General features: G+C 43.6%; 5 protein-coding genes, 2 non-coding genes and 5 pseudogenes across 12 annotated transcripts; 3 read left to right on the top strand and 9 right to left on the bottom strand.

The window, feature by feature from the left end:
* Positions 1 to 60,809: 60,809 nt before the first annotated feature.
* On the bottom strand, positions 60,810 to 61,557 carry LOC128594685 (40S ribosomal protein S6-like; annotated as a pseudogene).
* Positions 61,558 to 79,149: 17,592 nt separating this feature from the next.
* On the bottom strand, positions 79,150 to 79,882 carry LOC128594684 (40S ribosomal protein S6-like; annotated as a pseudogene).
* Positions 79,883 to 92,730: 12,848 nt separating this feature from the next.
* On the bottom strand, positions 92,731 to 94,215 carry LOC128594082 (vasculin-like protein 1; annotated as a pseudogene).
* Positions 94,216 to 98,380: 4,165 nt separating this feature from the next.
* LOC128594084 (popy Class I histocompatibility antigen, A-1 alpha chain-like) lies at positions 98,381 to 202,901 on the bottom strand. 5 transcript variants are annotated; one of them, XM_053602615.1, is made up of 10 exons: positions 202,684 to 202,901; positions 202,287 to 202,556; positions 201,769 to 202,044; positions 200,905 to 201,180; positions 200,668 to 200,784; positions 200,199 to 200,231; positions 200,018 to 200,065; positions 99,172 to 99,219; positions 98,909 to 98,956; positions 98,381 to 98,750 (listed from the first exon to the last, which is right to left on the bottom strand). In XM_053602615.1, the coding sequence occupies exons 1-10, from the start codon at positions 202,754 to 202,756 to the stop codon at positions 98,746 to 98,748; spliced, it is 1,194 nt and encodes a 397-aa protein (XP_053458590.1). In that variant the 5' UTR covers positions 202,757 to 202,901; the 3' UTR covers positions 98,381 to 98,745. The 5 variants fall into 5 exon arrangements, with proteins under 5 accessions (XP_053458590.1, XP_053458589.1, XP_053458591.1 ...); XM_053602614.1 differs by having other exon boundaries at positions 200,668 to 201,180; XM_053602616.1 differs by lacking the exons at positions 200,018 to 200,065; positions 200,199 to 200,231; positions 200,668 to 200,784; ... (2 more) ...; positions 202,287 to 202,556; positions 202,684 to 202,901 and adding exons at positions 99,351 to 99,383; positions 99,810 to 99,926; positions 100,050 to 100,328; ... (1 more) ...; positions 101,434 to 101,703; positions 101,837 to 101,990.
* An 11,037-nt stretch (positions 202,902 to 213,938) lies between these two features.
* LOC128594233 (SUMO-activating enzyme subunit 2-like) lies at positions 213,939 to 215,359 on the bottom strand (annotated as a pseudogene).
* Positions 215,360 to 234,081: 18,722 nt separating this feature from the next.
* On the top strand, positions 234,082 to 234,178 carry LOC128595127 (uncharacterized; annotated as a pseudogene).
* Positions 234,179 to 242,118: 7,940 nt separating this feature from the next.
* Positions 242,119 to 243,371, top strand: MCCD1 (mitochondrial coiled-coil domain 1). The gene is made up of 2 exons (XM_053600899.1): positions 242,119 to 242,371; positions 242,873 to 243,371. The coding sequence occupies exons 1-2, from the start codon at positions 242,201 to 242,203 to the stop codon at positions 243,059 to 243,061; spliced, it is 360 nt and encodes a 119-aa protein (XP_053456874.1). The 5' UTR covers positions 242,119 to 242,200; the 3' UTR covers positions 243,062 to 243,371.
* Positions 243,372 to 243,389: 18 nt separating this feature from the next.
* DDX39B (DExD-box helicase 39B) lies at positions 243,390 to 259,821 on the bottom strand. Of its 2 annotated transcripts, XM_053600897.1 has the most exons (11): positions 259,674 to 259,820; positions 257,764 to 258,105; positions 256,866 to 256,993; positions 256,485 to 256,577; positions 251,367 to 251,550; positions 249,614 to 249,732; positions 247,328 to 247,459; positions 244,447 to 244,556; positions 244,206 to 244,350; positions 243,923 to 244,070; positions 243,390 to 243,594 (listed from the first exon to the last, which is right to left on the bottom strand). In XM_053600897.1, the coding sequence occupies exons 2-11, from the start codon at positions 257,972 to 257,974 to the stop codon at positions 243,578 to 243,580; spliced, it is 1,287 nt and encodes a 428-aa protein (XP_053456872.1). In that variant the 5' UTR covers positions 257,975 to 258,105; positions 259,674 to 259,820; the 3' UTR covers positions 243,390 to 243,577. The 2 variants fall into 2 exon arrangements, with proteins under 2 accessions (XP_053456872.1, XP_053456873.1); XM_053600898.1 differs by lacking the exons at positions 243,390 to 243,594; positions 243,923 to 244,070 and having other exon boundaries at positions 244,206 to 244,331; positions 259,674 to 259,821.
* Positions 251,237 to 251,314, bottom strand: LOC128595145 (small nucleolar RNA SNORD83). The gene has a single exon (XR_008382813.1). It is a non-coding gene; the product is annotated as a small nucleolar RNA SNORD83 (small nucleolar RNA).
* On the bottom strand, positions 258,858 to 258,933 carry LOC128595144 (small nucleolar RNA SNORD83). The gene has a single exon (XR_008382812.1). It is a non-coding gene; the product is annotated as a small nucleolar RNA SNORD83 (small nucleolar RNA).
* A 2,417-nt stretch (positions 259,822 to 262,238) lies between the features above and the next one.
* On the bottom strand, positions 262,239 to 264,596 carry ATP6V1G2 (ATPase H+ transporting V1 subunit G2). The gene is made up of 3 exons (XM_053600900.1): positions 264,237 to 264,596; positions 263,873 to 263,973; positions 262,239 to 263,390 (listed from the first exon to the last, which is right to left on the bottom strand). Exons 1-3 carry the CDS (start codon positions 264,316 to 264,318, stop codon positions 263,217 to 263,219), a joined length of 357 nt encoding a protein of 118 aa, XP_053456875.1. The 5' UTR covers positions 264,319 to 264,596; the 3' UTR covers positions 262,239 to 263,216.
* A 974-nt stretch (positions 264,597 to 265,570) lies between these two features.
* Positions 265,571 to 279,495, top strand: NFKBIL1 (NFKB inhibitor like 1). Its single transcript, XM_053603195.1, has 4 exons — positions 265,571 to 265,738; positions 266,151 to 266,427; positions 278,293 to 278,514; positions 278,691 to 279,495. The coding sequence occupies exons 1-4, from the start codon at positions 265,682 to 265,684 to the stop codon at positions 279,278 to 279,280; spliced, it is 1,146 nt and encodes a 381-aa protein (XP_053459170.1). The 5' UTR covers positions 265,571 to 265,681; the 3' UTR covers positions 279,281 to 279,495.
* Positions 279,496 to 288,358: the final 8,863 nt, after the last annotated feature.

Genomic DNA, 288,358 nt, shown 5'->3' with positions numbered 1-288,358 from the left:
GGTTGTAAGATGTTAGTTTCATTTCTTGGTTTTCCATTCGATTCCAAGTGTCTATGTCTCTGTTTTTGTGCCAGTACCATGCTGTCTTGAGCACTATGGCTTTGTAGTACAGACTAAAATCTGGTATGCTGATGCCCCCAGCTTTATTTTTATTACAGAGAACTGCCTTAGCTATACGGGGTTTTTTCCAGTTCCATACAAAACGCAGAATCATTTTTTCCAAATCTTGAAAGTATGATGTTGGTATTTTGATAGGAATGGCATTGAATAGGTAGATTGCTTTGGGAAGTATGAACATTTTAACAATGTTGATTCTTCCCATCCATGAGCATGGTATGTTCTTCCATTTGTTAATATCCTCTGCTATTTCCTTTCTGAGGATTTCATAGTTTTCTTTATACAGGTCCTTCACCTCCTTCGTTAGGTATATTCCTAGGTATTTGATTTTCTTTGAGACTATGGTGAAGGGAGTTGTGTCCTTAATTAGCTTCTCATCTTGACTGTTATTGGTGTACACAAAGGCTACTGACTTGTGGACATTGATTTTATATCCTGAAACATTACTGTATTTTTTGATGACTTCTAGGAGTCTTATGGTTGAGTCTTTGGGGTTCTCTAAGTATAAGATCATGTCGTCAGCAAAGAGGGAGAGTTTGACCTCCTCTGCTCCCATTTGGATTCCCTTTATTTCCTTGTCTTGCCTAATTGTATTGGCTAGAACTTCCAGCACTATGTTGAATAGTAAAGGTGACAGAGGACAACCTTGTCTGGTTCCAGTTCTAAGAGGAAAAGCTTTCAGTTTTACTCCATTCAGTAAAATATTGGCTGTGGGTTTGTCATAGATAGCTTCAATCAGTTTTAGAAATGTGCCACCTATGCCTATACTCTTCAGAGTTCTAATTAGAAAAGGATGCTGGATTTTATCAAATGCTTTTTCTGCATCTATTGAGAGGATCATGTGATCTTTATTTTTGCCTCTGTTAATATGGTGGATAACGTTTATAGACTTGCGTATGTTAAACCAGCCTTGCATCCCTGGGATGAAGCCTACTTTATCATGATGAATGACTTTTTTGATGATAAGCTGTAATCTATTGGCTAGGATTTTGTTGAGAATTTTTGCGTCTATGTTCATGAGTGAGATTGGTCTGAAATTCTCCTTTTTGTTTGGGTCTTTTCCTGGTTTTGGTATCAGGGTGATGTTTGCTTCATAGAATGTATTGGGGAAGATCCCTTCTTCCTCAATTTTTTGGAATAATTTCTGCAGTACAGGAATAAGCTCTTCCTTGAAGGTTTGATAGAATTCTGGAATGAAGCCATCTGGACCAGGGCATTTTTTGGTTGGAAGGTTTTTTATTGTTTCTTTGATCTCAGTGCTTGAAATTGGTCTGTTCAGGAGCTCTATTTCTTCCTGGCTGAGTCTAGGGAGAGGGTGTGATTCCAAATATTGATCCATTTCTTTCACATTGTCAAATTTCTGGGCATAGAGTTTCTGGTAGTATTCAGAGATGATCTCTTGTATCTCTGTGGGATCAGTTGTTATTTCCCCTTTATCATTTCTGATTGAGGTTACTAGAGATTTTACTTTTCTATTCCTCGTTAGTCTGGCCAATGGTTTATCTATTTTATTTATTTTTTCAAAAAACCAACTCCTTGTTTCATTAATTTTCTGAATGATTCTTTTGTTTTCAATTTCATTGATCTCTGATTTGATTTTGGATATTTCTTTTCTTCTACTGAGTTTAGGCTTAGATTGTTCTTCTTTTTCCAATTGCATAAGATCTCTTGTGAGATTGTTGATGTGCTCTCTTTCTGTTTTTCGAATGTAGGCATCTAAAGCGATGAATTTTCCTCTCAAAACTGCTTTTGCAGTATCCCACAGGTTTTGGTAGCTTGTGTCTTCATTGTTGTTATGCTCAAGGAAGTTAATGATTTCCTGTTTTATTTCTTCCTGCACCCATCTGTTGTTCAACAGAAGATTGTTTAGTTTCCATGCCTTTGGGTGGGGTCGAGCATTTTTGTTAGAGTTGAGTTCCACCTTTAGTGTCTTATGGTCTGAGAAGATACAAGGTAAAATTTCAATTCTTTTGATTCTGTTGATATTTGTTTTGTGTCCCAGGATATGATCAATTTTGGAGAATGTTCCATGGGGTGATGAGAAGAATGTATATTCTTTATCTTTGGGGTGGAGTGTTCTATATGCGTCTATCAAGCACAGTTGTTCTAGAGTCTCATTTAAGTCTCTTATATCCTTGTTTAATTTCTGTTTAGAGGATCTGTCCAGCTCTGTAAGAGGAGTGTTAAAGTCCCCTGTTATGATGGTATTATCAGATATCATATTGCTCAGACTGAGTAAGGTCTGCTTCAAGAATCTGGGAGCATTTAAATTGGGTGCATAGATATTTAGAATTGAAATGTCTTCTTGTTGTATTTTTCCCTTGACCAATATAAAGTGACCATCTTTGTCTTTTTTGACTTTAGTTGCTTTAAATCCACATGTGTCTGACAATAAGATTGCAACTCCTCTTTTCTTCTGAATTCCATTTGCCTGAAAAATTGTCTTCCAACCCTTGACTCGGAGCTTTAATCTGTCTTTTGAAGCCAGGTGTGTTTCTTGCAGACAGCAAATGGATGGCTTGTGTTTTTTAATCCAGTCAACCAATCTATGTCTCTTCAGTGGGGAATTCAAGCCATTAACATTTATGGAGATAATTGACAAGTGTGGTAGTATTCTATTCGTCTTATTTTGTGAGAGTCCATTGCTTAGTTTTATCTTTTGCATCAGTGTGGAGGTTAGGTTCTGTCCTTTAATTTCTGAGTTCTTACTTTGCTGCTGATCCATTGTGGTGGTCAGTGTGCAGAACAGGTTGAAGTATTTCCTGTAGAGCTGGTCTTGTTGTGGCGAATTTCCTCAATGTTTGTATATCCGTAAATGATTTGATTTCTCCGTCAATTTTTAAGCTTAGCTTAGCAGGGTACAGAATTCTGGGCTGAAAATTGTTCTGTTTAAGTAGATTAAAGGTAGATGACCATTGTCTTCTTGCTTGGAAAGTTTCATTAGAGAAGTCTGCGGTCACTCTGATGGATTTGCCCCTGTAGGTCAACTGGCGCTTACTCCTGGCAGCTTGCAGAATCTTTTCTTTGGTCTTGACTTTGGACAGGTTCATCACAATGTGTCTTGGAGAAGCTCGGTTAGAGTTGAGGCGACCTGGGGTCCGGTATCCCTCTGAAAGCAGTGTGTCAGAATCTTTGCTGATATTTGGGAAATTTTCTTTTATAATATTCTCTAGTATGGCTTCCATTCCTCTGGGGCATTCTTCTTCCCCTTCTGGAATTCCTATAACTCGTATGTTGGAACGCTTCATAAAGTCCCGTAATTCTGACAGTGAACGTTCTGCTTTCTCTCTCTTCTTTTCTGCCTCTTTTACTATCTGAGTTATCTCAAAAACTTTGCCTTCTACCTCTGAAATTCTTTCTTCTGCATGGTCTAACCTGTTGCTGATACTTTCCATTGCATCTTTAAGTTCCCTGATTGACTGTTTCATTTCCTTCAGCTCTGCTATATCCTTTTTATATTCTTCATATCGTTCATCTCTTATTTGATTCTGTTTTTGAATTTCCTTTTGGTTATTTTCCACTTTATTAACAGTTTCCTTCATTGTTTCCATCATTTCTTTCATTGTTTTCAACATGTGTATTCTAAATTCCCTTTCTGTCATTCCTAACATTTCTGTATAGGTGGAATCCTCTGCAGTAGCTACCTCATGGTCCCTTGGCGGGGTAGTTCTGGACTGGTTCTTCATGTTGCCTGGAGTTTTCTGCTGATTCTTCCTCATGGGTGATTTCTTTTATCTGTTTACTTGCCCTAATTTTCCTTTCAATTCCTCTTGCTCTTTAAGTTCTTGTGCCTGTGGACTAAGGGTTACAGGACCAGAAGGGTGAGAAGGTTTAAGAGCAAAAAAGCGATGAAAGAAATGAGGACCGAGTGATAAGAAAAAAAAAAAAAAAAAATGAAAAAAAAAGAAAAATAGAGAAAGGAGAGTGGTTGGGTGAAAGGAATATTGACAAAAAGAAGAGAGGCACAGAAAGAGGGAGACAGAGCAATATAGGTGTACAGTAGGGTACTTTGATACAACCTTAAAAAAAAAAAAAAAACACCTTCTGGGGCTGCCAACTGGGGTGGTTCCCTTGAGGTCAGCAGTTCTTTGCTAACCTGATCAGACACAGTACCCCACCTCCACCAAGTAGAGAGGAAAGACAAAAATGCTATAAATCAAACCAAAACAAGCAAACAGAAAACTTTACAGGATAAAATTGGCTGGAAAAACCAAATAATAGTGGTAGAAACACTAACAAAAATGAAGTTCTGATTATTGAAATAGGCAGCAATGGGAAATTATAATTAAACTAGAAAAATTGAGAAAGAAAAAGGATCTGTATGGAAAAGGTTGAACTTAAAAAACAAAACAACAATCTAGAACCTCAAAATAAACAAAAAAAAAACCAAACCAAAAAAAAAACCAAACAAACAAACAAAAAAAAACACACACGCAACCAAAAACAAAGCAGTATGTATATGGAATTGAATATTGTCTGGGCAACACGTGGTCTTCTGGGGTATGAGATGTTAATCACAGTTCTGATACGACTGGAGGCTGCTAGTTTCTCGAACCCCAGCAGGTAGACAACCTAAATCTCTCTTCAGCCCACTTAAAAGGCACTTTGAACTTGTTCACTTACTGAGCAGAAGCTTTCCCAGGGAAGTGCTTATTGCTGGAATCACTGCTGAAGTGGCTATCCACTTACCCTGTGTGTCAAAACTGGTCTCCCTCTGCCCCCGAGGGTTAGGGCTGCAAGGCGGCTCAAACCCCGCCCTTAGGCTACTTGGTCGCTGGGTTACCAGCTCCCACCCAATTCCAGCTCTGCGACCCTGAGGGCGGAGCTTGCCAGGGCAGATCGCTCACAATGTCTGCCTGTGACCCAGAGCCAAACTCTATTAGCTCCGTCTGGCTCAGTGGCTCAGACTGGGGCCCTAGACAAAGGCCAGAGTTCTCCGCACTCCCGCTCAGGCTCTCCCCAAGGCAGTTCAGCTGAGTGCCAAGTCCAAAGACACCAAAACAGTTCACAGGTAAGGCCTTTCTGGTTTGCAGTCTCGCTGCTACTGAACTTACAGTTGCGGGTTTAGGCGGATTGAACACACGCGACCACTTGCCGGTTTTCCACTGTTTTAGTCCTCCTCTTGGGGTCCAGAAGTCTCTCGCTGACTCCCTGTATCCTCTCAGGGGTGATGATAGGCAGATCCCACCAGCCAGAGATGCCTGGAGTCCTATATCCTCAGACTCACGGTGCCCAGATGCAAGGAAGCTGTTACTCGGCTGCCATCTTGCTCCACCCTCCCATCTTTGTTTTTTCTAAGATTCAGAGCCAGGCACAGTAGCTCACACTTACACTCCCAGTGACTCAGGAGGATAAGGTTGGTGGATCACTTGAGGCCTGGAGTTCCACACCAGACAGAGCAACTTAGCAAGTACCAATGTCTAAAAAAAAATAATAAGAATGAGAAGCTCAGGCCTCATCTTCAAAAATATTTACCTTATTGAATTGCTTGTCAGTTAGAAAAATGTGAGTCTCAAACACCAGTCTGCACACCTAGCTTAGTATCATGACAACCATTTGATTAGATGCAGGAGGCAGAGATGGTCAACACCAATCTAGGAACTAGGTTTTTCCAAAAACTCGCTGGTTACTGGGCATCCTATAATAAATTTAGTATCTTTCACAGTGTTTTCTAACTAGATGTGGTCAGAGTGATTCATATACTACATGTTTCTCAAAAGCTGACTACTTTTTTTTAATAGAGACAGAGTCTCACTTTGTCACCCTCTATAGAGTACGTGACGTCATAGCTCACAACAACCTCAAACTCTAGGGCTCAAGGAATTCTCTTCCCTCAACCTCCCTAGTAGTTAGGACTACAGGCACCCACCACAAAGCCTGGATAATTTTTGTTGTCGTTGTTGTTGTTGTTGTTGTTGTTGTTGTTGTTGTTCAGCAGGCCCAGGCCAGGTTAGAACCCACCAGCCCTGGTGCACATGGCTGGCCCCCTACCACTGAGCCACAGGCGCCCAGCCACTTCTAAAGTTTTCTAAAGCGCTCTGTGTGTTTTTCATTCATATTTTCTATTCTGTCTTTGGTTATTCTATATTTTTATCACTCCTAGAAAGATACTGGTTATACTTTTATAATATTTCTCTGTTTAATTTATTTTGGTCAACACTCTGCTTTTCAATTCTGTACAAGTTTAATTCGGTTGTATGTGGTAAATAAAAGTAACACACTAATTCCTTTCCAAGATGGATTGGATTGCTCGTCAGGTTCACCTTTCTATACCAGAGAATCCACAGAGTTGCCAGTGAGCCAAGGGCCAAATGACCTTGTTCTAGCCAGGGCTAATTTTATTTTCAAGGTGCTTGCACCAATTTTTTCATGGCATCCTGGTCTTTTCTATCTTGTGGTGCATTATTATTGTCTGTGGCTTTGTTCCAAGGTACATAGTTCTCAGTAGGGATTTTGGCAATGAACTTTGGTATTTTCTTTTCATTTAAAAAAAACTAATCAAAACTGCATCCCAAGGTGCAGTTTGAAAAACTCCAGTCCAAGGAGTTATGATCACGTAAGTACCTGGGCACCTGCCACTGGCATAAGAAGCAGAACCTGTGAAGCCACCGTGGGTTGATGCCCAGTCCCAACCCCAGAGTCTTCATTTCTCTAAAGATTTTTATATTAAGTGTCTATATCCCCAAAGTAAATGTTAGTTTTGCCTGTTTTTAAACTTCCAATATGCTGAACACATCCTCCTTGTTTTCTTCTGTGGGCCACACTATGTGTGGGAGAGTTATCCCTGATTTGGGAGACCGTCATTCATTTTTACTGTTGAAATTCTACATTTTACAATTATACCACAGTTTTGCTACTTTTTTACTACCTTTGCATTTTTCTTTAATCATAGATATGGTTGATTCCGATTTTCCCCACAAACATTACTGTGCCTGTACATGTCAGGACACACAGGCCGGAAGGTCCCAGAGTGTGTGCTCAGGAGTAGGATGGTGGGATTATATGGTGGAAGTACTCGAGCTGTACTAGTTAAGGCTAATTTTATTTCCAAGGTGCTTGCACCAATTTAACCTTTATCAGGAATGTGTGAGAGTGTAGGTTGCTCATGTGTTCTCACAACACTCAGAGAAGTGAGGAATTAAGGGTCAAAGGGCACTGTCTTGGCTATAGAATTAACAGGCATTTTTTCCTCAGACTCTCAATAACTTCCTTTTCTTAATTTTATCCCACATATTCTAACTTTATACTTTTATTATTTAGATCCAGATAATGCTTCCTTTCAGCATAAACATGTAGGGTAATTTTATAGGTTAGGAATCTTCCAAAATGAAAAGGAAAAAGTAGAGGGAGGGAGGGAAGAAAGAAGAAAGGGACTTCTAGGTATATGCCTAGCAGAGGAATTACAGGATTGAATGGCAGATCTATTTTTAGATCTCTAAGTTTCTCCAAACATCTTTCCAAAAGGAATGTATTAATTTGCATTCCCACCAGCAGTGCAGAAGTGTTCCCTTTTCTCCGCATCCACGCCAACATCTCTGGTCTTGAGATTTTGTGATATAGGCTAGTCTCACTGGAGTTAGATGGTATCTCAAAGTAGTTTTGATTTGCATTTCTCTGATGATTATAGATGATGAGCATTTTTTCATATGTCTGAAGGCCGTGCACACCCAGAAGACCAAAAATCACAACATAACAAAGATATTTGTACCAGAATGTTTATTGCAGCCCAATTCGTAATTGCTAAGTCATGGAAAAAGCCCAAGTGCCCATCGATCCACAAATGGATTAATAAATTGTGGTATATGTACACCATGGAATATTATGCAGCCTTAAAGAAAGATGGAGACTTGACCTCTTTCATGTTTACATGGATGGAGCTGGAACATATTCTTCTTAGTAAAGTATCTCAAGAATGGAAGAAAAAGTACCCAATGTACTCAGCCCTACTATGAAACTAATTTGGGGCTCTCACATGAAAGCTATAACCCAGTTACAACCTAACAATAGGGCGAAGTGGGAAAAGGAGGGGGGGTAGAGGGAGGGGGATCAGTGGGATCACACCTGTGGTGCATCTTACAGGGTATTTGCGCAACTTGGTAAATGTAGAATGTAACTATTTTGGCACAGTAACTGAGATAACGCCAGAAAGGCTATGTTAACCATTGTGATAAAAATGTGTCAAATGGTCTATGAAGCAAGTGTATGATGCCCCATGATCATATCAATGTATACAGTTATGATTTAATAAAAAAAAAAAGAAAGAAGAAAAGGAAAAAGGAAGAAGAAAGATAAATTAAAATGAAAGAAGAACAGGGGGAGAGGAATTGGAAACAGCATATGTAACCAACATTATCAAAATGCAAAGAAATAACAGAGCTGCAGCTATACCTATGAAACAGTAGAAAGGTAAGAGAGCTTTATTATGTGTCTGTGCCTGTGTAATAAACTCCCCCAAAATTTAGTGCTTTAACATAGCAAACATTAACAAAGAGATAATACAAACATCAGTGTAATAGATCCAATGTGTGTGGGAGGAGTTAGATGAAGGGAAGAATTTTACAAGTTTCACTAAGTAAGAAGTCATTTGTGTGCAGATGGAAATGATTTTGTTAGTCCAGATCATCCAGGAGGCAATGACTAGATTAAACTCACCAGCATGTAATGAGGGACACACCTGTCAGACAATATGGGGAGGGAGCCAGAAAACTCTGGGAAAGCCACAGCCAAGATACAAGTCTGAGCCCCTGTGAAGGAGGGAAGGTCTGGGACAGGCAGCCCAGAGCACAGGCGGCCTAGGGAGAGCTGAGCAAGGCCATGGAGGAGTCCTGGAGCCACAGTTGTCCACCAGAGGAGTCCCCTGTCTCCCAGGAATGGGGCCTGCGTCAGTGCCCTGCTGTGACCCATGACGGTCTGGGCACACCCTGTGTGAATCGGGGGCTCTGCACCAATGCTGCTGGGGATGCCAAAGCATAGAAGGGGCCCTTGAAAATCAAACCATCTCAGGCTGAGTTGCTAGATGATTCTGTTCATATTGACGGTTGGACAAGGGGAAACCCCAAGCCCCTAAGTGGGTCCCTGGGTTCCACACACTGTTCCTCCCCTCTGTGTGAAGCAGCCCTGCCTCCTCCTGGGGGTCAGGGTCCATCACTCCTGCTGGAGAGGAGGGGACTCCTCTTCTCACCTGCTGGCTCTGGGCAGGTGCTGTCCACACTTCCCTGGTGGCAATTGTAATGGGTAGCTCAGTGGTTCTTGTTTTTCCCTTTGTCAGAGGGCAAGCAGAACCTGCTACTCTGCAGAGCCCAGAGTTGCAGAGATGAGAAGTGCAGAGTCCCCAGTGGGTGAATCTAAGTGATGGTCCATGGAGCCACACCCACTTCCACCCCTTGGTTTCTGGACCCACGTGTTCCTCCTACTGAGAACACAGCACTGTAGGGAGGTCTCTGGTTCAACAAATGCACCGTGTCCTGAAAGAGCACACCTCCCCCTCAGAGAAGTTCATCATAGCTGGTACTGAGCTGTGCCTTTAGGCCTGTCCAGAGTTCAGTGTGGCCCCCAGCCCTGGGTGGTGCAGATTGTGATATGACCAGTGAGTCATGGTCATGGACCAGGCTGCACCTCCTTCCCTGTGAAGTGGGTCCCTGACATGGCATGAATGTTTTTGTCCTCTGGACCTCATATCAATCCCCAGTGTTGGAAGTGAGACCTGGTGGGAGGTGTTTGGATCATGGGGGCATTTGCCTTATGAATGGCTGGGTGCCCTCCCAAGGTAATGAGGGAGTTCTCAGTCTATTAGTTCACAGGAGAGGGGGTTGTCTGAAACATTGTCCTCTCTCTCATCCCTCACTCACCACGTGACACAGCTATTCCCCTTTGCCTTCCACCCTAATCCCTCACCAGAAGCGGATTCTGACACTAGACTTTTTGCACAGCCTGCAGAACTGTGAACTAAATAAACTCTCTTTCTTTATAAATTACCCAGCTTCAAATCTTTTTTTTTTCCAAATCTTTTTTATAGCATCATAAAATAGACTAATACAGAAAAATGGTAGCAAGGAGTAGGGCATTGCTATAAAGACACCTGAAAATATGGAAGCAGCTTTGGAACGGGTAATGGTTAGAGTTCAGAAGAATTGGGGAAGCTCAGAAGAAAACAGGAAGTGGGGGGCAACTTTGGAACTTCTTAGAGACTTGTTGAGCGATTATGATCATAATACTAATAGGAACATGGATGGTGATGGCCAGGCTGAGGAGGGGTTAGATAGAAAATAGGAACTTACTGGGAACTGGAGCAAAGGTCACCCTTGTTACACTTTTTAACGGAAGAAATCCAGACTCTATAAAATAATTTCAAAGAAATTAATTCTGAGTAGAACATGTGTGTCCATGGCTCAGGGAGCCACACTCAAGAAGTCATGAGCAAGAGGTCTGAGGTGGTTGGGCTACAGGTGGTTTTTTACATTCTGGAGAGACAGGATATGCAGGTAAATTACAAATCAGTACATGGAAGGTGTGCACAGGTTTGGCCTAAAAAGGCAGCACATCCTGACTGTGGGCCTCACAGATCATAGGTGGCTTCAAAGACTGTTTGAAGTAATTAATTAAATAAATGAAGTTTTGTCTAAAGGATTGCAATGTTTTAAGATATTTTAAGTCTGTTGATCAGAGACTAGACACAGTATGCCAACTAAAGTGATCTGTTACACAAATGGTTGGCCTACAAGTGATTTAATCCTTTCTCTGCATGGCCTTATGTCCTCTTATTATAAGAATGTCTTATGGTCTGAAGTGGATCTGACTTCTCTTTCCCTCCTGGCTAGGAACTCAGTTGAAGGTTTGTCTGGGTTCTCCATGTCCAAGATGGGTCCATTCGGTCAAGAGAGAGTATTAGGATTTTATTTTGGTTCGCAGTCCCCTCCTCCACTTGGCTAAGATTTGCCAGAGGCAGCACAGATGGCCAAACATTTTTTTTCTTGGCAAAATTTTCATTCTTTATATTTTTTTATGCAAAAGATCAAAGTTTATTAGAGAACAGTACACTCCAAAGAACGAACACACCTTTAAAGTGGAGAAGGCTCTGGGTTTAGTAAGATGCTTTCCTTTTATACAGATTTTCCAATTCTATGTTAAGTGGTGTGGGGGGTAAATATTCATGACTTTTCCTGGAATGGGGGAAAACTTTCAGAAAGGAGAGTCTTCCCATTTTCTATCCCAGTAAGGCAATTTCCAGAAGTTATCATTGTATTTGTGTAGTGTGATAGAACAGGTGTAAATTGTACTACGTTGATGAAAATAGGTCACTTGAGCTGACAGTCACGTTACTTGAACCCACGCTCCAAATATTCCTTTTTGTGGCCTTGGCTGTATCTCCACATTGTGGCCTCTCTACCTCCAAGACTCATGTTTGTAGAGCAAACATCAGTTCACTTTTTGGAAGCCTTCTTGAAATGCCAGCTTGTCTTTCGTGGAAGCCCCTCTGGTCATTTTGTTCCTCTTATGATGGACAGAGGATCTCCTAGTATCATCCGCCCCGTCTCTCCTCAGCCCTACCTCACAGGACAAACATAACTTTAAGGCTTTGAGACATGATTGACATTTGTAGAATATTTCATTCATATGAATTGTGATTAGAAAAGCATGAGAAATATTCAAAGACCTTGTCACATTCTTCACATATATACAAGTTCTCTATGAATTCTGTTAGGGACTGAAATGTACTGAATCCTGGTAATGGGATTCAAAACTTTCTTCACATTTGTCAGGGATTTCTCTGTTATAAATTTCTCATTTACACAATGGTTTGAGCACAAGTTAAACATTTGTCAAGTTGTTCACATTTGTAGAGTTTCTCTTCGACATGAATTCTGTTGCGTACAGGAAACTGTGACCACCGGCATTAGGCTGTGCCACGTCTTCACATTGTTACATTATTTCTCTGCGATGATTTCTCTTATGTTTACTAAGGGCTGAAGACAACTAAAAACCTTTGCCACAGTATTCACATCTGTAGGATTTCCCTCCAATGTGAATTTTGTTACGCATAGTAAGGTTTGAATTCCGGTTACAGGAATTGCCACACTGTTCACAGTTGTGGGATTTCTCACTAGTGTGAATTCTTTTATGCTTAGCAAGTTATCAACACTGGGTAAAGTTAGTAAAACATTCTTCATATTTTGAGGATTTCTCTCGTGTATGATTTATTTTATGTAGGGAGGTTTGAACGTGAGATAAAGGGTTTGCCACACTGTTCATATTTAGGTTTCTCTCCAGAATGAATTCTTTCATGTACAAATAGTTTCATATAGTGATTAAAGGCTTTGCCACATTGTTAACATTTGTAGGGTTTCTGTCCAGAATGAATTCTTTTTTGTATAGAAAGACATGAGGATTGGTTAAACGCTTTGCCACATACTTGGCATTTGTAGGGTTTGTCTCAAGAATGAATTACTTGATGTACAGAAAGGTTTGAGTACTAGTGAAAGGTGTTGCCACATTCTTAACATTTCTAGGGTTTCTCTCCAGAATGAATTATTTGATGTCTAGAAAGGTGTGAGTACTGGTTAAAGGCTTTGCCACACTGTTGACATTTGTAGGGTTTCTTTCCAGAATGAATTCTTTTCTATACAGAAAGGTAGGAGGAGCAATGGAAGGCTTTGCCACGTTGTTGACATTTGCAGGGTTTCTCTCCAGATTGAATTCTTTTATGTCCAGAAAGGTGTTAGTACTGCTTGGTAAGTTTGTTACATTCTTCATAGTTTGTAGGGTTTTCCACCACTATCAATACTATTGTGGTTACAGTATTTTAATCTGTGGCTAAGACATTTGCCATCATTTTCACACTTGTAGAGTTTCTCTTCATTATGACATCTCTTTTTTTTTTTTTTTTGAGAAGAAGAAAACCATTTATTCTTAACAGAATGTTATTGTCAAAACAGTTTTCATTATTGTATGTAAGCAGTTACAAACTGTATCAAAATCAGTTTTGGCTGGTAACCAAACCCCGTATTTTATTCTAGTATGGATGAATCATTGGGAATTTTATTAAAATTCAAAATGGGACTATTTTGCTTGAAAGTTGAACAATTACAGCTAGCCTAGTGATTTACATAATGAATAACATATGAAAATTGCTTTAAAGGACCCTTAATTGATTTATTGCTAAGTTTCTATAACCAATGTATAGATAAAGATGAAATGGCTATTATTTTGCCTTTATTTGTAGTATTTGTGACTTAGCATTTATTGCTTACTTTATTTTCCACTATTCTGTTGTTTTAAACTACTTTTTGAAAAACATTTTTTTTTTTTAATTGTTGGGGATTCATTGAGGGTACAATAAGCCAGGTTACACTGATTGCAATTGTTAGGTAAAGTCCCTCTTGCAATCATGTCTTGCCCCCATAAAGTGTGACACACACCAAGGACCCACCCCCCTCCCTCCATCCCTCTTTCTGTTCCCCCCCAATAACCTTAATTGTCATTAATTGTCCTCATATCAAAATTGAGTACATAGGATTCATGCTTCTCCATTCTTGTGATGCTTTACTAAGAATAATGTCTTCCACGTCCATCCAGGTTAATACGAAGGATGTAAAGTCTCCATTTTTTTTAATGGCTGAATAGTACTCCATGGTATACATATACCACAGCTTGTTAATCCATTCCTGGGTTGGTGGGCATTTAGGTTGTTTCCACATTTTGGCGATTGTAAATTGAGCTGCAATAAACAGTCTAGTACAAGTGTCCTTATGATAAAAGGATTTCTTTCCTTCTGGGTAGATGCCCAGTAATGGGATTGCAGGATCAAATGGGAGGTCTAGGTTGAGTGCTTTGAGGTTTCTCCATACTTCCTTCCAGAAAGGTTGTACTAGTTTGCAGTCCCACCAGCAGTGTAAAAGTGTTCCCTTCTCTCCACATCCACGCCAGCATCTGCAGTTTTGAGATTTTGTGATGTGGGCCATTCTCACTGGGGTTAGATGATATCTCGGGGTTGTTTTGATTTGCATTTCTCTAATATATAGAGATGATGAACATTTTTTCATGTGTTTGTTAGCCATTCGTCTGTCGTCTTTAGAGAAAGTTCTGTTCATGTCCCTTGCCCATTGATATAAGGGATTGTTGGCTTTTTTCATGTGGATTAATTTGAGTTCTCTATAGATCCTAGTTATCAAGCTTTTGTCTGATTCAAAATATGCAAATATCCTTTCCCATTGTGTAGGTTGTCTCTTTGCTTTGGTTATTGTCTCCTTAGCTGTACAGAAGCTTTTCAGTTTAATGAAGTCCCATTTGTTTATTTTTGTTGTTGTTGCAATTGCCATGGTAGTCTTCTTCATGAAGTCTTTCCCCAGGCCAATATCTTCCAGTGTTTTTCCTATGCTTTCTTGGAGGCTTTTTATTGTTTCATGCCTTAAATTTAAGTCCTTTATCCATCTTGAATCAATTTTTGTGAGTAAGGTGTGGGTCCAGTTTCAGTCTTTTACATGTAGACATCCAGTTCTCCCAACACCATTTATTGAATAGGGAGTCTTTCCCCCAAGGTATGTTCTTGTTTGGTTTATCGCATTATGACATCTCTTATGCTTAGACAGGCTTGAGTAAGATTTTTGCTACATATGTACTGTTTTTCTCCAATATGAACTATCTTATGTTTAGTAACATGTGAGATGGGTTAGAGGCTTTCCCATACTCTATACACTAAAAAGTTTTCCCTATGGGCGGCGCCTGTGGCTCAGTCGGTAGGGCGCCGGCCCCATATGCCGAGGGTGGCGGGTTCAAACCCAGCCCCGGCCAAACTGCAACCAAAAAATGGCCGGGCGTTGTGGCGGGCGCCTGTAGTCCCAGCTACTTGGGAGGCTGAGGCAGGAGAATCGCGTAAGCCCAGGAGTTGGAGGTTGCTGTGAGCCGTGTGACGCCACGGCACTCTGCCGAGGGCAGTGAAGTGAGACTCTGTCTCTACAAAAAAAAAAAAAAAAAGTTTTCCCTATGGTATATATCATATATATGTATATATATCTTATGTCTACTTAGATTTGACAATTGTGTGAAGACTTTCAAACATTTATTACATTGGAAGATTTTGGTATGGGTAGTCGTTAAACAGTGGTCAAGCCCACTGTCACATACTTTCTGCTGCTTACACTCAGACACACTTGCCCAGTCTTTTGTTAAGTTTAAATTGTAAGAGGCACAACTTCAATATCTTCTCAGGATTATCTCTGGGAATAATATTTGTGTTCAAATCCTGCAAATGCTCTTGGTCAGGATGGTTAGATACAGCTGGGTGCTTGACTACTGTCTGGTGTGTCTTCACCTTCCAGGGTTCTTTTTTATTTTATTTTTTTCTTTTTTGCAGTTTTTGGCTGGGGCTGGGTTTGAACCCGCCATCTCCGTCATAGGGGGCCAGCGCGCTACTCCTTTGAGCCACAGGCACCACCCTATCCTTCCAGGGTTCTTTGCTTTGCTCCAGACAGGTGATGACATTGGGCTTAGAGAGAGTAAGACCTAGGAAGACCAAGTGTCTGTAGTTCTCTAACATGACATCCCGATACAAAGTCTGCTGAGTAGGGTCCAGGCGGACCACTCATCCACAGAGAATTCTATAAACACGTCCTTGAATGTCAACAGTTCCATTCCCCAGCTTCAGGGATGCCCTGAAGGCATCCTGCCTGCAGGTCTCCCAGTACCTGCAGGTCACAGGGTGACAGAGGGTGTTGCAGAGACACCTGGATGGTTCTGGAGTAGCAACCGTTGAAGAGGGAACCCCAGATCAGCACCCAGCTTCTCATTTTGTCCTGTGCTCTCAAGTGGTGCGGCTACCTGCCCCAGGTCTATTCAGTCAAAAGGCTTACAGACAATTAAAGGTTGTAGAACAGACAAGAATGAAGATGGGCTGGCAATCATCAACCTGTTAAGCCTTTTAAGTAACATAAGAGCAAAACCCAAATGCCAAAAGCAAGGTTACAAAACTAACTTCTCTGTAAGTTTTGAGCTACTGTAATCTTGGATTTAGTTGCAGACTAATAGCAATTACTACATAAAACATACGCATTTTGTTAAAACTATTCAATTCAGGAATTTAGAGACCTTTGTACCAGAATATCTTTCTCAATTTCTTTAGTAATTTATCCTACATTGGCTGACAAATCCCTTTTATATCTCTATTAGCATAATCCTCATAACTGAAACAACTATATTCAGGTTTTGTCATCACGTATCTTAATAACTTGTCAGGAATTCTCTCTTAAGTCTGTGGAAAGCAAGGGATTCTATATGGTTGGGATGGATTGAAAGGGGCCACATAATGGCCCAAGAAGCAAAGTTCCCTTATTTGCCAACTTTTACGGGTGTCACTGTCCTTGATTTGGCAGGTTTGAACTAACTTCATGCCTTGAAATCAGCCCTTACAGTCTCACAAGCCCACCTCTTCCCTGATCCTACCTGGGCCAAAAGAAGGATGTTTGTACAGTTTTAGCAGCAGGAGCACAGATTGGGCCCAGTGTGATTGAATAGTTTGCAAATTCTGTAGCTATCAGGTAAAAATTATTTGCTTAATTTTTGTCTTGATTCTAGAAAGCAAAACAAAGAATCGGTAATATTTTTAAGCAAAAAGTCATCAAAGTAATTTAAATCCTCTATCAGGTAGGCCCCATGTAATTAACTCTTGTTCTGTTTGAAGTTGGGTTAGCAGTCCTCATGAGTGTACCAGCTTTTTCATTAGACTCCTGGAATTTTTTACCTAGTGCAAATGTACAACATTCAAAGTTATCAAAAACCTGTCTTTGAAAAGACTTAACATTGGCCTTTCCATGACTTTTCCTAAAGAATAAGCAAATTTTGGACGTTAGCTGATTATAAACCTCTTTTTCAGAAGAATCAAAGTAAAACAATAATTGTCTGAGGTTGACAAAAGTCTTAGAATAGCCATGGTTAAAGACACAAAAGAATTTGGCTATTTCTCTGGTATACAATGATCTAAATAATAATTGTAATTACTGGCTCAGCACCCATAGCACAATGGTTATGGCGCCAGCCACATACACATAGGCTGACAGGTTCAAACCCAACCTGGCCTAGGCCTGCTGAACAACGACAACTACAATAGAAACAAACAAAAACAGTAGCCGGGTGTTGTAACGGGAGCCTGTAGTCCCCTTGGGAGGCTGAGGCAAGAGAATCGCTAAGGCCAGGAGTTTGAGGTTGCTGGGAGCTGTGATGCCATAGCACTCAACTGAGGGTGACATAGTGAGACTCTGTCTCAAAAAAATAATAATAATAATAATTGTTGTTACTACTAATAACATATACCAAGACATATCAGAATTTTAGGAATTCATACAATTTTGGAACACATGTATTATTAGTAGCATGTTTACATAAATGTAATTCAGAAAAAATTAAATAACATTTCATATTCAACAATGTTTCTGGTGTTATTCAAACATACATAAGATCTAAATAATAGATCTATAGATCATTGTAAACCAATTATTATTTAATCTTTTATTATTAAATCATAGCCGTGTACATTAATGCAATCATGGGGCACCATACACTGGTTTTATAGACCTTTTGACATATTTTCATACACTGGTTAACATAGCTTTCCTGGCATTTTCTTAGTTATTGTGTTAAGATATTTATATTCTACATTTAATAAGTTTCACATGTACCCTCGTAAGATGCACCATAGGTGTGATCCCACCAATCACCCTCCCTCTGCCCATGTTCCCCCTCCCTCCCCTCCCTATCCCCCTTCCCCATATTCTCAGGTTATAACTGGGTTATGGCTTTCTTTTTTTATTTATTTATTTTTTTTATTGTTGGGGATTCATTGAGGGTACAATAAGCCAGGTTACACTGATTCAATTGTTAGGTAAAGTCCCTCTTGCAATCATGTCTTGCCCCCATAAAGTGTGACACACACTAAGGCCCCACCCCCCTCCCTCCGTCCTTCTTTCTGCTTCCCCCCCCATAACCTTAATTGTCATTAATTGTCCTCATATCAAAACTGAGTACATAGGATTCATGCTTCTCCATTCTTGTGATGCTTTACTAAAAATAATGTCTTCCACGTCCATCCAGGTTAATACGAAGGATATAAAGTCTCCATTTTTTTTAATAGCTGAATAGTATTCCATGGTATACATATACCACAGCTTGTTAATCCATTCCTGGGTTGGTGGGCATTTAGGTTGTTTCCACATTTTGGCGATTGTAAATTGAGCTGCAATAAACAGTCTAGTACAAGTGTCCTTAGGATAAAAGGATTTTTTTCCTTCTGGGTAGATGCCCAGTAATGGTATTGCAGGATCAAATGGGAGGTCTAGCTTGAGTGCTTGGAGGTTTCTACATACTTCCTTCCAGAAAGGTTATACTAGTTTGCAGTCCCACCAGCAGTGTAAAAGTGTTCCCTTCTCTCGTCATCCACACCAGCATCTGCAGTTTGGGATTTTGTGATGGGGGCCATTCTCACTGGGGTTAGATGATATCTGAGGGTTGTTTTGATTTGCATTTCTCTAATATATAGAGATGATGAACATTTTTTCATATGTTTCTTAGCCATTCATCTGTCTTCTTTAGAGAAGGTTCTATTCATGTCTCTTGCCCATTGATATAAGGGATTGTTGGCTTTTTTCATGTGGATTAATTTGAGTTCTCTATAGATCCTAGTTATCAAGCTTTTGTCTGATTCAAAATATGCAAATATCCTTTCCCATTGTGTAGGTTGTCTCTTTGCTTTGGTTGTTGTCTCCTTAGCTGTACAGAAGCTTTTCAGTTTAATGAAGTCCCAATTTGTTTATTTTTGTTGTTGTTGCAATTGCCATGGCAGTCTCTTCATGAAGTCTTTCCCCAAGCCAATATCTTCCAGTGTTCTTCCTATGGTTTCCTTGAGGATTTTTATTGTTTCATGCCTTAAATTTAAGTCCTTTATCCATCTTGAATCAATTTTTGTGAGTGGGGAAAGGTGTGGGTCCAGTTTCAGTCTTTTACATGTGGATATCCAGTTCTCCCAACACCATTTGTTGAATAGGGAATCTTTCCCCCAAGGTATGTTCTTGTTTGGTTTATCGAAGATTAGGTGGTTGTAAGATGTTAGTTTCATTTCTTGGTTTTCTATTTGATTCCAAGTGTCTATGTCTTTATTTTTGGCAATTGTAAATTGACCATGCTGTCTTGACCACTATGGCTTTGTAGTACAGACTAAAATCTGATATGCTGATGCCCCAGCTTTATTTTTATTACTAAGAACTTCCTTAGCTATAAGGGGTTTTTTCTGGTTCCATACAAAATGCAGAATCATTTTCTCCAAATCTTGAAAGTACGATGTTTGTATTTTGATAGGAATGGCATTGAATAGGTAGATTGCTTTGGGAAGTATAGACATTTTAACCATGTTGATTCTTCCCGTCCATGAGCATGGTATGTTCTTCCATTTGTTAATATCCTCTGCTATTTCCTTTCTGAGGATTTCATAATTTTCTTTATAGAGGTCCTTCACCTACTTCGTTATGTATATTCCTAGGTATTTCATTTTCTTTGAAACTATGGTGAAGGGAGTTGTGTCCTGAATTAGCTTCTCATCTTCACTGTTATTGGCGTATACAAAGGCTACTGACTTGTGGACATTGATTTTATATCCTGAAACATTACTGTATTTTTTGATGACTTCTAGGAGTCTTGTGGTTGAGTCTTTGGGGTTCTCTAAGTATAAGATCATGTCGTCAGCAAAGAGGGAGAGTTTGACCTCCTCTGCTCCCATTTGGATTCCCTTTATTTCCTTGTGTTGCCTAATTGTATTGGCTAGAACTTCCAGCACTATGTTGAATAGTAAAGGTGACAGAGGACAACCTTGTCTGGTTCCAGTTCTAAGAGGAAAAGCTTTCAGTTTTACTCCATTCAGTAAAATATTGGCTGTGGGTTTGTCATAGATAGCTTCAATCAGTTTTAGAACTGTGCCACCTATGCCTATACTCTTCAATGTTCTAATTAGAAAAAGGATGCTGGATTTTATCAAATGCTTTTTCTGCATCTATTGAGAGGATCATGTGATCTTTAGTTTTGCCTCCTTAATATGGTGGATAACGTTTATGGACTTGCGTATGTTAAACCAGCCTTGCATCCCTGGGATGAAACCTACTTGATCATGATGAATGACTTTTTTGATGATAAGCTGTAATCTACTGGCTTGGATTTTGTTGAGAATTTTTGTATCTATATTCATGAGTGAGATTGGTCTGAAATTCTCCTTTTTGTTTGGGTCTTTTCCTGGTTTTGGTATAAGAGTGATGTTTGCTTCATAGAATGTGTTGGGGAAGATTCCTTCTTCCTCAATTTTTTGGAATCATTTCTGCAGTACAGGAATAACCTCTTCCTTGAAGGTTTGATAGAATTCTGGTGTGAAGCCATCTGGACCAGGGCATTTTTTGGTTGAAAGATTTTTTTTTTGTTTCTTTAATCTCAGTGCTTGAAATTGGTCTGTTCAGGAGCTCTATTTCTTCCTGGCTAAGTCTAGGGAGAGGGTGTGATTCCAAATATTGATCCATTTCCTTCACATTGTCAAATTTCTGGGCATAGAGTTTCTGGTAGTATTCAGAGATGATCTCTTGTATCTCTGTGGCATCAGTTGTTATTTCCCCTTTATCATTTCTGATTGAGGTTACTAGAGATTTTACTTTTCTATGCCTCGTTAGTCTGGCCAATGGTTTATCTATTTTATTTATTTTTTCAAAAAACCAACTCCTTGTTTCATTAATTTTCTGAACAATTCTTTTGTTTTCAATTTCATTGATCTCTGATTTGATTTTGGAGATTTCTTTTCTTCTATTGAGTTTAGGCTTAGATTGTTCTTCTTTTTCCAATTCCATAAGATGGCTTGTGAGATTGTTCATGCGCTCTCTTTCTGTTTTTCTAACGTAGACATCTAAAGCGATGAATTTTCCTCTCAAAACTGCTTTTGCAGTATCCCACAGGTTTTGGTAGCTTGTGTCTTCATTGTTGTTATGCTCAAGGAAGTTAATGATTTCCTGTTTTATTTCTTCCTGCACCCATCTGTTATTCAACAGAAGATTGTTTAATTTCCATGCCTTTGTGTGGGGTCAAGCGTTTTTGTTAGAGTTGAGTTCCACCTTTAGGGCCTTATGGTCTGAGAAGATACAAGGTAAAATTTCAATTCTTTTGATTCTGTTGATATTTGTTCTGTGTCCCAGGATATGATCAATTTTGGAGAATGTTCCATGGGGTGATGAGAAGAATGTATAGTCTTTATCTTTGAGATAGAATGTTCTATATGCATCTATCAAGCACAGTTGTTCTAGGGTCTCATTTAAATCTGTTATACCTTTGTTTAATTTCTGTTTAGAGGATCTCTCCAGCTCTGTAAGAGGAGTGTTAAAGTCCCCTGTTATTATGGTATTATCTGATATCATATTGCCCAGACTGAGTAAGGTCTGTTTCAAGAATCTGGGAGCATTTAAATTGGGTGAATAAATATTTAGAATTGAAACGTCTTCATGTTGTATTTTTCCCTTGACCAATATAAAGTGACCACCTTTGTCTTTTTTGACTTTAGTTGCTTTAAATCCACATGTATCTGAAAATAAGATTGCAATTCCTCCTTTCTTCTGAATTCCATTTGCCTGAAAAATTGTCTTCCAACCCTTGACTCAGAGTTTTAATTTGTCTTTTGAAGCCAGGTGTGTTTCTTGCAGACAGCAAATGGATGGCTTGTGTTTTTTAATCCAGTCAGCCAATTTATGTCTCTTCAGTGGGGAATTCAAGCCATTAACATTTATTGAGATAATTGATAAGTGTGGTAGTATTCTATTTGTCTCATTAGTTTCATAGTAGGGCTGAGTACATTGGATACTTTTTCTTCCATTCTTTTTTTTTATTATTATCAAATCATAGCTGTGTACACTAATGCGATCATGGGGCACCATACACTGGTTTTATACACCATTTGACACATTTTCATCACACTGGTTAACATAGCCTTACTGGCATTTTCTTAGTTATTGTGCTAAGACAATTATATTCTACATTTGCTCAGTTTCACGTGTAACCTTGTAAGATGCACCGCAGGTATAATCCCACCAATCACCGTCCCTCAACCCATCTTCCCCCTCCCTCACACTCCTTTCCTCCTTCCCCCTATTCTTAGGTTATAACTGGGTTATAGCTTTCATATGAAAGCCATAAATTAGTTTCATAGTAGGGCTGAGTACATCGGGTACTTTTTCTTCCATTCTTGAGATACTTTACTAAGAAGAATATGTTCCAGCTCGATCCATGTAAACATGAAAGAGGTAAAGTCTCCATCTTTCTTTAAGGCTGCATAATATTTCATTGTGTATATATACCACAATATATTAATCCATTCGTGGATGAATGGGCACTTGGGCTTTTTCCATGACTTAGTAATTATGAATTGGGCTGCAATAAACATTCTGGTACAAATATCTTTGTTATGATGTGATTTTTGGTCTTTTGGGTATATGCCTAGTAGAGGAATTATAGGACTGAATGGCAGATCTATTTTTAGATCTCTAAGTGTTCTCCAAACATCTTTCCAAGGAATGTATTAATATGCATTCCCACCAGCAGTGTAGAAGTGTTCCCTTTTCTCCACATCCATGCCAACATCTCTGGTTTTGGGATTTTGTTATGTGGGCTACTCGTACTGGGGTTAGGTGATATCTCAAAGTAGTTTTGATTTGCATTTCTCTGATGATTAAGGATGATAAGCTTTTTTTGAAGTGTTTGTAGATCGTGCATCTGTCTTCTTTAGAGAAGTTTCTCTTCAAGTCCTTTGCCCACCCTAAGATGGGATCACTTGTTCTTTTCTTGCTGATATGTTTGATTTCTCTGTGGATTCTGGTTATTAGACCTTTATCAGAGGTATAACCTGCAAATATCTTCTCCCATTCTTAGGGCTGTCTGCTTGCTTTACTTACTGTGTTCTTGGCGGTGCAGAAGCTTTTTAGTTTGATCAGGTCCCAGTACTGTATTTTTGAAGCTGCTTCAATTGCCCGGGGAGTCCTCCTCATAAAATATTCACCCAGGCGGATTTCTTCAAGAGTTTTCCCTGCTCTTTCCTCTAGTATTTTTATAGTTTCATGCCTTAAGTTTAAATCTTTAATCCAGTGAGAGTCTGTCTTAGTTAATGGTGAAAGGTGTGCGTCCAGTTTTAGTCTTCTACAGGTCTCCAGCCAGTTCACCCAGCATCATTTGTTAAATAGGGAATCTTTACCCCCCCTGAATATTTTTAATTGACTTGTCAAAGATCAAATAATGGTAAGTAGCTGGATTCATCTCTTGGTTCACTATTCTGTTCCATACATCTACCCCTCTGTTTTTGTCCCAGTACCATGCTGTTTTGATCACTATCGATTTATGGTATATTCTGAGGTCTGCTAGCATGATTCCTCCTGCTTTGTTTTTATTTCTGAGTAATGTCTTGGCTATTCGAGGTTTTTTCTGATTCCATGTAAAACGAAGTATTATTTTTTCAAGATCTTTAAAGTATAACAGTGGAGCTTTAACAGGGATTGCAATAAAACTGTATATTGCTTTGGGTAGTATGGACATTTTAACAGTGTTGATTCTTCCAGCCATGAGCATGGTATGTTTTTCCATTTGTTAACATTTTCAGCTATTTCTTTTCTTAGAGTATCATAGTTCTCTTTATAGAGATCTTTCACGTCCTTTGTTAGATAAACTCCCAAATATTTCATCTTCTTTGGCAGTACTATGAACGGAATAGAGTCCTTGACTGTTTTTTCAGCTTGACTAAAATTTCTTTGCTCAGCTTTCTGTTGGAGGATCTATCCAACACTGCCAGAGGAGTGTTAAAATACCCGACTATTATGGAGGTGCAGGAAATCAAGTTGCTCATGTCTGTTAGAGTTTCTCTTATAAATTGAGCTGCATTTTGGTTGGGTGCATAAATATTAATAATTGAAATCTCATCATATTGAGTATTACCGTTAATAAATATGAAGTGACCGTTCTTATCCTTCCTTACTTTTGTTGGTTTAAAGCCTGTTCTATCTACAAATAGAATTGAACACCTGCTTTTTTCTGATTTCCATTTGCCTGAAATATGGATGACCATCCATTCACCTTGAGTCTATATTTATCGTTTAAGGTAAGATGAGGTTCTTTTGTGCAGCAGATATCTGGCCCGAGTTTTTGTATCCAGTCAGCCAACCTGTGCCTCTTTAGAGGGCAGTTTAAGCCATTCACATTAATGGAGAATATTGCTAAGCCTGGTAAAATTTTGGGTATGGAGAGGCGGTGCCTGTGGCTCAGTCAGTAGGGCACCGGCCCCATATACAGAGGGTGGCAGGTTCTAACCCGGCCCCTGCTGAACTGCAACCAAAAAATAGTTCGGCGTTATGGCGGGCGCCTGTAGTCCCAGCTACTCAGGAGGCTGAGGCAAGAGAATCACTTAAGCCCAGGAGTTGGAGGTTGCTGTGAGCTGTGTGATGCCATGGCACTTTACCGAGGGCTATAAACTGACACTCTGTCTCTACAAAAAAAAAAGAATGTGGCAAAGCATTTCACCAGTACTCATGCCTTTCTGAACATCAAATAATTCATTCTGGAGAGAAACCCTAGAAATGTTAAGAATGTGGCAACACCTTTCACTAGTACTCAAACCTTTCTGTACATCAAGTAATTCATTCTTGAGACAAACCCTACAAATGCCAAGTATGTGGCAAAGCATTTAACCAATCCTCATGCCTTTCTTTTCTTTTCATTTTTTTTTTTTTGTAGAAACAGAGTCTCACTTTACCACTCCCAGTAGAGTGCCATGACGTCACAGGACTCACAGCAACCTCCAGCTCTTGGGCTTCCGCGATTCTCCTGCCTCAGCCTCCTGAGCAGCTGGGACTCAGGCACCCGCCACACGCCCAGCTATTTTTTGGTTGCAGTTCAGCCAGGGCTGGGTTTGAACCTGCCACCCTCGGCATATGGGGCCGATGCCCTACTCACTGAGCCACAGGCGCTGCTTCATGCCTTTCTATACATAAAATAATTCATTCTGGAGGGAAACATTACAAATGTTAACAATGTGGCAAAGCCTTTAATAACTATATGAAACTTTTTGTACATGAAAGAATTCATTCTGGAGAGAAACCTAAATATGAACAGTGTGGCAAACCTTTTATCTCACGTTCAAACCTCCCTGTACATAAAATAAATCCTCAAAATATGAAGAATGTTTTACTAACTTTACCTGGTGTTGATAACTCTACAAAAAAAAAAAAAAATTTGGGTATGGAGTTTTTTGAAAGTCCAGTGGATTTTTTAATCCTTTCTCCACTGTGGAAGTTGGAGTTTTATCAAAAGTTTCTGAGTGAGTTTACTTTTGTGGTAGAGTATTGTGCTGGTCATTATGGAGGATAGGTCTGAGAATATCCTGAAGAGCTGGTTTAGTTATGGCAAATTTCATCAACATGTGAATGTCAATAAGGTATTTAATTTCTCCATCATAAATGAAACTCAGTTTAGCTGGATACAGGATCCTGGGTTGAAAGTTATTTTGTTTTAGAAGATTAAAAGTCGATGAACACCCTCTTCTGGCTTGAAAGGTTTCAACAGAGAGATCTGCAGTCATTCTAATATTCTTCCCTTTGTAGATTATGGTTTTCTTACATCTGGCTGCTTTCAGAATTTTCTCCTTCATATTAACTTTAGTGAAGTTAATTATGATGTGCCTGGGGGGGTGTCTTATTCGGGTTTAGTCATGCTGGGGTTCTGAAACTGTCTGCTATCTGAATTTCAGAATCTCTTGGCATGTCTGGAAAACTCTCTTCCATAATTTCATGGAGAAGAGCCTCTGTGCCTTGCGAAGGCACTTCATCTCTTTCAGGGATTTAAATGAGGCAGATATTAGCCTTCTTTGAATCATCCCAGAGCTCTCTGAGAGAATGATCCGTTTTTCTCTCCATTTCTCTTCCTCTTTGAGAGTTTGGGAGCATTCAAAAGCTTTGTCTTCAATGTCAGAAATTCTTTCTTCTGCTTGCTCCACTCTGTTACTGAGGGATTCTACTGTATTTTTCAGATCTTTGAAGACTACAAATTCTTACTTCAATGTGTCAAAATCTTTGGTGATTTTGTCTTTAAATTCGTTGAATTCTTGAGACAACTTTTGACTTGCTCCTCAGATTTCCCATTTCAATTTTTCCTCCATTCTATTAATCTTGTTTGTGATCCAAATTCTGAATTTGATTTCTGACATCTCAACCGTCTGTTTATGAATGGGATCTTCAGTTACGTCTTCCATATCTTTCCTTGGGGTGGGGGTTGATCTACTCTGGTTATTCATGTTACCAGAGTTTTTCCGCTGATTCCATCCCATGATTATTTTACACTATTTGACTAGATGAGTGGATAAAGAAAAGTTGGGTCAGTGCTCTAGCAGTAGTGATTAACCAGCCCACCCATTGCCCAAAACCTGGGACTGGTGTCTGTACATTCTCCCCTGGAGCTTTGCCAAGGACCCAGTGTTAAGAGTCCTTACATTGCTACGGCCTGAGAAACTGAGGACCTGCTTGGTGTGATAGGGCTAAGTGGCTCTGTCTTGTTTTCAGCTGGTCTCTGTCTGACCCTAGTGAATCAGTTACTCTGGGTTGAAGTCTCAGCTGTGGAGAAATACCAGCAATTAAGTCTTCCCACAGCCCATAGGCAAGCATTGGAATAGGAAAATCAAACCTTCCTACAGCCACATACCCAGGGTACCACTTGGATAGTCCTCGGGCAATTGGCCCAGTTCAAGAGGTCCAAATCAATTGTCTCAGTCAGCATCTGTCTCAGGTGGGAGAGTTTAAAAGGTCTCTGGCAACCAGATTGCAGGGGTCTGCTGACAACTCAAATATGACTTGGTCTGGTGCTCCATGAGGTCAGGAGGACCCACCCAGCAAATAGATTAGTCTAGGAAGGTTGATGCCTCCTTTCCCACCTTGCACCTCTGTCACACCCAGTCACTGATAATCCCTCAGGGCTGTGACCCAGTTGCCTCCAATGAGCAGATACTCCAGGGGTTTGCACCCGCCTGAATCACAGGGAGATCTATGTCTCCTCAGCCAGGCCACTGCTCTCTGCCACTATCCAGCAGGGGGAGGTGAGGCCTGACAACCTCGGGGGCTTAATGGAGGCTGGGGCTGTTCACTCAGTTCCAGCCCCGCCCCTGATTGATGTTACTGACAGAACTGAACAACTTCGGAGAATTTGTTTCTGTCCTGGCTATCTTCCCCTGCAGAAGAGAGGCTGTTAGAGTTCACAGAACCTGCACCTCAGGTCCTGTCTGTGCCGCTGCCCGGTCTCACTGCCGTTTGTATTCCAGCTGCACAGGGTCAGCTGTCAGTTCCAACTTCTGCCTGCCCTCCTTTGTCTGGGCTAATGATCCCCTGAGGGCTGGGTGCATCCCAGACTCAGTAAAGAGGTCCTCTGGGTCAGCCCCAACCTGGGAATCTGACAGCTCTGTGCATACGTTTTCTAGTCCCCGCACTCCACCCAGGCCGGTACCACCTCAGCCAAACCCTTTACTCAAGGGGCCTGCGTTTCCATCCCAGATCTGTTCCGCCAGTGGCCGCCGCCAGAGAAGATGCCTGGCCTCCTCTGGTTGCCCAGGAAGACAGGGGGTGTGACTCCAGAATATCCAGGGGGGCGCCCTATTGTTGCCAAAAATGGCTGCAGCTCTGTGCTTTGGGGCACCGCTGCTCCTGTGTGGTTCCCTCTCAGCTGATAGTCCTCTCTTCACTTCCGTGCCACAGAATCAGCACTGACCAGCAGCAGTCCATGCCCTGTCCACAACTCTTGAGAAAATACCCAAGAATCTGGACTCCTGGGGGACAGTCTTCCAGACCTCAGAGTGAGAGTGGAGAGGAGTGCTGTGAGCTCAGAATTGAATGGAGAAAATATATACAGTTTTATACAGTTTTATGCCTGGCCTACTAGGGGAGGTAGGTCCAGTTTTTAGAGGGTCTCTCCTATGGGATATAATGGGAGGACTTTTGAACTCTGCTCGTGTGTTTATGTAGTACTTGGAGCCATTCTCATGGGTGAGGGCACTCCCGTCTGCTTGGCGATGGATTTTGTACCTTTGTTTTTATCCTTGGGGTTGCAGCTCACCTCAGCAGGGTTGATGTGCGATCCTCAACCTCTCTTGGCACAGCTCTATTCTGCCAGGTTACTTGCTAAATTTCTGTCCTTTAACTCTCCTTCTGGATGGAAGCCTCTGTGGAAAGCTGGCTTCAGTCAGCTGTCTTGCCTCTGCCCCCCCTCCATTATTAGTTAGACTATTTGTATGTTTGAATAACACCAGAAACATTGTTGAATGATCCAAATATAGATCATTGTATACCCTTAGATTGTCAGGGGCCCTCATAAAAAAGTCAGTCTGACATAATTTGAAATTTTGATTTTGGAAAGCTTTCAAATATCAAAGTCTTGCTCAAAATAGGATCATAGGTCACTGTAACATGATGATCATTTATTTCACCAAGAGCAAGAGTCATCAAAAGATTTCAAAGGATATACAGGGAGTTAAATGAAGGTAAAAACCTTAACCCTTTTAAAGTTTAGGGGTTTTTTACTTAATCAAAACCTTAATAAAGATAACTCAGAAATTATATTGAGAAAGCATATAAAATATTTGTTTCTTTTAGGCCAGTTTCCCAAAGGGCAAAGAAAACTATAGTGCAATTGTTTCTTTCTTCATGGGAAGCTGATTTAAACAACTTGGGAGTTAAAGCTGATAAAAAGGGAACTTAGATTAATCAGACACAGCAAGGTTGTGTCCAGGGTCCTGATGGTTCAGTGGATTGTAGAGGAATGTGAATAAGATAAACTAGTACCTGGAGTAGAGGGACTGTCCTCCAATTGACTCTCAGCAATAGCATGAGAAGCTTTTTTGACCATAGTAAATACTTCAGACATATCAAGAAAAGCCAAGTATAAATTAAGTTATACTGTAAAAAACTCTTTTTCTAATCCTTTAATATAAAACATTTAGTGGCAGGCCATAACAACAGAGTTAACTACAGTGGAGCAGGGGCAGGACCACCAAAGTGTTAAAGCAGACATGTTAACAACATTCCACTCTGTTATTTTCACTGTGGGACTGGTTGGGAACATAATCGCCCTGTGTGTGTTTCTGGGTATCTGCCACAAAAGAAATGCCATTAAATTTACCTACTTAATGTAGCCATTGCAGACATCCTACTCATATTCTGCCTCTCTTTCTGGAAAAGGTATCACAATAATCGAAAGAAATGGACCCAGGTGTGATTCTGTGCAAGGTTGTGGAAAACTATTTTATATGAACATGAACATTAGCATTATTTTGCTTGGATTCATCACTTTGGATCACTACATAAAAATGAATAAGTCCATACAACAACAGAAGGCAATAACAACACACAAAGTATTTATCTTTGCTGTACAGTATGGAGAGTTCCGCTTCCTAGATTTTTAACCATGATTTTTTTTTCCTTTTGAGACATAATCTCAAGTTGCTGCCCTGGTTAGAGTGCCATGGCTTCACCATAGCTCACAGATGTCCTGGGCTCAAGCGATCCTCTTGTCTAAGTCTCCCAAGTAGCTGGGACTACAGGCACCTACCATAATGCCCAGCTTGTTTTTCTATTTTTAGTAGAGATGGGGTCTCATTCTTGCTCAGGCTGGACTCCAACTCATAAGCTCAAGCAATCCACCTGCCTCGGCCTCCCAGAGTGCTGAGATTACAGGGGTGAGCCACGGCACCCAGCCAACCATGATTATTTTAACACTTACGAAAGGAGGGCAGAATCCTCCTTACGAAAGGAGGGCAGTTCCTTTCGTAGGTGCCTATAACACAGTGGTTAAGGCAGCAGCCACATGCACTGAGAGTGGAGCATTCAAACTCAGCCCTGACCTGCTAAAAACGAGAAAACAGCTGGGCGTTGTGGCAGGCGCCTGTAGTCCCAGCTACTTGGGAGGCTCAGGCAAGAGAATTGCTTAAGCCCTGGAGTTGAGGCTCTGTCTCAAAAAAAAAATAAAATATCAGAAAACTAATGTTCATTTGTCATTTTAAAAGCTTGTATAATTTGCCACTGTGTTCGTTTATGCATAAACCTCCATAAAAGATGAAATAATAAACTTCCAACTAAATGAAAAACATGTTAAAGTAGAAGAAAATCCTAAAGCAGCAAGATACAGCAAAAATTGAATCCTTGAGTAAAATCTGAGAATCTTTACAAGGAAATAGGTTTAGAATTAAAAACAAAATGTCTTGGGATATCATTAAGAGCATATTAGTACTTTCGGAAAACGTTTCAGTTAAGAATTTTTTCTTTTAAATGTGGCCAACGTCACAAAAATAGAGACATAGACATCTGGAATTGAATAGAACATCATGAGATAAAACTAAAATCTTACAGCCACCTGATTTTTGACAAACCAAACAAGAACATTCACTGGGCGAAAAAAATCCCTATTCAATAAATGATGCTGTGAGAACTGGATATCCATATGTAAAAGATTGAAACTGGCCCCACACCTTTCACCACTTACTAAAATAGATTCAAGATGGATAAAAAAAATCGAAATCTAAGGCATAAATAAATAAAAATTCTTAAATAAACTGTGCGAAAGACACTTGAAGATATTAGCCTGAGGAAAGACTTTATGAAGACTTCCATGGCAATTCCAACAACAACAAAAATAAACAAATGAGACTTAATTAAACTGAAAAGCTTCTGTACACCTAAGAGACAACCACCAAAGCAAATAAACAATTATCAGAATGGGAAAAGACATTTGCATATTTTGAATCAGACAAAAGCTTGATAACTAGAATCCACAGAGAACTCAAATTAAGCAACAACTAAAAAAGCCAACAATCCCCTATATTAATGGGCAAGTGAGATGAATAGAACCTTCTCTAAAGAAGACAGAGGAATGGCTAACAAGCGTATGAAAAAATGCTCATCTCCCCCTAATTATCAGAGAAATGTAAATCAAAGCCACCCTGAGATATCACCTAACCCCAGTGAGAATGACCCACATCACAAAGTCCCAAAGCTGCAGATGCTGGTGCAGAGGTGGAGAGAAGGGGACACTTTTACACTGCTGCTGGAACTGCAAACTAATACAATCTTTTTTGGAAGGCAGTATGGAGAATCCGCAAAGAACTCAAATTAGACCTCCCAATTTGATCCTGCAATTCCATTTTACTGCACATCTATCCAGAAGAAAAAAAATCATTTTATCATCAGGACATTTGTACTAGATTAGTTATTGCTGCTTAATTTATAATTGCCAAGATGTGGAAACAACCTAAATGCCCTTTAACACAGGAATGGATTAACAATCCATGGTATATGTGTACTGTGGAATACTATATAGCCACTTAAAAGGATGGTGCCTTTACATCTTTTGTATTAATTTGGATGGAGTTGAAATACATTTTTCTTAGTAAAGCATCACAAGAATGGAGAAGCAGGCTTGGCACCTGTAGCTCAGTGGTTACAGAGCCAGCCACATACACCAGGGCTAGAGGGTTTGAACCCAGCCCAGGCCTGCTGAACAACAACAACAACAACAAAAATAGCCCGATGTTGTGGAGAGTGCCTATAGTCCCAGCTACTTGGGAGGCTGAGGCAAGAGAATCACTTAAGCCCAAGAGTTTGAAGTTGCTGTGAGCCATGACAGCACAGCACTCTACCGAGGGGACATAATGAGACTGTGTCTCAAAAAAGAGAAAAGAATGGACAAGCCAGAATCCAATGTACTTAAGTCTGATATGAGGACAATTGAGGCTAGGCCATGGTGGGAGAAGGGGAATAGGGGAGGGAAAGAGGGAAGGAGGGAGGGAGGTGTGGGTCCATGGTGTGCGACACTCCTCTTGGGGGTGGGAAACTATTAATAGAGGGACTTCACCCAGCAAATGCAAGCAATATAATCTGGTTCATTACACTCTCAATGATTCCCCAACAATAAAAAAAAAAGAAAGAAAGAAAAATAAATTAATAAATAAATGTAGCCAACTTAATCATACACAAAATTTCTATATAAATTCCCTTTCATGAACCTCATTAGAACATACACAGACCACCTACTACATTCTTGGACTTTCTGTTTTCTCCTAAATCTCTCTTTTTCAAAATAACCAGTCATTTGATTTGAGGAAAAACATTTACCATGCAGGATACTTCTTCATACAATATTATTTTCTTTTCTATTAACCTTTTTTATAAACACATTAATAAAACCTTAAGTTTTTCTATCTTAAGTTTTTCCATTCATAAGTTTTTTTTTTTTTTTTTTTTTTTTTTTATGTTTTTTTTTTTTTTTTTTTTGTAGAGACAGAGTCTCACTTTATGGCCCTCGGTAGAGTGCCGTGGCCTCACACAGCTCACAGCAACCTCCAACTCCTGGGCTTAAGCGATTCTCTTGCCTCAGCCTCCCGAGTAGCCGGGACCACAGGCACCCGCCACAATGCCCGGCTATTTTTTGGTTGCAGCTTGGCCGGGGCCAGGTTTGAACCCGCCACCCTCGGTACATGGGGCTGGCGCCCTACCGACTGAGCCACAGGCGCCGCCCCATTCATAAGTTTTTATATCTTACTCTTCTACTTATTCATTCCATTCAGCCTTCTTTCAGTTTCTAAATTCATATATTGAATTAATCTTTAAATAACTTCTGAAATAGGCAACATTATTTTTTTCTTACTAAAGAGCACATTTTATGTCCTTCTTAACATTTGTTGCAAATGAACACTTCCTATGTATTTTGAGGGGTTCACTTTACATATAGTATCAAACACATTAACCAGAATTTTTAACTCTCAGTGATATAAACCTTAGTGAAATGCTAGGAGGCAAGAAATCTTTGCTGTTGTACTATATATATATCCAGGCCTTGTAAATGGAAAGCATTTTATAATTTTTAAGCATGTGCTATCGCTAAGCCTCTATATGATGCCTCAAGGGGCGGAGATAGTGAACATTTAGAGTGGGCTGGGAATTGTCAAAGGGCCTTTTTAGAATCATGGAAAAGTCGGTGACTCCCCCAGCATTGTGGCTCCCAGATGTAAGAAAGCTCTTTTATCCTTTCATGCATGTGAGGCAAGGAATGAGTTTGAGAGTGTTAACTCGGGATCTGGAAAATATTAAGATACTTGTTGCTTATTTCTAAGAGGAACTGGACATTGTCACAAGGGATGGGCTTCTTGCTTTCGGGCTGCTGCAGCCACTAGTGACCTGCTTCAGGAAGCGGAGACATTTACACTAGACGAGCCCAACACAGTGCACACCGTCTACTGGGTGCTCCCCTGGCTGGAACAGAAATGGGGGTATTGGCTGCCCTCTGGGAGGCTCAGCAGACATCAGGCCATCCCTTTAGTCAACCCAAATGAGTTGGTCTGAGAATGGTCTCTACTTTTTTTTTTTTTTGTAGAGACAGAGTCTCACTTTACCGCCCTCGGTAGAGTGCCATGACGTCACAGGACTCACAGCAACCTCCAGCTCTTGGGCTTACGCGATTCTCTTGCCTCAGCCTCCCGAGCAGCTGGGACTACAGGCGCCGCCACAACGCCCGGCTATTTTGTTGTTGTTGTTGCAGTTTGGCCAGGGCTGGGTTTGAACCCGCCACCCTCAGTATATGGGGCCGGTGCCCTACTCACTGAACCACAGGCGCCGCCCAAGTGGTCTCTACTTTTAATCCTGCCATTGTACTTCCTCAAATGCCATCTGAACCTGGTATGACAGTTCACTAGCAATTGGACAAGTTTATTATATCCAGCCAGGTCTGACAGACAAATCCCTACAAAGCCCAAACCTAGAGATGTTTTATTAGGTAGGGAGGACAGAGGCCTGGGCATGCAGTGGCACTCCATCCACAGACATTACAGGCCTAAACACTCCTCCCAGAACTCAGCACAGAAGGCAGAACTCACACCCTTGTCAGGACTCCCAGGTAGGTAAAAGAGTGAGGGTGACCATGGACACAGACTCCAGGGGGCTTCTTCTGTTTTTCATCCTCCTGGGGCCATCTGGAAAGAATGGGGACTTCCAACCTACTGTTCCAAGGAAATAGAACATGCTAAAGAAATCCTACCCTTGCTAGATGCATTTTAGCTCCCAAGGAAGTAGCCATGGTGCATTGCCTTGGACATCAGCAGACACTTTGGTGGACAGGTCCAATCATTGGGCAGATCAGACCACAAAGCAAGCAGCAGGAAAGAGTCTCCCAAGACTTTACTGATGCCCTTGCTGCCTGAAGTAGATCCTGGCCCTGAACCTCCCTCATACTCAGAGTATTTGTAAAGGAAGCTCATCTGGGGGTTTGACCCTAACCACAGGACTCAGGGTAGGTGGATACACAATGAGACAACAGTTCTGGTACCCAAATGCCTTATGGTTGACCCTATCAAGCATATTCATGATTATCCCCTTTATGGCAGGAATGCCACCCTACAAGGGATGCAGAAATATATTTATTGATCCACATATGAAAAGACCATTCAGGAGTTAGAGAAAAGTATTTCCCTGTGCTCAGAATAACCCTAAACCTAGCCCTCTTCCCCCAGCACAAGGAGTTCAGGCCAGGGGTGAAGGGTCCACAAAGGACTGAGACTGATTTCACTGTGATGCCAAGGGCAGCAGGAAATTTCACGTATCCATGTGTGTTTATGAATACCTTCTTGGACTGGGTTGAGGCCTCTCCCTAGTGGACAGAAAGAGCTTCTGCAGTCATGAAGGCCTTAATAAACGAGGCTGTTCCTCAGTTTGCAGAACTGGTTTGCATTCAGGGTGACAGTGCTGCTGCCTTTGTGGCCCAGGTCATGTAGGATGTTTTCTAGTTCCTCAGTGTGACTTGGAATCTCCATACCCCCTGGAGACCACAGTCCACGGGAAACACTGAAATGGTGAATTATACCATAAAAAATGTCTTTTTCTAAGACTTGCCAAGAAACAAACCCCTGGGATAAGGCGCTGCCTATTGCCCCACTTACAGTAAGGGAGGACCCCAGAAGCAGCCTCAAGTTGTGCCCTTTTGAAATTCTGTGTGGGAGACCCTTCCTGTGCTCTAGCTCTAGACTACAGGATCCCAACAGCTCACTCATCAGAGAGTCGGATGCCATAGACGTATACAGTCCACTGGCCTGATGCTAACTGCTATTCATGAGTTTGCTTCCAGCAGGTTGTGGTTCCCAGTGGATGTTCCCTTACATTCATCTGTCCTGGAGGCTGGGTGCTGCTTAGGACTTGGAGAAATCAACATCCTGAGGACAATCTGAAGCCCCAGTGGAAGGGAACCTATGAAGTCTTGATGGTGACCCAGTCCTCTGTCAGGCTCTCAGGAGTCAAGCACTAGATTCATCATAGTCAGGGGAAGCCAGCCCCACTGACTCCAGGCCCAGAAAGAAAAATTGGGAGAGATAGTGGGTTCTCATGAGTGGATAAGTGACCCCTGACAGATTTTAAATATATCTTCAAGAATAACTCTAGATAAGCAGTTTATCTTCCTGATAGAATTTAAGTGAAAATACTTATTCTGTCAATGGTAATCGTTATCTTAAATATCATGGGAATCTTTGCTATTGTCATTGCTTTATGCAAAATGTTGGGATACCCCCTCCCACCTTTTCGTATGGTTATGCAGCCTCACCCTAATAATCATTATTGTCGGGATTATCTGTATCTGCCGCATCCTAGGCTACACAGAATGATCCCCTGCTTCCCTTTGTTCAGATACCCTTAGTGTTTAGGCTATTGACGATGCTGATTTAGTGCCGTGACCTCACCACCCTCTTCCCCTCATTTTATCACACGGCCTAGAATGGCATGACCATGCAGGAGTTAAACTACCCCAAACTATGGCAATAGGGGGAAATATGCTTGTTGGATTTCCCAACATCTTTCAAAACATGGCTGCCATCTGTGACCCCTGTTACTGACTTTTGAGATGCCCCTGTTATGACCACTCACTTAAGCTCTTCCTGTGGCCCTGACCACTTTTCAGGCTCAGTTGATCACACATCAGGGTACCTCTACCTCATGTTTTGATTTGTTCCAACTTCTGGAGATCGACCAAGAGCAGTGGCCCAAGGGACCACCTCAATCCCTAGTTTATTGAACTAACAAATGCACCCTGGATCAGACACGGAATTGAATTAAGGAGGTGTCAGCATTAGCCAACAGGTAATGTACCTGAAATACCATATACAAGGATTTTGGAAGGCTTGCTAGTATCATGAACCTTGGTTTGACTCCATGATGTCTAAACTCACTATGAATGAATCCATACATGTATACACCCTTGGAGGCCTTCCATACACAGCTCCAAAATACACATTTGTCTGTGACATGCAGGCCTGACCCTCTGTCACAGGGATGGACCCACTATTGTATAGACAGTCTGCACATAGAAGGCCATTGTCTGCTACATCACTTCATAACCCCTTTTACTCTAATCCCAGAAAATAAGAGTCTCCCCCACCTCCCCTAAAGACTTAAGAACTGGTTGCCAGGAGAATATCGTGATACCTCATGGCAAAGCGTGCTGGGAGTACTCAGCCCCCTTGTTATGGAGTACATGCCAGCAGAGACACGACTAGAAATCTGTCTGTGCCTCCAGGTCTGATGGCAGAAAAAACTTCCAAGAACCTTAAAGCTCAACAAAGTTCCCTCAGCTCACCTGGGGAGCTACCTACTAGTTCAGGTAGTCCCAGGTAATCAAGCAGTGCTAGATTTCCTATTGGCTAAACAAGGGGGGTGTGGGAGGGATCACATCCTACCTGCTGCATCTATGTAAATAACTCAGGAGAAGTTGAAAGCTGAATAGAAAAAATTTCCCAACAAGCTGTGTGGCTACAACAGGTTACTGGTAGTGACCCCAACCCTTATTCATTTTCAAGGTTATTCACTTGGATTCCCCAGAACTTCAGTTCTGCAGGGACCCCTGAAGCTCAGACTCTCACTACTTTCCTAGGGCTTGTTGTCTCTCTCATAGTCTGCTGTTCACTTAAATACTGTGCCAAGGCTGTAATGAGAGTACTCATGCTTTTGTCATGAAAACCTTAGGTCTGCAATTAGCCACCTGTGAATACTTGAAAACAAATGCAAACACATTTCATTCCTCATATCCTGGGCTCAACTGCCAATATACCCCTTGTCAGCAGGAAGAACCCAGATGTGTCATCTGTCATTTTCCATCTCATTAGCCCACACCTCAGAGATGACATGGGATCAAGCCTGGGGGAAGTACAACTGTCCATCATAACGTTAATACAAGGCAACAAGGCAGGAAGGACGACATGAGTCTGCACTCTGCAAAGGTATAGGCATAGGGGAAAAAAAATAATAATACTGGCCATGTTCCAAAGCTTGCTTTCTTATAATTCCTCACTACTCAGGAGTCACAAACCTGATGGTCATGAAGATCCTTAGCTTTCTTCACTGCTCCCATAGATAACAGCACCTTGTGTAACCTAAGACTGCCTTTGAGACATCTTCCAGGCCCTGCATTCTGGTGGACCAACTGACCCAACCAGACCAGTGGCCCATAACAAGGAACTGACTTCACTGATCTTGTGACCCCCACCTAGGAACTGACTCCGTATAAGAAGACGATTTCTATACCCCTATGCTTTCCCTGAACCCAAGCAATGAGCGATACTGATCCCCTCGCCCCGTGTTTACTAAACTGTCTTTAATAGCCCTGGCCCAGAAAATCTTATGGAGACAGATTTCAGACATCTCTGTGTCCTCTCTTTGTGCTCTGTGACAATAAACTCTTTTTCTGCCACAGCTCCTGCTGGTTTATTTACTGGCTCTTCTATGTGCAGCAGGTGACACAACCCTGCTGGGTGGTAACAACTGGACCTCCCTCTCCCCTCTCCATGGGAGGGTATAGTAAGAAGGCAGCTGCCTGGCAGGCAGGAGGAAAGGCCTCCCTAGGAACTGAATCTGCTGGCACCCTGACCTCAGACTTCCAGCCTTCAGCATATGAGAATTAACATTTCTATTATTTAAGCCACCCAGTCTGTGGTCTTTGTTTTGGCAGCCAGAGCTGACAATGCAACCCCAAAACAAACACCAGTAACTCCCCTTTCCAGTCTCAGAGCCCAGCTTTAGGGAATTCTGGTCACAGCAGTTATTCATTCATGTAACAAGTATTCAGTCAGTGTCTCTGTGGCAGGTATTGTTCTAGGCCTAGCGATCATTTGATCAAAGGCCTGCTTCCTGGTACTAACAATTTGATGAGAAGACAGACCATAAATAAAAACATAGTAACAGGAGTAGATTACATGATGTGTTCTGGCAATGCATTGCTGGGTAGCAAATAACCTTAAAGACTTTGTATTATCTCTCATCTGGTGGCTTGAACGGGCTCACCCAGGCAGCTCTTCTGCTTCACGAGATATGGGCTGGGACTGCTGTCATCTGGAGGCTGACTGGCCCAGGACACTCAAGAGGGCTCCCTCCCAGGACTGCAGCTGGTGCTGGGACTGTGAACCAAGTGTCCTGGGTTCTCCTCCAGATGTTCCACGTGGCCTGGTAGGTCCTTGCTCCGTGCCAGGAGTCTTGAAGGGAGGGTTTCAAGCAGCCAAGTCAGAACCTCAGAGGTCAGGCAGTTTCATTTTCCCCAAGTTCCAGTCACCAAAGCTAGTCACAGATCCAGGGGAGCGGGAATAGGCCCATGTCTTGAAGGTGGATGGCAAGGTCACATTGCTAAGGAGCCTGTGGGATGGGAGACGTGGCTGAGGCCATCTTTGGACAGAGACTTTTCATACTTAGAACGTGATAGGAAATGAACAGAAAGAAAATCCAAAGCAGACAATCAATGCAAAGTAACACAGGGGGCTTTTAAACAAGGTGGTCAGGGAGGGCCTCATGGAGGAGCCATCTGAGCAGACCTGAGGAGGAGAGGCACTGAGCCACACAGGTATCTGAAGGAAGAACATTCCAGACTCAATCTGCACATACCCAGGACTCTGCATGGGGGCTGACCCAAACCTGCAGCGGGAATGGAGGTGTCACACTCAGGGAAAGACTCCTGCAGGGAGTGGTGGGGGCGCTGGTCTCCCCTTCCTGCCAGGCTGCCAGAAGTCCTCGGATGGGGGAGGGGAAGGCCCTGGGGTGCAGAAGGCCTGGGGGAGGGGGAGAAGCTGAGGTGTGTCCCACCCTCACTCCACCTCTACTGCTCTCCTGCATCCAGTGCCCCCAGGTTGGTGGTGACTCATAAGGAGGCCCTGAGGGCGATCATACCCTGCCAGGTAGCTCCTCACCTGCCAACAGAGCTGTGACCTGGGGCAGGATGGGGATGAGCTGATGCTGACTCAGGACTCAGAGAAACTTGACCTGGGGAAGACCAGACACGCCAGGCTGGGCAGCTGAGGGTCACCTGCCTGGTGGAGCTCCTGGGCCCAGAGGGCCCAGAGGGGGAGAGCTCCCCCCAGAGGGGGCTCCCTCAGTGTGACTGGGGTAGAGTGTTGTCAGAGGACCAGGGAGGAGGGTGGGGGCATCTCCTGCAGCCCCAGCCCCCACTCTCTGCCCATGTACCCTAGGCCCTTCCCTCCCTCCTAAGTGGACCTGCCAGGTATGTCCTTGGTCACCCTCTTATCACTCCCATGTTCCCCTCACTGGAAAGTCCTCCTGGGTCTAACCTCCTACATTCCTGCTGCACCTTCTGCCCAGCCTCAGGCCCTGCCCTCTCTCTCCTCTTCTAACCCAGGGGTAACAGCTCACTTCCCACTGATGAGGCGGCCCTATGGGAGATTCTGAGCTCTCACTGGGGCTAGAAGAAAGGAAAGGTTCCTGGGCCAGGGACTGAGGAGGGAGAACAGGCACAGCCAGAGCAGAAGTTGAAGGTTTGAGGGAGATATCGGGGCAGATGTTTCCACATCACTATTTTCTCTCATAGCATAGGGGAGCCATCCTCCAGCCCCAGGCTCAGAGACATGGACAGAACAGCAGGAAAAGAAAAATATTCCACAGGAAGAAAATATATAAGAGATTCCTCCCTCTGCTGTCTATTTCTTCTTGCCTGTTCTGAGCAATTTTCTAAGTAAAACTTGTTAGTGAAATGTGAAATTTCTTTTCGAGAAAATCTCCAAATATTAGAAAATAACATTAATGGTTAATCCCAGCAGGCTGGCAAAACAGGAGCTTTAGGAAATAAAGCCATGAGTGGAGAGTTGTGAGGTGGGTGTCACAGGCTGCTCTGGACAAGCTCTGTTATGGAGAAGGAGTGAGACTCACGGACCTCCCTGTGTGAGCTCCAGCTGGTCTGGGACCTCTGTGTCCTCTTTGGTAAAGTGGAAACAGAACCCAAGCGCAGATCTTGCTTTCTACATATCATTCTACAATAAAGGAAGCAGAGCTCCTTAGAGAAATAGCTGTTTAAGGAAATGACAAGATGAACAGGGAAAATCTTGTAGTGCTAGAAGGGCCGTGTTCCTTTCCCCAAAATACTGGGGTGGGAGTCAAGGGGACAGAGGAGCCAGCATGAAAGAGCTCCCTATGGACAGAGCCAGAATAATTTACAAAAGAATAATAGTATTGGGCGGCACCTGTGGCTCAGTGAGTAGGGCGCCAGCCCCATATGCCAAGGGTGTCAGGTTCCAACCCAGCCCCCAACAAAAAATAGTCGGGCGTTGTGGTGGGCACCTGAAGTCCCAGCTACTCGGGAGGCTGAGGCAAGAGAATCACCTAAGCCCAAGAGCTGGAGGTTGCTGTGAACTGTGACACCACAGCACACTACTGAGGGCAACAAAATTAGACTCTGTCTCTTAAAAAAAAAAAAAGAAGAAGAAGAATAGTATTGACATACAACCTTAAATGTAAAATAAGTATATATGTCCTACTGAAATACACAAATGACAAATGATTGAATTAATAAATAAGAGGGGAAGGGGAAAATCTTCCCTAGAGAAGAATTCTAAATAATGTATGATGAGAGTCCCTCTATCAGGAAGTAGAGCTTAATTTCCTCCACCTTGAATGTGGGCTATGCTTGCTGATTTGCTTAAAAGAATAGAGTATAAAAAGGAATAAAGAGTAACTTTACAGAAGAGAAACTGGGCAGACACTTTCTTAACCCTATCTGATCCTATGTTGGACCTCACCAACATGATTTTTTTGTTTGTTTATAAACAAATTTTTTTAAAAACACTTTAAATATTTTGCACAACCTAAAATAGACAATAAGTCTTGACGCCTGTAGCCCAAGCAGCTAAGGCACCAGCTACATACACTAGAGCTGGCAGGTTCGAATCCAGCCCGGGCCTGCCAAACAACAATGACAACTACAACCAAAAAGTGGTCAGGTGTTGTGGCAGGTGCCTATAGTCCCAGCTACTACTTGAGAGGCTGAGGCAAGAGAATCACTTAAACCCAGCAGTTGGAGGTTGCTGTGAGCTGTGATGACACGGCACTCTGCCCAGAGTGACTGCTTGAGGCTCTGTCTCAAAAAATAAATAGGGCTGCGGAGACAAGAAGGCTGACTGAAACCAGCTTTCCGCAGAGGCTCCCGTCCAGAAGGAGAGTTGAAGGACAAAAATTTAGCAAGTAACCTGGTGGATTTGAGCTGCACCAAGAGAGAAGGTTGAAGAACACACATCAACCTTGCTGAGGTGAGCTGCGACCACAAGGATACAAACGAAAGATACAAAATCCATCACCAAGTGGACGGGAGTCCCCTCCCCCATTAGAACGGCTGGGAGTGCCCCACAAACAAACGGGCAGAGTTCAAAGGTCCTCCAACTACACTCCACAGGAGAGCCTCTCTAAAAACTGAACCCACCTCCCCTACTAGGGTGCCATGGCGTTCTCCTGCCAGGCATAAAACTGTATAAAACTGTATATATTCTCTGAAACTCTGTATAAAACTGTATATACACCCTGCAACTCTGAGCTCCCAGCACTCCCCTCCACTCTCACTCTGAGGTCTGGAGACCTGTCCCCCAGGAGTTCAGATTCTTGGGTGATTTCTTGAGGGGTGTGGACAGTGCCTAAACTTCAGCTGGTCAGCGCTGACTCTGGGGCACGGGAGTGAGAAGAGTACGGTCGGCTGAGAGGGAACCACACAAGAGCAGCAGCAGTTCCCTGAGGCACATCTTTTAGCAGCAGTACGGCCAGGCATAAAACTGTATAAAACTGGATATATTCTCCACCTGCAACCCTGAGCTCCCAGCACTCCCCTCCACTCTCACTCTGAGGTCTGGAGGCCTGTCCCCCAGGAGTCCAGACTCTTGGGTGATTTCTCAAGGGGTGTGGACAGCATCTAAGCTGCAGCTGGTCAGGGCTGACTCTGGGGCATGGGAGAGAGGAGAGGATGGTTGGCTGAGAGGGAACCACACCAGAGCAGCAGTTCCTGGTGGCACAGTCCAGCAGCTGTCTTTTAGCAGCAATACGGCTCACTCTCAGACATTCTGAAGCCACACCCCCTGTCTCCCTGGGCAACCATCTGTGAGTAAAGGATTTGCCTGAGGCAGTACCGACTCACAGACCTGGGAAGCTCCCAGGGTGGGGCTGACCCAGGGGACAGCTTTACTGAGCATAAGACGCACCTGGCCTTCAGGGGATCGTCAGCCTATAGACAAAGGAAGGCAGCAGGATAGAACTGACAGGTAACCGAATACAAACCTACAGGAGCAAAGACAGGGCTTTGGAATTCAAAGCAGCTTCTCTTCTGCAGGGGAATTTAGCAGTTCTATTCTGTTCTGTCAGTAACATCAAACAGGGGCACGTCTGGACCTGAGTGAACACCCCCCAACCTTCATCAAGCACCTGAGGTTGTCAGGCCTCACCTTCTCCTGCTAGATAAAGGCAGAGTGCAGCAGCCTGGCAGATTTCCTTGTGATTCAGGCAGGTGCAAACCCCTGGAGTATCTGTTCACTACAGGCAACTGGGTCAGCCAACTGCAGGGCTATCAGTGACTGGGTGTGATAGTGGTGCAACGTGGGGAAGGAGGCAGCAGCCTTCCCAGAATGATCCATTGGCTGGGTAGCTCCTCCTGACTCCACGCAGCACTGGAGCAAGCCATATCAAAGTAGTCACCAGACCCCTGTGATCCAGTTCCCGGAGACCTCTTAAACTCTCCCATCTGAGACAGGGGCTGACAGACAATTGATTTGGACCTTTTGAACTGAGCCAATCGCCTGAGGACTATTCAGGGGGTGCCCTGGGTGTGTGGTTGTAGGAAGGTTTGATTTTCCTTTTCCAATTATTGCCTGTGGTGGGTGGTGTAGGATAATATTTAGAAATAAACTTATCCTACATCAAGCACACAAAGTAAATTCAGTGTGAGTTTAAAATGACATGCTTTTCTTCCAGAGGCTTAAGAGGCTTGGACCCCCCTGGGTTACTCACAGAATTAGGCTTTTTTGGAATTGCAAGATTCCTTAGGCCTTTTCTCTGAAGCAGTACACCCCGTGAAGCCTGAGATCCAAGGGCATGCCACCCTTCCTCAGAGATATGGGCCAGAGGGTTGACATATGTTAACAACATATTGTCAGAGGTCTGTAGGTACTCTGCCCTGAGGGAAGGTCACAGTCATTACTTCATACTGAGTAAACTGAGTGAATGCTTGAAGATACTCTTCTATTAAATCTGTTCCCCTATAGCTGCTTTCGTCTTTGTGCCCTGCTCGGAAAACTAGTCACTGTTTAGAGGAAGGGATTTACTACACAAGTGGTTACATTGATATAATAAATATTTCCATTCAAGTTAAAATTCAGCTAATAGATAATGGATTAGGTGTGTTCGTGACTGGAAGAGTATAAAACTTAAACTTGGAATAAAGAACTTTGCTATATACCATCCCACGGTGTATAGTCTATTTCTTGACTTAATAATTACAGGAGCGAGTTTACACCTACAGCAAAGCTGCTGCTCGATCATGTCTCAGGTCACACAACAGGGTGGGGTGACTTAATTGCTGATATTTCTCCACAGCTGAGACTTCAACCCAGAGTAATTGTTTCACTAGGGTCGAACAAAAAACAGCTGAAAACAAGACAGAACCACTTAGCCCCACCACACCAAACAGGGCCCCAGTTTCTCAGGCCACAGCACTGCATGGGTCCTCAACAAAGCTCCAGAAGAAAAGTCAAAGGGAGCAAAACAATCATGGGGCAGAAACAGTGGAAAAACTCTGGTAACATGAATAACCAGAATAGATCAACCCCTCCAAGGAAAGATATGGCAGATATAATTGAAGATCCCATTCATAAACAACTGGGTGAGATGTCAGAAATTGAATTCAGAATTTGGATTGCAAACAAGATTAATAAAGTGGAGGAAAATTCGGAATTAAAACTTCACCAGCAATTCAAAAGTCAGAATTAGGAAATCGAGGAGAAATTCAAAAGTTGTCTCAAGAATTTAACGAATTTAGAGACAAAACCACCAAAGACTTAGACACACTGAAGCAAGAATGTGCAGCCCTCAAAGATCTGAAAAATACAGTAGAATCCCTCAGTAACAGAGTGGAGCAAGCAGAAGAAAGGATTTGTCACACTGAAGACAAAGCCTTTGAACGCCCCCAAACTCTCAAATAGGGAGAGAAATGGAGAGCAAAAATGGATCATTCTCTCAGAGAACTCTGGGATAATTCGAAGAAGGCTAATATCCGACTCATTGGAATCCCTGAAACCGATGAAGTGGCCTCGCTAGGCACAGAGGCCCTTCTCCATGAAATTATGAAAGAAAATTTTCCAGACATGCCTAGAGATTCTGAAATTCGGATAGCGGACAGCTTCAGAACCCCAGCACGACTCAACCCCAATAAGACATCCCCCAGCCATATCATAATTAACCTCACTAAAGTTAATATGAAGGAGAAAATTCTCAAAGCAGGCAGACGATAAAAGCCATTACCTACAAAGGGAAGAATATTAGAATGACTGCAGATTTCTCTGCTGAAACTTTCAAGCCAGAAGAGGGTAGTCATCGACTTTTAATCTCCTAAAGAAAAATAATTTTCAACCCCAGATCCTGTATCCAGCTAAACTGAGTTTCATTTATGATGGAGAAATTAAATAATTTAATGACATTCATATGTTGAAGAAATTTGCCATAACCAAACCAGCTCTTCAGGATATTCTCAGACCTATCCTCAATAATGACCAACCCAATACTCTACCACAAAAGTAAATTCACTCAGAAACTTTTGATCAAAGTCCAACTTCCACACTGGCAAAAGGATTAAAAATGCCCACTGGACTTTTGAAAAACTCAATACCCAAAACTTCACCAGACTTATCAATATTCTCCATTAATGTGAACGGCTTAAACTGTCCTCTAAAGAGGCATAGATTAGCTGACTGGATACAAAAACTAAGGCCAGATATTTGTTGCATACAAGAATCACATCTTAACTTAAAAGACAAATTTAGACTCAGGGTGAAAGTATGGTCATCCATATTTCAAGCAAATGGTAATCAGAAAAAAGAAGGTGTTGCAATTTTATTTGCAGATACAATAGGCTTTAAACCAATAAAAATAAGGAAGGATAAGAATGGTCACTTCATATTTGTTAAGAGTAAGACTCAATATGATGAGATTGCAATTATTAATATCTATGCACCAAACCAGAATGCACCTCAATTTATAAGAGAAACTCTAACAGACATGAGCAACTTGATTTCCTCCAGCTCCATAATAGTCAGAGATTTTAACACTCCTTTGGCAGTGTTGGATCAATCCTCCCATAAGAAGCTGAGCAAAGAAATTTTAGATTTAAACCTAACCATCCAACATTTGGATTTAGCAGACATCTACAGAACATTTCATCCCAACAAAACTGAATACACATACTTCTCATCAGCCCATGGAACTTACTCCAAAATCATCACATCCTAGGTCACAAGTCTAATCTCAGTAAATTTAAAGGAACAGAAATTATTGCATGCATCTTCTCAGACCACCATGAAATAAAAGTGGAGCTTGGTAACAACAGGAATCTGCATACTCATACAAAAACATGGAAGTCAAATAACCTTATGCTGAATGATAGCTGGGTTAGAGATGAGATCAAGAAGGAAATTGCCAAATTTTTGGAACAAAATGACAATGAAGACATGAACTATCAGAACCTCTGGGACACCACAAAGGAAGTTTTAAGAGGTAAATTTATAGCACTGCAAGCCTTCCTCAAGAGAACGGAAAGAGAAGAAGTTAACAACTTAATGGGACATCTCAAGCAACTGGAAAAGGAAGAACATTCCAACCCCAAACCCAGTAGAAGAAAAGAAATAACCAAAATTAGAGCAGAATTAAATGAAATTGAAAACAAAAGAATAATACAACAGATCAATAAATCCAAAAGTTGTTTTTTTGAAAAGGTCAATAAAATAGATAAACCTTTGGCCAACCTAATCAGGAAAAAAAGAGTAAAATCTCTAATATCATCAATCTGAAATGACAAAGAAGAAATAAAAACAGACTCCTCAGAAATTCAAAAAATCTTTAATGAATATTATAAGAAACTTTATTCTCAGAAATATGAAAATCTGAAGGAAATTGACCAATACTTGGAAGCACGTCACCTTCCAAGACTTAGCCAGTATCAAGTGGAAATGCTGAACAGGCCTATATCAAGTTCTGAAACAGCATCAACCATACAAAACCTCCCTAAAAAGAAAAGCCTGGGACCAGATGGTTTCACATCAGAATTCTACCAAACCTTTAAAGAGGAATTAGTACCTATATTACTCAACCTGTTCCAAAATGTAGAAAAAGAAGGAAGACTACCCATCGTGTTCTATGAACAAAACATCACCCTGATCCCCAAACCAGGAAAAGACCCAACAAGAAAAGAAAATTATAGGCCAATATCACTAACGAATATAGATGCAAAAATATTCAACAAGATCCTAACAAACAGAACCCAGCAACACATCAAACAAATTATACATCACGACCAAGTCGGTTTTATCCCAGGGTCTCAAGGCTGGTTCAATATCTGTAAATCTATAAGTATAATTCAGCATATAAACGAATTAAAAAACATGACCATATGACTCTCTCAATTGATGCAGAAAACCTTTTGATAATATCGAACATCGAACATCCCTTCATGATCAGAACACTTAAGAAAATTGGTATAGAAGGGACATTTCTTAAACTGATAGAGGCCATCTACAGCAAACCCACAGCCAATATCATATTGAATGGAGTTAAATTGAAATCATTTCCACTCAGATCAGGAACCAGACAAGGCTGCCCATTTTCTCCATTGCTCTTTAACATTGTAATGGAAGTTTTAGCCACCGCAATTAGGGAAGAAAAGGCGATCAAGGGTATCCATATAGGGTCAGAAGAGATCAAACTTTCGCTCTTCGCAGATATGATTGTATATCTGGAAAACACTAGAGATTCTACTACAAAACTCTTAGAAGTGATCAAGGAATACAGCAGTATCTCAGGTTACAAAATCAACATTCATAAATTGGTAGCCTTTATATATACCAACAATAGCCAAGTTGAAAAAACAGTTAAGGACTCTATCCCATTCACAGTAGTGCCAAAGAAGATGAAATATTTGGGAGTTTATCTAACAAAGGACGTGAAAGATCTCTATAAAGAGAACTATGAAACTCTAAGAAAAGAAATAGCTGAAAATGTTAACAAATGGAAAAACATACCATGCTCATGGCTGGGAAGAATCAACATTGTTAAAATGTCCATACTACCCAAAGCAATATATAATGTTAATGCAATCCCTATTAAAGCTCCACTGTCATACTTTAAAGATCTTGAAAAAACAATACTTCGTTTTATATGGAATCAGAAAAAACCTCGAATAGACAAGACATTACTCAGAAATAAAAACAAAGCAGGAGGAATCACACTACCAGACCTCAGACTAAACTACCAATCGATAGTGATCAAAACAGTATGGTACTGGCACAAAAACAGAGAAGTAGATGTCTGGAACAGAATAGAGAACCAAGAGATGAATCCAGCTACTTACCGTTATTTAATCTTTGACAAGCCAATTAAAAACATTCAGTGGGGAAAAGATTCCTATTTAACAAATGATGCTGGGGGAACTGGCTGGCAACCTACAGAAGACTGAAACTAAACCCACACCTTTCACCATTAACTAAGATAGACTCTCACTGGATAAAAGATTTAAACTTAAGACATGAAACTATAAAAATATTAGAAGAGAGTGCAGGGAAAACTCTTGAAGAAATCAGTCTGGGCAAGTTTTTTATGAGGAGGACCCCCCAGGCAATTGAAGCAGCTTCAAAAATAGACTACTGGGACCTGATCAAACTAAAAAGCTTCTGCACAGCCAAGAACACAGTAAGTAAAGCAAGCAAACAGCCCTCAGAATGGGAGAAGATATTTGCAGGTTATGTCTCTGACAAAGGTTTAATAACCAGAATCCACAGAGAACATCTCGTATACACAAGAAAAGAACAAGTGATCCCATTGCAGGCTGGGCAAGAGATTTGAAGAGAAACTTCTCTGAAGAAGACAGGCGCGCGGCCTACAGACATGAAAAAATGCTCATCATCTTTAATCATCAGAGAAATGCAAATCAAAACTACTTTGAGATATCATCTAAGTCCAGTAAAATTAGCCTATATCACAAAATCCCAAGACCAGAGATGTTGGCGTGGATGTGGAGAAAAGAGAACACTTCTACACTGCTGGTGGGAATGCAAATTAATACATTCCTTTTGGAAAGATGTATGAGAACACTTAGAGATCTAAAAATAGGTCTGCCATTCAATCCTATCATTCTTCTACTAGGCATGTACCCAGAAGACCAAAAATCACATCATAACAAAGCTATTTGTACCAGAATGTTTATTGCAGCCATATTCATAATTGCTAAATCATGGAAAAAGCCCAAGTGCCCATAGATCCACGATTGGATTAATAAATTGTGGTATATGTACACCATGGAATATTATGCAGCCTTAAAGAAAGATGGAGACTTTACCTCTTTCATGTTTACGTGGATGGAGCTGGAACATATTCGTCCTAGTAAAGTATCTCAAGAATGGAAGAAAAAGTATCCAATGTACTGAGCCCTAGTATGAAACTAATGTATGGCTTTCATATGAAAGCTACAACCCAGTTACAACCTAAAAATAGGGGGAAGGGGGGAAAGGAGGGAAGGGAGTGGGGCAGTGGTCTGAGGGAGGGGGGTTGGTGGGATTACACCTGCGGTGCATCTTACAAGGGTACATGTGAAACTTAGTAAATGTGGAATGTAAATGTCTTAGCACAATAACTAAGAAAATGCCAGGAAGGCTATGTTAACCAGAGTGATGAAAATGTGTCAAACGGTCTATGAAACTAGTGTATGGTGCCCCATGATTGCATTAATGTATACAGCTATGATTTAATAAAAAATAAAAATAAAAAATAAATAAGATCATCAAATGATTTCATATTTATATTTTTGTCTTACAATTGTAGGATAATTACAAGTATTCCACCAACCTCTTTTCCAACCAACAATCAATTAAGAGCTGGGGAGTAATCCAGGGGTGGAAAAATTGGATTGGGGAGGGTTAACCAAATGATCAAATCTTGAACCCCTGAAATGGTGTGATGAAAAGGGCACATCCCTTCCACAATGTGCTTCCCAAATCTATAACCCTCAAATGTCAGAAAATATCAGATACACCAGAACAGAGTGACAAGCTACAAATTATCTGGCCAGTATTATTTAAAACTTTCAAGGTCATCAATATAGGTAATGACTGAGACATTCACTGATCAGAGGGGACTACAGAGACATGACAATGAAATCCATTAAGCTGCCCTGGATTTTATTCTGCTATGAAGAAGAAAAATAGTAAAAAAAAAAAACTGAAAAGACTATAAAATCCAGACTTTAGCTCATAGTATCGTGCCAATGTTACTTTCTTAGATGTTTAGCCTCCACGTGATTTTTTATAAATGCTAACATTAAGGCAAGCTGGGTGAAGGGTGTATGGAAACTGTGTGTCTTCACAAAGAGACTTTGTAACTCTTCAGTAAATTTAATGTTATTTCCCCCAATTTTTTAATTAAAAAGGGTGAAATGAATTAGGTAACCTAATAAAGAAATTGAATCAATAGCTAATGATATTTCAAAACAGAAAGCACCATGTAGGGAAAGGCTAGAAAAATTATAAAAGAAAAAAAGCAGTAAAGCGTTTGTGAGGAGTTTAAAATAGCAACAGCCTGGCTTCCAATATTTAAAGCTGAAAACAGCAACAAGAATAAAATGATTCAGGAAGAGCAGAGAGAGGGAAGGAGGGATGGGGGCGGGATCTCAGTGCGTGACACATCTTTTGGGGGCAAGACACAATCGTAAGAGGGACTTTACCTAACAAATGCAATCAGTGTAACCTGGTTTCTTGTACCCTCAATGAATCCCCAACAATTAAAAAAAAGATTAACTTAATCATGAGTTAAGATTAGATTAACACAGCAGGTGTTTGGGTTAAACAGAATAGATTACCAGTACAACTTAAAGGGTGATATCTCCCCTCTTTTACAATATTAAAAGTTAATTCTAACCCAGACCCTTTGTCCACTTCTCTACACATTATTTCCCTTAGGTCTTATACAAGACCATCCGTAGGTCACATGTAGGGACATAATTTCCTTAACTCCTAAATAATCATGATAAATCAGCTAATGCTATATTTTAGGGGATTGTCAAAACACAATAAAGGCCTGCAGAGATTGCAGAGGGGTGGCATTCTCCCTCTTTACGCTGCTGAGGGTGTTTGCCTCTCTGAGCCTCGTCAGCTGTGGCCCTGGCAGTAGACGAGTGTGAGAATCTCTATTTGTCACACTGACCTCCTTTGCTTTGGCCACGTTTTAAGAAAGTCAGCAGAGGCAAGCAGCAACAGTACCAGGTCCCAATGAGTTCACTGGTGAATTGTACCAAACATTTCAGGAAGAAATTATACCAGGGCTCTATAGTTTCTTCCATAAGACAGACACAGAGACAACGCACCTTATTGCACTTCATGAGGCCAGCATTAATCTAATGTGAAAATCAGAAAAGACTTCACAAGAAAATAAAACTACAAACCAATATTGTTCATGAACAGTGATTAAAAAAAACTTCAACCAAATATTAACAAATGGAGTCCACAGTTTATAAAAAACCTATACTCCATGATCCTACCTAGGATTTATCTTCGGTATGCAAAGCTGGTTCAACATTTCAAAAACAGTTAATGTAGTTCATCATCTAATAGGCCAAAGATGAAAACTGCATTATTATATCAATAGATGGAGAAGAAATAGTTTCTGCAGTTCTAGAAAATCTACTACCCACTCATGAAAAGAAAACTCTTAGCGAACTAGGAATCGAGAGGCACTTCCTCAGCTTCATAAAGAATACCTACCAAAACACCTACAGATAACTTCATATAGTTTTTATTTCATTTCCTTTTTTATTTTTTTATTAAATCATAAACAGAAAGGTCATGTATACATTAATGCATTTATGGGATACAGTGTGCTGATTTCATATAGAATTATGAATGCTTACATCACACTGGTTAATATATACCTCATCTAGTTTAGTTAGTTATTGTGTTAAGACATTTATACTCTATACTAATAGATCTGACATGTACCCTTGCATTATGCATCATTGATATGATCCCACCATTCACACTCCCTTGATCTGACTTCCTCCTCTCTTCCCTTCCCCTCCTCCCTCCTTCATCTTGGGCCATAGTTGTGATCTATTCTTCATATGAAAGTGTGAGTGATTGTAAATTGATAACTTCATACTTAACAGTGAGAAACTAGAACCTTCCCCACTCCAGTCAGGAACAAGGCAGGGATGTCCCCTCTCACCAACGCCTTTCAACATCCTACTGGAGGGCTGAGCTTATGTAATGACGAGAACAGGAAATGTAAGGTGTGCAGATTGGAAAGGAAAACTGTCTCTGTTCACGGGTAACATGACAACTATGTTGAAATAGGACAGAATCAACAAAAATGTCACCAATCTTAACAAGGTTGCAGGACACAAATTTAATATACAAAGGCAGTGGCTTCCCTTGTGTTAGCAATGATCAATTGGAATTTGAAATTAAAAACCCTATGTCATTTACATTGGCATTCCTCAAAATAGAATATTTAATATAAATCTAATGAAATATGTGTAGGATCTCTGTGAGAAAAATGGTAAAACACAGATGAAAGAAAGCAAAGAACTAAATCAATGGAGAAGCATTCCATGTTCACGTCTACAAGATTCAATAGTTGGAAGATGTTGGTTCTTACCACCTTCAACTATAAATTCAACAGGCCCTATAAAAATCCCACCAAGAAATTATCTGGATTTTACAAGCTGATTCCAAAGTTTACACAATGAGGTAATAGAAACGGGTTATCCATGTATAACAAGGTACAAGGGGAATAGAGCCAGAGGACTGGCAATAAAGGACTTGGAGAGTTACTATAAAGTTATACACAGTAATCAAGACAGTGTGACATTGGTCAAAGAATAGACAAATAGATCAAAGGAACAGAATAGAGAGCCCAGAAATGCACCCACGTAAACAGAGTCAGCTGACTGTGACAGAGGGGCAAAGACAATACAATAGAGAAAAGACAAGTCTTTAGAATAATTAGTGCTGGAACAACTGGACATCTATATGCAAAAAATCTGAAATGAAAAGAGCTCTCTTGAAGGGGTGCTGTGCAGGTCACCTGTGATACGAACAATAAATGCCCAGCAGGGTCTCTGACACTTGATAAGCTCTCACTTTAAGGGAAAGGGTGGAATTCAATATCCCTCAGCCTCCATCCCCTTAAGAGCTTCCCAAGAAGGAGACAATGATTTGCATCAGTCACCTGGCCCTGCTAACCCCTGAGTAGGATGAACATCAGTCACCTGGCCCAGCCAACCCCTGGGTAGGATGCAATACTGAAGGGGTCATCAGGACACTGGCCACAGGGGGCACTGCTGCCCCTTGACCATGTGCATGGTGCTGACCATAATCCCCTGCCTGTCCCTGGCTGAAGACAGGCCCCTCCTGCAGAGGCCAGGCCAGAAGTCTCATCTCATTAAAACTCTCTGATGACTCAGGAATAACAGAAGGGAAATGAATATACACAGTCACTTAGCACCAGGTGATCCAGTTTACATATCTTCATTCCTTTATTTTTATGCTTGTGAGAGCCACAGCTCATCCAGTATTTGAATTGACCCCAAATCCATCAATTTCCTTAGTTCTCACAGATGATCAAAGCCAACATCTATATTAGGTTATGGCTTAAGATGACCTACTATAAATTATTTTGGGTCAGCCCATTACAGAGTTCATAACCTAAGAAGAAACTTAGATGGTTGGAATGTCCAGTTTTCAAGAAGGACACTTGTTACTGCATCATTTAGATTTTCCTCCAGGAGTCCCATTTGTTGGCATTTTGTCTCAGTAGGTGCTAATTTCCAAATGCAGTTAGTTTAGCTTCAGTGTTAGTTGGTGGTGTGTTCCTTAACCTTACACGGGAGAGTTTCACATGTCTGTAACTGTAGTACTTTGGATCTCTTTTATAATACACTGCAATTCAAGAATGAGTACACTAACAGACAAAAGGGATAGACCGTATCAAAAGTGATAACCGTATCACTAACAGACAAAAGGGAAAGCCCCTTTCCCCTCAATATTTCACAAATGTTTTTGGTTCTTTTTCCACCAAGTGGGAACAAGTCAGATAATGGGAAATGTGAGGTCTCTGTCCTCATCTGCATTTCTTCAGCCCCCAACTGTGAGAACCACTGACCTCTAGGAAGCTCTCCCTGCCTTGTTCCTGGACCCTCCATCATGGCAGAGGCCACATTCCCTCCCACTCCAGAGTGACATCCTGACAGCTAGTGGGTGAGCAGCTGTCCACTCTCCAGCAATCCTGCCTTCTCAGGCACGTTCTCCTATCAGCACTTTCCTTCTCCCAGATGATCTAAACTAGGGCCATCCACTCCCTTCCAGGTTCTTCCACCAACCAGCTGTGCAGCCTTGAACACACCTGACCCTGAGCTTGCCAGAAGACACCTGCCAATGAGTGAGCCCTGAATGAAACCATCTGAGGCAGGTTCCTCAATCACAGATGACTGGGGTAATTCCTGCCTTGCAGAGTGGACAGGAGTAAGTGAGAAAAAACAGGGTGCTGAGAGACACAGGCACACGCCTGTGGTCGGCTGGCACCAGTGTTTTCTAGCAAGTTCTGCCTCAACTGGCAGGAACATTTTTCATATCAGGAGCAGGAGCTGTTCTGGACTCTGTCTGGGGCCAGGCTAGGAGGGAGGTGGGGGCAGAAAGTGTGCAGAGAAGGGGCCAGGGCAGGGCCTGGAGGGCCTGGAGTTGCCCAGACAGCTCTCTGCCTCGCCTGCCCTGGTCCTCCCTCTGCCCTGGCTCTCATGGAGGTACAACCTTCACCTCCTGCTCTCCTGGTCCTTAGAGTCCCAGGGCTCTGAGGGGTGCTGCTCCCAAAGCCCCAAGACAAGGCCAGAAGAGAAGACCAGCTCCAGGAGCACTGGGAAGATGAAGTCCCTCCCGGGGTAAGTGGTACCAAAGGCAGGGGTGGAGGACATGAGAAGAATTTGTACTGGAGGGATCCCCTCAATCCCGCCCTGTACCACCCCCACCCCTGCAGCTCTAGGCCTAGTCCCAACTCTCAGCTCCCCCCCACCCCAGTCCAGACTTCAGGGCTCCCCTTCCTCCACCCTCCCCACAGTAGCACAGTCCACAGAATCCTTGAACAGGAATCCCTGCGTCTGACAGATAAGACCACACTCCCTCAGCCCTTGTCCCGAGGGTGGTTCTGGGTGCTGCCTTGTCAGGCGCTCCTGTCTCCAGCCTCACAAATCCCCAAGGAGGGCACGTGGGTGTCAAGGTGTGGGGACACTGTCAGTCTCCAGTGTTAGCATGTGTTAGATTGTGCATGAGTATGTGTGTGTGTGTGTGTGTGTGTGTGGTGTGTTAGCATAAGTTTGTGCACACGTGTGTGAGTGCCTGCCTCTCTCTGCCCCGTGTGAACTGGGGTTGTGTGGTGGGAGTGTCACCCCTGCTTCTCTTGCTTTCCAAAGTTGCACCTCACAGCACACTGGGTGATGGATCATCGAGGCTCATGGGTATGAAAAAGAAGAGAAAAATAACTGAGATCATGCAGTGTGGGGAGAGGACTGTCACCACCCCGCTCTCTGCACCTCTCCCTGTGGGTTTGCACTGGAATGTGAGGTGCAGAAGAGCCCCCAGTGCTGCTGGGGGGAGGGCACTGCAGCATGTGGCCCCCAGGCCCTGACCCAGAGAGGGTCTTCTCACAGCTGGCTTGTTGGAATGTGCAGCCCAAACCCAGTGTAAACACTGCCAAAAACTACCAGCCCCGGACCAAATACTCAGCGTGTGCTGAAAGAGGAGCTGAGATCTCAGAGGGGGGCCTGGGGGGCAGAGCTGGGTGGGTCCAGGGAGCAGCCAGGAGGATTCCAAACCACAAGCTTCCACATGACTTCCTCCCTCATGGGTCTGGTGCCCACCAGCAGAGACAAAGCCCCAAGGTCAAATCCTGGGGTGATGTCTCCTTTCTGCGCCCTCCTTAGGGGTGGGTGCTCTCAAGGGGTACAGTCCCTGGGTGTCAAAAACTGACCCCTGGCCTGAGGGTGATCATCACTCCAATACCCCCTTCCACCCACTCCCTGGGGGGCTGAGGGCTGGGCTGCCCTCTCCATGGCTCCACTGCTGCATGCTGGGAGGAGGGACTGTCCTCAGGGCACCCCAAGTGGGGTCAGAGGTTGTGGGTAGACAGTGGCATCTGCAACCAAGTCCAGGGACCCACACAAGCCAAGAGACTGGGTAACCCAGAGATATCTGGAAGGAGTGACCAGGATTCTTTAAGAAAGGCAGACACTTCAACCAAGAAAGAGTGAAAGGACAAATGGACAATCAAGACTTCTAAGGCCCCTAATTTGCTACTCAGAGCACAGGGAAGGGCATGTGTTTGGCAGAAACAAGGGGGAAAGAAGACCTCAGTGAAGATGACACATGTCTGGCACAGGGAAGAGAAAGATTCACAGAATCACAGTTGCAGGCGTCTGGGCAGGGGATGAGATTCCACCACCCTCCCAGATTTCCCACTGACCATGCAGGCTCAGCCCTCCAGGGTTCTTGATTCCAGAACCACTTGCCAGGTGCGAGTGCCCTGAGGATGCGTCAGAATGGGTATTTGGTCAGGGAGACACTCCTGCGAAATGGCGCTGTGAGTGTCCTAAGGTGCACCGAGAGAGGCAGAGACCTCCCCTGGAGCAGAGGGGGAGGGTTTATTCTGATATTTTAAGAAGTACAGTCCATGAAAGCAGGGGTCAGGATGTCCTCATCATCACTCCCTAACTGCCCTCATCCATTTGCCTCTGCTTCATACAAAGGAAGCCCCCCAAAACATGAGAGCCCCTGGGCCATGATGCTGAAGCCCACAGTGATGCCCTTCACCCCCTTTCCTCTCCCCTTCCTGGGGTCACGGCACCACTGAGACAACAGGGCTCTGTGTAAAGCACAGCATGAGAGGGGAGCTGCCAACCACACCCCACCCTTCATAATGGGACTGGGAAGAGAGGGCCTGAGACCCAGCACAGCTCCAGCAGAGATGAGAGGGTGAAGCCCAGGAAGGGGAACAGCCGTGGGGGGGTCTGCCCAAGGCACCAGACATCATCACAGGATGGGCGCCCTGTCTGGCTGTCTGTGGGGGGCTTTCTAGCTCTCCATAAACTCTTCTGCTGAGAACTGTCAGCAGATCAGCAGCAGTAAATTCAGGGTTTTTATTCTGTAACCATAGCATTCTTCTCCCTAACCCATGAAACAGACTGGGCTGCCCCTCACTCAGATACAGAGGTCTGCGAGTTCTACACGCTGCTCCTTTCTCCATCACGTCCAGCTCAGAGATCAAAACAGCTTCCTGTTATGGTTCCTGAAGCTCTTTCCTGCCAGGCCTTGACTGATCACAGCATGTTCATCAAGATCTGCTAATAGAGGCTGGAAGAGGTGGCTCACATGTGTACTCTTAGCACTCTGGGAGGCCTACAAGGGTAGATTGTCTGAAGTCAGGAGTTCAAGACCAGTCTGAGCAAGAGCGAGACCCCATCTCTAAAAATAGCTGGACATTGTGGCGGGCACCTGTAGTCCCAGCAAGTTTGAGGTTGCTGTGAGCTATGAAAAAAAAAAACAAACTGTTAAGACAGGAGAGTGATCCACAGCTATCCCTTCTGAGGGGCAATGCCTCACTGTTGGGCATTGAAAATTAATACTTAATTTTGCATCCTTTGATTAGCAAAGGGTTGGTAAACTTAGAGCAGGGAGGATTTGAATCTTTGGCACATGATTGGAAAAACACGGGGTATATATGATACCCATAAATTGAATTTAAAGTGATATTAAAAAACAAAACCACCTGTTAAACAATTTATATCTGTTTGTATATCTTATTATAGATTATGTGTACAAGTAGCATCTAAATAAAATTACACTTTAAACCCTAAAAAAAAAAAAAAAGAAAACTGCCCTTTAAACACAAAAGTCTGGCTTGGAACCTATAGCTCAAGTGGCTAAGGCGCCAGCCACATACACCAGAGCTGGTGGGTTCGAATCCAGCCTGGGCCTGCCAAACAACAATGACAACTACAACCAAAAAATAGCAGGGCATTGTGGCGGGTTCCGGTAGTCCCAGTTACTTGGGAGGCTGAGGCAAGAGAATCGCTTAAACCCAGGAGTTGGAGGTTGCTGTGAGCTGTGATACCATGGCACTCTACCCAGGGCAACAGCTTGAGGCTCTGTCTCAAAAAATAAATAAATAAAAATAAAAAATAAACACAAAAGTCTGCTAAGACAATGTATTCATATGGGAATTGGTTACAAATTCAGATTTTTATGTCACCCATCACAGATGACAGACTAGACCTTATGCCCAATTCCAGAGAGGGCTGGATGTTGGTGTTTATGTTAAGAAAATATAATCAGTGCCTGTGAAGTCATGACACTGAGATTGCTTAGCTTTTCCCCTAGTTATTAAAGAGTGATGCTTTCGTTTTGATTTTATCTAATGTGTGTACCTGTAATTTGCCTCACAAAATCTGTAATATTTTTATGAATTGAAAAAGATTACAGTATTTAAAAATAAAAAAGAACTGCTAAGACTCTACAAATTATGTCATGGAACTGACATATCTCTTCCCTATGCTAATTCCAAAACTTGGCTTACTACAAAAAATGTGGGGACAAAGAGGAATATTCTACAAACAAAGCAGGAGAGAGGGCAAAGGGGGGAACAGACAACTTGGGGTATCTGAGGCTCTGCCATGTGCAGAGGTGCCCTGGGCCTTTAGGGAGACACAGCCCGGCCAGACCCCAGGGATCTCAGCCCTCCTACAAAGTAGTACTCATGTAAAGCCCTGATGAGAGAGATCGAATCTAAATGTAAAAATACACAGAAAGGACAGGAACTGAGGCCAGGACTGAGCTTCCATTCTCAGCCCTTGACCCCCATGGGTTTGGAGAACAGCTCAGTCTGGAGGTGTGTGAGGTTCTGACCTGGAGCAGCACCTGCCTCGTAAAGAACAGGGACAAGTCACAGCACCAGGGGAGAACCAGACAAATAGGCAAGAAGTGACAGAAGCAGGAACTTTACTGAGCACAGTGAGACTGTCCCCCACTCAGCACCTGTCTCCTCCCCCTGCCCTCCCCCCTCTGCCCTCCCCCTCAGCACAGCACATACTCAGAATCCAAGGAAAGAGTCTAACTAGAGTCTAACCTCCATGAGTTCTGATAGTATTTTACCACATCTTCAAGGAAAGGAAATGAGAGCAATAACTAATAGAGCAGGAGGGCTCTAGGGTGAGTAAGTAACAAGGGAAACACTGTAACCATTTCATTCCGAGAAAAGGCAGGGTGATCCAGGGAAGGGGACCCACAACCCGGACATTGGGTGTATGTGGAGAAGGTTCTGGGGGATCAGGGAGTGCACCCCTCTCCCAACACCCTCCCGTGGGTTCTGCAGGAAGGAGACAGACTCACCAGCTGACCAGATGGGGCCACAGAGAAACGAGAACAATTCCTGTCTCGCTGGTCCACACAGGAAGCTCTCAAGCTGTGAGAAAATGAAAATGACCAGATTCAGCCCAGCCACTCTCTGTCTCGGTACCCTGAGCACCACAGACAGCCCATCCCCCACCCTCAAATCTCAAGGACTCCCTGCACCCCAAGCAGCCCCCCACTGCCTCACCCCTGCTGGCATCAGGCCCCAGCATCATATTTTAAGAAGATGTAAGCAGCACATCAGTCTCGGGGACCCTGTCACCTCCTGGAGAATAACAGTAAAGAGGCCCAGACAGAGCCCCCAGGAGGAGACGGTATTGAGAGCAGGATCAGGGACAGGAGAGGCACAGGATGGGCTTCCCCGGCCACCCTCTCTGTGCAGGGATTTATAGAGTAGACACTCCCCAAGGTCTAGTGAGAAGAGAAGACCCTGTGAGGGACCATGGAGGAGAGGGGCCCCGGGGGTCTCTATTCAGCTGAGATTAGGGAGTTAAGCCCCGGACCCAGGAGAGAAGGAAGAGACAGTATGGGACCATGTGGTCACTCTCCTGGGTGTCTGTTTGCAGCGAGGGTCTCCCTTCAGGGTCCAGGGCACCCAGGAGCAATGTCCCGAATGTTGCCACCCTGCTGTTCTCACCTGTGAATGAGGCTGAGCCCCTTCCTCCTCCAGTACAAACAACTGGGAGGATCAGTCCACACACACCTGGTCCCTACACGGTGATTTATTCTGTCTGATTGTTTGATTTAATATTTTATAGGTCTTGCAAGAAATGAATAAAGTGGAAGGATAACTTCTTCAAACCTGATTTCATTACTTTATTTTGTAGCAAAAATGTGCAGTGATTTTAGGGTTGAAAACTGCACAAACTCAAAGGATGGGAGGATTCTGAAATAATAAGTAAACTAAGGTTAGGAAACTTTTTTTTAATCAAAACCTGAAGGGCTGATATTTTTAATAAAGGTAATCCAATGTGAGACTCAGATTCTGAGTGCCCTGGGTACCTAATCTCCAGTGTTTAGAATCCTCGTGGAAGATCAGGGCCCATGGAGTCCAGAGATGGTCACGACACCTGAAACTCCCTGGTGACGAGGACCTTCCTTACTTGACCACGTAGTGGGCCCTGCACAAGTTGGCCTGTCTGCCTGTCCCCTCAGCTCCACCAGGAACAGGGAGAAGTGACACTACAGCAGTATCCCCAAAGGTCAGATGGAGCAAAGCCATATTTCCAGCCCCTTCCACACCTCAGGATTTCTTCTGGCTCATCACAGCCCCAAGGAGCAGAGCAGCAAGCAGCACTCAGCCAGCGGAGTAACTCCATTTTCATAAGGACACACATGTGACTCTTCGTTCTGACTTGCTCATGTAGATGTTACCCACTCCACTTCCTCTCAGAGAGCCTCCTAACAAATTTCAGATCTCTGGTTCTCATTTCACACTCTGAGGCTCATGGAGTGAAGGTGATGAGAAGCATCTCCAGACCGTCCTCCCACGTTACATCTATGTGTATAAGCTTTAGACCTGGATATTTTTCTTAGAAGTTATCATTTATTGACAAAATTTAATCATGGGATAGACAGATATTATTTTCCATTTTGTTTTTCTTTTGGGGGAGATATGATCTCATTTGTTTGCTACTCAAAAAATCTTATTTTCACTGGATTCAGACTTAGACATGGAAGCTCTCAGAGAGGACATCCTGCATCTCCTGGCAATCTGTTCCTGGCGCTTTCCTTTGGCCTCCTTCATTCTCTTGGCCAAAAGTTCAGCATATTCAGCAGCCTCTTCCTCATTTTTCTTACTACGCTGTTTCTTCACAGCAATACACCACCAGCGATTATGTTGCAGGACACGGGGAGTTACAAGACGCTGATGGTCCTCAGTTTCTCTTCTTGTTTCTTTAAGGGCTTTCTCACAATGTATCAGCAAACATCATCATCTTTGGACAGGGACTGAAAAGTTTGCAGAATCTGCCAGCTCTTTTGGGCCCCACACACCAAGATACTGTAGCGTCAGTCAGTCCAGGGCTATCCTTCTCTCCTTTTTTTACAATAACCAAGTTGAGACCACTCAGATTGGCATCCACAGTGCCACCCACACAGACTTGCATTCTGTTTCTCCAGTTCTCCGGGGTCTATAACAGGAACGCCCCTTACTCAGCAGCAGGTGGACCCGGCCATATGTCAAGACACCCTGCTTCGTGGGGAAACCTCGCTTGTTTTTCCACCACTGATTTGGACCACATAACCCTTCCATTCTTCACCCAGTGCATCAGCAGCAACTTCTGTGGCCATACGCATCTCATAGAAAGTATGAAGTTGCGTTCATCAACCACTTCAATGAGTTGCTGGCAGCCAGTGGCTGAGAAGGAGATACTCAGCTTCATCCTGAAGCATCTGATCACCTCCGAGGCACAGAAAAGAGCCTCCATTTTGTTTTCATTCCCTCTAAGTTAACATACTTAATTAGCCAATACTCTGGAGTTTCTCTCTTAGTATGTAACTTTCGCAGAGCCAGACCAGACACCCTCCACCCTGTGCCTTTCTGTACTGCTACTGGATTCACTGTTTCAAGCTGCACTGCTGCGGTCCATGCAATGCCCAGTCCTAGGAAAAAACCTCAGATATTCCAGTCTCTGCAGAGATTGGGCTTCTTGACCACCAGGCGAGGAGGGAACGGTGGATTGGGAGTTCAAAACAGCAGGGAAAATATTTGTTCAACTTTCATGCCAGGCCAGAGAGTGCCCAGGCCCACAACAGGGTCTCTCTGGAGAAGGAGTCCCAGCCTCCAGTGACTCTCTCCCATGGGGTGAGACAAGAGGTCTTCAGTTCACCGCTCTCTTGGAGAGATCACACAGCAAGCCACTCTCTTGGGAGAGGGGACAAACACTCATCCTCTTTGCGATGGGTTCTGTACCTGAAATTTGCTTCCTTGGAGTTGCAGCTTGCCTCAGCAGGGATGATGTGCAGTTATCAATCTTCTCTCTCAGCTCAGCTCCTGACCTTTCAGCTTTATTGGCATCTTTCTGGCCATTATCTCTCCCTCTGGACAGGAGCTTCTGTTGAAAACTGGCTCCACTCTTTAAGATCTTTGAACTGAACAAGCCCTTTAGGAGACAATCGAATGGAACGGTTCCAGGGAAATCTTGGTCAAACTGTTAGGTAGCTACGTAGATATGAGTGGGGCAGACAAAGGATGTGGTTAGGCTGTTTGGGACTCATTTTCTTTTCATTCCCTCCAAGTTAACATACGTAAGTAACCAATTCTCTGGAGCTTCTCGTTGGTATGTAGCATTGTCCTACAGAATTGTAGACTGTACTTGGTTTCCAGCAATTGCCAACTTGGTCATTTGGAGCTCTCCTTCCATTTAGTACAACTGGAAAAGTTGGGGGAAATACTTATTTGAAAATCTGGTTGAAAGTATGGATGAGATAACCAAGAAGAGATTTACCAGGCCAGGAGGCAGGATAAGGCAGGAGACCAGAAGAGCAAGTTGTGGATCAGATACAGTGACACGAGCCTCCCTGGCCAGAGGCTGACTTCCAGGATTCAGAACTCAGCACTAAATTGTCCCAATACTTAGAAGGTCTCATGGTCTCTCCAGAATTCAGTGCTCATTTGGGCAGGGCAAAGACCCTAACACTAGAGGATCCCAGCTTAGAGTTTGCTGCGTCTTTCATGCTAGAGCAGCGGTTCTCAACCTGTGGGTCGTGACCCATCTGTAACAATGAAAATACATCCTGCATATCAGATATTTAGATTACTATTCATAACACTAGCAAAATTACAGTTATGAAGTAGCAATGAAAATATTTTTATGGTTGGGGGTCACCACAACATGAGGAACTGTATTAAAGGGTCGTGGCATTAGGAGGCATTAGGAAGGTTGAGAACCACACATAGACTGGAGCACACACCCACGCAACTTTGTCCAAGGCACCTCCCAGTGTTCTTTTCATTAACTTTAATTACTTCTAATTGCCTTTACTAACTTTGGCCATGTCCTCAGGAATTGAGTGAAATCTCTGTGTCATCACTGAGTGGAAGTGTGGTGAGATCACCAGGTAGTCAGAGTATTTGTGTCCCTGGTTTCTTTTCCTCCATCTTGACCAGAAACCACTTCTGGAAGCCCAAGAACAAGAAACTGTAAATGTCAGAGGTGAATCCTAGACCACTGATCCATACTGCCCAGAATACTTGAGCCATCTGGGGAAGTGGTAATGAGAAGTATGAGGCATTGGTCACACCAAAACTCTCCCCGAAAAGGATCCACTGTCATTTCCATCAAGGACCCCAGAAACTGGATATGACGTCCTTTGTTATTTCTGATAAGGAACTGGAGCAGACCCAGAGAAAAATAGACCTTGATTCAGCTGAGATGAGAGAGGACTTAGGAAAGGGTCTGCATTGAGTCAGAGGCAGTTATTAAAGCCTCTCGCAGAGCCTCCATCAGAGCATGAGACCCAGCACTAATTCCTCTCTGCTGTTGCTATATTTGCACTGTGATAACTGGGGCTTGAAAGAAGGGGAAATAGTTACATGTGCACAAAAGCGTATGAAATTATAAGACTTAAACATGGTTCTGAGAGTGGGAGGGACTCTTATCTTTCCCATGGTAGATGTGGGGCTCTGACATCTTTATTCTGATGCTTCAAGTACAACAGAGAAACTTCCCTGCTCTTAGCTGAGTGACCAACAGTGAAGATTAGAATTGAGAGAATCAGTGGCAGCCCCTCTCTCTCCATCCCCCAGCCTAGTGAGTTTAAGACAAAGGCTTAGGGCTCTGGCATTTCATTCTCAACATGTGTTGTCCTTCTCTGGTTAAGAAAAGAATGACATAAAAGGGGAACCACGAGCTGTGATTTTTGTTGCACCCAAAGAACTGTTCTAGTGACCAGTGGTACCATAGGCTTGTCACTGCTCCACCACTCAAATGCTGGGACCTCAGAAGAATCTCTTTACTCCTGGGCCCTTTTTATTCACCTGTGAATCAAGGATAAACACAGCCCTTCTGACAACCTTATTGAAATGCAATAGGGACCAAGGGGTCAATGGAGAGAGAAAAATCAAAGTGATGACATTTCCTCCCAGACAGGGATTTTTTAGGAATATGCCCTTTAATATGTAGAAGGAAAAACACAAAATACTTGCAAGTGCTGGCTAAAAATCCATTTAGTTTAGTAATTATGATTTTTCATCATCTTTCTATAAATTGAGGGGAAAACTTGCTTCCTCAGTATCTCAAATATAGGAAGTATTGTTTGTGATTATATAACAATTTGGGCTAACAAGTTTTCTTATAAGTGAAACTGAAAAGGAATGGGAACATCTCCACTTTGCTGTTGTCCATGGTGCCCACAATGACTTGGAAATGACCCTATACCATTTGCCCTTGTCTATTTTTAATGGATCCATTCTATACTTCAGAGTCCCATTTAATTTATATTCTTAAGGTCTCATGTTCATGTACATGGCAGGATAGAAAAGGTAACATCTCTCTTTTAATATGCTGGGGCTATCCTCACAAAGTCTACAGAATACAAGGTCTGACTATTAAATTCTTGAAAACTTGCCACTCTGTACAAACAACCTGGTGAGGTTCTCGGCAAGGTTTCAGAGCATCGGTATATCAGTGTCTCACAGCTGTGCTCATGTAGGCCTGTGGTGGTGTCTTGCTGACTGGTGTTCATTGTTGTTACTGTGTATATTTGTGTGCCACACAAGAATGTCAGAGCTTGAATTAGAGCAAAAAACAAACACTAAATGGCTTGTTAAACTCAGCAAGAGTGGAAGTGAAATCAGGGACATGTTAGTCCAAGTTTGTGGGGATAATGCCACGAAGGAAATGGCAGTGTGTAAATGGATCAATCACTTTTCTGAGGGGAGAGAAAGTGTCACTGATGGGGAGAGGTCAGAGCGGCTAGCAACATGCAGAACTAATGACAACGTTGCAAAAATTCATTGAGTTGTGTATCAAAATCGTCTGCTGACTATGAGAAGCATAGCAAACCAAGTAAACACCAATACAGAAACAGGAAAATCTTAGCATGAGAAATCTGTGGCTCTTGCATGAGGACAATGCACCTGCTCACAGGACACTGCCTCTGAGGGAGTCTTAGCCAGTAAACAAATAACTGTACTGCAACCCCCTCTCTACTCACCTCATCTGGCCCACAATGACTCTTTTCTTTACCTGAAGATAATGGAAATATTGAAAGGAAGACACTTTAATGACATTCAAGACATCAAGATTAATGTGACAACAGTTCAATGGCATTCCAGAAAGAGAGTTCCAAAATTGCTTTGAAGGGTGGACTAGGTCATGGCATCAGCGCATAGTTTTCCAAGCAGAGTATTTCGAAGTCAACCATAGTATATTCAGCAACGAGGTATGTAGCGCTTTTTCTAGGATGAGTTCATGACCTTAGTTATCAGACCTCATAGGGACTTAAACAAGAGAAACTGATTGTCTCACAGTGCTGGAGGCTTCACGGTCCACGATTAAGGTGTCGGCAGGATTGATTTCTTCTGAGGCCTCTCTCGTTAACTTCTAGAGAGCTGTCTTCTCCCTCTGTCTCCTCAATATATGACTTCAACATAGGAATTTTGGTGGGACGGGAATACAATTTAGTCCATAACAGACTGGATCATCCTTGGCCGAGCATATTCTAAGAAATAAAGAATCTCCCTTTAACTGGACTCTGTCTCTTGGTATTCTGAAATGTTGGTCTTAAAATAAGAACAAATCAGTGTAACCCGGCTTATTGTACCCTCAATGAATCCCCAACAATAAAAAAAAAAAGAACAAAAAAAGGAGAGCCATGGTTTAGTTCTACCTAGGAGATGAACTCTCCCTAAGTCTGACTGTCTCAGGACACCAACGCCCAGGGCTGTGCTCTGCTCCCAAGCCCTGCTTTCTCTAGTGTCTCTGATTCTGTCTTTTTAACTGAGGATTCTCTCCCAGTAGAGCAACCACTTCTGCTGCTGTGTAGCCTTTATTTTCCTTACATTTATGGGAAAAGAAAGGTGATTTAATTAAAGGGAATCTATGTGTGCATTTTTATCATGCTAATAATTTTTGTACCTTTTTAAATAGCCCACATCACGCTTAGTTTGTTGGGTTTTTTCATTGACATGTAATGTTTCTATCTATATGGGTACATGTGACGTTTTGATACATGCACAGACTATATAATGATTGAGTCAGTGTAGGATTTAGAAAATCCATCACCTTAGGCGTTTATCATTGCTTTGTGTTGGGAACATTTCACGTCTATTTACTCTTCTAGGCATTTTGAAATGTACAACATTGTTGATAACTGTAGTCACTATGCTGTCAAACATTTGGGGCCCATTAACCTCCCTCTCCTCATCATATCCCTCTTCATCCCCCCACCCATCCTTCCCAGTCTCTAGTAACTCTCCCTCTACTCTCTACCTCCAGGAGATCAACTTTTTCAGTCTGATGTATGACAATCTGTGACATTTGTCTTTCACTTAACATGATGGCCTCCAGTTCCATGAAAGGGTTTTATTCCTTTTATTCCTTTTTATTAAATAGTATTCTCCTCTGTGTATAGACCGTATTTTCTTTATCCACTTATCCACTGATATACACTTGGGTTGATTCCCTATCTTCGTTGTTGTGAGCAGTGCTGCAGCAAACACGGCGGTGCAGGGGTCCCTCGAGGTTCTGACTTTCTTTCCTTTGGATAAACAGTAGTGGGGTGGTTGGGTTGTGTGGTAGTTCTGGTTTTAGTTTTGGGGGAAATCTCCATGTTTTACATAATAGTTGCACTAATATATGTTTCCACCAACAGTGGACAAGAGTTCCCTTTTCTCCACACCCTTGCCAGCATTAGTCATTTTTTGTCTTTTTGATAACATCCATTCTAACTGGGGTTCCTTGTGATTTTGACTTGCATTTCCCTGATATTTAGTGATGTTCAGCTTTTTCCATACACCTATTGACCATTTGTTTGCATTCTTTTAAGTAATGTCTCCACAGATTCTTTGCTCACTTAAAGGATTATTATTATTATTATTAATTTACTTTTGAGTACTTTGCATATTCTGGGTATTTATCCCTTGTCAGAGAAATAGTTTCCAAATATGCTGTCCCATTCAACAGGTGACCTGTTCACTGTGTTCATTTTGTCCTTTGCTGTGCAGAGGCTTTTCAGTTTAATTTAGTCCCATTTTTCTACTTTTGCTGTTATTGTCTGTGCTTCGGAGAACTTACACAAAAAGCCCTTGCCCAGACTAAAGTCCTAGAGTGTTTCTCCTATGTTTTATAGTTTTAGGTCTTATGTTGAAGTCTTTCATCCATCTCGAGTTCATTTTTATTTGGAGTGAGAATAGGTAAATAGGTAGATTTATTTCTGGGTTCTTTATTCTGTGCCATTGGTCTGTTTTTATACCAATATCATGCTGTTTTGGTTACTATAAACTCTGTAATATATTTTGAAGTAGAGTAATTTGACACCTTTAACTTTGCTCTTTTTGTTCAGGATTGCTTTAGGTATTTGGGTGCTATTTTTGTTCCCCTGGGAACTTTTGGATTATTTTTTCTAATTTTGTGAAAAATGATGTTGGCATTTTAGTAGGGATCTCATTGAATGTGGAGCTTGCTGTGGTCATTTTAACAATATTAGTTCTTCTGATCTAGGAGCATGGTCTACTTTCCATCTTTTGGTATCCTCTTCGATTTCTCTCCTCAGTGTTTCTCAGTTTCCCTTGTACAGATCTTCCATTTCTTTGATTAAATTGATTCCCAGGCATTTTACATTCTTGTATCTGCTGTAAATAATATTGCTTTCTTGATTTCTTTTTCAGAGTGTATGCTGTTGACATATACAAATGCTGGTGATTTTCATATGTTGATTTTGTACCCTACAACTTTGCTTTATTTTATCAGTTCTAAGAGCTTTATGGTAGAGTCTTTAGATTTTCTAAGTATAAGATCAAGTCATCTGCAAACAAGGCTACTTTGATTTCTTCCTTTCCAATTGGGATGCTCTTTATTTCTTTTTCTTGCCTAACTGCTCTGGCCAGGATATCCAGTACTATGTTGAATAAATGTGATGAAGATGGGCATCCCTGTTTTGTTCCAGTTCTTACGGGAAAGACTTTGAGCTTTTCCCCCACTCAGCATGATGTTAGTATGTTGTCACACATGACCTTCATCATGTTGAGGTACATTCCTTCTATGCCTGGTTTGTTTAGTGCTTTTATTAGTGGATTTTATAAAATGCTTTTTCTACATCTATTGAGATGATCATGTGATTTTTATTTCATTATATTCCTGAATCACACTTACTGATTTGCATATGTTGAACATACTTGCATCCCAGACTTATATCCCACTTGATCTTGGTGTATAATCTTTTATAACATCTGTGTTGTTGGATTCAGTTTGCTAATACTTTTTGTTACTCATCATTTTTTCTTAACAATAAAACTTTTTATCGTAAGCATTTCAAACTGTCCAATTTACATGTAAAAAATCTATCAGTGAATTTTGACAAATACAGCCATGCCATATCATCCATGACACCATCAAGATACAGAAAGTTCCCTTTCCCTTCTTCCATTCAGCCACCCCCCTCCCAGCAGCCACTGCTCTGATGACTATCACTACTGTTTTTTGATTTTTTTTTTTTTGCAGCTTTTTTTTGACCCAGGCTGGGTTTGAACCCACCACCTCTAGCATATGGGGCCGGTGCCCCACCCGTTGAGCCACAGGCGCTGCCCCGGTTTTCCCTGTTTTAAAACATCCTAGGAATGCACTCACAGAATATGGCCTCCTTTGGAGCTGGCTTTTTTGCATCTGCCACAATATCTATTTGATTTATAGATATTGTTGCATGTATAAGCTGTTCATTTTTATTACTGATATCTATTCCATTGTATGATTGAGTTGCAAATTTTTTACTTTGGGGCATAGTCCTGGTTTTTGGCTATTACAGATAAAGCAACTATCAGCATTCTGGTCCACTTTTTTGTGTACGTTGATCTTCATTTCTTGTGAGTAAATACCTGAGAATGGAAATGCTAGCCACAGAGTACTAGTTTGTTTAACTTCAGCAGAAGATAGAAAACAGATTTTTAAGGGATTGTTTAATATTCTTATAGGCAGTAGTTGAGAACGTAGGTTGTTCCACATCCTCGGCAGCATTTACAGTTTTTAATTTTTACTGTCTTACATTTTACTGTTAGGCATTCTATTGAGGGCTTAGTGGCTTCTCACTGTGATTTTACTTTGCATTTTCCTGATAACTATGGACATTGGGAGCATCTTCATATACACATTGGCCATGCCCATATCTTCCTTTGTAAGTCGCCTGCTCAAGTCTTTTTTACTTTTGTAGTTGAGATTTTATTGGTTGTGTTGAGCATCAGTAAAGACATTCCAATTTGTACACAATTCTTAACATACGTACCCAAAATCTAAAAAGCCATTTATTGTCATTCATTTTAAACAGTTATTCCAGTGACTTTCCAGATTAGAACGTGGAGGCAAATTTTCCTTAAGAGGATATCAAGTACCAGGATCTTCACATGTTGATAACTGTTACGTAAGTCCCACCAATTCACAATTTATTACCAAGTATGCTACATACTCACATTTTCAGTCCTTCACAGCACAGTAACAAAGTTATTAGGAAAACAGAACTACCACTACCAAAGGTGTTACGGAGTGAACACAATTCTGACAAGGAGAGCCAGGATCACAGAAGTGGTTTTGTTTAGGAAACAATTCTGCTAAAAAACAACATGGGAATAGAAGTAATTTAAAATGTTCAAGACATTAAATGCAGGACTGGGACTCCATATGGCCATTTAGTATGCTTTGTATTACAGGATATAAAAAGTAACCCTCATCTATGGACTGTTCAGCTCACACCCAAGACAGTCATAGCCCCCCATAAGTCGACATCCCACATTATTTTCTGTTTGTAACAAAAATAAACAACTAGTGACTGATTTCACTTCTTAAAAAAAGATTTACACTTAAAAAAATGGGATAAGGCGGGATTCCCTCCTTCTAAAAAATGTTTCTAGAGCTACTAAAAAACTTGTCTTTACCAAATAGTTGAAAACAATACTCCTCTGGATTGTACAAGCAGGGAGACGGGACCACTGATAGACGTGGTGTGTGGCGCTACTCAGACTCAGCTTCTTTCTCTCCTGCTTCATCAGCGGCTGGACGCTCCTCGGTTGTAGTTTTCTCTGTTTTCTGCAGGTAAATCTGCTTGGTTAGCCGCTCCGGCCAGCTTTCCCTTTGCTCCCCTTTTCCCTTTAGGTTGCACTTTTTTCTCTGAAGATTTACCCCTTGCTGCTGCCTTTTTTGCCTTCGTTTCCACGTTTTGCAGGAGCAGGTTTAGCTGACAGCCACTCCTGACCTCCTCTTGGGCTCTCCCTTCCCTGCCCTGGGCAGAGCTGACCTGTGGGGATGGGCTCAGAACTAAAGTCCTTAGGTCTTTGTTGTTGTTGTTTGTTTGCCATTTTATTCTAGAGTTGTGGGACTTATTTATATATTCTGGGAGAAATCTTTTGTCAGAATAATGTAACGCAAACATTCTAGTAAAGAACTTCTCCTTTGACTCGCTGCCCGAAGCACAGTGGTTACGGCACCAGCCGCATGCACAGAGGGTGGCGGTTCGAACCTGGCCTGTGCCAGCTAAACAACAATGACAGCTGCCACAAAAAAATAGCTGGGCATTGTGGCAGGTACCTATAGTCCCAGCTACTTGGAAGGCTGAGGCAAGAGAATCACTTATGCCCAAGAGTTTGAGGTTGCTGTGAGCTGTGACACCGTGGCACTCTACCCAGGGCAACACAGTGAGACTCTGTCTAAAAATATATATAAAAATAAAATAACTTCCCTTTTTAAAAACAGAAACTCTCCTGGAAGGCAAAACCTACTGATTCTTTCACACATTATCCAAAGTAATAGCCCCAATTATGAGGGATTTCCTATAGCAATTCACATTATTGTCTTTACATCAGAAGCCAGGCCAAAGCATTTAATTTCTCTGAGGGACCCAAGAACTGGTGGTGGAATTCATTCTCCACTTAGTAAAACCTATTTAGAAGATTTCTCTGAGGACTTTGGAAAGAGCTAAATGAACATGAATTCTCTGAGGCTCGACCTACAGCAGATGCTCAGATCCAACCACCTCCCAGCCCAGCCCCGCCCCCCAGACCCATCACCTGAGGCCTATTTGCCCCTGAAGCCCACAGCCCTTCGTCCCTCTTTGACCTTCTGTCCACATCTTCTGCCTTCAGCTCGCACTCCCCCAGGAAATCTGTGCTGTTACCATCACTAGCGCACTAAATACTGCCCATTCTTCACCCTTCTTTACTTCTCAGCAGCTCCCTCCCTCTCCTCAACTCTCTCCTTTTATTCATTTCTCTCAATTCCTGTGGATTTACTTCACGAGTTTATTATGAAGTTGTTCTAGCTGGAAGAAAGAATGGAGAATTATAAGATCTTAGTGAAACTATTGAAGGAGCACAGTCCACTGCACCCTTGTAGGTGAATCAGTCTCATTTGTGCTCCTTGAAGTTACGAGACCCTGAGAAGGGACATTTCCAGTACTTGGGCTAGATGTGAGTTTGGGGGGATATTCTCCCCCAGCTCACATAAGCGACTTTGCTGAAAAATGCAGGCAGTCAGGCCTTTAAGGAAAAAATATCCTGGAGGGCTCTTGCCAGGTTTAGCTGGAGACGGAGCATCTGCCTTGGGCAATGGACCATTGCACTTAATCCCCTACCTCTATTTACACAAAACTTTCAGTTAATCATATACAGAAGTAGGCGTACAGAACAGACAACCCTGCCCTTTGGGGATCATCTCCATTGTTGTTTATCTCCAAACAAGATGTTCTTGGTTTAGAAAGGTGTGTACGTACTTCACTGGATTAACTCTGATAAGGCATCTTTACCTTTTGTCTCCCTTGTTCTTGGATTATTTCTATCTGATGATTTTGGGTATATGAGAATGTGAATAAGAACGGCCATTTGCTGCTGTGCCTGAGCGAGCACCAGCCATCCCTTAATAAATCATTCATTTCGTCTACAGTGTCTGCCTCCATGTCTCTGACAAGGCTAGTGGACAGCAACAAACTACCACCCAGAGTTGTCAATTCTTATCAATTTAACATTATTCACCTTATGCAGAACACATGGAAAATCATGGAAATACATGCAGAGTCCTCATTTCACACAGTTCTGATGCACATGTGTATCCGTCAACCCTGTACCGAGCAAAGCAAGGACTGTGGGAGTAGGGGGAGTGTCTTGCATTTGGTGTTGGCCTTTATATTTCTAGTAAGTTTTTTAAAATGTCTTTGTTTAATTTGTTCCTTCTTCGTAGACTTCATGTAAACCATTTCTTGGTGAATGCATCATTCTGTGATTTTCTTTTTCAGTTAATATGCTCTGTGGGATGAATCCACGTTCATACACATACTCCGTTGGTTTTCACTGCTGGACAGTATTCAATGGAGGAATGTGCTACAGTTTCTCTCTTCCCTCCTCAGTGACCTTTAGGCTATTTCTGCTAAAGACATTGCTGCAATGACCACCCTGGGGCCTCCCTCCCTGGTCCCTGTCTGACTTCCCCCAGGATGTGCATGAGGAAGGGGAATCACTGTGCCATGACCTCATGAGGCCACATGATGCCAAATTGTTCTCTGAAGAAGTTGTACCAGTCTCTCCTCCTGTCCCCTCTTAGAGGCTCCAGCGACACCGTCCAGTTCCATTCTCTTCCTCCCACACTGGCTGCTCCTCAGTTCCCTTCACTGGCTCCTGTTGTTGTAGCTCGAGAAGTTCCCGCCTTCCTCAGTGCTCTCATATTTCCCACTCCCAGAGTTATAGGAATCACCTATTCATGATAGATCTGTACTTTATGAAACAATTGCACCAGAATAGGCGCTCTTATATATTGCAAATAGAATTGCTAACATGCAATGTTTTTTGTTGTTGTTATTGTTTGTTTGTTTTGTTTTGTTTTCTCTCTTTGAGACAGAGCCTCACTATGTTGCACTCAGATGTTGCCCTCGGTAGAGTGCTATAGTGTCACAGCTCACAGCAACCTCCAACTCTTGGGCTTAAGTGGTTCTCTTACCTCAGGCTCCCAAGTAGCTGGGACTACAGGTGCCCGACACAACATTCGGCTATTTTTTGGTGTAGTTGCCATTGTTGCTTAGCTGTCCCGGGCCAGGTTTGAACCCACCAGCCTCAGTGTATGTGGCTGGTGACATAATCACTGTGCTATCGGCACCAAGCCCAAACTGGCAACGTTTTTGAGAGTGGCAATTTCTGACCAAATTAAAAATGCATCCACCTATCAGTCCCACTTCTAGGAACGTGTCCAGAAATACACTTGCATCCCTGCAAAATGACTGCATTTTAAACTATAAGTTGCAGTTCTATTTGTAACAAATGAAAAAACAAATAGAGAAAGAATCCAAATATCTATCAGTAGCAGACTGGTCACAAAGCATTTCATTCGAAAGGAGCAATCTCTCAGGAAAAAAAAAAAAAAGCATTGCATGCCTACGCAATGAAGTACCATGAAAATTTTAATAAAAAGGAAAGGAGAAAACAGAAGACATAGTAAGCTTTCCATCTTCTCTTATGGGATGGTCTCCATGATACATTGTTATAAGAAAAAATAAGGTACAGGAAAGCATATGCAGTTTGCTAAAATCAGTGTGAAAGGGGGAAGACTATATAATATACACTTACATTTATTTTGCTTACACAAGCATAAAGTATCTCTGGAAGAATAAGCAAGAAATGTAGGTCAATGGCTGCCTGTCAGAGATGGGACAAGGGAAGAGAGAATTTTTACCTTTCAAAATGTTTGAATTTTGAACCAAGTCAAAACACAAAATAAATAATAATTCTAAAGGAGACAAAGCAAATAAAACTAAACTCTTCAAAATGAAACCGTTAAGAAAACTGATAGAAATAATTCTTTTACTTTTTTAATACAAAAAATTCTAAAACATATTGCTTAAATTTAATTCAGTATGTTGCTTTCTTTTTAATTGCATTATCTTTCTTTACATATATGAGTTTCTTTCATTAAAAGGTAAAATAAAGGCATGAGGAATTAACAAAAACAATTTGGTGAAGAAAATTTTGACCAGGAGGTGGAGCATGATGGCCGTCAGGACGGATGTTTAGCCCATCTCTCCTAAATCATCAGGTGAAAATGAGGGCCAGATCTTTTCCCCACGTGGAGTGTTCATGTGGATAGGCAGCTAGGGGTGTGCAGCGAATTGATGGATTGCTGTATTTGAGGTGTAATCCAGAGCAGCGGACTCTGCTGGAGAAAGTTCCATGCCACTGGGGTGCCAGTGGCTGGCGGAGGCAGCAACAACCAGTCCCTCCCCCACGGAGGACTACAGTTCCCAGTTGGTGGGTAAGCTAGGTGTTTGGTGGAAATTTCGGTGAAGTGCGGACTCCTGAGCAGAATTTGGCGACCAGAAAGGGGTGCAGTTTGGCGGGGAGTTGGGCTAATGGAAATTAAAGGGAAAAGATCCCGCCTGGGAAACAGACACATTTTGAAATGTCAGAAATGGCAGGCACCTTTCCCCAGAACAGCAGGCCTGAATGAATGGACTGGACCATTCCTGGTGGGGAATATTGGTGTGGACTGGCAGTTCGAGGTGTGCAGGGAACTGGCGGATTGCTGGACTCAAAAATGTGATCCTGAGCCTGGGAACTGACGGAAAGGTTTCAGTACGGCTGCTGAGGAGGTGGGCTCCAGCGGCAACCAGCTCCTCCCTCACAGAGGATTGCAGTTTCCAGTTCCAGGAGAAACTGGGAGCTGAGTGGAAAGATTAGTGAAGCGTGGACTCATGCACAGAGATTGGAGGTCAGATAGGAACAGAACAGCCCAGGTTAGGTGACAGTTAGGAAACAGACATATTGAAACTTCAGAAATGGCTAGGCCAATGGCACGGGCCCCTAGGGGCCAGGTACAGTGGTTACGGTGGTAACAATGTAAACTGTGAATCAGGTATAAGCCTGGGAACCCTCACCCAGTGACCTTTTGTCCAGAAAGTATATTGCAATATAAATATATTCCTACTAAAGTTGACCCCTACATCATACGCATAGTTGTATATTTTTATACATATATAAGAATAATATTTTTGAGGTTGGTGCCTTTTTTCTTCTCTTCTTTCATCCTTTTATTGTAGGAGTTTTTGCTAATTTTTTTTCTCTTTTTTAACTTTTTTATAATACTATCTTTTTTCTTCTTTCTCTCTTCCTCTTCTTCCCTTCTTATGGTTGCTGAGAGTGCTTACATCAGATTTTTAGAGTTTTGGGGTTTTTTCTTTTTTCAATTATTTTATGATTATCATCATTTTGTTGTAGTTGTTTTTTGTCTGTATATGTGTTTCTGATTGTCCGTGCATCTGTGTGCTTGTGTGTCTGGTAGCCTTTTTGTCTGTTTGTTTGCTCGTTTGGTTTCAACGTGTTTTGTGTTTTGCTAAATCCTTGGTTCAGCTACTTTCCCTAACTCCAATTTTCACATTCAACAAGAACAAGGGGGGATGGGGGATGACAGCTGACTGGAGCCAGCTCTCAACAGAAGCTCCAGAGGGACAGAGAGGGAAAGACAATGGCCAGAAAGAAACCAACAAAGCTGAAGGAGGGGAGCCGAGCTGAGAGATGAGATAGAGAATTGCTCATCTTCCCTGCTGAGGCAAGCTTCAACTCTAAAGAAACTAATTTCAGGTATAGATCTCATCCCAAAGAGGTCATGTAGCCATCCCCTCCCCTAAGATAGTTGCTTGCTTGCTGTGGGATCTCTACTAATGAGCAATGAATTGGGGCTCTCTTTCCTCACCCCACTGGAGAGTATTGCTGGAAGTTGGGTCTCCTTCTCCACAGAGCTCCTGCTGTGAGACCAGGAATTCACTTGTCTGGCAGGAAGTTTGAACAAATATTTTCCTTTCCACCTTGAACCTCCAGTCTACCCTTTCCCCCTGGCCTGGCAGTCTAGAAGTCCAACCCCTGCAGATATCAGAATGTCTGCACTTCTTGGCTAGGACTGGGCATTGCATAGATGGAGGCAGTACAGCTGTATTGTATCTGTGAATCCAGTAACTGTACAGAAAGACATAGAGGGAAAGGTAACTGACCTGTCCCAGAAAAAGTGTATCTCAGCAGCGGACAGAGGCTTGGGTCTCTGCACTACAGGTGGAGGCTCGGTAACTGCTGAGGTGCACAAACCCAAGAGGAGATACTGCCCACCCAATATCAGCATTAATAGAATGATCCTGCTGGGGTCTAATTTTGGAAAGTCATCTCCTCAACTCTGTGGTCTGCCAGAGGGAACCAGACCTCGCCCTATAGGGATACCAGAGCTGCAGAACAGTGCCAACAAAGGTGCGGTGGCTGAGGGAGAAATTCTTTTGCTGTCTGGATAGCCTTAAGTTTAGATTGAGCTCAGGTGGAACTTTCTTCAGCTGCCATTGAGTGCCTGAGGCAGGCAGAATTCAGCTTCCCCTGCCAGATGGTGGCAGTCAGTGGTAACCATGAGAAGGAGGCAGTGACCTTACTTTGACTCTGGCAGGCATATAGCCCTGGCACATTTGCTTATTGGTCAGAACTAGGCCACAGAGACTGGGTTAACAGAGACTGCCAGAGGGGCTACCAGAGACTGGGGTGACCAGAGTCTAGTGGTGAAGAGTGAGGAAAGAGGCATCAACACTCTTGCTCCAAACCTCCTACTGGACAGGCCTTTCTGACTCCTCAGAGCACCAGAGGTGCTCAAGCCACACTTGAGCTACCAGTAGACTCCTAATATATGGTTGCTGGAGACCTTTTGAACTCTCCAGCTAGAAAGAAAAGAACAAGTGATCCCATCTCACGGTGGGCAAGGCACTTGAAAAGAAACTTCTCTGAAGAAGACAGGTGCACAGCCCTCAGACATACGAAAAAATGCTCATCATCCTTAATCATCAGAGAAATGCAAATCAAAACTACTTTGAGATATCATCTAACTCCAGTGAGATTAGCCCATATCACAAAATCCCAAGACCAGAGATGTTGGCGTGGATGTGGAGAAAAAGGAACACTTCTACACTGCTGGTGGGAATGCAAACTAATACGTTCCTTTTGAAAAGATGTTTGGAGAAAACTTAGGGAGCTAAAAATAGACTTGCCACTTGATCCTACAATTCCTCTACTAGGTATATATCCAGAAGACCAAAAACCACATTATAAAAGAGATATTTGTACCAGAATGTTTATTGCAGCCCAATTCATAATTGCTGAGTCTTAGAAGAAACCCAAGTGCCCATCAACCCACAAATGGACTAGCAAGTTGTGGTACATGTATACCATGGAATATTATGCAGCCTTAAAGAAAGATTTAAAGACTTAAAGATTTGCAGCCTTAAAGACTTTACCTCTTTCATGTTTACATGGATGGAGCTGGAACATATTCTTCTTAGCAAAGTATCTCAGGAATGGAAGAAAAAGTATCCAATGTACTCAGCCCTACTATGAAGCTAATTTATACTTTTCACATGAAAGCTATAACCCAACTATAGCACAAGAATATTGGGAAAGGGCCAAGGAAGAAGAAGGGAGGGCTCAGGTTAGGGTGGAGGGAGGGTAATGGGTGGGGCCACACCTACGGTACATCTTAGAATGGGTACAGGCAAAACTTACTAAATGCAGAATACAAATGTCTACATACAATAACTAAGAAAATGCCATGAATGCTACATTGAACAGCTTGATGAGAATATTTCACATTGTATATGAAACCAGCACATTGTACCCTTGCACTAATGTACACAGCTATGATTTAACAATAAAAAAATAAATAAAAATATAAAAACTAAATAAATAAATAAAAGAAAATTGTACGAACTCAAAGGATGAGAAGATTCTGAAATAATAAGTAAACTAAGGTTAGGAAACTTTTTTAAAAATCAAAACCTAAAGGGCTGATATTTTTAATAAACGTAATCCAATATGAGACTCAATAGGAAACCCTGTGTACCTGATCTCCATTGTTTAGAATCCTCATGGAGTTTAGGGGCATATGGAGTCCAGAGATAGTCACAACAGCTGAAATCCCTTGGTGACAAGGACCTTCCCTGGACCCTGGAGCTCAGAGGGAATAGCAGAGCTGAGTTGCTGGGTCTCCAGCCTCCAACCTCTATGGTCACCTGCACTTGCTTGACCTTCCTGCTACTTCCCAGCAGCCTCCTCTCTTCCCTTAACCTCTTCTGAACCAGGAAAAATGGCCACTTGACCAAGCAGTGGGCTCTGTGCCAATCTGGCCTGTCTACCTGACCCCTCTCGAGGGTTTGTGGCTTGTCCTCAGCTCTGCCAGGAACAAGGAAGTAACACTGAAAATCACCCATTTGCAGTGGGATCCCTAAAGGTCAGATGGAGCAAAGCCATATTTCCAGCCCCTTCCACACCTCAGGATTTCTTCTGGCTCATCACAGCCCCAAGGAGCAGAGCACCAAGTAGCACTCAGCCAGCAGAGGAGTGACTCCACTTTCAGAAGGACACACATGAGACTCTTCGTTCTGACTCGCTCATGTAGAGTGTTACTTACTCTACTTCCTCTCAGAGAGCCTCCTAACAAATTTCAGGTCTCTGGTTCTCATTTCACACTCTGTGGCTCCTGGATGATGGTGATGAGAAGCATCTCCAGACCATCCTCGCACATTATAGCTATGTGTATAAGTTATAGACATGGATATTTTTCTTAGAAGTTATCATTTATTGTTTACGGCCATACAATCCTGAACGTGCCTGATCTCATCTGATCTCAGAAGCTAAGTGAGGTCAGGCCTGGTTAGTGCTTGAATGGGAGAAGTTATTTTATTGGCATAAAATTGAATCATGGGGTAGATATTATCCCCCATTTTGTTTTTCTTTTTAATAATCTCATTTGTTTGTTACTCAAAAAATCTTATTTTTAACTGAATTTGGGCTCAGACGTGGAAGCTCTCAGAGAGAACAGCCTGCGTCTCTGGGAAATCTGTTCCTGGAGATTTTCTTTGGCCTCCTTCATTCTCTTGGCCAAAAGTTTAGCATATTCGGCAGCTTCTTCCTTATTTTTCTTAGTACTGTTTCTTCAGAGCAATACACCACCAGCATCTATGTTTCAGGACACGGGGAGTTTCAAGACGCTGAATCTTAGGCCTCAGTTTCTCATCTTGTTTCTTCAAGGGCTTTCTCACAACATATCAGCAAACATCATCATCTTTGAACAGACTGAAAAGTTTACAGATTCTGCCAGCAATTTGGGGCCCTCGACACCAAGATACTGTAGTGTCGGTCAGTCCAGGGCTATCCTGCTCTCCTTTTTTTACATTAATCACGTTGAAAACGCTCAGATTAGCATCCACAACACAACCTGCACAGACTTGAGTTTCCTTTCTCCAGTTCCCTGTGGTCTATATAGGAATGCCCCTTACTCAGCAGCAGGCGGACCCGGCCACGGGTCAAGACACCCTGCTTTGTGGGGAAACCTCGCTTGTTTTTCCACCACTGATTCAGATCACATAACCCTTCCATTCTTCACCCAGCGCATCAGGAGCAACTTCTGTGGCCATACGCTTCTCATAGACAGTACAAAGGTTGCGTTCTTCATCCACTTCAATGAGCTGCTGGCAGCCAGTGGCCGGGAAAGAGATATTCAGCTTCATCCTGAAGTATTCTGTGAGGCACTGAAAAGAGCCTCCATTTTGTTTTCATTCCCTCCAAGCTAACATCCTTAAGTAGCCAATATTCCAGAGCTTCTCTCTTAGTATGTAATGCTGTCATATAGAATTGTAGGCTGTACTTGGTTTCCAGCAATTGCCAACTTGGTAATTTGGAACTCACCTCCCATTTAGTACAACTAGAAAATCAGGGGAAAAATACTTATTTGAAAATCTGGTTGGAGGTATGGATGGGCTAACCACGCAGTGGAATTTACCAGGCCAGGAGGCAGGAGAAGGCAGAAGCCTGGAAGAGCAAGCTGTGGACCAGAAAGAGTGACACAAGCCTCCCTGGCCAGAGACTGACTTCCTGGATTCAGAACTCAGCACTAAATTGTCCCAATACTTAGAAGGTCTCATAGTCTCTCCAGAATCCAGCGCTCATTTGGGCAGGGCTAAGACCCTAACACTGGAGGATCCCAGCTTAGGGTCTTGCTGCCTTGGGACATAAAGAAACCCCAAAACACATACATAAGGAGTGTAGAGGGACAGCTACCCTTCCATGGAACTTTGTTCAAGGCACCTCCCAATATTTTTGAATTACCTTTAATTAATTTGAATTGCCTTTACTTACCTTGGCCACATCATCAAGAATTGAGTGAAACATCTGTGTCATCACTGAGTGGAAGTGAGGTGACATCATCAGGCAGTCAGAGCTTTTGTGTCCCTGTGTCCTTTTCCTCCATCTTGACCAGAGACCACTTCTGGAAGCCCAAGAACAAGAAACTGTAAATGTCAGAGGTGAATCCTAGACCACTGATACATTCTGCCCAGGAGACTCGGGCCATCTGGAGAAGTGCTAAGGAGATCTATGAGGCTCTGGTCACTCCAAACCTCTACGCTAAAACGATCTACTGTCACTTCCATCAGGGACCCCAGGAGCTTGACATGACTTTTTTTTTGGGGGGGGGGGACCAAGTCTCACTCTGTGGCCCTCAGTAGAGTGCTATGGCATCACAGCTCACGGCAACCTCAAACTCTTGGGCTTAAGTGAGTCTCTTGCCACAGCCTTCCAAGTAGCTGGGACTACAGGCGCCTGCCACAATGCCCAGCCATTTTTTTGTTGTAGTTGCCATTGTTGTTTGGCAGGCTCAGGCTGGTTCGAACCCACCAGCCCCAGTGTATATGGCTGGCTACCTAGCCACTGAGCTATAAGCACCAATTCTGGATTTGACATTCTTTATGATTTCTGATAAGGAACTGGAGTGGTCCCAGGGTAAAATAAACCTTGATTCAGTTGAGATGAGAGGGGCCTTAGGAAAGAGTCTGCATTGAGTCAGTGGCAGTTAATAAAGTCTCGCTCAGAACCTCTGCCAGAGAGTCAGACTCAGCACTAATTCCTCTCTGCTGTTGCTGCACTTACCTTGTGATAACTGGAGCTTAGAGGGAGGGGAAATAGTTATATGTGCAGAACACCATATGAAATTAGAAGACTTGGACATGGTTCTGGGAGTGGGAGGGACTCTTGTCTTTCCCATGGTAGATGTGGGGCTCTCTGTCATCTTTGCTGATGCTTCAAGTGCAAAAGAGAAAACTACCTGCTCTTAGCTGAGTGACTGACAGTGGAAGTTGGAATTAAGAGAATCAGTGGCAGCCTTTCTCTCTCCATCCCCCGGCTCAGCAAATTTAAGGCAAGGGCTTAGGGCTCTGGCATTTCATTCTCAACGTGTGTTCTTAACCTTCTCTGGTTAAGTAAAGAACCACATAAAGGGGGAATCACAGGCTGTGATTTTTGTGGCACCCAAAGAACTGTCCTAGCGACCAAAGGTACCATATGCTTGTCACTAATTCCACCACTCAATTGCTGTGACTTCAGGAGAATCTCTCTACTCCTGGAGACTTTTTTGTTCATCTGTGAATCATGGATAAACACAGCCATTCTGAAAACACTACCGAAATGCAATGGGGACCGATGGATCAATGGGGAGAGAAAAATCAAAGTGATGACAATTCCTCCCAGACGGGGATTTTTAGAAACATTCCTCCCGGGCAGCGCCTGTGGCTCAGTGAGTAGGGCGCCAGCCCCATATGCCGAGGGTGGCGGGTTCAAACCCAGCCCCGGCCAAACTGCAACCAAAAAATAGCCGGGCGTTGTGGCGGGCGCCTGTAGTCCCAGCTGCTCGGGAGGCTGAGGCAAGAGAATCGCGTAAGCCCAAGAGTTAAGAGGTTGCTGTGAGCCGTGTGACGCCACGGCACTCTACCCGAGGGCCAGTACAGTGAGACTCTGTCTCTACAAAAAAAAAAAAAAAAAGAAACATTCCTCCCACCTTTCTTTCTTTTGAGACAGAGTCTCACTTTGTCACCCTCAGTAGAGTGCCATGGCATCATAGCTCATAGCAACTTCAAACGCCTGAGCTCAAGCTATCCTCCTGCCTCAGCATCCCGAGTAGCTGGGACTACAGGCACCTGCCACAATGCTCAGTTATTTTTTAGAGATGGACTCTCCCTCTTACTCAGGCTGGTCTCAAACTCCTGAGCTCAGGCAATCCATCCATCTCAGCCTCCCAGAGTTCTAGAATTAAAGGCATGAGCCACCACGTCCAGCACAGAACTTTCCCTTTAATAAGTAGAAGAAAAACCCATAATACCTGCAAGCGCTGCCTAAAACCCCCTTTAGTTTAGTAATTATTATTTTTCATCATCTTTCTATAAAATTAGGACAAAACTTGCTTCCTCAGTATTTCAAATATGGTAAATATGGTTTGTGACTGTATATCAATTTGAACCAAGAAGTTCTCTTCTGAGTGAAATTGAAAAGTAGTGGGAACATCTCGACTTTGCTATTCTCCATGGTACACACAAAGGGCTTGGAAATGACCCTATATCATCTACCCTTGTCCATTTTCAATTGATCCTCTTTATATTTCAGAATCCCATTTAATCTATACTCTTAAAAAGTCTCATATTCTTGGTTCAGTGCCCATATCTCAGTTTAGGGCACCAGCCACATACACCAGGGCTGGCAGGTTTGAACCTAGCCCAGGCCTGTTAAACAACAATGACAACTACAACAAAAAAATAGCTGGGCATTCTGGTAGACACCTGTAGACCCAGCTTCTTGGGAGGCTGAGGCAAGAGAATCACTTAAGCCCAAGAGTTTGAGGTTGCTGTGAGCTATGACACCACGGCATTCTACCAAGGGTGACATAGGGAGACTGTCTCAAAAATAAATAAATAAATAAAAACAATTTTATGTACCTGTAGTCTAGTGGTTAAAAAAAGGAAAAAAAAAAGATTTATGGTGACTCATGCCTATAATCCTAACACTCTGGGAGCCCAAGACAGAACTGCTTGAGCTCAGGAGTTCAAGACCAGCCTGAGCAAACCCAGGAATTTGAGGTTGCTGTGAGCTCTGATGACACCAAGGCACTCTAGCCCAGCGACAGAGTGAGACTCTGTCATCAAAAAAGAGAAAAAAATTATGTTTTTTAGAGATTACAATATAAATACTTTTCTTTTTCCCACATGAAAAAGGAGAATAATAATTTTTACTTTTGTAAGCAATGACATTTGATGCACAAACCTACTTAACTTTTTCCTTGAATACATCATAAGGATTTATTTTTTTCTTCAGGTAGATTAGCACATTTCCCCATTTGTCTTACTGCTTTAGGTGCCAGAAAGCTGAAAAGCACAGCTAGTGCTGATTGTAACTCTGGACTGTCTCCCACATAAACAGGGCATCGAGCTCTTCACTTTATAAGGTTGATTTTTGTTGTGCTTATTTTCAATTGTCCCACTATAATTGTGCATTATAAGGTAAGCCACCTCCGTTCTTTTGCCAAGTAAGAAAATTACCACTCACACATTTTTGTCATCGTTACATTTATATATATATATACAGGGCTTCCATTTTGTGCTTCATGAAGAACCTCAATGTTTTAAAGTCCACTGGGCATTGACTGGGTCAAGACACTATGTTCCTTTTCACCTTATTTTCTATTGCGTACATCAGACCTAGAGGGGCAAGACGCATAGAGGGCGACATTAGGGTTGGGGTGGGAGCAGGGCATGAGACCCAGGTGAACATGGGCTCAGATGAAATCAGATCAAAAACATCAGGGCAAAATTTATTTTAAGTTTTGTGAAGGAATTTACAAATGAAGTCTCCATAGCCCAGCTGTTACCATGAAGGACTGCAGTGAGTCCCAGGTCCTGAGACATTGGTTCCAATCTGTGACCCTCGACATTTCAAGAAATCCCTCAGCAATTCAAAAACCTTATGTGGAGGTGGGAATAACATTGTATTCATAAACAACAGCATAAGAGTTTATGCATAATGAATCTCTGGAGAGACACAAGAGCAGCTGGTGGTAATAGGTGCTCAGAAGAGGGTATCGAGTGACTGGGGCAGTGGAAAGAGGGTGGCTGACTTGGCATTTGTGAAATGTACTGACATGGACATCTCTACAGAGTAAATGGGGGGTCCAAAGTGTGTGGGGCCAATGATTATACAGTTTGGGGGGTTAGTAAAAGGAGTATAAAAACATAAATAGAAAATGAGATATGTAGTGAGTGACCATTCATTAGGAGGGGCCTGTACAGATAAGGGACCCTGATGCCGCAATCTCATCCCCAAGGATAACTCCACTTCAGGCCATGTATCCCCGGGGAGCTTCCAGGCAGGAACAGAGCAAGCAGCGATGCTGGAGGGGACCCTCCTCGAAACTATGCTCCCTCCTGTTCACTGCAGCATTATTCACAGTCGTCACCATATAGAAAACCGCTACGTGTCAAGTGATGGCAAAGTCAATAAGAGAATAAAATCATTTTCATTCCTTTTTTAAGGGCAGTATGTTTTACACCTGAAATGTAGTGCTGGCCATTTGATTCCCACCCTCACTAACAGACCCCAAAGCTCAGGTAGGAAACATTCTCACTCCGGCTCATTTAAGGCCCATCCACTCCATTGGTCCTGACTTCTAAGTTGGAGGTTGGGAGGTAAAGTGGGGATAAGAAATCAGCGCGACTAGTTCCCCATCTGCCAGGATTTGCCTGAACAACAGGAAAGGCTGACCAAAGATAGGAGCCAGGAATCGTGTTTCCTTGTCCTGTGTCCTTCAGGAAATTTCCCCAGGAGCTGACAGAGTAATAGCAACGATCAGAGGAATGGGAGCAGGACACCAGGAGAGCCTGGCCACACGTGTGCATTCCTCCTTCCTGCCTGTCACTGTCCTGTTAGACCTTTCTTCCCGGGCCAGCAGACTGCCCATAACGCCCGGCTTCTAGTCTTCCTCAACTGGGCACACGGCATGGCAGGGGAACAAGGCCTAGTTCCCACTGGTGCCACCTCCCGTAGACATCTCAGGAGAGATTCCAAGAACTTCTTTAAAATGTGGAGTGCAGGCACCAATTATCCCATTTTTGCCACCCTTCACTGAAAAATCAACCACAAGAGATGATGTATTGTAACAAACTTGTTACAGCAGAGAAAGGGCAAAGTGTCCCTATCACTGGTGCATTAGTTAAAAAGGGCAATCACTGAATGAGCAGTGAGTGGTGGTATCAACCACATCCTCTCACTGTGGCCCAACCCTTTGCAGAAGAGTTCCAATTTCTACATGGCAATGACTTGTCCACATTCAGAAAATATGGTCTAGTAGCTTCCCCAAAGGGGGCTGGATTACTGGCAAGTCATTTTCTTAATTGGAGACATGAATATCTTTGTTCTAGATGATTTCTAAGACTTCAGGATTTCTTCAGGGATAAGCTGCTTAAGGAAGGTCCTGGGACAACATTCTTCCTGAGGGTTTTCTTGATGCTCCCAAATGCTGTGTGGCTCACTGCCTCCTCTATGGTCCCCAAGATGGCTCATTCTGCTATGCACCAGAGATGAAGACGGATGCTATGAGCTTCATAGCACAATTGCACATGAAACTTGACATCAGAGAATTCCCTTGATTTGTCTTGAAGGACCTCACAGTTGGCTTTTTGATTCATAAAGTTCAGATTTGAACAGGTTTCCTCTGCAGTTTACTCTCTGGAGGGAAAGCACTGAAAACTCAGTTCATTTTCAGATACTGAATCAAATAGAAAAGTCAAAGTGTCTGTTTACGCGCAGTGAACTCAGAAGAACTGGGGGCCAAAGCCACTGAGACATTTCCTGGAGCACCGTCCTCTTCCAGGAGGACATGAGGAAAGACAGTGAGGAATCCACACGCCATCCGTGGGCAGCTCAGGCACTGGGGAGGAGACACACACTTCCTCCTGCTGTGTGGAATCCTGAGAGCAGGGCCCAACACCAGCATTTTCTAAAGTCCTTGTTTACTGAGCAGTGTTTCTGCTCCTTGCAATAAAATCAGGGGAAATGGAAGCCACCAACCAATCAAACCAACAAAACACAGATGATACGTGAACATGACGTATTCTAGGAGAACTCAGAAAAGAAGGCCCAAGTGTATGGTGCCCCATGATCATACTAATGTACACAGCTATGATTTAATAAAAAGAAAGAAAGAAAGAAAGAAAGAAAGAAAGAAAGAAAGAAAGAAAGAAAGAAAGAAAGAAAGAAAGAAAGAAAGAAAGAAAGAAAGAAAGAAAGAAAGAAAGAAAGAAAGAAAGAAAGAAAGAAAGGTCACCAGAGACCACCAAGCTCAGCCACGCTTCCATGCTGACCCACAGAAACAGTGTGACATAATATATGTTTATTGTTCTTTTCAAATTGCTAATGGGAGGTCATTTGTTTTGCAAAATAGAACACTTTTTTAGAAAGTTTCAGTCTAGAATGTTGAAAAGTGCAGGTGATACCTGTGATCATTTTCAAATATCCAAATGAACCTTGAGAGCTGCTTAAGGAGCAGCTATGAGGGGAAAGGTATAATAAGATAAGATAAAGAACAATGCTATGAACCTGACTTGCACATTAGAATTCCAATCTCTTGAAGCCTCTGAGAGGTGTCAATGAAATGGATGCTATGGGGTGGATGCAGGAAAGTGTTATAGACTGAAATGTGCCCTTCCCCAAAATTAATATGTTGGAGCTCTAATGCCCAAAGTAATTGTATTTGGAGATAGGGCCTTTAAGAAGGTAATTAAGGCTAAATGAGGCCATAAGGGAGGGCTCTATTCCAGTAGTGCAGATGCCCCTTTAAGAAGAGCAGCAGACATTGGGGATGTGCACACACAAAGGAAAGGCCGTGAGAGGTCACAGCAAGAAGGCGGCCAACTGCAAACCAAGAAGAGAGGCCTCAGAAGAAATTAAATGTGCCAATACCTTGATCTTGGACTTCCAGCCTCTAGCCAAAACTGTAAGAAAATAAATTACTGTTGTTTTGTTCCCCAGTCTGTGGTATTTTGTAATGGCAGCCCTAGAAGTTTAAGACAGTGGTCCAATAAATAACTCTGAAGTACTCAAAAAAAAAAAAAAAAAGAAAGTTTCAGTCTAAAAAGTTAGAAAGCAAAAAAAAAAAAAAAGAAGAAGAAACTATGATTGCTATTGGAAAAAGAAGAAGAAATGTTAAGAACAGGCCTGGAAAGATTCATTCTGATGACTTCATAATTTTGCCATAGAATCTGCCTTTGTTGTCTTCAACTATGGACTAATGAATAGAATTTGTCAGAAGATTTTTCACTGTTGTCTTTGGGAGGACCTGGACACATGAACTTTGATGGAACATTATGTCAGAGCTGTACCAGTATTGGGCTGCATGATTTATACCCAAATCTTTAAATGACTATCATTATTATAAAGATCTGTTACTCTCAGAGGAAAAAAAGAAAGAAAGAAAGAAAAGAAGGCCCTTTACTGTGAACTTTCCTTATTTTTAGGATTCTCTTCATTCCTGAAGTTACAACCATATCCTTTTGAAACAACTTCTAAATGAGAAATTTATGGAAAGGATATTTAGTGTGTGATGGACATGGGGTAAAAGAGGAAAAATCTGCCCTCGATTTAAAGACAGTGATGTTCCAGGATGACAGATTCTCCCAGGTGTCACTAGGGAGGTGGGCCGGGGACCTTCCCCACAGACCAGAAAGAAGACCCTTAGGAAGCTGAGGCTGTCTCACAGCCAGGTACAGGACCATGTGAGTGGGTCCCAGGGGTCGGTTCCTGTCAGATTCTGATGCTCAGCACCCAGGGCAGAGTGCAGCTGGACCTCAGCAAACACATCAACCTGCTGGACAAACAAGCCCAGGGAAGAGTCGACAAGGAAAAGCTTGTGATTTCCATCAGGGCTTAAGTGTGACAGTGCCCACCTTGCAAGGAGACAGGTTGATGATGGGTGGGTGGGTGGGTGGGTGGAGGGATGGATGGATATCACTTTCTCTCTGCAGGTGTTTCTTCCTCTATTCTGTCTCTCTGTCCTTTGTCTCTCTGTCCTTCGTTTCTGTTTCTGTCTGTATCTGCCATCGTTCCTTCACAATCCTTCAGTTTCATCAGTAGTGTCTTTCACCTGGTTTTAGAGGATCTTGTCTGTCTGCACTAGTAGTCAAAAGACAGAAAACAAAGGAAAGAAATCTGTGAAAAACAAGATAACGGACAGAGTTACTCCTGACATGAGGCGTTGGGAAGTCGTGTGGAACTGCAGCTTCCAGGATCGCTGCAGAGTGGATCCTGCTGAAAGGGAAGGAGGGGAAGGTGCCCAGACACCTGTGTGCTTGCTGATCCAAGGGAGGGTGACATCTCCAGATCCTTCTCCCTGTGTCCTGCTCTCTAGGCCCAAAAAGATATGAAAAAGGCATGGTTCTCTAGGTATAAAAAAGGATTTGAGAATTTCCAGAGGAGCTTTACAATTTTCATTGTGTTTTCTGCCCTTAAGAAAACACAGCCAGAGACATAAGAAATAGTACTGTATGTAAATATTTTGGATTTGGCTACAATCACTGAAATTTCTGCAGGTGTCCGAGTTACATTTTTGGCAACCCCACAAAAGTCAGAGGTGTCAAGGCAGAGTCAACTCAGGCCCTGGACTCTCATCCTGGCTGGATTCTGTGGGAGTCACATTTACAGTAAGAATTCTGGACGCAGATCTTCTTACCCATCATTGCGCTCACCCTGCAGGATAAGCAAATCCAGCCTGACTCCTGTGGGCTGCTAAGGAGGGGGTTTCATCCTCACGTGGATGACCTCGGGGTCAGGGATCTCTGCTTACTCAACCCACAGCCCCGTCTGTCCAGATGCTCAATCAGAATCTCAGAGCTAGTACAGTGGTGCCGTCATGTGGCCGCAGGGCTGAGGACAGAGGACCCGGCTCCCCACGTCCACAGCCAGGACCACTTCACTCTCCCTCTGTCCCAGCCACTGGACAGAGCTCTGCTTACATAGGCCTCTCAATTTCAAGTCAGGCCCTGACTGCACTCAGCTTCCCAAAATCCATGTGACACTGACATTCCCTCCTATGTCTGGGCGTCTCTGGACTTTGGTCCCAGGGCAGAGGGAGACCTTCTGGCAAAAATAACAGCATCAGGTCTGAGGCTGACCTACCCCCAAACCCTTAGTGCCCTAAGACCCAGTCCCTCAGCCTCCGGGATGGGGCCTTGGACTTCTGGTCCCCTCCCTTGTTCCTGCTGCTGCTGCTTCTGCAGGAGGAAGCTGCTCATGCCAGGAACTGCCCCTGAGTCTCACAGATCTCAAGACAGCAGCCTTAGGTCCAGGAAGGAGGGAGGTTCCAGAGAAGAGAAAAGGGAAGCAATGGATCATACGAGAAGAGGGAACAGGAGGAGAGAGGGAAAAGCCAGGGAGGAGAGAGAAATGAGAAGGTTGCTATGAGAGGGTGTGTGTCTGTGTGTGCAGAGCACACAGGAGTTTCTAGGGTCCTGAGAGAGAAGAGCTAACGGCAGTTTCTAAAGGGCCCAGCCTGGGGAGTTAGTTCCAGGATCCCACGCCCTGTGCTAGGATCTTATGGCCATATCCCAGTCTGGCCTCTGGTCACAGCACTTAGCTCACCGAGTGTCTGCCTCTTCATTGCCTACAAAAGTATTACTGTCCAACCAGGTTCATTGCTGCCACTCAAGAAGAAGCCAATACACTGAGACAGGAGAGGATACAGAACAGAAAGAGTTTAATATCACAAGGCACCATACGAAGAGATGTGAGGAATTTCTCAAATTCATCTCTCCAAGTATTTGGGGGGCCAGCGTTTTTTAAGATAGTTTGGCCAGCAAAGGGCTAGGGAATTGGGTCTGCTGATTGGCTGCAGATAAACTCAGAGGGTTGGGAAGCGAAAATTGTCTTCTTACACTGAGTCAGTACCCAGATTGCAAGACTATTTGAGTCAGTTCCTTGATATGGGTCACTGGACTGGTTGGATCAGATGGTCCACTAGAATGCAGAGTCTGGAAGATACCTCAAGGACCAGCCTTAGGTTTCACAAAGGTGGTGTGATCTATGGGAGCAAAGAAGAAAGCTAAAAATCTTTATGACCAACAGCTATGTGACTCCTGAGTAGTGACCAATCATAGGAAAGAGAGTAAGAGGAAAATGGCTGGTTATACAGGGTGTCCATAAAGTTCATATGCAATTTTAAAAGGGTGCAATTTTAAATTGCACACGAACTTTATGGGCACCCCTATGTATGAGTATATATTTATTAACTATGCCTATACCTTTGCAGAGTTTAGGTCCCTACCACAATTCCTATTTATGGTCTTTTATTAACTTTATCAAGGGCAGTTTCAATAGGAGGAGCCACTGTACAAGGGCCAGGGGCCATGAGGTCAGGGGCAGAGAGCTGGCCCCTCTTCTGTCAGCCAAGTAGATGGCATTCTTGGAGAATTTGTGGAAGACTTAGCTTCTGAAGATAGTTATGGTTACAAGGAACTCAGCAATGAGCCTGGCCCAGGTATCCGACCCCTTCCTCTGGATCCCAAAGGCCAGCCTATTCCTATTCCCCCCTTCCCTACTCAGAGGTCACCTTCCAGTCTCTGGCCACAGGCAGCAGCTCAAACCAGCCAAGTTCCCCAGCAGTGGCATTGCAGCCTGGGAGCTACCCTGTCCTGATTCCACCCTGGTCCTAGAGCCCGGCTTTCCTGTGGGAGAAGGCTGCTCCACGAGTGCACTGTGTCTGGGATCCACACGGCACTCTCCTCTCGGTTCTGCCCCTGTGGACTCCTCCACCTCCTAAGACGAGTTCACAGAAATCTCCCCTCTGTGCCCCCAAGCAACACAGTCAAGTCCTGGGAATGAGAGATCCACCCTTTGGGCCTGTCTCCAGGTCCCCCAGGTTCAAACCTTGACCACACCAGGGAGAAGAGTACTGGTCCCCAGTTGCCTATGGAGTGTTCAAGCAGGCTTGATGTCCCTCTGCTGTGAGGTGTGCCTTGCTCTGCTGGATGAGCAGGTGAGCAGCAGCAGAGAGGGCAGGAAGGCAGGGAGCTCACAGACCAAGCACCCCTTAAGACCTGCAGGTCTTTAACAGGAATGGTGTGAACCCCACTCCCTGTGGAAGCCCAGGTGTGATGGATGCACCAACAGAGTGGAAACAGTTGCTTCTGAGAATCTCAACCCAATCACCTCTCTTGGCAGCAGTGGGAGCTGGGGTGGGGTGGGGCAGGTGGAAAGGAGCAGAGTCTGAATGATGGAGAGATGGCACTCTGGTCATCTCTGTCCCTTTCTCTGGAATCTCTAGTAGTTCCAGAATGTCCAAACTCAGATCCCCAGGACTCACCGGACCCTATTGCTCCCACAGTTTGGGCCAGGGTGAGGAAATGTTTGTGTGGGAACAAAGGAGGTGAAAACTAAGAGGCTAAAGCTCCTTGGGAGAGGACAAAGGCACACAGTGGGTGGAGAAGCAGCAGAGCCTGCCTGTCTCAGCTCAGATCTGTGGGGACAGGAAGTGATACCGAGGGGACTGGCAATCTGGTGCTTTGTCCTCAAGAACCTCCCCATTCACTAGCAGCAGCAGCTTTTGGACCTATGGGGATAGAAAGGTTCTTGAGTAGTTCAGAAGCCTGCTGACTTCCAGAGGGGCGAGAGAGGGAGACACAGCTCCCCCACCTACGCTCACTTTGGGTTCCGAGCCTCTCAGGGGTTCACCTCCGCCGATACACACGCACCACGCTCCTTCCTGTTCTGCGCAACTTCTTCCAAGAGAACCTCTGCTAGGTTCCGGCAATTCTCCCTCAGAATTACACCTGATCTATGTCTTTTTTTTTTTTTCAGACTGATGCAACATATTTATTCCAAGTTACTTATTTTATGCAATAGTTTTCCCCCTTAACAGACTTGTGATAACCACATCTTTTATAAATCTGTAAATAATGTTATCAAAATAATCTTAATCTTTGAAATCTCACAAAAATTTATATTTTACAAACCCACCCTAAATATCAAGGCTGCAAGGATTACCTAAATCCTTTTTTTTTTACAGCTGTACCCAAGAGGAAAAAGGAAAAGAAAAAACCCACATAGCTTAGTGAAGGGCTAAAGTTACCTGAGCAGCCAAAATTAATCAAAATACCCAAATGAGTAGCATTAATTTAATACAATTATAACTTCAACAGTCACTTTGTCATTGACAATGACTGCCTGAGCACAGGGTGAGTGCCCCGAGGGCTGGTAGTAGAAGCTGCTGCCCAGACCAGCGGTCTCTTCTCCGCACTGCCAGCTTCCACCCGTGCACTGCCCCATATATACTCTGTGTGTGTGTGTATTTTAAAAATCGTTCCCACCACACAAACTTCTCTATTAAGCAGATAGCAGAAAAGAACACAAAAGCTAAACAAGCCATCTCTCTCTTTGGGATATGATCATTTCCCTTGGGCATGAAGAATTAAACAATAGAAAGGAAAAAAACAATTACTTGTGTATACTCCCTAAACAGACTGGGTCAGGTTTTACTGTGAGCATTTATATGCTACTTGCAGGCATCGTCATCTGATGCTTCACTGCTACTGGTTCCTGTGTCTGAATCCTCGAACTCTGCTTTAGAACTGGCTGGAACTGGGGCTCTGCGAGAAGCCATTCTTTCCAAAGCCGTTTCTTCTCGGCTGCTCTGTCTTCATGTGGAATTCTGTGAGCTCGTCCTCTGTGAGGGGAAGGCGATTCTCATCATTTTCAGGATATTCCTGCCATCCCATTGCTTTCAATAACCTGGGCTCTGCTTCCAGAGAGGGTGGGAGAACCTCCCTTTCTTCCAGTATGGGGAGAGCAAGGCCATTCTGGAGACAGCTTTCCTCTCCATTTGGCGTTGGTTCAGGTGTGCTGTCATCCTCCAAATCCTCCGGCTTATCACAGTCTCTGTTCTCCGAGAAATCTCTGTTCCGGCCATCCTTCAGAGTCTTCAGGAATTCACTCTTCCTGTCAGCTTGGTCAGACGAGAGGAGCTGATCTCAATTGGAGGGTGGTGCTGGAAGGACTCTCTTTAGGGGAACTCAGAACTGCGCCAGCAGCCAGCAGCACTGGTTTAGTGACAGTGATTGGACTAGTAAAAGCACATTCCTGGCTAGAGGAAAGCGACCCTGATTTGTGTCACATTCTGTTAGCTTTCCATGCACTGGCTTAGGAAGAGGCGGTACAGGCTTAGGAACCAGGTTCTTATACACTCTTGGACTGTGGATGACACTTTGTTCCCATTTGATGGTGAGATCAATGCAGCCGAGAAGGCAGCAGCAGGATCCTCTCTGGAAACTTATTTGACAACCGCATTTTAGAGGGTTGATTGGCACTAGGTGGGTTTTCCCACACTCCGGAAGGGGTCCCAAAAGGTCTGCATGGCTGATTCTGTTTGCCAGCTTCTGGATTCAAAAAGGAAATTCATCTTCTTCAAACCACAACTGTTCCACCTTGTCTTCTTTCTTTTCTTCCCTCATCTCTGTAGGTGGCCTTTCCTGAAAGGAGCAGCCTTTCCGAGACTGGAAGCTGCCATTCCAATGGTGATGGCTCCCCGCACCACCTCCACTACACTGGCTCATGCCATCACGGCCTCGGGAAGAGCCATGCCAACCAGACAGGTTCCCTGGGATTCCAGCATATGCTCCCTCTGAGACACCAGAGTCCACAGAATCATGGCAGAACAGAGAGGGCTGGTGCCAGGAATCTCCTGTAGTTCGTAGGGATCCATTGTTTTAAAAGCCATCAGAGGAATTATGTCAATGATGGCTCACTCCAAATCTACCTTCTCCTCGGGATAAGTGCTCTCCGTGTTTTTCAAAGGTGGCAGTAGGGGACTTAGCTGACTGTGGTGTGGAGAAATTTGGCCAAGCAGGAACAAAACCATGCTGCACCATTTAGGTCCAGTGTCTCTTTTTCAGTAAGGTGAGACATCCAACCTCATGTCCAGGATCCTCTGTGGTCCTGTTTCCTGAACTCCTTGAGTCTGCCAGTTGGATTTTCTACGAGGTTGTCTTGTTAAAAGTGTGCTTAAAGTAACCTAGCCAGCGGCACAACTGAAGATAAAACACAAAGAAGCCAGCCTCTGTGTGGTTCGCTGTCTCAGTCCCCTCAGTCGCTCATCTTAAACTACTAACACATTTCCAGGGGAAAGGGGACAGGGGACATAAACAGTATTTGTTACATTCAAAAAGGAGGTGAAGGGGAAAGAGCCATGTCTACATTCACTTCATTCAACCTCCTTGAGTTATGGCACTATGACCATGCTGAATTAGGTGATACGTGGACATTTGCACGGTGAGTCCAAACACTGCTTATAACAAGGTCACAGGTGGGCTCAAGTGTGGGCAAGTAATATCATTAAGGTGATAGATCAACAATATTAAAGTCCTACCATAAAAGATACTCTGAGGAATCAACTTCAGGGGTAAAACATCCACATGACAAAGCCCTCAAAATACAAATCTCATTATTCTTATGCACGCAACTGCTAAAAATAATGCGCAGATATGTGTTTATATTTATCTTATCCTTCAAAATCTAAGGACATTAAAAATCTTGTCTGAAAAAGAAAAAAATCAGTTAAGAACTTCTTATACTTTTCCCACCATGGAATAGCAGCTTTCAAGGCAAATTTCTTGGTATAAAGCTCCTAAATATGCATTCTAATTTTTTGGTCTTTATTGATAAATTCAGAGCAAAGTTAAAACAAGGAGAAAGACAGGGGGTAAGCAGTAGTCAAGGAGAAAGACGGGTCCAAAATGGGGTTTTCTTCTCTTCAATTGTCCGCATTTCACTTGTTCTGCTCCTTCCCAAAACTAAATTGAGCTACTGGAAGGTGATGTAAGGAATCTTCTATTCCTTTGATAGATAAGCCACGTGTTAATTTGAATCCATTTTCATCTGCACACAATCATTTAAAAGGCCACATAGATCTATGAGCCTGGTAGCAGCCGGGCTATAGCCAAGGATGAGACACAGCGTCTGAGGACGCATTCCCAGTTTCTCGACCAGACAGAGGTGGTCAGCCCACAAGCATAACAAAGCTCTTCCCTGTCTTTTTGGCTTTTTTTCTAAAACATTTCTTCTTTCTGACACACTTTGGCAGCCAATGTGTCTGGTCAGCCATCTTTCTCCTTCTCCTGAATGTCTTTCCATTTCCTTGTGTCCTGTTCAATTTTTTCAACAGTGTTTTTTTTGGGGAATTGGATCCTGGTTCCCTGAACCCATGTGACCTGATTTGATTGTTTGGTGGAACTAGTAAGTTCAACCAATGTATGGCTTAAATAGAAAGAGAAAATGAGTAGAAACTGAAATCAAAAGAGGAGCAGCACCAGCAGCACGAATAGAAAGCAAAAGTAACTTTGCACAGACTTCAGTATAACAAAGTTTATTTAAGAACAAAAGAGAAAGGTTGGCGGGCTCCAGAGTTGGAAGTGGGTCTTCCTCACACTGAGAAGAGACGGACATGAAGGTGGTGTAAAGGTATAAATATCTTCTCGTTCTTTGACATTGTTTGTGTAACCTTTTCATTGGTCTTTCTGTGTTTCCAGCCACTTTTATCCTTTTCTTGTCTTAGCTGTTAGTTATTTAGGTTACCTGATACTCATTCTCTTTCTTTCTTGGCAAGAATTATTAATGCTGCTCTAACTGCTGATTTTAACAATACTCGGGGTACCTGTGGTGCATAGTGTTTATCCTGTGTCTAAATATAGAAACCACTTTGTGTAGGATATGCTTGATTAATTGAATCATAGTATTTTCAAAATGTTTGCATGGCCCCTCCAGACTTTTTTTTTCAAAAGCCTCTTCACCATCCTCCTTGAAGCTCATTTCTTTCTCCCTTTTCACTTTTGTAGTTTTGTTTCCGTAGAGATCTTTCAGTTTCTTGTTAAATTTATTCCTAGTATTTTTTTTTTTTTTTTGCAGCTATTATAAATGGGATTGCATTTTCAGCTCACACAGCCCACAGCTGTGGGTATCCTCCTGGACTCCTCTTCCTCATACTCCACTTCTGGAAGGTTCTATGGTCCCCTGCAGGCCTGGTCTCCACAAACTCTTGTGTCCTGGGTGTCCTAGATGCACTAGGAGATACTGTAAAGTCCAACTCCAAAATGTATCCAGAACCCATCACTTTCCTTGATTTCTACTCCTCAGCCACCATCTGCACGCTGCAACCCTGGGGCCTTTTCTTGCTATTTTCTCGCTATTTTCTCTACTCCTTGCTCATCCCCCACGTTTCAGTTCAGTTCTCAGCTCAGTAGCCAGAGAGACCCTTTTAAAAAAGATTTCACACCATGTCCCTCTTCTGCTCAAAACTGTCCTCTAACTCCCCATCTCATTCAGAGCAAAGGCCTTACCCTTCCCAGACCCTCCAGGCTTACTTGCTCCAGCCCCCACTCTGACCTCATCTCAGTGACTCTCCATCCAGTCCTCCTGGCTTCCTGCTCTTCCCAGAAAGCAGACACCTTTCTGCTCCAGTGCATTTGGGCTGAAGGTCCCCTCTGCCTGGAAAGAACTTCTCCAGGGATCCTTAGTTGGTAATTCATCATGTCCTTCAAATCTTTCCTCAATTATCACCTTTGCAACAAAACCCACAGAATAGTATGTCTCTTCCCACTAGAACACATGCTCCACAAAGCTTGCAATTTTTCTGCTTTTTACTTCAATGATGTTTCCCAGAAGCCAAGTCACTGTCCTACATCTGACAAACTTCTCACATGGTCATTGGTGTCACCTGTGCTTTTCTCCCCTCTGCTGTGTGTAGTCTCGCTCACCCTCCCTTCCACACTGACCCTCCTGCACACTGCAGCACACAGTGATATTTCTCTCCTCAGAACAATCCTGAGGAGAGAAATTGAACAATGGGTTCAATTTTGCAAACAAGTATAAATCTAACTTAGAGCTTGCTTTAGAAATCCATGAGTTTGGAATGGAGTCAGTACTAAGATTACTAAAACTATGGGCAAGGAGAGGAGAGAGGAGCAGAGCAGAAAAAGAAATTTACCTAAGATGGAAAGTGATGGGATCCCTCCTCTCTGCTAATTCCAGATACTGGTTCCTTTAAAAAGGTTGGGTGCAGCAACGTGGATAGAACCAGAGGACACTGTATTAAGTGCAATAAGCCAGGGACAGAAAGACAAATGTTTGTGTTCTCTCTGGCAAGTGAAAGCTAAAAAAATTGATCTCATGGAGGTAGTAAATAGGATGGTAGTCACCAGAGGCTGGGAAGGGTAACGTAGAGGGATAAATGAAGTAAGTTGGTTAATGGGTACAAAAACAGTTAGATACAAGAAATGAGATGTAGTGTTCAGTAGCACAACACAGCAATGATAGTTAACAATAGGCTGGATGCGGTGGCTCATACCTGTGGCAGGATCACTTGAGGCCATGAGTTCAAAACCAGCCTGGGCAATAGTGAGGCCCCTCTCTAAAGAAAAAATTTTTTTAATTAGCTGAGCATGGGGTAAGCATCTACAGTCTCAGCTACTCAGGGGGCTGAGACAGAAGGAATGTTTGAGCCCAGAAGTTTGAGGTTGCAGTGAGCTATGATGATGCCACTGCACTCCAGCCTATACAAGAAAGAGAGACCCTGTCACAAAAGAAAAAGTTTAAACACACTGATTTGTGTATTTCAAAATAATGAGAAGAAAACACTTAGTCTAATCTAATTCAGAATGTTTTGTACATGTGATAAATGTTTGAAGTGATGGGTATCCTGATTACCCAGACTGGATCATTACACATTGTATGAGTGCATCAAAACATCACATGTACTCCATAAATGTAGACAACTATTCTGTACTCATAAAAACTAAAAATAAAATTAAAAGGTTGGGGAAAGATGGAAAATGCCATGTAGGAAAAAGCCCTAGAAGGAGAGCAAGAGCTGGACAGGTGTGAAAATTCTCTCTCTTCATATCACAGACTCCTGTGTGCAGGGGCTACTCTGGGCTATGCGTCAGCCTCTGTGATCACAGGTCCTGCTGGGAAAAGATTCTACCGAGGGAACAATAACAATGGAGTAGTGAGGATGACCCTGCCAAGTAGTGACCACATGAAGCCCATGATGAACTGAGTACTGACTGGGCACAGGCCCCATCCACACTCTGCTTCTCATGGCCTTTAACTGTCTCCACCTGCAGCAGACTCAGCACAGCAAAAACCAATTCTGCAAGGTTCTCAGGTTGTCCTTTTATTTCACTTCTTACCTCTCTCATGGAAAAATTTTGAGAAAACAATTTATATACAAATTCTTATTTTCAGAAGGAAAGCAACTCTGCACCATGAAGTTGAGACAGGGATGGAGACCTCCACCCCCACCTCTCTGCAACAGGTAAGACAATCAGGAAGAAATTATGCTGTCAGTATGGGACAAGTGGTCACCATGGACATGGCGGTAAGCTGCCCTCACCACCTCCTCACATTGGGCAAACAGGGATGCAAAGCCATTCAGAAGCATTTGCAGAAAGAGAAGTCAGAGACTCTTGAAGTCACAAAGAGGAGGTGTGAACACTTAGTTCCACACAAGGCAGCTGTCTCAGGCTATAGAAAAAAATAAGGAACAAATTCAGATTAGTCACAGCAAGTGGTGACACTGACCAGCCCACCACATACTCAAAATGTCCCATCAAAGAATCCCCACAGACCAGCTGTGTCCCCTCTGTCCCACTCCATCCTCATATCAGGCCCTTGGGTCTCACCTTTACCATCTATGAGAGACACATCGGATCCCTGGGGACTGTCACCACCTGGGGTAGAACAAAACGGTCAGAGCCCACAGAAGATGTGGCTACAGGAGGAATTATGTGGCTGGGAGCTCCACCAAGAGCTCCTGTCTACTCACAGCAAGTGGTGACACTGACCAGCCCACCACATACTCAAAATGTCCCATCAAAGAATCCCCACAGACCAGCTGTGTCCCCTCTGTCCCACTCCATCCTCATATCAGGCCCTTGGGTCTCACCTTTACCATCTATGAGAGACACATCGGATCCCTGGGGACTGTCACCACCTGGGGTAGAACAAAACGGTCAGAGCCCACAGAAGATGTGGCTACAGGAGGAATTATGTGGCTGGGAGCTCCACCAACAGCTCCTGTCTACACTATCCTAGAGGCCTCGATGAACACCCCCCATACTTAACTTGCAGCCTGAGTGTAGATCCCTCCTTTTCCACCTGTGGGAAGAAAATGTCCTTTGAGTTTCCAGGGAGCAGGCAGGGCCATGAGGTCCTAGAGGAAACCCCCTCGTCCTGGATCCCAGAGAGGTTTCCAGAACTCTGACTGAAGACCCAGTGCAGGGTCAGGAATCACAGGAGAAGGAAAAATGGATCAACTGCCATCCTGGAGGTCTGTCCTGAGCAAGATCCTTCTCTGACCTATGACTACTGGGATCAGGTCCCCATCACCACAATCATCACATTAAAACTATCCTTCATTTGTCACATGTGCTACACAAAAAAGTGTTGGCACACAGAGCCCCAGGCTGGGGAAGCAAATGTGTGTAGATGACACTTCCCAATAATGGGGCGGGGCACCCTGCTACCTGGGGTTGAAACCCCAGTGGGACAAAATTCAGACCCTGCCCCTCAGCCCTTCCCTACCTGAGCTCTTCTTCCTCCACATCACAGTGACAACCACAGCTCCAGTCAGCACAGTTCCAAGGAGAACCAGGCCAGCAATGATGCCCACCATGGGGATGCTGGGTTGGGAACATGGCTCTGGGAAAGGACAGGAAGATGAGGGCCCTGACCCCAGGCTGCAGCCCTGACCCTGCTAAAGGGCTCCAGAAGGGCCCCTGCTTTCTCTGAGAAAAAAACATGATGTTCCCAACCCCCTCTTACTCCATCTTAGGGTGAGGGGTTCCGGCAGCCCCTCATGCTGCACATGGCACGTGTATCTCTGCTCCTCTCCAGAAGGCACCACCACAGCTGCCCACTTCTGGAAGGTTCTGTTGTCCCCTGAAGGCCTGGTCTCTATAAGCTCCATGTCCTGGGTCTCATCCTCCCCATCCCGCTGCCAGGTCAGTGTGATCTCCGCAGGGTAGAAGCCCAGGGCCCAGCACCTCAGGGTGGCCTCACAGTCAGAGATGGGGTAGTGGGTCACATGTGCCTTTGGGGGATCTGAGGAGAAGAGTCAGAAAATTCAGGCACTTTGCATCCCTTGTAGGACACTCCAGCAGTGCTCATGTGACATCCTGAGAATGGACAGGACAAATGGGGTGGAAAAAGGAGTGCAAAATCCAGACGCCAGCCTGGACCCAAGGGTCTGGGATGATCTCCTGTTCCTCCAAACTTCCCCTCTCTAAGAGAACAGGGACTTCTGGTCCTGACCCGAGTGGAGGCTGAGTGACCCAGAAGGGCTGGAATCAGACCTCCAAACACACTGAGTGGGGCAGAGAACAAGGCCCGAGAGAAAAGGTCATGGTACCCAAGGCTGCTGTAGGGTCAGAGGGAACCGCTGACCAGTATTTCAGGGACTGTCTGTTCCTCTGTTCCCTGGGAGATTTCATCCCTTAACTGACCCGGAAGGAAGGCGGGCCCTCAGAGTCACTCTCTGGTACAGGATCTGGACACTCAGGGGGCATCTTCCTGCTCTGGATCAGAGCGAGGGCGATGTTCTAGCGTCGGGCCCATTTTCCTCCCCTCCTGTGGACAGGGAGTGGGTAGACCCACAGGAGATGTGGGAGGCGCCCCGCGCCCCTGGTACCCGCGCGCTGCAGCGTGTCCTTCCCGTTGTCCAGGTATCTGCGGAGCCACTCCACGCACTCCCCCTCCAGGTAGGCCCTACGTCTCTCCGCCGCACCGGCCGCCTCCCACTTGCGCTGGGTGATCTGAGCCGCCGTGTCCGCCGCGGTCCAGGAGCTCAGGTCCTCGTTCAGGACGATGTAGTCGGCGCCGTCATAGGCGAACTGATTGTATCCGCGGAGGAGGTTCCCGTCCAGCCCTACGTCGCAGCCGGACATCCACTGGAAGGTGTGAGACCCTGGACCCGTCCCCGCGGTCAGCCGAGCCCACCGGCCCCGCCCCGCCCCGACCAACCCGCGGGGATTTTGTCCCAAACTGAAAACGAAACCGGGTGAAAGTCCCCGCGAGATCTTCCCGGATGGAAGGTCTCAGGGTTCCCGCAGCCTCGGGGTGACTCTCGGACCCTGTAAACCCGGCGACCCGGGGTTGTCTGTGGGGCGGGGAGGGGTCGTGACCTGTGACCGGGCCCGGGGTCACTCACCGCCCTTGCTCTGGTTGTAGTAGCGGAGCAGGGTCTGCAGGTCGGCTCGGAAACTCTGTGCGTTGCCCTTGGAGATCCGCGTCTCCTCCTCCCAATACTCCGGCCCCTGCCGCTCCACCCACGGCGCCCGCGGCTCCATCCTCGGATTCTCCGCGTCGCTGTCGAACCGCACGAACTGTGTGTCGTCCACGTAGCCGACAGTGATGAACCGGGGCTTCCCGCGGCCGGGCCGGGACACGGAGGTGGAGAAATACCGCAGGGAGTGGGAGCCTGGGGGACGGAAGGGGCTGAGACCCGGCGCGACCCTCTCCCGGCGCGGCTCCCCGGACCTGCGTCCCCTCCGGGCGGTCCCCTCGTCCTCCCCGCAGAGGCCGTTTCCCTCTGGAGGAAGGCGGGCACTCACCCGCCCGAGTCCCCGTCAGGGCCAGGGCCGCCGACAGCAGCAGGAGGAGGGTTCGGGGCGCAGTGACCCCCATCCTCAGAGTCTGAGGCGGGGCTGAGTCTGGGTAGCTCTGCGGTCACTTAACAACCGGGAACCGCGGCCACGCTGATTAGCTTCTCTGGAAACCCATACCCAATGGGAGTGAGAACTGGTGTGACGTCATCAGTATCCAGGAAGAAGGACCTGACCAGGGTTAGGAGAGGAAGAAACGAAACTTTGAGGCAGAGTCAAGGTCAGGGAAACCGGACGCTTCTCTTAGGACTGAAAGCCACGCCCAGAACCTGAGCCTTTGCCCTTACCCTGCTTCTCCAGCACCAAGCACTGTTTGTCACGCTGCCTCCTGAGCCTGGCCCAGGACTGACCCCCAGTCTGGGTCCAGCGCCTTCCCTGATTCAGCCCCTTCCCCGATTCCTCTCCCTGAACTTGACTCTGCCTCATACTCCTTTTCTCCCCGTCTGGACTCTTCTAACAAAACTCATCCCCTGGGAACTTGATGCCAGGTAAGCTCACCCTTGAACTGGAGGTGCAGAGATGGTGGTTTCTCTATAAACCTGGAGTTGTGTCTAAACACACCTGGCAGAAACTCCTGGAGACCAGTTTCCTTCTTGCTTATTAACTAGTGTGTAGCAGAATCTTGGTAACCCCTGAATGATCAGGAATCTAATCTGTAACAGAACTGATTTTGGCCTCTTGATAAAGCACTGTGTCTAAACTCATTACAGTTAGACTCACAAAGCTCCCGATTTTTACTTTCCTGGACTATGTAACTTGGATTCTGAGTTGTTGTATTTAAATTTATCTTCATTCCACATCCCTTAGTCTCTACTTGTGAGTGCAGGACATTTGCTCATACAAAGAAGCACAATTTGTTATTGTGTATTTCAACCAGGAGTTGCAGAACTTTAATCACCTCAAAGCTGCACCTGTTCAGTCAAAATGCCCTTCTCCAGTGCTCATGCATTGCCTGTTTTTATGAATTATTAACATCTAACCTGTGTGTATATCAAGGGGACCTTGGTATTTTTAATGTAATTAATATTAGTAGGAAATTAGCTTCTTAGGTAGCCCTGCAAATGTGTTAATTACCAAATGCAAAGAGCACCCTGCCAGGCTCTGTATTAATAATCTATAAAACACTGTATTTAATTCTGAGAATTCAGCTGCTTTACAATTCTCTCCCTCTGATCCTGTTCATTGCCTACTGCTTCTCCAGCCCTTCCCTCTGTCCCTTTCATCCCTCAGACCCCTTCTCCCCTTAGTCCCACCACCTCTCACCCCTGAACTGTGGCACTAGCCTTGTCCCCTCAACTGCTGCCCACAACTGTTCTCCCCCACAGTGGTCACCAGTCCTACTACTGACGTCAGATTCTATCATTTCTTCGCTTAAAATGCTCCATGCAAGTAAATGAATATGAGTTCATAAATTCATTTCAGTGAAAAACACATTATGTGCCTATCTCTTGGGCTTGTGTATTAATTTCCTATTTCTGTATACCAAATTACCACAAATTTATTGCCTTTAAACCATGACCATTTATTTGCTTATTGCTCCTTAGAAATCCAGGCATGGTGTGGATGGGTTCTCTGTTCAGGGTTTCACAAAGCTGTGCCCTCATCTTGAGGTTGGGGTCCTCCCCTAAGTGTATACAGAGCTCACAGGTAGAATTCACTTTCTGGCAATTGTAGGACTAAAGTCCTTGTTTGATTGCCAGCTATCAGGGTGGAGAGGCAGGAGGGCTGCCACCGGCATTCTTTACTTTGGAACTCTCCACTTTCAAACCCCAAAGACTCACACTGAGTCCTTCTCTGCCTGTGAATCTCATATGCCAGAAAAACCCAGTCTTTGAAGAACTCACCTGGTTAGGACAATTCAATCCAGGATAATCACCATCTTAAAGTCAACCGATTTGGGACTGTAATTGTATCTGTAAATTCCTTCACAGCAGCATCTACATTACTGTTCATTGAATACCCAGGGGAAGGTGTGTAAGGAAGGCATGGTTATTGGGGGACATCACAGAGTCAGCCTTGCGTGGCCGGGATCTTCCCTTTGTGTTTAATGGATCAGAGTTAAAAACAGAACTCAAATGAATGGGTGGTTGAGAGTGGTAATACAATGCATCCTTTTTAGCCATGGAAATTCTTCTTACATCCTAAAAGCAAATGACATGTTTAATATCTTATAATTAATGTATGAAAATTAAAGAGGACCGATTAACAGAGGCCATTAGGCCATTCCTCTGTTAATATCTCACCAAAGGAATGGCCAATAAACACATGAAAAAATGCTCAGATTAAAACCACCCTGATATATGACCTAACCCCAGAGAGAATAGCCCACATCACAAAGTCCCAAAGCTGCAGATGCTAGCATGGTTGTGGAGAGAAGGGAACACTGTTGGCAGGACTGCAAACACCTTGCATTTCCAAATACACTGCTTTGGAAGGAAGCATGGAGAATCCTCCTCAAAGAACTCAAAATAGACCTTCCATTTGATCACTCAATTCTATTACTAGGTATCACCCAGAAGAAAAAAATCATTTTATCATAAAGACACTTGCACTAAATTGTTTGTCACAACTCAATTCACAGTCACCAATATGTGGAATCAAACTAAGTGCCCATAAACACGTGAATAGATTAATAAACTGTGTATTTGTATATTATTCATCCATAAAAAGATGGAGACTTTACATCTTTTGCATTAACCTGGATACAGTGAAAGTATCATAAGAATGGAAAAGCCAGATGGAGACTTTACCTCTTTCATGTTTACATGGATGGAGCTGGAACATATTCTTCTTAGTAAAGTATCCCAAGAATGGAAGAAAAAGTACCCAATGTACACAGCCCTACTATGAAACTAATTTGGGACTCTCACATGAAAGCTATAACCCAACTACAACTTAACAATAGGGGGAAGTGGGAAAGGGGGGGTGGGTAGAGGGAGGGGGATCGGTGGGATCACACCTGGGGTGCATATTACAGGGGTATTTGCGAAACTTGGTAAATGTAGAATGTAAATGTTTTGGCACAGTAACTGAGATAATGCCGGAAAGGCTATGTTCACCACTGTGATAAAAATGTGTCAAATGGTTTATGAAGCGAGTGTATGATACCCCATGAATATATCAATGTATACAGTTATGATTTAATAAAAAAAATAAAAAATAAAAAAAGAATGGAAAAGCCAGTATCTAGTGTATTCAATGCTAATATGAAGCCAGTAGAGAACTAATATCCACACAGGAGAAAAATTCCATTTAATTCAAGTTGGAGGGAGGGGGGAGGAGCAAGGGGTACAAGGAAGGAGGGAAGAGTATTAGTGGGCTCTCATCTAATGGGCATAATTTAGGGTACATGTCACATCTCCTGGGTGAGGGGCACAACTACAACAGGGAACTTACCTGACAAATGCATACATTGTACCATAATCGTTGTACCCTCATATTAATCTGAAATTAAAAAATTCATCCTCTCCTTGGAAGTTGTATTAGTTATCTACTGCTGTGTAACAAATGAGCTAAAACTTAGCACCTCTAAAAACAACTATTTAGTTTTTCCCATAGTTTCTGATACTCAGGAATCCAAGAGATTTTTTCTTAAGTTCTCCTAACTCCAGGCCTCTCTCAAAGTTACAATCCAGTTGTCACCCAAGGCTGTATGATCTGAGGGCTTGACTGTGGTTGGAGATTCTATGAAACATGGTTCACTCATATGGCTGTTGAAGAGACCTCAACTCTTTGTTGGCTGGTCCCAGGTAGGCCCAGTTCCTGGCACATGGACTTTTCCACAGTGTTGCTTATGACACAGCAGCTAGCTGTGATCCAAGAAAGAGGGAGAACCAAGGTGGAAGTCTCAGTAAGTTTTATGTCCTACACCCAGAGTCACCAACTATTCCATCCTCATTGCTCTATCAGTTAGAAGTGAACCATTAAGTCCAGGCCCCACTCACAGTGAGGGATTTAACCTGCTCCTCTGGAAGGGAGGCATATCAATATTTGGCATACATGTCAAAAACAAAATTATAATATTCTTTCAGAATTTTGTAAATCAAATGCTTCTTTCATCAGATTATTTGTAATGCTTTCAACTTCTCTTTTCAAAGTAATGATTTGAAGTTTCAGACATCACAGAGCATTAGGAGCTACATAAGAAGTTTGAGACACAGAAAGGAGATACAGTAATATCTCTATGTGTTCCATGCAAATGTCTTTAATAAGAATGTTTTCTTCAATAAGTTGTTACAATGTTGAGAATGTGTAGTATCTGGATCAAATAGTTCCAAGACTTCAATGATTTTTATGCCTATAAAATAACAACTATCTTTGTTCTTTCTAAGATTCAGAGCCGGGCACAGTAGCTCACACTTACACTCCCAGTGACTCAGAAGGATAAGGCTGGAGGATCACTTGAGGCCTGGAGTTCCACACCAGACAGAGCAACTTAGCAAGTACCAGTGTCTAAAAAATAACAAGGAGAAGCGCAAGCCTCATCTTCAAAAATATTTACCTAACTGAATTGCTTGTCAGTTAGAAAAATGTGAGTCTCAAACACCAGTCTGCACACCTAGCTTAGTATCATGACAACCATTTGATTAGATGCAGGAGGCAGAGATGGTCAACACCAATCTAGGAACTAGGTTTTTCCAAAAACTCGCTAGTTACTGGGCATCCTATAATAAATTTAGTATCTTTCACAGTGTTTTCTAACTAGATGTGGTCAGTGTGATTCAGATACCATATGGTTCTCAAAAGCACACTGACTTTTTTTTTTGAGACAGGGTCTCGTTTTGTCACCCTCTATAGAGTTCAGTGACATCATAGCTCACAACAACCTCAAACTCTTGGGCTAAAGCAATTCTCTTCCCTCAGCCTCCCTAGTAACTGAAACTACAGGCACCCACCACAAAGCCCAGCTAATTTTTGTTGTTGTTGTTGTTGTTGTTTAGCAGGCCCAGGCCAGGTTCGAACCCACCAGCCCCAGTGCATGTGGCTGGCCCCCTAACCACTGGGCTATGGGAGCCCAGCCACTTCTAAAGTTTTTTAAAGCAGCTCTGTGTGTTTTGCGTTCATATTTACTATTTCATCTTTGGTTATTCTATATTTTTATCAGTCCTAGAAAGACACTGGTTATTCTTTTATAATATTTTTCTGTTTAATTTATTTTGGTCAACACTCTGCTTTTCAATTCTATAAAAGTTTAATTTGGTTGTGGGTGATAAATAAAAGTAACACACTAATTCCTTTGCAAGATGGAATTGGATTGCTCGTCAGGTTCGCCTTTCTAGACCAGAGAATCCACAGAGTTGCCAGTGAGCCAAGGGCCAAATGACCTTGTTCTAGCCAGGGCGACTTTCAGGGCATCCTGGTCTTTTCTGTCACATGGTGCATTATTATTGGCTGTGGCTTTGTTCCACGGTACGTAGTTCTCAGTAGGAATCTTGGCAATGAACTTTGGTATTTTATTTTCATTTAAAAAAAAACTAATCAAAATTACATCCCAAGGTGCAGTTTGAAAAACTCCAGTCCAAGGAGTTATGATCACGTAAGTACCTGGGCACCTGCCACTGGCATAAGAAGCAGAACCTGTGAAGCCACCGTGGGCTGCTGCCCAGTCCCAACCCCAGAGTCTTCATTTCTCTAAGGATTTTTATATTAAGTGTCCATATCCCAAAACTAAATGTTAGTTAGCTTTGCCTGTTTTTAAACGTCCAATATACTGAACATGTCCTCCTTGTTTTCTCTGTGGGTGACACTATGTATAGGAGAGTTATCCCTGATTTGGGAGACTGTCATTCATTTTTACTACATTTTAAAATGAAATTATACATTTTATAATTATACCACAGTTTTGCTATTTTTTTGCTACCTTTGCTACTTTTCTTTAGTTGTAGATATGGTTGATTCCAGTTTTCCCCACAAACATTTCTATGCCTGTACACGTCAGGGCACACAGGCCAGAAGTTCCCCAGAGTGTGTGCTCAGGAGAAGGATGGTGGAATGATATAGTGGAAGTACTTGAACTGTACTAGTTAAGGCTAATTTTATTTCCAAGGTGCTTGCACCAATTTAACCTTTATCAGGAATGTGTGAGAGTGTAGGTTGCTCATGTGTTCTCACAACACTCAGAGAAAGTGAGGAATTAAGGGTCAAAGGGCACTGTCTTGGCTATAGAATTATCAGGCATTTTTTCCTCAGACTCTCGATAACTTTCTTTTCTTAATTTTATCCCACATATTGTAGCATTATGCTTTTATTATTTAGATCCAGATAATGCTTCCTTTCAGCATAAACATGTAGGGTAATTTTATAGGTTAGGAATCTTCCAGAATGAAAAGGAAAAAGTAGAGGGAGGGAGGGAAGAAAGAAGAAAGGGAAAGAAGGAGAAATACAAATTAAAATGAAAGAAGAACAAGGAGAGAGGAATTAGGAAAAGCGTATGTAGCCAACATTATCAAAATGTAAAGAAATAACAGAGATGCAGATAATACCTATGAAACAGTAGAAAGGTAAGAGAGCTTTATTACGGGGCGGCGCCTGTGTAACAAACTACCCCAGAATTTAGTGCTTTAACATAGCAAACGTTTATTAACTCAAAGAGATAATACAAACATCAGCAAAGTGGATCCAATGTGTGGGAGGAGTTAGATGAAGGGAAGCATTTTACAAGTTTCACTAAGAAGTCATTTGTGTGCAGATGGAAATGATTTTGTTAGTGCAGATCATCCAAGAAGCAATGACTAAATTAAACTCACCAGCATGTAATGAGGGACACACCTGTGGGACAATATGGACAGGGAGCCAGAAAACTGGGAAAGCGCAGCCAAGATGCAAGTCTGAGCCCCTGTGAAGGAGGGAAGGTCTGAGACAGGCAGCCCAGAGCACAGGCGGCCTAAGGAGAGTTGGGCAAGGCCATGGAGGAGTCCTGGAGCCACAGTTGGCCACCAGAGGAGTCCCCTGACTCCCAGGAATGGGGCCTGCCTCAGTGTCCCTGCTGTGACCCTTGACAGTCTGGGCAAACCCTGTGTGAATCAGGGCTCTGCACCAATGCTGCTGGGGATGTCAGAGCACACGAGGGGCCCTTGGTAGATTCCCTGGGATGTAACTCAAACCTTCCTTCCTGAGGGGTCTGGGCCCCTGGAAATCAAACCCTCTCAGGCTGAGTTGCTGGATGATTCTGTTCACATTGACAGTTGGATAAGGAGAAACCCCAAGCCCCTAAGTGGGTCCCTGGGTTTCACACACTGTTCCTGCCCCTCTGTGTGAAGCAGCCCTGCCTCCTCCTGGGGGTCAGGGTCCATCACTCCTGCTGGAGAGGAGGGGACTCCTCTTCTCACCTGCTGGTCTCTGGGCAGGTGCTGTCCAAACTTCCCGGGTGGCAACTCTAATGGGTAGTTCAATGGCTCTTGTTTGTCCCCGGCTCAGAGGGCAAGCAGAACCTGCTACTCTGCAGAGCCCAGCGTTGCAGAGATGGGAAGTGTAAAGCCATGGGGGGAGGGGTGAATCTAAGTGACAGTCCATGGAGCCACACCCACTTCCACCCCTTGGTTTCTGGACCCACGTGTTCCTCCTACTGAGAACACAGCACTGTAGGGAGGTCTCTGGTTCAACAAGTGCACCATGTCCTGAAAGAGCACACCTCCTCCTCAGAGAAGTTCATCACAGCTGGCACTGAGCTGTGCCTTTAGGCCTGTCCAGAGTTCAGGGTGGCCCCCAGCCCTGGGTGGTGCAGATTGTGATATGACCAGTGAGTCATGGCCATGGACCGGGCTGCACCTCCTTCTCTGTAAAGTGGGTCCCTGACATGGCTTGAATGTTTCTCTCCTCCAGACCTCATATCAATCCCCCATGTTGGAAGTGAGGCCTGGTGGGAGGTGTTTGGGTCATGGAGGCGTTTGCCTTTTGAACTTCTGGCTGCTCTCTCAAGGTAATGAGTGAGTTCTCACTCTATTAGTTCACAGGAGCGGGGGTTGTTTGAAGGACGCTGAAACATTGTCCTCTCTCTCATCCCTCGCTCACCATGTGACACAGCTGTTCCCCCTTCACCTTCCACCTTAATTGGAAGCTTCCAAAGCCCTTACCAGAAGCAGATTCTGGCCCAGGCTTTTTGCACAGCCTGCAGAACTGTGAACTAAATAAACTTTCTTTCTTTATAAATTACCCAGCTTCAAATCTTTTTTATAGCATCATAAAACCAACTAATACAGAAAATTGGTAGCAAGGAGTAGGGCATTGCTATAAAGATACTGGAAAATATGGAAGCAGCTTTGGAACTGGCTAATGGGCAAAGCTCAGAAGAATTGGGGGGCTCAGAAGAAGACAGGAAGTCGAGGGGAACTTTGGAATTTCTTAGACTTAGTAAGTGATTATGATCAAAATACTAATAGGAACATGGACACTGATGGACAGGCTGAGGAGGGATTAGATAGAAAATAGGAACTTACTGGGAACTGGAGCAAAGGTCACCCTTGTTATACTTGTTAACAGAAAAAATCCAGACTATAAAATAATTTCAAAGAAGTTAATTCTGAGTAGAACATGTGTGTCCATGGCTCAGGGAGCCACACTCAAGAAGTCATGAGCAAGAGATCCTGAGGTGGGTGGGCTACAGGTGGTTTTATACATTTTGGAGAGACAGGATATGCAGGTAAAATCACAAATCAGTACATGAAAGATGCACACAGGTCTGACATCCTGACAGTGGGACTTACAGGTCATAGGTGGCTTCAAAGACTCTTTGATGAGTAATTAGTTAAAGAAATGAAGTTTTGTCTAAAGCATTGCAATCTTTCAATATATGGAAGTCTGTCGATCAGAGACAAGACACAGTATACCAACTAAAGCGATCTGTTACACAAATGGTTGGCTTACACGTGATTTAATCCTTTCTCTGCATGGCCTTATGTCCTCTTATTACATGAATAGATTATTGTCTGAAGTGTGTCTGACTTCTCTTTCCTTCCTGGCTAGGAGCTAAGTTTAAGGTTCGTCTGGGTTCTCCATGTCCAAGAGTGGGTCCATCAGTCGAGGGAGAGTATTAGGATTTAATTTTAGTTCACAACCCTCTCCCCCACTTGGCCAAGATTTGCCAGAGGCAGCGAAGATGGATAAACTTTTTTTTTATTATTTTTTTATGGAAAAGATCAAAGTTTATTAGAGAACAGTACACTCCAGAGAACGAACACACCTTTAGAGTACAGAAGGCTCTGGATTTAACTAAGATGCTTTCCTTTTATACAGATTTTCCAATTCTATGTTAAGTGGTGTGGGGAGTAAATATTCATGATTTTTCCGGGAATGGGGGAAAACTTCCAGGAAGGAGAGTCTTCCCTTTTTATATCCCTAAAAGGCAATTTCCAGAAGTTATCATTGTATTTGTGTAGTGTGATAGAACTGGTGTAAATTGTACTATGTTAATGAAAATAGGACACTTGAGCTTACAGTCACATTACTTGAACCCACGCTCCAAATATTCCTTTTTGTGGCCTTGGCTGTATCTCCACATTGTGGCCTCTCTACCTCCGAGACTCATGTTTGTAGAGCAAACATCAGTTCACTTTTTGGAAGCCTTCTTGAAATGCCAGTTTGTCTTTCGTGGAAGCCCCTCTGGTCATTTTGTTCCTCTTATGATGGACAGAGGATCTCCTAGTATCATCCGCCCCGTCTCTCCTCAGCCCTACCTCACAGGACAAGCATAACTTTAAGGCTTTGAGACATGATTGACATTTGTAGAGTATTTCATTCATATGAATGTGATTAGAAAAGCATGAGAAATATTCAAAGACATTGTCACATTCTTCACATATATACAAGTTCTCTATGAATTCTGTTAGGGACTGAAATGTAGTGAATCCTGGTAATAGGATTCAAAACTTTCTTCACATTTGTCAGGGATTTCTCTGTTATAAATTTCTCATTTACACAATGGTTTGAGCACAAGTTAAACATTTGTCAAGTTGTTCACGTTTGTAGAGTTTTTCTTCAACATGAATTCTATTGTGTACAGAAACCTGTGACCACTGGCATTAGGCTGCACCACGTCTTCACATTGTTACATTATTTCTCTGCGATGATTTCTCTTATGTTTACTAAGGGCTGAAGACCAGTAAAAACCTTTGCTCCATTATTCACATCTGTAGGATTTCTCTCCAAGGTGAATTGTGTTATGTGTAGTAAGGTTTGAGTTCCCGTTACAGGAATTGCCACACTGTTCACAGTTGTGGGATTTCTCACTAGTGTGAATTCTTTTATGCTTAGCAAGTTATCAACACCGGGTAAAGTTAGTAAAACATTCTTCATATTTTGAGGATTTATTTTATGTACAGGGAGGTCTGAACATGAGATAAAGGGTTTGCCACACTGCTCATATTTAGGTTTCTCTCCAGAATGAATTCTTTCATGTACAAAAAAGTTTCCTATAGTGATTAAAGGCTTTGCCACATTGTTAACATTTGTAGTGTTTCCCTCCAAAATTAATTCTTTTATGTATAGAAAGGCATGAGGCAGCCCCTCTGGCTCAGTGAGTAGGGCACCGGCCCCATATACCAAGGGTGGCAGGTTCAAACCCAGCCCGGCCAAACTGCAACAAAAAAATAGCCTGGCGTTCTGGCGTGCATCTGTAGTCCCAGCTGCTCAGGAGGCTGGGGCAAGAGAATCACGTAAGCCCAAAAGCTGGGGGTTGCTGTGAGTCCTGTGACGTCATGGCACTCTACCGAGGGTGGTAAAGTGAGACTCTGTCGCTACAAAAAAAAAGAAAGAGGCTCTGGAGCAAGATGGTGGCCGAGTAACAGCTTCCTGGCATATGGGCACCATGAGTCTGGGGAGATAGGACTTCAGGCATCTCTGGCTGGTGGGATCTGCCTATCATCACCCCTGTGAGAATACAGGGAGTCAGCAAGAGACTTCTGGACCCCAAGAGGAGGACTAAAACAGTGGAAAAACGGCAAGTGGTCGTGTGTGTTCAATCCGTCTAAACCCACCCACAACTGTAAGTTCAGTAGCAGCGAGACTACAAACAGAAAGGTCTTACCTGTGAACTGTTTTGGTGTCTTTGGACTTGGCACTCAGTTGAACTGCCTTGGGGAGAGCCTGAGCAGGAGGGCGGAGAACTTTGGCCGTTGTCTAGGGCCCCAGTCTGAGCCGCTGAGCCAGACAGAGCTAATAGTGTTTGGCTGTGGGTCACAGGGAGCCATTGTGACTGATCTGCCCCGGCAAGCTCCGCCCTCAGGGTCACACAGCTAGAATCGGGTGGGAGCTGGTAACCCAGCGACCAAGTAGCCTAAGGGTGGGGTCTGAGTCGCCTTGCAGCCCTAACCCTCAGGGGCAGAGTGAGACCGGTTTTGGCACACTGGGTAAGTGGATAGCCACTTCAGCAGTGATTCCAGCGACAAGCACATTCCTGGGAAAGCTTCTGCTCAGCAAGTTTACAAGTTCAAAGTACCTTTTTAAGTGGGCTGAAGAGAGATTTAGGCTGTCTACCTGCTGGGGTTTGAGAAATCAGCAGCCTCTAGTCGTATCATAACTGTGATTAACACCTCATACCCCAGAAGACCACGTGTTGCCCAGACAATATTCAATAACATATACATACTGCTTGGTTTTTGGTTGTGATTTTTTTCTTTTGTTTTTTTTTTCTTTTTGGTTTCGTTGTTTTTTTTGTTTATTTTGATATTGTTGATGTTGTTTTGTTTTCTAATTTCAACCTTTTCCATACAGATCATTTTTCTTTCTCAATTTTTCTAGTTGAATTATAATTTCCCATTGCTGCCTTTTTCAATAACAAGAACTTCATTTTTGCTAGTGTTTCTACCGCTATTATTTGGTTTTTCACCCAATTTTATCCCGTAAAGGTTTCTGTTTGCTTGTTTTGGTTTGATTTATAGCATTTTTGTCTTTCCTCTCTACTTGGTGGAGGTGGGGTACTGTGTCTGATCAGGTTAGCAAAGAGCTGCTGACCTCAAGGGAACCACCCAACTGGGCACCCCCAGAAGGTGCGGTATTTTTAAGGTTGTGTCAAAGTACCCTACTGTACACCTATATTGCTCTGTCTCCCTCTTTCTGTGCCTATCTTCTTTTTGTCAATATTCCTTTTACCCACCACCTCTCCTATCTCTATTTTTCTTTTTTTTTTTCTTATCACTCAGTCCTCCTTTCTTTCATCCCTTTTTTGCTCTTCATCCTTGTCACCCTTCTGGCCCTGTAACCCTTAGTCTACAGGCACAAGAACTTAAAGAGCAAGAGGAAGTGAAAGGAAAATTAGGGCAAGGAAACATATAAAAGAAATCACCCATGAGGAAGAATCAGCAGAAAACTCCAGGCAACATGAAGAACCAGTCAAGAACAACCCCACCAAGGGACCATGAGGTAGCTACTGCAGATGATTCCACCTATAAAGAAATGTTAGGAATAACAGAAAGGGAATTTAGAATACCTATGCTGAAAACAATGAAAGAAATGATGGAAACAATGAAGGAAACTGCTAATAAAGTGGAAAATAACCAAAAGGAAATCCAAAAACAGAATCAAATCAGAGATGAACGATATGAAGAATATAAAAAGGATATAGCAGAGCTGAAGGAAATGAAACAGTCAATCAGGGAACTTAAAGATGCAATGGAAAGTATCAGCAACAGGTTAGACCATGCAGAAGAAAGAATTTCAGAGGTAGAAGACAAAGTTTTTGAGATAACTCAGATAGTAAAAGAGGCGGAAAAGAAGAGAGAGAAAGCAGAACGTTCACTGTCAGAATTATGGGACTTTATGAAGCGTTCCAACATACGAGTTATAGGAATTCCAGAAGGGGAAGAAGAATGCCCCAGAGGAATGGAAGCCATACTAGAGAATATTATAAAAGAAAATTTCCCAAATATCACCAAAGATTCTGACACACTGCTTTCAGAGGGCTATCGGACCCCAGGTCGCCTCAACTCTAACCGAGCTTCTCCAAGACACATTGTGATGAACGTGTCCAAAGTCAAGACAAAAGAAAAGATTCTGCAAGCTGCCAGGAGTAAGTGCCAGTTGACCTACAGGGGCAAATCCATCAGATTGACCGCAGACTTCTCTAATGAAACTTTCCAAGCAAGAAGACAATGGTCATCTACCTTTAATCTACTTAAACAGAACAATTTCCAGCCCAGAATTCTGTACCCTGCTAAGCTAAGCTTAAAAATTGATGGAGAAATCAAATCATTTATGGATATACAAACATTGAGGAAATTCGCCACAACAAGACCAGCTCTACAGGAAATACTTCAACCTGTTCTGCACACTGACCACCACAATGGATCAGCAGCAAAGTAAGAACTCAGAAATCAAAGGACAGAACCTAACCTCCACACTGATGCAAAAGATAAAACTAAGCAATGGACTCTCACAAAATAAGATGAATAGAATACTACCACACTTATCAATTATCTCAATAAATGTTAATGGCTTGAATTCCCCACTGAAGAGACATAGATTTGCTGACTGGATTAAAAAACACAAGCCATCCATTTGCTGTCTGCAAGAAACACACCTGGCTTCAAAAGACAAATTAAAGCTCCGAGTCAAGGGTTGGAAGACCATTTTTCAGGCAAATGGAATTCAGAAGAAAAGAGGAGTTGCAATCTTATTTTCAGATACATGTGGATTTAAAGCAACTAAAGTCAAAAAAGACAAAGATGGTCACTTTATATTGGTCAAGGGAAAAATACAACAAGAAGACATTTCAATTCTAAATATTTATGCACCCAATTTAAATGCTCCCAGATTCTTGAAACAGACCTTACTCAGTCTGAGCAATATGATATCTGATAATACCATGATAACAGGGGACTTTAACACTCCTCTTACAGAGCTGGACAGATCCTCTAAACAGAAATTAAACAAAGATATAAGAGATTTAAATGAGACCCTAGAACAACTGTGCTTGATAGACGCATATAGAACACTCCACCACAAAGATAAAGAATATACATTCTTCTCATCACCCCATGGAACATTCTCCAAAATTGATCATATCCTGGGACACAAAACAAATATCAACAGAATCAAAAGAATTGAAATTTTACCTTGTATCTTCTCAGACCATCAGGCACTAAAGGTGGAACTCGACGCTAACAAAAATGCTCGACCGACCCAAAAGCATGGAAATTAAACAATCTTCTGTTGAATAACAGATGGGTGCAGGAAGAAATAAAACAGGAAATCATTAACTTCCTTGAGCATAACAACAATGAAGACACAAGCTACCAAAACCTGTGGGATACTGCAAAAGCACTTTTGAGAGGAAAATTCATCACTTTAGATGCCTACATTCGAAAAACAGAAAGAGAGCACATCAACAATCTCACAAGAGATCTTATGGAATTGGAAAAAGAAGAACAATGTAAGCCTAAACTCAGCGGAAGAAAAGAAATATCCAAAATCAAATCAGAGATCAATGAAATTGAAAACAAAAGAATCATTCAGAAAATTAATGAAAGAAGGAGTTGGTTTTTTGAAAAAATAAATAAAATAGATAAACCATTGGCCAGACTAACGAGGCATAGAAAAGTAAAATCTCTAGTAACCTCAATCAGAAATGATAAAGGGGAAATAACAACTGATCCCACAGAGATACAAGAGATCATCTCTGAATACTACCAGAAACTCTATGGCCAGAAATTTGACAATGTGAAGGACATGGATCAATATTTGGAATCACACCCTCTCCCTAGACTCACCCAGGAAGAAACAGAGCTCCTGAACAGACCAATTTCAAGCACTGAGATCAAAGAAGCAATAAAAAATCTTTCAACCAAAAAATGGCCTGGTTCAGATGGCTTCACTCCAGAATTCTATCAAACCTTCAAGGAAGAGCTTATTCCTGTACTGCAGAAATTATTCCAAAAAATTGAGGAAGAAGGAATCTTCCCCAACACATTCTATGAAGCAAACATCACCCTGATACCAAAACCAGGAAAAGACCCAAACAAAAAGGAGAATTTCAGACCAATCTCACTCATGAATATAGATGCAAAAATTCTCAACAAAATCCTAGCCAATAGATTACAGCTTATCGTCAAAAAAGTCATTCATCATGATCAAGTAGGCTTCTTCCCAGGGATGCAAGGCTGGTTTAACATACGCAAGTCTATAAACGTTATCCACCATATTAACAGAGGCAAAAATAAAGATCACATGATCCTCTCAGTAGATGCAGAAAAAGCATTTGATAAAATCCAGCACCCTTTTCTAATTAGAACACTGAAGAGTATAGGTATAGGTGGCACATTTCTAAAAATGATTGAAGCTATCTATGACAAACCCACAGCCAATATTTTACTGAATGGAGTAAAACTGAAAGCTTTTCCTCTTAGAACTGGAACCAGACAAGGTTGTCCTCTGCCACCTTTACTATTCAACATAGTGCTGGAAGTTCTAGCCAATACAATTAGGCAAGACAAGGAAATAAAGGGAATCCAAATGGGAGCAGAGGAGGTCAAACTCTCCCTCTTTGCTGACGACATGATCTTATACTTAGAGAACCCCAAAGACTCAACCACAAGACTCCTAGAAGTCATCAAAAAATACAGTAATGTTTCAGGATATAAAATCAATGTCCACAAGTCAGTAGCCTTTGTACACACCAATAACAGTCAAGATGAGAAGCTAATTAAGGACACAACTCCCTTCACCATTGTCTCAAAGAAAATGAAATACCTAGGAATATACCTAACGAAGGAGGTGAAGGACCTCTATAAAGAAAACTATGCAATCCTCAGTAAGGAAATAGCAGAGGATATTAACAAATGGAAGAACATACCATGCTCATGGACGGGAAGAATCAACATTGTTAAAATGTCTATACTTCCCAAAACAATCTACCTAGTCAATGCCATTCCTATCAAAATACCAACATTGTACTTTCAAGATTTGGAATAAATGATTCTGCGTTTTGTATGGAACCGGAAAATACCCCGTATAGCTAAGGCAGTTCTTAGTAACAAAAATAAAGCTGGGGGCATCAGCATACTAGATTTTAGTCTGTACTACAAAGCCATAGTGCTCAAGACAGCATGGTACTGGCACAAAAACAGAGACATAGACACTTGGAATCGAATTGAAAACCAAGAAATGAAACTAACATCTGACAACCACCTAATCTTTGATAAACCAAACAAGAACATACCTTGGGGGAAAGACTCCCTATTCAATAAATGGTGTTGGGAGAACTGGATGTCTACATGTAAAAGACTGAAACTGGACCCACACTTTTCCCCACTCACAAAAATTGATTCAAGATGGATAAAGGACTTAAATTTAAGGCATGAAACAATAAAAATCCTCCAAGAAAGCATAGGAAATACACTGGAAGATATTGGCCTGGGGAAAGACTTCATGAAGAAGACTGTCATGGCAATTGCAACAACAACAAAAATAAACAAATGGGACTTCATTAAACTGAAAAGCTTCTGTACAGCTAAGGAGACAATAACCAAGGCAAAGAGACAACCTACACAATGGGAAAGGATATTTGCATATTTTCAATCAGACAAAAGCTTGATAACTAGAATCTATAGAGAACTCAAATTAATCCACATGAAAAAATCCAAAAATCCCATATATCAATGGGCAAGAGACATGAATAGAACTTTCTCTAAAGATGACAGACGAATGGCTAACAAACACATGAAAAAATGTTCATCATCTCTATATATTAGAGAAATGCAAATCAAAACAACCCTGAGCTATCATCTAACCCCAGTGAGAATGGCCCACATCACAAAATCTCAAAACTGCAGATGCTGGCATGGATGTGGAGAGAAGGGAACGCTTTTACACTGCTGGTGGGACTGCAAACTAGTACAACCTTTCTGGAAGGAAGTATGGAGAAACCTCAAAGCACTCAAGCTAGACCTCCCATTGGATCCTGAAATCCCATTACTGGGCATCTACCTGGAAGGAAAAAACATCCTTTTATCATAAGGACACTTGTACTAGACTGTTTATTGCAGCTCAATTTACAATCGCCAAAATGTGGAAACAGCCTAAATGCCCACCAACCCAGGAATGGATTAACAAGCTGTGGTATATGTATACCATGGAATACTATTCAGCCATTACAAAAATGGAGACTTTACATCCTTCGTATTAACCTGGATGGAAGTGGAAGACATTATTCTTAGTAAAGCATCACAAGAATGGAGAAGCATGAATCCTATGTACTCAATTTTGATATGAGGACAATTAATGACAATTAAGGTTATGGGGGGGAGCAGAAAGAGGGACGGAGGGAGGGGGGTGGGGCCTTGGTGTGTGTCACACTTTATGGGGGCAAGATATGATTGCAAGAGGGACTTTACCTAACAAATGCAATCAGTGTAACCTGGCTTATTGTACCCTCAATGAATCCCCAAAAATTAAAAAAAAAAAAAGAAAGAAAGAAAAGAAAGGCATGAGGATTGGTTAAACGCTTTGCCACATACTTGGCCTTGGCATTTGTAGGGTTTGTCTCAAGAATGAATTACTTGATGTACAGAAAGGTTTGAGTACTAGTAAAAGGTGTTGCCACATTCTTAACATTTCTAGGGTTTCTCTCCAGAATGAATTATTTGATGTCTAGAAAAATGTGAGTTCTGGTTAAAGGCTTTGCCACTTGTTGACATTTGTAGGGTTTCTCTCCAGAATGAATTCTTTGATGTTCAGAAAGGCATGAGTACTAGCGAGAGGCTTTGCCACATTCTTGACATTTGTCAGGTTTCTTTCCAGAATGAATTCTTTTATATACAGAAAGGTAGGAGGAGCAGTGGAAGGCTTTGCCACATTGTTGACATTTGCAGGGTTTCTCTCCCGATTGGATTCTTTTATGTTCAGAAAGATGTGAGTACTGCTTGGTAAGTTTGTTACATTCTTCATAGTTTGTAGGGTTTTCCTCCACTATCAATACTATCGTGGTTACAATATTTTAATCTGTGGCTAAGACATTTAAAGCAAGTTATCAACACCGGGTAAAGTTACTAAAACATCATTTTCACACTTGTGTAGTTTCTCTCCATTATGACATCTCTTATGCTTACACAGGCTTGAGTAAGATTTTTGCTACATCTGTACTGTTTTTCTCCAATATGAACTATCTTTTGTTTAGTAACATGTGAAATGGGTTAGAGGCTTTCCCATACTCTATACATTGAAAAGTTTTCCCTACGGTATAATTCATATATATGTATGTATATCTTATGTCTACTTAGATTTGACAATTGTGTGAAGACTTTCAAACATTTATTACATTGGAAGATTTTGGTATGGGTAGTCGTTAAACAGTGGTCAAGTCCACCGTCACATACTTTTTGCTGCTTACACTCAGACACCCTTGCCCAGTCTTTTGTTAAGTTTAAATTGTCAGAAGTACAACTTCAATGTCTTCTCAGGATTATCTCTGGGAATAATATTTGTGTTCAAATCCTGGAAATGCTCTTTGTCAGGATTGTTGGATACAGCTGGGTGCTTGTCTACTGTCTGGTGTGTCTTCACCTTCCAGGGTTCTTTCTTTCTTTCTTTCTTTTTTCTTTTTTGCAGTTTTTGGCTGAGGCTGGGTTTGAACCTGCCATCTCTGTCATATGGGGCCAGCACCCTACTCCTTTGAGCCACAGGCACCACCCTATCCTTCCAGGCTTTGCTCCAGACAGGTGATGACATCGGGCTTAGGGAGAGTAAGACCTAGCAAGACCAAGTGTCTGTAGTTCTCTAACATGACATTGTGATACAAAGTCTGCTGAGCAGGGTCCAGGCAGGACCACTCAAGAGAATTCTATAGATACGTCCTTGAATGTCAACAGTTCCATTTCCCAGCTTCAGGGATGTCCCGGCATCCTCCCTACAGATCTTCCAGTACCTGCAGGTCACGGGGTGACAGAGGGTGTTGCAGAGACACCTGGATGGTCCTGGAGTAGCAACAGTTGAAGACGGAACCCCAGATCAGCGCCCACCTCCTCATTTTGTCCTATGCTCTCCAGTGGTGTGGCAACCTGCCCCAGGTCTATTCAGCCAAAAGGCTTACAGACAATTAAAGGTTGTAGACCAGACAAGAATGAAGGTAGGCAGGCAATCATCAACCCTGTTAAGCCTTTTAAGTAACGTAAGAGCAAAACCCAAATGCCAAGAGCAAGGTTACAAAATTAACTTCTCTGTAAGTTTTGAGCTACTGTAATCTTGGATTTAGCTGCAGACTTACAGCAATTGCTACACAAAACATAAGCGTTTGTTAAAACTATTCAATTCAGGAATTTAGAGACCTTTGTACCACAATATTTTTCTCAATTTCTTTAGTAAGTTACCGTACATTGGCTGACAAATCCCTTTTATATCTCTATTGGCATAATCCTCATGACTGAAAAAACTATATTCAGAAGGTTTTGTCATCACGTACCTTAATATCCCGTCAGGAATTCTCCCTTAAGTCTGTGGAAAGCAGGGGATTCTGTATGGTGGGATGGATTGAAAGGGGCCACATAATGGCCCAAGAAACAAAGTTCCCTGATTTGCCAACTTTTACGCATGTGTCTGTCCTTGATTTGGTGGGTCTGAACTAACTTCATTCCTTGAAATCAGCCCTTACAGTCTCACAAGCCCACCTCTTCCCTGATCCTGCCTGGGCCAAAAGAAGGATGTTTGTATAGTTTTAGCAGCAGGACATCGGCCTTGGAGAACAGATTGAGCCCAGTGGGATTGAATAGTTTGCAAATTCTGTAGCTATCAGGTAAAAATTCTTTGCTTAATTTTTGTCTTGATTCTGGAAAGCAAAACAAAGAAGCAGTAATATTTTTAAGCAAAAAGTCATCAAAATTACTTAAATCCTCTATCAGTTTGGCCCCATGTAATTAACTCTTGTTCTGTTTGAAGTTGAGTTAGCAGTCCTCATGACTGTACCAGCTTTTTAATTAGACTCCTGGAAATTTTTACCTAGTGCAAATGTACAACATTCAAAGTTATCAAAAACCTGTCTTTGAGAAGACTTAACGTTGGCCTTTCCATGACTTTTCCTAAAGAATAAGCAAATTTTGGACATTAGCTGATTATAAACCGCTTTTTCAGAAGAATCAAAGTAAAACAATAATTGTCTGAGGTTGACAAAAGTCTTAGAATAGCTATGGTTAAAGACACAAAAGAATTTGGCAATTTCTCTGGTATACAATGATCTGAATAATAATTGTAATTACTGGCTCAGTGCCCATAGCACAGTGGTTATGTCGCCAGCCACATATACCTAGGCTGGCAGATTCAAGCCCAACCTGGCCTGGGCCTGCTGAACAACAACAACTACAACAGAAACAAACAAAAAAAGTAGCCCAGTATTGTGACAGGAGCCTGTAGTCCCAGCTACTTGGGAGGCTGAGGCAAGAGAATCGCTTAAGGCCAAGAGTTTGAGGTTGCTGGGAGCTGTGACGCCACAGCACTCTACTGAGGGTGACATAGTGAGACTCTGTCTCAAAAAAAATAGTAATGATAATAATTGTTATTACTACTAATAACATATAACAAGTCATATCAGAATTATAGGAATGTCATACAATTTTAGAACACATATATTATTAGTAGCACGTTTACATAAATGTCATTCAGAGAAAATTAAATAACATTTCATATTCAACAATGTTTCTCGTGTTATTCAAACATACATAAGATCTAAATAATAGATCTATAGATCATTGTATACCAATTATGATTTATTTTATTTTTTATTATTAAATCACAGCTGGGTACATTAATGCAATCATGGGGCACCATACACTGGTTTTATGGACCATTTGACATATTTTCATCACACTGTTAACATAGCCTTCCTGGCATTTTCTTAGTTATTGTGTTAAGATATTTATATTCTACATTTAATAAGTTTCACATGTACCCTTGTAAGATGCACCATAGGTGTGATCCCACCCATCACCCTCCCTCTGCCCATCCTTCCCCCTCCCCTCCCCTCCCTCTCCCTCTTCCCCCTATTCTTAGGATATAACTGGGTTATAGCTTTCATATGAAAGTCACAAATTTGTTTCATAGTAGGGCTGAGTACATTGGATACTTTTTCTTCCATTCTTTTTTTTTACTTTATTTATTATTAAATCATAGGTGTGTACATTAATGCAATCATGGGGCACCGTACACTGGTTTTATAGACCATTTGACACATTTTCATCACACTGGTTAACATAGCCTTCCTGGCATTTTCTTAGTTATTGTGTTAAGACATTTATATTCTACATTTACTAAGTTTCACATATACCCTTATAAGATTACACCACAGGTGTAATCCCACCTATCACCCTCCCTCCGCCCACCTCCCCCCTCCCTCCCCTCCCTTTCACCTTACCCCTCCCTCTCCTCCATTTCCCCCTTCCCCCTGTTCTTAGGTTATAACTGGGTTATAGCTTTCATGTGAAAGCCATAAATTAGTATCATAGTAGGGCTGAGTACATTGGATACTTTTTCTTCCATTCTTGAGATACTTTACCCAGAAGAATACATTCCAGCTCCATCCATGTAAACATGAAATAGGTAAAGTCTCCATTTTTCTTTAAGGCTGCATAATATTCCATGGTGTACATATACCACAATTTATTAATCCATTCGTGGATCGATGGGCACTTGGGCTTTTTCCATGACTTAGCAATTATGAATTGGGCTGCAATAAACATTCTGGAACAAATATCTTTGTTATGATGTGATATTTGGTCTTCTGGGTATATGCCAAGTAGAGGAATTATAGGATTGAATGGCAGATCTATTTTTAAATCTCTAAGTGTTCTCCAAACATCTTTCAAAAAGGAATGTATTAATTTGCATTCCCACCAGCAGTGTAGAAGTGTTCCCTTTTCTCCACATCCACATCAACATCTCTGGTCTTGGGGTTTTGTGATATGGGCTAATCTTACTGGAGTTAGATGATATCTCAAAATAGTTTTGATTTGCATTTCTCTGATGATTAAAGATGATGAGCATTTTTTCATATGTCTGTAGGCTGTGCGCCTGTCTTCTTCAGAGAAGTTTCTCTTCAAGTCCCTTGCCCAGCCTGTGATGGGATCACTTTTTCTTTTCTTGCTTATATGTTTGAGTTCCCTGTGGATTCTGGACATTACACCTTTGTCAGAGACATAACCTGCAAATACCTTCTCCCATTCTGAGGGCTGTCTGCTTGCTTTACTTACTGTGTTCTTGGCTGTGCAGAAGGTTTTTAGTTTGATCAGGTCCCAGTAGTGTATTTTTGAAGCTGCTTCAGTTGCCCGGAGGGTCCTCCTCATAAACTATTCACCCAGACTGATTTCTTCAAGAGTTTTCCCTGCACTTTCTTCTAGTGTTTTTATAGTTTCATCTTAAGTTTAAATCTTTAATCCAGTGAGAGTCTATCTTAGTTAATGGTGAAAGGTGTGAGTCCAGTTTCAGTCTTCTACAGGTTGCCAGCCAGTTCACCCAGCACCATTTGTTAAATAGGGAATCTTTACCCCCACTGAATGTTTTTAATTGACTTGTCAAAGATCAAATAATGGTAAGTAGCTGGGTTCATCTCTTGGTTCTCTATTCTATTCCATACATCTACCTCTCTGTTTTTGTGCCAGTACCATGCTGTTTTGATCACTATTGGTTTATGGTATAGTCTGAGGTCTGATAGCATGATTCCTCCTGCTTTGTTTTTATTTCTGAGTAATGTCTTGGCTATTCAAGGTTTTTTCTGATTTCATATAAAATGAAGTGTTATTTTTTCAAGATCTTTAAAGTATGACAGTGGAGCTTGAATAGGGATTACAATAAAACTGTATATTGCTTTGGGTGGTATGATTTGTTGATTCTTCCAAGCCATGAACATGGTATGTTTTTCCATTTCTTAACATTTTCAGCTATTTCTTTTCTTATAGTATCATAGTTCTCTTTATAGAGATCTTTCACGTCCTTTGTTAAATAAACTCCCAAATATTTCATCTTCTTTGGCACTTCTGTGAACAGAATAGAGTCCTTGACTGTTTTTCAGCTTGACTATTGTTGGTATATATAAAGGCTACCGATTTATGAATGTTGATTTTGTAACCTGAGATGCTGCCGTATTCCTTGATCACTTCTAAGAGTTTTGTAGTAGAATCCCTGGTGTTTTCCAGATATACAATCATATCATCTGTGAAGAGCAAAAGTTTGATCTCTTCGGACCCTATATGGGTACACTTGATCCCCTTTTCTTCCCTAATTGTGATGGCTTAAACTTCCATTACAATGTTAAAGAGCAATGGAGACAATGGGCAACCTTGCCTGGTTCCTGATCTGAGTGGAAATGATTTCAATTTAACTCCATTCAATACCACATTGGCTGTGGGTTTGCTATAGATGGCCTCTATCAGTTTAAGAAATGTCCCTTCTATACCAATTTTCTTAAGTGTTCTGATCATGTTTTGAAGCTGGATATTATCAAAAGCTTTTTCTGTATTGATTGAGAGAATCATATGGTCTTTGTTTTTTAATTTATGTTTGAATTATATTTATAGATTTACGTATATTGAACCAGCCTTGATACCTGGGATAAAATCAACTTGGTCACGATGTATAATTTGTTTGATGTGTTGCTGGATTCTGTTTGTTAGGATATTGTTGAATATTTTTGCATCTATATTCATTAGTGATATTGGTCTATAATTTTCTTTTCTTCTTGGGTCATTTCCTGGTTTGGGGATCAGGGTGAGATAGAATAGAATGTGTTGGGTAGTATACCTTCTTTTTCTATATTTTGGAACAGGTTGAGTAATATAGGTACTAGTTCCTCTTTAAAGGCTTAGTAGAATTCTGGCATGAAGCCATCTGGTCCCATGATTTTCTTTTTAGGGAGGTTTTGTATGGTTGATGCTATTTCAGAACTTGATATTGGCCTTTCAACATTTCCACTTGATTCTGGCTAAGTCTTGGAAGGTGACATGCTTCCAAGTATTGGTGAATTTCCTTCAGATTTTCATATTTCCGAGAATAAAGATTCTTGTAATATTCATTAAGGATTTTTTGAAATTCTGAGGAGTCCATTGTTATTTCGTCCTTGCCATTTCTGATTGATGAGATTGGAGATTTTAGTCTTTTTTTTTTCCTGGTTAGGTTTGCCAGAGGTTCATCTAGTTTATTGACCTTTTCAAAAAACCAACTTTTGGATTTATTGATCTGTTGTATAATTCTTTTGTTTTCAATATCATTTAATTCTGCTCTAATTTTGGTTATTTCTTTTCTTCTACTGGGTTTGGGGTTGGAATGTTCTTCCTTTTCCAGTTGCTTGAGATGTCCCATTAAGTTGTTAACTTCCTCTCTTTCCATTCTCTTGAGGAAGGCTTGTAGTGCTATAAATTTCCCTCTTAGGACTGCCTTTGCAGTGTCGCAGAGGTTTTTGATAACTCGTGTCTTCATTGTCATTTTGTTCCAAAAATTTGGCAATTTCCTTCTTAATCTCATCTCTGACCCAACTATCATTCAGCATAAGGTTGTTTAACTTCCATGTTTTTGTATGAGAATACAGATTCCTGTTGTTACTGAGTCCAACTTTTATTTCATTTCATCTTCAACTTATGGGAGAAAATGCAAGGAATAATTTCTATTCCTTTAAATTTACTGAGGTTAGACTTGTGACTTAAAATGTGATCAATTTTGGAGTGTGTTCCGTGGGCTGATGAGAAGTATGTGTAATTCAGTTTTATTGAGATGAAATGTTCTGTAGATGTCTGTTTAAATCCAAATGTTGGATGGTTAGGTTTAAATCTAAAATTTCTTTGCTCGGCTTTTTGTTGGAGGATCTATCCAACACTGCAAAAGGAGTGTTAAAATCTCCGACTATTATGGAGCTGCAGGAAATCAAGTTGCTCATGTCTGTAGAGTTTCTCTTATAAATTGAGGCGCATTTCGGTTGAGTGCATAAATATTAATAATTGAAATCCATCATACTGAGTATTACCCTTAACAAATATTAAGTGAACATTCTTATCCTTCATTACTTTTGTTGGTTTAAAGCCTATTGTATCTGCAAATAGAATTGAACACCTGCTTTTTTCTGATTTCCATTTGCCTGAAATATGGACAACCATCCATGCAGCTTGAGTCTATATTTATCATTTAAGGTAAGATGAGATCCTTGTGTGTAGCAGATATCTGGCCTGAGTTTTTGTATCCAGGCAGCCAACCTGTGCCTCTTTAGAGAACAGTTTAAGCCATTCACATTAATGGAGAATATTGATAAGCCTGGTAAATTTTTGGGTATTGAGTTTTTTGAAAGTCCAGTGGATTTTTTAATCCTTTCTCCACTGTGGAAGTTGGAGTTTGATCAAAAGTTTCTGAGTGTGTTTACTTTTGTGGTAGAGTATTGTGCTGGTCATTATGGAGGAGAGGTCTGAGAATATCCTGAAGAGCTGGTTTAGTTATGGCAAATTTCATCAACATGTGAATGTCAATAAAGTATTCAATTTCTCCATCTTAAATGAAACTCAGTTTAGCTGGATACAGGATCCTGGGTTGAACGTTATTTTGGTTTAGAAGATTAAAAGTCAATGACCACCCTCTTCTGGCTTGAAAGGTTTCAGCAGAGAGATCTGCTTTCCCTTTGTAGATTATGGTTTTCTTACGTCTGACTGCTTTCAGAATTTTCTCCTTCATATTAACTTTAGTGAAGTTAATTATGATGTGCCTGGGGGATGTCTTATTCTGGTTGAGTCATGCTGGGGTCCTGAAACTGTCTGCTATCTGAATTTCAGAATCTCTTGGCATGCTGGAAAATTCTCTTTCATAATTTCATGGAGAAGAGCCTCTGTGCCTTGTGAGGCCACTTCATCGCTTTCAGGGATTCCAATGAGGCGGGTATTAGCCTTCTTTGAATTATCCCAGAGCTCTCTGAGAGAATGATCCATTTTTTGCTCTCCTCTTTGAGAGTTTGGGAGCATTCAAAAGCTTTGTCTTCAATGTCAGAAATTCTTTCTTCTGTTTGCTCCACTCTGTTACTGAGGGATTCTACTGTATTTTTCAGATCTTTGAGGACTGCAAATTCTTGCTTCAATGTGTCAAAATCTTTGGAGATTTTGTCTTTAAATTTGTTGAATTCTTGAGACAACTTTTGAATTGCTCCTCGGATTTCTAATTCCAACTTTAGCTCCATTCTATTAATCTTGTTTGCAATCCAAATTCTGAATTCGATTTCTGACATCTTGGCCATCTGTTTATGAATGGGATCTTCAGTTACATCTTCCATATCTTTCCTTGGGGGGGTTGATCTACTCTGGTTATTCATGTTACCAGAGTTTTTCCACTGATTGCACCCCAGGATTATTTTATACCATTTGACTAGATGAGTGGATAAAGAAAAGTTGTGTTTGGAGCTCCAGGAGTAGTGATTAACCAGCCCTTTGCCCAAAACCTGGGACTGGTGTCTGTACCATTTCCCCTGGAGCTTTGCCAAGGACCCAGTGCTACGGGTCCTTACAGTGCTACGGCCTGAGAAACTGGGGACCTGCTTGGTGTGGTGGGGCTATGTGGCTCTGTCTTGTTTTCAGCTCGTCTCTGGATGACCATAGTAAATCAGTTACTCTGGGTTGAAGTCTCAGCTGTGGAGAAATACCAGCAATTAAGTCTCCCCGCACCCCACAGGCAACCATTAAGAAAGGAATATCAAACCTTCCTACAACCACATACCCAGGGCACCACATGGATAGTCTTCAGGCGATTGGCCCAGTTCAAGAGGTCCAAATCAATTGTCTCAGTCAGCGCCTGTCTCAGGTGGGAGAGTTTAAAAGGTCTCTGGCAACTAGATTGCAGGGGTCTGCTGACAACTCGAATATGACTTGCTCCAGTGCTCCATGAGGTCAGGAGGACCCACCGAGCAAATAGATTAGTCTGGGAAGGTTGATGCCTCCTTCCCCACCTTGCACCTCTGTCACACCCAGGCACTGATAATCCCGCAGGGCTGTGACCCAGTTGCCTCCAGCGAGCAGATACTCCAGGGGTTTGGACCTACCTGAATCACAGGGAGATCTATGTCTCCTCAGCCAGGCCGCTGCTCTCTGCCACTATCTGGCAGGGGGAAGTGAGGCCTGACAACCTTGGGTGCTTAATGGAGCCTGGGGCTGTTCACTCAGTTCCAGCACCGCCCCTGATTGATGTTACTGACAGAACAGAACAACTTCGGAGAATTTGTTTCTGTCCTGGCTATCTTCCCCTGCAGAAGAGAGGCTGTTAGAGTTCACAGAACCTGCACCTCAGGCCCTGTCTGTGCCATTGCCCAGTCTCACTGCCGCTTGTATTCCAGCGGCACACAGTCAGCTGTCAGTTCCAAATTCTGCCTGCCCTCCTTTGTCTAGGCTAATGATCCCCTGAGGGCTGGGTGCATCCCAGGCTCAGTAAAGCATTCCTCTGGGTCAGCCCCGCCATGGGAATCTGCCAACTCTGTGCATTTATTTTCTAGTCCCCACACTCCACCCAGGCCGGTACCACCTCAGCCAAACCCTTTACTCAAGGGGCCTGCGGTTCCATCCCAGATCTGTTCCACTGGTGGCTGCCACCAGAGAAGATGCCCAGCCTCCTCTGATTGCCCAGGAATACAGGGGGTGTGACTCCGGAGTATCCAGGGGGCACCCTATTGTTGCCAACTTTTAAATGTGGCCAACTTCACAAAAAAAGAGACATACACATCTGGAATTGAATAGAACACAATGAGATCTTACAGCCACCTGATTTTTGACAAACCAAACAAGAACATTCACTGGGCAAAAAAAATCCCTATTCAGTAAATGATGCTGGGAGAACTGGATATCCACATGTAAAAGACTGAAACTGGCCCTGCACCTTTCACGACTCACTAAAATTGATTCAGGATCGATAAAAAATCTAAATCTAAGGCATAAATCAATAAAAATCCTTAAAGAAACTGTGCAAAAGACACTTGAAGATATTAGCCTGGGGAAAGACTTTATGAAGACTTCCATGGCAATTGCAACAACAAAAATAAGCAAATGAGACTTAATTAAACTGAAAAGCTACTGTACACCTAAGGAGACAACCACCAAAGCAAATAAACAATTATCAGAATGGGAAAAGACATTTGCATATTTTGAATCAGACAAAAGCTTGATAACTAGAATCCACAGAGAACTCGAATAAAGCAACAACAAAAAAAGCCAACAATCCCCTATATTAATGGGCAAGTGAGATGAATAGAACCTTCTCTAAAGAAGACAGAGGAATGGCTAACAGGTGTATGAAAAAATGCTCATCTTTCCTAATTATCCGAGAAATGTAAATCAAAGCCACCCTGAGATATCACCTAACCCCAGTGAGAATGACCCACGTCACAAAGTTTGAAGATCTGCATCATCAAAGCTGCAGATGCTGGTGCAGAGGGGGAAAGAAGGGAACACTTTTACACTGTTGGTGAACTGCAAACTAACACAACCTTTTTTCGAAGGAAGTATGGAGAATCCTCAAAGAACTCAAATTAGACCTCCCAATATGATCCTGCAATTCCATTTTACTGCACATCTACCCAGAAGAAAAAAAAATCATTTTATCATTAGGACATTTGTACTAGATTAGTTATCACAGCTCAATTTATAATTGCCAAGATGTGGAAACAACCTAAATGCCCTTTAACACAGGAATGGCTTAACAAGCTGTAGTATATGTATACCATGGAATACTATATAGCCACTAAAAAGGATGGTGCCTTTACATCTTTTGTATTAATTTGGATGGAGTTGAAATACATTTTTCTTAGTAAAGCGTCACAAGAATGGAGAAGCAGGCTTGGCACCCGTAGCTCAGTGGTTACAGAGCCAGCCACATACACCAGGGCTAGAGAGTTTGAACACAGCCCAGGCCTGCTGAACAACAACAAAAAAAAAAAAAAATAGCTGGGCGTTGTGGCGGGCGCCTATAGTCCCAGCTACTTGGGAGGCTGAGGCAAGAGAATCACTTAAGCCCAAGAGTTTGAGGTTGCTGTGAGCTGTGACTCCACAGCTCTCTACTGAGGGGACATAAGAAGACTGTGTCCCCAAAAAAAGAAAAGAATGGAGAAGCCAGAATCCAATGTACTCAATTCTGATATGAGGACAACTGATGCTAGGCCATGGTAGGGGGAAGGGGAACAGGGGAGGGAAAGAGGGAAGGAGGGAGGGAGGTGTGGGTCCATGGTGTGCGACACTCCTCTTGGGGGTGGGAAACTATTAATAGAGGGACTTCACCCAGCAAATGCAAGCGATATAATCTGGCTCATTACACTCTCAATGATTCCCCAACAATAAAAAAAAAAAGAAAGAAAAATAAATTAATAAATAAATGTAGCCAACTTAATCATACACAAAATTTCTATATAAATTCCCTTTCATGAACCTCATTAGAACTTATACAGACCACCTACGACATTCTTGGACTTTCTGTTTTCTCCTAAATTTCTCTTTTTCAAAATAACCAGTCATTTGATTTGAGGGAAAACATTTACCATGCAGGATACTTCTTCATACAATATTATTTTCTTTTCTATTAACCTTTTTTATAAACACATTAATAAAACCTTAAGTTTTTCTATCTGAAGTTTTTATATCTTACTCTTCTACTTATTCATTCCATTCAGCCTTCTTTCAGTTTCTAAATTTATATATTGAATTAATCTTTAAATAACTTTTGAAATAGGCAACATTATTTTTTTCTTACTACAGAGCACATTTTATGTCCTTCTTAACATTTTTTGCAAATGTACACTTCCTATGTATTTTGAGGGGTTCACTTTATATATAGTATCAAACACATTAACCAGAAATTTTAACTCTCAGTGATATAACTCTTAGTGAAATGCTAGGAAGCAAGAAATCTTTGCTGCTGTACTATATATATATATCCATGCCTTGTAAATGGAAAGCATTTTATAATTTTTAAGCATGTGCTATCTCTAAGCCTCTATATGATGCCTCAAGGGGCAGAGACAGTGAACACTTAGAGCGGGCTGGGAATTGTCAAAGGGCCTTTTTGGAATCATGGAGTGCCATCCACAGACATTACAGGCCTAAACACTCCTCCCAGAACCTCAGCACAGAAGGCAGAACTCACAGCCTTGTCAGGGCTCCCCAGGTAGGTAAAGGAGTGAGGGTGACCATGGACACAGACTCCAGGGGACTTCTTCTGTTTTTCATGCTCATGGGGCTATCTCGAAAGAATAGGGACTTCCAACCTCCTGTTTTAAGAAAATAGAACATGCTAAAGAAATCCTACCCTTGCTAGACGCATTTTAGCTCCCAAGGAAGTAGCCATGGTGCATTGCCTTGGACATCAGACACTTTGGTGGACAGGTCCAGTCATTGGGCAGATCAGACCACAAAGCAAGCAGCAGGAAAAAGTCTCCCAAGACTTTACTGATGCCCTTGCTGCCTGAAGTAGATCCTGGCCCTGAACCTCCCTCATACTCAGAGGATTTGTAAAGGAAGCTCAACTGGGGGTTTGACCCCAACTATAGGACTCAGGGTAGGAGGATACACAATGAGACAACAACAGTTCTGATACCCAAATGCCTTATGGTTGACCCTGTCAAGCATATTCATGATTGTCCCCTTTATGGTGGGAATGCCACCCTACAAGGGATGCAGAAATATATTTATTGATCCACATATGAAAAGACCATTCAGGAGTTAGAGAAAAGTATTTCCCTGTGCTCAGAATAACCCTAAACCTAGCCCTCTTCCCCCAGCACAAGGAGTTCAGGCCAGGGGTGAAGGGTCCACAAAGGACTGATACTGATTTCACTGTGATGCCAAGGGCAGCAGGAAATTTCAAGTATCCCTGTGTGTTTATGAATATCTTCTTTGACTGGGTTGAGGCCTCTCCCTGGTGGACAGAAAGAGCTTCTGCAGTCATGAAGGCCTTAATAAAAGAGGCTGTTCCTCAGTTTGCAGTACTGGTTTGCATTCAGGGTGACAGTGCTGCTGCCTTTGTCGCCCAGGTCACGTAGGATGTTTCCCAGTTCCTCAGTGTGACTTGGAATCTCCATGTACCCTGGAGACCACAGTCCACGGGAAACACTGAAATGGTAAATTATACCATAAAAAGTGTCTTTTTTTAAGACTTGCCAAGAAACAAACCCCTGGAATAAGGCACTGCCTATTGCCCCACTTACAGTAAGGGCAGACCCCAGAAGCAGCCTCAAGTGGTGCCCTTTTGAAGTTTCTGTATGGGAGACCCTTCCTGTGCTCTAGCTCTAGACTACAGGATCCCAACACATCACTCATCAGAGAGTCAGAGGCCATAGACATATACAGTCCACCGGCCTGACTCTAACTGCTGTTCATGAGTTTGCTTCCAGCAGGTTGCAGTTCCCAGTGGATGTTCCCTTACATTCATCTGTCCTGGAGGCTGGGTGCTGCTTAGGACTTGGAGAAATCAATATCCTGAGGACAACCTGAAGCCCCAGTGGAAGGGGCCCTATGAAGTCTTGCTGGTGACCCAGTCCTCTGTCAGGCTCTCAGGAGTCAAGCACTTGATTCATCATAGTCAGGTGAAGCCAGCCCCACTGACTCCAGGCCCAGAAAGAAAAATTGGGAGAGATAGTGGGTTCTCATGAGTGGATAAGTGACCCCTGACAGATTTTAAATATATCTTCAAGAATAACTCTAGATAAGCAGTTTATCTTCGTGATAGAATTTAAGTGAAAATACTTATTCTGTCAATGGTAATCGTTATCTTGAATATCATGGGAATCTTTGCTATTGTCATTGCTTTATGCAAAATGTTGGGATACCCCCTTTCACCTTTTCCTACGGTTATGCATCCTCACCCTAATAATCATTATTGTCGGGATTCTCTGTATCTGCCACATCCTAGGCTACCCCAGAATGATCCCCTGCTTCCCTTTGTTCAGATACCCTTAGTTTTTAGGCTCTTGATGATGCTGATTTAGTGCTGTGACCTCACCACCCTCTGCCCCTCCTTTTATCACACAGCCTAGAATGACATGACCACGCAAGAGTTAAACTACCCCAAACTATTTGCCAACATCTTTCAAAACATGGCTGCCATCTGTGACTGTTACTGACTTTTTAGATGCCCCTGTCATGACCACTCACTTAAGCTCTTCCTGTGTCCCTGACCACTTTTCAGGCTCAGTTGATCACCCATCAGGGTACCTCTACCTCATGTTTTGATTTGTTCCAACTTCTGGAGATCGACCAAGAGCAGTGGCCAACGGGACCACCTCAATCCCTAGTTTATTGAACTAACAAATGCACCCTGGATCAGACAGGGAATTGAATTAAGGAGGTGTCAGCTTTAGCCAACAGACAATGTACCTGAAATACCATATACAAGGATTTTGGAAGGCTTGCTAGTATCATGAACCTTGGTTTGACTCCATGATGTCTAAACTCACTATGAATGAATCCATACATGTATACACCCTTGGAGGCCTTCCATACACAGCTCCAAAATACACACTTGTCTGTGACATGCAGGTCTGACCCTCTGTCACAGGGATGGACCCACTATTGTATAGACAGTCTGCACATAGAAGGCTGTGGTCTGCTACATCACTTCATAACCCCTTTGACTCTCCTCCCAGAAAATAAGAGTCTCCCCCACCTCCCCTAAAGACTTAAGAACTGGTTGCCAGGAGAATATCGTGATACCTCATGGCAAAGCGTGCTGGGAGTACTCAGCCCCCTTGTTATGGAGTACATGCCAGCAGAGACACGACTAGAAATCTGTCTGTGCCTCCAGGTCTGATGGCAGAAAAACTTCAAAGAACCTTAAAGCTCAACAAAGTTCCCTCAACCTGCTAGCTCAGGTAGTCCCAGGTGATCAAGCCATGCTAGATTTCCTATTGGCTAAACAAGGGGGGTGTGGGAGGGATCACATCCTACCTGCTGCATCTATGTAAATAACTCAGGAGAAGTTGAAAGCTGAATAGAAAAATTTCCCAACAAGCTGTGTGGCTACAGCAGGTCACTGGTAGTGACCCCAAGTCTTATTCATTTTCAAAGTTATTCACTTGGATTCCCCAGAACTTCAGTTCTGCAGGGACCCCTGAAGCTCAGACTCTCACTACTTTCCTAGGGCTTGTTGTCTATCTCATAGTCTGCTGTTCACTTAAATACTGTGCCAAGGCTGAAATCAGGGTGCTCATGCTCTTGTCATGAAAACCTTAGGTCTGCAATTAGCCACCTGTGAAAACTTGAAAACAAATGCAAACAAATTCAATTCCTCTTATCCTGGGCTCAACCCCAAAATACCCCTTGTCAGCAGGAAGAACCCAGATGTGTCATCTGTCATTTTCCACCTCATTAGTCCACAGCTCAGAGATGACATGGGATCAAGCCTGGGGGAAGTACAACTGTCCATCATAACGTTAATACAAGGCAACAAGGCAGGAAGGACGACATGAGTCTGCACTCTGCAAAGGTACAGGCATAGGGGGAAAAAAATAATAACACTGGCCATTGTTCCATAGCTTGCTTTCTTATAATTCCTCACTACTCAGGACTCACCTACCTGATGCTCATGAAGATCCTGAGCTTTCTTCACTGCTCCCATAGATAACAGCACCTTGTGGAACCTAAGACTGGCCTTGGAGACATCTTCCAGGCCCTGCATTCTGGTGGACCAACTGACCCAACCAGACCAGTGGCCTATAACAAGGAACTGACTCCACTGATCTTGTGACCCCCACCCAGACACTGACTCCGTATAAGAAGATAATTTCTATACGCCTATGCTTTCCCTGAACCCAAGCAATGAGCGATACTGATCCCCTCGCCCCATGTTTACCAAACTGTCTTTAATAGCCCTGGCCCAGAAATTCTTGGGGAGACAGATTTCAGGTATCTCTCTGTGTCCTCTCTTTGTGCTCTGTGACAATAAACTCTTTTTCTGCCACAGCTCCTGCTGGTTTATTTACTGGCTCTTCTATGTGCAGCAGGTGACACAACCCTGCTGGGTGGTAACAACTGGACTTCCCTCTCCCCTCTCCATGTGAGGGTATAGTAAGAAGGCAGCTGCCCGGCAGGCAAGAGGAAAGGCCTCCCTAGGAACTGAATCTGCGGCACCCTGACCTCAGACTTCCAGCCTTCAGCATGGGAGAATTACGTGTCTATTATTTAAGCCACCCAGTCTGTGGTCTTTGTTTTGGCAGCCTGACCTGACAATGCAACCCCAAAACAAACACCAGTAACTCCCCTTTCCAGTCTCAGAGCCCAGCTTTAGGGAATTCTGGTCACAGCAGTTATTTATTCATGTAACAAGTATTCAGTCAGTGTCTCTGTGCCAGGCATTGTTCTAGGCCTAGTGATCATTTGATCAAACGCCTGCTCTCTGGTGCTAACAATTTGATGAGAAGACAGACCATAAATAAAAACATCATAATAGGAGTAGATTACATGATGTGTTCTGGCAGTGCATTGCTGGGTAGCAAATAATCTTAAAGCATTTGTATTATCTCTCATCCGGTGGCTTGAACGGGCTCACCCAGGCAGCTCTTCTGCTTCATGTGATATGGGCTGGGACTGCTGTCATCTGGAGGCTGACTGGCCCAGGACACTCAAGACGGCTCCCTCCCAGAACTGCAGCTGGTGCTGGCTGTGGGCTAGGAGCTCCCTGGGTCCTGGGTTCTCCTCCAGAACCAAGTGTCCTGGGTTCTCCTCCAGATGTTCCACGTGGCCTGGTAGGTCCTTGCTCCGTGCCAGGGGTCTTGAAGGGAGGGTTTCAAGCAGACAAGTCAGAACCTCAGAGGTCAGGCAGTTTCATTTTTCCCAAGTTCCAGTCACCAAAGCTAGTCACAGATCCAGGGGAGCGGGAATAGGCCCATCTCTTGAAGGTGGATGGCAAGGTCACATTGCTAAGGAGCATGTGCGATGGGAGACATGGCTGAGGCCATCTTTGGACAGAGACTTTTCATACTTAGAACGTGATAGGAAATGAACAGAAAGAAAATCCAAAGCAGACAATCAATGCAAAGTAACACAGGGGGCTTTTAAACAAGGTGGTCAGGGAGGGCCTCATGGAGGAGCCATCTGAGCAGACCTGAGGAGGAGAGGCACTGAGCCACACAGGTATCTGAAGGAAGAACATTCCAGACTCAATCTGCACATACCCAGGACTCTGCATGGGGGCTGACCCAAACCTGCAGCGGGAATGGAGGTGTCACACTCAGGGAAAGACTCCTGCAGGGAGTGATGGGGCCCTGGTCTCCCCTTCCTGCCAGGCTGCCAGAAGTCATGGGATGGGGGCAGGGAAGGCCCTGGGGTGCAGGAGGCCTAGGGGAGGGGGAGAAGCTGAGGTGTGTCCCACCCTCATTCCACCTCCTCTCTTCTCCTGCATCCAGTGGCCCCAGGTTGTGGTGACTGATAGGGAGGCCCTGAGGGCGATGATACCCTGCCAGGTAGCTCCTCACCTGCCAACAGAGCTCTGACCTGGGGCAGGAAGGGAAGGAGTTGATGCTGACTCAGGATTCAGAGAAACTCTAAGACCAGACACACCAGGCTGGGCAGCTGAGGTTCACCAGCCCCAGAGGGGCCCCTCCGTGTGAGGGGCCCCTCAGTGTGACTGGGGTAGAGTGTTGTCAGAGGACCAGGAATGAGTGTGGGGGCATCTCCTGCAGCCCCGGCCCCACTCTCTGCCCCTGTACCCCAGGCCCTTCCCTCCCTCCTAAGTGGACCTGCCAGGTATGTCCTTGGTCACCCTCTGATCACTGCCACGTTCCCCTCACTGGGAAGTCCTCCTGGCTCTAACCTCCTGCATTCCTGCTGCACCTTCTGCCCAGACTCAGGCCCTGCCCTCTCTCTCCTCTTCTACCCCAGGAGTAAAGGCTCACTTCCCACTGAGGAGGCGGCCCTATAGGAGAGTCTGAGCTCTCACTGGGGCTGGAAGAAGGGAAAGGCTCCTGGGCCAGGGACTGAGGAGGGAGAACGGGCACAGCCAGAGCAGAAATTGGAGGGTTGAGGGAGATGAAGGGCAGATGTTTCCACATCACTATTTTCTCTCATAGCACAGGGGAGCCACCTGGCCCCAGGCTCAGAGACATGGACAGAACAGCAGGAAAAGAAAAATATTCCACAGGAAAGAAAAGTATGAGATTCCTCCCTCTGCTGTCTGTTTCTTCTGGTCTATTCTGGGCAATTTTCTAAGTAAAACTTGTTAGTGAAATGTGAAATTTCTTTTCAAGAAAATCTCCAAATATTAGAAAATAACATTATTAACGGTTAATCCCAGCATGCTGACAAAACAGGAGCTTTAGGAAATAAAGCCAGGCGTGGAGAGTTGTGAGGTGGATGTCACAGGCTGCTCTGGACAAGCTCTGATGTGAAGGAGTGAGACCCACGCACCTCCCTGTGTGAGGTCCAGCAGGTCTTAGACCTCTGTGTCCTCTTTGGTAAAGTGGAAACAGAACCCAAGTGCAGATCTTGCTTTCTACGTATCATTCTACAATAAAGGAAACAGAGCTCCTTAGAAAAATAGCTGTTTAAGGAAACACAAGATGAGCAGGGAAAATCTTGTAGTGCTACAAGGGGCGTGTTCCTTTCCCCAAAACACTGGGGTGGGAGTCAAGGGGACAGAGGAGCCAGCATGAAAGAGCTTCCTATGGACGGAGCCAGAATAATTTACAAAAGAATAATAGTATTGGGCGGCGCCTGTGGCTCAGTGAGTAGGGCGCCGGCCCCATATACCGAGGGTGGCAGGTTCCAACCCGGCCCCGGCCAAACTGCTACAAAAAATAGCCGGGCCTTGTGGCGGCGCCTGTAGTCCCAGCTACTCGGGAGGCTGAGGCAAGAGAATCACCTAAGCCTAAGAGTTGGAGGTTGCTGTGAGCTGTGACACCACAGTACACTACTGAGGGCAACAAAATTAGGCTCTGTCTCTTAAAAAAAAAAAAAAAAAAGAAGAAGAATAGTATTGACATACAACCTTAAATGTAAAATAAATGTATATGTCCTACTGAAATACACAAATGACAAATGATTGAATTAATAAATAAGGGGGGAAGGGGAAAATCTTACCTAGAGAAGAATTCTACATAACATATGACCAGAGTCTCTCTATCAGGAAGTAGAGCTTCATTTCCTCCACCTTGAATGTGGGCTGGGCTTGCTGATTTGCTTAAAAGAATAGAGTATAAAAAGGAATAAAGAGTAACTTTACAGAAGAGAAACTGGGCAGACACTTCCTATCTGAGCCTATGTTGGACCTCACCAACATGATTTTTTTGTTTGTTTATAAACAAACTTTTTTAAAAACACTTTAAATATTTTGTGCAACCTAAAATGGACAATAAGTTTCGACATCTATAGCTCAAGCAGCTAAGGTGCCAGCTACATACACTACAGCTGGCAGGTTCGAATCCAGCCCAGGCCTGCCAAACAACAATGACAACTGCAACCAAAAAATGGCCAGGTGTTGTGGCAGGTGCCTGTAGTCCCAGCTACTACTTGAGAGGCTGAGGCAAGAGAATCACTTAAACCCAGGAGTTGGAGGTTGCTGTGAGCTGTGATGACACGGCACTCTGCCCAGAGTAACAGCTTGAGGCTCTGTCTCAAAAAATAAATAAATAAATAAATAAATAAATAAATAAAATAGACAATAAGATCATCAGATGATTTCATATTTATATTTTTCTCTTACAATTGTAGGATAATTACAAGTACTCCACCAACCTCTTTTCCAACCAACAATCAACTAAGAGCTGGGGAGTAATCCAGGAGCAGAAAAATTGGATTGCAAAGGGTTAACCAAAGATCAAAGTAATTTTGAAATCTTGGACCCCTGAAATGGTGTGATGAAAAGGGCACATCCCTTCCACAATGTGCTTCCCAAATCCATAACGCTCAACTATTAGAAAACATCAGATAGCAAGAGGGACTTTACCTAACAATTGCAATCAGTGTAACTGGCTTTTGTACCCTCAATGAATCCCCAACAATAAAAAAAAAAAGAAAACATCAGATACACCAAAACAGAGTGACAAGCTACAAATTATCTGGCCAATGTTTAAAACTTTCAAGGTCATGAATACAGGTAATGACTGAGACACTCAGCGATCAGAGGGGACTACAGAGACATGACAATGAAATCCATTAAGATGCCCTGGATTTTATCCTGCTACGAAGAAGAAAAATAGTAAAAAAAAAAAAAAAAAAAAAAACTGAAGAGACTATAAAATCCAGACTTTAGCTCATAGTATCCTGTCAATGTTACTTTCTTAGATGTTTAGCCTCCACGTGATTGTTTATAAATGTTAACATTAAGGCAAGATGGGTGAGGGGTCTTTGGGAACTGTGTGTCTTCACTTTGTAACTCTTCAGTAAATTTAATGTCATTTCCCCCAATTTTTTTTTTTTTTTTTTTTTTGTAGAGACAGAGTCTCACTGTACTGCCCTCGGTAGAGTGCTGTGGCGTCACACGGCTCACAGCAACCTCTAACTCTTGGGCTTACACGATTCTCTTGCCTCAGCCTCCCGAGCAGCTGGGACTACAGGCGCCCGCCACAACACCCGGCTATTTTTTGGTTGCAGTTTGGCCGGGGCTAGGTTTGAACCCGCCACCCTCGATATATGGGGCCGGCGCCTTACCGACTGAGCCACAGGCACCGCCCGCCCCCAATTTTTTAATTAAAAAGGGTGAAATGAATTAGGTAACCTAATAAAGAAATTGAATCAATAGTAAATGATATTTCAAAACAGAAAGCACCATGTAGGGAAAGGCTAGAAAAATTATAAAAGAAAAAAAGCAGTAAAGCGTTTGTGAAGGAGTTTAAAATAGCAACAGCTTGGCTCCCAGTACTGAAAGCTGAAAATAGCAGCAAGAATAAAATGATTCAGGAAGAGCAGAGAGAGGGAAGGAGGGTGTCTCGCTGTGTGACACACCTTTGGGGGGCAGGACACAATTGTAAGAGGGACTTTACCTAACAAATGCAATCAGTGTAGCCTGGTTCTTGTACCCTCAATGAATCCCCAACAACTAAAAAAAAAAAAAAAATGATTACTAGTTTTGAACAAGTTAAGATTAGATTAAGAAAGCAGGTGTTTTGGTTAAATAGAATAGATTACCAGTACAACTTAAGGGGTAATATCTCCCCTCTTTTACAATATATATTCCCTTTTAAAAGTTAATTCTCACCCAGACCCTTTGTCCACTTCCCTACGCATTATTCCCCTTAGATCTTATACAAGACCGTCCGTAGGTCATATGTAGGGACATAGTTTTCTTGACTCCTAAATAACATTAGGAGTCAAGAAAACTATAGCTAATGCTAGATTGTAGGGGATTGTCGAAACACAAGAAAAGGCCTGCAGAGATTGCAGAGGGGCGGCATTCTCCCTCTTTACGCTGCTGAGGGTGTTTGCCTCTCTGAGCCTCATCAGCTGTAGCCCTGGCAGTAGACGAGTGTGAGAATCTCTATTTGTCACGCTGACCTCCTTTGCTTTGGCCACGTTTTAAGGAAGTCAGCAGAGGCAAACAGCAACAGTACCAGGTCCCAATGAGTTCACTGGTGAATTGTACCAAACATGTCAGGAAGAAATTATACCAGTTCTCTATAGTTTCTTCCATAAGACAGACACAGAGACAACACTACCTACTGCATTTCATGAGGCCAGCATTAATCTAATCTGAAAATCAGAAAAGACTTCACAAGAAAATAAAACTACAAACCAATATTGTTCATGAACAGTGATTAAAAAAAACTTCAACCAAATATTAACAAATGGAGTCCACAGTTTATAAAAAACCTATACTCCATGATCCTACCTAGGATTTATCTTAGGTATACGAAGCTGGTTCAACATTTCAAAATCAGTTAATGTAATTCATCATATAATAGGCCAAAGATGAAAACTGCATTATTATATCAATAGATGGAGAAATAACAGTTTCTTTAGTTCTAGAAAATCTACTAACCACTCATGAAAAGAAAACTCTCAGCAAACTAGGAATAAAGAGGCACTTCCTCAGCTTAATAAAGAATACCTACCAGGGCGGCGCCTGTGGCTCAAGGAGTAGGGCGCCGGTCCCATATGCCGGAGGTGGTGGGTTCACACCCAGCCCCGGCCAAAAAAAAACCACAAAAAAAAGAAAATATTTCAAAGGATACCTATCAAAAAACCTACAGATAACTTCATATATTTTTTATTTCATTTCCTTTTTTTATTAAATTATAAACACAAAGGTTGCGTGTATGTTAATGCATTTATGGGGTACAATGTGCTGAATTCATACAGAATTATGAATACTTACATCACACTGGTTAATATATACCTCATCTTGTTTACTTAGTTATTGTGTTTAGACATTTATACTCTATACTAATAGATCCGACATGTACCCTTGCATTATGCATCATTGGTGTGATCCCACCATTCACACTCCCTTGATCTGACCTCCCCCCTCTCTTCCCTTCCTCTCCTCCCTCCTTCATCTTGGGCCATAGTTGTGATCTATTCTTCATATGAAAATGTGAGTGATTGTAAATTGATAACTTCATACTTAACAGTGAGAAACTAGAAGCTTCCCTACTCTAGTCAGGAACAAGGCAGGGATGTCCCCTCTCACCAACGCCTTTCAACATCCTACTGGAGGGCTGAGCTTATGTAATGACGAGAACAGGAAATGTAAGGTGTACACATTGGAAAAGAAAAAGGAAAACTATCTTTGTTCACAGGTAGCATGACAACTATGTTGAAATAGGACAGAATCAACAAAAATGTCACCAATCCTAACAAGGTTGCAGGACACAAATTTAATATACAAATTCAATGGCTTTCCTTGTGTTAGCACTGATCAATTTGAATTTGAAATTAAAAACCCTATGTCATTTACATTGGCATCCCCCATAATTGAATATTTAATATAAATCTAATGAAATATGTGTAGGATCTCTGTGAGAAAAACGGTAAAACACAGATGAAAGAAAGCGAAGAACTAAATCAATGGAGAAGCATTCCATGCTCACGTCTACAAGATTCAATAGTTGGAAGATGTTGGTTCTTACCACCTTCAACTATAGATTCAACAGGATCGCTATAAAAATCAGACCAAGTAATTATCTGGATATTTACAAGCTGATTCCAAAGTTTACACAATGAGGTAATAGAAACAGGTTATCCATGTATAACAATATACAAGGAGAATAGAGCCAGAGGACTGGCAATAAAGGACTTGGAGAGTTACTATAGAGTTATACACACTAATCAAGACAGTGTGACATTGATCAAAGAATAGACAAATAGATCAAAGGAACAGAATAGAGAGCCCAGAAATGCACCCACGTAAACAGAGTCAGCTGACTGTGACAGAGGGACAAAGACAATTCAACAGAGAAAAGACAGTCTTTAGAATAATTGGTGCTGGAACAACTGGACATCTACATGCAAAAAATCTGAAATGAGAAGAGCTCTCTTGAAGGGGTGCTGTGCAGGTCACCTGTGATACGAACAATAAATGCCCAGCAGGGTCTCTGACACTTAATAAGCTCTCACTTTAAGGTAAAGGGTGGAATTCAATATCCCTCAGCCTCCATCCCCTTAAGAGTTTCCCAAGAAGGAGACAATGATTTGCATCAGTCGTCTGGCCCTGCCAACCCCTGAGTAGGATGAACATCAGTCACCTGGCCCAGCCAACCTCTGGGTAGGATGCAATACTGAAGGAGCCATCAGGACACTGGCCACAGGGGGCACTGCTGCCTCTTGACCATGTGCATAGTGCTGACCATAATCCCCTGCCTGTGCCTGGCTAAAGACAGGCCCCTCCTGCAGAGGCCAGGCCAGAAGTCTCATCTCATTAAAACTCTCTGATGACTCAGGAGTAACAGAAGGGAAATGAATATACACAGTCACTTAGCACTAGGTGATCCAGTTTACATATCTTCATTCCTTCATTTTTATGCTTGTGAGAGCCACAGTTCATCCAGTATTTGAATTGACCCCAAATCCATCAATTTCCTTAGTTCTCACAGATGATCAAAGCCAACATCTATATTAGGTTTATGGCTTAGGAAGACCTACTATAAATTATTTTGGGTCAGCCCATTACAGAGTTCATAACCTAAGAAGAAACTTAGATGGTTGGAATGTCCAGTTTTCAAGAAGGACACTTGTTACTACATCATTTACATTTTCTTCCAGGAGTCCCATTTGTTGGCATTTTGTCTCAGTAGGTGCTAATTTCCAAGTGCAGTTAGTTTAGCTTCAGTGTTAGTTGGTGGTGTGTTTCTTAACCTTACACTGGAGAGTTTCACGTGTCTGTAACTGTAGTACTTTGGATCTCTTTTACAATACACTGCAATTCGAGAATGAGTCACACATAACCATATCACTAACAGACAAAAGGGATAGACTCTTTCCCCTAAATATTTCACAAATGTTTTTGGTTCTTTTTCCACCAAGTGGGAACAAGTCAGATAACAGGAAATGTGAGGTCTCTGTCCTCATCTGCATTTCTTCAGCCCCCGACTGTGAGAACCACTGACCTCTAGGAAGCTCTCCCTGCCTTGTTCCTGGACCCTCCACCATGGCAGAGGCCACATTCCCTCCCACTCCAGAGTGATGTCCCGACAGCTAGCGGGCCAGCAGCTGTCCACTCTCCAGCAATCCTGCCTTCTCAGGCCTATTCTCATATCTCAGCACTTTCCTTCTCCCAGATGATCTAAACTGGGCCATCCACTCCCTTCCAGGTTCTTCCACCAACCAGCTGTGCAGCCTTGAACACACCTGACCCTGAGCTTGCCCAAAAGACACCTGCCCAGTGAGTGAGCCCTGAATGAAACCATCTGAGGCAGGTTCCTCAACCGCAGATGAGTGGGGTAATTCCTGCCTTGCAGAGTGGACAGGAGTAAGTGAGAAAAGACACGGTGCTGAGAGACACAGACACACCCCTGTGGTCGGCTGGCACTGGTGTGCTCCAGCAAGTTCTGTAAATGGGCAGGAACATTTTTTATATCAGGAGCAGGAGCTGTTCTGGACTCTGTCTGGGGCCAGGCTGGGAGGGAGGTGGGGGCAGCAGAGCGGGCAGAGAAGGGGCCTGGAGGGGGCCAGTTCCTGGTGGCTATTGGCTGCCCAGACAGCTCTCTGCCTCGTCTGTGCTGGTCCTCCCTCTGCCCTGGCTCTCATGGAGGTACAACCTTCACCTCCTGCCCTCCTGGTCCTTAGAGTCCCAGGGCTCTGAGGGGTGCTGCTCCCAAAGCCCCCAGGCAAGCCCAAAAGAGAAGACCAGCTCCAGGGGCACTGGGAAGATGAAGTCCCTCCCAGGGTAAGTGGTACCAAAGGCAGGGGTGGAGGACACGAGAAGAATTTGTACTGGAGGGATCCCCTCAATCCCACCCTGTACCAGCCCCACCCCTGCAGCTCTAGGCCTAGTCCCAACTCTCAGCTCCCAGTGCCCATCTCCCCCACCCCAGTCCAGACTTCAGGGCTCCCCTTCCTCCACCCTCCCCACAGCAGCACAGTCCACAGAATCCTTGAACAGGAATCCCTGTGTCTGACAGATAAGACCACACTCCCTCAGCCCTTGTCCCGAGGGTGGTTCTGGGTGCTGCCTTGTCAGGCGCTCCTGTCTCCAGCCTCACAAATCCCCAAGGAGGGCACCTGGGTGTCAAGGTGTGGGGACGCTGTCAGTCTGCAGGGTGAGTGTGTGTTAGACCGTGCATGAGTGTGTGTGTGGTGTGTTAGCATAAGTGTGTGTGCACACGTGTGTGAGTGCCTGCCTCTCTCTGCCCAGTGTGAACTGGGGTTGTGTGGTGAGAGTGTCACCCCTGCTTCTCTTGCTTTCTAAAGTTGCACCTCACAGCACACTGGGTGATGGATCATCGAGGCTCATGGGTATTAAAAAGAAGAGAAAAATAACTGAGATCGTGCAGTGTGGGGAGAGGACTGTCACCACCCCGCTCTCTGCACCTCTCCCTGTGGGTTTGCACTGGAATGTGAGGTGCAGAAGAGCCCCCAGTGCTGCTGGGGGGAGGGCACAGTGCAGCACGTGGCCCCAGGCCCTGACCCAGAGAGGGTCTTCTCACAGCTGGCTTGTTGGAATGTGCAGCCCAAACCCAGTGTAAACGCTGCCAAAGACTAACTACCAGCCCCGGACCAAATACTCAGCGTGTGCTGAAAGAGGAGCTGAGATCTCAGGGGATCCAGGAGGGCAGAGCTGGGTGGGTCCAGGGAGCAGCCAGGAGGATTCCAAACCACAAACTCCCACACGACTTCCTCCCTCATGGGTCTGGTGCCCACCAGCAGGGACCCGGCCCCAAGGCCGAATCCTGGGGTGATGTCTCCTTTCTGTACCCTTCTTAGGGGTGGGTGCTCTCAAGGGGTACAGTCCCTGGGTGTCAAAATTGGCTGATGACCCCTGGCCTGAGGGTGATCATCACTCCAATACCCCCTTCCACCCACTCCCTGGATGGCTGGGGGCTGGGCTGCCCTCTGCATGGCTCCACTGCTGCATGCTGGGAGGAGGGACTGTCCTCAGGGCACCCCGAGTGGGGTCAGTAGTTGTGGGTAGAGAATGGCATCTGCTACCAAGTCCAGGGACCCTCATGAGCCAAGAGACTGGGTGACCCACAGATACCTGGAAGGAGTGACCAGGATTCTTTAAGGAAGGCAGACACTTCAACATAGAAAGAGTGAAAGGACAAATGGACAATCGAGACTTCTAAGGCCCCTAATTTACTACTGAGAGCACAGGGAAGGGCATGTGCTTGGCAGAAACAAGGGGGAAAGACCTCAGTGAAGGTGACACATGTCAGGCACAGGGAAGAGAAAGATTCACAGAATTGGGGTTGCAGGCATCTGGGCAGGGGATGAGATACCGCTGCCCTTCCAGATTTCCCACTGACCATGTGGGCTCAGCCCTGCAGGGTTCTTGATTCTGGAGCCACTTGCCAGGTGTGAGTGCCCTGAGGATGCTGTCAAAATGGGTATTTGGTCAGGGAGACGCTCCTGTGAAATGGCGATGTGAGTGTCCTAAGGTGCACGGAGAGAGGCAGAAACCTCCTGTGGAGCAGAGGGGGGAGGGTTTATATTGATATTTTAATAAGTACAGACCATGAAAGCAGGGTTCAGGATGTCCTCATCACGGCTCCCCTAACTGCTCTCATCCATTTGCCTCTGCTTTATACAAAGGAAGCCTCCCCAAAACATGAGAGCCCCTGGGCCATGATGCTGAAGCCCACAGTGATGCCCTTCACCCCCTTTCCTCTCCCCTTCCTGGGGTCACGGCACCATTGAGACAACAGGGCTCTGTTGTAAAGCACAGCATGAGAGGGGAGCTGCCAACCGCACCCCACCCTTCATAATGGGACTGGGAAGAGAGGGCCTGAGACCCAGCACAGCTCCAGCAGAGACAGGAGGGTGAAGCCCAGGAGGGGGAACAGCCATGGGGGGGTCTGCCAAGGCAGCAGACATCATCACAGGATGGGCGCCCTGTCGGGCTGTCTGTGGGGGGCATTCTAGCTCTCCATAAACTCTTCTGCTGAGAACTGTCAGCAGATCAGCAGCAGTAAATTCAGGGTTTTTATTCTGTAACCATAGCATTCTTCTCCCTAACTCATGAAACAGACCGGGCTGCCCCTCACTCAGATACAGAGGGCTGCAATTTCTACACACTGCTCCTTTCTCCATCACGTCCAGCTCAGAGATCAAAACAGCTTCCTGTTATGGTTCCTGAAGCTCTTTCCTGCCAGGCCTTGACTGATCACAGCATGTTCATCAAGATCTGCTAATAGAGGCCGGAGGAAGTGGCTCACATGTGTAATCTCAGCACTCTGGGAGGCCTACACGGGTAGATTGTCTGAAGTCAGGAGTTCAAGACCAGCCTGAGCAAGAGCGAGACCCCATCTCTAAAAATAGCTGGACATTGTGGTGGGCACCTGTTTTCCCAGCAAGTTTGAAGTTGCTGTGAGCTATGAAAAAAAAAAAAACTGTTAAGACAGGAGAGTGATCCACAGCCATCCCTTCTGAGGTCTCAATTCACTAATTCTTCCAGCCAGTAACTCCTGGGAATCACTGTTGAGCCAGGGCTTCACTAAAAGAGAAAGTAAATTGTGTTCTTTGGATGGTAGAACTGAAATCTACCCTTGTTTTCTAAAGATTTAGAACCCGTTACAAGAATGCAGCCCCACACAGGAATTCCATACCTAAGTGGATGAAAAAATTTAAAGAAACAGGTTCTGTCAATAATAAGCTATGGTCAGGTAGGCCGCATGTTACTGAAGAAACTGTAGCATCCGTAGAAGAAAGCTTGCAAGTCCAAGAAAGTCATTAAGACGGGCATCCCTAGAGCTGAGGCTTTCAAAGTCTACCGTGCATAAGATTCTCAGACAAGACTTCACATGAAAGCATACTACAAAATATGAGCGCAACAAATGTTGTTAGAAGAGGATTATCATGCATGACTAACTTTGTCACCTGTTCAATGAAAATCTTAGCAATGATAATGCATTTCTGAGTAATTTAATGTTCTCTGATGAAGCAATGTTCCACTTTAGTGGCAAGGTCAACAGGCATAATTGCTGTATTTGGGGAACTGAAAATCCACATGAGTCTGTTGAACATGAAAGACATTCTCCCAAAGTTAACGTATGGTGTGCTTTGGGGAAAAAGTCAAGTCATAGGACTGTTTTTTTTGAAGGGTGTGTTGTTAATGGTGATAGCTATTTAGAAATGCTGCAAAATTAGTTTATTCCTCAGCTTGAACAATTAGGACTGGTAGAGAATACTGTGTTTCAACAAGACGGTATTCCTGGTCACTTTGCATGTCAGAAAGTTTCTATATGAGAAATTCCCCAACAGATGGATTGGCAGAGGTGAACCACTTTCTCAGTCTCCATGTTCTCCGGATTTGACTCCACTTGCTTTCTTTTCATGGAGACATGTGAAAACTAATGTTTATTCAACCAAACCTCGATCAGCTAAGACTTGACAGCTAAGATAACTAATGTGATTGCTGGTATTACTAAAAATCAGTTTGAAAATGTTTTCTGAGAACTACAGAATTGTATTAACATTTCTATTAGTAATAATGGTGGACACGTTGAAAATTAATAAGAACAACAAAAAAAGAAAGAAGAGGAGCTGTATTTCACTATTGGACATTGAAAATTAATACTTAATTTTGTATCCTTTGATTAGAAAAGGGTTGGTAAACTTAGAGAAGGGAGGGTTTGAATCTTTGACACATGACTGGAAAAACATGGGGTATATGTGATACCCATAAATTGAATTTAAAGTGATATTAAAAAACAAAACCACCTGTTAAACAATTTATATCTGTTTGTATATCTTATTATAGATTATGTACAAGTATCATCTAAATAAAATTACACTTTTAACCCTAAAAAAGAAAAAAGAAAACTGCCCTTTAAACACAAAAGTCTAGCTTGGTGCCTATAGCTCAAGTGGCTAAGGTGCCAGCCACATACACCAGAGCTGGTGGGTTCGAATCCAGCCTGGGCCTGCCAAACAGCAATGACAACTACAACCAAAAAATAGCAGGGCATTGTGGCGGGTTCCGGTAGTCCCAGTTACTTGGGAGGCTGAGGCAAGAGAATCGCTTAAACCCAGGAGTTGGAGGTTGCTGTGAGCTGTGATGCCATAGCACTCTACCCAGGGCAACAGCTTGAGGCTCTGTCTCAAAAAATAAATAAATAAATAAAAATTAAAAATAAACACAAAAGTCTGCTAAAACAATGGATTCATATGGGAATTGGTTACAAATTCAGATTTTTATGTTACCCATCACAGATGACAGACTAGACCTTATGCCCAATTCCAGAGAGGGCTGGATGTTGGTGTTTATGTTAAGAAAATATAATCAGTCCCTGTGAAGTCATGACACTGAGATTGCTTAGCTTTTCCCCTAGTTATTAAAGAGTGATGCTTTTGTTTTGATTTTGTCTAATGTATGTATCTGTAATTTGCCTCACAAAACCTGTAATATTTTTATGAATTGAAAATAAAGATTACAGTATTTAAAAATAAAGAAGAACTGCTAAGACTCTACAAATTATGTCATGGAACTGACATAATCTCCTCCCTATGCTAATTCCAAAACTTGGCTTACTACAAAAAATGTGGGGACAAAGAGGAATATTCTACAAACAAAGCAGGAGAGAGGGCAAAGGGGGGAGCAGCCAGCTTGGGGCATCTGAGGCTCTGCCATGTGCAGAGGTGCCCTGGGCCTTTAGGGAGACACAGCACGGCCAGACCCCAGGGATCTCAGCCCTCCTACAAAGTAGTACTCATGTAAAGCCCTGATGAGAGAGATCGAATCTAGATATAAAAATACACAGAAAGGAGAGGAAATGAGGCCAGGACTGAGCTGCCATTCTCAGCCCTTAACCTCCATGGGTTTGGAGAACGGCTCAGCCTGGAGGTGTGTGAGGCTCTGACCTGGAGCAGCACCTGCCTCCTAAAGAACAGGGACAAGTCACAGCACCAGGGGGGACCCAGACAAATAGGCAAGAAGTGACAGAAGCAGGACCTTTACTGAGCACAGTGAGGCTGCTCCCTACTCAGCACCTGTCTCCTCCCCCTGCCCTTCCCTACTCTGCCCTCCCCCTCATCACAGCGCATACTCAGAATCCAAGGAGAGAGTCTAACCTCCATGTGTTCTTAATACTCGATAGTATTTTACCACATCTTCAAGGAAAAGAAATGAGAACAGTAACTAATAGAGCAGGAGGGCTCTAGGGTGAGTAAGTTACAAGGGAACCACTGTAACCATTTCATTCCAAGAAAAGGCAGGTTGATCCAGGGAAAGGGACCTGCAGCCTGGACATTGGGTGTATGTGGAGAAGGTTCTGGGGGATCAGGGAGTGCACCCCTCTCCCCACACCCTCCCATGAGTTCTGCAGGAAGGAGACAGACTCACCAGCTGACCAGATGGGGCCACAGAGAAACGAGAACAATTCCTGTCTCGCTAGTCCACACAGGCAGCTCTCAAGCTGTGAGAAAATGACAGTGACCAGATTCAGCCCAGCCACTCTCTGTCTTGGTACCCTGAGCACCACAGACAGCCCATCCCCCACCCTCAAATTTCAAGGACTCCCTGCACCCCAAGCTGCCCCCTACTGCCTCCCCCCTGCTGGCATCAGGCCCCAGCATCATATTTTAAGAAGATGTAAGCAGGAGGGTAGAGCAAGATGGCAGCCGAGTAACAGCTTCCTTGCATCTGGGCACCGTGAGTCTGGGGAGACAGGACTCCAGGCATCTCTGGCTGGTGGGATCTGCCTATCATCACCCCTGAGAGGATACAGGGACTCAGCGAGAGACTTCTGGACCCCAAGAGGAGGACTAAAACAGTGGAAAACCAGCAAGTGGTCGCGTGTGTTCAATCCGCCTAAACCCGCCCGCAACTTCCACAGGCACAAGAACTTAAAGAGCAAGAGGAAGTGAAAGGAAAATTAGGGCAAGTAAACAGATAAAAGAAATCACCGATGAGGAAGAATCAGCAGAAAACTCCAGGCAACATGAAGAACCAGTCCAGAACAACCCCACCAAGGGACCATGAGGTAGCTACTACAGAGGATTCCACCTATACAGAAATGTTAGGAATGACAGAAAGGGAATTTAGAATACACATGTTGAAAACAATGAAAGAAATGATGGAAACAATGAAGGAAACTGCCAATAAAGTGGAAAATAACCAAAAGGAAATTAAAAAACAGAATCAAATAAGAGATGAACAATACGAAGAATATAAAAAGAATATAGCAGAGCTGAAGGAAATGAAACAGTCAATCAGGGAACTTAAAGATGCAATGGAAAGTATCAGCAACAGGTTAGACCATGCAGAAGAAAGAATTTCAGAGGTAGAAGACAAAGTTTTTGAGATAAATCAAATAGTAAAAGAGGCAGAAAAGAAGAGAGAGAAAGCAGAACGTTCACTGTCAGAATTATGGGACTTTATGAAGCGTTCCAACATACGAGTTATAGGAATTCCAGAAGGGGAAGAAGAATGCCCCAGAGGAATGGAAGCCATACCAGAGAATATTATAAAAGAAAATTTCCCAAATATCACCAAAGATTCTGACACACTGCTTTCAGAGGGATATCGGACCCCAGGTCGCCTCAACTCTAACCGAGCTTCTCCAAGACACATTGTGATGAACCTGTCCAAAGTCAAGACAAAAGAAAAGATTCTGCAAGCTGCCAGGAGTAAGCGCCAGTTGACCTACAGGGGCAAATCCATCAGATTGACCGCAGACTTCTCTAATGAAACTTTCCAAGCAAGAAGACAATGGTCATCTACCTTTAATCTACTTAAACAGAACAATTTCCAGCCCAGAATTCTGTACCCTGCTAAGCTAAACTTCAAAATTGATGGAGAAATCAAATCATTTACGGATATACAAACATTGAGGAAATTCGCCACAACAAGACCAGCTCTACAGGAAATACTTCAACCTGTTCTGCACACTGACCACCACAATGGATCAGCAGCAAAGTAAGAACTCAGAAATTAAAGGACAGAACCAAACCTCCACACTGATGCAAAGGATAAAACTAAGCAATGGACTCTCACCAAATAAGACGAATAGAATACTACCACACTTATCAATTATCTCCATAAATGTTAATGGCTTGAATTCCCCACTGAAGAGACATAGATTGGTTGACTGGATTAAAAAACACAAGAAACACACCTGGCTTCAAAAGACAAATTAAAGCTCCGAGTCAAGGGTTGGAAGACAATTTTTCAGGCAAATGGAATTCAGAAGAAAAGAGGAGTTGCAATCTTATTTTCAGACACATGTGGATTTAAAGCAACTAAAGTCAAAAAAGACAAAGATGGTCACTTTATATTGGTCAAGGGAAAAATACAAGAAGACATTTCAATTCTAAATATCTATGCACCCAATTTAAATGCTCCCAGATTCTTGAAACAGACCTTACTCAGTCTGAGCAATATGATATCTGATAATACCATAATAACAGGGACCTTAACACTCCTCTTACAGAGCTGGACAGATCCTCTAAACAGAAATTAAACAAGGATATAAGAGACTTAAATGAGACCCTAGAACAACTGTGCTTGATAGACGCATATAGAACACTCCACCCAAAGATAAAGAATATACATTCTTCTCATCACCCCATGGAACATTCTCCAAAATTGATCATATCCTGGGACATAAAACAAATATCAACAGAATCAAAATAATTGAAATTTTACCTTGTATCTTCTCAGACCATAAGGCACTAAAGGTGGAACTCAACTCTAACAAAAATGCTCGACCCCACCCAAAGACATGGAAATTAAACAATCTTCTGTTGAATAACAGATGGGTGAAGGAAGAAATAAAACAGGAAATCATTAACTTCCTTGAGCATAACAACAATGAAGACACAAGCTACCAAAACCTGTGGGATACTGCAAAAGCACTTTTGAGAGGAAAATTCATCGCTTTAGATGCCTACATTCGAAAAACAGAAAGAGAGCACATCAACAATCTCACAAGAGATCTTATGGAATTGGAAAAAGAAGAACAATCTAAGGCTAAACTCAGTAGAAGAAAAGAAATATCCAAAATCAAATCAGAGATCCATGAAATTGAAAACAAAAGGATCATTCAGAAAATTAATGAAACAAGGAGTTGGTTTTTTGAAAAAAATAAATAAAATAGATAAACCATTGGCCAGACTAACGAGGAATAGAAAAGTAAAATCTCTAGTAACCTCAGTCAGAAATGATAAAGGGGAAATAACAACTGATCCCACAGAGATACAAGAGATCATCTCTGAATACTACTAGAAACTCTATGGCCAGAAATTTGGCAATGTGAAAGAAATGGATCAATATTTGGAATCACACCCTCTCCCCAGACTCAGCCAGGAAGAAATAGAGCTCCTGAACAGACCAATTTCAAGCACTGAGATCAAAGAAACAATAAAAAAGCTTCCAACTAAAAAATGCCCTGGTCCAGATGGCTTCACTCCAGAATTCTATCAAATCTTCAAGGAAGAGATTATTCCTGTACTGCAGAAATTATTCCAAAAAATTGAGGAAGAAGGAATCTTCCCCAACACATTCTATGAAGCAAACATCACCCTGATACCAAAACCAGGAAAAGACCCAAACAAAAAGGAGAATTTCAGACCAATTTCACTCATGAACATAGATGGAAAAATTCTCAACAAAATCCTAGCCAATAGATTACAGCTTATCATCAAAAAAGTCATTCATCATGATCAAGTAGGCTTCTTCCCAGGGATGCAAGGCTGGTTTAACATACGCAAGTCTATAAACGTTATCCACCATATTAACAGAGGCAAAAATAAAGATCACATGATCCTCTCAATAGATGCAGAAAAAGCATTTGATAAAATCCAGCATCCTTTTCTAATTAGAACACTGAAGAGTATAGGCATAGGTGGCACATTTCTAAAACTGATTGAAGCTATCTATGACAAACCCACAGCCAATATTTTACTGAATGGAGTAAAACTGAAAGGTTTTCCTCTTAGAACTTGAACCAGACAAGGTTGTCCTCTGTCACCTTTACTATTCAACGTAGTGCTGGAAGTTCTAGCCAATACAATTAGGCAAGACAAGGAAATAAAGGGAATCCAAATGGGAGCAGAGGAGGTCAAACTCTCCCTCTTTGCTGACGACATGATCTTATACTTAGAGAACCCCAAAGACTCAACCACAAGACTCCTAGAAGTCATCAAAAAATACAGTAATGTTTCAGGATATAAAATCAATGTCCACAAGTCAGTAGCCTTTGTGTACACCAATAACAGTCAAGATGAGAAGCTAATTCAGGACACAACTCCCTTCACCATAGTTTCAAAGAAAATGAAATACCTAGGAATATACCTAACGAAGGAAGTGAAGGACCTCTATAAAGAAAACTATGAAATCCTCAGAAAGGAAATAGCAGAAGATATTAACAAATGGAAGAACATACCATGCTCATGGACGGGAAGAATCAACATTGTTAAAATGTCTATACTTCCCAAAACAATCTACCTAGTCAATGCCATTCCTATCAAAATACCTACATCGTACTTTCAAGATTTGGAAAAAATGATTCTGCGTTTTGTATGGAACCGGAAAAAACCCCGTATAGCTAAGGCAGTTCTCTGTAACAAAAATAAAGCTGGGGGCATCAGCATACTAGATTTTAGTCTGTACTACAAAGCCATAGTGCTCAAGACAGCATGGTACTGGCACAAAAACAGAGACATAGACACTTGGAATCGAATTGAAAACCAAGAAATGAAACTAACATTTTACAACCACCTAATCTTTGATAAACCAAACAAGAACATACCTTGGGGGAAAGACTCCCTATTCAATAAATGGTGTTGGGAGAACTGGATGTCTACATGTAAAAGACTGAAACTGGACCCACACCTTTCCCCACTCACAAAAATTGATTCAAGATGGATAAAGGACTTAAACTTAAGGCATGAAACAATAAAAATCCTCCAAGAAAGCATAGGAAAAACACTGGAAGATATTGGCCTGGGGAAAGACTTCATGAAGAAGACTGCCATGGCCATTGCAACAACAACAAAAATAAACAAATGGGACTTCATTAAACTGAAAAGCTTCTGTACAGCTAAGGAGACAATAACCAAAGCAAAGAGACAACCTACACAATGGGAAAGGATATTTGCATATTTTCAATCAGACAAAAGCTTGATAACTAGGATCTATAGAGAACTCAAATTAATCCACATGAAAAAAGCCAACAATCCCTTATATCAATGGGCAAGAGACATGAATAGAACTTTCTCTAAAGACCACAGACGAATGGCTAACAAACACATGAAAAAATGCTCATCATCTCTATATATTAGAGAAATGCAAATCAAAACAACCCTGAGATATCATCTAACCCCAGTGAGAATGGCCCACATCACAAAATCTCAAAACTGCAGATGCTGGCGTGGATGTGGAGAGAAGGGAACACTTTTACACTGCTGGTGGGACTGCAAACTAGTACAACCTTTCTGGAAGGAAGTATGGAGAATCCTCAAAGCACTCAAGCTAGACCTCCCATTTGATCCCGCAATCCCATTACTGGGCATCTACCCAGAAGGAAAGAAATCCTTTTATCATAAGGACACTTGTACTAGACTGTTTATTGCAGCTCAATTTACAATCGCCAAAATGTGGAAACAGCCTAAATGCCCACCAACCCAGGAATGGATTAACAAGCTGTGGTATATGTATACCATGGAATACTATTCAGCCATTAAAAAAAATGGAGACTTTACATCCTTCGTATTAACCTGGATGGACGTGGAAGATATTATTCTTAGTAAAGCATCACAAGAATGGAGAACCATGAATCCTATGTACTCAATTTTGATATGAGGACAATTAATGACAATTATGGTTATGGGGGGGGAAACAGAAAGAGGGAAGGAGGGAGGTGGGTGGGGCCTTGGTGTGTGTCACACTTTATGGGGGCAAGACATGATTGCAAGAGGGACTTTACCTAACAATTGAAATCAGTGTAACCTGGCTTATTGTACCCTCAATGAATCCCCAACAATAAAAAAATAAAATAAAATAAAAAAGAAGATGTAAGCAGCACATCAGTCTCAGGGACCCTGTCACCTCCTGGAGAATAACAGTAAAGAGGCCCACACAGAGCCCATGGGAGGAGACAGTATTGAGAGCAGGATCATGGACAGGAGAGGCACAGGATGGGCTTCCCCGGCCACCCTTTCTTATTGGTATTTACAGAGTAGACCCTCCCCAAGTTCTAGTGAGGAGAGAAGACCCTGTGAGGGGCCATGGGGGAGAGGGGCCCCAGGGGTCTTGAATACCTTCTCAATATGCTCCTCAGCTGAGATTAGGGAGTTAAGCCCCGGACCCAGGAGAGAAGGAAGAGACAGTATGGGACCATGTGGTCACTCTCCAGGGTGTCTGTTTGCAGCGAGGGTCTCTCTTCAGGGTCCAGGGCACCCAGGAGCAATGTCCCGAATGTTGCCACCCTGCTGTTCTCACCTGTGAATGAGGCTGAGCCCCTTTCTCCTCCAGTACAAACGACTGGATCAGTCCACACACACCTGGTCCCTACACATTGATTTATTCTGTCTGATTGTTTGATTTAATGTTTTATAGGTCTTACAAGAAATGAATAAAGTGGAAAGATATCTTCTTCAAACCTGATTTCATTACTTTATTTTGTAGCAAAAATGTGCAGTGATTTCAGGGTTGAAAACTGCTCAAACTCAAAGGATGAGAGGATTCTGAAATAATAAGCAAACTAAGGTTAGGAAACGTTTTTAATCAAAACCTGAAGGGCTGATATTTTTAATAAAGGTAATCCAATGTGAGACTCAGATTCTGGGTGCCCTGGGTACCTAATCTCCAATGTTTAGAATCCTCATGGAAGATCAAGGCACATGGAGTCCAGAGATGGTCACAACAGCTGAAACTCCCTGGTGACGAGGACCTTCCCTGGACCCTGGGTCTCAGGAGGAATAGCAGAGCTGAGTTGCTGGGTCTCCAGCCTCCAACCTCTCTGGTCACCTGCACTGTCCTGGCCTCCCTGTTGGTTCCCAGCAGCCTCCTCTCTTCCCTTAAACTTCTTCTGACCCAGGGCAAATGGCCACTTGACCACGTAGTGGACCCCGTACCAGTCAGCCCGTCTGCCTGTCCCCTCAGCTCCACCAGGAACAGGAAGAAGTGACACTGCAGCAGAATCCCTAAAGGTCAGATGGAGCAAAGCCATATTTCCAGCCCCTTCCACACCTGAGGATTTCTTCTGGCTCATCACAGCCCCAAGGAGCAGAGCAGCAAGCCGCGCTCAGCCAGCAGAGTAACTCCATTTTCATAAGGACACACATGAGACTCTTTATTCTGACTTGCTCATGTAGATGTTACTCACTCCACCTCCTCTCCGAGACCCTCCTAACAAATTCCAGATCTCTGTGTCTCATTTCACACTCTGAGGCTCATGGAGTGAAGGTGATGAGAAGCATCTCCAGACCGTCCTCCCACGTTACATCTATGTATATAAGCTTTAGACATGGATATTTTTCTTAGAAGTTATCATTTATTGACAAAATTTAATCATGGGATAGACAGATATTATTTTCCATTTTGTTTTTCTTTTGGGGGAGATATGATCTCATTTGTTTGCTACTCAAAAAATCTTATTTTCACTGGATTCAGACTTAGACATGGAAGCTCTCAGAGAGGACAGCCTGCGTCTCTGGGCAATCTGTTCCTGGCGCTTTCCTTTGGCCTCCTTCATTCTCTTGGCCAAAAGTTCAGCATATTCGGCAGCCTCTTCCTCATTTTTCTTACTACGCTGTTTCTTCACAGCAATACACCACCAGCGATTATGTTGCAGGACATGGGGAGTTACAAGATGCTGATGGTCCTCAGTTTCTCTTCTTGTTTCTTTAAGGGCTTTCTCACAACGTATCAGCGAACATCATCATCTTTGGACAGACTGAAAAGTTTGCAGAATCTGCCAGCTCTTTTGGGCCCCACACACCAAGATACCACAGCGTCAGTCAGTCCAGGGATATCCTTTTCTCCTTTATTTACAATAACCAAGTTGAGACCACTCAGATTGGCATCCACGGTGCCACCCCACACAGACTTCTGCTCCGTTTCTCCAGTTCTCCGGGGTCTATAACAGGAACACCCCTTACTCAGCAGCAGGTGGACCCGGCCATATGTCAAGACACCCTGCTTCATGGGGAAACCTCGCTTGTTCTTCCACCATTGATTTGGACCACATAACCCTTCCATTCTTCACCCAGCGCATCAGCAGCAACTTCTGTGGCCATACGCATCTCATAGAAAGTATGAAGGTTGCGTTCATCAACCACTTCAATGAGTTGCTGGCAGCCAGTGGCTGAGAAGGAGATACTCAGCTTCATCCTGAAGCATCTGATCACCTCCAAGGCATGGAAAAGAGCCTCCATTTTGTTTTCATTCCCTCTAAGTTAACATACTTAATTAGCCAATACTCTGGAGTTTCTCTCTTGGTATGTAACAATCCCAGAGCCAGACCAGACACCCTCCACCCTGTGCCTTTCTGCACTGCTACTGGAGTCACTGTTTCAAGCTGCGCTGCTGTGGCCCATGCAATCAATGCCCAGTCCTAGGGAAACACCACTGATATTCCAGTCTTTGCAGAGATTGGACTTCTAGACCGCCAGGCGAGGAGGGAACGGTGGATTGGGAGTTCAAACTGGCAGGGAAAATATTTGTTCAACTTTCATGCCAGGCAAGAGAATGCCCAGGCCCACAGCAGGGTCTCTCTGGATAAGGAGTCCCAGCCTCCAGTGACTCTCTCCCATGGGGTGAGACAAGAGGTCTTCAGTTCACCGCTCCCTTGGAGAGATCTCACAGCAAGCCACTCTCTTGGGAGAGGGGACAAACACTCATCCTCTTTGCGATGGGTTTTGTTTTTCCTGAAATTTGCTTTCTTGGAGTCACAGCTTGCCTCAGCAGGGATGACGTGCAGTTATCAATCTTCTCTCTCAACTCGGCTCCTGACCTTCAGCTTTATTTGGATCTTTCTGGCCATTATCTCTCCCTCTGGACAGAAGCTTCTGTTGAAAACTGGCTCCACTCTTTAAGATCTTTGAACTGAACAAGCCTTTTAGGAGACAATCAAATGGAACGTTTCCAGGGAAATCTTGTTCAAACTGTTAGGTAGCTATGTAGATATGAGTGGGGCAAACAAAGGATGTGGTTAGGCTGTTTAGGACTCATTTTCTTTCATTCCCTCCAAGTTAACATACTTAAGTAACCAATCCTCTGGAACTTCTCGTTGGTATGTAACATTGTCCTACAGAATTGTAGACTGTACTTGGTTTCCAGCAATTGCCAACTTGGTCATTTGGAGCTCTCCTTCCATTTAGTACAACTAGAAAAGTAGGGGGAAAAATACTTATTTGAAAATCTGGTTGAAGGTATGGATGGGATAACCAAGAAGAGATTTACCAGGCCAGGAGGCAGGAGAAGGCAGAAGTCCAGAAAAGCAAGTTGTGGATCAGATACAGTGACACGAGCCTCCCTGGCCAGAGGCTGATTTCCAGGATTCAGAACTTATCATTAAATTGTCCCAATACTTAGAAGGTCTCATGGTCTCTCCAGAATTCAGTGCTCATTTGGGCAGGGCAAAGACTCTAACACTAGAGGATCCCAACTTAGAGTTTGCTGCATCTTTCATGCTAGAGCAGCGGTTCTCAACCTGTGGGTCGTGACCCATCTGTAACAATGAAAATACATCCTGCATATCAGATATTTAGATTACTATTCATAACACTAGCAAAATTACAGTTATGAAGTACCAATGAAAATACTTTTATGGTTGGGAGTCACCACAGCATGAGGAACTGTATTAAAGGGTCGTGGCATTAGGAGGCATTAGGAAGGTTGAGAACCACACATAGACTGGAGCACGCACCACACAACTTTGTCCAAGGCACCTCCCAGTGTTCTTTTAATTACCTTTAATTACTTCTAATTGCCTTTACTTACCTTGGCCATGTCCTCAGGAATTGAGTGAAATCTCTGTGTCATCACTGAGTGGAGGTGAGGTGAGATCACCAGGCAGTCAGAGTATTTGTGTCCCTGTGTCCTTTTCCTCCATCTTGACCAGAGACCACTTCTGGAAGCCCAAGAACAAGAAACTGTAAATGTCAGAGGTGAATCCTAGACCACTGATCCATTATGCCCAGAATACTTGGGCCATCTGGGGAAGTGGTAATGAGAAGTATGAGGCATTGGTCACACCAAAACTCTCCCCTAAAAGGATCCACTGTCATTTCCATCAAGGACCCCAGAAACTGGATATGACGTCCTTTGTTATTTCTGATAAGGAACTGGAGCAGACCCAGAGAAAAATAGACCTTGATTCAGCTGAGATGAGAGAGGATTTAGGAAAGGGTCTGCGTTGAGTCAGAGGCAGTTAATAGGGACTCTCTCAGAGCCTCCATCAGAGCATGAGACCCAGCACTAATTCCTCTCTGCTGTTGCTATATTTGCACTGTGATAACTGGGGCTTGAAGGAAGGAGAAATAGTTACATGTGCACAAAAGCGTATGAAATTATAAGACTTAAACATGGTTCTGAGAGTGGGAAGGACTATTGTCTTTCCCATGGTAGATGTGGGGCTCTGTCATCTTTATTCTGATGCTTCAAGTGCAACAGAGAAACTTCCCTGCTCTTAGCTGAGTGACCGACAGTGAAGATTGGAATTAAGAGAATCAGTGGCAGCCCCTCTCTCTCCATCCCCCAGCCTAGTGAGTTTAAGACAAAGGCTTAGGGCTCTGGCATTTCATTCTCAACATGTGTTGTCCTTCTCTAGTTAAGAAAAGAATGACATAAGTGGAACACATTATTCTTAGTAAAGCATCACAAGAATGGAGAAGCATGAATCCTATGTACTCAATTTTGATATGAGGACAATTAATGACAATTAAGGTTATGGGGGGGAAGCAGAAAGAGGGATGGAGGGAGGGGGTGGGGCCTTGGTGTGTGTCACACTTTATGGGGGCAAGACATGATTGCAAGAGGGACTTTACCTAACAATTGCAATCAGTGTAACCTGGCTTATTGTACCCTCAATGAATCCCCAACAATAAAAAAAAAAAAAAGGAAAAGAATGACATAAAAGGGGAACCACGAGCTGTGATTTTTGTTGCACCCAAAGAACTGTTCTAGTGACCAGTGGTACCATAGGCTTGTCACTGCTCCACCACTCAAATGCTGTGACCTCAGGAGAATCTCTCTACTCCTGGGCCCTTTTTATTCACCTGTGAATCACAGATAAACACAGCCCTTCTGACAACCTTACTGAAATGCAATAGGGACCAAGGGGTCAATGGAGAGAGAAAAATCAAAGTGATGACATTTCCTCCCAGACAGGGATTTTTTAGGAATATGCCCTTTAATATGTAGAAGGAAAAACACAAAATACTTGCAAGCCCTGGCTAAAAATCCGTTTAGTTTAGTAATTATGATTTTTCATCATCTTTCTATAAATTGAGGAGAAAACTTGCTCCCTCAGTATCTCAAATATAGTAAGTATTGTTTGTGATTATATAACAATTTGGGCTGACAAGTTTTCTTATAAGTGAAACTGAAAAGGAATGGGAACATCTCCACTTTGCTGTTGTCCATGGTGCCCACAATGACATGGAAATGAACCTATACCATTTGCCCTTGTCTATTTTTAATGGATCCATTCTATACTTCAGAGTCCCATTTAATTTATACTCTTAAGGTCTCATGTTCATGTACATGGCAGGATAGAAAAGGTAACATCTCTCTTTTAATACGCTAGGGCTGTCCTCACAAAGTCTACCGAACACAAGGTCTGACTATTAAAGTCTTGAAAACTTGCCACTCTGTATAAACAACCTTGTGAGGTTCTCGGCAAGGTTTCATAGCGTCGGTATATCAGCGTCTCACAGCTGTGCTCATGCAGGCCTGTGGTGATGTCTTGCTGACTGGTGTTCATTGTTGTTACTGTGTATATTTGTGTGTCACACAAGAATGTCAGAGCTTGAATTAGAGCAAAACAAACACTAAATTGCTTGTTAAACTTGGCAAGAGTGGAAGTGAAATCAGGGACATGCTAGTCCAAGTTTGTGGGGATAATGCCACGAAGGAAATGGCAGTGTGCAAATGGATGAAACACTTTTCTGAGGGGAGAGAAAGTGTCACTGATGGAGAGAGTTCAGAGCGGCTAGCAACATGCAGAACTAATGACAGCGTTGCAAAAATTCGTTGAGTTGTGCACCAAAATTGTCTGCTGACTGTGAGAAGCATAGCAGACCAAGTAAACACCAGTACAGAAACAGGAAAATCTTAGCATGAGAAATGCGTGGCTCCTGCCTCAGGACAATGCACCTGCTCACGGGGCACTGCCTCTGAGGGAGTCTTAGCCAGTAAACAAATAACTGTACTGCAACCCCCTCTCTACTCGCCTCATCTGGCCCACAACGACTCTTTTCTTTACCTGAAGATAATGGAAATATTGAAAGGAAGACACTTTAATGACATTCAAGACATCAAGAGTAATGTGACAACAGTTCAATGGCTGTTCCAGAAAGAGACTTCCAAAATTGCTTTGAAGGGTGGGCTAGGTGGTGGTGTCAGTGCATAGTTTCCCAAACAGAGTATTTCGAAGTCAAACTAGTATATTCAGCAACAAGGTATGTAGCACTTTTTCTAGGATGAGTTCATGACCTTAGTTATCAGACCTCATAGGTGACTTAAACAAGAGAAACTGATGGCCTCACAGTGCTGGAGGCTTCATGGTCCACGATTAAGGTGTCGGCAGGATTGATTTCTTCTGAGGCCTCTCTCCTCAACTTCTAGAAAGCTGTCTTCTCCCTCTGTCTTCTCAATATATGACTTCAACAGAGGAATTTTGGTGGGAGGGGAACACAATTTAGTCCATAACAGAGTGGATCATCCTTGGCCGAGCATATTCTAAGAAATAAAGAACCCCCTTTAACTGGACTCGTCTCTTGGTATTCTGAAATGTTGGTCTTAAAATAAGAACAAAAAAAGGAGACCATGGTTTAGTTCTACCTATGAGATGAACTCTCCCTAATCAGGACACCAACACCCAGTGCTGTGCACTGCTCCCAAGCCCTCCTTTCTCTAGTGTCTCTGATTCTGTCTTTTTAACTGAGGATTCTCTCCCAGTAGAGCAGCCACTTCTGCTGTGTAGCCTTTCTTTTCCTTACATTTATGGGAAAAGAAAGGTGATTTAATTAAAGGGAATCTATGTGCGCATTTTTATCATGCTAATAATTTTTGTACCTTTTTAAATAGCCCACATTGTGCTTAGTTTGTCGGTTTTTTAAATTTTTTCATTGACATGTAATATTTCTGTCTATATGGGTACATGTGATATTTTGATACATGCACAGAATGTATAATGATTGAGTCAGTGTAGGATTTAGAATATCCATCACCTTAGGCGTTTATCATTGCTTTGTGTTGGGAACATTTCACATCTACTTACTCTTCTAGCCATTTTGAAATGTACAACATTGTTGATAACTATAGTCACTATGCTGTCAAACATGTGCCCATTAACCTCCCTCTCCTCATCATATCCCTCTTCATCCCCCCACCCACCCTTCCCAGTCTCTAGTAACTCTCCCTCTACTCTCTACCTCCAGGAGATCAACTTTTTCAGTCTGATGTATGAGAATCTGTGACATTTGTCTTTCACTTAACATGATGGCCTCCAGTTCCATGAAAGGGTTTTATTCCTTCTTATGGAGAGATAGTATTCTCTCGTGTGTATAGACCGTACTTTCATTACCCACTTATCCACTGATAGACACTTAGGTTGATTGCCTATCTTCGTTGTTGTGAGCAGTGCTGCAGTAAACACTGCGGTGCAGGTGTCCCTTGAGGTTCTGACTTTCTTTCCTTTGGATAAACAGTAGTGGGATGGTTGGGTTGTGTGGTAGTTCTGGTTTTAGTTTTGGGGGAAATCTCCATGTTTTACATAATAGTTGCACTAATATATGTTTCCACCAACAGTGGACAAGAGTTCCCTTTTCTCCACACCCTTGCCAGCATTAGTCATTTTTTGTCTTTTTGATAATATCCATTCTAACTGGGGTTCCTTGTGATTTTGACCTGCATTTCCCTGATATTTAGTGATGTTCAGCTTTTTCCATACACCTATTGACCATTTGTGTGCATTCTTTTAAGTAATGTCTACACAGATTATTTGCTCACTTAATGGATTATTATTATTATTAATTATTAATTTACTTTTGAGTACTTTGCATATTCTGGGTATTTATCCCTTGTCAGAGAAATAGTTTCCAAATATGCTGTCCCATTCAACAGGTGACCTGTTCACTATGTTCATTTTGTCCTTTGCTGTGCAGAGGCTTTTTAGTTTAATTTAGTCCCATTTTTCTACTTTTGCTGTTGTTGCCTATGCTTTGGAGAACTTACACAAAAAGCCCTTTCCCAGACTAAAGTCCTAGAGTGTTTCTCCTATGTTTTATAGTTTTAGGTCTTATGTTGAAGTCTTTAATCCATCTCGAGTCCATTTTTATTTGGAGTGAGAATAGGTAAATACGTAGATTTATTTCTGGGTTCTTTATTCTGTCCCATTGGTCTATTTTTATACCAATATCATGCTGTTTTGGTTACTATAAACCTGTAATATATTTTGAAGTAGGGTAATGTGACACTTTTAACTTTGCTCTTTTTGTTCTGGATTGCTTTAGGTATTTGGGTGCTATTTTTGTTCCCCTGGGAATTTTTGGATATTTTTCCTAATTTTGTGAAAAATGATGTTGGCGTTTTAGTAGGGATCTCATTGAATGTGGACCTTGCTGTGGTCATTTTAACAATATTAGTTCTTCTAAACTAGGAGCATGGTCTACTTTCCATTTTTTGGTATCCTCTTCGATTTCTCTCCTCAGTGTTTCTCAGTTTCCCTTGTAAAGAAATCTTTCATTTCTTTGGTTAAATTGATTCCCAGGCATTTTACATTCTTGTATCTGCTGTAAATAATATTGCTTTCTTGATTTCTTTTTCAGATTGTATGCTGTTGACATATACAAATGCTGGTGATTTTCATATGTTGATTTTGTACCCTACAACTTTGCTTTATTTTATCAGTTCTAAGAGCTTTATGGTAGAGTCTTTAGATTTTCTAAGTATAAGATCAAGTTATCTGCAAACAAGGTTACTTTGATTTCTTCCTTTCCAATTGGGATGCTCTTTATTTCTTTTTCTTGCCTAACTGCTCTGGCCAGGATATCCAGTACTATGTTGAATAAACGTGAGGAAGGTGGGCATCCCTGTTTTGTTCCAGTTCTTACAGGAAAGACTTTGAGCTTTTCCCCCACTCAGCATGATGTTAGTATGTTGTCACATATGACCTTCATCATGTTGAGGTACATTCCTTCTATGCCTGGTTTGTTTAGAGCTTTTCTTATGAAGGGATATTGAATTTTATAAAATGCTTTTTCTACATCTATTGAGATGATCATGTGATTTTTTTCATTATATTCCTGAATCACATTTACTGATTTGCATATGTTGAACATGCTTGCATCCCAGACTTATATCCCACTTGATCTTGGTGTATAATCTTTTATACCATCTGTGTTGTTGGATTCAGTTTGCTAATACTTTTTGTTACTCATCATTTTTTTCTTAACAATAAAACTTTTTATTGTAAGCATTTCAAACTGTCCAATTTACATGTAAAAAATCTATCAGTGAATTTTGACAAATACAGCCATGCCATATCATCCATGACCCCATCAAGATATAGAAAGTTCCCTTTCCCTTCTTGCATTCAGCCACCCCCCTCCCAGCAGCCACTGCTCTGATGACTATCACTACAGGGTGGTTTTCCCTGTTTTGTTTTGTTTTGTGTTTTTTTTTGAAGCTTTTTTTTGGCCCAGGCTGGGTTTGAACCCACCACCTCTGGCATATGGTGCCAGCGCCCCACCCGTTGAGCCACAGGCGCTGCCCCGGTTTTCCCTGTTTTAAAACATCCTAGGAATGCACTCACGGAATACGGCCTCCTTTGGAGCTGGCTTTTTTGCATCTGCCACGATATCTATTTGATTTATAGATATTGTTGCATGTATAAGCTGTTCATTTTTATCACTGATATCTATTCTATTATATGATTGAGTTGCAAATTTTTCATAGTCCTGGTTTTTGGCTATTACAGATAAAGCAACTATCAACATTCTGGTCCACTTTTTTGTGTACGTTGATCTTCATTTCTTGTGAGTAAATACCTGAGAATGGAAATGCTAGCCACAGAGTACTAGTTTGTTTAACTTCAGCAGAAGATAGAAAACAGATTTTTAAGGGATTGTTTAATATTCTTATAGGCAGTAGTTGAGAACGTAGGTTGTTCCACATCCTCGGCAGCATTTACAGTTTTTAATTTTTACTGTCTTACATTTTACTGTTAGGCATTCTAATGGTGGCTTAGTGCTTTCTCACTGTGATTTTACTTTGCATTTTCCTGATAACTATTGACATTGGGAGCATCTTCATATACATATTGGCCATGCCCATATCTTCCTTTGTAAGTCACCTGCTCAAGTCTTTTTTATTCTTTTGTAGTTGAGAATTTATTGGTTGTGTTGAGCATCAGTAAAGACATTCCAATTTGTACACAATTCTTAACATACGTACCCAAAATCTAAAAAGCCGTTTATTGTCTTTCATTTTAAACAGTTATTCCAGTGACTTTGCGGAATAGAACTTGGAGGCAAATTTTCCTTAAGAGGATATCAAGTACCAGTATCTTCACATGTTGATAACTGTTACGTAAGTCCCACCAATTCACAATTTATTACCAAGTATGCTACATACTCAAAGTTTCAGTCCTTCACAACACAGTAACAAAGTTATTAGGAAAACAGAACTACCACAACCAAAGATGTTACAGTGTGAACACAATTCTGACAAGAAGAGCCAGGATCACAGAAGTGGTTTTGTTTAGGAAACAATTCTGCTAAAAAACAACATGGGAATAGAAGTAATTTAAAATGTTCAAGACATTAAATGCAGGACTGGGACTCCTTATGGCCATTTAGTATGCTTTGTATAACAGGATATAAAAACTAACCTGATCTATGGACTGTTCACACCCAAGACAGTCATAGCCTCCCATAAGTCAACATCCCACACTATTTTCTGTTTGTAACAAAAATAAACAACTAGTGACTGATTTCACTTCTTAAAAAAAGATTTACACTTAAAAAAATGGGATAAGGCGGATTCCCTCCTTCTTAAAAATGTTTCTAGAGCTACTAAAAAACTTGTCTTTACCAAATAGTTGAAAACAATACTCCTCCGGATTGTACAAGCAGGGAGACGGGACCACTGATAGACGTGGTGTGTGGCGCTACTCAGACTCGGCTTCTTTCTCTCCTGCTTCATCAGCGGCTGGACGCTCCTCGGTTGTAGTTTCTCTGTTTTCTGCAGGCGAATCTGCTTTAGTCTCTTGGTGAGCCACTCCGCCGGCTGTCCCTTTGCTCCCCTTTTCCCTTTTGGTTGCACTTTTTTCTCTGAAGATTTACCCCTTGCTGCTGCCCTTTTTTGCCTTCGTTTCCACGTTTTGCAGGAGCAGGTTTAGCTGACAGCCACTGCTGACCTCCTCTTGGGCTCTTCCTTCCCTGCCTTGGGCAGAGCTGACCTGTGGGGATGGGCTCAGAACTAAAGTCCTTAGGTCTTTGATGTTGTTGTTGTTTCTTTGCCATTTTATTCTAGAGTTGTGGGACTTATTTATATGTTCTGGGAGAAATCTTTTGTCAGAATAATGTAATGCAAACATTCTAGTAAAGAACTTCTCCTTTGACTAGCTGCCCGAAGCACAGTGGTTACGGCACCAGCCGCATGCACAGAGGGTGGCGGTTCGAACCTGGCCTGAGCCAGCTAAACAACAATGACAACTGTAACAAAAAAATAGCCGGGCGTTGTGGCAGGCACCTATAGTCCCAGCTACTTGGAAGGCTGAGGCAAGAGAAGCACTTATGCCCAAGAGTTTGAGGTTGCTGTGAGCTGTGACACCATGGCACTCTACCCAGGGCAACACAGTGAGACTCTGTCTAAAAATATATATAAAAATAAAAGAACTTCCCTTTTTAAAAACAGAAACTCTCCTGGAAGGCAAAACCTACTGATTCTTTCACACATTATCCAAAATAATAGCCCCAATTATGAGGGATTTTCTATAGCAATTCACATTATTGTCTTTACATCAGAAGCCAGGCCAAAGCATTTAATTTCTCTGAGGGACCCAAGAGGGTGGTGGAATTCATTCTCCACTTAGTAAAACCTATTTAGAAGATTTCTCTGAGGACTGTGAAAAGAGCTAAATGAACATGAATTCTCTGAGGCTTGACCTACAGCAGATGCTCAGATCCAACCACCTCCCAGCCAAGCCCAGCCCCCCAGACCCATCACCTGAGGCCTATTTGCCCCTGAAGCCCACAGCCCTTCGTCCCTCTTTAACCTTTTGTCCACATCTTCTGGCTTCAGCTCACACTCCCCCAGGAAATCTGTGCTGTTACCATCACTAGCGCACTAAATACTGCCCATTCTTCACCCTTCTTTACTTCTCAGCAGCTTCCTCCCTCTCCACAGCTCTCTCCTTTTATTCATTTCTCTCAATTCCTGTGGATTTACTTCATGAGTTTATTATGAAGTTGTTCTAGCTGGAAGAAAGAACAGAGAATTATAAGATCTTAGTGAAACTACTGAAGGAGCACAGTCCACTGCACCCTTGTAGGTGAATCAGTCTCATTTATGCTCCTTGAAGTCACGAGACCCTGAGAAGGGACATTTCCAGTACTTGGGCTAGATGTGAGTTTGGGGGGATATTCTCCCCCAGCTCACATAAGTGGCTTTGCTGAAAAATGCAGGCAGTCAGGCCTTTAAGGAAAGAATATCCTGGAGGGCTCTCGCCAGGTCGTAGCTGGAGACAGAGCATCTGCCTTGGGCAATGGACCATTGCATTTAATCCCCTACCTCTATTTACACAAAAACTTTTAGTTAATCATATACAGAAGTAGGCGTACAGAACAGACAACCCTGCCCTTTGTGGTTCATCTCCATTGTTGTTTATCTCCAAACAAGATGTTCTTGGTTTAGAAAGGTGTGTACGTACTTCACTGGATTAACTCTGATAAGGCATCTTTACCTTTTGTCTCCCTTGTTCTTGGATTATTTCTATCTGATGATTTTCAGTATATAAGAATGTGAATGAGAACGGCCATTTGCTGCTGTGCCTGAGCCAGCACCAGCCATCCCTTAATAAATCATTTATTTCGTCTGCAGTGTCTGCCTCCTTGTCTCTGACTAGGCCAGTGGACAGCAACAAACTACCACCCAGAGTTGTCAATTCTTATCAATTTAACATTATTCACCTTATGCAGAACACATGGAAAACCATGGAAATACATGCAGAGGCCTCATTTCACACAGTTCTGATGCACATGTGTATCCGTCAACCCTGTACCGAGCAAAGCAAGGACTGTGGGAGTAGGGGGAGTGTCTTGCATTTGGTGTTTGCCTTTATATTTCTAGTAAGTTTTTTTAAATGTCTTTGTTTAATTTATTCCCTCTTCGTAGACTTCGTGTAAACCATTTCTTGGTGAATGCATCATTCTGTGACTTTCTTTTTCAGTTAATATGCTCTGTGGGATGAATCCATGTTCATACACATACTCCGTTTGTTTTCACTGCTGGACAGTATTCCATGGAGGAATACGCTACAGTTTCTCTCTTCCCTCCTCAGTGACCTTCAGGCTATTTATGCTAAAGACATTGCTGCAATGACCATCCTGGGGCCTCCCTCCCTGGTCCCTGTCTGACTTCCCCCGGGATGTGGATGTGGGAGGGGAATCACTGTGCCACGACCTCATGAGGCCACATGATGCTAAATTGTTCTCTGAAGAGGTTGTCCCAGTCTCTCCTCCTGTCCCCTCTTAGAGGCTCCAGTGACACTGTCCAGTTCCGTTCTCTTCCTCCCACACTGGCTGCTCCTCAGTTCCCTTCACTGGCTCCTGTTGTTGTAGCTCCAGAAGTTCCCGCCTTCCTCAGTGCTCTCATATTTCCCACTCCCAGAGTTATAGAGATCACCTATTCATGATAGATCTGTACTTTATGAAACAATTGCACCAGAATAGGCACTCTTATATATTGCAAATAGAATTGCTAACATGCAACGTTTTTTGTTGTTGTTATTGTTTGTTTGTTTTGTTTTGTTTTCTCTCTTTGAGACAGAGCCTCACTATGTTGCTCTCAGATGTTGCCCTCAGTAGAGTGCTATAGTGTCACAGCTCACAGCAACCTCCAACTCTTGGGCTTAAGCGGTTCTCTTACCTCAGGCTCCCAAGTAGCTGGGACTACAGGTGCCCGACACAACATCCTTTTTTTTTTTGTGTAGTTGTCATTGTTGCTTAGCTGGCCCGGGCCAGGTTTGAACCCACCAGCCTTAGTGTATGTGGCTGGTGACATAATCACTGTGCTATCGGCACAAAGCCCAAACTGGCAACGTTTTTGAGAGTGGCAATTTCTGACCAAATTAAAAATGCATCCACCTATCAGTCCCACTTCTAGGAACATGTCCAGAAATACACTTGCATCCCTGCAAAATGACTGCATTTTAAACTATAAGTTGCAGTTCTATTTGTAACAAATGAAAAAACAAATAGAGAAAGAATCCAAATATCTATCAGTAGCAGACTGGTCACAAAGCATTTCATTAGAAAGGAGCAATCTCTCAGGAAAAAAAAAAAAAGCATTGCATGTCTACGCAATGAAGTACCATGAAAATTTTAATAAAAAGGAAAGGAAAAAACAGAAGACATAGTAAGCTTTCCTTCTTCTCTTATGGGATGGTCTCCATGATACACTGTTATAAGAAAAAATAAGGTACAGGAAAGCATATGTAGTTTGCTAAAATCAGTATGAAAGGGGGAAGACTATATACACTTACACTTATTTTGCTTACACAGCATAAAGTATCTCTGGAAGAATAAGCAAGAAATGTAGGTCAATGGCTGCCTGTCAGAGATGGGACAAGGGAAGAGAGAATTTTTACCTTTCAAAATGTTTGAATTTTGAACCAAGTCAAAATACAACATAAATAATAATTCTAAAGGAGACAAAGCAAATAAAACTAAACTCTTCAAAATGAAACCGTTAAGAAAACTGATAGAAATAATTCTTTTACTTCTTTAATACAAAAAATTCTAAAACATATTGCTTAAATTTAATTCAGTATGTTGCTTTCTTTTTAATTGCATTATCTTTCTTTACATATATGAGTTTCTTTCATTAAAAGGTAAAATAAAGGCATGAGGAATTAACAAAAACAATTTGGTGAAGAAAATTTTGACCAGGAGGTGGAGCATGATGGCCGACAGGACGGATGTTTAGCCCATCTCTCCCAAATCATCAGGTGAAAACGAGGGCCAGATCTTTTCCCCGCGTGGAGTGTTCATGTGGATAGGCAGCTAGGGGTGTGCAGCGAATTGGTGGATTGCTGTATTTGAGGTGTAATCCAGAGCAGCGGACTCTGCTGGAGAAAGTTCCATGCCACTGGGGTGCCAGTGGCTGGCGGAGGCAGCAACAACCAGTCCCTCCCCCACAGAGGACTACAGTTCCCAGTTGGTGGGTAAGCTAGGTGTTTGGTGGAAATTTCGGTGAAGTGTGGACTCCTGAGCAGAATTTGGCGACCAGAAAGGGGTGCAGTTTGGCGGGGAGTTGGGCTAATGGAAATTAAAGGGAAAAGATCCCGCCTGGGAAACAGACACATTTTGAAATGTCAGAAATGGCAGGCACCTTTCCCCAGAACAGCAGGCCTGAATGAATGGACTGGACCATTCTTGGTGGGGAATATTGGTGTAGACTGGCAGTTCGAGGTGTGCAGGGAACTGGCGGATTGCTGGTCTCAAAAATGTGATCCTGAGCCTGGGAACTGACAGAAAGGTTTCAGTGCGGCTGCTGAGGAGGTGGGCTCCAGCGGCAACCAGCCCCTCCCTCACAGAGGATTGCAGTTTCCAGTTCCAGGAGAAACTGGGAGCTGAGTGGAAAGATTAGCGAAGCGTGGACTCATGCACAGAGATTGGAGGTCAGATAGGAACAGAACAGCCCAGGTTAGGCGACAGTTAGGAAACAGACGTATTGAAACTTCAGAAATGGCTAGGCCAATGGCACGGGCCCCTAGGGGCCAGGTACAGTGGTTACCGCAGTAAAAATGTAACCTGTGAATCAGGTATAAGCCTGGGAACCCTCACCGAGCCTCCTTTTGTCCAGAAAGTATATTGCAATATAAATATATTCCTACTAAAGTTGACCCCTATGTCATACGCATAGTTGTATATTTTTATACATATATAAGAATAATATTTTTGAGGTTGTTGCCTTTTTTCTTCTCTTCTTTCATCCTTTTATTGTAGGAGTTTTTGCTAATTTTTTTTCTCTTTTTTAACTTTTTTATTAATACTATCTTTTTTCTTCTTTCTCTCTTCCTCTTCTTCCTGTCTTATGGTTGCTGAGAGTGCTTACATCAGATTTTTAGAGTTTTGGGGTTTTTTTCTTTTTTCAATTATTTTATGATTATCATCATTTTGTTGTAGTTGTTTTTTGTCTGTATATGTGTTTCTGATTGTCCGTGCATCTGTGTGCTTGTGTGTCTGGTAGCCTTTTTGTCTGTTTGTTTGCTCGTTTGGTTTCAACATGTTTTGTGTTTTGCTAAATCCTTGGTTCAGCTACTTTCCCTAACTCCAATTTTCACATTCAACAAGAACAAGGGGGGATGGGGGATGACAGCTGACTGGAGCCAGCTCTCAACAGAAGCTCCAGAGGGACAGAGAGGGAGAGACAATGGCCAGAAAGAAACCAACAAAGCTGAAGGAGGGGAGCCGAGCTGAGAGATGAGATAGAGAATTGCTCATTTCCCTGCTGAGGCAAGCTTCAACTCTAAAGAAACTAATTTCAGGTATAGATCTCATCCCAAAGAGGTCATGCAGCCATCCCCTCCCCTAAGATAGTTGCTTGCGTGCTGTGGGATCTCTACTAATGAGCAATGAATTGGGGCTCTCTTTCCTCACCCCACCGGAGGGTATTGCTGGAAGTTGGGTCTCCTTCTCCAGAGAGCCCCTGCTGTGAGACCAGGAATTCACTTGTCTGGCAGGAAGTTTGAACAAATATTTTCCTTTCCACCTTGAACCTCCAGTCTACCCTTTCCCCCTGGCCTGGCAGTCTAGAAGTCCAACCCCTGCAGATATCAGAATGTCTGCACTTCTTGCCTAGGACTGGGCATTGCATAGATGGAGGCAGTACAGCTGTATTGTATCTGTGAATCCAGTAACTGTACAGAAAGACATAGAGGGAAAGGTGACTGACCTGTCCCAGAAAAAGTGTATCTCAGCAGCGGACAGAGGCTTGGGTCTCTGCACTACAGGTGGAGGCTCGGAAACTGCTGAGGTGCACAAACCCAAGAGGAGATACTGCCCACCCAATATCAGCATTAATAGAATGATCCTGCTGGGGTCTAATTTTGGAAAGTCATCTCCCCAACTCTGTGGTCTGCCAGAGGGAACCAGACCTCGCCCTATAGGGATACCAGAGCTGCAGAACAGTGCCAACAAAGGTGCGGTGGCTGAGGGAGAAATTCTTTTGCTGTCTGGATAGCCTTAAGTTTAGATTGAGCTCAGGTGGAACTTTCTTCAGTTGCCATTGAGCACCTGAGGCAGGCAGACTTCAGCTTCCCCTCCCAGGTGGTGGCAGACAGTGGTAACCATGAGAAGGAGGCAGTGACCTTACTTTGACTCTGGCAGGCATATAGCCCTGGCACATTTGCTTATTGGACAGAACTAGGCCACAGAGACTGGGTTAACAGAGACTGCCAGAGGGGCTACCAGAGACTGGGGTGACCAGAGTCTAGTGGTGAAGAGTGAGGAAAGAGGCATCAACCCTCTTCCTCCAAACCTCCTACCGGACAGGCCTTTCTGACTCCTCAGAGCCCCAGAGGTGCTCAAGCCACACTTGAGCTACCAGTAGACTCCTAATATATGGTTGCTGGAGACCTTTTGAACTCTCCAGCTAGAAAGAAAAGAACAAGTGATCCCATCTCACAGTGGGCAAGGCACTTGAAAAGAAACTTCTCTGAAGAAGACAGGTGCACGGCCCTCAGACATATGAAAAAATGCTCATCATCCTTAATCATCATAGAAATGCAAATCAAAACTACTTTGAGATATCATCTAACTCCAGTGAGATTAGCCCATATCACAAAATCCCAAGACCAGAGATGTTGGCGTGGATGTGGAGAAAAAGGAACACTTCTACACTGCTGGTGGGAATGCAAACTAATACGTTCCTTTTGAAAAGATGTTTGGAGAAAACTTAGGGAGCTAAAAATAGACTTGCCACTTGATCCTACAATTCCTCTACTAGGTATATATCCAGAAGACCAAAAACCACATTATAAAAGAGATATTTGTACCAGAATGTTTATTGCAGCCCAATTCATAATTGCTGAGTCTTAAAAGAAACCCAAGTGCCCATCGACCCACAAATGGACTAGCAAGTTGTGGTACATGTATACCATGGAATATTATGCAGCCTTAAAGAAAGACGGAGACTTTACCTCTTTCATGTTTACATGGATGGAGGCAGAACATATTCTTCTTAGCAAAGTATCTCAGGAATGGAAGAAAAAGTATCCAATGTGCTCAGCCCTACTATGAAGCTAATTTATAGCTTTCACATGAAAGCTATAACCCAACTATAGCACAAGAATATTGGGAAAGGGCCAAGGAAGAAGAAGGGAGGGGGCAGGTCAGGGTGGAGGGAGGGTAATGGGTGGGGTCACACCTACAGTGCATCTTAGAATGGGTACAGGCAAAACTTACTAAATGCAGAATACAAATGTCTACATACAATAACTAAGAAAATGCCATGAATGCTACATTGAACAGTTTGATGAGAATATTTCACATTGTATATGAAGCCAGCACATTGTACCCCTTGCACTAATGTACACAGCTATGATTTAACAATAAAAAAATAAATAAAAATATTTAAAAAAATAAATAAATAAAAGAAAATTGTACAAACTCAAAGGATGAGAAGATTCTGAAATAATAAGTAAACTAAGGTTAGGAAACTTTTTTAAAAATCAAAACCTAAAGGGCTGATATTTTTAATAAAGGTAATCCAATATGAGACTCAATAGGAAACCCTGTGTACCTGATCTCCATTGTTTAGAATCCTCATGGAGTTTAGGGGCGTATGGAGTCCAGAGATAGTCACAACAGCTGAAATCCCTTGGTGACAAGGACCTTCCCTGGACCCTGGAGCTCAGAGGGATTAGCAGAGCTGAGTTGCTGGGTCTCCAGCCTCCGACCTCTATGGTCACCTGCACTTGCTTGACCTTCCTGCTACTTCCCAGCAGCCTCCTCTCTTCCCTTAACCTCTTGTGAACCAGGAAAAATGGCCACTTGACCAAGCAGTGGGCTCTGTGCCAATCTGGCCTGTCTACCTGACCCCTCTCGAGGGTTTGTGGCTTATCCTAAACTCTGCCAGGAACAAGGAGAAGTAACACTGAAAATCACCCATTTGCAGTGGGATCCCTAAAGGTCAGATGGAGCAAAGCCATATTTCCAGCCCCTTCCACACCTCAGGATTTCTTCTGGCTCGTCACAGCCCCAAGGAGCAGAGCAGCAGGTAGCACTCAGCCAGCAGAGGAGTGACTCCACTTTCAGAAGGACACACACGAGACTCTTCATTCTGACTCACTCATGTAGAGTGTTACTTACTCCACTTCCTCTCAGAGAGCCTCCTAGCAAATTTCAGCTCTCTGGTTCTCATTTCACACTCTGTGGCTCCCGGATGATGGTGATGAGAAGCATCTCCAGACCGTCCTTGCACATTATATCTATGTGTATAAGTTATAGACATGGATATTTTTCTTAAAGTTATCATTTATTGTTTACGGCCATACAATCCTGAACGTGCCTGATCTCATCTGATCTCAGAAGCTAAGTGGGGTCAGGCCTGGTTAGTGCTTGAATGGGAGAAGTTATCATTTATTGGCATAAAATTGAATCATGGGGTAGATATTATCCCCCATTTTGTTTTTCTTTTTAATAATTTCATTTGTTTGTTACTCAAAAAATCTTATTTTTAATTGAATTTGGGCTCAGACGTGGAAGCTCTCCGAGAGAACAGCCTGCATCTCTGGGAAATCTGTTCCTGGAGATTTTCTTTGGCCTCCTTCATTCTCTTGGCCAAAAGTTTAGCATATTCGGCAGCTTCTTCCTTATTTTTCTTAGTACTGTTTCTTCAGAGCAATACACCACCAGCAGGAGTTTCAAGACGCTGAATCTTGGGCCTCAGTTTCTCATCTTGTTTCTTCAAGAGCTTTCTCACAACATATCAGCGAACATCATCATCTTTGAACAGACTGAAAAGTTGACAGATTCTGCCAGCAATTTGGGGCCCTAGACACCAAGATACTGTAGTGTCAGTCAGTCCAGGGCTATCCTTCTCTCCTTTTTTACAATAACCAAGTTGAGAACGCTCAGATTAGCATCCACAACACAACCTGCACAGACTTGAGTTTCCTTTCTCCAGTTCCCTGTGGTCTATAACAGGAACGCACCTTACCCAGCAGCAGGCAAACCCGGCCATGGGTCAAGACACCCTGCTTTGTAGGGAAACCTCGCTTGTTTTTCCACCACTGATTCAGATCACATAACCCTTCCATTCTTCACCCAGCACATCAGGAGCAACTTCTGTGGCCATACACTTCTCATACGACAGTACAAAGGTTGCGTTCTTCATCCACTTCAATGAGCTGCTGGCAGCAGTGGCCGGGAAAGAGATACTCAGCTTCATGCTGAAATATTCTGTGAGGCACAGAAAAAAGCCTCCATTTTGTTTTCATTCCCGCCAAGCTAACATACTTAAGTAGCCAATATTCCAGAGCTTCTCTCTGAGCATGTAACGTTGTCATATAGAATTGTAGACTGTACTTGGTTTCCAGCAATTGCCAACTTGGTAATTTGGAACTCCCCTCCCATTTAGTACAACTGGAAAATCGGGGGGGAAATACTTGTTTGAAAATCTGGTTGGAGGTATGGATGGGCTAACCACGCAGTGGAGATTTACCAGGCCAGGAAGCAGGAGAAGGCAGAAGCCCGGAAGAGCAAGCTGTGGGCCAGATAGAGTGACACAAGCCTCCCTGGCCAGAGGCTGACTTCCTGGACTCAGAACTCAGCACTAAATTGTCCCAATACTTAGAAGGTCTCACGGTCTCTCCAGAATCCAGCGCTCATTTGGGCAGGGCCAAGACCCTAACACTAGAGGATCCCACCTTAGGGTCTTGCTGCCTTGGGACATGGAGAAACCCCAAAACACATACATAAGGAGTGTAGAGGGAAGCTACCCTTCCATGGAACTTTGTTCAAGGCACCTCCCAATATTTTTGAATTACCTTTAATTAATTTGAATTGCCTTTACTTACCTTGGCCACATCAAGAATTGAGTGAAACATCTGTGTCATCACTGAGTGGAAGTGAGGTGACATCATCAGGCAGTCAGAGCTTTTGTGTCCCTGTGTCCTTTTCCTCCATCTTGACCAGAGACCACTTCTGGAAGCCCAAGAACAAGCAACTGTAAATGTCAGAGGTGAATCCTAGACCACTGATACATTCTGCCCAGGAGACTCGGGCCATCTGAAGAAGTGGTAAGGAGATCTGTGAGGCTCTGGTCACTCCAAACCTCTACGCTAAAACGATCTACTGTCACTTCCATCAGGGACCCCAGGAGCTTGATATGACATTTTTTTGTGGGGGGGGGGACCGAGTCTCACTCTGTGCCCCTCAGTAGAGTGCCATGGCATCACAGCTCACGGCAACCTCAAACTCTTGGGCTTAAATGAGTCTCTTGCCACAGCTTTCCAAGTAGCTGGGACTACAGGTGCCTGCCACAATGCCCAGCTATTTTTTGTTGTAGTTGCCATTGTTGTTTGGCAGGCTCGGGCTGGTTCGAACCCACCAGCCCCAGTATATGTGGCTGGCTCCCTAGCCACTGAGCTATAGGCACCAATTCTGGATTTGACATTCTTTATGATTTCTGATAAGGAACTGGAGTGGTCTCAGGGTAAAATAAACCTTGATTCAGTCGAGAGGAGAGGGAACTTAGGAAAGAGTCTGCATTGAGTCAGTGGCGGTTAATAAAGTCTCGCTCAGAACCTCTGCCAGAGAGTCAGACTCAGCACTAATTCCTCTCTGCTGTTGCTGCACTTAACCTTGTGATAACTGGAGCTTAGAGGGAGGGGAAATAGTTATATGTGCAGAAAACCATATGAAATTAGAAGACTTGGACATGGTTCTGGGAGTGGGAGGGACTCTTGTCTTTCCCATGGTAGATGTGGGGCTCTCTGTCATCTTTGCTGATGCTTCAAGTGCAAAAGAGAAAACTACCTGCTCTTAGCTGAGTGACTGACAGTGGAAGTTGGAATTAAGAGAATCAGTGGCAGCCTTTCTCTCTCCATCCCCCGGCTCAGCAAATTTAAGGCAAAGGCTTAGGGCTCTGGCATTTCATTCTCAACGTGTGTTCTTAACCTTCTCTGGTTAAGTAAAGAACCACATAAAGGGGGAATCACAGGCTGTGATTTTTGTGGCACCCAAAGAACTGTCCTAGCGACCAAGGATACCATATGCTTGTCACTAATTCCACCACTCAATTGCTGTGACCTCAGGAGAATCTCTCTACTCCTGGAGCCTTTTTTCTTCATCTGTGAATCATGGATAAACACAGCCATTCTGAAAACCCTACTGAAATGCAATGGGGACCGATGGATCAATGGGGAGAGAAAAATCAAAGTGATGACAATTCCTCCCAGACAGGGATTTTTAGAAACATTTCCCCCACCCTTTCTTTTTTTTGAGACAGAGTCTCACTTTGTCACCCTCAGTAGAGTGCCATGGCATCATAGCTCATAGCAACTTCAAACTCCTGAGCTCAAGCTATCCTTCTGCCTCAGCATCCCGAGTAGCTGGGACAACAGGCACCTGCCATAACGCCCAGTTATTTTTTAGAGATGGGGTCTCCCTCTTACTCAGGCTGGTCTCAAACTCCTGAGCTCAGGCAATCCATCTATCTCAGCCTCCCAGAGTTCTAGAATTAAAGGCATGAGCCACCATGTCCAGCCCAGAACTTTCCCTTTAATAAGTAGAAGAAAAACCCATAATACCTGCAAGCGCTGCCTAAAAACCCCTTTAGTTTAGTAATTATTATTTTTCATCATCTTTCTATAAAATTAGGACAAAACTTGCTTCCTCAGTATTTCAAATATAGTAAATATGGTTTGTGACTGTATATCAATTTGGACCAAGACGTTCTCTTCTGAGTGAAATTGAAAAGGAGTGGGAACATCTCCACTTTGCTATTCTCCATGGTACACACAAAGGGCTTGGGGAAATGACCCTATATCATCTACCCTTGTCCATTTTCAATTGATCCTCTTTATACTTCAGAATCCCATTTAATCTATACTCTTAAAAAGTCTCATATTCTTGGTTCAGTGCCCATATCTCGGTGTTTAGGGCACCAGCCACATACACCAGGGCTGGCGGGTTTGAACCTAGCCCAGGCCTGTTAAACAACAATGACAACTACAACAAAAAAATAGCTGGGCATTCTGGTAGACACCTGTAGTCCCAGCTTCTTGGGAGGCTGAGGCAAGAGAATCACTTAAGCCCAAGAGTTTGAGGTTGAGGTTGCTCTGAGCTGTGATGCCACAGCACAGTACCAAGGGTGACATAGTAAGACTGTCTCAAAAAAAAAAAAGTCTCATGTTCATATACATAGCAGCGTAGAAAAGGTAATTTCTCTCTTTTAACATGCTAGGGCTATCCTAACAAAGTACCAGTACCACAAAATATCAGGTCTGACTATTAAATTTGTAAAATTGGTAAGGTTCTCAGTAAGGTTTCATAACCTGCATATCAGTGTCTCACAGCTGTGCTCGTGCAGACATGTGGTGGTGTCTGGCTGAGTGGTGTCCGTTATTGCTGTCGTGTGCTTTTGTGTGTCATGAAAGAATGTCAGAGCTTGAATTAGAGCAACAAACAAACGTTAAATTTCTTGTTAAACTTGGCAAAAGTGAAAGTGAAATCGTGTTAGTCCAAGTTGGTGGGATTAATGCCATGAAGGAAATGGCAGCAGACAAAGGGATTAAACATTTTTCTGAGGGGAGAGAAAGTGTCACTGATGAAGAGCTGGCAATTAGCAGATGACAATGCTGCCAAAATTCATTGAACTGTTCATCAGAATCATCTGCTGACTATGAGAAGCGTAGCAGACCAAGTCAACACCAACAGAGAAACAGGGAGATCTTTTTTTTTTTTTTTCGGTTTTGGCCCAGGCTGTGTTTGAACCCACCACCTCTGGAATATGGGGCCGGCAGCCCTGCCCCTGTCTCTCGTAGGATTCCTGAGATGAGGAAGAGACGCCCTCAGTGAAAACTGTCCACCCTCAAGGCCCTCCCCTCTGGGCTTGCCCTTTCCTGTGTGTGAAATTAGGTTATTGGAAAGGAATTTCACTAGAACGTAGACCTGCATGGAAAGGCTTCATTAAATTGTATTAATTATCTGATCTCAAGTATTCTCTGAGTAGTATACAAATAGGCGTTTAAAAAACAAGTTTATGGGGGGCACCAGCGGGTAGGGCACTGGCCACATACACTGAGGCTGGTGGGTTCAAACCCAGCCCCAGCAGCTAAAATCAAGAATGACAACTGCAACAACAACAAAAAATAGCCGGGCATTGTGGCGGGCACCTGTAGTCCCAGCTACTTGGGAGACTAAAACAAGAGAATCACTTAAGCCCAAGAGTTTGAGGTTGCTGTGAGCTATGACCCCACAGCACTCTACCAGGGGTGACATAGTGATACTCTGTCTCAAAAATAAATAAATTTAAAAAAAAAAAAAAACAATTTTATGTACATGTAGTCTAGTGGTTAAAAAAAAAAGATTTATGATAAAAGGATTTTTTTCCTTCTGGGTAAAAAAATCCTTTTATCATAAGGACACTTGTACTAGACTGTTTATTGCAGCTCAATTTATAATCGCCAAAATGTGGAAACAGCCTAAAGGCCCACCAACCCAGGAATGGATTAACAAGCTGTGGTATATGTATACCGTGGAATACTATTCAGCCATTAAAAAAAATGGAGACTTTACATCCTTCGTATTAACCTGGATGGAAGTGGAAGACATTATTCTTAGTAGAGCATCACAAGAATGGAGAAGTATGAATCCTATGTACTCAATTTTGATATGAGGACAATTAATGACAATTAAGGTTATGGGGGGGGAAGCAGAAAGAGGGACGGAGGGAGGGGGGTGGGGCCTTGGTGTGTGGGGGGGCAAGACATGATTGCAAGAGGACTTTACCTAACAATTGCAATCAGTGTAACCTGGCTTATTGTACCCTCAATGAATCCCCAACAATAAAAAAAAAGAAAGAAAAAGAAAAAAAAAAAAGAACTCAAATGCAAAAAAAAAAAAGATTTATGGTGACTCATGCCTATAATTATAACACTCTGGGAGCCCAAGACAGGAGGACTGCTTGAGCTCAGGAGTTCAAGACCAGCCTGAGCAAACCCAGGAATTTGAGGTTGCTGTGAGCTCTGATGACACCAAGGCACTCTAGCCCAGCGACAGAGTGAGACTCTATCACCAAAAAAAAAGAGAAAAAAATTATGTTTTTTAGAGATTACAATATAAATACTTTTCTTTTTCCCACATGAAAAGGGAGAATAATAATTTTTACTTTTGTAAGCAATGACATTTGATGCACAAACGTACATAACTTTTTCTTTGAATACAGCATAAGAATTTATTTTTTCTCTTCAGGTAGATTAGCACATTTCCCCATTTGTTTTACTCCTTTAGGTGCCAGAAAGCTGAGAAGCACAGCTAGTGCTGAATGTAACTCTGGACTGTCTCCCACATAAGCAGGACATCAGCTCTTCACTTTATAAGGTTGATTTTTGTTGTGCTTGTTTTCAATTGTCCCACTAGAGTTGTGCATTATAAGCTAAGCCACCTCCGTTCTTTTGCCAAGGAGGAAAATCACCACTCACACATTTTTGTCATCATTATATTTATATATATACAGGGCTTCCATTTTCTGCTTCATGAAGAACCTCAATGTTTTAAAGTCCACTGGGCATTGACTGGGTCAGGACACTATGTTCCTTTTCACCCTATTTTCTATTGTGTACATCAGACCTAGAGGGGCAAGACGCGTAGAGGGCGACATTATGGTTGGGGTGGGAGCAGGGCATGAGACCCAGGTGAACATGGGCTCAGATGAAATCAGATCAAAAACATCAGGGCAAAATTTATTTTAAGTTTTGTAGAGGAATTTACAAATGAAGTCTCCCATAGCCCAGCTGTTACCATGAAGGACCCCAGTGAGTCCCAGGTCCTGAGACATTGGTTCCAATCTGTAACTCTCGACATTTCAAGAAATCCCTCAGCAATTCAAAAACCTTATGTGGAGGTGGGAATAACATTGTATTCATACACAACAGCATAAGAGTTTATGCATAATGAATCTCTGGAGAGACGCAGGAGCAGCTGGTGGTAATAGGTCCTCAAAGGAGCGTATCAGGTGACTGGGGCAGTGGAAAGAGGGTGGCTGACTTGGCATTTGTGAAATGTACTGACATAGGACATCTCTACAGAGTAAATGGGGGGTCCAAAGTGTGTGGGGCCAATGTTTATACAGTTTGGGGGGTTAGTAAAAAGAGTACAAAAACATAAATACAAAATGAGATACGTAGTGAGTGACCATTCATTAGGAGGGGTCTGTGCAGATAAGGGACCCTGATGCCTCAATTTCATCCCCAAGGATAACTCCACTTCAGGCCATGTATCCCCGGGGAGCTTCCAGGCAGGAACAGAGCAAGCAGTGATGCTGGAGGGGACCCTCCTCGAAACTGTGCACCCTCCTGTTCACTGCAGCATTATTCACAGTCGTCACCATACAGAAAACCACTAAGTGTCAAGTGATGGCAAAGTCAATAAGAGAATGAAATTATTTTCACGCCTTTTTTAAGGGCAGTATTTTTTACATCTGAATTGTAGTGCTGGCCATTTGATTCCCACCCTCACTGATAGACCCCAAAGCTCAGGTAGGAAACATTCTCAGTCCTGCTCATTGAAGGCCCATCCACTCCGTTGGTCCTGACTTCTAAGTTGGAGGTTGGGGAGGCAAACTGGGGATAAGAAATCAGCGTGACTGGTTCCCCATCTGCCAGGGATTTGCCTGAGCAACAGGAAAGGCAGACAAAAGATAGGAGCCAGGAATCGTATTTCCTTGTCCTGTGTCCTTCAGGAAATTTCCCCAGGAGATTACAGAGTAATAGCAACGATCAGAGGGATGGGAGCAGGACACCAGGAGAGCCTGGTCACCCGTGTGCATTCCTCCTTCCTGCCCGTCACTGTCCTGTTAGACCTTTCTTCCCGGGCCTGCGCACTGCCCATAATGCCCAGCTTCTAGTCTTCCACAACTGGGCACACGGCATGGCAGGGGAACAAGGCCTCGTTCCCACTGGTGCCACCTCCCGTAGACATCTCAGGAGAGATTCCAAGCACTTCTTTCAAATGTGGAGTGCAGGCACCAATTATCCCATTTTTTCCACCCTTCACTGAAAAATCAACCACAAGAGATGATGTATTGTAACAAACTTGTTAACGGCAGAGAAAGGGCAAAGTGTCCCTATCACTGGTGCATTAGTTAAAACAGGGCGATCACTGGGTGAGCAGTGAGTGGTGATATCAACCACATCCTCTCACTGTGGCCCAACCCTTTGCAGAAAAGTTCCAATTTCTACATGGCAGTGACTGGTCCACATTCAGAAAATATGGTCTAGTAGCTTCCCCAATGGGGGCTGGATTACTGGCAAGGCATTTTCTTTATTGGAGACATGAATATCTTTGTTCTAGATGATTTCTAAGATTTCAGGATTTCTTTAGGGACAGGCTGCTTAAGGAAGGTCCTGGGTGGACAACATCCTTCCTGAGGGTTTTCTTGATGCTCCCAAATGCTGTGTGGCTCACTGCCTCCTCCTTGGTCCCAAAGATGGCTCATTCTGCTATGTACCAGAGGTGGGGACAGAGGCTACCAGCTTCATAGCACAATTGCCACATGAAACTTGAGATCAGAGCATTCTCTTGATTTGTCTTGAAGGACCTCACAGTTGGCTTCTTGATTCATGAAGTTCAGATTTGAACAGGTTTCCTCTGCAGTTTACTCTCTGGAGGGAAAGCACTGAAAACTCAGTTCATTTTCAGATACTGAATCAGATAGAAAAGTCAAAGTGTCTGTCTACGCGCAGTGAACTCAGAAGAACTGGCGGCCCAAAGCCACTGAGACATTTCCTGGAGCCCCGTCCTCTTCCAGGAGGACATGAGGAAAGACAGTGAGGAATCCACCTGCCATCCGTGGGCAGCTCAGGCACTGGGGAGGAGACACGCGCTTCCTCCTGCTGTGTGGAATCCTGAGAGCAGGGCCCAACACCAGCATTTTCTGAAGTCCTTGTTTACTGAGCAGTGTTTCTGCTCCTTGCAATAAAATCAGGGGAAATGGAAGCCACCAACCAATCAAACCAACCAAAATACAGATGAAGAGTGAACATGACGTATTCTAGGAGAACTCAGAAAAAAGGCCCTTTACTGTGAACTTTCCTTATTTTTAGGATTCTCTTCATTCCTGAGGTTACAAACACATCCTTTTTAAACAACTTCTAAATGAGAAGTGTATGGAAAGGGCATTTAGTGTGTGATGGACATGGGGTAAATGAGGAAAAATCTGCCCTCGATTTAAAGACAGTGATGCTCCAGGATGACAGATTCTCCCAGGTGTCACTAGGGAGGTGGGCCGGGGACCTTCCCCACAGACCAGAAAGAAGACCCTTAGGAAGCTGAGGCTGTCTCACAGCGAGGGACAGGACCATGTGAGTGGGTCCCAGGGGTCTGTTCCTGTCAGATTCCAATCCTCAGCACCCAGGGCAGAGTGCAGCTGGACCTCAGCAAACACATCAACCTGCTGGACAAACAAGCCCAGGGAAGAGTTGACAAGGAAAAGCTTGTGATTTCCATCAGGACTTAAGTGTGACAGTGCCCACCTTGCAAGGAGACAGGTTGATGCTGGGTGGGTGGGTGGAGGGATGGATGGATGTCACCTTCTGTCTGCAGGTGTTTCTACCTCTATTCTGTCTCTCTGTCCTTTGTCTCTCTGGCCTTTGTTTCTTCTGTTTCTTTCTGTCTGTATCTGCCATCGTTCCTTCATAATCCTTCAGTTTCATCAGTAGTGTCTTTCACCTGGTTTTAGAGGATCTTGTCTGTCTGCACTAGTAGTCAAAAGACAGAAAACAAAGGAAGGAAATCTGTGAAAAACAAGATAACGGAAAGAGTTACTCCTGACATGAGGCACCGGGAAGTCGTGTGGAACTGCAGCTTCCAGGATCGCTGCAGAGTGGATCCTGCTGAAACACAGGAGGGGAAGGTGCCCAGACACCTGTGCGCTTGCTGATCTGAGGGAAGGTGACGTCTCCAGATCCTTCTCCCTGTGTCCTGCTCTCTAGGTCCAAACTTCTGGTATGAAAAAGGATTTGAGAATTTCCAGAGAAGCTTTACAATTTTCATTGTGTTTTCTGCCCTTAAGAAAACACAGCCAGAGACATAAGAAATAGTACTGTATGTAAATATTTTGGATTTTGCTGCAATCACTGAAATTTCTGCAGGTGTCAGAGTTACATTTTTGGCAACCCCATAAAAGTCAGAGGTGCTCAAGGCAGAGTCAACTCAGGCCCTGGACTCTCATTCTGGCTGGATTCTGTGTGAGTCACATTTACAGTAAGAATTCTGGACCCAGATCTTCTTACCCATCATTGCGCTCACCCTGCAGGATAAGCAAATCCAGCCTGACTCCTGTGGGCTGCTCAGGAGGGGGTTTCATCCTCATGTGGATGGCCTCGGGGTCAGGGATCTCTGCTTACTCAACCCACAGCCCCGTCTGTGCAGATGCTCAATCAGAATCTCAGAGCAGCACAGTGGTGCGGTCATGTTGTCGCAGGGCTGAGGACAGAGGACCCGGCTCCCCATGTCCACAGCCAGGACTACTTCACTCTCCCTCTGTCCCAGCCACTGGTCAGGGCTCTGCTTACATAGGCCTCTCAATCTCAAGTCAGGCCCTGACTGCACCCAGCTTCCCAAAATCCATGTGACACTGACATTCCCTCCTATGTCTGGGCGGCTCTGGACTTTGGTCCCAGGGCAGAGGGAGACCTTCTGGCAAAAATAACAATATCAGGTCTGAGGCTGACCTACCCCCAAACCCTTAGGGCCCTAAGACCCAGCCCCTCAGCCTCCGGGGTGGGGCCTTGGACTCCTGGTCCCCTCCCTTGTTCCTGCTGCTGCTGCTGCTTCTGCAAGAGGAAGCTGCTCATGCCAGGAACTGCCCCTGAGTCTCACAGATCTCAAGACAGCAGCCTCATGGGCCTTAGGTCCAGGAAGGAGGGAGGTTCCAGAGAGGAGAAAAGGGAAGCAATGGATCATAAGAGAAGAGGTAAAGGAGGCGGAGCAAGATGGCAGCCGAGTAACAGCTTCCTTGCATCTGGGCACCATGAGTCTGGGAAGATAGGACTCCAGGCATCTCTGGCTGGTGCGATCTGCCTATCATCACCCCTGAGAGGATACAGGGAGTCAGCGAGAGACTTCTGGACCCCAAGAGGAGGACTAAAACAGTGGAAAACCGGCAAGTGGTCGCGTGTGTTCAATCTGTCTAAACCCGCCCACAACTGTAAGTTCAGTAGCAGCGAGACTGCAGACCAGAAAGGCCTTACCTGTGAACTGTTTTGGTGTCTTTGGACTTGGCACTCAGCTGAACTGCCTTGGGGAGAGCCTGAGCGGGAGTGCGGAGAACTTTGGCCTTTGTCTAGGGCCCCAGTCTGAGCCGCTGAGCCAGACGGAGCTAATAGTGTTTGGCTCTGGGTCACAGGCAGACACTGTGAGCGATCTGCCCCGGCAAGCTCCGCCCTCAGGGTCGCAGAGCTGGAATTGGGGGGGAGCTGGTAACCCAGCGACCAAGTAGCCTAAGGGCGGGGTCTGAGCCGCCTTGCAGCCCTAACCCTCGGGGGCAGAGGGAGACCAGTTTTGACACACAGGGTAAGTGGATAGCCACTTCAGCAGTGATTCCAGCGACAAGCACTTCCCTGAGAAAGCTTCTGCTCAGTAAGTGAACAAGTTCAAAGTGCCTTTTAAGTGGGCTGAAGAGAGATTTAGGGTGTCTACCTGCTGGGGTTTGAGAAACTAGCAGCCTCCAGTCGTATCAGAACTGTCATTAACATCTCATACCCCAGACGACCACGTGTTGCCCAGACAATATTCAATGACATATACATACTGCTTTGTTTTTGGTTGTGTTTTTTTTTTTTTTGGTTTGGTTGGGTTTTTTTTTGTTTATTTTGATGTTGTGGATTGTTGTTTTGTTTTTTAAGTTCAACCTTTTCCATACAGATCCTTTTTCTTTCTCAATTTTTCTAGTTTGATTATAATTTCCCATTGCTGCCTTTTTTAATAACTACAACTTCATTTTTGTTAGTGTTTCTACCGCTATTATTTGGTTTTTCCAGCCAATTTTATCCCATAAAGTTGTCTGTTTGCTTGTTTTGGTTTGATTTATAGCATTTTTGTCTTTCCTCCCTACTTGGTGGAGGTGGGGTACTGTGTCTGATCAGGTTAGCAAAGAGCTGCTGACCTCAAGGGAACCACCCCACTGGGCACCCCCAGAAGGTGGTTTTTTTTTTTAAGGTTGTTATCAAAGTACCCTACTGTACACCTCTATTGCTCTGTCTCCCTCTTTCTGTGCCACTCTTCTTTTTGTCAATATTCCTTTTTCCCACCCCCTCTCCTTTCTCTATTTTTTTCCTTATCACTCGGTCCTCCTTTCTTTCATCCCTTTTTTGCTCTTCAACCTTCTCACCCTTCTGGTCCTGTAACCCTTAGTCCACAGGTACGAGAACTTAAAGAGCAAGAGGAAGTGAAAGGAAAATTAGGGCAAGGAAACAGATAAAAGAAATCACCCATGAGGAAGAATCAGCAGAAAACTCCAGGCAACATGAAGAACCAGTCCAGAACAACCCCACCAAGGGACCATGAGGTAGCTACTGCAGAGGATTCCACCTATACAGAAATGTTAGAAATGACAGAAAGGGAATTTAGAATACACATGTTCGAAACAATGAAAGAAATGATGGAAACAATGAAGGAAACTGCTAATAAAGTGGAAAATAACCAAAAGGAAATCAAAAAACAGAATCAAATCAGAGATGAATGATATGAAGAATATAAACAGGATATAGCAGAGCTGAAGGAAATGAAACAGTCAATCAGGGAACTTAAAGATGCAATGGGAAGTATCAGCAACAGGTTAGACTATGCAGAAGAAAGAATTTCAGAGGTAGAAGACAAAGTTTTTGAGATAACTCAGATAGTAAAAGAGGCAGAAAAGAAAAGAGAGAAAGCAGAACGTTCACTGTCAGAATTATGGGACTTTATGAAGCATTCCAACATACGAGTTATAGGAATTCCAGAAGGGGAAGAAGAATGCCCCAGAGGAATGGAAGACATACTAGAGAATATTATAAAAGAAAATTTCCCAAATATCACCAAAGATTCTGACACACTGCTTTCAGAGGGCTATCGGACCCCAAGTCACCTCAACTCTAACTGAGCTTCTCCAAGACACATTGTGATGAACCTGTTCAAAGTCAAGACAAAAGAAAAGATTCTGCAAGCTGCCAGGAGTAAGCGCCAGTTGACCTACAGGGGCATATCCATCAGAGTGACCGCAGACTTCTCTAATGAAACTTTCCAAGCAAGAAGACAATGGTCATCTACCTTTATTCTACTTAAAAAGAACAATTTTTAGCCCAGAATTCTGTACCCTGCTAAGCTAAGCTTCAAAATTGACGGAGAAATCAAATCATTTATGGATATACAAACATTGAGGAAATTCGCCACAACAAGACCAGCTCTACAGGAAATACTTCAACCTGTTCTGCACACTGACCACCACAATGTATCAGCAGCAAAGTAAGAACTCAGAAATTAAAGGACAGAACCAAACCTCCACACTGATCCAAAAGATAAAACTAAGCAATGGACTCTCACCAAATAAGACGAATAGAATACTACCACACTTATCAATTATCTCAATAAATGTTAATGGCTTGAATTCCCCACTGAAGAGACATAGATTGGTTGACTGATTAAAAAACACAAGCCATCCATTTGCTGTCTGCAAGAAACACACCTGGCTTCAAAAGACAAATTCAAGCTCCGAGTCAAGGGTTGGAAGACAATTTTTCAGGCAAATGGAATTCAGAAGAAAAGAGGAGTTGCAATCTTATTTTCAGATACATGTGGATTTAAAGCAACTAAAGTCAAAAAAGACAAAGACAGTCATTTTATATTGGTCAAAGGAAAAATACAACAAGAAGACATTTCAATTCTAAATATCTATGCACCCAATTTAAATGCTCCCAGATTCTTGAAACAGACCTTACTCAGTCTGAGCAATATGATATCTGATAATACCATAATAACAGGGGACTTTAACACTCCTCTTACAGAGCTGGACAAATCCTCTAAACAGAAAATAAACAAGGATATAAGAGACTTAAATGAGACCCTAGAACAACTGTGCTTGATAGACGCATATAGAACACTCTATCCCAAAGATAAAGAATATACATTCTTCTCATCACCCCATGGAACATTCTCCAAAATTGATCATATCCTGGGACACAAAACAAATATCAACAGAATCAAAAGAATTGAAATTTTACCTTGTATCTTCTCAGACCATAAGGCACTAAAGGTGGAACTCAACTCTAACAAAAATGCTCGACCCCACTCAAAGGCATGGAAACTAAACAATCTTCTGTTGAATAACAGATGGGTGAAGGAAGAAATAAAACAGGAAATCATTAACTTCCTTGAGCATAACAACAATGAAGACACAAGCTACCAAAATCTGTGGGATACTGCAAAAGCAGTTTTGAGAGGAAAATTCATCGTTTTAGATGCCTATTCAAAAAACAGAAAGAGAGCACATCAACAATCTCACAAGAGATTTTATGGAATTGGAAAAAGAAGAACAATCTAAGCCTAAACTCAGTAGAAGAAAAGAAATATCCAAAATCAAATCAGAGATCAATGAAATTGAAAACAAAAGAATCATTCAGAAAATTAATGAAACAAGCAGTTGGTTTTTTGAAAACATAAATAAAATAGATAAACCATTGGCCAGACTAACGAGGAATAGAAAAGTAAAATCTCTAGTAAACTCAATCAGAAATGATAAAGGGGAAATAACAACTGATCCCACAGAGATACAAGAGATCATCTCTGAATACTACCAGAAACTCTATGCCCAGAAATTTGACAATGTGAAAGAAATGGATCAATATTTGGAATCACACCCTCTCCCTAGACTCAGCCAGGAAGAAATAGAGCTCCTCAACAGACCAATTTCAAGCACTGAGATCAAAGAAACAATAAAAAATCTTCCAACCAAAAAATGCCCTGGTCCAGATGGCTTCACTCCAGAATTCTATCAAACCTTCAAGGAAGAGCTTATTCCTGTACTGCAGAAATTATTCCCAAAAATTGAGGAAGAAGAAATCTTCCCCAACACATTCTATGAAGCAAACATCACCCTGATACCAAAACCAGGAAAAGACCCAAACAAAAAGGAGAATTTCAGACCAATCTCACTCATGAACATAGACGCAAAAATTCTCAATAAAATCCTAGCCAATAGATTACAGCTTATCATCAAAAAAGTCATTCATCATGATCAAGTAGGCTTCATCCCAGGGATGCAAGGCTGGTTTAACATACGCAAGTCTATAAACGTTATCCACCATATTAACAGAGGCAAAAATAAAGATCACATGATCCTCTCAATAGATGCAGAAAAAGCATTTGATAAAATCCAGCATCCTTTTCTAATTAGAACACTGAAGAGTATAGGCATAGGTGGCACATTTCTAAAACTGATTGAAGCTATCTATGACAAACCCACAGCCAATATTTTACTGAATGGAGTAAAACTGAAAGCTTTTCCTCTTAGAACTGGAACCAGACAAGGTTGTCCTCTGTCACCTTTACTATTCAACATAGTGCTGGAAGTTCTAGCCAATACAATTAGGCAAGACAAGGAAATAAAGGGAATCCAAATGGGAGCAGAGGAGGTCAAACTCTCCCTCTTTGCTGATGACATGATCTTATACTTAGAGAACCCCAAAGACTCAACCACAAGACTCCTAGAAGTCATCAAAAAATACAGTAATGTTTCAGGATATAAAATCAATGTCCACAAGTCAGTAGCCTTTGTGTACACCAATAACAGTCAAGATGAGAAGCTAATTAAGGACACAACTCCCTTCACCATAGTTTCAAAGAAAATCAAATACCTAGGAATATACCTAACGAAGGAGGTGAAGGACCTGTATAAAGAAAACTATGAAATCCTCAGAAAGGAAATAGCAGAGGATATTAACAAATGGAAGAACTTACCATGCTCATGGATGGGAAGAATCAACATTGTTAAAATGTCCATACTTCCCAAAGCAATCTACCTATTCAATGCCATTCCTATCAAAATACCAACATCATACTTTCAAGATTTGGAAAAAATGATTCTGCGTTTTGTATGGAACTGGAAAAAACCCCGTATAGCTAAGGCAGTTCTCTGTAACAAAAATAAAGCTGGGGGCATCAACATACCAGATTTTAGTCTGTACTACAAAGCCATAGTGCTCAACACAGCATGGTACTGGCACAAAAACAGAGACATAGACACTTGGAATCGAATGGAAAACCAAGAAATGAAACTAACATCTTACAACCACCTAATCTTTGATAAACCAAACAAGAACATACCTTGGGGGAAAGACTCCCTATTCAATAAATGGTGTTGGGAGAACTGGATGTCTACATGTAAAAGACTGAAACTGGACCCACACCTTTCCCCACTCACAAAAATTGATTCAAGATGGATAAAGGACTTAAACTTAAGGCATGAAACAATAAAAACCCTCCAAGAAAGCATAGGAAAAACACTGGAAGATATTGGCCTGGGGAAAGACTTCATGAAGAAGACTGCCATGGCAATTGCAACAACAACGAAAATAAACAAATGGGACTTCATTAAACTGAAAAGCTTCTGTACTGCTAAGGAGACAATAACCAAAGCAAAGAGACAACCTACACAATGGGAAAGGATATTTGCATATTTTCAATCAGACAAAAGCTTGATAACTAGGATCTATAGAGAACTCAAAGTAATCCACATGAAAAAAGCCAACAATCCCTTATATCAATGGGCAAGAGACATGAAAAGAACTTTCTCTAAAGACGACAGACGAATGGCTAACAAACACATGAAAAAATGTTCATCATCTCTATATATTAGAGAAATGCAAATCAAAACAACCCTGAGATATCATCTAACCCCAGTGAGAATGGCCCACATCACAAAATCTCAAAACTGCAGATGCTGGCGTGGATGTGGAGAGAAGGGAACACTTTTACACTGCTGGTGGGACTGCAAACTAGTACAACCTTTCTGGAAGGAAGTATGGAGAAACCTCAAAGCACTCAAGCTAGACCTCCCGTTTGATCCTGCAATCCCATTACTGGGCATCTACCCAGAAGGAAAGAAATCCTTTTATCATAAGGACACTTGTACTAGACTGTTTATTGCAGCTCAATTTACAATCGCCAAAATGTAGAAACAGCCTAAATGCCCACCAACCCAGGAATGGATTAACAAGCTGTAGTATATGTATACCATGGAATACTATTCAGCCATTAAAAAAAATGGAGACTTTACATCCTTCATATTAACCTGGATGGACGTGGAAGACATTATTCTTAGTAAAGCATCACAAGAATGGAGAAGCATGAATCCTATGTACTCAATTTTGATATGAGGACAATTAATGACAATTAAGGTTATGGGGGGGAAGCAGAAAGAGGGATGGAGGTAGGGGGGTGGGGCCTTGGTGTGTGTCACACTTTATGGGGGCAAGACATGATTGCAAGAGGGACTTTACCTAAGAATTACAATCAGTGTAACCTGGCTTATTGTACCCTCAATGAATCCCCAACAGTAAAAAAAAAAAACAAAAACTGTCAAAGGGGTGTTAAAAATCTCCGACTATTATAGTGCACGAAGATATTAAGTTGTTCATATCCATTAGGGTTTGCTCTATGAATTGAGCATTCTGGTAAAGTGCATAAATGTTAATTATCAAAAAAAAAAAACATTCAGTGGGGAAAAGATTCCCTATTTAACAAATGGTGCTGGGTGAACTGGCTGGCAACCTGCAGAAGACTGAAACTGGACCCACATCTTTCACCATTAACTAAGATAGACTCTCACTGGATAAAAGATTTAAACGTAAGACATGAAACTATAAAAATATGTGAAGAAAGTGCAGGCAAAACTCTTGAAGAAATTGGCCTGGGTGAATATATTATGAGGAGGACAACCCAGGCAACTGAAGCAGTATCAAAAAAACACTACTGGGACCTGATCAAACTGAAAAGCTTCTGCACAGCCAAGAACATAGTGAGTAAAGCAAGCAGACAGCCCTCAGAATGGGAGAAGATATTTGCAGGTTATACCTCCAATAAAGGTTTAATAACCAGAATCCACAGAGAACTCAAACATATTAGCAAGAAAAGAACAAGTGATCCCATCTCAGGGGGACGAAGGACTTGAAGAGAAACTTCTCTAAAGAAGACAGATGCACGATCTACAAACACATGAAAAAAAGCTCATCATCCTTACAACAGTCAAGTCTCTCATCATCAGAGAAATGCAAATCAAACTACTTTGAGATATCACCCCAGTAAGAGTAGCCCACATAACAAAATCCCAAAACCAGAGATGTTGACGTGGATGTGGAGAAAAGGGCACACTTCTACACTGCTGGTGGGAATGCACACTAATACGTTCCTTTTGGAAAGATGTTTGGGGAATACTTAGAGATCTAAAAATAGACCTGCCATTCGATCCTATAATTCCTTTACTAGGTATATACCCAGAAGACCAAAAATCACAACACAACAAAGACATCTGTACCAGAATGTTTATCGCAGCCCAATTCATAATTGCTAAGTCATGGAAGAAGCCCAAGTGCCCATCGACCCACGAATGGACTAGCAAATTGTGGTACATGTATACCATGGAATATTATGGAGCCTTAAAGAAAGATGGAGACTTTACCTCTTTCATGTTTACATGAATGGAGCTGGAACATATTCTTCTTAGCAAAGTATCTCAGGAATGGAAGGAAAAGTATCCGATGTACTCAGCCCTACTATGAAGCTAATTTATGGCTTTCACACGAAGGCTATAACCCAACTATAGCACAAGAATATAGGGAAAGGGCCAAGGGAGGGGAAGGGAGGGAGGAGGTTAGGTGAAGGGAAGGTAATGGCTGGGGCCACACCTATGGTGCATCTTAGAATGGGTACTGGAGAAACTTACTAAATGCAGAATACAAATGTCTACATACAATAACTAAGAAAATGCCATGAATGGTACATTGAACAGTTTAATGAGAATATTTCAGATTGTATATGAAACCAGCTCATTGTACCCCTTGATTGCACTAATATATACAGCTATGATTTAACAATTAAAAAGAAAAGACTTTGTTATGGAATGAATATTTGTGTCACCCCAAAATTCATATCTCAAAGCTCTAACACCCAGTGTAATGGTATTAGGAAGTGGAGCCTAGATTCAAATCAGGTGCAGAGGTTGGAACCCCCATGATGGGATTATGACAAGGAAGAGACTGGAGCTCCTGCCCTCCTCACCATGTGAGGAGATAACAAGAAGGGAGCTGCCTGCCAGCCAGGAAGGGGGCCCTCACCAGGAGCTGAATCTGCTGGCACCCTGATCTCAGACTTCCACACTCCTGAATTATAGAAACAAGTTTCTGTTGCCTAAGCCACCCCCTCTGTGATCTTTGTTATGGCAGCCTAAGCTGACAATACAACCGCCCAAACCAAAGCCCCCTTTTCAGTCTCAGACCCAGCTTTAAGAAATGTTGGGGGCGGCGCCTGTGGCTCAGTGAGTAGGGCGCCGGCCCCATATGCCGAGGGTGGCGGGTTCAAACCCGGCCCCGGCCAAACTGCAACAACAACAAAAAAAAAAAATAGCCGGGCGTTGTGGCGGGCGCCTGTAGTCCCAGCTACTCGGGAGGCTGAGGCAAGAGAATCGCGTAAGCCCAAGAGTTAGAGGTTGCTGTGAGCCGTGTGACGCCACGGCACTCTACCAAGGGTGGTACAGTGAGACTCTGTCTCTAAAAAAAAAAAAAAAAAAAAAAGAAATGTTGGTCACGGTAGTTATTCCTTCAGGTAACAACTAATCAGTGAGTGTCTCTGTGCCAGGTATTATTCTAGGCCCGGAGATCATTTCATCAAACACCTGCTCCCTGGTGCTACAATCTGATAAGACAGACCATAAATAAAAACATAAACACAGGAATAGATTAGATGGGTGTGTTCTGGTAATCTATTGCTGAATAACAATCTTTTTTTTTTTTTTGGCCAGGGCTGGGTTTGAACCCACCACCTCCGGCATATGGGACCGGCGCCCTACTCCTTGAGCCACAGGCGCCACCCAGAATAGCAGCTTTCAAGGCAAATTTCTTTGTATAAAGCTCCTAAATATACATTCTATTTTTTTGGTCTTTATTGATAAATTCAGAGCAAAGTTAAAACAAGGAGAAAGACGGGGGTAAGCAGTAGTCAAGGAGAAAGACAGGTCCAAAATGGGGTTTTCTTCTCTTCAATTGTCTGTATTTCACTTGTTCTGCTCCTGCCCAAAACTAAATTGAGCTACTGGAAGGTGATGTGAGGAATCTTCTATTGCTTTGATAGATAAGTCACGTATTAATTTGAATCCATTTTCATCTTCACACAATCATTTAAAAGGCCACACAGATCTATGACCCGGGCAGCAGCCGGGCTATAGCCAAGGATGAGACACAGCGTCTGAGGACGCATTCCCAGTTTCTCGACCAGGCAGAGGTGGTCAGCCCACAAGCATAACAAAGCTCTTCCCTGTCCTTTTGGCTTTTTTTCTAAAACTTTTCTTCTTTCTGACACACTTTGGCAGCCTATGTGTCTGCTCAGCCATCTTTCTCCTTCTCCTGAATGTCTTTCCATTTCCTTGTGTCCTGTTCAATTTTTTCAACAGTGTTTTTGTTGGGGAATTGGGTCCTGGTTCCCTGAACCCATGTGACCTGATTTGATTGTTTGGTGGAAATAGTAAGTTCAACCAATGTATGGCTTAAATAGAAAGAGAAAATGAGTAGAAACTGAAATCAAAACAGGAGCAGCACCAGAAGTAACTTTGCACAGACTTCAGTATAACAAAGTTTATTTAAGAGCAAAAGAGAAAGGTTGGCGCGCTCCAGAGAATTGGAAGTGGGTCTTCCTCACACTGAGAAGAGACAGACACAAAGGTAGTGTCAAGGTGTAAATATCTTCTTTCTGGTTCTTTGACAGATACTCGGGGTATCTGTGGTGCAGTGTTTATACTATGTCTAAATATAGAAACCACTTTGTGTAGGATATGCTTGATTAATTGAATTATAGTATTTTCAAAATGTTTGCATGGCCCCTCCAGACTTTTTTATTCAAAAGCCTCTTCACCATCCTCCTTGAAGCTCATTTCTTTCTCTCTTTTCACTTTTGTAGTTTTGTTTCGGTAGAGATCTTTCACTTTCTTGGTTAAATTTATTCCTAGTATATTTTTTTTTCCAGCTATTATAAATGGGATTGCATTTTCAGCTCACACAGCCCACAGCTGTGGGTATCCTCCTGGACTCCTCTTCCTCATACTCCACTTCTGGAAGGTTCTTTGGTCCCCTGCAGGCCTGGTCTCCACAAACTCTTGTGTCCTGGGTGTCCTAGATGCACTAGGAGATACTGTAAAGTCCAACTCCAAAATGTATCCAGAACCCCTCACTTTCCCTGATTTCTACTCCTCAGCCACCATCTGCACGCTGCAACCCTGCGTCCTTTTCTTGCTATTTTCTCTACTCCTTGCTCATCCCCCACGTTTCAGTTCAGTTCTCAGCACAGTAGCCAGAGAGACCCTTTTAAAAAAGATTTCATACCATGTCCCTCTTCTGCTCAAAACTGTCCTCTAACTCCCCGTCTCATTCAGAGCGAAGGTCTTACCCTTCCCACACCCTCCAGGCTTACTTGCTCCAGCCCCCGCCCTGACCTCATCTCAGTGACTCTCCGTCCAGTCCTCCCGGCTTCCTGCTCTTCCCAGAAAGCAGACACCTTTCTGCTCCAGTGCATTTGGGCTGAAGGTCCCCCCTGCCTGGAAAGAACTTCTCCAGGGATCCTTAGTTGATAATTCATCATGTCCTTCAAATCTTTCCTCAATTATCACCTTTGCAACAAAACCCACAGAATAGTCTGTCTCTTCCCACTAGAACACATGCTCCACAAAGCTTGTAATTTTTCTGCTTTTCACTTCAATGATGTTTCCCAGAAGCAAAGTCACTGTCCTACATCTGACAAACTTCTCACATGGTCATTGGTGTCACCTGTGCTTTTGTCCCCTCTGCTGTGTGTAGTCTGCCCCACCCTCCCCTCCACACTGACCCTCCTGCACACTGCAGCACACAGTGATATTTCTCTCCTCAGAACAATCCTGAGGAGAGAAATTGAACAATGGGTTCAATTTTGCAAATAAGTATAAATCTAACTTAGAGCTTGCTTTAGAAATCCATGAGTTTGGAATGGAGTCAGTACTAAGGTTACTAAAACTATGGGCAAGGAGGGTAGAGCAGAGCAGAAAAAGAAATTTACCTAAGATGGAAAGTGATGGGAACCCTCCTCTCTGCTAATCCCAGATACTGGTTCCTTTAAAAAGGTTGGGTGCAGCAACGTGGATAGAACCGGAGGACACTGTATTAAGTGCAATAAGCCAGGGACAGAAAGAAAAATGTTTGTGTTCTCTCTGGCAAGTGAAAGCTAAAAAATTGATCTCATGGAGGTAGTAAATAGGATGGTAGTCACCAGAGGCTGGGAAGGGTAATGTAGAGGGAGAAATGAAGAAAGTTGGTTAATGGGTACGAAAACAGATACAAGAAATGAGACGTAGTGTTCAGAGGCACAACACAGCAATGATAGTTAACAATAGGCTGGATGCAGTGGCTCATACGTGTGGCAGGATCGCTTGAGGCCATGAGTTCAAAACCAGCCTGGGCAATAGTGAGGCCCCTCTCTAAAAAAAAAAAATTTTTTTTTAATTAGCTGAGCATGGGGTAAGCATCTTCAGTCTTAGCTACTCAGGGGGCTGAGGCAGAAGGAATGTTTGAGCCCAGAAGTTTGAGGTTGCAGTGAGCTCTGATGACGCCACTGCACTCTAGCCTATACAAGAGAGACCCTGTCACAAAAAAAGTTTTAATACACTGATTTGTGTATTTCAAAATAATGAGAAGAAAACACTTAGTCTAATCTAATTTAGAATGTTTTCTACAAGTGATAAATGTTTGAAGTGATGGGTATCCTAATTATCCAGACTGGATCATTACATATTGTATGATTGCATCAAAACATCACATGTACTCCATAAATGTAGACAGCTATTCTGTACTCATAAAAACTAAAAATAAAATAAAAAGGTTGGGGAAAGATGGAAAATGCCATGTAGGAAAAAGCCCTAGAAGGAGAGCAAGAGCTGGACAGGTGTGAAAATTCTCTCTCTTCATATCACAGACTCCTGTGTGCAGGGGCTGCCCTGGGCCATGTGTCAGCCTCTGTGATCACAGGTCCTGCTGGGAAAAGATTCTACTGAAGGAACAGGAACAATGGAGCAGTGACGATGACCCTGCCAAGTAGTGACCACATGAAGCCCATGATGAACTGAGTACTGACTGGGCACAGGCCCCATCCACACTCTGCTCCTCATGGCCTTTAACTGTCTCCACCTACAGCAGACTCAGCACAGCAAAAACCAATTCTGCAAGGTTCTCAGGTTGTCCTTTTATTTCACTTCTTACCTCCCTCGTTGAAAAATTTTGAGAAAACAAATTTATATACAAATTCTTCTTTTCAGAAGGAAAGCAACTGTGCACCATGAAGTTGAGACAGGGATGAAGACCTCCCACCCCCACCTCTCTGCAGCAGATAAGACAATCAGGAAGGGATTATCCTGTCAGTATGGGAGAAGCGGTCACTATGGACATGGCGGTAAGCTGCCCTCACCACCTCCTCACATTGGGCAAACAGGGATGCAGACCCTTTCAGAAGCATTTGCAGAAAGAGAAGTCAGAGACTCTTGAAGTCACAAAGAGGAGGTGTGAACACTTAGTTCCACACAAGGCAGCTGTCTCAGTCTATAGAAAAAAATAAGGAACAAATTCAGATTAGTCACAGCAAGTGGTGACACTGACCAGCCCACCACATACTCAAAATGTCCCATCAAAGAATCCCCACAGACCAGCTGTGTCCCCTCTGTCCCACTCCATCCTTATATCAGGCCCTTGGGTCTCACCTTTACCATCTATGAGAGACACATCGGATCCCTGGGGACTGTCACCACCTGGGGTAGAACAAAACGGTCAGAGCCCACAGAAGATGTGGCTACAGGAGGAATCATGTGGCTGGGAGCTCCACCAAGAGCTCCTGTCTACACTATCCTAGAGGCCTCACAGATCACCGCCCCCCATACTTACTTGCAGCCTGAGTGTAGATCCCTCCTTTTCCACCTGTGGGAAGAAAATGTCCTTTGAGTGGCCAGGGAGCAGGCAGGGCCATGAGGTCCTAGAGGAAACCCCCTGATCTTGGATCCCAGAGAGGTTTCCAGAACTCTGACTGAAGACCCAGGGCAGGGTCAGGAATCACAGGGGAAGGAAAAATGGATCAACTGCCCTCCTGGAGGTCTGTCCTGAGCAAGATCCCTCTTCTCTGACCTATGACTACTGGGATCAGGTCCCCATCACCACAATCATCACATTAAAACTATCCTTCATTTGTCACATGTGCTACACTAAAGAGTAAGTGTTGGCACATAGAGTCCCAGACTGGGGAAGCAAATGTGTGTAGATGACACTTCCCAATAATGGGTTGGGGCACCCTGCTACCTGGGGTTGAAACCCCAGTGGGACAAGAAAATTCAGACCCTGCCCCTCACCCCTTCCCTACCTGAGCTCTTCTTCCTCCACATCACAGCGGCAACCACAGATCCAGTCAGCACAGTTCCAAGGAGAACCAGGCCAGCAATGATGCCCACCATGAGGATGCTGGGCTGGGAAGATGGCTCTGGGGAAGGACAGGAAGGTGAGGGGCCCAGACCCCAGGCTGCAGCCCTGACCCTGCTAAAGGACTCCAGAAGGGCGCCTGCTTTTCCTGAGAAAAAACATGTTCCCAACCCCCTCTTACCCCATCTTAGGGTGCGGGGTTCCCGCAGCCCCTCATGCTGCACATGGCACGTGTATCTCTGCTCCTCTCCAGAAGGCACCACCACAGCTGCCCACTTCTGGAAGGTTCCATCCCCAGCAGGCCTGGTCTCTATAAGCTCCATGTCCTGGGTCTGGTCCTCCCCATCCCGTTGCCAGGTCAGTGTGATCTCCGCAGGGTAGAAGCCCAGAGCCCAGCACCTCAGGGTAGCCTCATGGTCAGAGATGGGGTGGTGGGTCACATGTGCCTTTGGGGGATCTGAGGAGAAGAGTCAGAAAATTCAGGCACTTTGCATCCCTTGTGGGACACTCCAGCAGCGCTCATGTGACATCCTGTGAATGGACAGGACAAATGGGGTGGGCAAAGGAGTGCAAAATCCAGACGCCAGCCTGGACCCAGGGGTCTGGGATGATCTCGTGTTCCTTGAAACTTCCGGTCTCTAAGAGAACAGGGACTTCTGGTCCTGACCAGAGTGGAGGTTGAGTGACCCAGAAGGGCTGGAATCAGACCTCCAAACACACTGAGTGAACCAGAGACCAAGGCCTGAGAGTAAAGGTCATGGTGCCCAAGGCTGCTGCAGCGTCAGAGGAAACCGCTGACCAGTATTTCAGGGACTGTCCGTTCCTCTGTTCCCTGGGAGACTTCATCCCTTAACTGTCCCAGAGGGAAGGCCGGTCCCTCAGAGTCACTCTCCAGGAAAGGATCTGGACACTGAGGGGGCATCTTCCTGCTCTGGATCAGAGCGACGGCGATATTCTAGCGTCGGACCCATTTTCCTCCCCTCCTTGTGCACGGGGAGCAGGGAGACCCACGGGAGATGTGGGAGGCGCCCTGCTCGCCACGTACCCGCGCGCTGCAGCGTGTCCTTCCCGTTGTCCAGGTATCTGCGGAGCCACTCCACGCACGTGCCCTCCAGGTAATCCCTGTGTCTCTCCGCCACACCGGCCGCCTCCCACTTGCGCTGGGTGATCTGAGCCGCCGTGTCCGCCGCGGTCCAGGAGCGCCTGTCCTCGTTCAGGGCGATGTAGTCGGCGCCGTCGTAGGCGTGCTGCTGATACCCGCGGAGGAGGCGCCCGTCCGGCCCCACGTCGCAGCCGAACATCCTCTGGATGGTGTGAGACCCTGGACCCGCCCCCGCGGTCAGCCGCGCCCACCGGCCCCACCAGCCCCGACCAACCCGCGGGGATTTTGTCCCAAACTGAAAACGAAACTGGGTGAAAGTCCCCGCGGGATCTTCCCGGGTTGAAGGTCTCAGGGGTCCCGCAGCCTCGGGGTGACTCTGGGACCCTGTAAATGCGGCGACCCGGGGTTGTCTGTGGAGCGGGGAGGGGTCGTGACCTGTGACCGGTCCCGGGGTCACTCACCGCCCTCGCTCTGGTTGTAGTAGCCGCGCAGGGTCTCCAGGGCCACTCGGACATTCTGTGCGTTGCCCTTGGCGGTCCGTGTCTCCCGCTCCCAATACTCCGGCCCCTCCCGCTCCATCCACGGCGCCCGCGGCTCCATCCTCGGATTCTCCGCGTCGCTGTCGAACCGCACGAACTGCGTGTCGTCCACGTAGCCGACGGCGATGAACCGGGGCTTCCCGCGGCCGGGCCGGGACACGGAGGTGGAGAAATACCGCAGGGAGTGGGAGCCTGGGGGCGGGAGGGGCTGAGACCCGGCGCGACCCTCTCCCGGCGCGGCTCCCCGGACCTGCGTCCCCGCCGGGCGGTCCCCTCGTCCTCCCCGCGGAGGCCGTTTCCCTCCCGACCCCGCACTCACCCGCCCAGGTCTCGGTCAGGGCCAGGGCCGCCGACAGCAGCAGGAGGAGGGTTCGGGGCGCCGTGACCCCCATCCTCGGAGTCTGAGGCGGCGCTGAGTCCGGGTAGCTCTGCGGTCACTTAATAACCGGGAACCGCGGCGACGCTGATTAGCTTCTCTGGAAACCCACACCCAATGGGGAGTGAGAACTGGTGTCACATCATCAGTATCCAGGAAGAAGGACCTGACCAGGGTTAGGAGAGGAAGAAACGAAACTTTGAGGCAGAGTCAAGGTCAGGGAGACCGGACGCTGCTCTTAGGACTGAAACCCACGCCCAGAACCTGAACCTTTGCCCTGACCCTGCTTCTCCCGCACCAAGCACTGTTTGTCACCCTGTCTCCTGAGCCTGGCCCAGGACTGACCCCCAGTCTGGGTCCAGCTCCTTCCCAGAACCTCTCCCTGACCTTGACTCTGCCTCCTACTCCTTTTCTCCCGGTCAGGACTCTTCAAACAAAACTCATCCCCTGGGAACTTGATGCCAGGTAAGCTAACCCTTCAACTGGAGGTGCAGAGATGGTGGTTTTCTCTACAAACCTGGAGTTGTGTCTAAACACACCTGGCAGAAACTCTCATGGAGACCAGTTTCCTTCTTGCTTATTAACTAGTGTGTAGCACAATCTTGGTAACCCCTGAATGATCAGGAATCTAATCTGTAACAGAACTGATTTTGGCCTCTTGATAAAGCAATGTGCCTAAACTCATTACAGTTAGACTCACAAGGCTCCCGATTTTTACTTTCCTGGACTATGTAACTTGGATTCTGAGTTGTTGTATTTAAATTTATCGTCATTCCACATCCCTTAGTCTATACTTGTGAGTGCAGGACATTTGCTCATACAAAGAAGCACAATTTGTTATTGTGTATTTCAACCAGGAGTTGCCAACTTTAATCACCTCAAAGCTGCACTTGTTCAGTCAAAATGCCCTTCTCCAGTGCTCACCCATTGCCTGTTTTTATGAATTATTAACATCTAACCTGTGTGTATATCAAGGGGACACTTGGTATTTTTAATGTAATTAATATTAGTAGGAAATTAGCTTCTTAGGTAACCCTGCAAATGTGTTAATTACCAAATGCAAAGAGCACCCTGCCAGGCTCTGTATTAAAAATCTATAAAACACTGAATTTAATTCTGAGAATTCAGCTGCTTTACGGTTCTTTCCCTCTGATCCTGTTCATTGCCTACTGCTTCTCCAGCCCTTCCCTCTGTCCCTTTCATCCCTCAGACCCCTTCTCCCCTTAGTCCCACCACCTCTCACCCCTGAACTGTGGAACTAGCCTGGTCCCCTCACCTGCTGCCCACAACTGTTCTCCCCCACAGTGGTCACCAGTCCTGCTACTGACGTCAGATTCTATCATTTCATCACTTAAAATGCTCTATGCAAGTAAATGAATATCAGTTCGTAAATTCATTTCAGTGAAAAACACATTATGTGCCTATCTCTTGGGCTTGTGTATTAATTTTCTATTTCTGTATACCAAATTACCACAAATTTATTGCCTATAAACAATGACCATTTATTTGCTTATTGCTCCTTAGAAATCCAGGCATGATGTGGATGGGTTCTCTGTTCAGGGTTTCACAAAGCTGTGCCCTCATCTTGAGGTTGGGGTCCTCCACTAAATGTATACAGAGCTCACAGGTAGAATTCACTTTCTGGCAATTGTAGGACTGAAGTCCTTGTTTGATTCCCAGCTATCAGGGTGGAGAGGCAGGAGGGCTGCCGCTGGCATTCTTTACTGCAGGAAGTCTCCACTTTCAAACCCCAAAGACTCACACTGAGTCTTTCTCTGCCTGTGAATCTCATACTCCAGAAAAACCCAGTCTTTGAAGAACTCACCTGATTAGGACAGTTCAATCCAGGATAATCACCATCTTATAAAGTCAACTGATTTGGGACTGTAATTATATCTGTAATTCCTTCACAGCAGCATCTACATTACTGTTCATTGAATACCCAGGGGAAGGTGCGTAAGGAAGGCATGGTTATTGCGGGACATCACAGAGTCAGCCTTGTGTGGCCGGGATCTTCCCTTTGTGTTTAATGGATCAGAGTTGAAAACAGAACTCAAATGAATGGGTGGTTGAGAGTGGTAATACAATGCATCCTTTTTAGCCATGGAAATTCTTCTTACATCCTAAAAGCAAATGACATGTTTAATATCTTATAATTAATGTATGAAAATTAAAGAACCAATTAACAGAGGCCATTAGGCCATATCTCTGTTAATATCTCAACAAAGGAATGGCCAAATAACACATGAAAATTGCTCAGATCAAAACCACCCTGATATATGACATAACCCCAGAGAGAATAGCCCACATCACAAAGTCCCAAAGCTGCAGATGCTGGCATGGTTGTGGAGAGAAGGGAACACTGTTAGTGGGACTGCAAACACCATGCATTTCCAAATACACTGCTTTGGAAGGAAGCATGGAGAATCCTCCTCAAAGAACTCAAAATAGACCTTCCGTTTGATCACTCAATCCTATTACTAGGTATCACCCAGAAGAAAAAAATCATTTTATTATAAAGTCACTTGCACTAAATTGTTTGTCACAACTCAATTCACAGTCACCAAGATGTGGAATCAAACTAAGTGCCCATAAACACGTGAATAGATTAATAAACTGTGTATTTGTATATTATTCATCCATAAAAAGATGGAAACTTTACATCTTTTGCATTAACCTGTATAAAGTGAAAGTATCATAAGAATAGAAAAGCCAGCATCTAGTGTATTCACTACTAATATGAAGCCAGTAGAGAACTAATATCCACACAGGAGAAAAATTCCATTTAATTCAAGTAGGAGGGAGGGGGGAGGAGCAAGGGGTACAGGAAGGAGGGCAGGGTGTTAGTGGCTCTCGCCTAATGGGCATGATGTAAGGGTACATGTCACAGCTCCTGGGTGAGGGGCACAACTACAACAGGGAACTTACCTGACAAATGAGTACGTTGTACCATAATTGTTGTACCCTCATATTAATATGAAATAAAAAAATTCATCCTCTCCTTGGAAGTTGTATTAGTTATCTACTGCTGTATAACAAATCACCTAAAACTTAGCACCTCTAAAAACAATTATTTAGTTTTTCCCATAGTTTCTGATACTCAGGAATCCCAAGAGATTTTTTCTTTTTTTTTTTTTTTTGTAGAGACAGAGTCTCACTGTACTGCCCTCGGGTAGAGTGCTGTGGCGTCACACGGCTCACAGCAACCTCTAACTCTTGGGCTTACGCGATTCTCTTGCCTCAGCCTCCCAAGCAGCTGGGACTACAGGAGCCCGCCACAACGCCCGGCTATTTTTTTGTTGCAGTTTGGCCGGGGCTGGGTTTGAACCCTCCACCCTCGGCATATGGGGCTGGAGCCCTACTCACTGAGCCACAGGCGCCACCCAAGAGATTTTTTCTTAAGTTCTCGTAACTCCAGGACTCTCTCTAAGTTACAGTCCAGTTGTCAGCCAAGGCTGTATGATCTGAGGGCTTGACTGTGGTTGGAGATGCTATGAAACGTGGTTCACTCATATGGCTGTTGAAGAGACCTCACCTCCTTGTTGGCTGGTCCCAGTAGGCCCCAGTTCCTGGCACATGGACTTTTCCAGAGGGTTGCTTATGACACAGCAACTGGCTGTGATCCAAGAGAGAGGGAGAACCAAGGTGGAAGCCTCAGTGAGTTTTATGTCCTACACCCAGAGTCACCAACTATTCCATCCTCATTGCTCTATCAGTTAGAAGTGAACCATTAAGTCCAGGCCCCACTCACAGTGAGGGATTTAACCTGCTCCTCTGGAAGGGAGGCATATCAAAGATTTTGCATACATGTCAAAAACAAAATTATAATATTGTTTCAGAATTTTGTAAATCAAATGCTTCTTTTATCTAATTATTTTTCTGTAATGCTTTCAACTTCTCTTTTCAAAGTAATGATTAAAAGTTTCAGACATCACAGAGCATTAGGAGCTACATAAGAAGTTAGACACAGAGAAAGGAGATACAGTAATATCTCTACGTTTTCCATGCGAATGTCTTTAATAAGAATGTTTTCTTCAGTAAGTTGCTACCATGTTGAGAACGTGTAGTATCTGGATCAAATAGTTCCAAGACTTCAATGATTTTTATGCCTATAAAATAACAACTATCTTTGTTTTTTCTAAGATTCAGAGCCGGGCACAGTAGCTCACACTTACATTCCCAGTGACTCAGAAGGATAAGGCTGGAGGATCACTTGAGGTCTGGAGTTCCACACCAGACAGAGCAACTTAGCAAGTACCAGTGTCTAAGAAAAGAAATAAGAAGGAGAAGCTCAAGCATCATCTTCAGAAATATTTACCTAACTGAATTGCTTGTCAGTTAGAAAAATGTGAGTCTCAAACACCAGTCTGCACACCTAGCTTATCATGACAACTATTTTTTTTTTTTTTTTTTTTTTGTAGAGACAGAGTCTCACTGTACCGCCCTTGGTAGAGTGCTGTGGCGTCACACGGCTCACAGCAACCTCTAACTCTTGGGCTTACGCGATTCTCTTGCCTCAGCCTCCCGAGTAGCTGGGACTACAGGCGCCCGCCACAACGCCCGGCTATTCATGACAACTATTTGATTAGATGCAGGAGGCAGAGATGGTCAACACCAATCTAGGAACTAGGTTTTGCCAAAAACTTGCTGGTTACTGGGCATCCTATAATAAATTTAGTATCTTTCACAGTGTTTTCTAACTAGATGTGGTCAGAGTGATTCAGATACCACATGGTTCTCAAAAGCACACTGACTTTTTTTTTTTTTTTTTTTCTGAGGCAGAGTCTCACTTTGTTGCCCTCTATAGAGTGCTGTAGCGTCATAGCTCACAACAACCTCAACTCTGGGGCTGAAGCAATTCTCTTCCCTCAGCCTCCCTGTAGTAACTGCAACTACAGGCACCCACCACAAAGTCCAGCTAATTTTTGTTGTTGTTGTTGTTGTTTAGCAGGCCCAGGCCAGGTTCGAACCCACCAACCACAGTGCATGTGGCTGGTCCCCTAACCACTGGGCTACAGGCGCCCAGCCACTTCTAAAGTTTTTTAAAGCAGCTCTGTGTGTTTTGCATTCATATTTACTATTCCGTCTTTGGTTATTCTATATTTTTATCACTCCTAGAAAGATACTGGTTATTCTTTTATAATATTTTTCTGTTTAATTTATTTTGGTCAACACTCTGCTTTTCAATTCTGTAAAAGTTTAATTTGGTTGTGGGTGGTAAATAAAAGTAACACACTAATTCCTTTGCAAGATGGAATTGGATTGCTTGTCAGGTTCGCCTTTCTATACCAGAGAATCCACGGAGTTGCCAGTGACCTGAGGGCCAAATGACCTTGTTCTAGCCAGGGCGACTTTCATGGCATCCTGGTCTTTTCTGTCACATGGTGCATTAATATTGGCTGTGGCTTTGTTCCACGGTACGTAGTTCTCAGTAGGGATCTTTGCAATGAACTTTGATATTTTCTTTTCATTTTAAAAAAACTAATCAAAATTACATCCCAAGGTGCAGTTTGAAAAACTCCAGTCCAAGGAGTTATGAGCACGTAAGTACCTGGGCACCTGCCACTGGCATAAGAAGCAGAACCTGTGAAGCCACCGTGGGCTGCTGCCCAGTCCCAACCCCAGAGTCTTCATTTCTCTAAGGATTTTTATATTAAGTGTCCATATCCCAAAACTAAATGTTAGTTAGCTTTGCCTGTTTTTAAACGTCCAATATACTGAACATGTCCTCCTTGTTTTCTCTGTGGGTGACACTATGTATAGGAGAGTTATCCCTGATTTGGGAGACTGTCATTCATTTTTACTACATTTTAAAATGAAATTATACATTTTATAATTATACCACAGTTTTGCTATTTTTTTGCTACCTTTGCTACTTTTCTTTAGTTGTAGATATGGTTGATTCCAGTTTTTCCCACAAACATTACTATGCCTATACACGTCAGGGCACACAGGCCAGGAGGTCCCCAGAGTGTGTGCTCAGGAGTAGGATGGTGGGATTATATGGTGGAAATACTTGAACTGTACTAGTTAAGGCTAATTTTATTTCCAAGGTGCTTGCACCAATTTAACCTTTATCAGGAATGTGTGAGAGTGTAGGTTGCTCATGTGTTCTCACAACACTCAGAGAAAGTGAGGAATTAAGGGTCAAAGGGCACTGTCTTGGCTATAGAATTATCAGGCATTTTTTCCTCAGACTCTTAATAACTTTCTTTTCTTAATTTTATCCTACATATTGTAGCATTATACTTTTATTATTTAGATCCAGATAATGCTTTCTTTCAGCATAAACATGTAGGGTAATTTTATAGATTAGGAATCTTCCAAATGAAAAGGAAAAAGTAGAGGGAGGGAGGGAAGAAAGAGAAAGAAGGAAGGAGAAAGATAAATTAAAATGAAAGAAGAACAGGGAGAGGAATTGGAAAAAGCATATGTAGCCAACATTATCAAAATGCAAAGAAATAACAGATGCAGATAATACCTGTGAAACAGTAGAAATGTAAGAGAGCTTTATTACAGGTCGGCTCCTGTGTAACAAACTACCCCAGAATTTAGTGCTTTAACATAGCAAACATGTATTAACTCAAAGAGATAATACAAACATCAGCAAAGTGGATCCAATGTGTGGGAGGAGTTAGATGAAGGGAAGAATTTTACAAGTTTCAATAAGAAGTCATTTGTGTGCAGATGGAAATGATTTTGTTAGTCCAGATCATCCAAGAAGCAATGACTAAATTAAACTCACAAGTGTGTAATGAGGGACACACCTGTCAGACAATATGGGGAGGGAGCCAGAAAACTCTGGGAAAGCTGCAGCCAAGATGCAAGTCTGAGCCCCTGTGAAGGAGGGAAGGTCTGAGACAGGCAGCCAGAGCACAGGCGGCCTAAGGAGAGCAAGGCCATGGAGGAGTCCTGGAGCCACAGCTGGCCATCAGAGGAGTCCCCTGACTCCCAGGAATGGGGCCTGCCTCAGTGTCCTTGCTGTGACCCTTGACAGTCTGGGCACACCCTGTGTGAATCAGGCCCTCTGCACCAATGCTGCTGGGGATGTCAGAGCACAGGAGGGGCCCTTGGTAGATTCCCTGGGATGTAACTCAAACCTTCCTTCCTGAGGCGTCTGGGCCCTTGGAAATCAAACCCTCTCAGGCTGAGTTGCTGGATGATTCTGTTCACATTGATGGTTGGACAAGGGGAAACCCCAAGCCCCTAAGTGGGTCCCTGGGGTCCCCGTTCCTGCCCCTCTGCGTGAAGCAGCCCTGCCTCCTCCCGGGGTTCAGGGTCCATCACTCCTGCTGGAGAGGAGGGGACTCCTCTTCTCACCTGCTGGTCTCTGGGCAGGTGCTGTCCAAACTTCCCGGGTGGCAACTCTAATGGGTAGTTCAATGGCTCTTGTTTGTCCCCGGCTCAGAAGGCAAGCAGAACCTGCTACTCTGCAGAGCCCAGAGTTGCACAGATGAGAAGTGCAGAGTCCCCAGTGGGTGAATCTAAGTGGTGGTCCATGGAGCCACATCCACTTCTACCCCTTTGTTCTGGACCCACATGTTCCTCCTACTGAGAACACAGCACTGTAGGGAGGTCTCTGGTTCAACAGATGCACTGTGTCCTGAAAGAGCACACCTCCCCCACAGAGAAGTTCAAGACACAGTATACCAACTAAAGCGATCTGTTACACAAATGGTTGGCTTACAAGTGATTTAATCCTTTCTCTGAATGGCCTTATGTCCTAAGCTGTGCCTTTCCAGAGTTCAGTGTGGCCAATGGCCCTGGGTGGTGCAGATTGTGATATGACCAGTGGGTCATGGCCATGGACCAGGCTGCACCTCCTTCTCTGTGAAGTGGGTCCCTGACATGGCTTGAATGTTTCTCTCCTCCAGACCTCATATCAATTTCCCATGTTGGAAGTGAGACCTGGTGGGAGGTGTTTGGGTCATGGAGACATTTGCCTTTTGAACATCTGGCTACTCTCTCAAGGTAATGAGGGAGTTCTCTATTAGTTCACAGGAGCGGCAGTTGTTTGAAGGACGCTGAAACATTGTCCTCTCTCTCATCCCTCACTCACTATGTGACACAGCTGTTCCCCCTTTGACTTCCACCTTAATTGTAAGATTCCAAAGCCCTCACCAGAAGCAGATTCTTGGCCCAGGCTTTTTGCACACCCTGCAGACCTGTGAACTAAATAAACTTTCTTTCTTTATAAATTACCCAGCTCCAAATCGTTCTTTTTTTTTTTCAAATCTTTTTTATAACATCATAAAATAGACTCATACAGAAAAATGGTAGCAAGGAGTAGAGCATTGCTATAAAGACACCTGAAAATATCAAAGCAGCTTTGGAACTGGCTAACAGTTAGAGTTCAGAAGAATTTGGGGGGTTCAGAAGAAAACAGGAAGTGGAGGGCAACTTTGGAACTTCTTAGAGACTTGGTGAGTGGTTATGATCAAAATATTAATAGGAACATGGACGGTGATGGCCAGGCTGAGGAGGGGTTAGATAGAAAATAGGAACTTACTGGGAACTGGAGCAAAGGTCACCCTTGTCACACTTGTTAATAGAAAAAATCCAGACTATAAAATAATTTCAAAGAAGTTAATTCTGAGTAGAACATGTGTGTCCATGGCTCAGGGAGCCACACTCAGGAAGTCGTGAGCAAGAGGTCCTGAGGTGGGTGGGCTACAGGTGGTTTTATACATTTTGGAGACACAGGATATGCAGGTAAATTACAAATCAGTACATGAAAGATGCACACAGGTCTGACATCCTGACAGTGGGGCTTACAGGTCATAGGTGGCTTCAAAGACTCTTTGATGAGTAATTAAAGAAATGAAGTTTTGTCTAAAGGATTGCAATGTTTTAAGATATGGAAGTCTGTCGATCAGAGACAAGACACAGTATACCAACTAAAGCGATCTGTTACACAAATGGTTGGCCTACAAGTGATTTAATCCTTTCTCTGCATGGCCTTATGTCCTCTTGTTATATGAATAGCTTATTGTCTGAAGTGTGTCTGACTTCTCTTTCCTTCCTGGCTAGGAGCTCAGTTTAATGTTTGTCTGGGTTCTCCATGTCCAAGATGGATCCATTCAGTCGAGGGAGAGTATTAGGATTTAATTTTAGTTCACAACCCCCTCCCCCACTTGGCCAAGATTTGCCAGAGGCAGCAAAGATGGATAAACTTTTATTTTTTTTTAATTTTTTTATGCAAAAGATCAAAGTTTATTAGAGAACAGTACACTCCAGAGAACAAACACACCTTTAGAGTAAAGAAGGCTCTGGGTTTAGTAAGATGCTTTCCTTTTATACAGATTTTCCAATTCTATGTTAAGTGGTGTGGGGGGTAAATATTCATGATTTTTCCTGGAATGGGGGAAAACGTCCAGGAAGGAGAGTCTTCCTTTTTATATCCCAGTAAGGCAATTTCCAGAAGTTATCATTGTATTTGTGTAGTGTGATAGAACTGGTGTAAATTGTACTATGTTGATGAAAATAGGTCACTTGAGCTTACAGTCACGTTACTTGATCCCATGCTCCAAAATTTCCTTTTTGTGGCCTTAGCTGTATCTCCACATTGTGGCCTCTCTACCTCCGAATCTCATGTTTGTACAGCAAACATCAGTTCGCTTTTCGGAAGCCTTCTTGAAATGCCAGCTTGTCTTTCGTGGAAGCCCCTCTGCTCATTTTGTTCCTCTTATGATGGACAGAGGATCTCCTAGTATCATCCGCCCCTGTCTCTCCTCAGCCCTACCTCACTTTAAGCCTCTGAGACATGCTTGACATTTGTAGAGTATTTCATTCATATGAATTGTGATTAGAAAAGCATGAGAAATAGTCAAAGACCTTGTCACATTCTTCACATATATACAAGTTCTCTATGAATTCTGTTAGGGACTGAAATGTACTGAATCCTGGTAATAGGATCAAAACTTTCTTCACATTTGTCAGGGATTTCTCTGTTATAAATTTCTCATTTACACAATGGTTTGAGCACAAGTTAAACATCTGTCACAAGGTGTTCACATCTGTAGAGTTTCTCTTCAACATGAATTCTATTGTGTACAGGAAACTGTGACCACCGGCATTAGGCTATGCCACATCTTCACATTGTTACATTATTTCTCTGCGATGATTTCTCTTATGTTTACTAGGGGCTGAAGACCAGTAAAAACCTTTGCCCCATTATTCACATCGGTAGGATTTCCCTCCAAGGTGAATTTTGTTATGTGTAGTAAGGTTTGAGTTCCCGTTATAGGAATTGCCACACTGTTCACAGTTGTGGGATTTCTCACGAGTGTGAATTCTTTTATGCTTAGCAAGTTATCAACACCGGGTAAAGTTACTAAAACGTTCTTCACATCTCAAGGATTTCTGCCCTGTACAGGGAGGTTTGAACGTGAGATAAAGGTTTGCCACACTGTTCATATTTAGATTTCTCTCCAGAATGAATTCTTTTATGTACAAAAAGTTTCATATACTGATTAAAGCCTTTGACACATTTTTAACATATATAGGGTTTCTCTCCAGAATAAATTATTCTTTTTAACAAGTATGCAGATGCCATTTATTTGTTGCATAAGTACATTATAGTTTTATTTGATTTTTTCAAAACATCAAATATAAATAACCTGAAACTGTAAAAATGTACAAAAATTGGCTTCTTACACAGACATACCCAAGCAGTACAAGCTGAAAACTTGAGTAAATTAATATTATTTTACATTAATATACATAGTGCCATTTAACATTTAAAAACAAGTTTCAATGCATAGCACTTGATTTTTCTTTGAATCTGTTTCAGTCAGTAAAAAGTATGAAAATGGTTAAATCTAGGCTAAAAATAATTCTTCTTCTAGCCAAAAATAAAGGCATAATATTCATAACCAGGTATCAACTTTACTAAACCACAATATTTTGAAACTATTAAATGATACCTAAGGGTATTTACATTTAAAAGGCAACATGCATTGTGGTGTTTCAGCTCATGACTGGTTATGCACACACTTTGTTCAAAAGGTTTTAAAACTCTATTCCTACTTTAATACAGCATACTGCAATGTTTCTAACAGTTTAGCAAAATGAATGCTTTCAAAGGGAGCACAATCATTCTCAAAAGTTACCCTCTGGGACAAAGGCCATAATGAATAATCTGGTTCTGCCCAGATAAATGAACGTAATGAAGAGGGTCTGTCAGGAGGCCCTGCTGTTCAGTCTAATGCTATGACATCATCAAGTTCTTCTGTCTACACATGACCTCTTTGCACCGACGTTCTCTTTCTCATCCAATTTCCTCTTATGACTTCTCTCCTCTTCACTGAAGTCAGCATTATTTGAAGAAACTTCTTCATCTGAGTCAACTGTAAGCACGTCATCTTGCTCTTGTGCCGTGGAGGTGGAGGGCTGGGCTCCATCATCACTGCCATTGGTTATGCTTTAGCAGCACCTGCAGCTTGTTTAGGCCCTACTTTTTCTGGGGTGTCACCAACAACTTCAAATTCAACATCCTTCCTATCACTATGAAGGATGTTGATCAGTGAAATGTAGTCCTGTAGGAAGTCATCTGCTTGAACCCAGCTGCCATTTTTTTTTTTTTTTTTTTTGTGAGACAGAGCCTCAAGCTGTCACCCTGGGTAGAGTGCTGTGGCATTACAGCTCACAGCAACCTCTAACTCCTGGGCTCAAGCGATTCTCCTGCCTCCACCTCCCAAGTAGCTGGGACTACAGGCGCTCACCACAACCCCTGACTATTTTTTTTTTTTGAAGTTTTTGGCCAGGGCTGGGTTTGAGTTTGAACCTGCCACCTCCGGTATATGTGGCCAGTGCCCTACCCCTAGCCACAGGCGCCACATTCCCAGCTGCCATTTCTAATCCCAAATTCTCACAACTTCTTGTGATTATTAGCGTCCATCTCTCCCTCTTCTGAGGATATTAGGATTGTTCCTTTCCCATCTTCAGTGTGGACATCTGGTGCTACCATAGCAAATTTTTCTTTCACTATCTTACCCTGTATGGTGAGGACAGTCACTTTATGGACATTCAGCCGCACAGCCACTTCCGGCTTACTGGCACAGATGTAACAGTTGGGGTTGGGAGGATCCAGTGCACAAGGCACAGGGAGCTTCTTTCTTGGGTTTGGTTGTTAATTCAAAAAAATTCTTCTACACTGCTCTATTTTTCCTGATAAAATCTTCAACCTTTCCAAGACTATCAACCCAGCAATCACTGCATTAGTAGTGGCAATAGCAAGAATGATGTTTCCTCCCATTGATTTTATATCAAATCTGCTCTGCATATTCATACTGAAAATATACATCCTGAGGTTTGCAGCCGAGGTGACAAAATCCATTGGAGATGGGTCATCTTTGTCCCATATGAGCTCAGCTCCATTCCCCTTTTCTGTTAAATGAACTTTCAATGTCTCAATGCTCTTTGAAAAAAGACTTGCATAGCTCTTTACATCTAGAGCCTGCTGGTCTTTCAGGCCTAACAGGTTCATTTTTTGATCTGATGCATTGGTTTCTTCTCCTTGACTTTGTACTTCAGCTTAGTCCAATGGAAATGGAGGTTTCCTTTTCTACCATTGTTTGTCCATTGTCAATAGATATCTGATATCATCTTTTAAAAGCTTGGTAAAGGCCAATTGCCATGAAAGTGTAAGTGGTCCTCCTTGTTACTCAGACTATTTCACTGCAGGACTCATTCCTCTGTACCATCGATCAATTGGGAGCCATTCCACAACAATTCGGTGCTGTGAGCAGGATCAGCATCACGAAGATAGCACAGCCAGCTTTCTCGGGAACGCTTCACAGCTCCCATGGTGGACACTTAAGAAATAGAGTTTTTTGGCGCTGCAATCAGCGCCTGCCGGACATCCGTAAGAGCTGCACCACGAATCCGTGGCCCGCCAGGACCCCGGTAAGAGTTGCAGCTCAACCCGCAACACACACCCGCTGGTCCTGACCAGGAACTCCGGGAGCCACACAACCCCGCATCATCCCTCCTGTATCCTCCCTGCCTCCACACAGGTCCAATCAAAGGCCAGGGACTCTGGTAGCTGGGTGCCCTCCGGAGCCCTCCCTGCCTCTGCACAGAGCCCTTCTCCTGGCCAGAGACTGCTGGAGCCTTGGGCTCTCTGAGCCAAAGTCACGGGTGTCAGGCACTCCCAGAATCGTGTACACCCCCCCCACCCTCCATTGCTGGATCCGGGTGTCCCACACTCTGGAGCTGCTTCCACAACCAGAACTCCCTAGCTGAGAGCAGCCCCAGAGGAGCTACACAGGGTCACTCCCTACAAAGATCCAGCAACAAAAGAGTGATCCCGCTGGGGCCTAATCTTAGAGAAACACCTCCCCAACTCTAAGGACAGCCAGAGGCAATGGTGAAAAAGCAATCATGAGGCAAAATCAACAGAAAAACTCTGGCAATATGAATAATCAGAGTAGATCAACTCCCCCAAGGATCAATGGGGCAGATCAATGGGGCAGACACAGCACAAGATCCCATGCACAAACAAATAGCTGAGATGTCAGAAATCAAATTCAGAATCTAGATAGCAAATAAGATCAAATTAGAATCCCAGGCAGTAACCCAAAAGGTATCTCAAGAATTCAACTACTTCAAAGACCAAATGACCAAAGATTTTGACATATTGAGACAAGAAGTTGTAGGCCTCAAAGATCTGAGAAACACAGTAGAATCCCTCAGTAACACAATGGAGCAAGCAGAAGAAAGGATTTCTGACATTGAAGACAAAGCGTTCGAACACTCCCAAACTCTCAAAGAGGAAGAGAAATGGAGGGCAAAAACAGATCACTCTCTCAGAGAGCTCTGGGATAATTTGAAGAAAACCAATACTCGTCTTATAGGGATCCCCAAAAGCGACAAAGTGGCTTCACAAGGCATAGAGTCTCTTCTCCATGAGATTATGAAAGAGAACTTTCCATACATGCCGAGAGATTCTGAAATTCAGATAGCAGAAAGTTTTAGAACTCCAGCATGACTCAATCCAAATAAGACATCCCCCAGACACATCATAATCAATTTCACTAAAGTTAATATGAAGGAGAAAATTCTGAAAGCAGCCAGATGAAAGAAAACCATCACCTACAAGGGGAAGAGTATTAGAATAACTGCAGATCTCTCTGCTGAAACCTTTCAAGCTAGAAGAGGATGGTCATCAAATTTTAATCTCCTAAAACAAAATAACTTTCAACACGGGATCCTGTACCCAGCTAAACTGAGTTTCTTTTATGATGGAGAAATTAAATACTTTACTGACATTCACATGTTGAAGAAATTTGCCATAACTAAACCAGCTCTCCAGGATATTCTCACACCTATCCTCCATAAAGACCAGAGTAATCCTCCACCACAAAAGTAAACCCACCCAGAAAATTTTGATCAATTCCAACTTCCACAGTCGCAAAAGGATTAAAAATATCCACCAGACCCTCAAAAGGCTTATCAATATTCTCAATTAATGTGAATGATTTAAATTGTCCTCTAAAGAGGCTCAGCGTGGCTGACTGGATACCAAAACTCAAGCCCGATATCTGCTGCATACAAGAATCTCATGTTGCATTAAAAGACAAATATAGACTCAAGGTGAAGGGATGGTCATCTATACTCCAGACAAATGGAAAGCAGAAAAAAGCAGTTGTTGCACTCCTATTCGCAGATGCAATAGGCTTTAAACCAACCAAAATAAGGAAGGATAAGGATGGACACTTCATATTTGTTAAAGGCAATACTCAATATGATGAGATTTCAATTATTAATATTTATGCACCCAACCACAACACACCTCAATTTATAAGAGAAACTCTAACAGACATGAGCAACTTGATTTCCTCCAGTTCCATAGTAATTGGAGATTTTAACACCCCTCTAGCAGTGCTGGATAGATCCTCCAAAAAGAAGCTAAGCAAAGAAACTTTAGATTTAAACTTAACCATTCAACATCTGGACATAACAGACATCTACAGAACATTTCATCCCAACAAAACTGAATACACATTCTTCTCATCAGCCCATGGAACATACTCCAAAATCGACCACATCCTAGGCCACAAATCTAACCTCAGCAAATTTTAAAAACAAAGAAATTATTCCTTGCATCTTCTCAGACCATCATGGAATAAAAGTTGAACTAAATAACAACAGGAACCTGCATACCCATACAAAAACATGGAAGCTAAATAACCTTATGCTGAAAAATAGATGGGTTATAGATGAGATTAAGAAGGAAATCACCAAATTTTAGGAACAAAACAACAATCAAGACACAAATTATCAGAACCTCTGGGATACTGCAAAGGCAATCCTAAGAGGGAAATATATAGCACTGCAAGCCTTCCTCAAGAAAATGGAAAGAGAAGAAGTTAACAACTTAATGGGACATCTCAAGCAACTAGAGAAGGAAGAACACTCCAATCCCAAACCCAGCAGAAGAAAAGAAATAACTAAAATCAGAGAAGAATTAAATGAAATTGAAAACAAAAGGATTATACAACAGATAAATAAATCCAAAAGTTGGTTTTTTGAAAAGATCAATAAAATAGATAAACCTTTGGCCAACCTAACAAGGAAAAAAAGAGTAAAATCCCCAATTTCATCAATCAGAAATGGTAACAATGAAGTAACAACAGACCCCTCAGAAATTCAAAAAATCCTTAACAAATATTATAAGAAACTCTACTCTGAGAAATATGAAAATCTGAAAGAAATCAACCAGTACCTGGAAGTATGCCCCCTACCAAGACTTAGCCAGAAGGAAGTGGAAATGTTGAACAGACCTATATCAAGTTCTGAAATAGCATCAACTATACAAAATCTCCCTAAAAAGAAAAGCCCAGGACCAGATGGCTTTACATCAGAATTCTACTAAACCTTTAAAGAAGAACTAGTACTTATATTACTAAACCTCTTCCAAAATATAAAGAAGGAAGACTACCCAACACATTCTACAAAGAAAACATCACCTTGATTCCTAAACCAGGGAAAAACCCAACAAGAAAATAAAATTATAGACCAATATCACTAATGAATATTGATGCAATAATACTCAATAAGATTCTAACAAACAGAATTTAACAACACATCAAAAAAATTATACACCATGACCACGTGGGATTTATCCCAGGGTCTCAAGGCTGATTCAACATACGTAAATCTATAAATGTAATTCAGCACATAAACAAACTTAGAAATAAAGACCATACAATTCTCTCAATCAATGCAGAAAAAGCTTTTGATACTATCCAGCATCCCTTCATGATCAGAACACTTAAGAAAATTGGTATAGAAGGGACATTTCTTAAACTAATAGAGACCATCTACAGCAAACCCACAGCCAATATCGTTTTGAATGGAGTTAAATTAAAATCATTTCCACTCAGATCAGGAACCAGGCAAGGTTGCCCATTGTCTCCATTGCTCTTTAACATTGTAATGGAAGTTTTAGCCATTGCAATTAGGGAAGAAAAGGTGATCAAGGTATCCAAACAGGGTCAGAAGAGATCAAACTTTCACTCTTTGCAGATGATATGATCGTATATCTGGAAAACACTAGGGATTCGACTACAAAACTTTTTGAAGTGATCAAGAAATACAGCAATGTCTCAGGCTACAAAATCGACACCCATAAATCTGTAGACTTTATATATACCAACAATAACCAAGCGGAAAAAACAGTCATGGACTCTATTCCATTCACAGTAGTGCCAAAGAAGATGAAATATTTGGGAGTATACCTAACAAAGGACGTGAAAGATCTCTATAAAGAGAACTATGAAACTTTAAGAAAAGAAATAGTTAACAAATGGAAAAACATACCCTGCTCATGGCTGGGAAGAATCAACATTGTTAAAATGTCTATATTAACCAAAGCAATATGTAATTTTAATGCAATTACTATTAAAACTCCATTGTCATATTTTAAAGATCTTGAAAAAATACTTCGTTTTATATGGAATCAGAAAAAACCTCGAATAGCCAAAACATTACTCAGCAATAAAAACAAAGCAGGAGGAATCACGCTACCAGACCTAAGACTGTACTATAAATTGATAGTGATCAAAACAGCATGCTACTGGCACAAAAACAGAGAAGTAGATGTCTGGAACAGAATAAAGAACCAAGAGATGAATCCAGCTAGTTACTGTTATTTGATCTTTGACAAGCCAATTAAAAACATTCAGTGGGGGAGGCAGAGCAAGATGGCGGCCAAGTAACAGCTTCCTTGCATCTGGGCACCGTGAGTCTGGAGAGATAGGACTCCAGGAATCTCTGCCTGGTGGGATCTGCCTATCATCACCCCTGCGAGGATACAGGGAGTCAGCGAGAGACTTCTGGACCCCAAGAGGAGGACTAAAACAGTGGAAAAACGGCAAGTGGTCGCGTGTGTTCAATCCGTCTAAACCCGCCCGCAACTGTAAGTTCAGTAGCAGCGAGACTGCAAACCAGAAAGACCTTACCTGTGAACTGTTTTGGTGTCTTTGGACCTGGCACACAGTTGAACTGCCTTGGGGATAGCCTGAGTGGGAGTGCGGAAAACTTTGGCCTTTGTCTAGGGCCCCAGTCTGAGCCCCTGAGCCAGACGGAGCTAATAGTGTTTGGCTGTGGGTCACAGGGAGCCATTGTGAGTGATCTGCCCCGGCGAGCTCCACCCTCAGGGTCACAGAGCTAGAATTGGGTGGGAACTGGTAACCCAGCAACCAAGTAGCCTAAGGGCGGGGTCTGAGCCACCTTGCAGCCCTAACCCTCAGGGGCAGAGTGAGACCAATTTTGGCACACTAGGTAAGTGGGTAGCCACTTCAGCAGTGATTCCAGTGACAAGCACTTTCCTAGGAAAGCTTCTGCTCAGCAAGTGAACAAGTTCAAAGTGCCTTTTAAGTGGGCTGAAGAGAGATTTAGGGTGTCTACCTGCTGGGGTTTGAGAAATCAGCAGCCTCCAGTCATATCAGAACTGTGATTAACATCTCAAACCCCAGAAGACCACGTGTTGCCCAGACAATACTCAATAACATATACATACTGCTTTGTTTTTGGTTGTGTTTTTTTTTTTTTTTTTGGGTTTGGTTGCTTTTTTTGTTTATTTTGGTGTTGTTGATGTTGTTTTGTTTTTTAAGTTCAACCTTTTCCATACAGATCCTTTTTCTTTCTCAATTTTTCTAGTTTAATTATAATTTCCCATTGCTGCCTTTTTCCATAATTAGAACTTCATTTTTGCTAGTGTTTCTACTGCTATGATTTGGTTTTCCACCCAATTTTATCCCATAAAGTTTTCTGTTTGCTTGTTTTGGTTTGCTTTATACCATTTTTGTCTTTCCTCTCTACTTCGTGGAGGTGGGGTACTGTGTCTGATCAGGTTAGCAAAGAGCTGCTGACCTCAAGGGAACCACCCAACTGGGCACCCCCAGAAGGTGGGTTTTTTTTTTAAGGTTGTGTCAAAGTACCCTACTGTACACCTATATTGCTCTGTCTCCCTCTTTCTGTGCCTCTCTCCTTTTTGTCAATATTCCTTTTACCCACCACCTCTCCTTTCTCTATTTTTCTTTGTTTTTCTTATCACTCGGTCCTCCTTTCTTTCATCCCTTTTTTGCTCTTCAACCTTCTCACCCTTCTGGTCCTGTAACCCTTAGTCCACAGGCACAAGAACTTAAAGAGCAAGAGGAAGTGAAAGGAAAATTAGGGCAAGGAAACAGATAAAAGAAATCACTCATGAGGAAGAATCAGCAGAAAACTCCAGGCAACATGAAGAACCAGTCCAGAACAACCCCACCAAGGGACCATGAGGTAGCTACTGCAGATGATTCCACCTATAAAGAAATGTTAGGAATGACAGAAAGGGAATTTAGAATACACATGTTGGGGAGAGGCGGAGCAAGATGGCAGCCGAGTAACAGCTTACTTGCATCTGGGCACCGTGAGTCTGGAGAGATAGGACTCCAGGCGTCTCTGGCTGGTGGAATCTGCCTATCATCACCCCTGCGAGGATACAGGGAGTCAGCGAGAGATTTCTGGACCCCAAGAGGAGGACTAAAACAGTGGAAAATCGGCAAGTGGTCGTGTGTGTTCAATCCGTCTAAACCCGCCCGCAACTGTAAGTTCAGTAGCAGCGAGACTGCAAACCAGAAAGGCCTTACCTGTAAACTGTTTTGGTGTCTTTGGACTTGGCACTCAGCTGAACTGCCTTGGGGAGAGCCTGAGCGGGAGTGCAGAGAACTTTGGCCTTTGTCTAGGGCCCCAGTCTGAGCTGCTGAGCCAGACGGAGCTAAAAGTGTTTGGCTCTGGGTCACAGGCAGCCATTGTGAGCGATCTGCCCCAGCAAGCTCCACCCTCAGGGTCACAGAGCTAGAATTGGGTGGGAACTGGTAACCCAGCGACCAAGTAGCCTAAGGGCGGGGTCTGAGCCGCCTTGCAGCCCTAACCCTCGGGGGCAGAGGGAGACCAGTTTTGGCACACAGGGTAGCCACTTCAGCAGTGATTCCAGCGACAAGCACTTCCCTGGGAAAGCTTCTGCTCAGCAAGTGAACAAGTTCAAAGTGCCTTTTAAGTGGGCTGAAGAGAGATTTAGGGTGTCTACGTGCTGGGGTTTAAGAAACTAGCAGCCTCCAGTCGTATCAGAACTGTGATTAACATCTCATACGCCAGAAGACCACGTATTGCCCAGACAATATTCAATAACATATATATACTGCTTTGTTTTTGGTCGTGGTTTTTTTCTTTGGTTTGTTTGTTTTTCTTGTTTATTTTGATGTTATAGATTGTTGTTTTGTTTTTCAAGTTCAACCTTTTCAATACAGATCCTTTTTCTTTCTCAATTTTGCTAGTTTAATTATAATTTCCAATTGCTACCTATTTCAATAATTAGAACTTCATTTTTGTTAGTGTTTCTACCGCTGTTTTGGTTTGATTTATAGCATTTTTGTCTTTCCTCTCTACTTGGTGGAGGTGGGGTACGGTGTCTGATTAGGTTAGCAAAGAGCTGCTCACCTCAAGGGAACCACCGAACTGGGCACCCCCAGAAGGTGGTTTTTTTTTTAAGGTTGTTATCAAAGTACCCTACTGTACACCTATATTGCTCTGTCTCCCTCTTTCTGTGCCTCTCTTCTTTTTGTCAATATTCCTTTTACCCACCCCCTCTCCTTTCTCTATTTTTCTTTTTTTTCTTATCACTCGGTCCTCCTTTCTTTCGTCCTTTTTTTGCTCTTCAACCTTCTCACCCTTCTGGTCCTGTAACCCTTAGTCCACAGGCACGAGAACTTAAAGAGCAAGAGGAAGTGAAAGGAAAATTAGGGCAAGGAAACAGATAAAAGAAATCACTCATGAGGAAGAATCAGCAGAAAACTCCAGGCAACATGAAGAACCAGTCCAGAACAACCCCGCCAAGGGACCATGAGGTAGCTACTGCAGAGGATTCCACCTATAAAGAAATGTTAGGAATGACAGAAAGGGAATTTAGAATACACATGTTGCAAACAATGAAAGAAATGATGGAAACAATGAAGGAAACTACTAATAAAGTGGAAAATAACCAAAAGGAAATTCAAAAACAGAATCAAATAAGAGATGAACGATATGAAGAATATAAAAAGGATATAGCAGAGCTGAAGGAACTGAAACAGTCAATTAGGGAACAAAAGATGCAATGGAAAGTATCAGCAACAGGTTAGACCATGCAGAAGAAAGAATTTCAGAGGTAGAAGACAAAGTTTTTGAGATAACTCAGATAGTAAAACAGGCAGAAAAGAAGAGAGAGAAAGCAGAATGTTCCCTGTCAGAACCATGGGACTTTATGAAGCGTTCCAACATACGAGTTATAGGAATTCCAGAAGGGGAAGAAGAATGCCCCAGAGGAATGGAAGACATACTAGAGAATATTATAAAAGAAAATTTCCCAAATATCACCAAAGATTCTGACACACTGCTTTCAGAGGGATATCGGACCCCAGGTCGCCTCAACTCTAACCGAGCTTCTCCAAGACACATTGTGATGAACCTGTCCAAAGTCAAGACAAAAGAAAAGATTCTGCAAGCTGCCAGGAATAAGCGCCAGTCGACCTACAGGGGCAAATCCATCAGAGTGACCGCAGACTTCTCTAATGAAACTTTCCAAGCAAGAAGACAATGGTCGTCTACCTTTAATCTACTTAAACAGAACAATTTCCAGCCCAGAATTCTGTACCCTGCTAAGCTAAGCTTCAAAATTGACGGAGAAATCAAATCATTTATGGATATGCAAACATTGAGGAAATTCGCCACAACAAGACCAGCTCTACAGGAAATACTTCAACCTGTTCTGCACACTGACCACCACAATGGATCAGCAGCAAAGTAAGAACTCAGAAATTAAAGGACAGAACTTAACCTCACACTGATGCAAAAGATAAAACCAAGCAATGGACTCTCACAAAATAAGACGAATAGAATACTACCACACTTATCAATTATCTCCATAAATGTTAATGGCTTGAATTCCCCACTGAAGAGACATAGATTGGTTGACTGGATTAAAAAACACAAGCCATCCTTTTGCTGTCTGCAAGAAACACACCTGGCTTCAAAAGACAAATTCAAGCTCCGAGTCAAGGGTTGGAAGACAATTTTTCAAGCAAATGGAATTCAGAAGAAAAGAGGAGTTGCAATCTTATTTTCAGATACATGTGGATTTAAAGCAACTAAAGTCAAAAAAGACAAAGACAGTCATTTTATATTGGTCAAGGGAATAATACAACAAGAAGACATTTCAATTCTAAATATCTATGCACCCAATTTAAATGCTCCCAGATTCTTGAAACAGACCTTACTCAGTCTGAGCAATATGATATCTGATAATACCATCATAACAGGGGACCTTAACACTCCTCTTACAGAGCTGGACAGATCCTCTAAACAGAAATTAAACAAGGATATAAGAGATTTAAATGAGACCCTAGAACAACTGTGCTTGATAGACGCATATAGAACACTCCATCCCAAAGATAAAGAATATACATTCTTCTCATCACCCCATGGAACATTCTCCAAAATTGATCATATCCTGGGACACAAAAAAGATATCAACAGAATCAAAATAATTGAAATTTTACCTTGTATCTTCTCAGACCATAAGGCACTAAACGTGGAACTCAACTCTAACTAAAATGCTCGACCCCACCCAAAGGCATGGAAATTAAACAATCTTCTGTTGAATAACAGATGGGTGCAGGAAGAAATAAAACAGGAAATCATTAACTTCCTTGAGCATAACAACAATGAAGACACAAACTACCAAAACCTGTGGGATACTGCAAAAGCAGTTTTGAGAGGAAAATTCATTGCTTTAGATGCCTACATTCAAAAAACAGAAAGAGAGCACATCAACAATCTCACAAGAGATCTTATGGAATTGGAAAAAGAAGAACAATCTAAGCCTAAATTCAGTAGAAGAAAAGAAATATCAAAAATCAAATCAGAGATCAATGAAATTGAAAACAAAAGAATCATTCAGAAAATTAATGAAACAAGGAGTTGGTTTTTTGAAAACATAAATAAAATAGATAAACCATTGGCCAGACTAACAAGGAATAGAAAAGTAAAATCTCTAGTAACCTCAATCAGAAATGATAAAGAGGAAATAACAAGTGATCCCACAGAGATACAAGAGATCATCTCTGAATACTACCAGAAACTCTATGCCCAGAAATTTGACAATGTGAAGGAAACTGATCAATATTTGGAATCACACCCTCTCCCTAGACTCAGCCAGGAAGAAATAGAGCTCCTCAACAGACCAATTTCAAGCACTGAGATCAAAGAAACAATAAAAAATCTTCCAACCAAAAAATGCCCTGGTCCTGATGGCTTCACACCAGAATTCTATCAAACCTTCAAGGAAGAGCTTATTCCTGTACTGCAGAAATTATTCCCAAAAATTGAGGAAGAAGGAATCTTCCCCAACACATTCCATGAAGCAAACATCACCCTGATACCAAAACCAGGAAAAGACCCAAACAAAAAGGAGAATTTCAGACCAATCTCACTCATGAATATAGACGCAAAAATTCTCAACAAAATCCTAGCCAATAGATTACAGCTTATCATCAAAAAAGTCATTCATCATGATCAAGTAGGCTTCATCCCAGGGATGCAAGGCTGGTTTAATATATGCAAGTCCATAAATGTTATCCACCATATTGACAGAGGCAAAAATAAAGATCACATGATCCTCTCAATAGATGCAGAAAAAGCATTTGATAAAATCCAGCATCCTTTTCTAATTAGAACACTGAAGAGTATAGGCATAGGTGGCACATTTCTAAAACTGATTGAAGCTATCTATGACAAACCCACAGCCAATATTTTACTGAATGGAGTAAAACTGAAAGCTTTTCCTCTTAGAACTGGAACCAGACAAGGTTGTCCTCTGTCACCTTTACTATTCAACATAGTGCTGGAAGTTCTAGCCAATACAATTAGGCAAGACAAGGAAATAAAGAGAATCCAAATGGGAGCAGAGGAGGTCAAACTCTGCCTTTTTGCTGATGACATGATCTTATACTTAGAGAACCCCAAAGACTCAACCAAAAGACTCCTAGAAGTCATCAAAAAATACCATAATGTTTCAGGATATAAAATCAATGTCCACAAGTCAGTAGCCTTTGTGTACACCAATAACAGTCAAGATGAGAAACTAATTAAGGACACAACTCCCTTCACCATAGTTTCAAAGAAGATGAAATACCTAGGAATATACCTAACGAAGGACGTGAAGGACCTCTATAAAGAAAACTATGAAATCCTCAGAAAGGAAATAGCAGAGGATATTAACAAATGGAAGAACATATCATGCTCATGGATGGGAAGAATCAACATTGTTAAAATGTCTACACTTCCCAAAGCAATCTACCTATTCAATGCCATTCCTATCAAAATACCAACATCGTACTTTCAAGATTTGGAAAAAATGATTCTGCGTTTTGTATGGAACCGGAAAAAAACCCGTATAGCAAAGGCAGTTCTTTGTAACAAAAATAAAGCTGGGGGCATCAGCATACCAGATTTTAGTCTGTACTACAAAGCCGTAGTGCTCAAGACAGCATGGTACTGGCATAAAAACAGAGACATAGACACTTGGAATCAAATTGAAAACCAAGAAATGAAACTAACATCTTACAACCACCTAATCTTTGATAAACCAAACAAGAACATACCTTGGGGGAAAGACTCCCTATTCAATAAATGGTGTTGGGAGAACTGGATGCCTACATGTGAAAGACTGAAACTGGACCCACACCTTTCCCCACTCACAAAAATTGATTCAAGATGGATAAAGGACTTAAATTTAAGGCATGAAACAATAAAAATCCTCCAAGAAAGCATAGGAAAAACACTGGAAGATATTGGCCTGGGGAAAGACTTCATGAAGAAGACTGCCATGGCAACTGCAACAACAACAAAAATAAACAAATGGGACTTCATTAAACTGAAAAGCTTCTGTACAGCCAAGGAGACAATAACCAAAGCAAAGAGACAACCTACACAATGGGAAAGGATATTTGCATATTTTCAATCAGACAAAAGCTTGATAACTAGGATCTATAGAGAACTCAAATTAATCCACATGAAAAAAGCCAACAATCCCATATATCAATGGGCAAGAGACATGAATAGAACTTTCTCTAAAGATGACAGACGAATGGCTAACAAACACATGAAAAAATGTTCATCATCTCTATATATTAGAGAAATGCAAATCAAAACAACCCTGAGATATCATCTAACCCCAGTGAGAATGGCCCACATCACAAAATCTCAAAACTGCAGATGCTGGCGTGGATGTGGAGAGAAGGGAACACTTTTACACTGCTGGTGGGACTGCAAACTAGTACAACCTTTCTGGAAGGAAGTATGGAGAAACCTCAAAGCACTCAAGCTAGACCTCCCGTTTGATCCTGCAATCCCATTACTGGGCATCTACCCAGAAGGAAAGAAATCCTTTTATCATAAGGACACTTGTACTAGACTGTTTATTGCAGCTCAATTTACAATCGCCAAAATGTAGAAACAGCCTAAATGCCCACCAACCCAGGAATGGATTAACAAGCTGTAGTATATGTATACCATGGAATACTATTCAGCCATTAAAAAAAATGGAGACTTTACATCCTTCATATTAACCTGGATGGACGTGGAAGACATTATTCTTAGTAAAGCATCACAAGAATGGAGAAGCATGAATCCTATGTACTCAATTTTGATATGAGGACAATTAATGACAATTAAGGTTATGGGGGGGAAGCAGAAAGAGGGATGGAGGTAGGGGGGTGGGGCCTTGGTGTGTGTCACACTTTATGGGGGCAAGACATGATTGCAAGAGGGACTTTACCTAAGAATTACAATCAGTGTAACCTGGCTTATTGTACCCTCAATGAATCCCCAACAGTAAAAAAAAAAAACAAAAACTGTCAAAGGGGTGTTAAAAATCTCCGACTATTATAGTGCACGAAGATATTAAGTTGTTCATATCCATTAGGGTTTGCTCTATGAATTGAGCATTCTGGTAAAGTGCATAAATGTTAATTATCAAAAAAAAAAAACATTCAGTGGGGAAAAGATTCCCTATTTAACAAATGGTGCTGGGTGAACTGGCTGGCAACCTGCAGAAGACTGAAACTGGACCCACATCTTTCACCATTAACTAAGATAGACTCTCACTGGATAAAAGATTTAAACGTAAGACATGAAACTATAAAAATATGTGAAGAAAGTGCAGGCAAAACTCTTGAAGAAATTGGCCTGGGTGAATATATTATGAGGAGGACAACCCAGGCAACTGAAGCAGTATCAAAAAAACACTACTGGGACCTGATCAAACTGAAAAGCTTCTGCACAGCCAAGAACATAGTGAGTAAAGCAAGCAGACAGCCCTCAGAATGGGAGAAGATATTTGCAGGTTATACCTCCAATAAAGGTTTAATAACCAGAATCCACAGAGAACTCAAACATATTAGCAAGAAAAGAACAAGTGATCCCATCTCAGGGGGACGAAGGACTTGAAGAGAAACTTCTCTAAAGAAGACAGATGCACGATCTACAAACACATGAAAAAAAGCTCATCATCCTTACAACAGTCAAGTCTCTCATCATCAGAGAAATGCAAATCAAACTACTTTGAGATATCACCCCAGTAAGAGTAGCCCACATAACAAAATCCCAAAACCAGAGATGTTGACGTGGATGTGGAGAAAAGGGCACACTTCTACACTGCTGGTGGGAATGCACACTAATACGTTCCTTTTGGAAAGATGTTTGGGGAATACTTAGAGATCTAAAAATAGACCTGCCATTCGATCCTATAATTCCTTTACTAGGTATATACCCAGAAGACCAAAAATCACAACACAACAAAGACATCTGTACCAGAATGTTTATCGCAGCCCAATTCATAATTGCTAAGTCATGGAAGAAGCCCAAGTGCCCATCGACCCACGAATGGACTAGCAAATTGTGGTACATGTATACCATGGAATATTATGGAGCCTTAAAGAAAGATGGAGACTTTACCTCTTTCATGTTTACATGAATGGAGCTGGAACATATTCTTCTTAGCAAAGTATCTCAGGAATGGAAGGAAAAGTATCCGATGTACTCAGCCCTACTATGAAGCTAATTTATGGCTTTCACACGAAGGCTATAACCCAACTATAGCACAAGAATATAGGGAAAGGGCCAAGGGAGGGGAAGGGAGGGAGGAGGTTAGGTGAAGGGAAGGTAATGGCTGGGGCCACACCTATGGTGCATCTTAGAATGGGTACTGGAGAAACTTACTAAATGCAGAATACAAATGTCTACATACAATAACTAAGAAAATGCCATGAATGGTACATTGAACAGTTTAATGAGAATATTTCAGATTGTATATGAAACCAGCTCATTGTACCCCTTGATTGCACTAATATATACAGCTATGATTTAACAATTAAAAAGAAAAGACTTTGTTATGGAATGAATATTTGTGTCACCCCAAAATTCATATCTCAAAGCTCTAACACCCAGTGTAATGGTATTAGGAAGTGGAGCCTAGATTCAAATCAGGTGCAGAGGTTGGAACCCCCATGATGGGATTATGACAAGGAAGAGACTGGAGCTCCTGCCCTCCTCACCATGTGAGGAGATAACAAGAAGGGAGCTGCCTGCCAGCCAGGAAGGGGGCCCTCACCAGGAGCTGAATCTGCTGGCACCCTGATCTCAGACTTCCACACTCCTGAATTATAGAAACAAGTTTCTGTTGCCTAAGCCACCCCCTCTGTGATCTTTGTTATGGCAGCCTAAGCTGACAATACAACCGCCCAAACCAAAGCCCCCTTTTCAGTCTCAGACCCAGCTTTAAGAAATGTTGGGGGCGGCGCCTGTGGCTCAGTGAGTAGGGCGCCGGCCCCATATGCCGAGGGTGGCGGGTTCAAACCCGGCCCCGGCCAAACTGCAACAACAACAACAAAAAAAAATAGCCGGGCGTTGTGGCGGGCGCCTGTAGTCCCAGCTACTCGGGAGGCTGAGGCAAGAGAATCGCGTAAGCCCAAGAGTTAGAGGTTGCTGTGAGCCGTGTGACGCCACGGCACTCTACCAAGGGCGGTACAGTGAGACTCTGTCTCTAAAAAAAAAAAATGTTGGTCACGGTAGTTATTCCTTCAGGTAACAACTAATCAGTGAGTGTCTCTGTGCCAGGTATTATTCTAGGCCCGGAGATCATTTCATCAAACACCTGCTCCCTGGTGCTACAATCTGATAAGACAGACCATAAATAAAAACATAAACACAGGAATAGATTAGATGGGTGTGTTCTGGTAATCTATTGCTGAATAACAATCTTTTTTTTTTTTTTTGGCCGGGGCTGGGTTTGAACCCACCACCTCCGGCATATGGGACCGGCGCCCTACTCCTTGAGCCACAGGCGCCGCCCCAACAATCTTAAAATAACAAACTTTCTATTATCTCTCATTCCGTGGGTTGACTGGGCGCTCAGCTGAGCAGGTCTTCTGCTCTATGTGACATGGACTGGGGCAGCAGTCATCTGGAGCCTCACTGGCCCTCAACACTCAAGCGGGCTGGGCTCCCTGCTGGGACTGCAGTTGGTGCTGGTTGTGGACTGGGAGCTCCCTGAGGCTGTGAATCAAGTGGCCTGAGTTCTCTGTGGTCCACAAGGCCTTGCTGCTCCAGGCTCTGCACCTGGTGTTTTGGAGGGTCTATTTCAAGCAGCCAAGTCAAAGCCACAGGCACCTTCTGTGCCTTCCTGCTGCACCTTCTGCCCCAGGCTCTGTCCTCTCTCTCCTCTTCTAATCACAGAAGTAACAGCTCATTTCCCACTGAGGAGCTGGCTCTAGGGAAGAGTCTGAGCTCAGCGCCAGGGCAGGGAGAAGGGAAAGGGCCCTAGGCCAAGGGCTGAGGAGGGAGAATGGGCACAGCCAGAACGAAAATTGGAGGATTAAGGGAAGATGGCATCATGCTGCCCCAGCACTCTACCACGGGCAACATAGTGAGACTGTCTCAAAAAATAAAGAAATAGATAGATAAATCACAATACAAAAAAAAAAAAAAACCCACAATACTAATCACATTAACACCCCCCCAAAATTAAATACTTAGGTACAAGTCTAACAAAATATGTACAAAATTACAAAATATGTATGATAGAGGCAGATGTTTTCACATCGCCATTTTTCTCTTATAACCCAAGGGAGCCATCTTTCTCCAGGCCCAGGGACATGGACAGTGCAGCAGGAACAGCAAAATATTCCACGTGAAACAAAAATATAAGTGATTCATCCTGCTGCTGTCTTTTTCCTCATTTTTATTTTATTTTATTTTTTTTTGTAGAGACAGAGTCTCACTTTATGGCCCTCGGTAGAGTGCTGTGGCGTCACAGTTCACAGCAACCTCCAACTCCTGGGCTTAGGCGATTCCCTTGCCTCAGCCTCCCGAGTAGCTGGGACTACAGGCGCCCGCCACAACGCCCGGCTATTTTTTTGTTGCAGTTTGGCCAGGGCCGGGTTTGAACCCGCCACCCTCGGTATATGGGGCTGGCGCCCTGCTCACTGAGCCACAGGCGCCGCCCCTTTTTCCTCATTTTTATTATGGCCAATTTTATAAGTAAAATTGGGACAAATCTTACTTATAGAAGAATGTCAGAAAATATATGAAGAAAATCCCCCTTTCTGGAAATGGAGCTTAATATCTCTAGCCTTAAATGTGGGCTGGACTTACTAACTTGCTTCCAAAGAATAAAGTATGAAAAGGGAAAAATAATAATCTTACAGAGGAGAAAATGAGGCATGACGCCACCTTCACCAAGTGATCAAACTCATGTTGATATCATGCACTGAAATGATGTGACAAGAAGGGCACTTCCCCTCTATGGTGTTCTTCCCCTAACCTCATTATCCCAATCTAATCATTAGAAGACATCGGACAGGCGGCGCCTATGGCTCAAAGGAGTAGGTACCAGCCCCATATATGGGAGGTGGCAGGTTCAAACCCGCCCTGGCCAAAATAAAAAAAGAAAAAGAACACATCATACAAACCCAAATTGAGTGACATTCCAGAAATTATCCAGTACTCTTCAAAACTTTCCAGATCATGAAAACAGGTAAGGATTTTTATTTTTACTCATAAAAAAAAGAAAATCAATTAATGTAATCTATTATATCAACAGGCTAAAGAAGAAAAATCACATCATGGGATTAACAGATGCAGAAAAAGTATTTGACAACATCCAACATCCATTTGTGATGACTTAAAATAAAAAAAAACCCTCTTAGCAAACTAAGAATAGAGGCAAACTTACTGACCTTGATAAAGAAAACATAAAAAAAAAAAAATCCCCCAGCTGGCCGAGCCTGTGTCTCAGTGGGTAGGGCGCCGGCCCCATACACCGAAGGTGGCAGGTTCGAACCCAGCCCTGGCCAAACTGCAACCAAAAAATAGCCAGGCGTTGTGGTGGGTGCCTGTAGTCCCAGCTACTTGGGAGACTGAGGCAAGAGAATTGCCCAAGCCCAGGAGTTGGAGGTTGCTGTGAGCTGTGACGCCACGACACTCTACGGAGGGCGACAAAATGAAACTGTCTCAAAAAAAAACAAAAATCCCCCAGCTAACATCATACTTCTTGGTGAGAAATTAGAAGCTTCATGCTAAGATCATGGTCTTACTAACTTGCTTCCAAAGAATAAAGTATGAAAAGGGAAAAATAATAATCTTAGGAACAAGGCAAGAGTGACCCTCTCACCACTCTTTTTTCAACATTGTACTGGAAGTCTTAGCTAATGCAGTAAGACAAGAAAAGAAACTAAAAGATATACACTTTGGATAAAAAGAAATATAATTGTCTTTGTTCACAGATGACATGATTATCTATGTAGAATATCTAAAAGAATCAAAAAAATCCTGGAACCTACAAGCAAGTATAGCAAAGTTGCAGGATAGAAAATTAGCAAAAGCCAATTACTTTCCTATGTACCAGAAATGAACATGTGGAATTTGAAATTTAAAACACAATACCTGGCTCAGCGTCTGTAGCTTAGTGGTTACAGCGCCAGCCACATACACCAAGGCTGGCAGGTTCAAACCTGGCCTGGGCCTATTAAACAACAAAGACCACTACAACAACAACAAAAAAAAACAAATAGCCAGGCGTTGGGGCAGGCGACTGTAGTCCCAGCTACTTGCGAGGCTGAAGCAAGAGAATCGCTTAAGCCCAAGAGTTTGAGGTTGCTGTGAGCTGTGACGCCACTGCACTCTACCAAGGGCAACACAGTGAGACTGTCTCAAAAAATAAATAAATAAATCACAATACAAAAAAAAACACAATATTAATTGTATTACTATTACAATACTAATGACCACCCCAAAAAATTAAATACTTAGGTACAAGTCTAACAAAATATATACAAGATCTATATGAACAAAACTACCAAACTCTGATCAAAGAACTCAAAGAACTAAATAAATGGAGAGACAGTACACGTTCATGGGCATGAAAACTCAATACCATTAATATGTCAGTTCTTTCCAACTTGATCTATAGAATCACAGCAATTCTGATCAAACCCCAGGAAGTTATTTTGTGGATGTTGACAAACTAATTCTAAAGGGGTTTTTTTGCTGTTGTTTGTTTGGTTTTTTTTTTTTTTTTGTAGCTTTTGGTGGGGGCTGGGTTTGAACCTGCCATCTCCAGCATATGGGGCCGGCACTCTACCCCTTTGAGCCACAGGCGTAGCCCTGATTCTAAAGTTTTTAAAGAGGCGGAAGATGTAGCCAGCACAATATAGAAGGAAAACAAAGTCAACTCAACTTGATTTCAAGACTTTCCATAGTGCTTGCTTTGGAAAGCACTAAAATTGGAACAATGCAGAGATTACCATGGCCCCCGTGCAAAAATGACACACAAATTCATAAAGCCTTCCAAAAAAAAAGACTTTCCATAAAGCTACTGTAATCATAAGAGAGTAGTAATCAGTCAAGCCATGTGGGAAACAAAATAGAGGTTCTTCAGAAAAAATTAGAAATAAGCCAGGAATGATGGCCCATACCTGTAATCCCATTGCTTTGAAAGGATCACTTGAGGCCAAGATTCTAGACCAGCCTGGGCAATATAGCAAGGCCCTATCTCTACAAAAAACTATTTTTAAAAATTACTTGGGCATAGTGGTGCATAACTGTACTCCCAGCTACACACTTGAGGCCAGGAGTTCGAGGTTGTAGGGAGCTATGATTGCACTACTGCCTTCCAGCATGGGTGACAGAATGACATCCTGTCTCTTAAAAAGAAATTTAAAAATAGAACTACTATATGATCCAGTGATCCCACTACTGGGTATACCAAAGAATATAAAATCAGTACCTCAAAGAGACACCTGCATTCCCATATTCTCTGCAGCATTATTCTCAATAGCCAAAATATGGAATCAATCTAAGTGTGCATCGATGGATAAATGGATAAATAAAATGTAGTATATATACACAATGGAATACTAGTCATCCTTTAAAAAGGAAATGTTTCATTTGCAACAACATGGATGAACCTGGAAGACATTATGTTAAGTGAAATAAGTCAAGCATGGGCCAGGTGCAGTGGCTCACTCCTGTAATCCTAGCAGATTACAACTGCCTCCCTAGCAACTGCCTTGGGAGGCCAAGGCGATCGGATCACTTGAGCTCACGAGTTCAAGACCAGCCTGAACCATAGCAAGACACCATCTCTATTAAAAAAAAAAAAAAGTAGAAAAATTAGCCAGGTGTTGTGGCCGGTGCCTGTAGTCCCAGCTACTCAGGAGGCTGGGGCAGGAAGATCACTTAAGCCCAGGAGTTTGAGGTTGCTGTGAGCTGTGATGATGCCATGGCACTTTACCCAGGGTGACAGAGTGAGACTCTGTCTCAAAAATAATAAAAGGAAGAAGAGGAAGGAGTGGAAGGAGAAGAAGTTAGGCAGAGAAAGACAAACATGATCCTACTCATGTATGGAATGTAAAAGAAGTCAAACTGGTAGTTATCAGAGGCTGGGAGTTGGGAGTATTGGGGAGATATTAGTCAAAGGATATAATATTTCAGTTGGGAAGAATGAGTCCAAGAGAACTGTTATATCTTATGGTGACTAAACTTAATAACAATATATTGAATATTTCAGCCCAGCATGGTGGCATGTACCTGTAGTCCCAGCTACATCAGAAAATCATTTGAGGCTCGGTACCTGTGGCTCAAGCAGCTAAGGCGCCAGCCACATACACTTGAGCTGGCGGGTTCAAATCCAGCCCTGGCCCGCCAAACAACAATGACGGCTGCAACCAAAAAATAGCTGGGCGTTGTGGCAGGCGCCTGTAGTCCCAGCTACTTGGGAGGCGGAGGCAAGAGAATCGCTCGAGCCCAGGAGCTGAAGGTTGCTGTGAGCTGTGATGCCATGGCACTCTACCCAGGGCAACAGCTTGAGGCTCTGTCTCAAAAAAAAAAAAGAAAGAAAAGAAAATCATTTGAGCCCAGAAGTTTGAGATCAGCTTTAGTAACATAGAGAAATCCCCTCCTCTAACAAAAAACATAAAGAGAGAGAGTGAGTATATTTCAAAATTGTAAGAGAATAGATTTTAAGTGTTCTCACCAGGCTGGGGCATGGTGATTCATACCTGTAATCTTAGCACTCTGGGAGGCCAAGGCAGGTGGATTGCCTGAGCTCGGGAGTTCAAGACTAGCCTGAGCAAGAACAAGATCACTTCTCTACTAAAAATTAAAAAAATGAAACAGGCATTGTGGTAGGCCCCTGTAGTCCCAGCTACTAGGAAGCTGAGGCATGAGGATTGATTGAGCCCAAGAGTTTGAGACTGCTGTGAGCTATGATCAGAGCACTCAACCCCAGGGCAACAGAGTAAGACTATGTCTCAAAAGAAAAAAAATTTTTCTCACCATAAAAACAGATAGATATTTGAGATATGTATGTTAAATAGCTTAGTTTAGCCATATGAATTTGTATAAATATATCAAAGCATGATGTTATATACCATAAATACATACAATTTTTTTTTTTGAGACAGAGTCTCACTATGTCGCCCTGGGTAGAGTGCTATGACATCACAGATCACAGCAACCTCAAACTCTTGGGCTTAAGTGATTCTCTTGCCTCAGCCTCCCAAGTCCCCTCCCTGGGACTATAGGCGCCCGCCACAATGCCCGGCTATTTTTTGGTTGTAGTTGTCATTGTTGTTTGGCAGGCCCAGGCTGGATTCGAACCCTCCAGCTCCAGTGTATGTGGCTGGCGCCCTAGCCACTGAGCTACAGATACCGAGCCAATACATACAATTTTTATCAATCAAAATAAGTTAACTTAAAAAAGACAGAGTTGTATTAGCCAAAGAATATACAATATACAAATCAATAAAACTGAACAAAGAGCCCAGAAATACAGCCACATAAACACAAAGGAGCAAAGACAATACAATGGAAAAAAGAGTCTTTTCAACAAATGGTGCTGTTGGGCGGCTCCTGTGGCTCAAAGGAGTAGGGTGCCGGTGGTGGTGGGTTCGATCCCGGCCCTGGCCAAAAACTGCAAAAAAAAAAAAAGAAAGAAAGAAAGAAAAAAAAAATGGTGCTGTAAGAACTGGACCGCCATGGGTAAGAAAAATGAAATGAAAGTGCTCTCGTGAATGGTTGCTGTGAAGGTCACTTTCTGTTGCTGTGATAGCAACAAAAAGTGCCCAGCAGGGTCTCTGACACTTAGTGAGCTCTCACATTAACACAAAGGGTGGAATTCAATATCTCTCAGCCCCCATCTTCATCAGAGTTTCTCCTGAAGGCTACAGTGACTTACATCCCCCGTCCTGCCAACCCCTGGGTAGGATGCAATACTGAAGAGGCCACCAGGACACTGGCCACAGGAGGCTCTGCTGCCCCCTTGAACCATGTGCATGGTGCTGACCATAATCCCCTGCCTGTCCCCGGCTGAACACAGGCCCCTCCTGTAGAGGCCACGCCAGAATTCTCATCTCATTAACACTCTACAATAGGGAGGCAGAGGCAGGTGGATTGCCTGAGCTCCAGAGTTCAAGACCAGCCTGAGCAAGAGCAAGACCTTGTGGAGGGCCCTTATACAATGTATCGATCAGGCACAAAAACAGGATGGCGGAGGCGTACTTTAGGAAACCTGCTTGCAGGCTGGCCCTGGCAACAACCTTGCCGCCCATGCCCTTTGCGCTCATTGGAGAGATACCTAGGTCAAGAAACCGCAATAACAGGATGTGTCCTAGAGTATATATACAGAGTGCTGTAAACAAGGTTAGAGGGCTTTTCCATCCTGCTCTCCCCGGACAAGGTTAGGGCTTTTCCATCCTGCTCTCCCCGGACAAGGTTAGAGAGCTTTTCCATCCTGCTCTCCCCGGACAAGGTTAGAGCTTTTCCATCCTGCTCTCCCCGGACAAGCTGCTTGTACCTGATAATAAACCTGCTGAAAGCTGTCTGCCTTGGTGTGTTCGTCCCTGCTGGTCGGCGGCGGCCGAGCGACACCGACAGACCTCATCTCAAAAAAAAAAACAAACAGGCTTGGTAGCACAGTGGTTACGGCGCCAGCCACATTACTGAGGGTGGTGGGTTCGAATCCGGCCTGGGCCAGCTAAACAACAATGACAACTGCAACAAAATATAGCTGGGCTTTGTGTTGGGCACCTGTACTTCCAGCTACTTGGGAGGCTGAGGCAAGAGAATTGCTTAAACCCAAGAGTTTGAGGTTGCTGTGAGCTGTGACGCTATGGCACTCTACCAAGGGTGATATAATGAGACGCTGCCTCAAAAAAAAGAAAAAAAAAAATAGCTGGGCATTGTAGCAGGCACCTGTGGTCCCAGCTACTCAGGAGGCTTAGGCAAGAGAATCACTTGAGTCCAAGAGTTTGAGGTTGCTCTGAGCTATGACACCACAGCACTCAACCCTGGGGCAACTGAGTGAGACTCTATCCTAACAACAACAAAAAGACTGTACTACAACTCAGAAATAACAAAAAGTAAATAAACGTTATTTTATTACAGGTGTGAGCCATGCTCCTGTCCTAAACATCTAGTGCTATGTGTGTCTCATAGTTTTGGAGGCTAGACGGTCCAAGAGCATGGCATCATCCTCTGTAAGAGCCATCCTGCAATATCATTTCATGACAAAAGGTAGAGGGGCAAAGGGACCAAACTTATCCTGCTTACCAGAAGCCCACTCCCACTATAATGGCATCAATCCATTCGACCCAAACAATAAAGGTCCCACATCTTTTTTTATTTTTACATTTTGAAATAGGGTCTGTCTTAGTTGCTTAGGCTAGAGTGCAGTGGCACAATCATAGCTCATTGCAGCTTCAAACTTCAGTGAGGAGGAACTCAAGTCATCCTCCTGCTTCAGCCTCCTGAGTAGCCCAGGCCTACAGGTGTGCACCACCATGGCTGGGGAATTTTTGTATTCTTTGTAGAAATGGCTCTTGCTTTTGCTCAGGCTGGTCTTGAACTCCTTGCCTCAAGTGATTCTTCTCCCTTGGCCTCCCAGAGTGCTAGGATTACAGGCCTAAACCACTAAGTCCAGGCAGTCCAATCTCTTAATACCTTCAGAAAAGCAATCAAATTTCTTCCTTCCTTAATTTTTAAGCCACAGTGCTGCCCCTTTCTTTTTTTTTTTTTTGAGACACAGTCTTGCTCTGTTGCCTAGGCTAGGCTAAGGCCCCAGCCTAGCTCACAGCAACTTCAAACTCATGGGCCCAGCAGATCCTCCTGTCTCATCCTCCTCGCCACCATGCCCAGCTAATTATTCTACTTTCAGTAGAAATTGGGTCTCACTTTGCTCAGGATAGTCTCAAACTCCTGACCTCAAGAGATGCTCCTGCCTCATTTTTCTAGAGTGCTAGGATTACAGGCCACTTCTCCTGGCCAGCAATTAAATTTCAACATGAGTTTTAGGTGGAACATTCAAATCATACCAATAGGCAAACTGGTTTATGTATATTTATTTTCATTCCTTCATGATCTGCAGCTCATCCAATAGACCTGAGCTGATCCAAATCCTAGCATTTTCCTTAATTCTAACAGATGAACAAAGCCAAAATTCACAATTCTATTGTAGTTATGGCTTAGGACCACCTACCTACTATTATTATTTCAGTTAATCCATTGTGGAGTTTACAATCTAAAGCAGAAACGTGGATTGTGGGAACATCATTTTCAGGAAAGATTGTTAGTATATAGTTTAGATTATCTTGCGGAAGTCCCATTTGTTGTTTTGCTTTTTCTAAATAGCTACTATTCTTGTTTTTCATTTATAAATGTGGCTAATTTCACTTCAGTGTTAGTTGGTTGTGGGTTGTTTAAACTTACACTGTACAATTTCACATATCTGTAATAACACTACTTTGGGCTCTTACATTCTAACAATTAAGTTTTAAGCTGTATACATACACATTGCAAATCAAGTATGAGTCACTCATAACCCAATCACTAAGAGACAAGAGAGAAAGGGAAATAATAGGCATATATAATATATATATATACATTTGGGGGTTTTTTTTGGAGACAGAGTCTCAAGCTGTCTCCCTGGGTAGAGTGCCGTGACATCATAGCTCACAGCAACCTCAAACTCTTGGGCTTATGCAATTCTCTTGCCTCAGCCTCCCAAATAGCTGGGACTACAGGCGCCCACCACAATGCCTGGCTATTTTTTAGTTGTTGTTGTCATGGTTGTTCAGCAGGCCTGGGCTGGATTCGAAACCACCAGCTCCAGTGTATGTGGCTGGCACCCTGGCCACTTAAGCTACAGGTGCTGAGCTATGGCACACAATTATAAGACAGATTTTACCTAACAAATGCAATCAGTGTAACCTGGTTCTTTGTACCCTCAATGAATCCCCAACTGAAAAAAAAAAACCCTCTGGGTTTCAAGCAATCCTCTGCCTCAGCCTCCTGAGTAGCTGGGACTATAGGCACCTGCCACAATGCCGGGCTAGTTTTCTAATTTGGAGAGGGTGAGGTGGGGGGAGACAGTGTCTAGCTGTTGCTCAGGTCCGTCTCAAACTCCTAAGCTCAGGCAATCCACCCATCTTGGTCTCCCAGAGCGCTAGGATTAGACATGAGCCACCTTGCCCAGCCTATACAATAGTATTATGTTTAAAAAAACTATGTGCATAACTTAAAAATATTTTATTTGGGCTGGGCATGGTGGCTCATGCCTATAATCCTAGCACTCTGGGAGGCTAAGTTATGAGGATGGGTTGAGGTCAGGAGTTCAAGACCGGCCTAAGCAAAGCAAGACCCCATATCTATTAAAAATTGAAAAATTAGCTGGGCCCATATGCCAGAGGTGGCGGGTTCAAACCCAGCCCCAGCCAAAAACCACAAAAAAAAAAAAAAAAAGAAAGAAAAATTAGCGGGGCATAGTGGTGAGATCTGTAGTCCCACACTACTCAGAAGGCTAAAGTAGGAGAATGGCATAAGTCCAGGATTTTGAGGTTGCAATGAGCTAGGCCAAGGCCATGGCATTCTAGCGTGGGTGACAGATCAAGACTGTCTCAAAAAAAAACCACAAACGCTTTATTTAAAAAGAAAAAATACTAACAATCATCTCAGACTTCAGTGAGTTGTAATCTTTTTGCTAGTGAAGGTCTTGCCTCCGTGTCAATGGCTGCTGACTTATCAGGGTGGTGATTGCTGAAGGCAGGGGTAGCTATGGCAATTTCTTAAAGAATGAAGTTTGCTGCACAGATTGACTGCTTTTCACCTGTCCACTATAACATTACTAACTGGCCTAACTTCAACATTGTGTGTCTCAAAGAATAGGGAGGCCTAGGAAAACCTGAAGGGAACAGCTGGTTGGGGAGCAGTCACAACACATGTATTAATTAATCTCATATGGGTATAGTTCATGGTGCCCCAAGACATTGTAATAGTAACTTCAAAAATTATCACCATACCAAGAATAACAGCCTGAAATATTGCAATTACAAAAAAAGTGACACAGAGACATGAAGTGATTACATGCTGTTGGAAAATTGCACCAATGGACCTGCTCAACACAGGGTTGCCACAAGCCTTCAATTTGTTAAAAAAAAACTAGTTATCTGCAAAGACCAATAAAGTGAAGCACAGAAAAAAGGTATTATGTATGTAAATAATAAAAAGGTATGTAAAGAGGTAATCAGTACTTAAACAAGGTCAGTCTGAGCTTTCAGGTCAGGTACAACTAGTGTGAACAGGTCAGGCTCTTTCACCAACCAGCTGTAGAACCTGAAGCATATCTGGCTCAGAGCTGGGCCAAAAGACACTTGCCCAATGAGTGCTAAATAAAACTACAGTTTGCTCATCTGCAAACCAGTGGTATAATTCCTACCTTGCAGAGTTAAGAGCAGTGAGCAAAGACAATGTTAAGAAAAGCAGACTTAGGGCCGCGAGCAGTGGCTCACGCCTACTGTAATCCCAGCACTCTGGGAGGCTGAGGTGGGTGGGTCGCCTGAACTTACAGGTTCGAGACCAGCCTGAGCCATTGTGAGACACACATACATACACACCCCCGCCTCTAAAAATAGCTGGGCATTGCAGCAGGCACCTGTAGTCGTCCCAGCTACTGGGGAGGCTGAGGCCAGAGAATTGCTTGACCCCAAGAGTTAAAGGTTGCTGTGATCTATGACACCGCAACACTCTAGCAATGACAACAAAGTGAGACTCTCTCAAAAAAAAAAAAAAAAAAGCAGACTTAAGACCTATGGTAAGCCAGCACCAACTTTCTAAACCAAGTTCCGCCTAAACTGGCAAGGACCACTTTTCTCATCAGAACACTTGTTCTGGACTCTTGTCCAGCCAGGGCCAGGTGGGAGGTGGGGACAACAGAGCGGGCTGGGCAGGCCTGGGCAGGGCCAGGCACTGAAGCAAGGCCAAGGCCTGGAGGAGGCCAGTTCCTAGTGGCTGGTGGCTGCTCAGACAGCTCTCTGCCTCTCCTGCCATGGCCCCCCCTCTGCCCTGGCTTTCTCGGGGCTGTTGCCTTCGCCTCCTCCTACCCTCTTGGTCTCTGGCATGTCAGGGCTCACAGGGTTACTGTTTCCAAAATCCCAAGGCAAGCGCAGAAGGGAAGGCCAGCTCCAGGAGCAGTGGGAAGATGAAATCCCTGCCCAAGGTAAGTGGCACTAAGGGTTGGGGGGCAGGGTGGATAATTTGTACTGGGGAGGAATCCCCTCAATCCCATCCTGCACCATCACCACCCCTGCAGCTCCAGGCCCACTCTCAACTGTCAGTTCCCAGCACCTGCCCCGCCGCCCCAGTCAACACCTCAGGGCTTCCCCTCCCCCACCATCCCCACAGCAGCACAGTCCACAGAGTCCTTGAACAGGAATCCCCTAACAGTTAATTATTTCTCAGGGGGTAGGGCCAGCCAGTCCTCTTTCCAGTGACCCCAATCCTTGTTCAAGGAATCCAGTTATAGCCCCTGGGCCAGTGATCTCCATATGCCCCCGAGAGCACTGCCCGAGGCTTCTTAGTGCAGGTGGCCTTACACTAATAGGGTGGGAAAAGGGAGTAGGTGGAATTCCTGACTCCTGGCCAGACCCTGCAACACAGCTTCCCAGGATCCTCAGCCCCTACCATAGCCAATGCTCCTTCCCAATTCCCCCTCATCCAGGGTCCCCAGCCCCACCGCACAGCTGAGCTGGCTCAAGCTGAGGAGTTGCTGGAGCAGGAGCTGGAGCTGTACCAGGCCTTGCTGGAAGGGCAGGAGGGGGCTTGGGAGGCACAGGCTCTGGTACTCAAGATCCAGAAGCTGAAAGAACAGATAAGGAGACACCGAGGGAGCCTCGGAGGAGAGGCCTAAGCTTCCCACCAGTCCTCACCGTATCACCTTTCAACACTGGAAATGCTACACACCACTCCCCAGGAGCCCTGCAATCTGTTAATACCCCAGCCCCTCACAGGCCACAGAGAAACTAGAAGAGACTTCCAGGAAGGGGCAGAAACCAGCAGGCAGTGGAGGAGCCTTAGTCCCATCCCTCCCTCTGATCCCACCCACTGACCCTATTCCACAGCAGAGTATACAATCCTCACAGAAATTCGCCCTGGACCAGCCCTAAAATAACCTCACCACAAATACAATAAAGGGACAAAGCACTCACAGATTCCACAGACACACGTGTTTCATTTTCAGTTTTGTTAAAAAAAATTCTGACAAATCAGGAAATAGGGGTTTAGGAGTGGTGGTGATGCAGAAGAGGGAAGCCATGGGGTGGGGGTGGGGCTGTCAGGGGCAGGTGGCAGTAGTGTCTCCTTCACCCCCACGCTTGGTGTCCTCTCCTGAAGAACAGACTGTCGCATTCCAGAATGGGTAAATCCTCTACCGTGTCTGTTCAACTGAGGAGAAATCATGACACAGTCAGAACAAGGCACAGGAACACAAAAGGCGAGACAGGAATGTGCACACACATGCAGACAGATGTTGGCGTGTTGTGTGAATTCAGAGGAAAGACTAGGGATGGGGAAAGTGAAATAACATGAGAGAAGAATGAGACCCCACAAAGACGTCAAGAAAACATCCCAACACAGCATCAAAGGGGTGAGGGGCAGTGGACTATGAACTGGTGAAGTGTCCATTACACATCAGGCCATTACCCACATGATGGGATTCTCGAAAAACTGAGGAACAAGTAGATTTAAAGGGCTTCATGAGATCAATACTCACTGTAGGAGGAGATGTCTATCTCATCGGGCAGCTCGCTAATATTGACCTCAAAACGATCTTGCACATCATTAAGGATCTTGGCATCATTCTCATCTGACACAAACGTGATGGCCAAGCCCTTGGTGCCAAACCGGCCTGCTCGGGCCACCTAGAAGGAAACAAATAGTAGGACTAGAAGACCCAGATGAGGAAAGACATCCAGAGGCAGGGAGGACATAAGGTACAGAGGGAGAGAAAATAAAATGCTGGAAGAATGGGATGTTCTTTTGGGCATGGGGCTTACCCGATGGAGGTAGGTGTCAGAATCCTCAGGCATGTCGTAGTTAAAGGCAATGTTCACTCGCTCAATGTCCATGCCTCGGCCAAAAAGGTTGGTAGCCACAAGAATTCGTCGTTGAAAATCTTTAAACTGCTGATACCGAGAAAGCCTTTGTGAGAAAGGAAATTAAAGAAAGGTTGAGGTTCCCCTTCTCTCAGTGGTCTTTCTTCCAAAGACACAATACATCACCCCATCTCCAACTCACCTCTCCTCCTGGGGCATCCCACGGTGGATGGCGATGGCTGGAAAGTTCTGCTCCACCAAGAGCTGGGCCAGGGCAATGCATCGCTGCACAGACTTCACAAAGATTACCACCTGTGGGGACGGGCGGGAAGGATGGGAAGGGGAGGGGGCAGCAGGGGGATTGTGGGTCCATGGTGTGTGACAGAGATCGTGTGTGAAAAGAGTTTCTATTAATTACACCCCTCTGAAGAATTCCTCTTCATCCCTCTTTTTCCCTACTACATACTTCCTCTTTTGCTCTAAATGTAACTTGGTCTTCCTCTCCCACTCAGCTTTGATTTTTCCTGAGCAAACTGACCTCTGAGAAGGTGCAGAGATCAGTAACCAAAATTGCTAGACATATCAAAAAACAAGGATGGGGCCACCTGATGAAAATATGAATTAAGATCTGAAAATACCATGACTGATCCACTAAAACGTCCACAGGAGGCACACTGACCACCCCAAACTGACCTCATTTCCATAAACTGGGCATGTACCACAAGTACACATCAGCACAGTAGGCCTAGGTTCTTATGCTGACCACCTCCCTATGTTGGCCAGTTACAGGCCTTTGGGTGGTCAACTTGCAGAAGTTATACTGTATTTCTTCTCACCAAAACATTAATCCTAAGGGACCTATCCTAACTCAGAAAAGCAAAGAGACCATACAACAGGTAACAGGTATATAGATGAAATGCTTCCCTTAGAGTTACTAAAAGATCTGGGTGGAGGGTAGCAGGAGACCCCAGAATCTGGGAACTGGGAATGCCATTCAGAGATGTGACCGTGGAATTTTCTCTTGGTTTTTTTTTTTTTTTGTGTGTGTGTGTGTGTGTGTGTGTTTTTGGCCGGGGCTAGGTTTGAACCCGCGACCTCCGGCATATGGGACCGGCGCCCTACTCCTTGAGCCACAGGCACCGCCCGGAATTTTCTCTTGGAAGAGTGGCCATGCCTAGACCCTACTCACAGAATCTGTTTAGGGATGTTATGTTAGAGAATTACAGAAACCTGGTCTCCCTGAAACTGATCACTTGTCTGCAAAGAGCCCTAGAATACAAGGAAACCAGAGACTTCTCATTACACCCAAGACCATCCACCAGAGAAGAGCATAAATTTCATTTCAAAAAATAGTACTGGAGAAGACATGGAAGCCGTGCCCCTAGGAATTTTAACATAATGAAAAGAGACTGAGAAAGTGTGGAACCCAGCTACCGCCATGAGAACAAGTTAATGTTAACTTGTTGGGAGGATGACATACCATGGGAAGGATACTGAAAGTGCTCAGTCAACAGCCAGAAGCACAGCTGCCTAGTCAATCACCAGCTAAACCACACATTCCCAGAAGAGTCCAGCTGAGACCAGAAAAGACTCAGCTGATCTCAGTCTAAACTGCTGACTTGCTCAATCACAAGCTAGTAACTTTTAGGGTAGTTTGTTATGTAATAGTACCTAACTAATATATACACCCAGTGTAGGTAGAACCCAGGATTTGATGATGAACTGATTACCACATAACTGACAAACAGAAGGGACCCTATAGGTACTGATTTTAATTTCCCCACATTTAAAGTTAGATCTCTTATCAGATAGTGTTAAGTTATACAGAAGTGCATTTATTCATGTATGCCTTTAACACATACGGACCCCACAGAAGAGTAACAGTTAACCACAGCCTATCAGGGACAAGGCCAAATTGCAACATAAATTTCCCTTTAATCTATTCCCTCCACACCTAAACTCTGGAGGTCAAAGATGTGGACAAATATAAAACCATCTGTTCCCTCTGCCTGGGACTCCAGGTTCTTCATGTACTGTATCATCTTTGGAAGGGGTTATGCCTCTGTCTGCCTATGGACACTTTATCTTCTTAAGAGTCCCCTGAAGCCTATCTATCTGGGCACTGTGTCTCTCTCGCCCTTGGGCCTGAGAATAAAGTTTGGCAGGAAGAGGGTGTTCCCATTCTCTGGCAGAAAAAGGTGGGTTCAGGCCTCTCATCTCCCTGAGATCACAAGTGTCAGGGCGGCGCCTGTGGCTCAGTCGGTAAGGCACCAGCCCCATATACCGAGGGTGACGGGTTCAAACCCCGCCTCGGTCAAACTGCAACCAAAAAATAGCTGGGCGCCTGTAGTTGGAGGCACTTAAGCCCTGGAGTTGGAGGTTGTTGTGAGCTGTGTGAGGCCACGGCACTCTACCGAGGGCCATAAAGTGAGACTCTGTCTCTACAAAAAAAAAAAAAAAAAAAGTGTCAGAACCCTTAGAGGTAAACTTCAATAAGTTAGCCACTGACCATGCGTGGCTACCGAGCATCTGCAATAAGCTGATCTGAACTGGAATGCTGAAAACAAGGGATGTGCTGGAAGCTTAAAACACAGAGTGACTTTGAAAGATTTAGTACCAAAAAGAAACTTCATTATATTGATAACATACTGAAATAAAAATATTGTGCATATTTGAGTTAAATTATTACACTCAATCTCACATTTCTTTTTATTTTCTCTTATGTGGCTCCTAAAAGATTTTAAATGACAAAAAAAAAGTTTCCCTTAGCACTAATAGATAAGAACCCTAACATGTCCAAAATACTGCAAGATTTTTACAAACTCACTAAAACCCTTCAAGGATTTTTTTTGACATTTCTTTTCCTTGATGTTTTTATTTACTCAAGATCTATCCCTGCTAGCCACAGAACAGAAAAGCAGTTCCCACCCTTGGTCAAACTCAGCCCCTAAAACACTCCATACGTCATCATTCTCCTACGTCACATGTGGTCTCCTCAGGATAAGAGTACTTAATAAATAGGTATCTGCTATAGCAGGAGATGTATCCAACGATGATCCCCTAGTGGACCTTCAACAACTGACCTGGTTGAACTCAAGAACATCCAGAAGGTCAAAAAGTTTCCGGTTCTTCTCGTTGTCCTTCAGTTTCACGTAGTACTGCTGCAACCCATGCAGCGTCAACTTCGTCTCATCATCCACGAAGATCTCCATTGGCTGGGGGGGAGGAAGGAGGTAGGGAACGGGAGGGCAGAGTGGGGGGGTTAAACCTGGGGGGGTGGAGGAAGTTGATCTCCAGTACACCCCATGGGGGGATGGGGAGAAGAGAGAAGATTGAAAATCCCACCTCACCCCCAAAAACATCCACATTTTACTGTGGTCTCTTTCACATTAGATCTAATGTCCTTCCTACTTGAATTTTAAGAATGCCCAACTAAAAACTGTTATGGGAAAGAAACTTTACAAAGAAAGTAAAGGAACAGTGAAACCACCCTATGGCAAGATGCCATTACCTCAAACCGAGATGGTAGAGGAAAGAAAATGGGAGATGATTCTCAAAAGGAGACCATTTCCAAACACCTAAGAAATGATGGGAAACTGACTCAAGGTCAGAGTAACTCCCAACAGATTTAAAGAACATGGGGAAGACAACAAGGATTGATCCATTCAATTCTCCTAGTTTAACTAGGAGTATTTTACGCACCTTAGGAAAGTGGACATGTTCAAGATCACAGTGCTACAATGGACATTGTCAAAATGCCACTAAAGAAGAAGCAAAAATTGTGTAGGATGTATAAAAACTTGCCCTCAGGCCACAAGGAATAGCTTTAGATAAGAATGGTCTCTGGAGTAGGAGTCAAACCATCCACAGGTTTATAAAGGAAATAGTAAGTGATGCTAAAAAACAAATTCAGAGCAACAATAGATATGCCTATTCATTCCTTTTTTTTTTTTTTTAAACAGGTTCTTGCTATGTTGCCTAAGCTGGAGTGCAGTGGCTATTCACAGGAAAGATCACGGCACACTGCAGGCTCAAACTCCTTGTTTGGAGCTGGGCCTATAGGCACACATGGCTGCATTCACCTTTAAAATTAAAAAACAAAAACCTCTGAAGGAGAGAGAAGTAAAATTAAAAAAAGAAGAAGAAACAGACAAACTCTAAAGCCCAACTTTCCTAACACTCTTCATACTGTCTTGGGGAAACAGAGTTAATATGAAGAGACCCAGGGATCAAGGTAAGAGAGAATGTATGTCATGGGAAAAAAAAACAGAAGCTCCATCCCAGAACACAGACTAGCAAGGTAGGCTTTCTAAAGAGAAGGTCCACGGCCTCCTTCAAATATAACTCTAGCCCCAAGTACAGCTTAGAGTTCCCATCCCATGGGAAGGAGTACTGCAGGGAGGGAGGGAACACCCTCCACTGCTTATACGATGGGTCCCACCTAGCCCCAAACCCTAACACCAACCTGGTTACTTCCACTTCACCTTTCCCATATCCCTCTCCTGAGTATCAAAAAAAAAAAAAAAAAAAAATCAAAGGAAGAAAATCCACCACCCATTCAGGACACCCCTCCCCAACACATATGGGGGAAACAAGGGGCACAGCACACGTCAGGTTCAGGAAAAAAACCGGGAACAGAAAAAGAGGCTGGTTTGGTCCTCAGCTTCCTGGTCAGGTTTCCCTGCGGCCTCCGCTGCCGCCATCCACCGCTGGGTGCCGTCCACATTCCCTCGCCGCGCCATGGTGCTTCTTTGTTGCTGGCTCACATCAACCGAGGTTCCAGATAGGTGCAAGGAGGTACAGGCAGGAAGGAGTAGGGGATTGGGGATTGAGGTGCCAAAGGCCCCCACCCCTGGAGGTGGGTAGGAGGAGGATTCATTCATGCTGTTTGCTCTTCTTTTGGACATGCCCTGCCATCTGTCTGTCCCTCTCTTGCTCTCCTGCTACCAGGAAGTATGAGTTTTGGTGAGCAGAAGGCTCCAGTTGTATGCTTGATGCCACCTTGAGTGCGTGGCTGTACAAGGGATGTAAGAGACGATGGGTGGGTAAGAGGGCAGAAAATCCTGCCCTCCCCCCAAAGGGAGAAGAGGTTCAAAAAATGCTGTGAGTTTTTAAAAAGTCGAACACTACCCGCTCTCACATTAACCCGACCAAGTCTTCCGGAGTTTCCCTGGCACCCGCGCAGACCCTAACACTAGCTGTCTCTGCTTCTGTGTGTCTCTTCAAGGAGTCATCACTCTCGCTCGGATCAGCGGCACAAGCCCCCTTCTTGGTGCTTGAAGGACAAGGGATTCTGGAGGAAGAGGGCGAGGAAGGGGAGGAGGCAGCGGGCAGGGAGTGGAGGGAGAGAAGGTAGAAGGGTTATTTACATCTTGCATGAACTTGCGGCAGACTGGACGGATCTCTTTGCTCAAGGTAGCACTGAACATCATGACCTGCTTCTCATGGGGGGTCATGCGAAAAATTTCCTGGACATCCCGACGCATGTCTACAAGAGAAAAGAAAAAAATTACAGGTGAAAATAAGCATGTGTTATAAACAGTTCTCAATGAGGTGAAGACTACTAGAAGTGGTAAGCAAGGGTGTCACTTTAGGAACTTCTCCAACCAGTACAAAATCAAACCCATGGCCATAAAACAGTAAGAACAATGAATTTAGAGGAAAGATCTGGGATCGGCTTCTAGCTGTATCTTTTTTTTTTTTTTTTTTGTAGAGACAGAGTCTCACTTTATGGCCCTCGGTAGAGTGCCGTGGCCTCACACAGCTCACAGCAACCTCCAACTCCTGGGCTTAAGCGATTCTCCTGCCTCAGCCTCCCGAGTAGCTGGGACTACAGGCGCCCGCCACAACGCCCGGCTATTTTTTGGTTGCAGTTCAGCCGGGGCCGGGTTTGAACCCGCCACCCTCAGGTATATGGGGCCGGCGCCTTACTGACTGAGCCACAGGCGCCAGGCAAGAAATATGATCAAAGCCCACTGCAGAGGCTCACACGGATTTAAGCTTTTTTGTTTGTTTGTTTTTAGAGACAGAGTTTCACTTTGTTGCCCTTGGTAGAGTGCCATGGTGTCATAGTTTAAAGCAACTCTTGGGCTCAAGCAATTCTGTTGCCTTAGCGTCCCCTGTCTCGAGTAGCCTGTAAGCTGGGACTATAGTCGCCTGCAACAACACCCAGCTATTTTTAGAGACAAGATCTCACTCTGGTTCAGGCTGGTCTAGAACCTGTGAGCTCAGGCAATCTACCCACCTCAGCCTCCCAGAGAGCTAGGATTACAGGTGTGAGCCACAAGAATATAGCTTTTTAAAAATGCTTTACAGGCCCTCCTCCCAACTCCCCTCCCCCCACGCCCTACCCTCCACCAGTCTACAAAATTGAACACTTATTACACTCTACATGTTACAGTCCACTCTGCCTCATCTGAATCACACTTTCCTATCCAGTCAGGCAAATATGCCATCCATACCTGGATCCTATCTCACAGCTCACCCTTTTGAATCACCAAAGACCATTAAGGATGACTTCTCAGGGTATGTCCATCCCCACCCTCATTCACCAAGATTCCATTCTTATAGAAAAACCTTTATTAACCTCACTTGGTACACCAGCATACCATACTATACAAACATACACCAACATCCCATATTAATCTCAGAACTAAGTCTGAAAACCTATAAAATTCTGCTATATGTGTGTGTGTGTATATATACACATATATAGCTGAATATATATACATATATATAAAAATTCTGATCATAAATGCTATGCTGGAGATGCCAAAAAGGTACATCGTATTCTCCAGTATATTATCTTCCATATGAGTCTCAGTATATGAAGACTCTGCAAAGAAAAAGATAGTGGTGGTGACGTACATCTAGGATTATTAAATTTACTCTCAAAGATAAAAAACCTTAAATTGTAATAAGATGATAGATGATACCCTCCTGTTTACCAAGACTGCTTACAAGCATAACAAAAGACCAACTAGGGATTCCAGAGCCATCAGTCATGGGTGATAGATAAGAGTCTTCTTTGCAATGAAGTGCTCCAGTATCAGATAAAAGCATCATTTGGCTCCAAAGGGCAACTTCCCAGACCACTAACATTGTCCCAGCACTGTCACTCACCGAGCTGTTCAAGCATCTTGTCACATTCATCCAAAATGAAGTGTTTAATGTGTTTGAGGTTAAGGCTCTTATTTCGAGCCAGGGCTAGGATGCGGCCAGGAGTCCCCACAACAATATGCGGGCAGTTCTTCTTCAGTACCTCTTCATCCTTCTTGATAGAGAGACCACCAAAAAATACTGCGACCTGCCAAGCCAGGAAAAGAGTCTCACAGGAAGAAAAGAAAACAATCCAATCTCCCCAGAGTTCCCATTTTCAGTATGAGTTAAAGGAATTCTTAGGACACTTGAGAACTAAAAGGAACTAGAAAACGCTTTTATCTAAAATTCTTAAGTTTCCCCTAAAACACTGAGGTTAAGAAACAAAAGTGACTTGACCAAAGTTAGATGGCTACTTGAGGCAGCCAGGACTAGAGTTCAGTTCTTCTGACTTAATCACATCATCTTTCTTCACTTCACTTGTAAGGCCAGGCTTGATTAGAAGCATAAGGACAGGAAGAAATCACCAAAGGAGTGTCAAGTACCAGAAAGAAATATGTGGAACATCAAGTTGTCCTAACTGAACCCCAGAATCTTAAACTCCTTCACATAAATCCTGTGAAATTACTGAATTAGGCTAAACATTATTATTCCATGTTAAAACTATTATGCCAATGCTATAACTGATGACTCCACACTGAACCTCAGCATTAAAGCACTCTATAATAGTCATACTTTTATCGGACAATGTGAATGTTATTTTTTTTTGCATCATCATTATTATTATTGCTCAGTATTTTGTTGCAGCAATCATCTGATTTCTTTTCCAAACATACTTATCTTCGTTCATTCTTTTTTTTTTTTTTTTTTGTAGAGACAGAGTCTCACTTTATGGCCCTCTGTAGAGTGCTGTGGCCTCACACAGCTCACAGCAACCTCCAACTCCTGGGCTTAAGCGATTCTCTTGCCTCAGCCTCCAGAGCAGCTGGGACTACAGGCGCCCGCCACAACGCCCGGTTATTTTTTTGGTTGCAGTTTGGCCGGGGCTGGGTTGGAACCCACCACCCTCGGTATATGGGGCCGGCGCCCTACCGACTGAGCCACAGGCGCCGCCCTATCTTCGTTTGTTCTTTACGAGGTTTTTGTTTCTAGTCCTTATCTTAAACATTGTTATTGTTATTAAATTTTCAGCCTCTTTAATTTTGTGAAGGCAAAAAGTGAAACCAAATAAACACATGTACATGTATACAGGAAAAAAAAGAAGTCTGGGTGCTGGAATACTATCAATAACATCAGAAACTACTTTCCAGTTTCAAGGAGGAAAAGAACATCAAGGAATCGGAGACAACCAAGGAAATCAGACTGTCATGACCCTAATTCTACAGTAAATCTAAAATCACTAATGGTGGGTCAACCAGATTTGTGGCATAACAGGAGGTACAGTATCACCTAGGAAGGATTCTCACCAAAAATGTTTGACTTGTATCAGTTAAACTTTCAAATACAAATTTCAATTTAAAGGAATTATTGGGAGAAAGGACAAGCTGAATGATATGATATGGTAAGGAAGTAAGACGACAAATCCCGGCTTGGCACCTGTAGCTCAGTGAGTAGGGCACCAGCCAAATACACCAAAGCTGGTGGGTTCGGGTTCGAGCCCGGCCCTGGGCCTGCTAAACAATGACAACTGCAACCAAAATATAGCCAGCCATTGTGGCAGGCGCCTACAGTCCCAGCTACTCAGGAGACCGAGGCAAGAGCATCGCTTAAGCCCAAGAATTTGAGGTTGCTGTGAGCTGTGATGTCACAGCACTCTAATAAGGGTGACACAGTGAGATTCTATCTTGAAAAAAAAAAGACGACAAATCCACAGAAGTATATTCTATACTAGCCCAGCCTCTTCCACATATCATTGTAACATATCTTGAGCAAGTTTAAGGAAAAAGTAATGACAACTTATATTTGATACTGACACCAAGAACATTCTCTTTTGAGTGGCACAAAGGAGATAAGTTGGACCTGCATAGGAGGAATGCAACTTAGCTCACTACTAAGCACAATAATAAATGTTTCCATAGATCTAAAATGGAAACTGTTTCCTGGCTTTCAACTTCCAGAATTAACCTACAAATGATATTCACTGACCATGTAAGAATAGAGATACACATAACAGTATCAACACACAGGTACACATGGCCTTACAAATCATAAAGAATTAAAATACAGGGTGTCCCAAAGGTCACCATATATACATAGAGAAGTATAGCTACATTGAAGTATAGGTACATTTGTACCTTTATTTACAAAACATTCATTACAAAGTTTTAACAAAATATTTGTCTACATGTTAATAAATATAAAAAATACTAAAATATTAAAAAATATAAAATACGAGTTTACTTTCCCTATGTATGGCAACCTTTGGGACACCCTATGGTTTTCAAATGATGCAAGACTAGTGTAAATAAGCTGTTTTATGAAAAGTCAAAAAGGCCTATTAACTTAATAAACTGAGCAAATAGTGCTTAACACTTAGTAATATTAAAAAAAAGAATTTTTTAAAAAATCACTTTCTAAAAAGATTAGAGATGGGAGAACACAATTTTTTCATTACTAGGCATTCTAGATTATAACCATTTTGCCATGCGTAACTATTACTAGTTTAGATTTTAAGAAATTATTTTCAGTTTAGGACTACAACTCCAACATTTCTGATTCCTTTAAAATACAAAATAATATGGGAAGCGCCTGTGGTTCAGTGAGTAGGGCACTGGCCACATATACCAAGGGTGGCAGGTTTGAACCCAGCCCCGGCCAAACTGCAACAAAAAATAGCTGGGCGTTGTGGTGGGTACCTATAGTTTCAGCTACTCGGGAGGCTGAGGCAAGAGATCACCTAAGCCCAAGAGCTGGAGGTTGCTGTGAGCTGTGACAACACAGCACTCTACCAAGGGCAACTAATAATAATAATAATAATAATAATAATAATAATAAACAATTGAAGCAGGCTTGGTGCCCGTAGCTCAGTGGTTAGTGCGAGCCACATACACCAAGGCTGGCGGGTTCAAACCTGGCCCAGGCCTGCTAAACAACAACTACCAAAAAAAAAAGCTATGCATCGTAGCAAGCGCCTGCAGTCCCAGCTACTTGGGAGGCTGAGGCAAGAGAATCACTTAAGCCCAATGAGTTTGAGGTTGCTGTGAGCTGATGCCATGGCACTCTACCGAGGGCCACATAGTGAGACTGTCTCTCAAAAAAAAAAAAAAAAAAACTGAAGCAACAATTATAACCATCCAAAGAAAAGGACTAGCCACAGGATGTTATATACATCAGTGCTTCTCAAACTCCAATAATATAGGGATCTTTTTATAATGAATATTCAGACCAGTAGGTGCGGCGTAGGACCCATATAATCTGCATTTCTATCAACTTCTCAAATGATGCTGTGGCTATTGGTCTGGCAACCCTATCATGAGTATCAAGGTTATATGATGGAATAACAACTCAAGCTGTGTTGTGATTCCCCAAACATCTTTCAATTTTCCGCCATTTTAAAGAATCCTCAAAATTGGCTCAGCACCTGTAGCTCAGCAGCTAGGGCACCAGCCACATACACCAAAGCTGGCAGGTTGGAACAGCCCAGGCCTGCCAAACAACAATGACAAGTACAACCAAAAATACCCGGGCACTGTGGTAAGCGTCTGTAGTCCCAGCTATTTGGGGGGCTGAGGCAAGAAAATCACTTAAGCCCAGGAGTCTGAGGTTGCTGTGAGCTGTGACACCACAGCACTCTACCGAAAGCAACAAGGTAGGGTGGCGCCTGTGGCTCAGTCGGTAAGGCGCCGGCCCCATATACCGAGGGTGGCGGGTTCAAACCCAGCCCCAGCCAAACTGCAACCAAAAAATAGCCGGGCGTTGTGGTGGGCGCCTGTAGTCCCAGCTACTTGGGAGGCTGAGGCAAGGTTGCTGTGAGCTGTGTGAGGCCACGGCACTCTACTGAGGGCCATAAAGTGAGACTCTGTCTCTACAAAAAAAAAAAAAAGAAAGCAAGCAACAAGGTAAGACTCTGTCAGCGCCTGTGGCTCAAAGGAGTGGGGTGCTGGCCCCATATGCCAGAGGTGGCAGGTTCAAACCCAGCCCCAGCCAAAAAAAAAAAAGGAATCCTCAAAATTCACGTACCACACTGAACCTATTTTAGAGCTTCCAACTTTCTCTGGCCATATACACTAAAATTCTCAAACTATTTGCCAAAGCAGTGAAATGACCCAAATGTGAAGTAGTAAAAAAAGGGTGGTCTTGCAGTAAGCATCATCCGTAGGCCAATCATGAAATCTGCTACACAGGCATTTTTACACTATATGTTAACCACCTCATGCTAAAACTTCTCCAAAATGAAAATTCAACACATTCCTCTGAAATTATAATGCACATACAAATGAGTTCTACATTTCAGTAGAATTTCTTAGACACCCAAAGCTTACAAGAATTTGTCAGTTACATGTACACTGAGCTATAGGTATTCAACACAGTAACTGTCGTGTGAGTTGTATTTAACTCATGCTTTTTTTTTTTTTTGGAGACAGTCTCACTATTTCCCATCTCTTGGGTTTAAGCAATTCTCTTGTCTCAGCCTCCCAAGCAGCTGGGACTACAGGCACCCACCATAACACCCAGCTATTTTTTTGTTGCAGTTGCCATTTAACTGGCCTGGGCTGGCTTCGAACCTGCCAACTTTGGTGCATGTAGCTAGAGCTATAACCACTGTGCTATGGGCACCAAGCCAACTCATGTTAGTTTTGAGTCCAGGGCCTTGAAAAGCTGTCAAATCTCTGCTTATTATTTTCACTGTCAATCAGCACTTCACCCCTACCTCCTACTGCCCTGCTCCAGCCTGCACATCCAAGAGCTAAATAAAAAAACAAATTTTTCATTAAAATTTTTTTAAGTTTTTATTCTATTTTCTTAATAAGACACCATGGCTCCAAGGCAATTTTTTTCTTTAGTATAACAGTCAATGTATTAACATCTGTGTCAATGTATTAACATCTGTGGGACATAGAGTTTGCTAACCTACGAGTTTCTGATACCTCCAATTTGCCACACCCTCACTCTCCCAGGTCAGATCACTTTACCTTGGCTTACCTTGACATTGGGCATGTATTTAGAGAAGCGCTCATATTCTTTGCTTATCTGAAAAGCCAGCTCCCGAGTGTGACACATCACCAGCACAGACACCTTGGGCAGAAGCAGATGGAGACAAATAGTAAGTGTAGCCCTTCGTTATCCCCTCTAAGGAAGTGTCTGCCACAAAAGCACACCTGGCAGATAACTAACTTTAATTCTGTAATCTAAAAATCATTAACCCTATGCTTACTATGGAACATTCCCAACAACTATCAGGCTGTCAAGAGAGACAGAAATCACCTTAGTGAGAAGTGCTCACAGATCTGAAAGTATGTAGCTGGGACAGAAACATCCTTCTCATATAGTCCTAACTTTCCCCAGCATTTTCCCCAAGTATACCTGCCCAGTAACTGGTTCCAACTGTTGCAGCGTGGCCAGCACAAACACCGCTGTCTTCCCCATGCCTGACTTGGCCTGGCACAGGACATCCATTCCCAGAATGGCCTGAGGGATGCACTCATGCTGGACTGGAAGTAGGGGAAAAAAGATAAATTAGACATCAGTCTCCAGACAACTCTGTAACCTTTTCACCATGCCAAATCCATTTCTCATTATAGTATTTACCTGGTTCTTGTCAACTTCCAGGACCTTTGTACCTGTCTCTGCTCCACAATTACCTTCACCCCCCAAAATCAGACTCTCTTAGTTCCTTCTACCTTTATCCTCCAGGTCTAGGCCTCCTCAGTCCTGCTAATATCCTACCATCAGCTCACCTTCAGCACTCCTGGCTCTTTCCTTCTTTTTCTTAATCTGTAATTCACGACATCTGAGTACCTGCCACAGACCATTTCTCCCACTTAGGTTGCCTTGCCCTGGGTCACATAACCCTGCAACCTTGGACAAAATGTAGGACATGGTACTTGATCCAGAAATGAGGTATCTTTAAATTAGACATAATGGCTTCCAGAGACAAGCACTGGCCTGGCCCAACAGAAGGGAACTAAAGATGCAACCAGGCCCTTTTCAGAAATTCAAAATTAAATGTCAGTGACAAAATTAAAAGCAAGCAAAAAAGAAAAGCCAGTCACAAGGACTAATAGACTAGTAAGTTGATTTTGTATCATTAGCATGCAATCGTGAATAAAAGAATAAGCCTATACATGCCTCTTCTGTTATTAAAATTAGTTTTGACACCTTATTTCCTCATCTATCCTATACTCTGAGAAAGAACAAACACATCTTTTTCTTGCATCATTAAAGAGCCTAGTAAGTACTCTATGCCCAACAGAAAATTTACCTTCTGATGGATGCTCAAAGCCACAGTCCACAATGGCCCGAAGCAACTCTGGCTTGAGCAGGAAATCTCGAAAGCCAGAGCTGTGGATGGAGACATAGGAGCCCTTGACATCCTTCTTGGCAGGGGCCTCAGCCCCATCTCCCCCAGCTGCTGTCTCCACCTCATCCTCTTCATAATCCAAGAGCTCATTGTCTACATCGTTCTCTGCCATAACTGGGCCAGCAGGGGGAGAAGGGGAGGGGGCTTTGGATAGGTTCTCCCAGTACAGGTTAAAAACAAGGTGGAAGGAATGGGAGGCTTGAGGGACAGCAAAAGAAAAGATACTAGATTCTGACAGAAGAGCTAGGAAAGAAAAAAAACAAATGAAAGGCTTATCAGTCATGAGCAGAGCTGTCACCACCTCTTTTCCATTCCCATACTGTTCCCACTTTCCGATAACTACGAAACCTTTAACCTGGCAGCATACTGTTCCCACTTTCTCCTTCGACCTGGGGGTGGGAGGGAGAGTAACAAAGAGTAACAGCGCCTGTACTCCTAGCATTCTGGGAGACCAAGGTGGGAGGAACCCTTGAGCTCAGGGTTCAAGACCAGCCTGAGGAACAGTGGAACCCCCATCTCTAGTAAAAATAGAAAAATTAGCTGGGCGTGTGGTGGATGCCTGTAGTCCCAGCCACTTGGGAGGCTGAGGCAGACTGCCTTGTAAACTAGGCTGACCCCAGAGCACTGATACTCTAGCCTGGGGCAAAAGACTGTCTCAAAGGGGAAAAAAGTAACAAAGAGATACAAAATATAAAAGTGAAAAACAAATATAACTAAATAGAAAAAGCAGTCCCAGGGAAAGTGTTTAAGATGCTTGTTCCCAACAAGACTAACCTCAGAGTAGCAGAAATCACGAGTTGGAAGAGAAAAACCAACTTACAAACTCCTGATCTAATTAACAATAGTAAAGAAAAACAATAGTTTAAAATATATATATATAAAACCAATGACCTAAGGGAGAGGAAAATGGAGATGAGAAGATGAAAAGAATCCTGAAAATTTCCCTAAGACTTCAGACTTCCCTATAATCCCACAGTGTGGATCCCTAACTCAGCAGCCATCAGTCAAGGGTGATAGATTAAGGTCATCACTGCGCAAAGGGCTCACTTCTCAATAAAAACATCATATGGCTGCCGTCCACCTCCCACTCGTCAGTAGCCTCCTTTCATTGCTTAAGAAATCCCTGTGTAATTAATGATACTAGAAAACATAGCGTAAGAGGAATGTCTCCGTCAAAAAAAAAAAAAAAATTTTTTTTCTCCACCCTACCATGAGTAAGAAAGAAACAAATAGTTGAGACAGAGACATTTACCGCCCCAGCTTTAAAAGAAGCTTTACCAACTGGTTCACATGGGTTGTGCTATTCAGGAAAGACTCCTTTACGAGAAACGCACAACAGCACCGCTCCCAAACATTTGGATAGCAGTCCACAAGAAATTGGGCGCGTAGGAAAGAGGAAAACCTAACTGGGCCCAGAAGTCGGCTCCTCCTCCAGGTCCCACCACCGACCAAAAGAAGAGAGGTGAGAAGAGCCCCGCCCTCCGCAAATGCCCAGAATCAGAGGACGCCTAGCGCCGCCTCTCGTTGACGCTGGGGCCTCCGATACGCGAGGGACCCACTGGAGCCGGGAGCAAAGGGAACACAATGGCGCCGGCGACACCATCTTGAACATGATCCGCCTATCTTTCCTTCCTCCCCCCCCTCCCAGGAACTCTTTGGTCTCGAAAGGGGTGCAAGCTATGGAAATAACGAGCAAACGAGTCTCCAGCGACCAGACCATCGTCTGTGAAAGGGATATTAGGAGCCCATATAGCAGGATGAATACGAAAAGGCGCAGATGGAGACGGATAGTAGTGAGGGCCAAAGCTTACCTAAGCAGGGCGAGAGCGTATGGCGGCAGCAACAACGACGGAGGGAATCTGCCTTCACTTCCGGTTCCTGGCTTCCCTCTACCCTAGCCTCCCGTCTTCCCGGCTGCAAAGCGCATGCGTAAGAGACTGGAAGAAGGACCTTCCGCAGTTCTGTGGAGCCGAGAGCCCCAGGCTTGCCTTTGGAAAATGCCTGTCTGAAATTTTTTTTGAAACCGCTTCTAACGACTCTACTACAGACAGTAACAAAAACCATAAAGAAAACCAACATCTTCTCCCATTGTCATCTTTATTCTCTTGTCCTACTCTTCTCCAAGCCCGTCACCCTTCGTTTAGGTTTTTGCCACGCAGGTGTTCTTGCTGGGCACCCCTCCAAAGACGCGCGAGCAACAAGGGAGTTCCCATGGGGTCCTTGGCCCGGTAGTCAAGGTGACCTGCTGGCTGCTGAGTTTGCGCTAGGAAATTGCGTTAAGAAACTGCAGAGTCCTGCTAGGAGGTTCTGCACCGACCCCTTCCCAGCCGTGCGGACCGTGGACAGCATTTACCCAAAATTATGTTGGCGGTGTAGCTGATGCCTTAAGGACTAGTGAGCTGTGAATCAGGAAGGTGTTCTGAATCCACCGACTGGAAGACGGGGTCTGGATTCTAAAATAAATAGTAGGACTTGAAGGTTACACAAAATTCCATAAATACTGCTAATTCGAGCAGAATGTTCTTAGCTCCAGCCCAATCGCCCCATTTTTCAGCCTGGAATTTTTACCTAAATGAAACATTGACATCCCACTCTTCGAGAGGCGTCAGCAGTCCGACGTGATGCCCTACTGCTTAATAAAAACGACAAACATGGCTTGGCACCCGTAGCTCAGTGAATAGGGCGCCGGCCACATACACCGAAGGTGGCGGGTTCGATCCCGGCCCGGGCCTGCTAAACAACAATGACAACTGCAACCAGAAAATAGCGGGGTGTTGTGAGTAGTCCCAGCTACTCGGGAAGCTGAAGCAAAAGTATCGCTTAAGCCTAAGAGTTTGAGGTTGCTATGGCACCCTACGGAGGGCAACATAGTGAGACTCTGTCTCAAAAAAAAAAGACAACATTTGGCCCTTTCCCTGTTAGCACATTAACCATTTAATACTAAGGAGTAGGTACCATTATTCACATTTTGTAGGCAGAGAAACAAATCAACATATCCAAAGTAATACAGCTAGTGAGGTTACAGCCAGAGTAAACACCTCTAAATCTCCATTGTATCCTGCTTCCCTGCTTAAACAATCTGATTAATAGCCTCACATGGTGGCTGACGCCTGTAATCCTGCAATCCCAGCATTTCGCGAGGCAGATGGATTATGACTTGAGCCCAGGAGTTGGCAGGGAACTCATCACTCCACTGCACTCCACCCTGGGCCACAGAGCAAGACCCTTTCTCTCTTTTGTTTTTTAGACAGAGTCTCACTTTGTCACCCTCAGCACCCTCAATAAAGTGTCATGGTATCATAACTCACAGCAACCTCAAGCTCTTGGGCTCAAGCGATTCTCTTGCCTCAGCCTCCCAAGTAGCTGGGACTACAGGCGCCCACCACAACGCCCAGTTATTTTTAGAGACGAGGTCTCACTCTGGCTCAGGCTGGGCTGGAACCTATGAACTCACCTCGGCCTGCCAGGGTGCTAGCCAACCCTAATAATTTATCAACTGCCTACCCTATGCTACGTGCTTTCCTAGGATCTGGAAAAATAGCGAGCAGCCCAGTCCTTACAGAGTTTACGTAACAGGGAAGCAACACATAAACATAAATATAATGCCAAGCAGCTATAAATACTATGTAGAGGGCGGCACCTGTGGCTCAGTGAGTGGGGCTCCAGCCCCATTACCAAGGGTGGCAGGTTCGAACCTGGCCCAGGCTAAACTGCAACAAAAAATAGCCGGGCATTGTGGCAAGTGCCTGTATTCCCAGCTACTTGGGAGGCTGAGGCAAGACAATCGCCTAAGCCCAAGAGCTGGAGGTTGCTGTGAGCTGTGATGCCACAGCACTCTACCGAAGGTGATAAAGTGAGACTCTGTCTCTATAAAAAATAATAATAATACTATGTAGAAAATGCAAGATGAGGGGACAAAGAATACTTGTTTCTACACGCCAGCTTTTCTTTTTTATTTTTTTTGGAGAGACAGAGTCTCACTGTACAGCCCTACGTGCCGTGGCGTCACACGGCTCACAGCAACCTCTAACTCTTGGGCTTACGCGATTCTCTTGCCTCAGCCTCCCGAGCAGCTGGGACTACAGGCGCGCGCCACAACGCCCGGCTATTTTTCTGTTGCAGTTTGGCCGGGGCTGGGTCCGAACCCGCCACCCTCGGCATATGGGGCCGGCGCCCTACTCACTGAGCCACAGGCACTGCCCCAGCTTTTCTTTATAGTTGCCATCTATAGTACTCAGCCTCCCAAATGAGGAACCAAATGTTTTCTCACTTTAGAAAAATAAGATACTACTTTTATTTCTCCAACAAGGTTCAAAGAACAGCCATTTGGGGTGACATGAGAGTGACTGAAAATGAGAAAAGAAGAGGCAAAAGGAGACTGTTTCAACTCACCAATTTATTTGCCCATAATTATTTTATTCACACTTTTTTTACTGTTACAAAGGGGAAGTAAGGTCTCAAGGATGTACACAGGAAAGCCATGCATATGAAGGTACACAGCATTGCTTTAGATCTTTGGAAGCAGTGAGTATCTAATTGGTCTTTGGGGAAATATGAAAAGGGGAAAATCCTACAAAGAGCAAGACAAGCATAAGAGAAGCAAAAAGGCTACAAGATGTAGTATATACCTAGAATTTAATAGAGGGCTAAGTGAAGTCATGATTTCATCTTTTCAAAGATTACAAAATCTTTGGGAAAAGAGATGAGGAAAGAACCAATTCTTCAGAGAATTACTAGGGTCACATAATAAATCAGTGGAATAATTAGAGGGTCACCGATGGAAGTGAAGAATCAGTTGTATGGCTTTTGGCTAGTGAACACGGATGGTAATAATATCACAGGGTTGCCATTTATTAAATCATGGCTCCTGCATGCCAGGACCCATACTAGACTCTCTACATAATGATTCCTAATCTTGCAGTAACCCCAGCAGTATTATTATCCCAGTTTTACAGAGAAAGATATTGAGGCTACAGGGATAAACAGGTTGTCCCAATTGCACAGCCAGCATGTCAGGTCATGAGAAGAACCCAAGTCTGCCAGGCTCTGAAGTCAGAGTGTTTTTTCCACATTTCTACTTCCCAGAGTTACAATCTGCACAAAAGATTGAATGAGAATGGCTTTGGGAGTTTACGAGTTCCCAGTGAAGTTAAAGAACAACAAAAAGATTCGGGTTGAGCAGGATATGTATAAGTTTCATATGAGAATTATTGAATCTTCCCCCCCCCCAGGATTTCCCAGGAATGGAAAGAAGAAAAGTACTGTGGTGGGAGGTGATTTTAATTGGGGGGGTGGGAGGGGTTCTTTGACAGAGACAACTGGCAGAATGAATGAGTCAGGCTCTGTGATGAGTCCTAGGCAGCAATCCGGTAGTTGGGGTGGACCTGGGGCCTGACATCACAGACCATGCCAAGAAGCTGGGCCAGGACCCGCTCTCGGTTTCTCTGCTGGGAGCTCTGCATGCCCTGCACCTGGCGCCTTGTAGCCTGCTCCACCTCAGCCGACAGGTTTCCCTGGGAGCCCATGGCCTAGGGGGTAGGAAAAAGAGTGGAAGAGAAAAATGTAAAGCAGAAACAGAGAGCAAATGTCCAGGCATGTGAACGGCCCTCTCAGAAACTACTCGCATTTCATAGAAATATCCATACACCAAAGAGATCAATACCTTACCTCTTAGACCTGACATACTTCATCCTAAAACAGACTGTAAAATCCCCCCCATTTCACCACCCATGACCAAAAACACTGCCCTCCACCCCAAATGTTATTATACTTTACACAGATGTTATCATTTTTACATAGACTATGGCAATCACCCCACAAGCTGTACATGTCCTTCAAAACTCCAGACTCTCTTACATGTCATCACAAAGTTTTACCAATGTTATGGCCTCTGCCAAGATCCCTTCAGCCCTCTACCACCGTATTTTTTTGTTGAGTCATGTGTACACACCTCACTAGATGCACCCAGCAATTTGTACCCAGGGTTCCATCCCAACCCCCCCACACTCACCGCCTGCTGCTTGCTCTGGAATTCTTGCTCTCGCTCTCGGCGGTATTGCTCTACCTCCATCTGTGCCTCCTCCTTTGCCTGCTTCAGTCTCCGGGCCTTCCCTGGAAGCAGAAGAGAGGAAAGCGGGTGGGGGTACCCCGCAACAGGAAATGTAATAGTAGGAATCAGTCCCTTCCAGAAAGTTATTCTGCCTTCTCTCAGCCAGCCAGGTACTAGATTCTAATACCCATCCATTCCTTCCTAACCAGCCTCCAGCTCCAGCTCTATCGCCACCAGCCTTGGATTTTCTGAAGGACTCAAATGTTGGCTGACCCCAACCTCAATTTTCTTTTCAGATTCCAAAGACAGAAAAGAGGAGACTCACTCTTCCTGGCATCTGCCACCTTCTCAGCCGCCCGCTTCTCTGCTTGCAGAAGCTGCTGGATACCCTGGGACTGACTGGCCATTTCTGTCGGTATGGCCGATACTGTTGCAAATGCTACCCAGGTACCAGATGGCTCCTACCATCCCCACCCCCACTGCCTACTTCTTCAGTTCGTTGCTGCAATTTTCCACTACCCCTGGGTCTTAGTGCTCCCCTTTTCCACTCAGCCTTCTGCACCGGGTGTCTCCCCCAATCTGATCCTCCCATTGATGACTGGTCCTCTCCCACCTCTCACTTAGGCAGTACCCACAAGAGCCGCCTGGGAGCAGCAGAGACCAGGCCCAAAGCTGCCCGCTAACAACAGGTACATGGCCTCACCAGTCTACATTAGAAGATTTAGGGCTGGGGCAGGGGCGGAGAGGGAAGTATTGGGGTGAAGGGAGCAAAAGTTAATTGGTGGTCTCAGAGAAGGAGGCATAGGAGTTGAGAATGAAGTGGAAAGTAAGGATGTCATCATGCGATGTGCGTTGGGAAAAGAGCACTCTGGGCTGAGAGAGTTCTGCCATATCTCTCTCTCTTTTCCATCTCCATCTTTTTCTACATATTTCCCAAGTACAAATGTCTGCATCCATCTTATTTGCCCTGTCCTTGATAATCTCCTTATGTCTTTTCGTGTCTGTATTTTTTTCCTCTTTCGTCATTTGTTCCAGTTCTTGGCCTCAGTGTGGGTTTTGTTTTTGTTTTCCATTTTCACGGATTTTTTTATTTTTTTGGTAGAGACAGAGTCTCACTTTATCACCCTCGGTAGAGCGCATGGCATCACACAGCTCACAGCAACCTCCAACTCCTGGGCTTAGGAGATTCTCTTGCCTCAGCCTCCCAGTAGCTGGGACTACAGGTGCCCGCCATAACCCCGGCTATTTTGTTGTTGTTGTTGCAGTTTGGCTGGGGCCGGGTTTGAACCCGCCACCCTCGGTATATGGGGCCGGTGCCCTACCCACTAAGCCACAGGCGCCGCCCCATTTTCGCGGATTTTTACCCTGTCCTTAGCTCCCCTGCTTTCTCCTATCACTGAACCAAGTCCTCTCCTACTAGTTGAGGAGAGGATAACTTCCATCAATCTCTCCTTTCTCCCTGCCCGCCCCACCGCGTCCTTTTCCTCGCCTCTCATCCAGTCTTCCGGTTACAGACGGACCCTTTATCTTAAGTTCCCTAGTTTTCCCCCAAAGGCCGGACCAAGAAACCAGACTGTCGGGGCCGAATGATATCCGGTAACGCTTATCACGCTCATCAAGGTTCATTTCCGCCCGTCACCTCGTCTCTGCTTACGTCATTTCCGCCAGCCTGCTGTGTCTCCTCCTTCCCGCCTCCCTTCTCCGAGCGTCTTAAACACAGGCCTCCGGCCTACAGCTCTGGGGGTACTTAGGGGTGGGGGGGCTGGTCTGATGAGTGACCCCTCCCCCCAGGGCCCAGAGGAAGAAGCCTCTACATCTGACTGCCGGGTACATTGTATTCAATTTCTAGATCATTATTTGAAATTATCTGTGACTTTTTTAAACTCAGATTTCTGCTGTTAAAAATTGTCCCCATCAGGCCCCATTGGGTTTTTCTCAAGTTCATTATTAAAAATTTACCTGGGTTCAAAAAAAAAAAAATTTACCTGGGTTCATAAAGCAATTATTTAACCTCTTCTCAAATTTTATATTAAAAAATCTGTGCCCCCAGCCCACCCTTAAATTTTTCAAATCTTATTATCTGAAAAGGGATTAGGGTTGGAGTAGGCCTCATCTCTTGCTGAAGATGTAAGAACTGGGGGATCAAAGAGAGGAACAAGTGAGAATGTCAGAGATGGATGGGAAGCACCAGCCAAGGCCTGGGTCCTGACCGCTTGTGCAATTTTTCCTTCTTCCTCAGCCCAAGAGTTCCATGGCCTCCATTTCCCGCCGCCAACGCCGAGAGCGTCGCTTCCGTCGGTACTTGTCTTCAGGACGGCTGGTCCGGGCCCAGGCCCTTCTCCAGCGACACCCAGGCCTTGATGTAGATGCTGGGCAGCCCCCACCACTGCATCGGGCCTGTGCGCGCCACGATGCCCCTGCCCTGTGCCTGCTTCTTCGGCTGGGGGCTGACCCTGCCCATCAGGACCGCCATGGGGACACAGCACTGCATGCTGCTGCCCGCCAGGGCCCGGATGGTGAGTCTACCCAGTGGGGAACAAGATCATAAGCAGCTGAACAGATCTGAAATAAAAGCCAACCAATAGCTAAAAAATAAGCTGGTTGTTCCATCACTGGGACCTAGGAAAGGAGTTAACCAGGTGGGCATTTAGTTGTCACTTGTGTCTTTACATTACTGGGCTGACATTGTCTGAAAAACCCAACATTCCCCAACACAGTAACAGGTCTTCAAATTTTATATCTTTCTAGATTAGTAGCTACTTTGTTTCTTGTCTGGTAGTTCGCCTGTAAGGCAAAAAAGTTGCATAGAAGGGTAGGCTCTAGAGTAAGATTGCTTGGTTTCAAATCCCAGCTTCACAATTAATAGCTGTGTATTCTTGTACAAGTTACTGAACTTCTCTGAGGCTTAGTATGCCCATGCTCAGAATTAAACAAATAATAACAGCCCTTGTTATATGCCAGGCACTTCACAAAAAGTAACTCATTTGACCCTCACAACAACTATGGGAGGTAAGTACTGATAATCATCTTCCATTTCCTAGGTGAAGAAACAAGCATAGAGAAGTTAAGTCATTTGCCAAAGTTACACAGCTATTCATTGGTAGAGCAGAGACCGTAAGCCAGGGGCTTAGCTGGAGGGTCCATGCTCTTAACAACTGCTCTGTCCTGCTGTGTTATACATTATAGAATTATAGGTACATACAGTGATTGCACTATGTTCAAGATACCCATTCTGTGATATAGATGTTTTGAAACTCAACTGACATAGTACATAATTAGAGCACCTGGTAGGTGCTGTGATTGTTGTTTCTGTTATCAGCAAGTCCGTACTACCTTACAGTTCTGAAACTCAGAAACACTCAGGCACTCTTTTCTTTTCTTTCTTAATTTTTTTTTTTTTTTTTTTTTTTCCGAGACAGTGTCTCACTTTGTTGCCTCAGCCTAAAGTGCCGTGGCCTACCCTACCTCACAACCTCAAACTCCTGGGCTCCAGCAATCCTCCTGCCTCAGCCTCCTAAGTAACTGGGAACACAGGTGTCCACCACAATGCTTGGCTGATTCTTTTATTTTAGTAGAGGCAGGGTCTCCCTTTGCTCAGGCTGGTCTCAGATTCTTTTTTTTTTTTTGTAGAGACAGAGTCTCACTTTATGGCCCTCGGTAGAGTGCCGTGGCCTCACACAGCTCACAGCAACCTCCAACTCCTGTAGAGTGCCGTGGCCTCACACAGCTCACAGCAACCTCCAACTCCTGGGCTTCAGCGACTCTCTTGCCTCAGCCTCCCGAGTAGCTGGGACTACAGGCGCCTGTCACAACGCCCGGCTATTTTTTGGTTGCAGTTTGGCCGGGGCCGGGTTTGAACCCGCCACCCTCGGTATATGGGGCCGGCGCCTTACCAACTGAGCCACAGGCACCTCCCTGGTCTCAGATTCTTGAACTGAAGGGATCCTGCCTCAGCCTCCCAGAGTGCTAAGGTTACAGGTATGAGCCACCATGCCCGGCCTCAAAAATACTCAGAACCAAACATTTTTCATCAGTCTGCTACCAAAACTCATTTCGTAGCAAAAACCTAACCTGAAACAAATAGAGACCATCTGTGGTTTGTTTTTTTTCTACTGATGCCAATATTCATACACATCACTGTAGAAGCATTCATGGGCTACCTAATAGACGATGTATGTACCTTTTTTTTTTTTTTTTTGTAGAGACAGAGTCTCACTTTATGGCCCTCGGTAGAGTGCCATGGCATCACATAGCTCACAGCAACCTCCAACTCCTGGGCTTAAACGATTCTCTTGCCTCAGCCTCCCAAGTAGCTGGGACTACAGGCGCCCGCCACAACGCCCGGCTATTTTTTAGTTGCAGTTTAGCCGGGGCCGGGTTTGAACCCACCACCCTCGGTATATGGGGCCGGCGCCTTACCAACTGAGCCACAGGCGCCGCCCACTTTTTTTTTTTTTTTTTTTTTAAGATTCATCAAGCACAGTAGTGAGAAGGTAGAAAAGAGTAGAACAAGGAGTTCAATCTGTAACTGACTGTGAACAATAAATTGAGATGACTCACTACCTTCAGACCAGCCTGGTGTATGTACTTTTAGATCAGTTCTGTCAAATCCTAGAAACGTCAGAGTTCTGGAAAATCTTTGATTTTTCAGGATTCAGTTGTGGAAACTGTTGATATTATAGTGGCAGTGGAAGCAGCTCTTTAGAGGTTTAAAGCCCTTCTTATTAAAATAAAAGGTAAAACTCCCTTTCCCCAACTAGAGATTTCTTTCCAGAGTAAGAACATTAAAGGAAAACCTCTGGATTGGGATGCAAACCCTAACCAAATTTGATTTGCTGCTATTACCCTACTCCAGCAGCTCCATTCCTATACTGAAAGCCCCTGCCCTCAAAACTTCCTCCATATGGTTAAAAATCCCCTTTTCTTAAATTTCCCCTAACATATGTGAGATGGACTGGCATAGTCAGTGTTTTTAGTTGTTTTTTGTTTGTTTGTTTTTAGAGACAGAGTCTCACTCTGTCGCCCTTGGTAGAGTGCTGTGACATCACAGCTCATGGCGACCTCCAGCTCTTGGGCTTAGGGGATTCTCTTGCCTCAGCCTCCCAAGTAGCTAGGACTACAGGCACCTGCCACAATGCCAGTTATTGCAGTTGGGCCAGGGCCAGATTCGAACTCACCACCCAGGGTATATGGGGCCGGTGCCCTACTCACTGAGCCACAGGTACCACCCTTTTTTTTTTTCGAGACAGAGTCTCACTTTGTCACCCTCAGTAGAGTGCTGTGGCATCACAGCTCACAGCAACCTTCAACTCCTAGGCTTAAGCGATTCTCTTGCCTCAGCCTCCCAAATAGCTGGGACTACAGGCGCCTGCCACAACGCCCAGCTATTTTTTTTGTTACAGTTGTTTTAGCTGGTCCGGGCCTAGTTCAGATTCAAACCCACCACCCTTGGTATATGTGGCTAGTGCCGTAACCACTGTGCTACTGGCGCTGAGTCTGTTTTGTTTTGTTTTTAAGACAGGGTCTTGCTCTGTCTCCTGGTCTAAAGTATAAGGCCATCATCTTAGCTCACTGCAACCTCAAGCTTCTGGGCTCAGTCTCCTGCCTCAGCCTTCCAAGTAGCTGCAACTATAGGCACTTGCCACGATGCCTGGCTCATTTTCTCTTTTCTTTTATTGTTGGGGATTCATTGAGGGTACAAGAAACCAGGTTACACTGATTGCATTTGTTAGCTAAAGTCCCTCTTACAATTGTGTCTTGCCCCCAAAAGGTGTGTCACACACCAAGACACCTACCCCCCTCTCTCTGCTCTTCCTTTCCCCCACCCCTCCCTCCTTCTTTCTCCCTCTGCTCTCCCCTCATTTTCTTTATTTTTAATAGAAATCCCGTGTTGCTCTTGCACAGGTTGGTCTGGAACTCCTGGCCTCAAGCGATCTTCCTCAAGCGAGCTTGGGCTCCCCAAGTGCTAGGATTACAGGCATTAGTCACCTTTCTCACCTTCAGATTTTTTTATTTATTTTTCATTTGTTTGGTTTTTTGGGGTTTTTTCTTTGTTTTTGTTTTTGAGACAGAGTCTCACTATGTCACCCTAGGTAGAGTACTATGGCGTCACAGCTCACAGCAATCTCAAACTCTTGGGTTTAAGTGATTCTCTTGCTTCAGCCTCCCAAGTAGCTGCGACTACAGGCGCCTGGCTATTTTTTGGTTGTAGTTTGTAGTTATCATTGTTGTTTGGCAGGTCCAGGCTGGATTAGAACCTGCCAGCTCCAGTGTATGTGGTTAGGCCACTAGCCGCTGAGCTACAGGCTCCACGCCATTGGTTTTTTGTTTTGGGGGGGGGGGGTTTGAGACAGAGTCTCACTCTGTCACCCTTGGTAGAGTGCAGTGGCGTCACAGCTCACAGCAACCTCAAACTCTTGGGCTTAAGTGATTTCTCTTGCCTCAGCCTCTCGGGTAGCTAGGACTATAGGCACCCACCGCAACCCCTAGCTACTTATCAGAGACTTGAACTCATGAGCTTAGGCAGTCCACCTGCCTCTGTCTCCAAGTGCTGGGATTACAGGCAGGCATGAGCCACCACACCCAGTCTCACCGTCAGATTTTTTTTACAATTTTAAAATAAAGAGCAGGTTTACAAAGTGCAGACATTTAACTCTACAGTTGATGTAAGAGGCAGTACCCTGGGAAGCAACAAAGCAGACTACCTGGAGGCCAATCTGCATCTAATCCCAGCTCCCACTGACAGGGCCAGGCAGTTTACCTTTGTGAGCCTAATGTACCTCTCAAAAATGGGAGTTGCGACAACTAAATGAGGCAAGCACTTGGTGCATTTTGACACTAAGTGATAAGTTTTTTGTTTTTTTTTTTTGAGACAGAGTCTCAAGTTGTCACCCTCGGTAGAGTGCTGTGGTGTCACAGCTCACAGCAACCTCAAACTCTTGGGCTTAAGCAATTCTCTTGCCTCAGCCTCCCAAGTATTCGGGACTACAGGCACCTGCCACAATGCCCAGCTATTTTTTGGTTGTAGTTGTCATTGTTGTTTGGCAGGGCCGGGCTGGATTCGAACCTGCCAGCTCCGGCGTATTTGGCTGGAGCCCTAGCCACTAAGCTACAGGGGCCGAGTGTATTTTTATTCTTCTGTTACCCACTTAAGGTTTTTTGAGTGATAAAAATGCCCGAAAGTGTAGTAGGTACTTCCTTTATTGTCTTGAATTCTAAGATGTGTGTGAGGTTGATATAACCTCATGTCCAGATGAAGAAAGCGGGCCCATAAGGTTCAGGAACTTGTCTGAGACCGCACAGTTGTCAGGTCATTGTTATTTCTCCAGCTTTATTTTCTCCTGGTCCTTTACCAGCCCTGCCACCAGGTGGCCTTCTAACTTCCTGGTCAAAAGGTTCATTCAGTTTCCACCTTTAGAGAAATAAAAATACAAACTTTGAACAGATTGAACCAGAATCCCCTGCTGGAAAGTTTGTTTTTTGAACAGATTGAACCAGAATCCCCTGCTGGAAAGTTTGTTTTTTGTTTGTTTTTTTGAGACAGTATCTCATTATGTTTCCTTGGGTAGAGTGCACTGGCATCATAGCTCACAGCAATCTCAAACTCTTGGACTCAGGTGATCCTTTTGCCTCATCCTCCAAGTAACTGGACTACATGTGCCCACTGAAACACCCACCTACTTTTTAGAGACAGAGCCTCAGTCTTGCTCAGACTGGTCTGGAACTCTGAAGCTCAGTGATCCACCCGCCTTTGCCTCTTAGGGTGCTAGGATTACAGGCAAGGTGTGAGCTGCCATGCCGCTGGGCCCCACTGCTGGGAGTTTTAACCCTCAGTTCCTATGTTAGGTCCAATGGATGTGCCAGTTCATATTTCAGTGGCTAGATTTTCATACCCATTGAGATGCCAGGAATGGCCCCTACCTTGTAGGCTTTTGGTAGTTTCTTTTTATTTTATTTTTTTTTTATTTTTTTTTTTTTTGAGACAGAGTCTCACTACGTCGCCCTCGGTAGAGTGCCGTGTCATCACAGCAACCTCAAACTCTTGGGCTCAAGTGATTCTCTTGCCTTAGCCTCCCAAGTAGCTGGGACTACAGGCGCCTGCCACAACATCTGGCTATTTTTTGTTGCAGTTGTCATTGTTGGTTAGGTGGCCCAGGCTGGGTTCGAACCTGCCAACTTCAGTGTATTTGGCTGGCACCACAACAACTGTGCTACAAGTGCCAAGCCATGGTAGCTTCTTTTTAAAACCCATCAACTCAGGGGAAGGGATCTTTTTTTTTTTTTTTGTGGTTTTTGGCCGGGGGTGGGTTTGAAACCGCCACCTCAGGCATATGGGACCAGCGCCCTACTCCTTGAGCCACAGGTGCCGCCCAGGGGAAGGGATCTTAATTACCAGAGACCAATAACCATTTCTGTACATATAGCAAAATTAGTGAAATTTGGGTTTTTTTTTTTTTTTTAATGTACCATAAACTGCCCTTCTGCTCTGGGCCAGCACAGTACCAGACACATAATGTCCACTGCACACATTGATTTGTGCAGTAGGAGGAGGAAGTGATGGCACTATTTTACAATGGCTGAGCCCTTCAGTTTATGTTCCATTTGCCTTGAGCCTTACTCCTTCTACACAGCCACAACTCCAGCTGTTTAGCTCTGTCTTCAGTGACCCTAAGCATGTCTTTGTAAGGCTGCTTGGCTCTTGCCTGTCGCCTTCCCTTCCACCTGATTTCTACTTTCTGAAGAGCTATCCTCCCTTCCCAGCCAACTTAAGCCCCACCTTAATCCCCACTTCCTCCTTGAAGGGCTATCTGACCACCCCACCTGCTGGCTCCTCTTTCATTAAGTCTTAGTCTATCTGCATTCAATATAAGCTTCTGATGTTGGCATTTTTTGAAATGTTGTTCCGTTAGTATGTTTGTGTCTTTAAGATGGAAATCATGTCTTATGTGGGTAAGGGAAAAGCAGTGCTTCCGTCACTAAGACAAAATAAATTTTTCCTCCACAACATGTTTTTCGTATTTATTTTTCCAAGTATGAAAATATAGCATATTAAAGAACATTGGAGAAAGTTAATCTATACTACTAAATTGATATAAAGATGGTATTTCAAATACTGGAGAAAGGTATTTCAAATACTGGAGAAAGGTGAACTATTTAATGATGTTGGAACATTTTACTCATCTAGGGAAAAACGGAGTCCTACTTTACAACTCGCTCAGAAATAAATTGCAGCAGATTAGACACTTAAATTTAGCAGGAAAGTATATACCAAATTCGTGGGAGGGGTTGCACCTGGGGACAAATAAAACATGGAAGGCGTATTAACATATCTTTTAAATTAAAAAAAAAACTTGGAAGGGAGTATTAAAGAAAACTTTAGCTTTATGATGATTTCATTTCTTTAAAATAAAACAATGCTGTACAAATGACAATAATTAACATATACTGTGGCAAGAATGAGGTGTTTATTGTACTTTTTGGATTTTTTTTTTTTTTTTTGAGACAGAGCCTCAAGCTGTCACCCCGGCCAGAGTGCCATGGCATCACAGCTCACAGCAACCTCCAACTCCTGGGCTCAAGCAATTCTCCTGCCTCCACCTCCCAAGTAGCTGGGTCTACAGGCGCTCACCACAACGCCCAGCTATTTTTTGGTTGCAGCCGTCATTGTTGTTTGGCGGGCCCAGGCTGGATTCGAACCCGCCAGCTCAGATGTATGTGTCTGGCGCCTTAGCCGCTTGAGACACAGGCATGGAGCCCTTTTTGGATTTTTTTAAATTCTAAAAATAGAACTAGTAGAAAAAATACAAGGGCATGTTTTATAATCATACAGTAGGGAAAACCTTCCTAAGAATGAAATTAAATAAAAAAGTCAGAAAATAAGGGCCACACGAGGTAGCTCACACCCGTAATCTTAGCACTCCAGGAGCCCAAGGCAGGTGGATTACTTCAGCTTGGGAGTTCAGGACTGGCCTGAGCAAGAACAAGACCCCATCTCTAAAAAACAGCCAGATGTTGTGTTAGATACCTGTGGTCCCAGCTGCTCAGGAGGCTGAGGCAGAAGAATTGCTTGAGCCCAGGAGTTTGAGGTTGCTGTGATCTATGATGCCATGGCATGCTACCTAGGGCAATAGAGTGAGACTCTGTCTCAAAAAAGAAAAAAAAAAATTAGAAAGGAAATATTGAAAAATAAATTTTTTTGAGATAGAGTCTCACTCTGTTGTCCCTGGGTAGCATGCCGTGATGTCATAGCTCACAGCAACTTCAAACCCCTGGGCTCAAGTTATCCTCTTGCTTCATCCTCCCAAGTAGTTGGCACTACAGGCATCTGCCACAAAACCTGAGGGATTTTTCTGTTTGTAGTAGAGGTGGAGTCTCACTCTTGCTCAGGCTGGTCTCAAAACTCCTAAGCTCAAGCAATCCACCTACCTCCGCCTCCCAGAGTGCTAAGATTACACATGTGAGCCATCACACCCACCTGACATCAAAATTCTAAAAGACAGATGAGAGGTTCAGCGCCCATAGCTCAGGAGGGCGCCAGCCATATACACCAAAGGTGGCAGGTTCGAGCCCAGCCGGGGCCTGCTAAACAACAATGACAACTACAACAACAACAACAAAATGGCCAGGCATTGTGGCGGGCGCCTGTGGTCCCAGCTACTCAGAGGCTAAGGCAAGAGAATCACTTAAGCCCAAGAGTTTGAGGTTACTATGAGCTGTGATGCCATGGCACTCTACCAAAGGCGACATAGGGGGACTCTGTTTCAAAACAATAAATAAATAAAAGATGAGAGAAAATAATTTACAATATACCATAGAAAGAATCCTCACATCAATAACTTCCAAATAAAAAGTAGAGAAAGCATATTAATAAGTCATTCACAAAATAGAGATAGCCAAATAACATATGAAAAAGAAGAAAACTTCATTAATAAAGTCGTTTTTTAATCTGTCAGATTGGCAAAATTAAGAGGATTGGTGATACTTGTTTTTTCTTTTTTTGTGACAGAATCTTACTATGTCGCCCTTGGTAGAGTGCCGTGGCGTCATAGCTCACAGTAACCTCAAACTCTTGGGCTTAAGCGATTCTCTTGCCTCAGCCTCCCAAGTAGTTGGGACTACAGGTACCTGTTACAACGCCCTGCTATTTTTTGGTTGTAGTTGTCATTGTTGTTTGGCAGGCCCGGGCTGGGTTCAAACCCGCCAGCTTCGGTGCATGTGGCTGGCGCCCTAACTGCTGAGCTATAGGCGCCAAGCCAGTGATAATCAATTTTAATAAGGGAAGACTAAGGCAGACTGTATATTTTGGCCACCAACTTATTGAGAGTAATTTGGCAAAATTGCATATGTCCATTGACTCATCAATTCCACTTCTGAAAATCGACTCCACAGAAGGACCATAATCAGTCCACACTTAAAAGGCTGAACATTTTTGGAAACAAAGTCTGTTGATTGAGGGTAGGGAGATTTGTTTCAGGTATACAGTGGAACACTAACCCCAGTCATCATAAAGAATGAAGTTGTCTGCTACATTGATCCTAGAGTGTATGCTTATTTGGCAATCTGCAAATTACAAACATCCAAATGACATACAACTCACACTTACAAACAGGGGCTGTTACAGGTAATAGCTAAATGTACCAGTTCCAACTTACATACAGATTCAACTTAAGCACAAACCTACAGAATTTATCTCTTTCATGATGTGGGGACTGCCTATATAAAATTTGTGGGGGGCTGGGTGCAGTGGCTCACACCTGTAATCCTAGCACTTTGGGAGGCCCAGGTGGGTGGATCACTTGAGCTCAGGAGTTCAAAACCTACCTGAGCAAGAGTGAGACCCTATCTCTACTAAAAACAGAAAAATTAGCTGGGTGGGTGGTGGGTGACTGTAGTCCCAACTACTCGGGAGGCTAAGGCAAGAGGATCTCTTAAGCCCAAGAGTTTGAAGTTGCTGTGAGCTATAATGCCATGGCATTCTACCCAGGGTTACAACATGAGACTCTGTCCTCCCCCACCCCCAAAAAAAGAAAGAAGTGAGTTGCTGAACAATTCGTGTGATATGGTCACATAATTGTGAATAAATTTGTCATGTGTACGCGTTTATGTACCCCAAGACAAGACTAAAAGGGATCACAGCAAACTGTTAATAGTTAACAAATTTATTCTCCTTCAAAAAGAAAAAATATTTCAACATAATTATATCCCTTTCACATTAAATACCAATTAAGTGAAACCAGGAGGAAGGCACCTATAGTCCTATTACTCAGAGACTAGAATTTTTTTTTTTTAGAGACTAGAATTTTTACTTACTTTTTCTAGTCTATTTTTTTCAACTATAGGATTTGATCTCTTTTATTAGACAGCTATGATCAAGTCTTCTATACAGTTTTGTAGCCAGTTTTTTTGACACATAAACATTATTTGTGGTGGCTGTTTACTATTTTGTGACCTGTTTTACTAAACATGTTTTTATGACTGGAGGCCCTACTCCTTAAAGCCTATACAGTTTAAACCTCCCAGTTAAGCCTGAACACTGACCACCCTCACACCTGCAGTGAGCCCTGGTATGGAATAAGCAGTTGAAAGACAGGATCAGGTACTTTCGAGGTAGGACAGATTGGGAGGGCCTGTGACAGGTCACAGTACTAAGGAGAAGTGCCCTTCCCATTACTTACTCTGATGTGGTTCATATTGGGTGGTGGGCCTTAGACAGCCAAGACTATGCCCATTCTGTCTCCCTACCTTCCTGGCAGTGGGAGGTCAGCCCTTCCCCTGACTCATCCTTTTGCCAGGTAAATAGTACTTTCCGGCACCATCAAATAAGGATTTGAGGACTGCCACCCCATATCCTCCTACCCTGGGGAAAGAAAGTAGGTCCACAGGAGGAAGGCTACCTACCTCACTTTCCTTTATCCCCAGAATGAAAGTGGTTGATAGCCACAGCAGGTGGGCCTAGCTAGGTTGCCTGGGTTGGCAGTGAAGCCAACAGCATAGCACTCTGCTAACTAGGCCCTGTGGCTAACTAGGCCCTATGTGTGAGGACAGGATCAGGAAGAGGGGGACTCAGAAATGTCAGTCCCTCCCATATTTTCTCCCAACCCCTAGGTAAAACCTTGTGTCTCATTCAGCCCCTTTTATCTGCCCAGCAGTCATTTGGAAAGAACTTGCACTGGTGCTGGCAACATTTGTGTGGCTCAAACTTGTGTGTGGTCTACCTCCCCTGGCCTCTCCCATCATCCCTGGGTAATGCTGACTGAGATAAATTCCCCTGAAAACGTTTACTCAGTTTATTGAAAAGTGATATAGGGCGGCGCCTGTGGCTCAGTGAGTAGGGCGCCGGCCCCATATGCCCAGGGTGGCGGGTTCGGACCCAGCCCCGGCCAAACTGCAACCAAAAAAAAAAAAAAAAAATAGCCGGGCGTTGTGGCGGGCGCCTGTAGTCCCAGCTGCTCGGGAGGCTGAGGCAAGAGAATCGCGTAAGCCCAAGAGTTGGAGGTTGCTGTGAGCCGTGTGACGCCACGGCACTCTACCTGAGGGCGGTACAGTGAGACTCTGTCTCTACAAAAAAAAAAGAAAAGTGATATAAAGGGCGGTGCCTGTGGCTCAGCGAGTAGGGCGCCGGCCCCATACGCCGAGGGTGGCGGGTTCAAACCCAGCCCTGGTCAAACTGCAACAACAACAAAAAAATAGCCAGGCGTTGTGGCGGGCGCCTGTAGTCCCAGCTACTAGGGAGGCTGAGGCAAGAGAATCGCAGAAGCCCAGGAGTTAGAGGTTGCTGTGAGCCGTGTGACACCATGGCACTCTACCCGAGGGTGGTACAGTGAGACTCTGTCTCTACAAAAAAAAAAAAAAAGAAAGAAAAGTGATATAAAAATATAAATATTATGTATGTATATATTTATACTGGTACAGAGTAGAGTGTTCAGATATTTTACTAGTTTATTTATTTATAGTTTCAGGTTAAAAAAAAAATAGGAATATATAGTGAAAATATTTTCAAGCCAAAAACTGAATATAGTCAAAGGATTTTGACACTGCCTTAATGACTGGAGGACTGAACCCGAGTCCTTCTCAGCCTGGTCAGATCTCCTGGCCTGGAATTGTCATTTGATGTAGTAGAACTCCCAGGAAACTAGAATAGTTTATAGAGACATAGGTCAGAATATTTTAATATTTAAACCACATTTGTCATGCATGTGGTAAACTATCAGCATGTATTTGTCAGTGATGGTTATCTCCTAATACCCAGGAGGCATCCATGTGGGCCACTCTTCCATTGCCCTAAGACCAAGGGATTCAATGACCAGCAGGATTCAAGATGGCAGCCCTGCCGAGGAGTGGGAGTCCCAGCTAACTTCTGCTCCCTGCTCTCCCACCAACAGCCTACACAGACTTCTTCCTGCCGCTGCTTAGCCGCTGTCCTTCTGCCATGGGAATAAAGAATAAGGATGGGGAGACCCCTGGGCAAATTCTGGGCTGGGGACCTCCCTGGGATTCTGCTGAAGAGGAAGAAGAAGATGAGGCTTCCAAGGAACAGGAATGGAGACAGAAGCTACAGGGCGAGCTGGAAGACGAGTGGCAAGAGGTCATGGGGAGGTTTGAAGGTGAGGGTACACTGCCATCCACAGCTGCCCTTCTTTCCCACCGGCCACTTGCCTGTGCCCTCTACCTTAGTGCACCACCTTAGGCTCCTCCCCTCCCTCTGTGCTTCCCTGCCTCTTGTAATCCATCACCTTCTCACGGCCTATTTCCACTGCCCCCACCCCACCCTTCCAAATAGATGATGCTTCCCGTGAAACCCAGGAACCCGAGTCCTTCTCAGCCTGGTCAGATCGCCTGGCCCGGGAACACGCCCAGAAGTACCAGCAGCAGCAGCGGAAAGCAGAGAGATCCTGTCGCTCTCCATGGGCTGAGGGCTCCAGTCATAGCTGGCAACAGCAGGAAGAGGAGCAGCGGCTCTTCCGAGAGCGAGCCCAGGCCAAGGAAGAAGAACTGCGTGAGAGCCGAGCCAGGAGGGCCCAGGAAGCCCTAGGGGACCAAGGGCCAGAGCCAGCCAGGGCAGGGCCCAGGGAAGAGCATCCCAGAGGGGCAGGGAGGGGCAACCTCTGGCGCTTTGGTGATGTGCCCTGGCCCTGCCCTGGGGGAGGGGACCCAGAGGCCATGGCTGCAGCTCTGGTGGCCAGGGGCCCCCCATTGGAGGAGCAGGGGGCTCTGAGAAGGTACTTGAGAGTACAGCAGGTCCGCTGGCACCCTGACCGCTTCCTACAGCGATTCCGAAGCCAGATTGAGACCTGGGAGCTGGGCCGCGTGATGGGAACAGTGACAGCCCTGTCTCAGGCCCTGAATCGCCATGCAGAGGCCCTCAAGTGACCCTAGGGAAAGAGCAAGAAACTTCAGGGATGCAGCCTCAGGGGTGAGGCAGAGGAAGGATAAGGTCAAAGGTGGGGACTACAAGGAAGAACCAGATGCTGCTCAGCAGAGGACATGGGTGGGAGCAAAACTTGTAATGAGTGGGGGTGGGGGGTATGGGCCACCACTTCAGCTCCTTAACTCTGCCATTTCCTAATAAGACCTGGTTCCACCTCACTCCCAGTGTCTCCTCTGCCTTTTTCCATTGCTATGGTTTTCATCACCCATGACATCTCCTTTCTTTCCTCGCCTGCCGAAACCCACAGCTCCTACACACCAATACATACGCACACACTAATGTGTGCCCTCAGCAGAAGACCAGAAACCCCTGCTTGTCCACCCCCAACCCAGTCCTAAGAAGGCCCAGTTTGTCCTCCAGTTTCACTCTGCTCCCTTTGTGGGGTCCTGTCCACTCTGCAGTCTGTGGCTGGAGAAATAGATGTGAACAGAGACAAAAAGGGGAACAAAACCAGTTTCCCTCCCCTCCCCTGCTCCCCAAGCAGAACCACATCCTCCTCCCCACTTAACACCTCCTTCCCCCAACATAGGGCTTTCCCTTTGCTGAGTCATTGAATGAGCCGAATTGGGGGCAGCTGGGGTTGGGGTACCATGAGGAGGCAGGGGAAGATGGGGCATAGAAGTGGAATGGATGGAGGAAGAGCCCTGTGGGGAGTGGAATTTCAGTTGCTAAAATTAGGAACAGGGGAAGGAAATGGAAAGAGCCAAATTATGTAAGCTGGGTTATCTGTTCTTGGGCAACCAGAGATCCACACCCAAGATCCCAGCTCCTGGCTCTACTGTCTGTCTTTCTAGCTTGTCAGTCCCATCTCTTCTCCAGGAACCCAATGCTTGTCTCTGCCATCCAGCTTATGCCCCATCCCAAACCCAAGATCATTTCTGGACAGCACAGGCTTGGCCTTCCCTATAAACATTCTTTTCCAAGAACCAGTGGTTGAGATCCTGAGGGACTGAAGGAAGGGGTCTGGGATTCCCATGGAGAAGGAAACTAGAGTTGGAAATGGCAGAGCAAATCCCACTGCCAACCTAGGACACAACCAGGTAATAGAGAAAAGAAAAGGGGCGGCGCCTGTGGCTCAGTGAGTAGGGCGCCGGCCCCATATACCGAGGGTGGCGGGTTCAAACCCAGCCCCGGCCAAACTGCAACAAAAAAATAGCCGGGCGTTGTGGCGGGCGCCTGTTGTCCCAGCTGCTCGGGAGGCTGAGGCAAGAGAATCACGTAAGCCCAGGAGTTGGAGGTTGCTGTGAGCCGTGTGACGCCACGGCACTCTACCGAGGGCGGTAAAGCAAAGACTCTTGTCTCTACAAAAAGAAAAGAAAGGGTAGGACTGAAAGGAGAGGGTCTAGCGTGTGCTGGTGTGCACAGGCTGCACGGTGACATCAGAGAATGTAGACATTCACAGAAACTTATCTTCAGATTTCAAGCGCAGCTCTACACAGGAGAATCCCAGGAGTGGAAGTGGAAGGCAGTAGAGAACAGGGAGGGCGAGCCCCTGGGAACTGAGAACCTGGAGTGGACATGAGCCACTCAGAGAAGACAGCCTGACGTTAGGAAGAGGCCCAGGGCCTCTGAGGGAAGAGGCAGATGTTCGGGGCAGGAGGGGGAAGAGCTGGTGAGAAAGGTCCTGTGAGAAGAAGCTGCTGTGATTCAGAGAAGAGACTTCAAGCCGTGAGCAACCCTGGCATCCGGTTCCTCTCACAGGCCAGAGATTTCGGAAGTGGCATGCAAAAAGCCCAGGTTTGGAGTTGGGGGAGTTAGGTTAGGATCCCTCACTGGGGGTGAGAGATAAGCAGCAGAAAGCTTTGGTGTCCCAATTTGCTCCTCCACCCAGGAGATTTCTCTCCAGTTTTTAAGCACATAATTTCCCTATCTGCAAGAGTTACATAAAACCAAAGCCCTGATACCTGGGCCCCCAGACTGCTCTTTTCAACATCCCCCGCTCCCCCAGTGTCTGGCCCCCAGTCGTGGTGGGGGTTCCCCTGAGATAAGGGTTGTTCACTTTCTCTGACCACATGGTTTCCGCTTCTGTGTCTCTTGTTTCCTAGGCTGATAAAAATACTGAGCTTTAGAGGCCCTGGCTTCCTCTGACCCCGGGGGGCAGGCAGCAGGCATCCTGTCCACCATCATGGGGGAAGGGAGGGGACCCAGGGATCCCCAAGGGGTGAGTCAGTCCTGCCAAGAAACACTGGGGAGGTGGAAGTGTATCTCTGCTCTCTAGAGCTGGAACCAGGAGTTGAGCCTCAGTGGAGGATGTCACTAGGGTTCATTTGGAGAAACGGCTGGGAAAGAGAGCAATGAGATTGAAGCAGGTCATTTTGAGGACTGGGGTTGAGGCAAGTTTGGGTTAAGTTAAGAAAGGGGTCTGGGAAGGACACTATTCAGTGTAGATCAACTGAGCATCCTTAGCCCAAAGATAAATTCAGGCTCTGCTTTGGGTTTCAGAGGAGGCAGGCCCATGCTTAATTAGCTGATTCAAGGCATGCTGAAGAAACTTCACAGCAGGGCACAGTGGAAACAGAAAAGAGGGAGGTGAATCCCATCTGAAAGCCCCCGGGAGGCTCTGAGGAGGGAGGTGAATGGGTGGGATTTCAGTGGGTGGAGGTGGACAGAAAGGCTCCATGGGTCGATAGAAGGCTTGAGCTCCAGAAAACAGTATGTTAGGGGAAAACGAGGGTCCTAGCTATGTGTGGTGGCTCACCTCTGTAATCCTAGTACTCAGGGAGGCCGAGGCGGGTGGATTGCCTGAGCTCAAGAGTTCATGACCAGCCTGAGCAAGAGCGAGAGCCTGTCTCTAAAAATTGCTGGGTGGCAAGACATGATTGCAAGAGGGTCTTTACCTAACAATTGCAATCAGTGTAACTGGCTTATTGTACCCTCAATGAATCCCCAACAATAAAAAAAAAAAAAAAAAAAAATTGCTGGGTGTCATAGTGGGCGCCTATAGTCCCAGCTACTCGGGAAGCTGCGGCAAGAGAATTGCTTGAGCCCGAGTCTGAAGTTGCTGTGAGCTATGACACCATGGCACTCCACTGAAGGTGGCAAAGTGAAACTGTCTCAAAAAAAAAGAAAGTGTCCTGAGGTAGAAGAAACACTGGTATGAGGGAGCATGTGATGAAGAAAGGATCACAGAATGTCAAGGTCAGGGACTTTATCTTCTGGGCAGTGGCACTGTGACAACTGTGAAGAGAGGGAGGACAGGAGAGTGCTGTAGGAGTACAGACAAGGAGCAAAGAAGAGAATGCTATCCTTTTCTGAATACCTACTGTGTGTTAACCAGCCCTTTTCCTAACATCAGTAACCCTGTCTACCAACATCTGTCCAAAAGGTGGTTAGTGGATCTTCATTATGCAGATGAGAAAATAAAAGACCGTAACCATACTGTAACTTACTTAGGGCCACACAGCTAAAAAGCAGTGAAATTAGCATTAAACTCATCTGACTCCAAAACTCATGTACTTTCTACTTAAGTCCCAATAACCCCAAATGGCATTAAAGGAAGGAAAGCATTTTATAAACTTTCAGATGACATTAGGACATAACAATTAATTGGGTGATAGGAGTGGAGAAAGTAGTCTTAGATGACTCCAAGTTCTTAGCCAAGGTACTGGGGAGGATGGTGATGCCCTAAACCACGAAGAAGGAGCATGGCTGAGGGGAAAGATAGGAGTTTGATTTCAGACATTCAATTAATAAAATTTTCTTAAGCACTTGTTAGGAGCAGAGTACTGCTAGGCAATAGTTAAAGTAATAAGGTCACTGTCCTCAGAGAACCTGTGGTCTAGTGAGGTAAACAATATGCAAGTAACAACTACACAGAATTGCCATTCACTTGCTTAGAATAATAAAGAGTTCAAAGAAGGCCTGCTGAGTTTGAGGTGCTAGTGTGGCACACGTGGAGCTTTCCTGCAAGTACGTCTGGAACTAGAGAAAGGTTTGGGCTGGAGGGATAGATTTGCCCATCATTCCCTTCCCAGTAGAGGTTGAGTGTCTGAGTTAACAGGATTCTCAAGAGAGAGTAGAATGACCAAGAGGATGGTCAGAGGAGGAAAATCAATAAAGGAGGGGTAGGAAGAGCCACAGGGTGGGGGGGGAGTGCCATACACCAAGCAGAGTCTGGGCAGCCACGTCTGAGGCTTCGAAGAGGTCTAGTAGGTAAGGGTTGAAAAGATCTGTGGGCTCAAGAACTAGACAATTACAAATTTTGAGAAAACAGTTTCCATTTAATAGAGGGGCAAAAATCACTTTACATTGGTTGAAGAATGAGTGGGAGGTGAGGAAAAGAAGGCAGTGGGTACAAAGTCAGAATAGTGACTACAGAAGTAACTAAGCATCCTTGCTTAGTTCTACACAAATTTTACAGATGAGGAAAATGTTACAAGTTCCTGGAAAAGTGGTTAGTTAAAGGATGGCTAAACTTTAGAGACATTACACAGAAAGGGAAGGTGAGAGATGGAAACAAACATTTTGAAGGAGAACGAATCCAGGAAAGGATTTTTTTGTTGTTGTTTATTTTCAAGAAATAGAATACAAAATAAAGGGAAGGTATGTGAAGAGACAAAAATATTGAAAATATAAGAAAGGGGGAAAAAATAAAAATAAAAAAAAGAAAGGGGGAAATACAATAAAGACGGGAAGTGGGATAGAGTGCAGGTAAAGAAATCAGCCTCGGCAAGAAGAATGAGTACTTTTGTGAGTCAAGAAGAGTGGAAAGACAAAATATAGATAGCAGAGTGAAGGGAAAAGAAGGAAGTGAGGCGATTCACCTTGGATGGCTTTAAGCTCAATAAAGTGGAGACAGCAACAGCAACTGAACGCGAAGAGGTGAGACGAAGGGTGTAAGCTATGGAGATTTAGAATCACATGAAGGAGTACACTGGGGAGTCCACCAAGGATGATTAAGAGGTTTTTTTTGTTTGTTTGTTTGTTTGTAGAGACAGAGTCTCACTTTATGGCCCTCGGTAGAGTGCCGTGGCCTCACACAGCTCACAGCAACCTCCAACTCCTGGGCTTAAGCGATTCTCTTGCCTCAGCCTCCCGAGCAGCTGGGACTACAGGCACCCGCCACAACGCCCGGCTGTTTTTTGGTTGTGATTAAGAGTTTTGTCAAAGAACTCTGATGACTCTCTGACATTAGATGACCAGAAATATTCTTTTGTAATGACATGACGTTCCTGCAATGCTTGATAGCCTAAGAAAAGACTCAAGAATGAGATCACTAAGTTTACCCAAGTAAAGCCTTTCAATGTTTTGGTAGAGCATTGGGTAGGTAAGAGATACTTCAATTCTAGTGGAAGTGTAGTTGAGCTGGTTGATCACACAGTGCATGTTAAGCCAAATCTACAAAGAAAACCAAGAAAGTAGAAGGAGCTGGAAAACTTGGTGAGGATAAATAAATAACTAATTGAATGGGAGGGAGTGGGAGGTGTGAAAAGTGAGTGGTTGTGATAAGAGGGAAAATTCAGAGTTCAAGATCTTAAAGCTATGACTGTGCACTGTACTCCAGTTAGAGCAAGATGAACAAGACCTTGTCTCATAACAAAACACCAAGATCATAAAGGCATAGCTCTTACAAATGATGCTGAGGTTTGACTTACAATCTTACTCATGTAACGCAGAGCAGAGAAAAAGGCTGTAAAGTTGTTGAGAAAGTTGAAGACCCAGAGGCCAGAGTAAGATCCATCTATGTGGTTTTGAAGTCACTGACGATAGTGGTAGGGGAGAAAATGAGGAGAAAAACTGAACTAGATGTACAAGTTTCTAAGAGTATAGTTCAGATTGTGATGGAGAAGATTGTGCCGTGAAGACCGGAGAAGTGTAGCAAATAGTGCAGTGGAGGGAATAATGACTCTCTCTTCTGCCCTTGTTCCCTAGTGACAGAGGTCAAAGAAAGAGGAGCCTTCATCAAAGAGAGAAGTCACATTAGGGAAAAGCCAGGTTGCCAAATGCCCAGAGGAAGATGTTTTCAAAAATAGAATAGAAGATTTGAATATATGTGGAGTTCCACAGAATATTTAAAATGGATTTATAGGCAGGACCTTGTGGGGCAGGGAATTGAATCCAGGGACATTAAATCCCAGTGAGAGTTCAAGACAACCAAGTCTAGGTAGAAGGTTTTGCTTCAGGAGTAGGAGATTGTTGCTTGAATTCAGAGTGGAAGATGTATTGTGAGGAAAAACAGACACTCAAAGGGTTTTTTGTTTGTTTGTTTGTTTTGAGACAGAGTCTCAAGCCGTCAACCTGGGTAGAACACCATAGCGTCACAGCTCACAGCAACCTCCAACTCTTGGGCTAAAGCAATTCTCCTGCCTCAGCCTCCCAAGTAGCTGGGACTACAGGCGCCCACCACAATGCCTGGCCATTTTTCTGTTGCAGTTGTCGTTGTTGCTTTAGCTGGCCCAGGCCAGGTTCCAACCCACCAGCTTTGGTGTATGTGGGCGCTGCCCGAGCTACGGGTGTCACCCAAAGGGGCTTTGTCTTATATGCAAGATAAGGTATCTCTTCCAGTTCTAAGGCATTAAACACTATCTTTATGCTGACAACTTCCAATTTTCTTTCTCTAGTTCTGCCCCTGCAAACTCATACATCTAATTGCCAATGACATCTCCACTTACATGTCTGTCGAACACATTCAAAATAGAACATTCTTTTTTTTTTTCCTTTTGAGACAGAGTCTCACTATGTCACCCTCAGTAGAGTGGGTAGAGTGCCATGGCATCACAACTCACAGCTACCTCAAACTCTTGGGCTTAAGCAATTCTCTTGCTTCAGCCTCCCAAGTAGCTGGGACTACAGGTGCCTGCTACAACACCCGGCTATTTTTTGGTTGTTGTTGTAGTTGTCGTTGTTTAGCAGGCCTGGGCTAGGTTTGAACCCACCAGCCCTGGCGTATATGGCTGGCTCCCTAACCACTGAGCTATAGGCACTGAGCTCCAAAATAGAACTTTTGTTCTTTCCTAGTGGATGCTCTAAAAACAAACAAAACAAAATAAAAATTGAACTTTAGGTTCTCCCACGCATCAGAATCTCGCTTCTCTTCTAGTCTCCCTATCTCCCCCATCCATCAATCTATCATCTAGTCCTGTTGATTCTATCCCTGAAAGATATAGTATAGCCCGAGTTTGTTACTTTTTCCACCTCCATGGCTGCCACCATCTTCTCTTCCGTGTTACTTCAACTACCTCCTAACTAATGTCTCTGCTTTCATCCCTTCCTGCCTGTCTAAATACAGGACTCAAAATGATCTTTTAAAAACATAAATCCTTAGACCGGGAGCAGTGGCTTATGCCCCTATCCCAGCACTCTGGGAGGCTGAGGAGGGTGGATTGCTTAAGCTATGAGTTCGAGACCAGCCTGAGCAAGAGCGGAAAGCCTGTCTCTAAAAAATAGCCAGTCATTATTGAGAGCACCTGTAGTCCCAGCTACTCAGGAGGCTGAGGCAAGAGGATTGCTTGAGCCCAAGAGTTTGAGGTTGCAGTGAGTTATGATGTCACAGCACTCTACCGGGGGCAAGAAAGTGAGACTCTGTCTCAAAAAAAATAAAATAAAGAAAATAAAATATAAGCATGAATCCAGTCTCCTCCATGCATTTGTCACTCCCACCCTGTCGTTCCTCCCTCCCTCTCTTTCTCTCTTCCTCCAAAGGCTTCCTGTGGTTGAATAAAATCCGCATGTTTTACCCCTTCTTGCATGGCCCTGTGTGATCTGGCCCCTGCCCCATCCCTGACCTCAGCCCCCACCCCCTAGTCTCTCTCTGCTCCTGCCACACTGACCTTTCTTTCTTCAAGTCTCTAGCTCAATTCCGCCTTCCAGCTTTTGCAGTTGCCTTTGCCTGGAATGCTTTACTCCCACACTCACCTGGTCATTCTTTTTTTTTTTTTTTTTTTTTTTTTTTGGTTTTTGGCCGGGGCTGGGTTTGAACCCACCACTTCCGGCATATGTGACCGGCACCCTACTCCTTGAGCCACAGGCGTTCTTTTTTGTCATTTTTGTTTCAATTTCAATGCAACTCACTCAGAGCGGACTTTCTGACCACTCCATTTAAAAGGAGCTGCTTACTGCCACTCATATCCTGTCTTATTTTCTCAGAGTACCATGTATTGATTCTTCTTCAGTTTCTTTCTTTTCCATCTTGTCTCACTGGAATATAAGCTCCACAAGTTATGGTACCTTGTCTTACTCCTATGCTTCTGTGTCCCTACTGCCTAAAACAGTGCTCGGCACATAGTAGACACTCAACAAATACTTTTCTTTTGTAGAGAGGGGGTCTTGCTATATCAGTAAGGCTTGTCTTGAACTCCTGGCCTCAAGTGATCCTCCTCCGCTTTCCAAAGTCCTGAGATTACAGGCATGAGCCACCATGCCGGGCCTCATTTACTAAATGCAGGGATAGATGAATAAGGGGTAAAGCAGGATAAAGTTCAAGTTTAGGTTTGTAGCTCAAATTGGACTTAGCATTTTGAGTCAGATTGAAGTTTCTTGTTAGGAGTGCTTATAAGGTGGTTTCAAGATTAGCCCTAGAAACAGGATTGGGTTGGTATAGAAGATAAGTTTTATTTGAGGTTTTATTAAGTAGGTATGTTTAGATTTGAGGTTAGAGTTACAGTGGAGTTGAGTTTGAGTTGTGATTTGGGTTGAGGTTCAATAAATTTCAGGGTCAAAGTTAGCAATAAATCTCAATTTAGGTTTTGAGGCTAAATTTGGGTTCAAGGCTAATGTCATTTCAGCCTCATTCAGAGCCTCAAATTTCACTAGTTTCTCCACAAAGACCACTATAGAGAATGTATTCCCCAGAGTTTGGGGCACAAGACTCCAGTCATCAGCTCTCCCACCCAGGGAAAGCCCCAGACCAACTGCTGGTCTTGCCAAGAAAGAAACCAAATTTCATACAACCTCTGAAACTGAGATTGAAACCAAGATTGGCTCATCTCAAGGAGTATCTTTCAGCACATAGCAAATGCACGTGACACCAAGCCTCCGCCGGGTCTCGCCCTTCCTTCCTCTGTCTCTCATGTCTCCCCATC

Source organism: Nycticebus coucang, chromosome 9 (genome assembly GCF_027406575.1).
Source record: "Nycticebus coucang isolate mNycCou1 chromosome 9, mNycCou1.pri, whole genome shotgun sequence".
Classification (NCBI taxonomy): Eukaryota; Metazoa; Chordata; class Mammalia; order Primates; family Lorisidae; genus Nycticebus; species Nycticebus coucang.
Note: the sequence above shows the minus strand (reverse complement) of the source record. Positions and strands in the feature narration are given on the sequence as shown.

Excerpts from the sequence above, each read along its gene's own strand:
- LOC128594084 (XM_053602614.1), bottom strand. The coding sequence starts at position 202,756 with ATGGGGGTCACGGCGCCCCGAACCCTCCTCCTGCTGCTGTCGGCGGCC. Across the intron at positions 202,557-202,683 it reads CCTGACCGAGACCTGGGCGG|GCTCCCACTCCCTGCGGTAT; the intron begins GTGAGTGCGGGG and ends TCCCGCCCCCAG. Across the intron at positions 200,066-200,198 it reads GATCTACACTCAGGCTGCAA|GTGGTGACAGTCCCCAGGGA; the intron begins GTAAGTATGGGG and ends GTTCTACCCCAG.
- MCCD1 (XM_053600899.1), top strand. The coding sequence starts at position 242,201 with ATGGCCCCCCCTCTGCCCTGGCTTTCTCGGGGCTGTTGCCTTCGCCTC. Across the intron at positions 242,372-242,872 it reads AGATGAAATCCCTGCCCAAG|GGTCCCCAGCCCCACCGCAC; the intron begins GTAAGTGGCACT and ends CCCCTCATCCAG.
- DDX39B (XM_053600897.1), bottom strand. The coding sequence starts at position 257,974 with ATGGCAGAGAACGATGTAGACAATGAGCTCTTGGATTATGAAGAGGAT. Across the intron at positions 249,733-251,366 it reads CAAGATGCTTGAACAGCTCG|ACATGCGTCGGGATGTCCAG; the intron begins GTGAGTGACAGT and ends TTTCTCTTGTAG. Across the intron at positions 247,460-249,613 it reads GCCGCAAGTTCATGCAAGAT|CCAATGGAGATCTTCGTGGA; the intron begins GTAAATAACCCT and ends CCTCCCCCCCAG.
- ATP6V1G2 (XM_053600900.1), bottom strand. The coding sequence starts at position 264,318 with ATGGCCAGTCAGTCCCAGGGTATCCAGCAGCTTCTGCAAGCAGAGAAG. Across the intron at positions 263,974-264,236 it reads GGTGGCAGATGCCAGGAAGA|GGAAGGCCCGGAGACTGAAG; the intron begins GTGAGTCTCCTC and ends TTCTGCTTCCAG. Across the intron at positions 263,391-263,872 it reads TCCAGAGCAAGCAGCAGGCG|GCCATGGGCTCCCAGGGAAA; the intron begins GTGAGTGTGGGG and ends CCTACCCCCTAG.
- NFKBIL1 (XM_053603195.1), top strand. The coding sequence starts at position 265,682 with ATGAGTGACCCCTCCCCCCAGGGCCCAGAGGAAGAAGCCTCTACATCT. Across the intron at positions 266,428-278,292 it reads TGCCCGCCAGGGCCCGGATG|CCTACACAGACTTCTTCCTG; the intron begins GTGAGTCTACCC and ends TCCCACCAACAG. Across the intron at positions 278,515-278,690 it reads GGTCATGGGGAGGTTTGAAG|ATGATGCTTCCCGTGAAACC; the intron begins GTGAGGGTACAC and ends CCTTCCAAATAG.